General features: G+C 28.7%; 20 protein-coding genes and 1 long non-coding RNA gene across 35 annotated transcripts; 13 read left to right on the top strand and 8 right to left on the bottom strand.

The window, feature by feature from the left end:
• The first annotated feature begins 27748 nt into the window (after nt 1-27748).
• Nucleotides 27749-28918, top strand: LOC141537437 (uncharacterized). The gene has a single exon (XM_074258432.1). The coding sequence runs from the start codon at nt 27750-27752 to the stop codon at nt 28818-28820; it is 1071 nt and encodes a 356-aa protein (XP_074114533.1). The 5' UTR covers nt 27749; the 3' UTR covers nt 28821-28918.
• A 6640-nt stretch (nt 28919-35558) lies between these two features.
• Vacht (Vesicular acetylcholine transporter) lies at nt 35559-40631 on the top strand. The gene is made up of 2 exons (XM_074258438.1): nt 35559-35696; nt 36007-40631. The coding sequence occupies exon 2, from the start codon at nt 36171-36173 to the stop codon at nt 37917-37919; it is 1749 nt and encodes a 582-aa protein (XP_074114539.1). The 5' UTR covers nt 35559-35696; nt 36007-36170; the 3' UTR covers nt 37920-40631.
• A 23926-nt stretch (nt 40632-64557) lies between these two features.
• Chat (Choline acetyltransferase) lies at nt 64558-110642 on the top strand. Of its 2 annotated transcripts, none has more exons than XM_074258437.1 (10): nt 64558-64636; nt 73179-73370; nt 97650-97822; nt 100113-100293; nt 101067-101241; nt 103226-103664; nt 103938-104060; nt 104136-104310; nt 105409-105609; nt 107902-110642. In XM_074258437.1, exons 2-10 carry the CDS (start codon nt 73227-73229, stop codon nt 108109-108111), a joined length of 1821 nt encoding a protein of 606 aa, XP_074114538.1. In that variant the 5' UTR covers nt 64558-64636; nt 73179-73226; the 3' UTR covers nt 108112-110642. The 2 variants fall into 2 exon arrangements, with proteins under 2 accessions (XP_074114538.1, XP_074114537.1); XM_074258436.1 differs by having other exon boundaries at nt 104136-104331.
• On the bottom strand, nt 88796-90795 carry LOC141537444 (uncharacterized). Its single transcript, XR_012480926.1, has 3 exons — nt 90719-90795; nt 89644-89797; nt 88796-89507 (listed from the first exon to the last, which is right to left on the bottom strand). It is a non-coding gene; the product is annotated as an uncharacterized LOC141537444 (long non-coding RNA).
• Nucleotides 110643-112118: 1476 nt separating the features above from the next.
• On the bottom strand, nt 112119-118889 carry Mekk1 (mitogen-activated protein kinase kinase kinase 4). Its single transcript, XM_074258434.1, has 6 exons — nt 118740-118889; nt 117775-117925; nt 116825-117206; nt 116541-116738; nt 115353-115549; nt 112119-115294 (listed from the first exon to the last, which is right to left on the bottom strand). The coding sequence occupies exons 2-6, from the start codon at nt 117921-117923 to the stop codon at nt 112345-112347; spliced, it is 3876 nt and encodes a 1291-aa protein (XP_074114535.1). The 5' UTR covers nt 117924-117925; nt 118740-118889; the 3' UTR covers nt 112119-112344.
• Nucleotides 118890-119488: 599 nt separating this feature from the next.
• Nucleotides 119489-122073, bottom strand: LOC141537440 (uncharacterized). Its single transcript, XM_074258435.1, has 4 exons — nt 121802-122073; nt 121024-121348; nt 119950-120103; nt 119489-119813 (listed from the first exon to the last, which is right to left on the bottom strand). Exons 1-4 carry the CDS (start codon nt 121949-121951, stop codon nt 119522-119524), a joined length of 921 nt encoding a protein of 306 aa, XP_074114536.1. The 5' UTR covers nt 121952-122073; the 3' UTR covers nt 119489-119521.
• A 2098-nt stretch (nt 122074-124171) lies between these two features.
• LOC141537468 (uncharacterized) lies at nt 124172-126882 on the top strand. Of its 2 annotated transcripts, XM_074258471.1 has the most exons (5): nt 124172-124591; nt 124692-124975; nt 125041-125289; nt 126218-126457; nt 126522-126882. In XM_074258471.1, the coding sequence occupies exons 2-5, from the start codon at nt 124732-124734 to the stop codon at nt 126608-126610; spliced, it is 822 nt and encodes a 273-aa protein (XP_074114572.1). In that variant the 5' UTR covers nt 124172-124591; nt 124692-124731; the 3' UTR covers nt 126611-126882. The 2 variants fall into 2 exon arrangements, with proteins under 2 accessions (XP_074114572.1, XP_074114570.1); XM_074258469.1 differs by having other exon boundaries at nt 124173-124975.
• A 2651-nt stretch (nt 126883-129533) lies between these two features.
• Nucleotides 129534-142700, top strand: LOC141537400 (uncharacterized). Its single transcript, XM_074258384.1, has 7 exons — nt 129534-129834; nt 137144-137182; nt 137294-137555; nt 137633-137731; nt 137811-137894; nt 139471-139744; nt 141294-142700. Exons 1-7 carry the CDS (start codon nt 129811-129813, stop codon nt 141535-141537), a joined length of 1026 nt encoding a protein of 341 aa, XP_074114485.1. The 5' UTR covers nt 129534-129810; the 3' UTR covers nt 141538-142700.
• A 1334-nt stretch (nt 142701-144034) lies between these two features.
• LOC141537341 (PP2C-like domain-containing protein CG9801) lies at nt 144035-151394 on the bottom strand. Of its 4 annotated transcripts, XM_074258254.1 has the most exons (9): nt 151173-151308; nt 150925-151037; nt 150092-150303; nt 149781-150007; nt 148251-148760; nt 147775-147975; nt 146875-147169; nt 146007-146463; nt 144035-144451 (listed from the first exon to the last, which is right to left on the bottom strand). In XM_074258254.1, exons 3-9 carry the CDS (start codon nt 150253-150255, stop codon nt 144242-144244), a joined length of 2064 nt encoding a protein of 687 aa, XP_074114355.1. In that variant the 5' UTR covers nt 150256-150303; nt 150925-151037; nt 151173-151308; the 3' UTR covers nt 144035-144241. The 4 variants fall into 4 exon arrangements, with proteins under 4 accessions (XP_074114355.1, XP_074114357.1, XP_074114356.1 ...); XM_074258256.1 differs by lacking the exon at nt 150925-151037 and having other exon boundaries at nt 151307-151394; XM_074258255.1 differs by lacking the exon at nt 150925-151037 and having other exon boundaries at nt 151173-151312.
• A 341-nt stretch (nt 151395-151735) lies between these two features.
• On the top strand, nt 151736-153357 carry Boca (LDLR chaperone boca). Its single transcript, XM_074258260.1, has 5 exons — nt 151736-152091; nt 152326-152400; nt 152637-152797; nt 152982-153126; nt 153231-153357. Exons 1-5 carry the CDS (start codon nt 151948-151950, stop codon nt 153252-153254), a joined length of 549 nt encoding a protein of 182 aa, XP_074114361.1. The 5' UTR covers nt 151736-151947; the 3' UTR covers nt 153255-153357.
• On the bottom strand, nt 153149-157189 carry LOC141537345 (mitotic-spindle organizing protein 1). The gene is made up of 4 exons (XM_074258263.1): nt 157112-157189; nt 156651-156722; nt 156391-156539; nt 153149-153615 (listed from the first exon to the last, which is right to left on the bottom strand). The coding sequence occupies exon 4, from the start codon at nt 153606-153608 to the stop codon at nt 153372-153374; it is 237 nt and encodes a 78-aa protein (XP_074114364.1). The 5' UTR covers nt 153609-153615; nt 156391-156539; nt 156651-156722; nt 157112-157189; the 3' UTR covers nt 153149-153371.
• On the top strand, nt 153694-155373 carry LOC141537672 (uncharacterized). The gene has a single exon (XM_074258796.1). It carries the CDS (start codon nt 153694-153696, stop codon nt 155371-155373), a length of 1680 nt encoding a protein of 559 aa, XP_074114897.1.
• Vha14-1 (V-type proton ATPase subunit Vha14-1) lies at nt 156546-159880 on the top strand. 2 transcript variants are annotated; one of them, XM_074258261.1, is made up of 7 exons: nt 156546-156685; nt 156954-157061; nt 157898-157932; nt 158399-158480; nt 158568-158650; nt 159301-159423; nt 159639-159880. In XM_074258261.1, the coding sequence occupies exons 2-7, from the start codon at nt 156986-156988 to the stop codon at nt 159675-159677; spliced, it is 438 nt and encodes a 145-aa protein (XP_074114362.1). In that variant the 5' UTR covers nt 156546-156685; nt 156954-156985; the 3' UTR covers nt 159678-159880. The 2 variants fall into 2 exon arrangements, with proteins under 2 accessions (XP_074114362.1, XP_074114363.1); XM_074258262.1 differs by lacking the exons at nt 156546-156685; nt 156954-157061 and having other exon boundaries at nt 157855-157932; nt 159639-159874.
• LOC141537342 (Y+L amino acid transporter 2-like) lies at nt 159737-164997 on the bottom strand. The gene is made up of 10 exons (XM_074258259.1): nt 164419-164997; nt 163107-163329; nt 162923-163038; nt 162671-162796; nt 162442-162586; nt 162254-162377; nt 161962-162162; nt 160520-160669; nt 160275-160452; nt 159737-160211 (listed from the first exon to the last, which is right to left on the bottom strand). Exons 1-10 carry the CDS (start codon nt 164564-164566, stop codon nt 160150-160152), a joined length of 1473 nt encoding a protein of 490 aa, XP_074114360.1. The 5' UTR covers nt 164567-164997; the 3' UTR covers nt 159737-160149.
• A 1338-nt stretch (nt 164998-166335) lies between these two features.
• Nucleotides 166336-173190, top strand: LOC141537510 (uncharacterized). The gene is made up of 4 exons (XM_074258537.1): nt 166336-166498; nt 166593-166788; nt 168329-170960; nt 172603-173190. Exons 2-4 carry the CDS (start codon nt 166672-166674, stop codon nt 172959-172961), a joined length of 3108 nt encoding a protein of 1035 aa, XP_074114638.1. The 5' UTR covers nt 166336-166498; nt 166593-166671; the 3' UTR covers nt 172962-173190.
• A 435-nt stretch (nt 173191-173625) lies between these two features.
• Nucleotides 173626-174635, top strand: LOC141537542 (uncharacterized). Its single transcript, XM_074258577.1, has 2 exons — nt 173626-174112; nt 174232-174635. The coding sequence occupies exons 1-2, from the start codon at nt 173800-173802 to the stop codon at nt 174333-174335; spliced, it is 417 nt and encodes a 138-aa protein (XP_074114678.1). The 5' UTR covers nt 173626-173799; the 3' UTR covers nt 174336-174635.
• A 489-nt stretch (nt 174636-175124) lies between these two features.
• On the top strand, nt 175125-180339 carry Mcm6 (minichromosome maintenance 6). The gene is made up of 6 exons (XM_074258704.1): nt 175125-175401; nt 175464-175607; nt 176622-176886; nt 177232-177434; nt 177693-177891; nt 178771-180339. Exons 1-6 carry the CDS (start codon nt 175298-175300, stop codon nt 180304-180306), a joined length of 2451 nt encoding a protein of 816 aa, XP_074114805.1. The 5' UTR covers nt 175125-175297; the 3' UTR covers nt 180307-180339.
• Nucleotides 180340-180392: 53 nt separating this feature from the next.
• On the bottom strand, nt 180393-189875 carry LOC141537615 (uncharacterized). Its single transcript, XM_074258714.1, has 2 exons — nt 189599-189875; nt 180393-181591 (listed from the first exon to the last, which is right to left on the bottom strand). Exon 2 carries the CDS (start codon nt 181569-181571, stop codon nt 181203-181205), a length of 369 nt encoding a protein of 122 aa, XP_074114815.1. The 5' UTR covers nt 181572-181591; nt 189599-189875; the 3' UTR covers nt 180393-181202.
• Nucleotides 189876-201184: 11309 nt separating this feature from the next.
• Nucleotides 201185-204914, top strand: LOC141537490 (neprilysin-2-like). Its single transcript, XM_074258502.1, has 3 exons — nt 201185-202276; nt 203836-204083; nt 204151-204914. The coding sequence occupies exons 1-3, from the start codon at nt 201484-201486 to the stop codon at nt 204481-204483; spliced, it is 1374 nt and encodes a 457-aa protein (XP_074114603.1). The 5' UTR covers nt 201185-201483; the 3' UTR covers nt 204484-204914.
• A 779-nt stretch (nt 204915-205693) lies between these two features.
• Rab27 (RAS oncogene family member Rab27) lies at nt 205694-213243 on the top strand. 2 transcript variants are annotated; one of them, XM_074258711.1, is made up of 5 exons: nt 205694-206206; nt 208167-208237; nt 208301-208415; nt 208490-208602; nt 213121-213243. In XM_074258711.1, exons 1-5 carry the CDS (start codon nt 206063-206065, stop codon nt 213206-213208), a joined length of 531 nt encoding a protein of 176 aa, XP_074114812.1. In that variant the 5' UTR covers nt 205694-206062; the 3' UTR covers nt 213209-213243. The 2 variants fall into 2 exon arrangements, with proteins under 2 accessions (XP_074114812.1, XP_074114813.1); XM_074258712.1 differs by lacking the exon at nt 213121-213243 and adding an exon at nt 210185-210949 and having other exon boundaries at nt 206035-206206.
• Nucleotides 213244-213577: 334 nt separating this feature from the next.
• Nucleotides 213578-271537, bottom strand: LOC141537607 (disintegrin and metalloproteinase domain-containing protein 10). Of its 8 annotated transcripts, none has more exons than XM_074258697.1 (18): nt 270976-271537; nt 270813-270865; nt 266658-266992; nt 260450-260603; nt 256630-256748; nt 240670-240940; nt 238661-238753; nt 238373-238551; nt 237036-237176; nt 232360-232484; nt 231837-231965; nt 228480-228648; nt 221586-221755; nt 217992-218159; nt 215743-215870; nt 214435-214549; nt 214205-214339; nt 213578-214117 (listed from the first exon to the last, which is right to left on the bottom strand). In XM_074258697.1, exons 3-18 carry the CDS (start codon nt 266752-266754, stop codon nt 213584-213586), a joined length of 2727 nt encoding a protein of 908 aa, XP_074114798.1. In that variant the 5' UTR covers nt 266755-266992; nt 270813-270865; nt 270976-271537; the 3' UTR covers nt 213578-213583. The 8 variants fall into 8 exon arrangements, with proteins under 8 accessions (XP_074114798.1, XP_074114799.1, XP_074114800.1 ...); XM_074258698.1 differs by lacking the exon at nt 270813-270865 and adding an exon at nt 267115-267253; XM_074258699.1 differs by lacking the exons at nt 270813-270865; nt 270976-271537 and adding exons at nt 267115-267253; nt 268315-268388.
• Nucleotides 271538-272885: the final 1348 nt, after the last annotated feature.

The raw sequence follows: 272885 nt of genomic DNA, 5'->3' as shown, positions 1-272885 counted from the left end.
ATGGGTTAGGCGATTGATTGATCATAAAAAGGTACAAGTTATAACAATTCTGTCACGTGGATCACGAATCACTTTAAGACGTGACATGTTGATGGCTGTGTGTGCATCCAAGGTGGTAGTGTGTGGGGGCGAGATGCTGAAATATTAAGTATTAAGTATTAGTAATAGTTATAGAGATTATCTTTTAAAGTCAAGCGCATTCATATTATCGCTTCACACGATCGTAAAAATCCGTTCTGACGTTTAGATCACTTCGAGCTCTCAGGTAGGTATAATAATAATGATGATAATAAAAAAATAAGTAAGAAATAATAATAAAGAATAATAATACTTAATCGGAGAATAAGATGAGAAGGCGCCCAGTATTTTATTTAAATGCTGTCTTTTATCAACGTTCACTTCTTTTGTCATTTATTAATAGCTTTTTAGTTGCTAGCTGAGGTTATGTTGGCCAAGTCGCGATCCAGATCAACAGTGGTTCATTGTTTTCAAAAGACCCTATACTGTTCATAGGCAGTTCAAGGTTTTTTTTTCTGTATAGTTGAATGAATTGTCAAATATATTAGTAGATCAATAATCATTTTGGATATCATTATCATTATCATCAATATCATGATCATTATCATCCATGTCATGATAATTACTATCAATACCATGATGGTTATCAATATCTTGATCATTATCGTTAATATCGTGATAATTATCATTAATATCATGATCATTATCAATATCATGAATTTCATCATCAATATTGATACTATGAATATAATTATCATTATCATCATGAATATCAATATCATGAACGTAATTATTACCATAAGTATGGTAATTTTTATGATGTCATTATAAAAATTTATGTTACTCTGATGAATATCAATTAATATCGATATTAATGTCGTTACTACGATGAATTTCATCATCATAAATATCAATTTTAATATCATTATGAATATCAACATCATTCTGAAGAATATCATTGCCGATAATGTTTCTATCATCGATATTAATATCAATATCATAAATAATAACATCGTTCCGATGAATATCATTATCATTGTGAATGTCAATATCATGATCGATGATATTTTTATCATTAATATAAATATCAATATCATGATGATCATTATCAATCGGGTAATGAATATTATGATTATTATCATCAATATCAATATCAATATTATTAATATCAATGTCATTCGGAAGAATATCATTATCATCGTGAATTTTATTATCATTATCGATATTATTGTCATCATTATCATCATCAAAATCAATATCATCATGAATATCAATACCTTTCCGATGAATATCATGATCATTGTGAATTTCAATATAATCATCGATGATATTTTTATCATCAACATAAATATTAATATCATGATTATCATTATCAATCGCATAATGAATATCATAATCATTATCATAAATATCAATATCAATTATTATTAATATCAATATTATTCTGAAAAATAGCATTGTCACCATGAATTTCCATATCATTATCAATAGTATTGTTATCATTGTCGTTATCAATATCAATATTATCATCATGCATATCAATATCTTTCTAATGAACATCAAGATCATCGTGAATTTTAATATCATTATCGATGATATTTTTATCATCATTACAAACATCAATACCATGAATATCAATGTCATTAACGATGATATTTATATTATTATTATGATCATCAATATCAATATTATTATCATTATTATGAATATCATAGTTACAATAATAATTTTATACCGATCTTTGAACTGACCTTGAAATATTCTCAAGACTAAAAAGAAAATAATTAAAATAACATAACGAAGAAAAAAAAGTAATTACAATTACAACAGTGATCCAATTTACCGCGAATTCGAAGCATCCAGCCATATAATTATGACTGTTTTTCTTAAATTTTTTTTTTCGTGTACGTATTGTACGGAGAGTGAATACAAGAAAAAGCGAAAGTAAAATCTGAACGTCTACGTCTGATGGCAATGTTTGATGTTGTTTGGATGTCGGTTGCAGCCACCGCGAGAAAAGAAAAAGAGAGAGAGAGAGAGAGAGAGAGAGAGAGAGAGAGAGAGAGAGAGAGAGAGAGAGAGAGAGAGAGAGAGAGAAGAGAGAGAGAGAGAGAGAGAGAGAGAGAGAGAGAGAGAGAGAGAGAGAGAGAGAGAGAGAGAGAGAGAGAGAGAGAGAGAAAGAGAAAGATAGAGAGATAAAGTACTGAACTGGCGATTGAATGAGAGAGAGAGTGACAGGCCCCCATTGTGAGGTTAGGTATAGCATCTTTGCCCCAGATAATTAATATCCGTGGTACGGTACATACACACTAGATGAAATAATACGGCGGTATACATTATAGATTATTTATTTCGTGGCCGTAAAAGACGGGCCTATAACCTGATTGGCTGGAGATGCTGCTGTTACGGATGCTTGCCTCACGCTTTACTCACCGCGTCAGCATCATCTACACACCACGTACCTCACTAATTGATTATTAATAAAAGGGGTTACTATTACTGCAGGTACGACGTACAACATGCAATCGGATGATCAAAAAGGTGTAGGCGTCTTGCACAATTTACACTTGTCATTAATCACGGCTAAAGTGTACTATTCATTTTATAAAATAACTATTTTTTTTAAATATTAATTCATCGTCTCAATTATTATCATCATAACAACAATGACAGTAATTGGGCATGTGGACTTTATTTTATTCTCACAGTTTCTAATCGTTAAAAAAAAACGATATTGGTGAGTGGGATAATAATGATAATTATTAAAGCCATTAGAAAAAAAATTACACTGCTTAGTGGTTTCATTCCTCAAATCTGGAAAATTTAATTTTTACTAGCATCCTACAGTAAATAGTCACTATGCGACTGCCGAGATTTACGAATTATCAATAAGAAAACTTTGGTTTGATGATTTTTTTATATTTATGACACTATACATAGTTTGGGTACTTTTTAAATAAATTTTGAAAATAATAGTGTCATCACAGGATCAATTACAAATAATTTAATGGAAAAATCTGACCGAATAAATTTATAGAACCAAAAAACTATTAAAACCGCCTCCAAAAAATTGACTACTAAAGAATATATAAAATCAAAAGGCACTGATTCTTATCAAGACCTTTCTGATGATACCAAATTAAACGATGAAAATTGATTTAAAAATTATAATATGCTCGTTACAAAATTTTCCTTTCTCTCTCAATTATTGAAATCATTAATAACTTTCGCTAAAAAATATCAAACCCAATTTATGATAAAGATATACTCGTTACTAAATTTTTCTTACTCTCTTAATTATATAAATTAATTTTTGACCTATAACCACATTGACGTGTACAAATAAAAATAAATAAATAAACAAATTTTGTTTATTGCTAAATTCGAATCTAGATATAACTACGCTGAAAACATCATAATAAATTACACTGTACTTTCTTAAAAATTGACGTTTTTAAAAATATAAGCTCATCCTGATGTTACACTCATCAAGAGCTTTCATCTGAGTACCCACATGCATTTTTGATATATTTTTCATATATACATATATATAATATATATAAATATATAAAATATATGAAAAATTGATGTGGGTACTCAAATGAAAGGTCTTGATGAATGCAATATCGGGATGAGCTTATATCTTTAAAAATGTTAATATTTGACAAGATACAAGGTAATTTCTTAATTATTAACATTTTTAAAGAAACAAGCTCATTCCGATGTTACACTTATCGAGAGCTTTCATCTGAGTACCCACATGCATTTTTGATATATTTTTCATATATACATATATATAATATATATAAATATATAAAATATATGAAAAATTGATGTGGGTACTCAAATGAAAGGTCTCGATGAGTGTAATATCGGAGTGAGCTTAAATTCTTAAAAATGTCGATAGTTGACAAGATACATGGTCATTTCTTAATTAATGACATTTTTTAAAATATAAATTTATTTCGATCTTACATTCATCAAGAGCTCTCATTTGAATACCCACATGCATTTTTGATATATTTTTCATATATACAAATATATAATATATATAAATATATAAAATATATATGAAAAATTGATGTGGGTACTCAAATAAAAGGTCTCGATGAGTGTAATTTCAGGGTGAGCTTATTTCTTTAAAAATGTCAACTTGCTGTTGACAAATTTTTTTTATTTAACCGTACGAGTCAAAAATAACGGAGTGATTTTAGTACTTTAGTAAGAAAAAGAAAATATGAATGTTTGGGTCTAAAAGATTATAAATTATTACGGCTACATTTGAATTTGGATAAAGTTACATTTACATTTAATAAATTTGAATTATAAATTTACTTTCTCAATAAAATATTTTCTTTTTGAATAATTACATTATTCCTTACCATTTATGCTTCTCTAACTTATCTTCTCCAGATTTCTCATCGTTTTTAAATAAATTGAATAATTAACATTAACAGTCCCACAGTGAGACTATATCTTTTATACGAAACTTGTTGCTTTATTATTCAAATTAAGATTTTTGAAATAATTATTTAAAATTTGGTTTAATGGAATAAATTATTTAAAAAGTTTCACTTAATCTCACTTTTAATAAAAAAATTATTACTTCTAAAAATTTAATAACAATAATAATTGGTCAATACACTAAAATAAACTTTTATGAGCTTGTACAATTTTTACTTGCAAAATTACTAATAAATAATTCAAACAAGTTATCACAAATATAACTTTGTAATTATTAATTATATTTTTAAAAAAATTTAGCTTTTGGAACATTGAACCAAATTTTCATAAAGATTATTTTGGTTTTAAGTCTTTTTTATAAATTCTGACGTTGAAAAATAAAAAATAATAATTTATTAACATTACTACGTTTAATTAATTAAAATTAATTACTTCAATGTTACTGAAAGTAATTGTTATATGGCAATTTTTAGGATTTATTAACAAATAAATTATTATAGAGGGAATTTGTTAAAAAAATGCTACTTGTAGAAATTAAAATAAAATATTGATGCAATTTTTTGTAAACATTAAAAATTTTTTATATCAAACTAAGAAAAAAAGTTTTATTAATTTTTAAATATCTAAATACGCATTTCGTAATTTTTAAACAAACAGCAATTATTTTTTTATTTTTATTTAGTTAAAAAGAAAAAAATAATTCATTTCGCGAAGTTTTTTTTTTGTTGAGAATATAAAAAAAATCCTCACTTCAATACACATTATTGTAAACTTTTAAATGAACAATCTACGCAGAAACAAATAATTGACCCAATTTAAAACAACAAATTATAAACTAAAAAGTTCTTTTAAAAAATTTAACTTACTTCTAACTAAAATAAAAGAATAATCATAAAATGAGTAAAATTAACTTAACTAATTAAATAAAATAGAATTAATTCAATTTAATGTTGAATTAAACCAAATAAAATTTATGTTTTTTAATTGTTGAATAAAAATAGATATTTTTTCTTGAAATAATTTTTTCAGAGTATTAATAATATTTTTTTTTATACAATTAGTAAATTTTTAGTTATTTTTTTTTTTCTAGTATAAAATTTTCTACACACAAGTATACTTAAAAAATATAAAACAATCTCAAATTAAAGCCATAAATAACGTAAAGAAATTACCAATTCCATTCGTAAATTTTTTTTTTCAAAATTGTTCCTCCAATAAATTTAATTTTTTCTTCAGTTTCAAATTTTTTGTCTACAAATTTCTTCGACAAATCTTCCATATTTAAAAAATTTAACTTTTTTCTAATTACAAAAAAAAATCATAACATCAGTAGAATTAACAACTAATTAAATAAAATAAAATTAATTTAATTTAATATTAAATTAAACCAAATCTCCCATGCTCTCGCATTACAAAACATTAAAAGAAAAGTTGTGTTTTACTGAATCAATATGCGAGCGAAGTAGTTTCAGGTGAATAATAAATATATAAAAAAAAACGTCTGATCAATATCCACAAATTGAAATAGTTCCAAGTTTACTCATATCTAATATGAATTTAAAACCAGTGAGGTAAAAAATTCAACGAACTTATCAATCTCAGTCTCAGCGCAATCTTCATTACTTATTTCGTTTTATTATTAATAAAACTTAGGTAGTTTCAGATCACAATTATTTATTTAATTTTACAAATTTTACAACTTTGTGTCGCGAATCGCGACTTTTAAACGTGTTTAAAAATTAATATAAATTAATTAAGTATCCTAACTGAAGTTACATAACTATAATTATAATATAAATTTATTTAGATTAATTTGCATTACTAAAGTCAAAAAGGCGTATCTCAAAATGTACTGTTAGCGTTGCAGAACCAGAAAGGCGGATAAAAAATTTTTTTTCTTCAATTAATTAGGGAATGTATAAAAGTAAAAATCTTGTTGAAAAATGGAAAAAAATTTTTTTTTGAGCTGAATTAATGTCTCTTTAATGTTTCATATGATTTTCAGCAACAGTTAATTTATTATGGTAAGTATTTAGACTGTATTCAAAAATACTACTACTATAATTATAATTATGTATCTAGAGAGGTAGATTTCTTAAAAGAAATGACCTTGTTTCTTGTGAACTATTGACATTTTTAAAGATATAAGCTCACCCCGACATTACACACATCAAGACCTTTCATTTGAGTACCTACATCAATTTTTTATATATTTTATATATTTATATATATTATATATATGTATATATGAAAAATATATCAAAAATGCATGTGGGTACTCAAATGAGAGCTCTTGATGAGTGTAATGTCGAAATAAATTTATATTTTAAAAAATGTCATTAATTAAGAAATGACTATGTATCTTGTCAAATATTAACATTTTTAAAGATATAAGCTCACTCCGACGTTACACTCATTGAGACCTTTCATTTGAGTACCCACATCAATTTTTTATATATTTTAAATATTTATATATATTATATATATGTATATATGAAAAATATATACTAAAAATGCATGTGTGTACTCAGATGAAATCTCTTGATAAGTGTAACATCAGGATGAGCTTATATTTTTAAAAACGTCAATTTTTAAGAAAGTACAGTGTAATTTATTATGATGTTTTCGGCGTAGTTATATCTAGATTCGAATTTAGCGATAAACAAAATTTGTTTATTTATTTATTTTTATTTATACACGTCAATGTGGTTATACGTCAAAAATTAATTTATATAATTAAGAGAGTAAGAAAAATTTTGTAACGAGCATATTATAATTTTTAAATCAATTTTTATAGTTTAATTTGGTATCATCAGAAAGGTCTTGTTAAGAATAAGTGCCTTTTGGTTTTATATATTTTTTAGTAGTCAATTTTTTTAAGGAGTTTTTCATAGTTTTTTGGCTCTATAAATTTATTCGGTCACATTTTTCCATTAAATTATTTGTAATTGATCCTGTGATGGCACTATTATTCTCAAAATTTATTTAAAAAGTACCCAAACTTTGTCATAAATATAAAAAATTTTTAATTTTTGCAAAAATAATTAAGCAAAAATTTTCTTATTCATAATCCGTATAAATCTTGGCAGTCACGAAGTGACTGCCAATTGCTTGTTAAAATAATTGTATCATTATAAAAGTTTATTTACAATAGCAAACACGTGGAAATTAAAAGGCACTATATTTATATTAGAGAAACAATAAAAATATAAGTTTAAAAATTTCATAACAAATAATAATATCCATGTTCGGTCATCTTTATCTAGAGATTTATTTTCTTAATTCAACTTATTATCCATTACCTTAATCGTACTTCATAAAAAGAAATCAAAAATGAACAATTGGCCTTTCGTCACTATCTCAGGATTAAATATCCTACATGTAGTTATTTTTATTATTATTATTATTATTATTATTATTATTATTATTATTTGTTATTATTTGTTATTAATTGCTCAGGGGGGGTTTTCCCCGGAGTCCGACTCTCCGAGGGCCCAGCCTGAGCGCCATCCGTTACTGCTGCACCACTCCGCACAACATGGCGGTTAGTGAGTGCAGCAGGCCAAAGTCATTTCCCTTAAGAGACGAAGAGAACCAAGTAAAACAGCCTTCTGCATCCTAACTGCCAAGAACTCAGCTTTTGATGAGCAAGCTGGAACTTTGGCAAGTGAGGATACAAAAGACTGTTTCATCCCTCCTAGGACGCCAACAATCAGGACGACAAGCTTGACACGGTAACCTGGGTAAAGTTTGCCAATTTCAAACAGGAGATCCTGATATATTTGTCTTTTGTGCTCTTCTTTGGCTGAGATGTTGTATTCAGCCGGGGCCGAGAACTCAATGACATAAATGTCACGAGTGGCCTTGTCGAAGAGCACAATATCAGGTTTGTTGTGATCTATCCGCCGGGTTGTTGCAAATGGCATGTTCCAATAAATTTTGCAACTGTCATTCTCAACAACCTGGGGAATATCTCCTGGCAAATAAGGCAGCACTGGTGTCACGTCAATACCGTAGCAATGACGAAGATAGTAGTACAGTACTCTCAGGGCAGCATTGTGACGCTGGATATATGCACCTCTCGCCAGCACTGGACATGCTGACAAAAGGTGCATAAGCGTCTCCGGATGTTGTCTACACCTCCTACAGGACGTGTCCGGAAGCTGCACCTGGAGCACCTTGCTACGGTACTCAAGAGTGTTAATGACACCATCTTGGCAGGCAAATATGAACCCTTCAGTCTCGGACATCAGGCCCGCTGACTTTAAGAAGGAAAACGTCAGCTGGATGGACAAGCCATGATCACGCACGTGTTTAAAGAACACGCTGTGCATGGACTTGTCCATCAGTTCGCCAAGGAGTAGTTTTTCCTCGGCGTTCCTGATGACGCTCTTAAATTCCTCCTTTCGGAGTTCCATAAGAGCGTTTATTTCTCCAAGACCAAGGGTTCTTGCCGCATATATTGCTGCCTTATACAAGAATGACCCCTTATGCGCATTTTCATGTTTATGTACAATTTGCATAAGAAAGTCATCCTCGTCTGCAGTGAAATTGACAACTTCGTGAGTTAAACCCAGGACCAAACGGTCGTGAAGCCGCTCCAAACTCTGCAAACCTCTCCCACCGATGGACCGGGAGAGGTATAATCTGGCGACTGATGAATTGGGGTGCATGCTCCGATTCATATTAATGATCTTACGGGTTTTGATGTCGAGATCTCGTAAATCCTTTCGGGTCCATTTCAGGACACCGAAAGAGTATAGTAAGACTGGGACAGCGAGCATGTTAGTAGCTGAGACTTTGTTTTTGCCGGAAAGTTCGGAGGACCAAATTTTCCGGAGTCTCCTAACATACTCGCTCTGGAGAGTTGTTCGGACTTCAGAGACCGCATGCATGCGGTGCTCTTCCATTCCTAGATATCTATACAACTCCCCGGCGTCTAATTGGCTTAAGACGCTCCCATCCACTAATTCGACATCATCACCAGTATCAGAGCACTTACCCCTCGCCAGATGTACGACCGCACACTTGTCCAACCCAAAAGACATTCCGACATCTCGTGTGTACTCTGCTACGATGTTGAGGGCCGCTTGTAGATGATCTTTATCAGCGCTATACAACTTCAGATCATCCATGTAAAGCAGATGGGTAATCGAATAGTTTCGATCACCCGGAGGCCCCACAGAGTACCCATGAGTTTTACGGAGAACAACAGATATAGGCAGCAGTGAAATGCAAAACAGCAGAGGGCTCAAGGAATCGCCTTGGAAGACCCCTCGTTTGTACTCTACAACTCCGGTTACGTGCAATGCGTTTCCACTTCCAATGTGAAATCGCGTTCGCCAGAGCTGCATTGTACGCCGAATACATTCCACTATTTCGGGATTGACTCCCAGGCATTTGAGTAGATATAAAATCAACTCATGTGGAGTTGAGTCAAATGCCTTGCGATAGTCAATCCAAGCCATTGACAGGTTGCGTTGATAGTAGATCGCATCTTGTAAGACGCATCGATCCACTATCAGGTTCTCCTTGCAACCTGACAGGCCTCTTTACTGCCACGTTGTTCATATATCTGTTGCCATACAGGCTCTATCTGCTGCAAGATACGGTTATTTAAAATTTTTGTAAAAATTTTATAAACCGCATTCAAGCAGGTGATAGGCCTGAAATTCTTAGGGTCAGACAAGTCACCTTTTTTAGGTATCAGTACGGTTCGCCCTTCTACAAGCCAGTCCGGAATCGGATCGTCAGTTCTAATGTATGATGTAAATATGCGGGCCAGATGGAGGTGGGTAGAAGTAAACTTCTTCCACCAAAAGACATTAATGCCGTCTGGTCCCGGGGCAGCCCAATTTTTGCTGCCATTTAGAGCTGAACGAACTTCATCCACACTGACTGCAGGGCTCTCTTCATCAGCATTCTGTCGACGGTGTTCCGTCGATAATAATAATAATAATAATAATAATAATAATAATAATAATAATAATTATTATTATTATTATTATTATTATTATTATTATTATTATTATTATTATTATTATTTATTATTATTATTATTATTATTATTATTATTATTATTATTATTATTATTATTATTATTATTATTATTATTATTATTATAGATGATATGTACCGAAGGAGATTTTTAAATGAATATAATAAATTGCAGCTAACCATTTGCGTATTATTTCCTAATGAGTGGGATAGAAGATTCTGATGTTCATTTATTTTTATTACGTATATATCGGATCGGTATTACGTGCAGTTAACTCATCAATATTGCTCCTCGTTTATATATTATTGCATGCAATAAATAAAATTAAGTCATATATTGATCAATAGGATTCATTTTTAAAGATACGTTAATTACAATATTCTCCTCTATTTTTTTGAGACCTCCATCAAGAGTAATACTCACTTTCTCTTTTGATTTAATTTGCCTGGTAATAAATAATAATTTATTATTTTTATTTATTTCTAAAAAAAAAAAAATTAATGTTTTTTTCTCGCTGGCTCTAACATTAATGAATATTTATCCAATTTTACGATTGAAAATTTTTAAATATTTTTTATTTTAGAGATTAAGGGATCATTCTGGTTTCGGCACTCAAAAAAAGACATTTTTTATTATTTTTTTACACAGAAACTATTATAGATATTTATGTAAAATTTATTCAGCTCAACCTATACACTCTTGATTAACACAAAAAAATTCTGACTTTATTTTTTTTATGAATAAACAACGGATGAACGGAGCTCTGACAAAAAGTTGGTATAAAGCTGACGTACATGATAACTTAATAACGGCTCATCTAAAACACAAAATCCAAAATTATTTACCTTCAATGTATAAGTAGTTATTGCCCCAACTACGAAGATTAATATTTATTAATAAATAACAAACTGGCGAAGGTTTAAAAAAAAAAAAAAATTGAAAAATGAGGCTCTTTTTCACAGTTTTTGGGCCTAAAAAAATATTAAAATTCAAAATTGTGATTTGGTTGTAGCTGATGCAATAGCTACTACTATGTAGAATATGTCGTTTAAATTTCATTAAGATCAGGTCAGTGGTTCCGGAGATATCATGTACGTCTCATGTCGGAAGATATATCTAATAGTATTGTTTTATTAGTTTGTTCTTTAATATTTCCGAGCGAACAATTTCAAATATAAATTTTCGATTCTTTATTTTTCTTAAAAGAAAATTAAAAAAAATATATATTATAGAACTTAAATGAATAATAATATATTCAAATTGAAATAAATTCAAGTTACGCGTAATCTTATTTAAAAGCACTTAAACTTTCGAAGTCCTTAAAGATTTAAGACCGAAATATTAAAAAGCGTAGTGGAATAAAATTTTATATTAAGGTGTCATTCTGGTTTGTAACTTTTGAAAAAAAAAAAATTTTTTTTTTTACATTTTTCGAAAATACACATCTAAAAGTATTGTGTTAAAATTTTTAGGTGATCGGGTCACTGTAACTATATTATTTAACGATGTTTATGTAGATGTTCGAGCGGAAGAAAATAATATTTTTGAAAATACTCAAGGGATTTTGTATGTTGCGGCCTTGCTGATTGACTTTAGGTAAGATTATTTTCTTTTTTTTATTAAAAAAACTTTAAGCGCGGTTATCTCAGAGCCATGTTTTTCTGGTTTACGTACATGATATCTCCGGAACCACTGACCCGATCTTAATGAAATTTAAACGACACATTCTACATAGTAGTAGCTATTGCATCAACTACAACCAAATCAAAATTTTGAATTTCACTATTTTTTTAGGCCCAAAAACTGTGAGAAAAAGCCTCATTTTTCAGTTTTTTTTTTTTAAATCTTCGCCAGTTTGTTATTTATTAATAAATACTAATCTCCGTAGCTGGTGCAATAACTACTTATATATTGAAGGTAAATAATTTTGGATTTTGTGTTTTAGATGAGCCGTTATCAAGTTATCATGTACGTCAGCTTTATACCAACGTTTTGTCAGAGCTCCGTTCATCCGTTGTTTATTCATAAAAAAATTAAAAAAAAAATAAAGTCAGAATTTTTTTGTGTTATTCAAAAGTGTATTTGTTGAGCTGAATAAATTTTACATAAATATCTATAATAGTTTCTGAGTAAAAAAATAATAAAAAATGGCTTTTTCCGAGCGCCGGAACCAGGATGATCCCTTAATCTCTAAAATAAAAAACATTTAAAAATTTTTAATCCTAAAATTGGATAAATATTCATTAATGTTAGAGCCAGCGTTAAAAAAAATTAATTTTAAGATGCATACCAAAAATATTTCTACGTATCGTTTTTTTGTAGACATTCTTTACACTAGGGGAGTACTTGGATCTCCTTAATAATATAGATTAATAAATTATCCGTATAATAGTGCATTCATTTTTAATTTTATAAACTGGACGTTATTTATTGTCCATAACTTTTTAATAGTTAAAAAAAAAAAATAATAATTTAGCTGCAATGATATATCTGATTGTGTCTTCATACTCTATTAAAATCACAAAGTACCTCGGTCTCCTTTCACGATATATATTTTAAAACATCATCATCCAAGGCTTAATTTTCTCAAGGCCGTGTTGTAGATCGTTATTGATGTTTTCTGAATGTAAAGCTAGATGAAGGAATTGAGCCAAAAAAAAAAAAAATAAACCAATTATAATTACAATTACCAATTAATAAATAAAAATCTGAATAAGTCATCTGGTTGAATAAAATAGCATTGTTTGTTGAATTAAAAGGATGTGATATGTAGGATGGAAGTGTTAAAGTAATTCCTTGGGCAATGAGGATAAAAAAATGGTCTTACTGTACAGTAGTCTAAAGTGTACAGAAAAAAAAAAGGAAATAAAAACAGCATAATGTTTCCAGAGAACGAGGAAAAAAGTGAGCAAATACAATAAAGACAAAAGAGTAAAGACAAAAGATGTTAACGGTCTACTCGGTTTTACCAAGAGATGTACAAAACGGATTTTATTTCATTAATTGAGTCCCCGGTTGCTGGTGATGCTATTATTCGTTGTTAAGAATGACTGACAAATGATGCAATAACTGAGTTGTTCACATTCACCTTATATATTACTCTTAACGTAACGTAAAAGTAAAATATAAGGCCCTCTTTCTGTGCACTGCCCCTCTTTTCTTGCTTATATTTATTGTTAACTTTGTCTAGCGTATCAAATTTTTAAATATTACTCGCATCTTATATTCCGTGGGAATTTTTTACATTTTTTTATTTTAATCTGCATTGTGAAATAGTAAAGACTGTCTCTATTAGGGTGGGTCAAAAAAATCGAATAATTTATTTTTGATTTTATACTCTGAAAAATAGGTTCGTAGACACCTAAAAAGAATTCTCTCCAAGTATAAGCTCTTAATTATAACGGGAAGGTCCTCCGCTTTGCGGGTTTCTATTTTTTTCGAATAATCAGATAAAAAAATTTATATCTCGCTTCCAACTGCTTGGAAAAATATTCCATGGCATAGATTTTGTGAGAAATTGAATGCTTTACAAAAAAGGTCTCTTATGACTTTTTCAAAAACTCAACCGATTAAAAGATATTCATAGTTGAAGTTTGGCTATTTTAAGGAAAATATTCGTTTTTATTATGAATTTTATAAGTCGATGAAAAAAATTATTTCGGATTGCGGAACTCATGATTTTGTAGGAAATTTACTGCTCTACAAAAATGGTCTCTTATGATTTTTGATTAAGTGAAGCCGTTACGAGATATTCATCGTCAAACATTAACGAATATCAATATTTCCAGTTTTTGATCAATAATTCGATAAATTTTAATTTAAACTATGAGTTTCAGGAAAATTTACATAAATTTGAGTTTCGATCGATAAAGAAATGTTATAAACAATTTTTTTAATATTGTTTTCAGTCTTGAGCTTGTTTGATTGCATTAAAACAAGAAATTAGAGCATTTTTTCGACATATAGCCAATGATTAGTTTAATTTGAAGTGAATGACATATTTCTTTGTCAAATTTAATATGAAAAGTATTGAATCAAGTAAGAAACAACCAGTATTTAACTTTTTTATAGATAAATTTTTTATTGAATTATCAATTGCAATATAATTGTCTATATTTTTAACATAACAGTACGCTATTACTATAAATAATTTCTTTTATTACAATTTGGGAATGTTTTTGATGTTCTTTGACAACTTGCAATAAGTACTGGAATTGTTCTTCATTTTTGTCAAGCATTGATTATATTCACTGACTAATGCAACAGCTCGCTCTGCTGAATCATTGACAACTTTTAGTTGTTGAAAGTATTCTTTATTTTCGAGATAACTCTCATTAGTAGGCCATAATTCAACATCGACATCAAGAAAGTCATACGGTAGATCGAAGATTTTGAAAAGATTTAATGACTTTTTAGACACAAAGTCACTCAGAGTTCTCTGCGCCAATGAATTCAAATCTTTTTAGCAATTACAAATCTTTTAGCTTTAGAATCTGTACCTTCACGAGTATTAACAGCTTCAACAATACTTTTTTTACTTCTAATGGAACGCCATCGTCAAACAGTGATAAAATGGCAAGTTCATCACTCAAATACCATAAGTGCGAAATCATTTTTTCACACGTAGCTGAAGAAATCAAAGGATTGATATGTTTGTACTCCAATAAATTTTTCATAAACTGCAAGTCATGATAAGCAGCAGTTGTTGCAGAAGTTGATGAAAACCAAGCTTTTAAATACAATGTGACTATAAAAATACAGAAATGACGAAGACCATGCAATTCTTTCTGAGAGAGTTTGAATTCATCTCTGAATAGATACATTTTCAAACTATAAATGGCCTTAGCCATCCATCTAGCATGATGAACAGCACCAGGACGTTTGAAAGAAATCTTTTCTTGAGGCATTTCTCCAAGGAAAATCAATGATAATTCCAATAATTCTTTATCTAACTTATTATAACATTTCTTTATCGATCGAAACTCAAATTTATGTAAATTTTCCTGAAACTCATAGTTTAAATTAAAATTTATCGAATTATTGATCAAAAACTGGAAATATTGATATTCGTTAATGTTTGACGATGAATATCTCGTAACGGCTTCACTTAATCAAAAAATCATAAGAGACCATTTTTGTAGAGCAGTAAATTTCCTACAAAATCATGAGTTCCGCAATCCGAAATAATTTTTTTTCATCGACTTATAAATTCATAATAAAAACGAATATTTTCCTTAAAATAGCCAAACTTCAACTATGAATATCTTTTAATCGGTTGAGTTTTTGAAAAAGTCATAAGAGACCTTTTTTGTAAAGCATTCAATTTCTCACAAAATCTATGCCACGGAATATTTTTCCAAGCAGTTGGAAGCGAGATATAAATTTTTTTATCTGATTATTCGAAAAAAATAGAAACCCGCAAAGCGGAGGACCTTCCCGTTATAATTAAGAGCTTATACTTGGAGAGAATTCTTTTTAGGTGTCTACGAACCTATTTTTCAGAGTATAAAATCAAAAATATATTATTCGATTTTTTTGACCCACCCTAGTCTCTATATCTTTATTATTTTTTTCTATTGTTTCAAATTTATGAAGGGTCGGATTACATTGCAATGTCTCTGAGATTAGATAAGTCATTAGTTCTTTATTTATTGCTTACCAGAATTGAACGTTTAAAGAAATAAAGATGGAAGTAATAATAATGGTATTTATGATGATATTTATGGTAATATTCTTAGTGATATTGATGACGATATTGACATTGATAGTGACATTAATTTACATGATAATAATTTTATCAATACAGAAAATGATGATGATAATTTTATTCATGACAATATTGATATCGAAAACTTTGTTGATGGCCGTAATAGTCATTTTCATGATGATAATAATATTCATGATATTATTGACATTTATAGTGATAATGATATTCACAATGATATTGACATTCATATTGTTAATGATATTGATATTATATTTAAATTTATGGTGATGATGATAATCCTCTAGACAACAGTAATATTTTTATGATAATGATGATATTGATATTCACAGTGATAATGGTATTCATAGTGATATTGAGATTTATCTGGAAATGGTAATCTTGAAGATTAAAATGATATTTTGACGATATTTATGATAATAGTGATATTCATGATGATATTGATATTCATATTGCTAATGATATTCACAATGATATTGATATTATATTTATATTCATAGTGATAATGATAATCCCCTAGACAAAAGTGATATTTTTATGATCATGATGATATTGATATTCACAGTGATAATGATATTCATGATGACAACAATGATATTTTTTTATGATATTTATGATAATAATAACATTTTTTATGATATTTACAATGACATTGAAATTTTTGATTATTTTTATCACAAAAATGATATTGATATTTATGATGACATTCACAATGATAATCGAATCGATATTCATTATAATATCAATAATGATAATAATATTAATACTCAACGAAATTTTTCTTTATACCTTCCTTTTATTTTTTTTCACATTAAAGTGTCTTTTGTTAAGCCACTAAATAAACTTCATATCTTCGTTGTCATAAGAATTTTTACCTTCATCCCGCCTTAGTGCCATTTATCAGAGCCGAAACAAACGCAATTGAATTGATTTGTTTAGTGATAAATTAATCTCTTCAATTTGTTTTTCTGTCTATTTTATTACTTTTGTGTTCTAATAATTCGTTTTGTCAACCAGCCCCACACATTTCAAATCATTTATCCTCAGACGACACGATATTTAATCAACACTAATATTAGAAATATGTACAAAAAAAAACAAATTTTATGGTTAGTTAAATAAATAACTTTTTCTATATTCGTAACAAATATAAGTATGCATGCATAATTACAATTATAATTATTGTGCATAATGATGTGTAACGAGGTTAAAAAATTAGGCTAATTATTATAGTTAATTACATAAGCTTAAATGGAAAAATGTTTTCCTGATTAGCGGCACAGTGAATTTTTTTGGACTTTAGTCTACATTATAATTTATAATTCATAATAATATACTTACAGAAACTTGTAAGATGTAATGTACTTTCACTTATTTTTATCGGCTGTTAGAATTAATTCTCTTCCGAAGAAGATGAATAAATTCATGGACAGACGAGTTATCAATGAGTGAAAGCATTTTTTTTTTTTTTTTTTCAATATATTACAAATTATAAATTATAATGCACGATGAATGAAAAAGTAAGATGACGACATTGTGTAACGATACATAAATTCTTCAAAGGGAAAGTATTCAATTTTACTGACCAGATGATTACCTATTAGCCTATCACGATTTTCTTAATCATACAATTAGCGTCAATTCAAGCTCTTCAATTATTTATACATGGATAATTTATCGATGCATTGAATTTTTTAAAGGCTCTAATCAAAAATTTAGTTCTAAATTTCACCAGCTACCTTTCAGAAAAAAAAACGGTTTCATTTGGACGCTGGTTATAACATGTCAGTGGCGCCCTCTAGCGGAAGCGTCGGTGAACTAATTATTGATCCATTATTTAAAATCGATACTATTAAGTATCTAATAATTGTTGGCATTGTTTTACGAAGAAATCTAGACGTAAGTAGAGAAGAAAAGCAAAAATTCAACTCTGACTGAGAATTTAAAGTCTGTAAAATGAGAGAGCTAAATAAAGTGGCAGCTAATAGTCGAAAAAACTCAATCTAATACATTAATGAGTAATAAGTGTGTCTGCCAATACGACGGATACTAACATTGGTAGTAAAATTTTAAAATAGTGATACGTGGGCGTGGCTTTTGCAAGGGTAGTGGGTGTGGTCTCGTGGATCAATAAAGACAGACAGATGTAGACGGGGTAGTAGGGATTCAGTTATTCGAGGATATTATTGTTATTGTTGTTAAATACTACACACTCGATTCAATGTACAGACTGATATGATTATTAATTAATACGAACGTAGTGATATTATTCGACAATTCAATTTATTTCAAAATGTAAGTTTTGAATTTAATTCGCAGAATGATTGTTCGAGAATGCATACTATGACTGTGTTATAATCACTGGAATTATTAGATTAAATTCAATTATGAATACCATCATTTTTAAATATCAACATCTATATCATGATTATCATTATCAATATCATTTTCATAATTAGTATTGTTATCATTATCAGCGTTAGTAACATTATCATGAGCATGATGAATATCATTATCATTAATATAATTACTATCAATACCAACAGCAATAATAATATCATAATTATTACAGATATCATTAATATCACTATCAATATGATTATTATTAAATGAATATCATCAATAATAATTAGAATATTGACATTATCATTAACATCATGCATATTTTTATTAGAATCATAATTATCAGTATCTTGATGAATATCGATATTATCAATCACTGTAACCATCAATATCATGAATATCATTATTAATATTGATATCGACAATGATAAGAAGAATATTATCATAATTATCGATACCATAAACAAAAATATGAAAATCATGATGTCACTAGGAATATAAATATCGTTACTATCATTATTATTATTATTATTATTATTATTATTATTATTATTATTATTATTATTATTATTATTATTATTATGAATATCTTCACTATCATTATAATCATCATGATGAATATCAGTATCATGATGAATATCAAAATATCAAAATCATTATAAATATAACCAGTAATATCACTATCATTATCATCATCATGAATATTAATGTCAAAATCATGGTAAGTGTTATTAGAAATATCAATATCATCGTCATCATCATTACCATTATCATGATGAATATCAATGTCATTATTACTATAAATATCGATATCATGAATATCAATATCTCTATCATTATAACTATTGTGATGAATATCAATATCATTATCATCAGGAAAGTCATTTTTATTTTTACTATATTTATTACTATTTTCTTTAGCGTGACTTTTTCGAGAGAAAAAAATCCATAATAATTTTTCATTCATTTCACGCAGTCACGCGAACTTTTTTTTGGTCTTTTATTTCAATGTTAGGTTCTTTTTTAATAACTCGGTCACGGTAGACTCTGAATGGGGAGTAGCTACTGAATATTCATTTTTCTAGCTCTTTTTTTTTTTTTTTTATCAACTCGATATTTAGTTACATAACGGAAAATATTGAGCTAACGAGATTTTCATTTCACCTAACAAGGATGCACTAATACTTAATTAAAAATGTGTATTTTTATTTTCAATTCCCAGTAACGTCATCATCAGTCGTCTATTATCTAAAAGACTCAAATAAGTTATTTATTCAATTGATTTTACTTTTTTTTTTATTTTCAGTTAATTTAATATAAACCAACTCGCAGGTTATTGATTTGGCTTCCAAATTTACCCACTGTGCTCTATTTTCTATAAATACAGTTTTATCATGCATTCGTAATGAAAAAGTTTTAAAAATTTTTGAATGTATACCTTGTGAATGTTCTTAAAAGTTCAGAGTGATACAAAATATATACATTTTTTTACCATTTTTACAACGTGAAAATTTTTACACTAAAATAAATTTTAATAAGCCTTTACAATTTTTATATGCAAAATTACGAACAAATACTTCAAACAATTAATCACAAATGCAACTTTGTAATTATTAATTATATTTTTAAAAAAATTTAACTTTTGAAACATTAAACCAAATTTTCATAAAGATTATTTTGGTTTTAAGTCTTGTTGATAAATTCTGACGTTAAAAAATAAAAAATAATAAATTATTAACATTACTGCGTTTAATTAATTAAAATTAATTACTTCAATGTTATTGAAATTAATTTTTATATGGCAATTTTTAGGATTTATTAACAAATAAATTATTATAGAGGGAATTTGTTAAAAAAATGCTACTTGTAGAAATTAAAATAAAATATTGATGCAATTTTTGTAAACATTAAAAATTTTTATATCAAACTAAGAAAAAAGTTTTATTAATTTTTAAATATCTAAATACGCATTTCGTAATTTTTAAACAAACAGCAATTATTTTTTTATTTTTATTTAGTTAAAAAGAAAAAAATAATTCATTTCGCGAAGTTTTTTTTTTGTTGAGAATATAAAAAAAATCCTCACTTCAATACACATTATTGAAAACTTTTAAATGAACAATCTACGCAGAAACAAATAATTGACCCAATTTAAAACAACAAATTATAAACTAAAAAGTTCTTTTAAAAAATTTAACTTTCTTCTAACTAAAATAAATGAATAATCATAAAATAAGTAAAATTAACTTAACTAATGAAATAAAATACAATTAATTCAATTTAATGTTGAATTAAACCAAATAAAATTTATTTTTTTTTAATTGTTGAATAAAAATAGATATTTTTTCTTAAAATAATTTTTTCGGAGTATTAATAATATTTTTTTTTATACAATTAGTAAATTTTTAGTTATTTTTTTTTTTTCTAGTGTAAAATTTTCTACACACAAGTATACTTAAAAAATATAAAACAATCTCAAACTAAAGCCATAAATAAAGTAAAAAAATTACCAATTCCATCCATGAATTTTTATTTTCAAAATTGTTCCTCAAATAAATTTAATTTTCTCTTCAGTTTAAAATTTTTTGTCTACAAATTCGAATAATTTTTTTTATCGATACTACAACTTGAATTTTTTCTCGTAGATAATTTTACTTTAAAGAGATTTAATAACATAAAAATGATCCACTTTGGAAATATTTACAGTGTAGCGAAGTCTTATAATAAAATAAAGCATAAAGTGTAAGGAAAATGACCGTGGCCTATGTTAAATCGATTGTATACATGCCCTTCGACCTATGAACAAAACAATTCTTTTATTTTGTTTTTATTTTGTTGCTTACAATTTTTTTTTCACTCATAAAAAATTTTCCAAGAAAAACATTAACCGAAAGTTCTAAAAATTGATTACCAGTAAAATAATGGAGCAAGATAAAAATAAAATAAAAAGATGATATAAATAAATATGAAATATTGAGGTGCGCAATGGAAATCGTGGTTGGATTACCTGATGAAGATGATGGTTGATACGGGGCTAGAGAATGAAGAAGCTGAGGTGTGAGATAAGAGAGGTGAAAGATATTTTCGTAAATATATTTATGTATGGATGTATGTATATATAATACAATATCGTAGGAATAGAAACGGTAACGATATAAAACGCGACAGGGTCACGTTTACGGGATCGATGGAGAAAGGTTTTCAGGTCGATTTAAATTATGTAATAAATGTCAAGATCGAATTTTATATAAATATATCATAAATTTATTTTTTATCATAACGACAAAAAAATTTTTTTTTGCATGAATAAGAGACAATAATTAGTTAATCGACTATTCATTTTATTGGCTATTGATTTATTTTGACGCATATTTTAGGGTATTAATAGAATAACTATCAGATTTTTTTTAATATTATTATTGTCATTATTAATCTTATCAAGATAATGTTAGAAACAGAATTTATTTCATGGGATTAAAATCGTCATCAATAAAATTACATGATAAATATCATGATGATTATCAATACTATCATGAACATCACTATCCTAATTTTTAGATAAACTCCACTGTCAATACTAAAATAATTATAAATATTAATTTTATTATTAATATCATTATGAATATCACTGTCATGACGAAGTCATGATAAATATTATTGTCGTTACCAATTCACGATGAATATCAGTATCAAATTTAAGCTTGATGAAATTTCATGATAAATATCACCATCATTATCAATACTATAATGAATATCACTATCATTAGCAAGTAATATCATTGTAATTGTTAGTGCCATGATGAATATCAACATAATCCATTTAATTTTACAATAATTTTTACTGTCAACACTAAAATAATAAGTATTGATTTTAATATTAATGGCATGATGAATATCACTGTCATTACCAAGTCATGATGAATATCAGTATGAAATTTGACATCAATGAATTTTCATTATTAATATCACCATGATTATCAATATTATAATTAATATCAATATCATGAGTAAGTAATATTATTGTAAATATCAATGCCATGATAAATATCAACAATATCCATTTTATTTTATGATAGACTCTACTTTTAATACAAAAATAATTATGTATATTAATTTAAAAATTAATGCCATGATAAATATCACTGTCATTACCAAGTCATGATGAATATCAGTATCAAATTTAATGTTAATAAAATTTTATTAAAAATATCATGAATCATAATCGTCATCAATACTGTAATAAATGTAAGTAATATCATCATCATTATCAACGCCATGATGAATATAAACATCCATTCAATCTTACGATAGATCTTACTTTTAACACTAAAATAATCAATGAACATTAGATTTAACAATAATGTCATGATGAATATTACTATCATTACCAAGTAACGATGAATATCAGTGATAAATTTGACTTCAATGGAATTTAATTATTAATATCACCATCATTATCAATACTATCATGAGTATTTCCATCATGAATGAGTGTATCATGATCATTATCAACGCCATGATGAACATCAATATCATCAATTTGAATTTGTGATAGATTCGACTATCAACACTAATATGATAAATATGTCTATGAATATCAATATTATGATAACGATAACTATCAATATAATGATCAATAGTACTATCAGAATATTTATTATTGTCACTATGAATATCATCATTAATATCATTATCATGATGAATATCAATATCACTATAGACATCAATAGCACGATCATGATGAATATCATGACCAATATTACTGACATGATGAATATTATGATCAATATTACTGTCATGATGAATATCATGATCAATATTACTGCCATGATGAATATCATGATTAATATTATTGTCATGATGAATATTATGATCAATATTACTGTCATGATGAATATCATGATCAAATTTACTGTCATGATATTCATCATTGTTACTACGAATATCACCACTAATATCACTGTTATTATCAATATCATGACGAACATGAATATCATGATAATCAATATCAAATCCTTAATTATCATTATTATCACTATTATTATTAAAAACAGTTTGCTTGTAATTTACTATCAATAAAAGGGTTACCGGGCTATTGTTTCTTACAGTTGCTATAGACAACGAACTTCTCCTGCTAGGTCGTCAATATATATATATAATATACATATATCTAATATTATATTCAAGCGCGCAATTACAGTGTTTACTCACCAAACAAGGGACTGCATACGCTTTTCTATCATCGCTCGTATTTCAGTCCCTCGTACTTATTTCTAACTTCTATTTTTCACTATTTATTATCTTAAATAAATTATTCAAGCCCCGACACTGTTGACTTTATTTCCATCCTATAAAATAATTACTTTATACTCATAATGTTTACACTTTTCCCTCACAATAAATAAATTAATAATTAAATAAAAAGTTGCCGCTTTTAAAGATTCAATCCCTAGTTACAAAGTAGTTATAATAATCCAAACCATTTTTTTTTTTTTTTTTTTAATAAATTTTACAAGTGTCCTTTTTTTCTCTCTACTCACGTGGGTGATCGATGGAAGTTTATTTTTCTTAGGTAGCACTCGTTCCTTTTCAGTCTGTTATCGCATTCGTGTAACTAGAGCAAGTCGATTTGTTATCTGTTGACATAATACATGTGTCAACTTAGGAACAATTTTTTTTTATTTTTACAAAAAAATTGTAAATGTTTATTTTGCCGTTTAATAATCTCAAGGAAATTTCCTTAAAAAAAAATATGGTAGCACTATGTGACTGCCGAGATTTACAAATTATAAATAAGAAAACTTTGGCTTAATTATTTTTTTCTATTTATGACACTGTAAATAGTTTGGGTACTTTTTTAATAAATTTTATAAATAATAGTGCTATCACAGGATCAATGATGAATAATTTAATAAAAAAATGTGACCGAATAAATTTATAGAACCAAAAAACTCGACATGAAAAATTAACTACTAAAAAATATATAAAACCAAAAGGCACTGATTCTTATCAAGACCTTTCTGATGATACCAAATTAAACTACGAAAATTGATTTAAAAATTATAATATGCTCATCACAAAATTTTCCTTTCTCTCTCAATTATTTAAATCATTAATAACTATCACTAAAAATATCAAACCCAATTTATGATAAAGATATACCCATTACTAAATTTTTCTTAGTCTCGTAATTATATAAATTAATAATTTTTGACAAATTACCACATTACCATGTACAAAAAAAAAATAAATAAATAAACAAATTTTGTTTATCGCTAAATTCGAATCTAGATATAACTACGCCGAAAATATCATAATAAATTACACTGTACTTTCTTAAAATCTCAGTTACTTTCATCTGAGTACCCACATGCATTTTTGATATATTTTTTATATATACATATATATAATATATATAAATATATAAAATATATGAAAAATTGATGTGGGTACTCAAATGAAAGGTCTTGGTGAGTGCAATATCGGGATGAGCTCATATCTTTAAAAATGTTAATATTTGACAAGATACAAGGTAACTTCTTAATTATTGACATTTTTAAAGATACAATCTCATCCCGATGTTACATTCATCAAGAGCTTTCATCTGAGTACCCACATGCATTTTTGATATATTTTTCATATATACATATATATAATATATATAAATATATAAAATATATGAAAAATTGATGTGGGGACTTAAATGAAAGGTCTCAATGAGTGTAATGTCGGGATGAGCTTATATTTTAAAAAATGATAATAGTTGACAAGATACAAGGTCATTTCTTAATGATGTATCTAGAGATAGAGCATTTTCGAATGCAGTCTAAATAGTTACCATAACAAAATAACTGTTGCTGAAAATCATTTTTAAAGCTACAAATTCAGCTCAAGACTTTTCAATGAAACGAAATTTATTTTAAAAAACTCATTTTTTCATATAAAAACGCCGGGGCTAAATTTTCTTTATTTTCTTAATTATACAGATTATATTTTATTGATAACAATCAACTACATTTTTCTTATTGTTGAAAAAAAATTTTTTTTCCATTTTACTAGACTAATAATTTTATGTATTTAAACTAAAAGTAACTTTATCACTGTGTAATTAATTTGAGTACATGTAAGAGTCGTTGAAATGAAATCAAAAATAAAAAGTCCTTCTAATTTATAATTTAGTTTGTCATCCAAATATATTTAATTATAATTACAATGCGTTAAGTGTCAAAGTAATTATAAGTTGTGTAAGGTACATTAGGCGTCAATTAAAACCGTCCGACACGCGTATCGCGTATCCATTATATTATCTAAAGCAGTTTCTTGTTACGTGATAATTATGTTTAATTCATTCAACCTAATAGACCGACAAATGTACTTACGTTCGTATATATATATATAAATTCCTGTGCTATCAACAGTAATCTTTATTAATTAATTAGCATATCCGGTTAATTATTTATTTCAATATTAGCTCACACAAACTACTTCCGTCTATTTTTTCTTATTTAATTGAAAATTTGTTTCTTGTGAATGAAATAGTAAAAAAAATTTTTTTTAGGATTAAAATAAAAATTTTCTTAAAAATAAAAATTCCAATTAAATAGTCATTAAACATAATTAACAATAAATTTTAATGATTTAGCGTAAAAAAATTTTATTTCACTTGAATAATCATCAGCGGATCATTAATTGTTGAGTGAAGACAGCAATCGCTAAAGAATAATAAAAGAGAAAAATAAGTAATAATATAATAATAAAATTTATCTGTTATATATTATGAGAAGGTGTTGTTCCACGCATTAAATCGCTCCATTAACACAATTATTATTTAAAGCGTAATTACTTCCTTCATTTTTTTATAGCACTTTCAGCTTATTTTATTTTATTACTTTTTTCTCATATTTTATATGTATATGTATGGATACTTGTTATCTAATTATAATTACCGTTTTGGTGCAGATGAGACTTTTACTCCTACAAACTACATTAATTAGCAAACAATTTCTCAATAATTAAGTTACATCTCCTTAATTAATTCGATATTTTACTTTTATGATGATTTATCGATGAATTTTCGATAGGTACCATGGTATTGTGATAGCTAATTTTATGGAAATGAAATAAATTGTAGAAAATTAGTATTACAATTTTTTTAGTTCAAGTAACACTGAAGAGGAACTATTAAATTGAAGAAAAATAATTTTTCAAAATCATGATAAATATTCGTATTAATATCATTATCAAGACCATGATGAATATCATTGTCAAAATCATTATGAATATCATAATGAATATGGTCAATGTCGTGATAAATATCATTATCAAGACCATGATGAACATTATTGTCAAGATCATGATGAATATCACCATCAAGATCATGATAGCAATATTAAGATAAATATCATCATAAATATGATTAATATCATGATAAAAATCATTATCAAGACTATGATGAATATCATTATTAAGACCACGATGAATATCACTCTCAAGCTCGTGATAGCAATCTTAAAATGAATATCATAATTAATATTATCAATATCATGATGAATATCATTATAAACACCATGAAAAATATCACTATCAGAATCATTATGAATATCACTATATAATATCACTATATAATATCACTATATAATCACTATATAATATCAAGATCATGATAGCAACATTAAGATGAATATCATTATAAATATCATCAATAACATTGTCAAAACCATGATGAATATCACCATCAATGTCACAATAAATATTACTAATAACATTATCAATATAATTATAAATATCATTACCAAGACCATGATGAATATCATTATGAAAATCATAATGAATATCAATATGAGTATAGTGAGAAATATTCTCAATATCATGACAACTAACAATATTACAATGAATATCATTTTCATGATCATGACGATCATTTATCCTTCAATCAATATCACATTAAATATCACCAATACTATCAATGTAATCATGAATATCATCATCAATCCTGATATAAATTTAATTTACTGTAAAACTAGTTTGCATTTATTTTATATTCAATTAAAGAAAAATAAACACCTTGCCAAATCCGACGTATTACAAAACACTAATTTACATACAAAGTATGTATCAAAAATTAAAGTGTCTACAACATTATAATAAATTTTTTAATTTTCACTTTTCTTATTGTAGACTAGTGGAAATAACTTTTAAAATATGCTTACAATTATTGACTTCAACGGTAACATTGTCGAAGGCTGTGAATTTATTATAAAAGAGTATTCTGTGTTTTATTTGAACAAGAAGGGTCGATTGGAATTCAACCATACCGGTGTTTCAAAACCTATATGTAGCTGGAAAGAATTAGACGATGAAACTCTTAAAAATTACAAAGAGGAATTCGGCCCGAAATTTGGAATTCCATGGAACACTGGGACAGAAAGTTTGAAATCACTTATGGAAGGTATTTATCACTTAATATCTATTAGTAAACGGATTTATGTCCGCGATAATGAACAAAAAAAATTATTGCTGAAGTTTCTCGGTTTAAAATCGGAGGATAAATTCACTTCATTAGTCGAGGATCTGGGATACAACGTACCATTGAAAATGTCAACGCACTGTATAAATCATGCTGACCGTTGCAACAACAATTGCGCTATTGATAACGTCGAGACGATGTACGCTTGGCTGCGGATAATGAAAAATTCCCGAAAACATGAACATGATTCTAAAGAAGTGAAAAGACATGTTGTTGTTGATTTTATCGGTTACTACATTCCGGAAAACCGATTTGTTATCAAAGAATTCAATGCTTATGTCATCGACGATCCTCATCACATTTTGGATAATAAATTGAATAAGTATTTTGTCACTGGAAAACCAGGGTATATTAGTACGAAATTACTACAGCTAGAAGATTTACCAATTGATTATCAAGCTCACTATCAAGCCTTTTATGAAACATTCGGGATTCCCTGGGATGCTGGTAGCACTAAATTCGGGTCCTATCAAAGAGACTTGAGAAAATATTTAGAAAATTCGATGAATATTTACGTTAAAAATAATGGAAAAAAAAAACTTCTGCTGGAACTTATTGGGTCAGAGAATGAAAGCAAGATTGTTGTACTGAAGAAATTTGGATACCGTGACCCACCTATAATAGGAACCGAGTGTAAATATCATAATAATCCGAAGGAAAATGTCTGTGCGAAAGATAATTCTGCGGTAATAGTTAATTGGATTATCCAGAATAGAAAAAAGTTAAACATTACTGACTTGAAATGATGATTAATATACTAATATATTAATATTATACATCCAGAACATTATTATTTTCTGGAAAAATTAATGGCGACATATGATGTCATGAAAGATATCAATGGTCATATATGATGTCATAAGAGATGTCAATGATCATATATGATGTCATAAGAGATGTCAATGATCATATATGATGTCATAAGAGATTTCAATGATCATATATGATGTCAAAAAGATGTCAGTGATCATATGGGATGTCATAGAAGACATCAATGGTCATATATGGTGTAATAAAAGACATCAATGATCATATATAATGTAATAAAAGATATCAATGGTCACGTATGAGGGATAAAAGATATCATTGACTACAATGACTACAATGATCAGAAAAAATGACAAATGACGTTAGTATGTGACTGTTGATGTCTTATGTGATCATTAACTTTTTGTGTAAAGCAATGTGGTCAGTGATGTCCTTGATGACATCATATATTACCATTGACATCCTACGAGATCATACGTGGTTATTAGTATCTTTTATGACATCATATGTGATCATTGCTCATATATGATGTCATTGATGTCTCTTGTGATATAATTTATGACCATTCATATCTCAAGTGATATTATGACGTCATGTGTGATTATTGATATCTTTTATGATGTCATATATTACCATTGACATCCTGAGTGATGGCATGTGGTCATATATGACTATTGATGTCTTTTATGACGTCCTACATGACCATTGACATCCTAAGTAATGGTATGTGATCATTGATGTATTTTAGGACGTCATATTTGGCCATTGATATCCTTACAGATGTCATGTAGTCATTAGTGTTCTTTATGATGTCATATATGACCATTGATGTCTTTTATGACGGCATATTGGGTGATTGATATGTTGTATGATGTTATATATGATCATTGATGTCTTTTATGACCTTATATACAACTATTGACATCATACGTGATGGCATGTGGTCATTAGTATTTTTTATGACGTCATCTGTAACCATTGTTCATATATTGATATCTTATTTGATATATCTCTCCTTACTGACATCTTATATGGTTTCATATGGTCACTGATATTCTTTAACCATCTAATGATTTATGGTATATAATATTGTAAGTGTCTAACTAATTAAATTTTATTGAAAAAAAAATTTTTAAAAAGAACTAACAATGATTTTATTATGCATTAAAAAAAAAAAAAAAAAAAACTCTTTAAAAGTAAAAGTAAATATTTTTTCATTGAAAAGGGAATTGAGTGAGCTCGATCGGAAGCAAGTGGATTACACGCTCGCCCGTTTGGTATTCAAGTTACTCGCTCGACGAGTCTTCTTATCCAACAGTTTGAATCACTTACGATACTTTGGATTTTATTTTACAAATTTCATTACTCTGACTACCTAAACACACCCATTAAAATTATTTATTTTTCTTAAAACTTTTTACCGGAATATTATTCTACCCTTGTATTTATTACTGACAAACATTATTTTTATTAAAATAATTATTATAAAATTTTGCCTTTAAATTCAAAAATATCAACAGTAATTTAAACAACAAACAATACAAATTAAGAATAATTCATTATTTATTTTTCCACAAATAATAAGTTAGAAATAGTTACTTCTAAAAGTGTGAGTAAAAAATACAATGTATGTTGACCGAGAATGCAGGTCACGTCTTGTTGCATTTAAATTTAATACGTAATACAAGTTGCATTGTTTACAGTTTGTTTAAAGATTTTTCTTTTAATGAAATCACCGCTGATGGTCTTTTTTATATTCTTTACACACTTCTATGACTTAACTAAATATTTCAATTTGCTTATTATTGTCTTTAATAATAGATCCGAGGTAAAAGGGTCGACATTCAACCTAGAAACAAATAAAAACTCACAAATACGGAGAGAAAACAATATAAATTTTATTTTAGAAAAATATTATTGAACTAAAAAAATTAATTGTATTTATTAAAAAAACATAAGGTAAAAGCCCCCATTGACACTATAAGAGTGATCATGAATATTTGAATTTTTTTATCGTGTTTCAAATCAATATTGTCAACTTTTTTTCATAGGACACCTTAATCATTGTTTCTACTTATATAATTTAATTAATTAACTTTAATAGGAATAAATTTAATAATTATTATATCAACTTAAAACCAAGAGGTCGAATGTATGTATTATTGACAGCGCAAAAAATTCAAGGAGCCGGTTATTGACATACCATTGACCCTATTATTGACAGGTCGTTTATTACAGTTAAATTTATATTAACAATAATCATTTTTACTAATTAATGCAAAACTATCAATAATTTTTATTATTTTAAAATTCGTTCAAGACCTAGCTTTTCTATATTTTTTACCAGGTATTTTTTAGCAATTTTTTCTAGTCTCAAATACTTTGATTCTTATAAAATCACGTGACAGTATGTAAATATTAATACATTGACATGTATGTTGAGGGAGTTAGGTTGCCTTACATTATGGCCTATGTCGTTAGTTGACGCAAGTTAATTTTTGTGTCCTCATCATTGACATCTGCTATTTTAAAATTTATTTCAACTCGATAAAGTATAAATAAATGATTGCATGGTTATTTAGACTATAAATAATCTAAAATAATTTTAAACAATGTAATTACATAAAAAAAACGTTGAGAAATCTGGATTTGAAAATAAGGTCTTTCTTAACAATGTTTTTAAGAAATTACAAACGTATAAGCAGTTTCGGCCTACTTAAAAAAATAAAATTTTTTTGCGGTAAATAGTTTATACCTTGGAATTAAATTTTACTATTTTTTAATTTTAAAAGTATGTAAAATTGTCATAAAGTATCAATAATTGTGATTATTATTTATTTTAATTAAGAGACCATTTGCAGGAAAATTATTGAAAAACATAATAAATAATTTATAATATAATATGTGATATGAAACGTCATATAGGAACGATTGCATATGACATTTAATTTAAAAGTTTAATCTCCAATGGCAACGCCCACTAATTTCATACAGACGTTCCAGGTCATATCCTTTGTACTTTTATAATTACAATTACAGGATTACTGTTAACCTCAAGGTATTAAAATTATGAATAAATACTATTGCATTCATATTTTTCTTTTATTGTTTTTGAGGCTTACGAAAAATTTACGGAATTCTTCCCATTAAACGCTAAAATTTTTACACTAAAATAAATTTTAATTAATTTCAATAATTTTTACATGCAAAATTACTAATAAATAATTCAAACAATTTATCACAAATGTAACTTTGTAATTATTAATTATATTTTTAAAAAAATTTTACTTTTGGAACATTGAACCAAATTTTCATAAAGATTATTTTGGTTTTAAGTCTTTTTTATAAATTTTGACGTTAAAAAATAAAAAATAATAAATTATTAACATTACTACGTTCAATTAATTAAAATTAATTACTTCAATGTTACTGAAATTAATTTGTATATGGCAATTTTTAGGATTTATTAACAAATAAATTATTATACAGGGAATTTGTTAAAAAAATGCTACTTGTAGAAATTAAAAAAAAAATATTGATGCAATTTTTTGTAAACATTAAAAATTTTTTATATCAAACTAAGAAAAAACGTTTTATTAATTTTTAAATATCTAAATACGCATTTCGTAATTTTTAAACAAACAGCAATTATTTTTTTATTTTTATTTAGTTAAAAAGAAAAAAATAATTCATTTCGCGAAGTTTTTTTTTTGTTGAGAATATAAAAAAAATCCTCACTTCAATACTCATTATTGTAAACTTTTAAATGAACAATCTACGCAGAAACAAATAATTGATCCAATTTAAAACAACAAATTATAAACTAAAAAGTTCTTTTAAAAAATTTAACTTTCTTCTAACTAAAATAAAAGAATAATCATAAAATGAGTAAAATTAACTTAACTAATTAAATAAAATAGAATTAATTCAATTTAATATTGAATTAAACCAAATAAAATTAATTTTTTTAACTGTTGAATAAAAATAGATTTTTTTTCTTAAAATAATTTTTTCGGAGTATTAATAATATTTTTTTTATACAATTAATAAATTTTTAGTTATTTTTTTTTTTTCTAGTGTAAAATTTTCTACTCACAAATGTACTTAAAAAATGTAAAACAATCTCAAATTAAAGCCATAAATAAAGTAAAAAAATTACCAATTCCATTCTTGAATTTTTATTTTCAAAATTGTTCCTTTAGTAAATTTAATTTTTTCTTCAGTTTCAAATTTTTTGTCTACAAATTTCTTCGACAAATCTTCCATAATAGAACATCAACAGTTTATAGAGCGCCTGAGGAAGCAATGAATAATTACGAAACGTTGCGTTAAATAAAAGTATTAACTTATTTGCCCGCTTCAATAATTATTCTCTAAAGAGTAAATAATACACAGAAAAAAAAAAATTTACTTGAATCAAGTAAATAATTTTGAAGAATTTCATCTTCTTGATTTGAGTAAAAAAATTCTTAAACTAAGAAATTATTCAGGGTCTTGATCCAAGACAATAAAATTCTTTAAAATTGTTTTCTCGGTTTAAGAATTTTTCTCTTGATTCAAGTTAATTTTTTTTTTTCTGTGTAGAATATAAAATTTCAAAAAGACGTTTTTGTCAATTAAAAAATTACCTTAATTTTAATTTACTTAAAAAAACTCTAAATATAATTTAATGGTATTAAAATATTGCAAATTATAGAATTAAAAAAAAAAAATTTTAATTAATGAGTATGAATTTAGCAAACATCTGATAATTTTTTAAAAATTTGTAAACAATTTATTTGTTACAGAAAAAAATGCATATGGAAATTTTCACAAGTTTTTTCTATGCAATTTTAAAAAATTTTTTTACAACCATTAAGTAAAAATTAATCTAAAAATTCTCAAAAATTAGCTGTCTGCTGAATTCACCCTCATGAAAATTAACTTAGCAGATATTTTAATAATTTTTGTAGAAAATAAATTATTGCAAAAAAGTTGACACGTAAAAATTAAAAAATGCAATTTTTTTCGACAATTTTTCAAAAGAAATTAAAAATTTTTATTTAATAATTTAAATTTTAATTTAATATTATAGGAAGAAATATTAAAAAAAAAAAAAAAAAAAAAATTGACACGTAAAAATTAAAAAATGCAATTTTTTTCGAGAATTTTTCAAAAGAAATTAAAAATTTTAATTTAATTTTATAGGAAGAAATATTAAAAAAAAAAAAAAAAAAAAATAGACTATAAAAATTCTTAGAATTTATTAAAATTTTGTCTGACAAAAATTAATCATCAATTACCGAGGTAATAAATAAAATGAATCAAAATTTCCCCCATATATGTCAGGCATGAAAAATGACAAAATTTTCTCTATCAGCTCAAAAGAAAAAACAATAACTCAATAACAAAACTGAATAATCAGAAAAATGTCCGCGCAGCTAGTACGTATGTGATAACGCGTTTATACAGAGAACACAGGTGGTGAGGTACGAGGTACGAGGTATCGACCTGGTGCCAGAAATACCGTGCAACATCGACCGTTTGCAGGCTCGTCTATACCTGGCGTTCTAGCCGCGCGGGCTGGAGGGGGGCATCACTGTGCGGCTCTCCAGGGAGGGGGAGAGGGAGAGGCTACCACTGATAATAGAGGGGGACATCACTATTGATGGTAGAGTCCGTCAGGTAAAGCTCCACCGCGAGAGGGATGAAGGATGCTATACTGTGCGGAGAGCCAGGGATGAGACTCCTAGAAGAAGGGCAAGGGGGAGGGGGAGGGGGAGGGCGGATTCAAATGGGCTGACGCACTTGAACCCCGCTCGACCAATCCCGGTCGACGCAGCTCAAGCTTGCGCTCGAAAGCTGTAAGCAAAGCAGGAGTGGGGCGCAAGGTGCTTCAAACACCGTACGAGGGGTAGCCCGGATGGAGGCTAACGTGGTGGCGGGGAGAACTACGTTGCCAGACGTTTCAAAGCTACCCGACGGAGAGACACACCGGGACGTCCCTGCAATCGGGAGCCCATCGGTTAAGTAAGTACTTGGTTTATTTTTTACATTTTTGACCTTTTATTTCATTTCTTTATTTTTATGAAAAAATATCGGGTGTGATTTTTTAGAAATTTTTACACTCTAGTGAATTTTTTAAGTTTTTAAATTTGTTCGGGATTTTTTTTACGTCAAATTTTTGAAGAGAAAAAATTTATCAAATTTTTAAAAAGAAAAAATTTGTCAAATTTTTGAAGAGAAAAAATTTGTCAAATTTTTTATTTTGGTAAATTCAAAGTTTGTTGAAATAGAAAAAATTTTTTTAATTAAAAAATTTTAAAGCCAAGTGAATTATTAATATTTTTTAATATTGGTTGATTAACTTCAAAATTTTTCTAACAATCCAAAATTTTTTTTTTTAAATTCAAATAAAAATGTTTTCTATTTATTTTTTGATCTCTAAATTTTGAATTAAAACTAAATTAAGTGTTGAAATAAAAAAAAAAATTTGATGATTTTTAATTTAACCAAAAATACAAAATTTCCAAAAATTTAATAAAAAAGCACTTAAATTTCCACGAAAAAATGAAAATTTCACCAGCGTTACCTTAGAGAGTAATCAAGCCAGTAGTTGAAAGGTAGTCATTAACTTAGTGGGTCATGAGCCGTACCGATCAATAACCATGTTGCAGACTCGGTAGAGGACTCGGCTGAAAAGGTGGAGGGCCCGGGGACCCAACGAGCCAAGGAGTCGTCAAACGACTCGAGGGACGAGGACAGTGCTAACGACATATCATCCACACTGAGTGGTCTACTGGCCGGACTTCCGGCGCTGCCGGGGCCCCAACGTCTCGCATCATCCTTGAGGCAGAGATTTTCCACCAACTCAGGTAAGACGACAAAAGATTCGCCCTAAATTCACCCTAGAATCTGCTTAGAAGGGAGCCTGACCCGGCTTGCTTAGCTACCAAACGATTAACTGGCTCCCTAACGATAACGTTAGCAGTTAACTGATCACTGATGATCGTGATCTATTGCCAGGTTCTCTTTTTGCTCTAGACAGTCGTCTAAAATTGACCAGGCCGGGCCAGGGCTCTCTGACAAAGCTAACCGTCCCTTCTGTAAAACAGAAACTTCCCCTCCAATAAAAATTGTTTGACCACTTAATGATGACCACCAATCACGGTTAATTTGTTGTAGGTTATCCCCGGCCCGGCCTGATGCGGTCATCGATCCCGAGCTTCGCGGATTTCTTTCCGTTTTCGGCAGTGTTATAATTAACCGACCCCCCAACGTGATCTAACAAAGCCACCAACGAAGGACATTGATCATCTATCAAGTAGTCTATCAAGCAATCCTTTACAATGGCGTCAATAAAGATCCCAGTGATAAACCTCGAAGTGGGCGAAGTTAAGGACATAGTTTGGGACAAGCTTCAGGAGCCAAAGTCCCAACGAACATTGGTCCTTGTGATAGTCTCGATAGCTCTTCTGCTGGACAACATGCTTTACATGGTGATAGTCCCGATAATACCCGATTACCTGAAGTACATAGGAGCCTTCGACGACGAGCCGGTACCTGCTAACACAACCCAATCAGGACCGCCGAGCCACCACGGACAGGATTCAGCAACAGGAGTCCTGTTTGCTTCAAAAGCCATCGTCCAGTTGATGGTAAACCCCTTCTCAGGAGCGCTGATCGACAGGATTGGGTACGACATCCCAATGATGATCGGGCTCTGCATCATGTTCCTTTCAACGGCAGTCTTCGCTTGCGGCCGCAGCTACGGAGTCCTCTTCTTTGCTCGGAGCTTGCAAGGAGTAGGCTCTGCGTTTGCAGACACATCAGGCCTGGCGATGATAGCAGATAGGTTTACTGAAGAAGCTGAGCGGTCAAAAGCGCTGGGAATCGCTCTGGCGTTCATCAGCTTTGGGTGTCTAGTGGCTCCGCCATTTGGAGGCGCCTTATATCAGTTTGCCGGTAAAGAAATGCCATTTCTAATTCTGGCATTCGTTTCCCTGGCTGATGGATTCATGCTGCTGCTGGTGATGAAGCCGCTCAAGGAGCAAATAAAGGAGAGTCATGATCGCCAGCAGACCCCAACTGTTCCAATCTGGCGGCTGTTCATGGATCCTTACATTGCAGTTTGTGCTGGTGCGTTGATGATGTCCAACGTAGCTCTGGCGTTTTTGGAGCCTACCATCTCGTTGTGGATGGAGGATCACATCACCAAGGACAATTGGAAAATGGGAATGATCTGGCTGCCTGCTTTCTTTCCACATGTCTTTGGTGTGGTTATCACTGTGAAGATGGCAAAGCAGTATCCTCAGCATCAGTGGCTGATGGCAGCGGGAGGTCTCGCTCTTGAAGGACTCTGCTGCTTCATCATCCCTTTTTCGACCTCTTACAAGTTTCTGATGCTGCCAATCTGCGGGATTTGCTTTGGAATAGCGCTTATAGACACCGCGTTGCTTCCTACGTTGGGATATCTTGTGGACGTTCGCTACGTATCGGTCTACGGAAGCATTTACGCGATCGCTGACATATCCTACAGCTTGGCCTACGCCGTAGGACCGATAATTGCGGGTGGAGTTGTTGAAGCAATTGGTTTTACGGCTCTCAACATCGGAATTGCTTTCTCCAATTTGTTGTACGTTCCAGTCCTGTACTACCTCAGACATATCTACGACTTCAAGCCCTTCCAGGACGAAGCTAATGTCCTGATGCAAGACCCGCCTGACAAGGAGTACCAGACCTACGTGCTCCAGGAGCAGCGGCCCATAAGCGGCGACGTTGGCAATCACCTCACTCAGCAGAGGATGGAAACTGACGTTGATCAGGACACTGGTTATCAAGGGTATCAAGGGAACTATCAAGAACAGACCTCCTATGTGCAGCAGCAGCCCCAACCTTACGCCCAGTATGATCAATATGGACAAGGACAGGGACAAGGACAGCGACTGGGACAAGGACAAGGACAAGGACAAGGGCAGAGGCAGTATCAGCAGAACTACACCGAACAGCAGGGACAAGTTGGTGACGCTAACCCCTTTAGGAGAGCAGAACCAGAACCTAGACAAGATGCTAATCCGTTTAGGCAAGGAATGTACTAATTGAGTAACGTTTACGATTAACGTTTTTTTTAATCCGTCTTCGTAGGTAGGCTTCCATGGTTTCATTATTATAGGGGGAGTGTTACAGTGCTGTGATTATTATTTCGTGTGGTGATTGTGGTTCTGTTAGTTAATGGTGTTTATTTATTTTGTGTTATTATTTTTTTATAAGTTCCTGTGCTCCCAGTCAGCAAGGGAACCTGGAACTTGAGTTTGTCGCAGCTAGGAGGTTAGTTTATCGTTGCTGAACCAGGATAACATATCAGGTGCCCAGTATTGATTAACGCTTTTCATTATGAAGCTGTTTGTCAATAGTTGGGCGCCCAAAGTAGCAAGTAAGTCGTTAATAGGTTAATATTATTAGGGATTATTATTAAGATTATGGATTTAGTGTTCATTGATGTCGCGTTAATTATCAAACATTTTGATATTTATTGATGCTAAAGATTTTGGCAATGTTCATAAAGAAACTTAGGATCTGACCTATTTTAATTATGGTCATACATGATCATATGTGATCACACCGGGTCACATTTGATCAGATGTGGTCAAATCTCATTCGAAATGACCATGTCATATCACATACGAACACAACATCCGATTAGATATGATCAAATCTGATCACATGGAATCATATATGATGTATTCTGATCAGGTATAGTCATATTTGATCAAGTGTGATCACTTGTATTCAGATATGATCATATTGAGTCAGAAATGGTCATGTCTCATAAAGAGTCATGTATGTCCTATTTGATCAAATATAAGTACAATATCTGATCAGAAATGATCTAATCTGATCGTGTGAGATTATATGTAGTAAAACCTTATCGGGTATGGTCATGTGCGATCAGATGTGGTCATGTTTAGTTGGAAATTATTATATTTACTTAAATATGGTCATATTGAATTAGATATGATTACATTTACTTGAATATGGTTATGTTGAGTCAGATATGGCCATGTTTGGTCGGATAAAAACACAAAATTGAAACATGTGGTTAAATCGGATCATTTGAGGTCATATAGGATTAAAAGTAGTCAGATATAATTATATGTAATCAAATATGTTCATATTTGGTCAAATAAAATAACGAAATTTGATCAGATACGGTCAAATTTGATCGCGTGGGATCATGTATGCTCAAACCTGATCAGATATGACCATGTTTGATCAGATATGATCACATACTGTCAGATACATTCATATTTAGTCCGATACAGTCATATTTGGTCAGATAAGTCATTTTTAAATGGTATGGTCGTATTTCATCAGATATGATCACGCATATGATCATAAATGGTAAAATTGGGTCAAATGCGGTCATACTTGATCAGATGTAGTCACATTTGATCGCGTGGGATTTTATATAGTTAAATCTGATCATATATAGCCAAAATTAGTCAAATATGACCATGTTTAGTCTTACACGGCAATGTTTAATCAGATATGGTCACATATGATCAGATATAGCTATATTTGATCAGATACGGTCATATTTGGTCAGATATGGTCACATATATGATCGGAAATTATAAAATTTGGTCTAATGTGGTCATAATTAATCAGATATGATCACATTAATTTTAAATGTAATTATTAACGCGACATTAATCGTATTGATGAATGTGGGAGGTACCGAGTCGTTTTCAAAGGAATTCGGATTTTGGACTTCCGTAGGTCGGGTACGTGCTAATAAATTTGCTTTTAATTAATTATAAATTTTAATGATTAATTATAATAAAATTAAGGAATAAATAAGGTTAATATGAATAAAAATAATAATAATAATTAATGAATTAATGTAATTGTAGGGGCTGATGAGCTTTCGGTCGACTTATTAAATATTTTTGGTTAGCGATACTTTTAAGCTTCCAAAATATTTTTTTTTTAAATTACCGTTTAGTTTTTTATTCGTAAGGGGATTAGACAATTAAAAATGTCGCAGATAATCCTCACCTACTCGTCAATACTCGTAGGCGTTGCGAGTCGCAGAAAATATTATCAACATTAATGGATAATTATAATTATTAATGAAGATACATATTATTAGGATGATTAATAGTAATTAATTATAAGTTATAAGTTGTAAGATTATTGTAATGATTAAGGCTATTGTAATGTAAGTGTATATTGGATGCTTTGACTTTGCAGTGCCTCGGAACAAAAGTTAATGTTATGTAACACTTGATTAATTAATTAATTAATAGATATATCCGTTGAAATTTTTAGAGGTTATTTATTATTAACTGTAGTCATTAGTTGGTTGTCTTTGCTCGGTTAAATTAATTATTAATTATTAATTTAACTAGCATTTTATTCATAAACGTAAATGAAAATTATTTTTGTCATTAACCTTAATAATAAGTACAGAACATATCGAATTTTTTAAATTGTTGATTAATGCCGATTAATCTGTAGGAGGTAGAAGGTTATGAATGCTGAATGGGTGTTAGTTAATTTTATATTTTTTAATTATTAATTACTTATAATTAACAATTTATATTTTTTTTTATTGAGTATTTTTATGTAAATAACTTTTTATAAGTTGATAATGAAATTTCTTTTTTAATTATGCAACTAGAGAAAATTTTTTTAAATTTAATTAACTAAGATTTTTTTGAACAAAATAATTTTAAAAAAATTAATTTTTTTGTTTTTTAATTTTATCTAATTTTGAAATTTTTGAAAAAAAATTTTAGTTGGTAATTTTTTTTTTCACATTCAAAAAAAAATTTTTTTTTTTTATAAAAATATTTTTTTTTAATTTTATAAAAAAATTAAAATTAAAAAAAATTTTTTTTTGAAAATTCTATCAAATTTTAAAATATTTGAAAATTAAAAAAAAATTTAGTTTGCAATTTTTTTTCACATTCAAAAAAATATTTTTTTTTTTTTTGATAAAAATCATTTTTTTAATTTTTCAAAAAATTGAAATTGAAAAAAAAATTTTTTCAATTGATTTTCAAAAAAATCAAATTTCAAAATTATTAAAAATTTTTTAAAAAATTTAGTTGCAATTTTTTTTTCACATTCAAAAAAAAAATTTTTTTTAATAAAAAGTTTTGTTTTGAATAAAAATATGTTTTTAATATTATAAAATATTGAATTTTTATAAAAATAATTTTTTTTTAATTTATAAATAAATTTTTCAATTTTCAATAAATCAATTTTTTTAATTTTTACTCTAGTTGTATAATAAATTAATTTATAATCAAAAATTAAATAAAAATAAATTTTCTTATTAATTATTGTTAAATGTTAATAATAAAACTATTAATTGTACTTCACTCATTTAAATCAATAATTCGCCTATTGTAACATATCGTAAATATTGAATACATAAATATATAAATAAAAATGAAAATATTGAAAAATATATCATATATATAAATATATAAATAAATATATATACATTATAGAGAAGAAAAAAAATATATCGACTATATCAGTTGTATAGGTGTCTTAAATTATGAAGCTAGTAAATAAAATATCAATAATTATAATAAATTAAATATTTTTATTGAATTTACGTTATTAATTTGAAGTTAATTATAAAAAAATTAATTAACTAGAAGAAGTTCATATATTCATTAGATAATTGAATAAAATTAATATCATAATTATAATATAATAATTTTAATTAGAAATTAAAAAGTTGACAAAATTACAAATTTTAATAATTTAAAAATTACATTTTTTTTTTTCATTAAAATTAAAAAAAAAATTTTGGCAGTTATTTCTTGAATTAATAACTTATTTTTTGTTTTTTAAATAAAATAAATTAATAAATTTTAACTTCAAAATTATTTATTGTAAGTAATTAATATTATTTAATTTTAAAAAAATTTATAATTGAAATTAAATGAAAGCTTTGATTTTATTACTAAACAGTTGTGTATATTTAAATTTTATTATTTATTATCGACACTAAAAAAAAAAAATCATTAATAAATTAATAATAATTATAATAATAATAATAATAATAATAATAATAATAATAATAATAATAACGATCATTTAATTGGAACAAATGAAAGAAGTATATTTAATTGAACATGAAAGTATCTTGAAATAATGGATGGTATATAAAAATAATAATAATAATTATAATAATAATAATAAAATTAATAACAATAATAGTAATAATATTAAGAATAATAATAATTATTATGATAATGAGAAAAGTAACCCCGAAATACTGCGAATGTAATTGGAATAAAGTATAAACTGCATGGACATTGTAATGTTGTTGAAATAATTATTAAAAATGTCATTGTTATTTAAATCTGTGTTTTTTTTCAATTACATCCTTAAATCCTTCATTTTTTAAGGCAACACTAGGGTAACTAGAATAAATATTTCAATTTTATTAGTTTCTATTTGTGATTTAAAAGTTAAATTTAATAGTAATTAGTATTCATCAATACATAGTGATGTTTCGGAAAAAATCCAAGTACATGTTTCTATTCTTAGCAGAAAAATTTATCTCTCAGTGTAGAGAAACTCTTTTACTATTTTGAACTGTAAAAATTACATTATTTGTAGAGATGGAGCAAAATTACAGTTTCAAATAATACGTCATCCCTATTTTTGAATTTTATTAGTTTCTATTTGTGATTTAAAAGTTATAATCTCACACTAATTTTTTGCAAAATAATTATAAAATTTAGTAATTACAGTCCGACACTGAAATTTTGTTTACAAATTTCTGATGCCTTACCAACTAAGTCGTTATTTTGTTTCTTTTTTCAACACCAAAAATTATTATTAAAACTATAAATTTTCCAGCGTTGAAATCTAAAATAGTTTAAATGAAAGAGGGAATGGCACTCGAATCCTTGTTGGTTACAGTTTTTGGATCCTCGTTGGTAAAGTAACAAACTTTTATTTGTTCTGACGGTTGACGGACTCGAACACTCGACCTCTTGATTTTAAGACACATCCTCTAGACACACGGCCAATCCACAACAACAAAACCAAACAAGTTATTCTCGTATTTAAACGATTTACTAACAAACTTTAAATATTACAATTTAAAACTGTTAAAATTGACAAACTTGGAATTTTACTTTTAACATTTAAAGTTTTCTAAAACTACTTCCTCCATAATTAAATTTATTGGTTAGTGTAGTAGTGGTAAATTCTAGCAACAAAAAGTGTAAGTACTCTAGTGTAGATTGTAATACTTACCAGCTCTTTTATAAGCCTTCGGCTTTTACTAGTTCACAGTATAATTTACATTATTTATTAAAGTTTAAAATATTTTGTTAATTAACCAAAAAATATTTCACCTGGAAATCTTAATGTTACCAGTTTCATTTGTGAATTAATAGTTCCCGAATACTGAAAGCTCCCAAAATAAAATCTAAGTACTGCTTTCATATTTCAAGTGACTAAAAATCCACTTTAAAATTTTTAAATTTACAATTTTTTATTAAAAAGTCTTATTACTAATATTTAAATTCCTAAAATTTGCACTGTAAAATTTACACATTTTTTTTCACGGACAATTTCGACTGCAAAAATTGTAATTATTTAATTGCTCTTTTAAAAATTAATAAAGCAATTGATTAATAAAAACAATTTATGAATTTTTAATGATCGTTAAGACGTCACATGCGTGTATGGCGCTCCTAGATCCTCGTCTATGTATATAAATATATAATGTAGTAGAAACGTCACCCTACAGAGAACTACCCCTATTGGACTACACCCTAATATAAATATTATTACACTTTGATGGGGTTAACCAGACACTGCGTTATGAATTTTTTTTTTTTTTTTTTTTTTAGTATATTCTATTATGTATATCATATTATCTCCACATACGCAATTTTCAGATCGGGATAGACGAATTCCACTTGACACGTGTCTACTTGAACCCGAGGATGGCGGAACAATGCCTTTGCGTACGGACTAGTATTATATTATGTTATGCTATATTATATGACGCTTTAGCGGGTTACAATACCTGGGATATGTCAACGACTAATACGACCCCAAAGATACCTTGGTGTAGATATAAATATACATTGTGTGTTTCACTGTGAGTGCTCCCTTTCAGCTAGGGGCTTTGAAAGCTTTTTTTGTCTTCGTCAATGACTTTTTAAATTTTAAGTGTACTTTATATCTTTCCTTTGAAATTTTTAGGTTTTTTATTGATTAGGTTAAATAAATTGGAGAAATTTAATAATTCATATTTTGTAATCAAGAAATTTCCCGACGTAATAGATATTTTACTTACTTCAAAATTCAAAAATTTAACTCAAGAAAATTATGCTTCTGGCTTTAGACAATTTTACAGAAGCGCCGTCTCAAAATGTTGAAAAAATTACACATTACTAGTGTATAAACAATTTTGTGATGGCTACGTAGTATCATTCTTTCTTAACAGCGTGGACCGATCAGGGTTCGAATCCAGTCTTGGGTAAATTTTTCCATTAATTTCAATTTACAAAAAAATTAATATTTTCAAGCTGAGAATATTAAAGTTATCGATTCAAGTATTTTTTTATTGAGCTTAAAAAAAATTTTTTTAAATTAACAAATCTCGTACTTTTCAATAAAAATATTTTTAGCTCAATTTAAGAATAAATTATTTTCTAGTCAAAAGTTATTTTCTTAATTCAAGTTTTTTTATCCTAAAAATTAAAAAAAAATTAATAGAATTCTGAAAAAAAGCTTTTTTAGTCAAAAAACAAATTTTTGAAGGCCAAAATTTTCATCATTAGTTAACTTTTTTTTCTTTGTAGATTTAAAAGCTGAAATAAAATGACTAACATATCAACAGATTCTAGCCGAGTCCGCGAACGCTGTGATGGCTAAGTAGCATCACTCTTTCTTAACAGCGCAGACTGATCAGGGTTCGAGTCCGGACTTGAGTAAATTTTTCCATTAATTTCAATTTATAAAAAAATTAATACTTTCAAGCCTATAATATTAAAGTTATCGATCCAATTATTTTTTTTTTAAGTTTAACGAATAATTTCTTACATTTACAAGTTTGGTACTTTTTCCTATAAATTATTTTTTTTTGCTTAAACAAAGAATGAATTATTTTCTTATCAAAAGTTAATTTCTCGATTAAATTTTGAAATCCTACAAATTGAAAAAAAAATGTATTAAATAACAAAAAAATTTTTTTTTCGTCGAAAAAAAATTAAAAAAATCATCTTAGGCCGAAATTAACCTTTCACTGTGCAGAAATTTTTTTTTTGACCCCCTAAAATTTGGATTGAACTGTGAACTATCCACCAGCAGTAGTGTTTACGTTAAAATTCAAACAAACCGTATTATAAACAGATAAATTTCTTTCAAGTGTTGTGGGTACACCATAGTGAGAACAAGAGCATGATAATCCCCAAATCCGATTATTCGCCTCATCGGTCCCCGACAACATTAGCACCCTCTTTAACGCTCAATCAATGCTTTTTTTCATTTCCATTCCTCAATTCTCCATTCTCTCTTGTTTTGCTTAATATTCAAAATCTTTTATAAAAAATCTAAAAAAATTGACACTGTATCGTTATCGTTAACAATTTTTTGTTTCCAAAAAGTTGATAGTGAGGGTTGAAGTGAAGCTGAAGGCGAATCATGAATAAATAACTATTAAGGGTGTAGTCATGACGACCGTGTCCCAAAACGCCAGGCTCTGTCCTTCTCACTTTGAATTTAACTGTCTCTGTTTCTCTCTGGACGGTATGTCTCTATTTTTTTACCGAACAGTGTGTCCCATTCGTGTTATTATTACTATCTTTGTTATTGTTATTATTATTGGTGTTCTGCTGTTGACGCTGACAATATCTGACGATCAGAGCCAAGCTAACACCCGCTGTGACGTCTAATGGCCTTCAGATCCAGCCGCTCAGGTGTTAGACATTCAATAGCAACTTTTTATTTTAGTGAATGATTTTTGACCAATTTAAGGGCCATTGGCTTTAAATAACACAGAAAAAAAGTGTACAGTAGATCAGGAATATTTTTAAAAATTTGTTTTTGGACTAAAAAAAATTTTTTTCGTTATTTAATATATTTATTTTTAAATTAAAGGGATATAAAAAATAAATTTTGATAAAAAATAATTTATTCTTAATTTAAGCAAAAAAAAATGATTTATATTAAAAAGTACAAAATTTGTTAATTTAAGAAATTGTTCTTTAAATTCAATAAAAAAATACTTGAATCGATAACTGTAATGTTCTAAGTTTGAATGTATTAATTTTTTTATAAACTGAAATTAATGGAAAAATTTACTCAAGTCCGGACTCGAACCCTGATCAGTCTGCGCTGTTAAGAAAGAGTGATGCTACTTAGCCATCACAGCGTTCGCGGACTCGGCTAGAATTTGTTGATATGTTAGTCATTTTATTTCAGCTTTTAAATCTACAAAGAAAAAAAAGTTAACTAACGATGAAAATTTTGGCCTTCAAAAATTTGTTTTTTGACTAAAAAACCTTTTTTTAGAATTCAATTAATTTTTCTTCAATTTTTAGGATAAAAAAACTTGAATTAAGAAAATAACTTTTGACTAGAAAATAATTTATTCTTAAATTGAGCTAAAAATATTTTTATTGAAAAGTACGAGATTTGTTAATTTAAAAAAATATTTCTTAAGCTCAATAAAAAAATACTTGAATCGATAACTTTGATATTCTAGTCTTGAAAATGTTAATTTTTTTATTAACTAAAATTAATGGAAAAATTTACCCAAGACTGGATTCGAACCCTGATCGGTCCGTGCTGTTAAGAAAGAGTGATACTACGTAGCCATCACAAAATTGTTTATACACTAGTAATGTGTAATTTTTTCGGCATTTTGAGACGGCGCTGCTGTAAAATTGTCTAAAGCCAGAAGCATAATTTTTTTGAGTTAAATTTTTTAATTTTGGAGTAACAAAAATATCTCTTGAGTAGAGACATTTAATTTCTTAGTCTGAAATATTTTATATTTAAATAAAAAAATAGTTCAAATATTTGAAACTTCTGAGCTGAAATTCTATGTTGTCATTTTTTTCTGCACCTTTAAAAGTAATCTTGATTTTTTTTTAATTTCCCGATGTCTGAAAAAAAAATACTTTTTTTGAAATCGCTTTAAATTGAAGGTTTTTTTTTAATTTTTTTTCTTTTTTATCCGATTTTAAGCTTTAAAACTATAGATAATTTTTTTTTGTCCTTATCAGTTATCAGCAATCGAGTAACGACTCCTCTAATCTAGGATGAAAAATTGAAGCTAATTCAAATTAGTATTCCATACGGAGAAGCCCCAAGGCCTTTTCTCCCCGGACAAGATAAAATAAATGTATAACATTTTAGCAGATAAGCAAATACAATTGGACATGGTAAAAGAATTCGTATCAGATTCTCACTAGATAGAAATCCAGAGCGAGAAATGTCGGTAGTCCTCAGGGATTTGCTCGTACAATGCTAGAGCATCCGAAGTGTTCTGGCAGAAGGGGAAGGGAAAGGGGAAGAATGATAAAAGAAAGAATTTGAAACCCTTGTAGAAGGATCCACTCATAATCCGACTGCACACGTGGCCCCTTTTTATTTTTTCTTTTTAGAGCCACTAGAAAATCCGCGTGCCCTATCTTGGATTCGAACGAGACTTTCTTGGCGCAGAGACAATACGCTGCCCGAGAGTAATTTCAGAGTGTAAGGGAGTCTTGGATGAGGTGAAGCCGAGGACAGAGAGGGAGGCTTCAAAAGATGATGTGAAAGATTCAACTACTAGTTGTCGTGGTTTGGGTTACAGCTAAATGTGGGATCGTGTAAGGGTCGACGCCAGATAAAATGAGATCGTGTTCTCGCTCAGCAAGGGGATGGGAGCATTAAAATTAATGGAAAGATCAAGGAGAAAAGAAATTGGTACATCGACGGGAAAATTCTATGGGCCTTTTTTTGATACTTGATATTTTACCTCAGGATGTGTGTTTTTTTAGCTTTCCAGTGGTGAGGTCCATTGTTTTCAATTATCAGTTGGCTATTTTGGAGTTTAAGTCCGCCAATTTTCAAGTTGTTTGAATTTAGTCCGATAACATTCGAAAATAAAGTACCGGCGGGTAATAAGACCTAGCTAAGGAAGATTTTGAAAAAAATCCAAAATATTGCATTTAATTATTGCAATGTATCATTAATTTTCAAATTAATATATAGCCATTAATTATTAATTACATTTAACCTCAATAAGTTACTTAAACGATCTTTAGTTAAATATGGGCTTAATCGTCATCTTGAATAACTTTAATTCAGAAAACAGAGAAAATAATTCGGACAGCCCAGACCGGGAATCGAACCCGGATCTTTCGGTTATGCACTAAGGGCTCTTCCAGTTAAGCTATCTGAGACATCGTCAGTAACAACCTTTCAGTCGGCTAATAATTTTTTGTTTAACACGACAAAAAAAAAATGTTTACTAAAATATAGCCAACATAACTATTTATCAATAGTTACTTAAACTAATGCGTAGTTCGAATAACTACAAAAAAAAGTTCAAAAAACTATACTTTTATACTTGTGACGTTATAATTCAGCTAACCATGCATTTTTCTTTCAGTGTAGCATGCGAGTCAGTCAATGAGTTTCAATAGTAATCTACTGCTAAAAAATAACAATTGAAGCCCTAAATTGGGCGCCAATTTTAAAGTTGTCATAATTTAACGGCTTATTAGCCAAAAAATTGGTCACAATTTTGTTCAAAAGCTTTAAAACTCGGCTACAAGTTGTATCTGAGCTTTTAAATCGATAAGTTATTCGAAACTCTAAACTATTATTGAAAAAATAACAATTTCAGGCTTTTATTGGGCGCCAATTTCAAAATTGTCATAAACATGCTCCTGACGGTTCAAAAATTAATCAAAATTATATTCAGAAGCTTGAAAACTCTTCTTCAAGTTGTATCATCAGCTTTAAAATCAATAAGTTAGTCCTAATATAAAACCACTATTGAAAAAATAACAATTGGGCGCCAATTGATGAATTCTTATCGTCTAGACCTAAATTAATCTAAAAATTACCTCTCAAACGACTTAAATCATTGAAAATCGTAAATTCAAAGCTCCGCAGGACTAAAGCGAAATAATTTTCGAACCCGCCGGAAATATCAAGCACTATAACTTCCGTTTATGGCTTGACAAAGGAGAGAAGTGATAAAAAACGTGGGCTTGAAGTCTTCTTGGTCTTGAAAAGCTGCGGTGAGAGGTGAGTGTGGGGTTAAATTGCCGAGGGTTAACAGTAACAATGCCCCAAGCGTTTTATTTTTTTTCTTGCACGTCCTTTGTCTAAGATGACTCTTTTTAATCCAGTTTTTCAGTAAAAAATTATTCTCCTTGGTCGATATAGATCTAATAGTTTTTCTCCTTTAGTAGAAAACTACCCGGCAACCAAGGGGACAGGGGATGGTATTTAAGCAAGGTATAAATCGACGTAGGGTGAAAAAGATATATGACTGGAGGCGCATTTTCACATTATCCGGCGAATAAATAATGTATCCACATGTTACGTGTCTGTTGGTTATAAAAGAAAAAAAAACATTTTGTATTTTTGTATTTTATTTTTCTTCATCGTAAATTATGCTATGACAACGATCCGTCATCATTTGTTATGTTATATGAGGACGTGGATTATTTTACGGGTGAAGTTTTTGCTTCTTCCCTTTCTAGAGGGTCATAAATGCACTTTTTTTTTTAAATAACGTGAGAACGTAAATTTGTATACCATATGTGAGTCTAAACAGTTTTTGATCATTTTTTAAGCAACCTAATGTATAACCCTCTATAGAAGTCTTTTGGTTATCCCGCCATAAGTTGAGTAAAAATGGTCACAAAAAAATTTTAAAAAAAGAAAATCAAAGCTTAAAAGACGTCCTTGAAGGTAAAAAGAACCAAAATTTTGAAAAAAAAAATTTTTAACCTACTTGTGAGCTAAAAACGAATTTATCAAAAAATCGATTTTTTGGTTTTTGGGAAAAATGAGATTCAAAAAAATTTTTTTTAAACTTTTGGCTCAAAAGAGTTAAAAGAAAATTCTTTGAGATTTAATATGAGCTTTTGAAAAAATTTTTGTGACCATTAGTTGCTGAGATATCGCGTGTCGAAGTTACGAACAAGTTTTCCCGAAAATGATGGGTGAATTATGTAACAAAGAAAACTTTTTCTGTGTTAGATTAACATCTAAATTTAACATGGGATCTTTTTTTTGGCAGTTTTGAGCTTGTTATAGTGTAATGCCTGCTAAAAATTCCGAGGCATAGATCACGTAATAAGAGATGCAAAAATTGGTTTCAAATGCTATCAATTGAGAATCTAGGAATTCTTATAAAATTCAAGTTTTCAATGAAGGCTTCACCCCAATTATGAGTAGAAGAAGGGGTGGCGAATTTTAATGATAGGAAAAAATGGGTGGGATTACAGCACGAAGTTAATTAAAAGTTGATTAACAAATTTAATCACCGGGTTAATTAGCGCTCGAAAAAGAGAAGAATGATGCAAAAAAGAAGAAAAAAAACATGAAGTTTATTCGGTATAATTATTAGAGGCTCGGGGATGAGGATAGGGAGCATGAGGGTGAGTGTAAGTGCGAGTGTGAGTAAAATCGATGACCACGTAGTAATTCCATCGGCGTAAAAGCGAAATGGCTTGATTAACTGACGACGTGTCGTTACCCAGACCCCCAAATTCCCGATTGCCTATTGCCTATTGCCTATTGCTAAGACTACAAGGGTCGGCTTGTGCACAATCAGCCCCCGTTTGCCACCCCACAGCATCCTCGACCCTCACAACACCAGTAACATCAACTTGTTCGTTCTTGGGATTCTTTACGCTTCTCCTCCTCACTCTCAAGAAAGAAGAATAACAGCTAGCTCGGGTAAATAATTTTTTTTTAAAATAACAAATTTACTATTATTTTTTTTTTATTTAACCAATAATAAAAGTAATCAATTAATTTCACTTCGCAGAAATTATTTAAAAATTGGCTACTCCGCAAATTTCTCTCCAAATTTTTTACAGTGTATGCTTCAAGTCTGGTGTGATGAAAAAACTTATTTTTTTTTTTTACTTACCACCCTTATGATAAATCTTACCAAGCATACGCGTTTAGTACCCCACGAACGAATCTAACCGTATCGAAACGACAAAATAAATTTTTTTGTTACACACCAACACCGGCTATTATTATGAGCGTATACTCTAGTATAATATTATCCAAGACATATGGGGAATGGCTACTCATGAATGCTACTCCTGTAATGCTACTTTATGATCCTTTGAATGTTTATTTATCGCAACATGTAGTCTTATTTCATGACCATAATATTCACGTTGATATCAGTGAGGGTCAGAAAAAATGATAGATTCTAAAATAAAATTAAAAAAATTTTAGATTTTATTTTCTTACGAAAAAAAAGTATTCTAAAATTTACCGTAAAGGTAACAGCCCCCATTATTGACACTATAAGTGTGATCATGAATATTTGAATTTTTTTATCGTGCTTCAAATCAATACTGTCAACTTTTTTTTTAGGGCACCTTACTCATTATTTCTACTTATATAATTTAATTAATTAACTTTAATAGGAATAAATTTAATAATTATTATGTCAACTTAAAACCAACAGGTCGAATGTATGTATTATTGACAGTGCAAAAAATTCAAAGAGCCGGTTATTGACATACCATTGACCCTATTATTGACAGGTCGTTTATTACAGTTAAATTTATATTAACTTATATTAAATTAAATTTTTATTATTTTAAAATTCGTTCAAGACCTAGCTTTTCTATATTTTTTACCAGGTTTTTTTTTGCAATTTTTTCTAGTCTCAAATACTTACTTTGATTCTTATAAAATCACATGACAGTATGTAAACATTAATACATTGACATGTATGTTGAGGGAGTTAGGTTGCCTTACATTATGGCCTATGTCGTTAGTTGACGCAAGTTAATTTTTATGTCCTCATCATTGACATCCGCTATTTTAAAATTTATTTCAACTCGATAAAGTATAAATAAATGATTGCATGGTTATTTAGACTATAAATAATCTAAACTAATTTTAAACAATGTAATTACATAAAAAAAACATTGAGAAATCTGGATTTGAAAATAAGGTCTTTCTTAACAATGTTTTTAAGAAATTACAAACGTATAAGCAGTTTCGGCCTACTTGAAAAAATGAAATTTTCTTGCGGTAAATAGTTTATACCTTGGAATTAAATTTTACTATTTTTTAATTTTAAAAATATGTAAAATTGTCATATAATATCAATAATTGTAATTATTTACAGATTTTGATAATGAAGTAATTAAATTAATTAGAGTGTTAATAGTGGGGGCCCTGTCAATAACAGGGGCTTTTACCTTAGTCAAAAATAATTATTCATCGTACTAATTTTTCACGTTTATTATTTTTTATCCGTAAAAATAAATAGTACTTTTCTCAATTTTTTTGACATTATATTTGTAAATAAGGTACCGCCGGGTAATAAGGTCTAGCTAAGGGAAATTTTGAAAAAAATCCAAAATATTGCATTTAATTATTGCAATGTATCATTAGTTTTTAAATTAATACATTAGCCATAAAATATAATGGAGTAATGGTAATTTTCACCATAAACAAACACAAAATTAAATTTTTTCAAAAACCTTGCGAATAGGCCTTATTTTACTACGGTAGGGTAATCAGGCCCAAGGGTTATACATACTAGAAATAGTTATACTATACTTGATAAAATTGGTATTAGAGATCAATCATCACTTAAATTGAGCAACAATACTTTTTAAGATGTTGATAAAAATTAGAACAATGATTTTTAATTATTAAATATAAAATTATAAAAAATGTTTACCATTTACTCAAATCGTTTTTTAGAAATTCTTCTGCGCTACTTTAGCATATTTAGGATGATGAAATATAGAAGCCAAAGAACGTTGTATCGGGACTTTATAAACTTGTAGCGACATTTCTATACTAGACGCTTCTACTAGAGAAGTCTTTAGCGGAAGCGGTTATTTTAAATATAGCATTTCTATCACTTAGGCCTTATTACCCGCGGGTACCTTAATTATTGAAAAAATTTTTAATTAGATCAAGAATTGCAAAATGTCCCACGATCTTTTCACAATATTTTTAAAATAAAATTTCTATCGCATATCTCGACTTGTAATTTGATAAATAAACATATTCAAACTGAAAAAAAAAAAAAAAAAAAAAAAAAGTATTAGCCAATCTGGAGGCGAGAATAGTTAAGCAATTATGGTAGTTTTTAATCGAGGCCAAGCGCATCAGACAAACACTATATTATATTATTATATATTATATTGTAGATCCTCAATCTCCTCATCTCACATATTTAAACTCAATCTCAATCTCGACTTACTAAATATCTGTATACACAGTTCGGTGCAACTAAGAAGTAAGAACTTCATACACAACCCGAGCAGTGAATTAGAGAGGATTGAGGATCATCTCTGGATGGAAATCGAGGCAAATAACTCTTACGATATTTCATGTATCAGATGGAGATGCAAATCCAGATGGACGATGCATCACTCATTTCGAAATCATCACCACTTTCTATCGCAAACTCTTTCATTAAATTCATTGCTGAATGTTTATCCAATTTACGATTAAAAATTCTTAAAAGTTTTTTATTTTAGATATTAAGGGATCATTCTGGTTCCGGCGCTCGAAAAAAGACAATTTTTATTATTTTTTTACACAGAAACTATTATAGATATTTATGTAAAATTTATTCAGCTCAACAAATACACTTTTGAATAACACAAAAAAATTCTGATTTTATTTTTTTTTTATTTTTTTTTATGAATAAACAACGGATGAACGGAGCTCTGACAAAACGTTGGTATAAAGCTGACGTACATGATAACTTGATAACGGCTCATCTAAAACACAAAAACCAAAATTATTTACCTTCAATATATAAGTAGTTATTGCACCAGCTACGGAGATTAATAGTTATTAATAAATAACAAACTGGCGAAGATTTAAAAAAAAAAAAACTGAAAAATGAGGCTTTTTCTCACAGTTTTTGAGCCTAAAAAAATATTAAAATTCAAAATTTTGATTTGGTTGTAGCTGATGCAATAGCTACTACTATGTAGAATATGTCGTTTAAATTTCATTAAGATCGGGTCTGTGGTTTCGGAGATATCATGTATGTAAACCAGAAAAACATGGCTCTGAAGTAACCGCGCTTAAAGTTTTTTTAATAAAAAAAAGAAAATAATCTTACCTAAAATCAATCAGCAAGGCCGTAACATACAAAATCCCTTGAGTAATTTCAAAAATATTATTTTCTTCCGCTCGAACATCTACATAAACATCGTTAATATAGTTACAGTGACCCGATCACCTAAAAATTTTAGCACAATAGTTTTAGATGTGTACTTCGAAAAATGTAAAAAAATTTTTTTTTTCAAAAATTACAAACCAGAATGACACCTTAATATAAAATTTTATTCCACTACGCTTTTTAATATTTCGGTCTTAAATCTTTAAGGACTTCGAAAGTTTAAGCGCTTTTAAATAAGATTACGCGTAACTTGAATTTATTTCAATTTGAATATATTATTATTCATTTAAGTTCTATAATATATATTTTTTTTAATTTTCTTTTAAGAAAAATAAAGAATCGAAAATTTATATTTGAAATTGTTCGCTCGGAAATATTAAAGAACAAACTCTAGAAAGGTGTATCTAACATTGTTTCATTGTTTTCTTTGCGCATAAAATAACAGCGGTGTTTTTATACTGTTTCTTTCATGTTTTCTTTGATAAAAAAAAACAGAGTGGATATTCTTCAATTCTATTTTTATGAAAGTTTAATGATGTCGCCTGAAGAACGTTTCGGAAGTTGATTATGTTTTATAAACACTGTAAAAAATTGCAGATGATTTCAAACTGATTAAGTTTTTACTTTACAACAATTTCGGATTCGGAGCTTTGAATTTACGATTTTCAATGATTTAAGTCGTTTGAGAGGTAATTTTTAGATTAATTTAGGTCTAGACGATAAGAATTCATCAATTGGCGCCCAATTGTTATTTTTTCAATAGTGGTTTTATATTAGGACTAACTTATTGATTTTGAAGCTGATGATACAACTTGAAGAAGAGTTTTCAAGCTTCTGAATATAATTTTGATTAATTTTTGAACCGTCAGGAGCATGTTTATGACAATTTTGAAATTGGCGCCCAATAAAAGCCTGAAATTGTTATTTTTTCAACAATAGTTTAGAGTTTCGAATAACTTATCGATTTAAAAGCTCAGATACAACTTATAGCCGAGTTTTCAAGCTTTTAAACAAAATTGTGACCAATTTTTTGGCTAATAAGCCGTTAAATTATGACAACTTTAAAATTGGCGCCCAATTTAGGGCTTCAATTGTTATTTTTTAGCAGTAGAATACTATTAAAACTCATTGACTGACTCGCAAGCTACACTGAAAGAAAAATGCATAGTTAGCTGAATTATAACGTCACAAGTATAAAAGTATAGTTTTTTGAACTTTTTTTTGTAGTTATTCGAACTACGCATTAGTTTAAGTAACTATTGATAAATAGTTATGTTGGCTATATTTTAGTAAACATTTTTTTTTTGTCGTGTTAAACAAAAAATTATTAGCCGACTGAAAGGTTGTTACTGACGATGTCTCAGATAGCTTATCTGGAAGAGCCCTTAGTGCATAACCGAAAGATCCGGGTTCGATTCCCGGTCTGGGCTGTCCGAATTATTTTCTCTGTTTTCTGAATTAAAGTTATTCAAGATGACGATTAAGCCCATATTTAACCAAAAATAGTTTAAATAACTTATTGAGGTTCAGTGTAATTAATAATTTTAGGTATAAGAACTTTAATTAAATAATTGTGATGATATTTTACTAGATTTTCCTAGTTAAGAAAATCAGATTTAACTCTCAGTTTGCATTAACTTTTTGAATTTTCGTCCTAATTAAATTTTTTTTTAATCTTCATTTTTCTTTCAATGAAAAAAAAATTGTTTCGTGAAAATTAATTTTTTTTTTTTTTTAATTTTTTTTTAACTTTGGAATTTTTCAATTTTCATTTTTACACAGACCTAAAATATTCTTTTCAAAATTTTTTTTTTCTTTTAAAATTAGTGAACATTTTTTCAAATTTTTTTTTTTTTAAATTTCAATTTGTTTAATTCATTTTCCAAAATTATAATTTTTCAAATTTAAATTTGTAAAACAATAATTTTTTCTTTTAATCACCTTTTTATTTTTATGAACTTTCAATGCCAAGGTGAAGGCCGAATTGGGCTACGTTAATCATTTCGTACAATTTGATAACTAATAGAATTTGAAAGATCGATCGAGATAAAACGAAAACAACAATATTTTTATATCTTTCTAACTTACTGATAACCTTTTATCTCAAGATTAAAAAAAAAAAAAAAAAGGTTGAGAGCTGAATTTTTTCAATGATTTAATATTTTGCAAGCAGATAATCTCCGCTGATAGTTATCGCTAGAGTCGTATAGCTATTATTACAAATTAGTGTTCATAGAAAGTAGTGGTTAAATTTGGTATTTTAAATGGTAAATATATCATTATTCTTATTACTTTGCGACAACCAAGTACATTATGGACTCAGTTTGGACCTCAACGATGCTCTTCAATAATTTGGTACTAATTTTAAAATTATATCAAGGTAATTATTCGTCGTTAATTACTCACTAATAAAAAAAAAAAAAATTAGGAAAACGGTTGACCTTAAAGGCCAACCTTAAGCGCTCAAAATTACACTTATTACGGGTTTGAGCTCTTCGAGCTCAAAAATACAATTTTTGTGAATGGAGAAAAAATTTTAATTGGAATATATTAAACCCCCTTACCGTTCTAAGTGCGAGAATAAAAATCAGCGCTAAGCCGCCTAGCGGCAATTTTCAGAACTAAACCCCGCAAATTTTTAAAAATAAGATTTCGATAGTCCTACTCATCCTTAGAGCTACAAATTACGTAGTTCCCGGGGAAATTATTAGAATTTTCGGACAATTGACTATAAATATCAGGAAACCGGAATTCCGGGTACAAAATACTAGGGGTTTAAAATAATCTTCAGTGACAGTCCTCGTTAGCATGAATTTCTTCCTGTCCGGTGCGGAAGGTCGGAATCATTTCCGTCTTTATTTAGAATCAATCGGCGTGAGTGAGTCCGAAATTCAAAATAAAAAATTCAAAGGGATGAACTGGAATTAGAGTTAGAATCGTACTGCAGAGCAAAAAAAAAAGAAGTGTGTCTACTGATGGTGACAAAAAATAGTTTTTTACATGAGAAATAGGGGCTGACAGTTCGGGACCCTCGTAATCCCTGACTGAAGGCCTCGTTTAATATTTATGATTTATTTCGGTTTAATTCCGGCGCAAAGACGCTGGATTTTAACCCCTGCGCTATTATTTTTTATTAGCGTGAATTAAATATTTATAGTTAAAATTTGAATGACAGGAGGGAGGTTTTTAACTGTTAAATGTTAGTGGAAAAATGGATGAATTGAAAATTCAAAAGAAAAAGTTTGAACAAATATTTTAGACTAAGAAATTAAATTTCTCTACTCAAAAGATATTTTTGTTACTCCAAAATTAAAAAATTTAACTCAAAAAAATTATGCTTCTGGCTTTAGACAATTTTACAGCAGCGCCGACTCAAAATGCCGAAAAAATTACACATTACTTACAGTCTTGGGTAAATTTTTCCATTAATTTTAGTTAATAAAAAAATTAACATTTTCAAGACTAGAATATTAAATTTATCGATTCAAGTATTTTTTTTTTGAGCTTAAAAAATATTTTCTTAAATTAACAAATCTCGTACTTTTCAATAAAAATATTTTTAGCTCAATTTAAGAATAAATTATTTTCTAGTCAAAAGTTATTTTCTAAATTCAAGTTTTTTTATCCTAAAAATAAAAAAAAAATTAATTGAATTCTGTAAAAAGCTTTTTTAGTCAAAAAACAAATTTTTGAAGGCCAAAATTTTCATCGTTAGTTAACTTTTTTTTCTTTGTAGATTTAAAAGCTGAAATAAAATGACTAACATATCAACAGATTCTAGCCGAATTCGCGAACACTGTGATGGCTAAGTAGCATCACTCTTTCTTAACAGCGCAGACCAATCAGGGTTCGAGTCCGGTATTGGGTAAATTTTTCCATTAATTTCAGTTTATAAAAAAAAATTAATATTTTCAAGCCTAGAATATTAAAGTTACCGATTCAAGTATTTTTTTTGTTGAGTTTAATAAAACAATTTCTTAAATTAACAAATTTTGTACTTTTAAATATAAATCATTTTTTTTTTTACTTAAATTAAGAATAAATTATTTTTTTATCAAAATTTAATTTTTTAATTAAACTTTTTAAAAATAAATATATTAAATTACAAAAAAAATTTTTTTTTTTTTTTAATATTTTTGGTTAAAATTAACTTTCTCTTCTGTGCGGTTAGCTTCGAAAATTTGTGAAAAATGAAGGGAAGCTTGGACAATAGCAAAATAGAGTCACCCTCTCAGAAATGTATAACGAGCGTTACGTGGCCTCTGTATTAATAAATCTCAATTACGTAAGTTAATAAAAGGGGGTAGGTAATTCGTAACCCCCTTCCCTTTCCCCCTCCGCTGTCTTGCGAGGGTAACCGCCAAGGGGATAGTGGCCGGACGTGGGGTAACGCATTCCTCGCTGGTTTTACTTCCGAAATTCTAGTCATCCCCATTGTAGACATTGCACACAATGAGCTATTCTAAGTGTATTATATAAACACTGTATTCATCCTCAATTTATTATTTAATTGTGATTTATTTACCGCCGCTGATGGAACTAAAAGGATTTTTCAGTGAAATTAAATTATTCTTTCAGTTATCGGGTCTTTTTTTCTTTTTCGACAGATGAGATTAAAATATAAAAAATTAGACGAATTAAGACGATTCATTAGAATGCAAAACGCGTTGTAGGACTTGTACAATTAAGAGAATGAATGACGTAAGTGACAACTTGAATTAGTAAATAGCTGAGCAGAAAATATGTTTAATGCAGTTAAAGAAGATTAAAAATTTTTACGGAAAAAGAGCGGTTGAATAATTAAAATTTTTGCAATAAAATTATCCGTGGAAAAAGTTTAAAGCTTACAGTTTAAATTGTAGGGATTTAAATATTTTTAGCGAGATTTTTCAATAAAAAATGGATTTTCAGTCACTTGAAATATGAAAGTAGTACTTAGATTTTATTTTGGGAATTTTCAGTATTCGGGAACTATTAATTCATAAATGAAACTGTAAGCTTTAAGATTTCCTGGTGAAATATTTTTTGGTTAATTAACAAAATATTTTGAACTTTAATAAATAATGTACACTACTGGAAAAAATTAAGGGATCAAAAAAAAATTCCAAATTTTTCGGTAGTTTTCAACAGGCCGTAATTTTGAAAGAAATGGTCGTACAGGAAATAAAAAAAAGGAAATTGTAGCTCCAAGTGTCTAGTTTTTGGATTAGAACTTCAAAATTTTGTAGCCTCCGCGGTTTCTGAGTAATCGTAGAAAAACCAGCAACAAAAAAATTCTCAAAATTTTTTAGTTTTTTTTTTTGGTCTACGGGCGTGGAAAAATTTTTTTAGCTTAACCACCATAAGGATCGGATACTTTGTTCATTTAGCTTTAATTTCTTTTTAAACACCCTGATACGTCCACTCCTCGCTGAGATATCGGTCTTCAAATGGAAAAGGATCTTTTTGTCTTTGATTATCGATATCTCAGCAACCAATGATCGCACAGAAAGTTAAAGGTGGGTTTCAAGAACTTGAATGAATTCCCTTTAACGACTGTCCATTGTTTTTCGAAAAAAATTTTTTCTTTCCGTCACATGAATTTGAAAATGCAACAAAAAAGGGCTTTTAGTGATTTTTTGGAAAATCAAGCGCTGGATCGAAAATATTGAGGAAACCACTAATGTTAAGTGTGCCTTTTACAGTTCAATATGTCCACAAAAACCCTACAAAGAATCAAATTAATCCAGCCAGCCGTTTTTTTGTTTCACTTGATCGAATTTTTGAAAAAATTAAAGGATCACGTTTTTTGCTCTGAAAAGCTCATAATTTTTAAAAATGAGAAAAAAAATTGTTTTTTCGAGCTTTTTCCACATTTTTGTTCCAGAAAGTGCTTAAATTGAAAAAAAAAAAAAAAAAAAAAAAATTTTCAAAAAAAAAAAATTTTTTCGAAAAAAAAATTTAAAAAAAAAAATTTTTTTTGGAAAAATTTTTTTAACAAGTTAAGGAAACTCAAAAACCATCGCCCAATGATTTTTATCACCTTTACACCGCTGCATTCCTTGATTCTACTGATCTCCTTTTAATTAAATTAATAAAAAAAGTTAATACCCCCAATCGAATTTCGATTTTTTTCATACGCTTTTCGGAGTTTTTTTTTTCTTTTCTTTTTGTGAATCCTTAGCAAATCGCTTCATTCAACAGTTTTTTTCAAAACTAATCCCTCTGCGCTAAAAAAAATTTTTTTTAATTTTTTGGTCAAAATTGAAAATTTCTGACTTTTGATTCTTAATCATGGTTAGACGACATTTATCGGAGGTGGAAGTCGCTCGGTTAGTGACTCTTATCGACGAAGGTTACACTCAACATGCAGTTGCTATCCGGATGGGTGTAAGTCAATCTGTCGTATCTCGAGCTTATACCAGATACCAAGAGACGAATCAATATCATCGTCGCCCCGGACAAGGTCGCCATCGAGTAACTAATGCCCGCGATGATCGAACAATTGTTAGAGAAGTTCGACGACAACTTTTCGTCAATGCGAATATTGTCGCTCGAAACTTCCCCAATCGCAGACAACAGCGACGACGGCATCAAGTGCGAAACATTTGCTCTCGAACAATCATCAACCGTCTTCGTGAAACTGGGTTACACGCACGACATCCTAATCGTGTACCCCTGTTGACAGCAAGACATCGTCGAGCTCGTTTAGCGTATGCTTACGATCATCGAAATTGGAACTTGAGGGAATGAACAAATGTTTTATTCACTGATGAGTCTCGTTTTAATCTGTATGGCAACGATCGACGTCCTCTCGTTTGGCGCCGTCGTGGAGAACGTTTTCGCCAGAACTTTGTCCGTCCAGTCGTTGCCTACGGCGGTGGATCAGTTATGGTATGGGGCGGCGTTTCACGAAATTGGAGAACACCTTTGGTAATTGTACGCGAAAATTTGACAGCTAGACGTTACATCGACCAAATTTTAAGGCCCATTGTTCTGCGCAGACGACAACATCTGAGGTCGTTCATATTGATGCAAGATAATGCACGTCCACACACAGCCAACATTACCCGGCGCTTCTTTGAGCGGCATGACATCACATTGTTGCGACACCCAGCAATGAGTCCAGATCTCAACCCCATAGAGCACGTTTGGGACATAATGGGCCGTCGGTTGCGCAGAGAGTATCCAAATTTGCAGAACTTAGCTGCTTTGGAGCGCGCGCTTCAGCACATTTGGAATACCATTCCGCAGCCTCAAATTACCGTCTGCATAAACATGGCTGAACATTTGAGAGCCGTTATTGAAAACAGGGGTGGTAATATCTGGTATTGAACCAACAAAAACCTTCAGAGAATGAGTTTGGAGTCATTAAATACGGTGGAACTGACGAGCCACCGGGTCTCAATTCTCCTGAAATACCTCACACACACACACACACACACACACACACACACACACACACACACACACACACACACACACACACACACACACACACACACACACACACACACACACACACACAGAGAGAAGCGTAAATCCGACCGCGCGACCTCCACGTGGTACGCTTTGGATAACACTAATGCGGCGGTAATTGTTTTCTTATCAACTTTTCAAAAGAAAAAATTTCAAAAAAAATTTTTTTTTTTAATTTTTTTTTTTTTTTCAATTTAAGCACTTTCTGGAACAAAAATGTGGAAAAAGCTCGAAAAAACAATTTTTTTTCTCATTTTTAAAAATTATGAGCTTTTCAGAGCAAAAAACGTGATCCTTTAATTTTTTCAAAAATTCGATCAAGTGAAACAAAAAAACGGCTGGCTGGATTAATTTGATTCTTTGTAGGGTTTTTGTGGACATATTGAACTGTAAAAGGCACACTTAACATTAGTGGTTTCCTCAATATTTTCGATCCAGCGCTTGATTTTCCAAAAATCACTAAAAGCCCTTTTTTGTTGCATTTTCAAATTCATGTGACGGAAAGAAAAAATTTTTTTTTCGAAAAAACAATGGACAGTCGTTAAGGGGAATTCATTCAAGTTCTTGAAACCCACCTTTAACTTTCTGTGCGATCATTGGTTGCTGAGATATCGATAATCAAAGACAAAAAGATCCTTTTCCATTTGAAGACCGATATCTCAGCGAGGAGTGGACGTATCAGGGTGTTTAAAAAAGAAATTAAAGCTAAATGAACAAAGTATCCGATCCTTATGGTGGTTAAGCTAAAAAAATTTTTTCCACGCCCGTAGACCAAAAAAAAAAACTAAAAAAATTTTGAGAATTTTTTTGTTGCTGGTTTTTCTACGATTACTCAGAAACCGCGGAGGCTACAAAATTTTGAAGTCCTAATCCAAAAACTAGACACTTGGAGCTACAATTTCCTTTTTTTTTATTTCCTGTACGACCATTTCTCTCAAAGTTACGGCCTGTTGAAAACTACCGAAAAATTTGGAATTTTTTTTTGATCCCTTAATTTTTTCCAGTAGTGTAAATTATACTGTGAACTAGTAAAAGCCGAAGGCTTATAAAAGAGCTGGTAAGTATTACAATCTACACTAGAATTCTTACACTTTTTGTTGCTAGGATTTACCACTACTACACTAACCAATAAATTTAATTATGGAGGAAGTAGTTTTAGAAAACTTTAAATGTTAAAAGTAAATTCCAAGTTTGTCAATTTTAACAGTTTTAAATTGTAATATTTAAAGGTTGTTAGTAAATCGTTTAAATACGAGAATAACTTGTTTGGTTTTGTTGTTGTGGATTGGCTGTGTGTCTAGAGGATGTGTCTTAAAATCAAGAGGTCGAGTGTTCGAGTCCGTCAACCGTCAGAACAAATAAAAGTTTGTTACTTTACCAACGAGGATGCAAAAACTGTAACCAACAAGGATTCGAGTGTCATTCCCTCTTTCATTTAAACTATTTTAGATTTCAACGCTGGAAAATTTATAGTTTTAATAATAATTTTTGGTGTTGAAAAAAGAATCAAAATAACGACTTAGTTGGTAAAGCTTCAGAAATTTGTAAACAAAATTTCAGTGTCGGACTGTAATTACTAAATTTTATAATTTCTTCGTAAAAAATTAGTGTGAGATTATAACTTTTAAATCACAAATAGAAACTAATAAAATTCAAGAATTGGGATGACGTATTATTTGAAACTGTAATTTTGCTCCATCTCTACAAATAATGTAATTTTTACAGTTCAAGATAGTAAAAGAGTTTCTCTACACTGAGAGATAAATTTATCTGCTAAGAATAAAAACATGTACTTGGATTTTTTTCGAAACATCACTATGTATTGTTAAATATTAATTACTATTAAATTTAACTTTTAAATCACAAATAGAAAATAATAAAATTCAACACTAAATAGTATTTTCTTCCATATAAAGAATAAATGTTTGCATTTAAATGATAAATATTAGATAATGATCATTAAACTCACGATTTTACTGTTTGAAATGGTAATTTTTAGCCGTTGATCATTGCTTAATACAAATCGACTATTATTTATTACAGTTTACTTTTTTCCGTGAATTTTTACATTTCCTCTACTTTCTTGAACCATAATAAATACTTAACACGAGTTCGCTTATTCAATTGAATTCGCTTATTTTTTTTAAGATTGACATCATCCATATTTCCATACGCTTGATTGAGTTCGAGCAAAAAAAAAAAAAAAAAGAAATCTACGTGAATTTAAGACAAGCATAAAATGATTAAAACGCCTCTAAATATCAAGCGATAATACGGTGAATGTCATTAAATCTGAGCGTGTAAACCCGGCATTAACCCCCAAATATCCGAGATAGTTCGAACGAGGTGATCTGTCATCAGGCCGTTTAATGAAACTCGCCCTCGTAAGTCACTCTCTCTTTCTTCTTAGCTATCCCAGCATCAACACCACCAAGCCTTCGCCAGTCCATAGCAAAGTACACCTACAGCAGAAGCAATACAAGTAAACCGGGCTTAAGACATAAGACATCAAGAAATGAACACCCCGAAATAACGATACCCGTAAGCGGAAGGAGGATGAAGCTAGAAATTTTGGAGATAGAACACTTAATCCAAGCATAGCAATATTAAACCCTCGTGCGGTTACAACAACGTTAACTTTCTCACCCCCTTACAGCGTGTTCACCCTCCACCCTTCAGCCCCTGCCCGTTAGTTGCCTAACTGAGTTATCCAGTGTTCTCATTCTCTTTCCAGCATCAGGTTACACCAACTTTCCCGTTAATTTAGCTCCATACCTTCTCCAATGTTATCTAGATATTCAACTTAACAATTTTATTTATTTATTTATTCATTCTCAGAATTATTTTACAGAAGGATGGCGAGACTCTGTGTTGGGTGCACCAAGACGTCTTCTTACTACCCTTGGCAGTCTTTCGAGAGACACTTCACCCTTTCCTACCTGGGTAAGAACTTTTTTTTTCACTAAATTTACGCACTTATAAAATTTGTTACTAAGAAAACTTTCTTGGCGTTAAATTCACATTTTTTTTTATAATTGTAAGCTTGTTAACGTGCCCATGCTTGCTGAGAATTTCAGGAAATTGATCAAGTAATTTAAAAAGCAGAAACTATCGATGTACTTAGTAGTTTGATGTAAAAATCTTTTGAATGATCTGTCATAAATCGGGTAGAAATGGTCGGAAAAAAAATTTTTTAAAACAAAATTAAAGCTTAGAAGACGGTCTTTCAGGTAAAAAGAACCAAAATTATAAAAAAAAAATTTTTAACCTACTTATGAGCTAAAAACGCATTTTTCAAAAAATTGATTTTTTGGTTTTTTTGAAAAATAAGATTCAAAAAAATTGTTTTTTAACTTTTAGATCAAAAGGTTTAAAAGTAGGTACTTTAAGTTTTAAAATGAGCTTTGGAAAAATTTTTTGCGACTGATAGTTGCCGAGATATCGCAAGTAGAAGTTAGGTGTTAGATTTTTCGGAAATGAGGGATAAATTATGTAATAACGAAAACTTTTTCTGCGTAAATACTACACTAAAATTTAACACAGTATCTTTTTATGAGCACTCTTAAGCTTGCTCTAGCCTATAAGCCTGTTAATATTTCCGGGTTATTCATCAAGTAATTGAAATCGCAAAAAAAAAATAAACTTATCAAATATACTGACTTTCCTGAAAAAACATTTCCCATCCAGCAAAAGTTTATTTAATCGAACAAATATATTTATCCATCTGGTATTTATTTGTTTATTTTTTTATGATATTTGTGAATGGATGTAAAAGCATCAGGGTGCGTAAAAGAGCCGTTTATTTACCGAGCTTCTTTCACAAGCTGGAATACAACTTCACAAGTTTACCCTTAATCATCAAAATGGACTTGGATTGGAAATGGCAAACTTTTGCCGTCTGCTTTAGTGGTAGTGGTGGTAGTAATACCACACATACATACAACAACAACAACAATATACAGAGCTAGTAACCCCGCGGTATTCGTTTGCTCTCTACCCCGTGCGTTTAGTTAGCGACACTCTCTTCCCTTTGAAGTCCAATGCCGATGTACGCCGTATCATTTCCTCTATTCAAGTAATATATATTTATATACTCTTCTCGGGTCTTCATTTACAAAAACCTTGATCATGCTTATTAACCAATGGATCCGTAAACGTTCCACGTTTCAAACGCCCTACGCTATCCGACTACGACCCTTTAATTATATTTGTTTCTCATTACCATTACTTTTAGAGCCATACCATTATTTATTGATTTTCGCTAATTGCAAGGTTTCAATCTACGTTTCCTGCGAAAAAAAATTTTTTTGAGCTTGACCAAAAAAAGTTTTCTTTGTTTGATATTTTTGACACCCATGAAAATGAGTCAAAAATATCTTTTCTGGTATTTTTAACTTATTACTTTGTAAATTAATCATTTTTCAAAAGTAGAACAAATAAAATTATTGATTTTAATTTCAAAAAATAAAATCCAAGAAAAAAAATTTTTTTTACGTTTTTCCTAAATAATTTACATTACATTTGACTAAAAAATTTTAGAGACACTTTATGGACTTAAAAATTGCATTTAAGAAATTCAAAATTTTTTGGCTTGACCTTGAAGGTCAATTTTTCAGATTTTTATCAACATAATTTTCAATAACGATTAAAAAAATTAATTATACATTATTTATTTAAAGATTGTACTGAAAAATGATATCACGTATTATTATTAAGTCCGAGGGCGTAAGGGCAGATGGCACGTGACTCATTTCAAGCTTTAACATATCAACCCCTAGTTACTTATATATCAAAATACAAAACCACACACATACATTGTTTCTTCCGAGTCTATCTAGCCCTAATTTTTCTTATATTTATTTCCTTCCATTTTACCTCTCACCTTTATCATCATTATTATTATTAATGATTAATCCAAGTACTTTGTCAAAAAAAAAAAAAAAAAAACCCCTGACAATAAAAAATACAATAAATAAATTAGTTTATCGCTTATCGCAGCATTGTATCGATTTGTAATACGTTATTTATTATTTTAGGATGAATCGTCAAATAAATCTCTTGATATTTATTTATCATTGCTGTCCCAAGAATAAATAACTATAAATTTAATAAAATAAAATAAGTATTTGATTCTGGGTGTGGTTTACCTGGAATTCAATCAATAGCAGCTGACCCCGCGGCCATTTTTATCTATCATTCTCTTCATTATTTTAATTACTGGCTTAGATTTAAATTTACACGAAAAAATTTTTTTTTCCTTTTTAGTAACAGCCCCGTTTTTGCGTACTTGGAGACTCAGAGATTGAAAATTAATATCATTTTTGAAAAGAGGAGAAATTTTCCTAAAAAATGAGTACCTGCATGTATTTTTGAAAAAATCAAATTTTCAAAATTTGAAATTTTTGAAAAATTTCAAATTTTCAAAAAATACATGTGGGTACTTCAATTCCGCAATTTTTAACGTAGATTGATCAAAAATAGTTAAATTTAATGTTACATGAACTTATGACCTCTTGTGGGGTAAAAAAAGCACAAATTTTTGGAATCGATAGTGTAAATAATTGAAAAAAATTATTTATTTAAAAATGTAAATTCTATTTAAAGAAATGGCTTATGAAAGTCGAATCGAAATAAAATTGAAGAATATTATATATAAAAAAAATTGATCATAGCTTTGCCCTTGATATTTTCAGAAGTTGTAGTGCTTCTTTATCCTCTCGTCGAAAAGTAATTTTCTTATGGGTGTCTGGAAGATCTCTCGCCTCACCACTTGACAAGAGTTATGACTCTATCTTCATCGTATATATTTTCCGTGTGCTTTCTTGAAAGTACAAAAGTACTTACTGTTGAGGCATTAATAAAAGAAAAAAAAAACTTTCCAACATATTTTCTTTTTCCACTCTTATTTATTCATTTTCATTTAGTTATTTATTTAAATAAACACCCTAAGGGAATATGTGCAGTAACGAGATCGTATCTGACGCGTTGCGTGTCATTTACATATTCAGCCCGTAGGCGCTCGGATCTTACGCTTGGCAATACTACTAAATTCGTCGAAGGAAAAGGGGACGGAGATTTCAGGGGCGCGATAGTTATAGAGAAAGGCCGAGGGGGCTCAAAAATTGAGTAGCTGTGGGATTCTGAATTGGAAATTTTCTAATGCCAGAAGAGGGATTACTTCATTTACATTTCGCATTTACTCTCGCTATTTCAAGCGCAATCGTTTGGTGTTCTATATATCAAACACACTTCAAAGTTCACATAACAACACCCCATACTTGATTTTCAAAAATATTCAAACCAAAAAAAGTTTTCTTTGTTACATATTTCACCCCTCATTTTTGGAAAAACTTAGGCCTCACTTTAACTCGCTGTATCTCGACAACTATTGGTCGTAAAAACTCCTCCAAGAGCTCATTTAAAAGCTTAAAGCATTTACTTTCAATCTTTTTGATCTAAAAATTTGAAAATAATTTTTTTAAGTCCCATTTTTTCCAAAAACCAAAAATTCAATTTTTCGAAAATTTCTTTTTTATCCCAAAAGTGGGTGAAAAAAATTTTTTTTTCAATTTCCGTTTTTTATACCATAAAGCGCGCCTTTTAAGCTTTAATTTTCTTTTTTAAAATTATTTTTCCGACCATTTCTACCCTACTTTCGAAGGGATAACGTTGGGAAGTAATAATGAAAAACGGAAAATTTTCACAAAATATATGAAAAAATGTAAAAAATAAAGTCATTCTTGCTAAATTTACTCTCTTGATATACATCAAGAGACTTAAAAGAAGTATATAAAAAGGTTGAGAAAGCAAAAAAAGGATATCGGGTTGCTAATGGCCGTGAGTTTTACCCGAGCTATAAAAACGTATGCAGGATATACGTATATATAATCGAGGGAAGCTTTAAGGGTTTCAAATTCGCTTTTCTAATTACCGATGATCGTATCTGAGAATTTCGGATGTCTGATTGATTTTGCAGGTACTCTAAATCATATAAATTTAGTACCGAGGGTCAAGTTCTCGGGCATCATTAGAGTTTATAAACATGAACGTATCTCTAATGGCTATTCCATTAGCTTAGAGTTTTAGTGTCCATTAAAAAGCCCATAAAAAAAAGGAAATGGAGACCCAGAAAGAAGAAGAAAAATAAAAATGGGGTGAACTGTTGTACTTGAGAACTCTCCAATTATGCAGCAGTCGATTTTCGCGTGCGATTATCGCTCGGTACTAGAGACACGACCGGAAAGGGTGACTCTATAATACTGTGTCATATTGTACCTTCTACCCTCCGGCCTTTGGAGACTGTACTTGTACTGTAGCTCACTTGAATCAACCGACTAACCATAGCAACATAACCAAGCCCCTTCAAATCCTCTCGACCCTAGGTATGCCTCCGCACAAAGAGTTTGCACGCGTCCCCAGCACACTTGCACGCGAAAATCCGTAATTGCTCCGCGTCGTTGAACACCGAAACTACTGTGCGTGTTTTACCAACCAATTTACTGCGATGTTCTAAAAAATAATTACACGAGATATTGATTTTACAGAAATACGCCACCTTTTTTTAAGAAAAAGTGACGGCTAAATCGAATTTTTTGCGTTACCTTCGATCTTGTTTGCTGAGACTCTAGGGGCAACTCTGTTGGGAATATCGGTGCTGTAAGCACGGATCACCTTGTTTGGAGATCAAAAATCCGAATTCTTTGGCTTTGGTTCTATCGAGACCAATTTCTGATGAAAAATCAGATTTGTAAAGTCTGCATATTGACTAATTTTAAGAAAATTCAATTTTCTACAAATTTTGGGTCTTACAAAATTTTCCGAATCCCAATTTTTCCAAAGTTAGAGTCGTTTTAAGTAAAATTTTAAATCAAGTGAAGTGATGCAAAAAATTTTGTTCATTATTCTTCCAATTTTGAGAATAATAACCATTATTTGTTGTGCAATGCAATCAGATAACATCTTACTGGAAAAGTGATGAAATTTCCTTCAAATTTTGTACACGGAAAAAAATTTTTGGGAAAATTTACGATACAACTATTGTAAAGCTGGACTATACTTTTATTACTATAAATTTTCAAATATTTTAGAAGAAAATTTGCTATTTATTCATGAAATTTCATAACTTACTATTGTAAAAAGTAAGAGATTAAAATTTCCAGTGCTGCCTCTGTACTTTTCCAATAGAACTATAACAAATTTTACAATAGTTGAATTGGAATGTTTCTCAATTAGTGTGAGTGATGGCCGTGCACAGCGCTAGACTCCGAGTTTATGTAAATGTTAAAGGACATGAGTACTAGTTTACCTCGGATAGCGTAGAGGGAGAGTCTCTGGCTGCCAACTAACAGTTCTGGGTTCGATTCCCGGATAGGACAAAAATTCCGATTTCTTTTTTCGGTTACTGTATAGGTAGCAATTAGTCCAACCTCCTATCTCTCTCCCTCCCTAAAATTTCTTTTAAAAAACCGGGTGTCAATTTTTACAACAGTTGAATTGTAAAGTTTACAAACACATATTGTATAATTTGCTCTATATTATTGGACTTTTTAAGTTTCTTGCTAGACTTGTTTGTTGGATAAAATTTACAATAGTAATCCACCGTTACTATTTAATTTAATAAAAATTACGATAGTGAAATAGTAAAAATTCCTTCAATTTTCTTTACGTGTATCACAATGCTATCATCGTGCAATTTGATGAAGCACCAGCTTCAAACTCTCTAAAGTTTGACCAAATCCGAAGCATCTCCATTAAACTACTTAGTACAAATGACTTTTAATCAAATCAAGCCCAACAGATGGATTCCCGATCAATCTTGCTTTGGATCTTGCCAATCTCAGGTGTCTTATCACAACTTTCAAGACTTCCAACCAGAAATCGAAAATTAGACTCTCCATCGGCAGATTCCAAGCAAAAAACAAAGCCAGGGTAATTGGCTATGCATTCTAGTTGATGAACCTTGGACGAGCAGCGAACTAGATCAATCACCTGGTTTCTTGAGCCCATTTGTCTACTCCGATATCGATTTCCAGCTCACCCTCGTTCCTTGGACAGCTGTCCTTACCCTTCTTATCAACGAACTAGATTCTGTTTGGAGTTCCGCATTGGTAGTTCCCAGCTAGTGTCTATACACCAACACCTAGCCTTTTAATGTCCCGGGAGATTGGTGGTATGCAAATATTTCCATCATATGGGTAATAGGCGCTGGGCTCTGGGCTCTGGGCTCTGGGGGTTGACTTCAGGATTCGTACGCTTTTATATTTATTTTATTCCGGCAAACAATGTCGATGTGGTCGGGGTGCGTTACGGGTGTCACTAATTGAAGGGGGTGCAAGGGACGAAACCTTGTTATCTCTTAATTGCTACAACCCTCGTTTGCATCGATAAGAACTTGGCCTCCTTTGCTTCCACCAACACGTGGCCACCTCACAATGCTTTTTACTTCGGCTTCGCCAGATACTACGTCATATCTTCACCCCTTTGTTCCTCCAGGGTCATAAAATTCATATCGGGTTTATTGTCGCGATAACACTGAGGTAGAGTAATTGCGACCGAGGTTTATGATTTTTTTTTTGATTAGATCTGTTGGCTTCTTGGGTGAATTGTTTACTCTGGAGCTAAGCTACAATTCTTTGGAAAAAGCTTCAGAATTATTAATTTTATAAACAACATTGATGTTAACGAAGTTTATACTTGAAAAATTTATCGAATTTTGTTATCCTGAATGTTATCCTCATTTAATTAACAAAACCTAACTTTCGCTGGGTTAAATGTCGTAATTCAACTGGAATTTATCAGAAAAAGCTTCAGATTAAATAAACTTTTATCTTAAATAGTTTATTTTAATATTATGATGCATGGAAAAAAATTCGCGTTACTAAAACCATAAAGGCGTATAAAAAAATCTTTTTTGCTCCAATCAATGTAAAAATGTTGGAAACATTACTATCTATGGAAAAAACGAAAAAAAAAAAAATTTCTAAAACCATAAGGGCGTATCCTGTTTGTTCGGTTTATTATCAATTATAGCAAAGAGTAAAGAAAAAAATTACACTGGGTTATAAAAATTATCACTCCACAACTCAATTTGTATGAACAAACATATATTAAAGTAAAAAACCAAATTTATTTGTTTAATTTTGATTGAATCTCAAGTTTGTTAAGATTCTCTTCATTTTTCTTCAATTTTTGTTCGTCTTTGACTTAAATAAATATTTGTTCATATAAATTAAACTGTGGAATAATAATTTTTATTACCCTGGACAATTTTTTTTTCTTAATCTTGCTTTCTCTAGTAGAAGCGTCTAGCATAAAAATATCGCTAATGTTTTAATTTAAAAATTAATAATACATTGCAATATTTTCGATTTTTTTAAAAATCTCCCTTAGCTAGGCCTTATGACCCGCCGGTACCTTATTATTATATATTGTAATACAAACTTAACTCAAATTATACTTCTATATATTTTGGTTCTATACAGAGGGGTGTCCTGCACCTTCGTAGAATATGCCGGAATTAAAAATAAATGAATAATAAATAAAAAAATTTTCAAAAATAAATGCTCAAACCCATTAAACTCAAGCAGCAGCTCTGTATATTGCTAGCAAACCGGGTCATAAAATAAGTACTCACGTTCTTGAGTCAATCGACGTATGAAAGAGTATAAAAAGTACCTTAGAGCCGGTCGATTTGAAGAATTCATGGTCATCTGGAATACTGACAGTGAATCCGTAGCGTTGCCAGAGTAATGGGGTGTAGGTAAGCCCTGGATAGAGACGTGCGAGGTCGTTAGTGCCCGTACTCGCAGTGCATGTCAATGAGCTAGATTCTGGGTAGGACGAGGGGTAGCAACTACAGCTTCGAGGAACGGAATGAGTTCAAGCCTCCAGGGAATCGAGACAAAGCTATAGAACGGGGAGTCTGTTTCCATCCAGGTTTACCGAATCCACCTATAATCGAACTCGTTACTTCGATTCATGGATTCGCTTTCGTGATAAGAATTCATGATTGTTGAGATATAAAAATTCGGATTTTTAATGAAATAATCATAACCGAGTTGATGAAGTTCCTAAATGCTGACTCGAGGTTAGTTCCGATCAACAAAATAGACTACTTGTTAGACGAACTCTTGTGAAGGCGAAAGGGGAGCTGGTCAACGAAGCATGCGACAGACGACTACATATTAGACTAGCCAGGGGCGAAGTGTCCTTTGCCACCGGACACGCTTCGTTTCTCGATTCATTCTTTCTTTATTTTACAATCGAGCATGCACTGAGTTATCTGGAGTTGAGAGTATTGAGGGTCGACGGTTACCCGGCAACCGTTCGACAACAAGTCGCCCCTTAACCCCAACGTATTCACCCCTCCTCTAATATTTGTCTTTTCAATTACCAAGTCCTACTGTTAATCCAAATATTTGCTTAAAATTAGCTCCCAATTAATATTCACGGTATTATTATCATGATTCGTCATTGGTCATTTTAGAAAGACGAGCCTTTACCGAGTCTTCCGGTTCCGCACCTCGAGACTACCATGCAGAAGTACCTAGCCCAGGTGGAGGCTATCAGCCCGACTCATTTGGACCGTGCCAGGGTTCTAGTTCGCCAGTTTTTGTCTGGCCCGGGGCCAAAGCTTCAGCAGAAACTTCTGGAACGCAAGCAGACTACTGCTAATTGGGTAAGTTGATGATTTGTTTATTGGTTCGTGATATTCAGCCGATATTCATGATGACGATGATCAGCTTCCACTTGGGAAGTATATCAAATTTAAATATTATCAATATTTATTAATTGAAATTGAACTTTAGCTGAGGTTACAATTATTATAAAATTCACTAAGAAAACGTTCAAATCCATCAATTTTATGAGAAATAGCCATATTATGATGTAATGATAATGATATTCACCATGATATTGATGATAATGATATTTATCATGACATTGATAATGATATTAATTAATGTGATATTCATCATGATATTGTCAATGATGTAAATAAAATAATATTTATCATCATATGATTAATTATAATAATGGTATTTATCATCGCCATAATATTGATAGTAGTGATATTTATCATGATATTGATGAAGGTAATATTTTTTATCATTAATAATTATATTAATGGTATTTACCATCATAATATTAAAAATTGTGATATTCATCACGACATCGATAATGATACTGATATTGATGATAACGATATTTATCGTGGCATTGATAATGATTGAAATATTGATCATGAATCGATAATGATATTGTTCATAGTGATATTCATCATGATGTTAATAATTATAATATTATAATAATATTTATCATGATATTAATAACGATCAATGGTGATATTGATTGATAAAAATCTTACTTTTGCCAATGAAAATGTTATAATTCAAAAAAGCTACAAATTTATCAATTTCATAAAGAATATCACCCTAAAAATGATTCTGTACACCAAAAATCTATAAAATTTTGATAAAGTCTGAAATAATTTATGCAAAACTGATAATCATCATCATTTAGGGAATTCTAGAGAAGAAAATGATGAAAGCATGATAATTCAACTTTAAATATTGATCATGCTTTAAAATCTCAAGAAGCCTCAATGGAAGCTTGAGTTCACTGCATCCTGATTAAAATTGCATCACCTGCAAAACAAACTTAATATTAACGGCGTAGCTCCATTGTTCGTAGAAAGGCTATTTACTTTTTTGGATCCAAAGTCGGCTCGTAAATCCATTTATTTATTTATTTATGTGCTCGGGGGTTAGCGAGGAGTAGTATAAACTGAGTTGGGCAGAAGGGAGCAGGAGCAGGGAAAGAGAGTAGGCAGGTTGATGGGCTTATGTACGGATGTTGAAGAAGCAAGGAAGTAGCTGAAGGTGCTCTGTCGAGTTGGGTTTCGGGGGTAGAGGTAGTTTGGGGTAGTTTATCCCCGGGGACCACCCCAACCGAGGGGATCACAAAAGTCATGGCAAGCACTACACATTAAACACTAAACAGAGATAGAGATAGAGGACACCAGAAATGACGGGTCCCGTTTTAGAGCAGAGACACAACTGGGTCTCTTGAGGACCAGCCGCCCTTCCGGGGTAAAAGTTAAAACGGAAATGCTGTTGTGTCAGTTTGTTAATCTTGTCAATTATTTATTTCGATTTAAACTACATTTTTAAGTGCTTGAAAGCCATTTCTGTTCTTGCGTATTATTATTTATAAATTTTGTCAGTCTGGAGTGAAATTAGGATTCTGGTAAAATATTATATAAATGTTAATTTTAGTTATTAAAAAAGATAAATGTTAATGATTTATCATTAGTTTGGAAAAACTGACATAATTTAGACATTATATACCAATTTATATTAATATTAATATGCATGATGATATTTATAATAATAATTATATTGACGTTGATGAACATGATGATATTCATCATGGTATTAATTTCATTGCTATTAATCATAATGATATTTATCGTGATGACTTTCATGACATTAATATACATAATAATATTTATAATAACAACGATGATATTTACCAATATAATGATATTGATATGCATGATGATATTTAAAATGATATTGATCGACATGGTGATATTCATCATGGTGTTAAGATTATTATTGACAATCATAATGATATTTATCATGATGACTTTTATGATATTAATATACATAATAATATTTATAACAACAACGATGATATTTACCAATATAATGATATTGATATGCATGATGATATTTAAAATGATATTGATAGGCATGATGATATTTATCATGGTATTAAGATTATTTTGGATAATCATAATGATGTTTATCTTCATGATGTTGATGTACATGATGATATTTATAATAATGACAAAGATAATGATATTTACCAATATAATGATAATAATATTGATGGAAATTGTGATATTTATCATGGAATTAATATTATTGTTCATAATCATAATGATATTGATAGACATTGTGATATTCATCGTGGCATTAATATTATTGTTGACAATCATAATGATATTTATCATGATAACGTTAATGATATTGATATTCATGATGATATTTCGTGATTTTTTTATAGTATAGATGAGCAGGAAAATGGTTGAAGGGGGGAAGAGGGTGTATTTTGTTGGCCGAAATGTCAGTGAGTGAGATTGAATTGGCGAGTTTCTGATGGATAGGAAAAATAAACGAGATTGAGATTGGAATTGAGAGAAAATGTATTTCACAAATCGAAACTCTGATGGGGTGGCAAAATTGAATGAGAGGGATGAATTAACCAACGAAAGAATGCAAGAAAGACTGAGAATTTTTCAAAATTTACGAGTTAAAATGTTTTTCAATGTCTTTGGATCCACTCTGTATTGGTGGAATTATTGCCCTTGCCAAAAGGGTAGATTGTATTGTGCTATACACTATATACACAGAGGGATTTATAACGGGGGTGGTGGGAAGCTAATATTACGGTATCCCGCGGCGAACTGGAAAATTTCATTGGGACTTCCATTATTCATTCGTCGTCTTTCATCTGTTTTAGTTTTTTTTTATGGTTTTTGTCTTCAGTTGTTCAGATCTTTCGATGTTATAATATTTTTTTTAAAATGGTTGGAATATTTCACCCATAAATACATTGAATATGATAATAAAAGATAAAATGGAGCTTCTGCCACTAAAATTAATAGTTTAATGACATTTAAGGAATAAAAACGCAAATAGGATTATCGGAAAAGCCCTGAAGGACTTAGTTTACAAAGACAGAATAATTACGACAGCTTTCTTCAAACAGATCTTTGATCTTTTAAATTTAATATTTTCTCACTCTTAAATTTTTTTTCAACAAACATTTCGATTTATTTTATTATAATTATTGTAACAATAAACGTGATAATAATATTGGTGATATTAATAATTGTGATATTATATTGTGATATAAATTGTGATATAAATTATGAAAAAAAATTTATAATGATATTCATCATGACATTGAAAATGATATTCAACTAGAGATATTCATCATGCCGATAACAATAACATTACTATTAATAATGATAATAATAAATATGGTAATGATAATGATATTCAAAATGATATTAATACTAGAGATATTCATCATGTAGCTAATAATAATATTATTATTAATAATGACTATAATGAATACGGTCATGATAATGATATTCATCATGACATTGACGATGATATTTATGATATTCAAAATGTTATTGACGATAAAACCAATTATCACGATAATCATAATAAGATTGACAATAATAACGATATTCATCATGCCACTGATAATGATATATAAATATCTTATATATATATATATATATATATATATATATATATATATATATATATATATATATATATATATATATATATATATATATATATATATATATATATATATATATCAATATATAAATATATAAATATATTAATATTATTGATGATGATGATGATGATAGTCAAGAAGTATTTATAAAGTAATGATATTCATCATGTCATTAGAAGTTTTTTTGTTACGAGAGATATTCATCATGCAGCTAACAATTAGGGTAATATTAATAATGAATATAGTATTGTTAATGATATTCATCATGACATTGACAATGATATTAAGTTAATAACATCGATATTGATCATAATATTGATAATAAAAACGGATTATAACGATATTCATCATGGCGTGAATAACGACATTAATAAAAGTGATATTTGTCGAAAATTACATGTTAATATTGATGATAATGATATTTATCATTATAATAATAATGATGATGATGATATTCATCATAATAGTAATGATAATAATAACAGTTATTGTAATTATTATTATTTACAAACGCAAGAGTCTATAATATAAAAAATTGTAACTTTCCGCCATAAAATAAATAATTAAACCCATTTTTTATGGGTTTAATACACTATTGATGAGCAATTAAACTTTTATGAAAGTCGTTACCCTTCAGAATTAAATCCAATGCAACGTTAATTTTTTTTTTTTTTACTTAGTCACGAAACAGCTACACAAATACATAAAAATACAATCACACATACTATGTATGAATGTAAGGTACTTTTAGTTTCCCCTATAAATACAGACGCGTGATGGCAGTAACGAAAACAGCTCGGACTGGTGTCCCTTAGGCGCAAAAGAGAAAAGTACCTAATCCCATAACGAAAAGGAAAGCGCTTAGTTGTATAAAAGTAAGATCCTCGTATCCGAAGCTAAAAAAAAAACCACCCCGTAACTTTTTTTCCCAGGAGACCCAGACGAACCGATAGCTTTTTTTTACAGCCGCTTTTTGCGCTTTTTCAGCCTCTGCCGTCAAACAAATAAATTTATACGCCGCTCTACACATATTGCCGCGCTTCCAGGGCCTAAATTGCCCGAATTTACCAGTTTAGCCGCTCCACATGCGAGAAGATGGGATTGTGCGCCATCTAGCGGTCAAAAGTGATACTAATCGCAATAATTTCTATTTTTAATGAAAATAAAGGTGTATTTTGAAATTTGTGAGCAAAATATGAATTGTTTATCAATTTTGAGGGATGAATGATGAAAAGGACAGAAGAATTGAGCAATTGAGCAAAGGAAAACGTAATCTAGGCAATTTAAATGTTTGTCCCCGTGAACAAGAGGGCTGGGATGGTGGTAGTGATTGTAGTGGTGTAACTGGTTGTCGTACAGACAAGAATAAGGGATGAACGCTGGCTATCGCTCACGTGCTACAGAGTAATCCCTTGTTGAAACAAACGTTAAGCCCTTTGGATTGTCTGCGGTATTGCGTGCTGATACACCACCATTTTTATTCTCTTCTATCTCTCTTGTCGGTGTGTTTGTTTGAGTGTGAGTAAGTGTGTTTAATACAAGTTCGTTACCGTTATCCACCAATTCAACCCTAGTGCCCAACCCCTGTAAATATGTCGCTTATGGAATTGCTCGATTCCGCTAGTCAATGTCGGAAGGAAAACTAGTCCCCTGAGACCAGCCTAACCAAACTTTATTTTGTTGAATTATACGCTCAAAGGGTAACTCTATTTCGATGTTTGCTATCATGAATTCATATTAACGAATTCGAATAAATACTCGGACGATTTTTTCGATTTTATCTGTGACTATATTTATTGAAACAAATATAAAATTTATAATTCTTTTGCTCAAAAAAATTACATTGTTTGCAGAGATGGAGCAAAAATTACAGTTTCAAATAATACGTCATCCCAATTTTTGAATTTTATTAGTTTCTATTTGTGATTTAAAAGTTATAATCTCACACTAATTTTTTGCGAAAAAATTATAAAATTTAGTAATTACAGTCCGACACTGTAATTTTGTTTACAAATTTCTGAAACCTTATCAACTAAGTCGTTATTCGTCGGAATGAGCTTATATCTTAAAAAATGCCAATAGTTCACAAGATACAAGGTAATTTCTTAATTATTGACATTTTTTAAGATCTAAGCTCATCCCGATGTTACACTCATCAAGAGCTTTTATTTGAGTACCCATATCAATTTTTCATATATTTTTTATATATTCATGTACATAATATTGTCACGGTCCTCCTTCATTACCCGTTGAAGGTCCTCACCCTAGCCGCGGTTAGTTATCGACGGATCACGGAGCGCTGTGGTCTAGGATGCTCGCGCAGTAGAAATAAAATTTACACAAGTTCCGGGGCCTAGAAGATAAGTGTTCCGGGGGTGGGGATAATCCCACACGGAAGACGAGTGAAGTTGCCGACCGGAAAAGCGACATTGTGAAGCCGGAGCCCGAGCAACCAACACGAAATTTTAGAAATACCAGGTAAATATTAATATTCCTCGGAGATTCCTGTGGAACCTTCAGAGCGATTATTTTTAACTTATAAAATTGATAATTACTGCTAGGCATTTAGCCAGCCTAATTATCCAATAAAACCGTTCTAACTATCCTGAATTTCCAGATAAAATATTGCTAAATATCCCGAGCTGCGACGCAGTGAACCCGAGTACCGAGAACACCGTGATTTTGGCGGACAAGGTTACTTCTATTAGAAGTCAACGAGAACAAAGAGAGCCGAACTCAAGTGAAGAAATTGTCAAAAATTCTCAGGTACAAAATAAAGTTTAACCTCGGGAAATTATTGCGTCGCTCCCGGAAACTCTAGGCACAGGCCAGGTTCCATCTTCCAATCACCCTACTTGATTAATTAATTAATTATTCGAATTTAATTAAAATATCTAAATTATAAATCGAGGTTAAAATTAGTTAGATTAAAATTTGAACAAATAAAAATTCAATAAGTTGGAAGAATTTCAAAATTAAAAATGAAAGAGGTTAAATTTAGAATTTATATTATTACAAAAATGGTCGATAAAATTTAGATTAAAATTTCAAATCAGAAATTTTGATATCGACAATTTTGAGTTAACTGCGTCATTTATATAAGCGATATTCTGTCTATTAAATTATTACAAATTAGAAATTAAAATAAAACTAAAAGAAATTAAAATTAGAAAATTGCCCAAGTTAGATTAAAATTGACCAATAAAATTAACAAGTAGATTTAAATTAAAATTTACTTTTGGAAAATTATCAAAAATTATAAAATAAAACTATCCTAGACACAAATTCCTTAAATTAGAATATTAAAATTGTTAAATAATAAATTAATTTATAAAATAAAATTAGAAGAGAAAATTTATCGACAAAAGAAGATTTGTTCAATATACTTCGTTAAATAAATTTGTCAAATTCCAGTACGATGATTTTAAAATTAATCAACATAAAATTTAGCCTTGGGAAATTTTTACCAAGTCGAAGACTGTCTCAAATCTTGACTGGAATTCAAAATAGACATAAGCCGATTATTCAGGCAGTTTGAATTCGAGTAAATTTTAGTTAATCTAACATTTTGGTTGAACAAAACGCTACTGTGATATTAATAACTAAGCAACCAGAATTTAAATAAAATTATTTATCGAAGTCAAGTTAGGAACCGGGAGATTTGATTCCCAGGAAGTTATGTTGTAAAAAGTATTTTGGATTTTTAAATAATTGTAAATTAGAGTCAAGTGTATATCAGATAAATTGTTTTATTGAGAATCGTGTGTGTGTGTGTGTGGAAAACATTTTACAGTATATACTCCTCGTTCACGGGCTGTCGAGGAGGTTAGTATTAGCAGGTTGTCGACTAGCGTCATGGTATCCTCCTCTGTCCTAGTCGACTTCAGGTTCCTTAGTCCCGTAGTGAGGGTCCTGTGGACAGCGAAAGGGCTAAGGACGGTATGAACCTTGGGCAGGGGTCCGGGCGACCACCCAGGGCATATCTAGAGTCTTAGAGCGTGAGGGTCCTGTGGACAGCGCGACTTAGTTAGAAACTGCGGTATAGACGCTCCATATGAGGGTACCGTCAGGAATAAGAACTATGATAGAAACTACGATATAGACGCTCCATAAGAGGGTATCGTAGGAATAAGCAACTTTTGTAAGTATGAGTGTGTGTGTGAGAATTGAATCAGAGTTTAACTATTGTCATATTGTTCAAATAAATTGATAATTCGAGTCATTTTTAATTGTTGTTATTTGTGTCAAATATTATAATTTCTCTCGACCCTGTGATATCTCTCTTGCTTGGACCGGTTCTGGAAACCGTGATAAAAATTCCAGTGGCGCCCTAATTATTAAACTCAAATAAAGGGGTGACTAAGGGACGGCTCAAACCCGTTACAATATATAAATAAATGAAAAATTGATTTAGGTACTCAAATGAAAGGTCTCGATGAGTGTAACATCGGAGTGAGCTTATAACTCTAAAAATGTCAATAGTTCACAAGATTATAAAAATATTTCAGCTGGAATATTCACCTGGAAATCTTAATGCTTACAGTTTCATTTATGAATTAATAGTTCCCGAATGAAAGCTCCCAAAATAAAATCTAAGTACTGCTTTCCTATCTCAAGTGACTAAAAATCCACTTAATAATTTTTTATTGAAAAATTTCGCTAAAGATATTAAAATCCTCAAAATTTCAACTGTAAGCTCGACACTTTTTTCTACGGACAATTTTTACTGCAAAAGTTCTAATTATTCAACTTTAGTATTCTTCAATATGAATATTTCCCCTGAAAAAACTAATCGCGACAATAACGAAGCAATTCAGTCCATCAAAAAACAAAAAAAAAAGTACGTTTGAAAATCCTCGTTATTTTAATTGACTTATATCTTAAATTTGATTTTCTTCTTTACTACAACTTGTTCGTCATAGCATCACAAGTTTACATCCATCTTGATCCACCCCTCACTCCCGCGTCTCCTTTTTATACCCATTCTAAAGCGAAGGGTCGGAAAACTTTTTTTTCCCTTTCGCTCGCTCGGGATAGAATTAAAGGTTAATCCCGCGGGCAGAGCGAGACAGCTTTATCTTTAGTACCCGCTCGAGAGAATAAGAAGACAGCGCCCTCTCACAAGCGTGGTATGATGGCATCACTGGTGTCTTGTCTTAGCAATCCTCTGGCTTCGCCTCAGCCTCAGACTAAGACACAACAACCCTCTTTAAAAAAGTAAAATCAAGAGTTTGTTTTCCGGATAAAAATCCAGAGACACCGTAAATATTTACCTTGTTGAATGGTGAGTGTCGAGTGACATCCCGAGTCTATACTACGTAGTACGGCGTAAAGAACCGAGTGGAGGTTAGCTTTAAGAATTCCCTCTTAAATTTTGTCTTATCGTAGTGAATTCTAGAGCCGCTGGAAAGTCGAAATCTTTCGGGTAAATCGATAAAAAACAAATTGTTCTATTCGGTCATTTAAATCTCCGAGGAGACCCGGGAAGAGCTTAATGCAAGTCGATCAATCCCTTTGAATTTTTTATTTCTTACAAGGTTTTTTTTTTTGTTCCTTTATCCTCGTGTAATTTGTCCCGTGTCTTTGTGGCAAAGCCCCTTAGCCCTTAGCCAAGCACCAGGAAAAGAGCACAAAGGATTTTTTTAGGAAAAGGAAGAATTTCAACTGCGCATTTAATAAGATGTGATAATCATAAGTAGAAATTAATTATAAAAAAAATCTTGAGATTTTAGAGCACTAAAAAATTTACAATTCTGAAAAAATAAAACAATTTTTGCAGTAAAGATTGTCCGTGGAAAAAAGTGTAAAATTTACAGATCAAATTGTAGGGATTTTAATATTTTTAGCGAGATTTTTCAATAAAAAATTGTAAAGTGGATTTTCAGTCACTTGAAATATTAAAGTAGTACTTAGATTTTATTTTGGGAATTTTCAGTATTCGGGAACTATTAATTCATAAATGAAACTGTAAGCTTTAAGATTTCCTGGTGGAATATTTTTTGGTTAATTAACAAAATATTTTATACTTTAATAAATAATGTAAATTATACTGTGAACTAGTAAAAGCCGAAGGCTTATAAAAGAGCTGGTAAGTATTACAATCTACACTAGAGTTCTTACACTTTTTTTTGCTAGGATTTACCACTACTACACTAACCAATAAATTTAATTATGGAGGAAGTAGTTTTAGAAAACTTTAAATGTTAAAAGTAAATTCCAAGTTTTTCAATTTTAACAGTTTTAAATTGTAATATTTAAAGGTTGTTAGTAAATCGTTTAAATACGAGAATAACTTGTTTGGTTTTGTTGTTGTGGATTGGCTGTGTGTCTAGAGGATGTGTCTTAAAATTAAGAGGTCGAGTGTTCGAGTCCATCATCGAGTCCAACCGTCAGAACAAATAAAAGTTTGTTACTTTACCAACGAGGATGCAAAAACTGTAACCAACAAGGATTCGAGTGTTATTCCCTCTTTCATTTAAACTATTTTAGATTTCAACGCTGGAAAATTTATAGTTTCAATAAGAATTTTTGGTGTTGGAAAAAGAAACAAAATAACGACTTAGTTGGTAAGGCTTCAGAAATTTGTAAACAAAATTACAGTGTCGGACTGTAATTACTAAATTTTATAATTTTTTCGCAAAAAATTAGTGTGAGATTATAACTTTTAAATCACAAATAGAAACTAATAAAATTCAAAAATAGGGATGACGTATTATTTGAAACTGTAATTATGCTCCATCTCTACAAATAATGTAATTTTTACAGTTCAAAATAGTAAAAGAGTTTCTCTACACTGAGAGGTAAATTTATCTGCTAAAAATAAAAACATGTACTTGGATTTTTTCCGAAACGTTACTATGTATTAATAAATATTAATAAAATATAAATATAAATTTTGTTTCACGCCAATAAATTTGATTGCTGAGAAATAAATGAGAGTCTCGGCACAAAAAAAAATATTTTATTAGTGTTTAATAAAATTTTATTTGATACAAATATGCAATGAGAGACATTTTTATTAGAAAGAAATAAAATTTTCTTAGTATTCAATAAAACGCGTATTAAAATTTTTATCTAAGTCAGTTACAAATTTAAATAGTATTAAATAAAACTTTATTTATATTTTATACGTGTTTATTTACAGACTATACAAATTTATCTTGTCAATAACTGATAAATAGATATGTCAGACGTAAAATTATTTGTACTTCATGTATATAATTTAATTAAAGCAATTTTTCTCACTAGAATAAATTTAGTAGACGCAAACAATATGAAAATATTAAATTTTATCTTTTTATTTATAGTACAAAATTTTAAATAAGTTCGAATTAAATATTTTAAACCTAGATATTTAACAAAATTTCAGAGATTTGGATATTTGTTTAACAACACATAAATTATCAAATAATTAAATTTTTACGATAATAATTTTATTAAAATGTTTTCAAGTTAACAAATTAATTACAGAGTAGTTAAAAAAAATATTTTTAATTTTTTAAGATAAGGAATATTTATAAAAAAAAAAACATTGATATTTTCCACACCGAAAAAAAATTAACTTGAATTAAAAGAAAAATTCTTGAACCAAAAAAATAATTTTGAAGAGTTTAATTGTCTCTGTGCACGAAGAAAAATTCTTGAATCAAGTGAAATTTACTTAAGCCGAGAAATATTTTGTAGTTTAAGAATTTTTCTACTTAAATCAAGAAGCTAACTTTTACTTAATCCAAGTAATTTTTTTATTCTGTTTAAAAATTCGTAAAAAAAAATTTAATATGACCAAATATGACCTGATAGCTCCATTTTTAGCTTTATAAAATTAAATATGCCCATATTTAATTTTTTGTAAAAATTAGTTCTAAAAATTCCGACAGGTGGCGCCTTGTCGTTAAATTTTCTCATTATAAGAGTGTTAATTTTAAAGTATTTAGTATTAAAATCTAAAAAAAATTTTTATTTAGTTTAATCAACTTTGACCTGCAAATTGGCACACATTACCTTAAAAAAAGAGTATGAGAATATATATGAGTACATATTTTTCTAAAATTAATTTTCTTTATTTTTAATCACATCAAATAACAAATTCCAAATAAAAATAAAAGAAAAATCCCTAAAACAAAGGTAATCTTATTTGATCGGTCACAGTGACCCAGATCCTCGAGTTGACGCCTCACCTGTACGAAATTCACCCAGACTTACCCCCACCCTCACACACACGTGTGAAATCTAGAGACCACACCTTTGAGCAGATGCAATCGTTATCGTGGATTCTGCGCAATGCCGCCGAAAATTTAAAATCCTCACCCAGGTGAGAGGAAAAAAAAATTAATCCATCCACCCAAAGTTTTATTCCGCGAACCCCGACTTGTACATCTGACTAGAAAAAAAGGCTTTACATCGTAATTCGCATTAACTTGTATTACAATAAATACGGTTATTTATATTATTAAACTATCAAGAAAACGGAGTTAAAAATAAAGTTTTTTTTTTTTTATTATCAAATATTACAGCAGTTTAACACTGCAGAGGCTAGAAAGTTTAACTACAGTCCGTCAGTGTAAGGCCGGCGTCAAAAGAGGAGGTGAGGGTGGGGGTGGGGGTCGTTCGGGTGCGAAAAAATACCGTGCAGATACCAGAGTGAGAATAGACTTGTATAGCGCTTATTCATAGGTATATTCGGTGATATATATACACAGTAACGTGGATGCATCGATCCACTTGACCTGCCGTACAAATAGACTCCAATGTAACTTTATATTTATATATTGTTGTGTAGAGACTGTTATTTTGTCTCCTGGGTATCAATCTTCCTTCATATTGATTTTATTCGCTTTATTTAGTCGGCAGAATTTTTTTTTCTTTCCAATAAAAGTACTTTTGACCTGGCCCATTTTGCCCCGGGGTCGTTAGAGGATCCAAGGGTACTTAATTCAAGTCATTTGTACGCTTGGTTAAGTGAAATCGGACCAATAGTTTCCAAGATATTCAAGTTTTAAGTTTACAAAGTAACTAGAGGTCGCGGGTTCAAATCCCGAGCAAGTTTTCATCATCATTTTTTTTTCTCAATTTTTTTTTTTTTTTTTTTATAGCTAAGCAAGGCACGTAATTTTATTCAATATTTTTTATTTTTAAGAGACATTTAAAATTTTTTTATGGAAATTTCAAGGAACGAATCTTTATCGAAGACCTATTTTTAGTTTTTAACTAATTTATCACACTCAGAGATATCAGATAGGTAAATTTAACATTGAATATGTATTAAAATGTCTATTGATTTTACCGAAGGATAAGGAAAATTTATTTAACCAGCATAATCCCTTTTTAATGACGTTTAATCTTTTATAAACATGTCTGTCACTCAAAGTAGGTTCGTGACAATTTTTTTATTAAAAATTAAGATTTTAATTATTAATTTTTTTTTTTTTTTTTTTTTTTTTTTTTTTCAATTATACGCGTCATATTTATAGTAACTTTAAAAATATTCCCATGCAATGGATAAAATAATTTAAAATTTATCGGCAAACAATAACGAGTTTCTTTATCGAGTTAATTTAGCGAGTGATTTACGTGTTAGTTAAATAAAACTTATGCCGAGTGTATGTTTAAATCTAATGCAATATTCCTTTCTCCATCCCAGCACATTACACATTTCTACACATATTTTCATGTATACTAAGCATTAAGCATATCCATCCTCAGTTTTATATATTTAATCTTATACATAATAGTATAAAAGCATGATTACATTTTACATTTCTCAGTAACAACTTTCGCACGTCGCTTGCGAAAATATTTTTAAAATAACTGTTTTTTTTTTTTTTTTTTTTTTTTTTTTTGTTAGTTTTATTTTCAATGGGGACGCTTCTTTACTGAATACTAGATTTTCTCTAACGTGTTTCATCAATCTACACACACATTTGTTTGTGTTTAGGTTTATCGTTACATCTTTAATTAAATAATCGTCCCCATGAAAAAAAAAAAAAATAATGATAATTTTTTATTTATTTTTAATTTATTATTTTTAATTGAATTTTATTTATTGTTTATTTTACATTACTATTAATATATATAGATATATCCTGAAGGCATGTGAAATGGACAGCAGGATAAATTTACACTGGGGTGAACAGCAATCCAAGTTATTAATTATAACAGAAAAGGGTCAGAAATTTGCTTCGTAAAGATAATCAAATTATTTTTAACTTTGCGCAAGCCCAAATTCTATTTTTTTTTTTTTTAATTTACTGGAATGATTTATTTTCTTAATATCTAAAAAAATTGTATTTGCTACAAAAAAAAATTATTCACCATCCTAGATCGTCTAAATAAGTCGTCAGAGCTTACATCAACAAAGAAAAAAATTTAACTAAATCGATTGATTTAAGAGAAAAATTCATGAACCAAAAAAATTATTTTAAAGAGTTTCGATGTTTCAACTAAAATATTTCCTCCATGGACCAACTTTTTGACAGTCTGTAAAGTCAAAAAGGCGTATAAAAAAATTTTTTTTCCTCCATCCAAAAAATGTTTTTAACATTTAGATCTGTAAGAAAAGTCAATAAAAAAATTTTTTTTCATACGCCCTTTTGGCTCTAAGACAAACAAATTTTAAAGCTAAAAGGGCGTATCATTTTTTTTTTAATCATAATTAATTATTAGCCTTAAAAAAAAAAAAGTTATAACACCGGTGGAAATAGTGACTTTTAAACTCATTTTATTTAAAAAAATACGGATTTGAAAAAAAAAAAAAAAAAAAAAAAAGCCAAAATAACAGTAACATTCTATTTGAAAAAAAATTAGGAAAACGGTTGACCCTGAAGGCCATCCCTGCAACTTCCCGCTACTTTCGTAATTAAGCACTCAAAATTGTACTTATTACATTTTTGAGTTCTTCGAGCTCAAAAATATAGTTTTCGTATAGTTTTGAACTCTCCGAGCTCAAAAGTCTGATAGAAGTTTAATAAAACACTATTTTTTGAATTTTCAAACCGCAATAACTTTTGGATGAATGAACCGATTTTCACGCAGTTAGCGGCATTCGACGCAGTTTTTCAAATTCTACGATACATTTTTAAATACAAATTGATAAGACCGGAAGTTTCAGTGTAATTCGAAAAAAAAACGCATTTATTCGATTTCTTTCGTCAACGATAACTCACGAACGAATCAACCGATTTTGACCGGCTTGGTGGCGATCGACGTGGTTTTTTGATGTTAAGAGCTGATTAATTTTTGGAATTGATCAATCGAGCCGTTTAAAAGTTATTAAAAAAAAAACTTGATTTGAAAAAATTTTTTTTCGTAGTTTTTTTAAGATTCCTCAAAATCTACCGGCCGGAATCGGTCCAAATTGTATTCAAAATCTAAGTTTGGTTAAGCCCTTTCAAATGACACCAACCGCGATCAAATTGACCAAGCCGTTCAAAAGTTATGAGAGGTTTACACACACACACACACACACACACACACACGCGCGCGCGCGCGCGCGCGTGCATACATACATACATACATACAGACACACAGACACCATCGCGGAAATAGTCAGGGAAGCTTCCTAGGACCTCAAAACGTCAAGATCTGATGAAAACTCGATTTTCGGAAAACGGAGTAAAAAGAGTAACTTCCCGATTTTTGAAAATTTTCAATTTTCTTAGCGGGAAATTTAAAATTCTTTGACAGAATTGGAAAAAAAACTAGTAGAATAAAAAAGAATATTTTTTTTTATTTAATAAAAAAAAAAAAAAGTAATGTTAAATTCCATCGAAACACCTTTTGAGCATTAAGATCACTCTGATCTGATAAATATATCCCAAAGTTTTATTTAATTAACTATATAATGTTCATCATAATTACAGAATTGATCTGGCATAATAAAAAATTATTATTATATTAATAAACGTATTTGTTAATGATAATGAATAAATTAATTATATTAATAGACATTAAAGATTGAAGCATTCTTCAGATGGTGCAGATAATAGTCGATAATTCAGCGTTTGCGCTAAAATAGGGAGAAAATGAGTGATGATTATCGATAAAGGAGAAAGTGAAATGCTCATCTAAGAGGTCGGGACTCCCGTGTTTACTACAAAGGTGTACTATAATATGTACAATGTACAATATACAACATAAATAATATATTACACACTCAGGCACCCTCTCTACGAGTATCATCTATCATCCATCTCCTGTTATCCACTCTCTCTATATATATAGAGAGGATATGATGGTACAAATTTGGATCTTTAGATTTTCAGTAGTTGGTAGAGTTCGCAGAGTTCATCTGTCTGTTGAAATCACCGTAACTTGACACGAAAACACAATATAACGTTAGTGTCGATATCTCGTATCCAGTATCTCCAATAACACACGCGTGCTAAAGTTTAAATATTTTTAAAAATTATAAAAGTTTAAAGACGCTAATGTCAAATTTCCCTCCAGCTGATTTAAATCATCAGGATTCTCTAATTGTTGTTCAATATTTTCTCTGAAAAATATAATTATAAATTTAAAACTGTAAAAATATTTGTTAATAATTATTAATTATAATTGCACTGTAAAAATCGGGAGTAAATAATTAAAACACTTTAAGTACAGAATAAATCTGGAATTTTTTTTCTTACCCAACACTGTCATCATCTTTGACATAAACTTTTCTGAACAATCCTCCGTCTCGATGAAAAAAATGTTTAAAACTTTAATAGAGCTCATTCTGACTGTAATTAGACTTTACGGGGGGCAAATGCAATCTACTAAACACCCTTGTTCTCTTATGAGCTAAAAAATTAATATTCATCAAATTTTAATTAACAAAAAATATATTTTGGTATTTTTTATTTATTTATTTAACTTAAGCACGTTAATGCGCTACGCTAGAGTCAAATAAAGACTAAATTTTTACGAAATTTGTTGGAGTCTAGAGAAAAATTTTTAAATATATATCAATAATTTTACAATGATTTATAACTATTTTTTATTTATCCTAAATATTTTTTTGGCATTTATTGCAAAATATCAGTAAATAAATCTTAGTCGTTAATTTGAGGTGAATTTTAATTGTTAATTAAATTAAATTAGGCAATATCGGTATTTTTAATCATATAATTAGGTGGATGTCAACGCACACTTATTGACAGATTAAACAGTGAACCTTTACAATGTTTTTACGGTCAGTGTGCTTGTGTATATTTATATAGTAAGCTTCTAAGCCTGTCTTTAAATTCGATTAAAAATCAACCAAAATAGTTTTAATTATATCAAATAAAATAATAAATATTTAATTAAAACGTTTGTCAAGACAATTTTTTCAATTGAATTATATTAACTACATGAATCAAATAATATTTTAAAGATTATTTATTATAGTTTATACTTTAATAATATAAATATTATAATTTTAATTTAAAAGGAATACCGATTTGTCATAAAATTGTATGTTAGAAATTTTATTTTAAATCATTAATAACTTTTTTAAGTAATCGATAAAGAGTTTTTAACTTTTTCGAAAAGATAACTACATAATTAAACTTATTGAAACTCAAAAATTTAAATTTTCATCTATTATTAACTCTCACGCATGAACGTCCTTAACAATATTGCTTTTAAGTAATTTACAATTTTCACTAAAGTCTAGCTCACAATTGTTCTTTAGCTTAAAATTTAAAAAGAAGTTGCAACATAAGTATTATAAATACTTACAGCGAAAATAATAATCATCATAACAAACATTCGCGTGTTATATAGACGGGTAGAGGACTCAAAGATACAAGGGTCGGATCAGATCAAACCTAGCTGCAACGCACTTGATCTCTTCTCTATATACAAACATAATAATACACTCAGTACATAACTTGTACGGCTGCTCTATCAGTTTCAGTTTTGGTTATTATTGTTAGTTAAATTAACCATATATGTAATCCATAATACATAACATAAAATATCTAATGTTTGTATTTATGTAATAAAGTAATAATAATTGTTGTTTGTATTCTCGGGTTAATTGTTTAAGAGTTTGCTAACATTAGTAATTAACTATGGGAATTGTTTGCTAATACTTGCTTACAATTATAATTATGAGATACACGGTAAGAAAATGAAAATTATTTTTTACAATTTAACTATCGTTAATTTTATTCAAAAAATAATAATAGCAAGAACAAGAGATTTAAATAGTTCAATGAACAGTCGGTTTTTTTAAAAGAAATTTGAGGAAGGAAGAAGGTAGGAGGTTGGTATCGTTGGTAACTTTGCAGTACACGAAAAAACAAATCGGAATTTTGGTTGAAAAACTACATGTATCGATTGAAGATAATATAGCTCTTAAGCCAAGAAAATCTAAATCAAGACAAGAAATTCTTAAAGCAAAATAATCATTTGTCTTCCAGAATAAATTTTTCGATAAAGAAAATATCTCTTGAGTCAACATAAATTTTCTATCAATGTATTGGAAAATACAGAGGCAGCACTGGAAATTTTAAAAATAAATACAAGAATAATAATATTTTTACATCTTAACTTTTATTCTCTTACTATTCACGATAGTAATATGTCAAAGTATAATAATTAAGAATTTTGACTTTGATATTTATCATTTCATACCTAAAAAATTTCATACCCAAGCAACGTTAATATTTACACAGTAAAATGGTAAATTTTAAACGCAGCACTAAAAATGAAACTATAATTATTGCTTCGACTGGTAAAATATATACACTAGTCACAAAAATTAAGGGATATAAAAAAAATTCCAAATTTTTTGGTGATTTTCAGCGAGCTGTAACTCCGAGGATAATGATCGCACAGAAAAAAAAAAAAAAGCAAATTGTAGCTCCAAGTGTCTAGTTTTTAGATATGACCATGAAAATTTTTGTCATCGTCAGGTCTGGAGAAATCCTAAGAAAACTACTGAAAAAAATTTTTCGAAATTTTTTTTCGTCTTAAAAAAGGTCTACGGGCTTCAAAAAAATTTTTTCGATTGTTTCATTTAAAAGTTCTTTTAGTAAATTTAATACCCTTTAATTTGACGTAATCAAAAAGCCTGTACGATAATTTGCCGCGGAGTTATCGTCAATCAAAGCAAAAAGTTTTTTTGACTTTGGAAATTAATAACTCTGGAAATAATGACCGTATAGGAAATCGAAGTAGGGTTTTGAAAACTACACAATATTCTCTATAAGAAAACGTAAACCGCTTTTGAAGAAAAAATTTTTTTGAATTGAAAACTCGGACTGAAAAAAGACAAAAATTCGCATAATTAAGGATATTTGGATAACTTGGTATAACTTTGGATAAAATGGATGAACGAAGGATATCGTTGGTAATTTTTAACTTCAAAGTGTCCCCTAAAATCCCTAAGAAATTCAAAGCGCTGCGATTTTTTGTTCGTAGTGCCCAGAAGCTTCAAATTCTGTGTTTTCGCAAAAATCACCATTATGAGCAATTTTGTGATTTTTATTCATTTTTCCATTGAAAAAAATTTTTTTCAAAATTCTTTATTTTTTCGATCAAAGAGATTGATTTTTCAAGAAATTTGAAAAAAAAAAATTTTCAATTTTTTCGAAAATTTTTTTATCAAAAATTTTTTTTTAATTTTTTTTTTTATCATCTTCAGAATGCTTCACTATTGTCAAAAAAATTAACTCAATTTTTTCTGTCCGCTACAACTGCCTTAGTTTTAAATCTCATTTTAAAAATTCAATAAAAACAAATTGATATACCCCCGCGGAGTTCGGCTTTTCCTCACACAAAACTTGAATTTTACATTTTCTTTTTAGCCTAAATTCCTTACGTGAATTTTATGTAAGCTTTTCTTTGATAAGCACCTTTTGATATGCCTCGTCGACATTTAGCTGCCACAGATGTGGCTCGCATTGTTACCCTCCTTCAAGAGGGCTACAGTCAGGTGGAAGTAGCAGCTTCTATGGGAGTGAGCCAGTCCATTATCAGTCGGGCCTATGCCCGATTTAACGCGACTCAAAGTTACGATCGTCGTCCGGGTCAAGGTAGACTACGAATCACTACCGAGCGTGATGATCGAGCTATCATTCGAGAAGCTCGTCGAAACCCTACTGCGCATGCCCACACGATCGCTCATCAATTTCGCAATCGTCGACAACGTCCTCCCCAACAACACATATCGGCATCGACGGTTCGAAATCGCTTTCGAGAGCAAGGACTACGCGCTAGACGCGCAAATCGCGTGCCTATGCTCACTCCACGACATCGCCGAGCCCGATTGGCCTATGCTCATGATCATCACCATTGGGGTCGTAGACAGTGGACCAGTGTATTATGGACTGACGAATCTCGATTTTGTCTTCATGGCAGCGATAGACGATCTCTCGTTTGGCGCCGTCGTGGAGAACGAGATCGGGATGGTTTTACGAGACCAGTTACAGCTTTCAATGGTGGATCAGTCATGGTGTGGGCAGGCGTGTCCTTCAATACCAGAACCCCGTTGGTCATCGTTCGTGGGACGTTGACTGCCGATAGGTACGTCGACGAAATTCTGAAGCCACACGTCCTGCCTATGCGCACACGCATGGGGGCAAGACGGTTCATTTTGATGCAGGATAATGCTCGTCCTCACACTGCAGTTCGTACGCGAACTTTTCTCCGCGCCAACAACGTAACAACGCTTAATCATCCAGCGATGAGTCCTGATTTGAACCCAATTGAGCATGTTTGGGACATGCTTGGGCGTCGATTGCGGCGAGACTATCCGCAACTGCACAATCTTCATCAGTTGACTCAAGCGTTGTTACGTTGTTGGCAAGGAATTTCGCAACGTGATATTCGACGATGCATCAACATGCAAGAGCGTTTACGAGCTGTGATTCGGAACAGAGGTGGCAATACACGGTACTGAGCAGTTACTGCCGTGCGTACAGAGGTCATTCGGCAGCTGCAAACAGACAAACACGCAGACAAAGACACACACACACACACACACGTGAGTGTGTGAGAAGCGTAAATCCGACCGAGCAACCGTCACGTGGTACGGTTTGGGTAACGCTAATGCCGGCGGTAAAACAACAGTCGAAAAAAATTGAGAAAATTTCGAAAAAAATTTTCGAAAAAAATTGAAATTTTTTTTTCAAATTTCTTGAAAAATCAATCTCTTTGATCGAAAAAATAAAGAATTTTGAAAAAAAAAATTTTTTTCAATGGAAAAATGAATAAAAATCACAAAATTGCTCATAATGGTGATTTTTGCGAAAACACAGAATTTGAAGCTTCTGGGCACTACGAACAAAAAATCGCAGCGCTTTGAATTTCTTAGGGATTTTAGGGGACACTTTGAAGTTAAAAAATTACCAACGATATCCTTCGTTCATCCATTTTATCCAAAGTTATACCAAGTTATCCAAATATCCTTAATTATACGAATTTTTGTCTTTTTTCAGTCCGAGTTTTCAATTCAAAAAAATTTTTTCTTCAAAAGCGGTTTACGTTTTCTTATAGAGAATATTGTGTAGTTTTCAAAACCCTCCTTCGATTTCCTATACGGTCATTATTTCCAGAGTTATTAATTTCCAAAGTCAAAAAAACTTTTTGCTTTGATTGACGATAACTCCGCGGCAAATTATCGTACAGGCTTTTTGATTACGTCAAATTAAAGGGTATTAAATTTACTAAAAGAACTTTTAAATGAAACAATCGAAAAAATTTTTTTGAAGCCCGTAGACCTTTTTAAGACGAAAAAAATTTCGAAAAATTTTTTCAGTAGTTTTCTTAGGATTTCTCCAGACCTGACGATGACAAAAATTTTCATGGTCATATCTAAAAACTAGACACTTGGAGCTACAATTTGCTTTTTTTTTTTTTTCTGTGCGATCATTTTCCTCGGAGTTACAGCTCGCTGAAAATCACCAAAAAATTTGGAATTTTTTTTATATCCCTTAATTTTTGTGACTAGTGTATTTTAAAAGTAGAATTTTTACTCTTTCAAATGTTACGGAGTTATATCCACTTGTAATTTTGAAAAAATCGAAATTTTATTTTTGCATATTTTGAATGTATATATATATTCGAGAATATTGCCTGTAAATTTCAAAGTAATCCGGTAAATAATTTCGGAGTAATGAGCGTATTTGTAAAGAAGATTCCGAGCGTTTGAAAGTAGGCGGAACCGTAACTTTAAATAATAGCCAAAACTTTAAATGCGTTTTTCTCGAAACGATGTTTTCAAAGTCGGTGAGGAATATTTCTCCGAAACGGCTTGACCGATTGACTTGAAATTTTCACAGGATCTTCTTCTGTTTCTGATAAAAATTTCGATTTTTTAAGTCACTTTAAAGTGTAAATTTTCGTGCAACAAAAGTTTTTTTTGTTGGGAAGCCGCCATTTTGTCTAAAATCAAAACTTTGACTATTTCTTCGATCATTACCTGTATTTATTTATCCTAAAAGAAATCCTTTTGGTTTTTTTTTATTTAAAATAATTTGGATCAGAGATATCTTCCTCACCGCCAGACACCTTTTTGTGGAGGACCTTCAGGAGATCTTCTACAGGAACGATGGAACCCAATATTTTTATTAATAAAATATGAATTCTTAGAATACGTTAAATTCGCTAAATGTTCATATATTTTATGTATATATTCAATAAGAAGCCTCTCCAGAAAAAATTAACCAAAAAACACATTTTTTCGAACTTACAAGTGGATATAGCCCCTTAAATTCTCCCAGAGTGACACCCCCTTCTCATAATATAGGTTATGTATTGAAACGGCAATTTTTACTGTTTGAAACAACAAAAATTACGACAGTAAGTTGAAAAATTTCGTAAATAAATAGTAAATTTTTTTCTAAAATATTTTCAAGTTACCCGTAATAAAAATCTAATCCAGCATTACGATAGTTTGCTAATCAATAATTATCGATTAGAACAATGTTATCATTTAGATAAGTAGTTGCCAATATAAATTGAAGGTTAAACACATCATCATAACGGAAATGATCAAAAGGGAGGGGAAGGAGAAGACCAAAACAAAGATGAGAGATCAAAGGACCTATTTGACTATTTGTCTTAATGGAGGGACGTCGATCAGGTTAGATAGGTCAAAAGGTCACTTGGTAATAATAGAAGTCATCAATGTAATGATATCTACATTAAAAAAAAAAAAAATTAATTGGTTCAAACAAAAAATTTTCAATTTTGATTTAATTTTATTTTAATATATTTAATCCACTATATTATTATAGTCGATCAAATATATTGAATTAAAAATAATTTTCTATAATAATAAAACTAAATAATAATCCGGAGTTGGCTTAGCGAATAAAGTAAAGTTAATTATTAATTTAAGCTTTAGATAGGTGGTAGGACGTGTGTAGACAAGAGTGAGTAATTTAACACGTTGTATACCAGAGACACGGAGGAGGTGTACAGGCTAATGAAGTATCCCGTTAAACTGGAAACCCGACGACCAAACTCACCCCCTATATGCCCCCCTTCATTCCCGGCCCGAGCGATTCTTCCACAGTATGTAATATGTGGTAGTATAGAACGTGCAGTGAACTGTATGATATAGTGGTCATACACACTATTACTCATCTCACCATCACTCATCACTTTCCCTCCTCCGACCCTTTTTACTCTATTATCCATCAAGTTGTATCAACTTGATACAAAACATTGACAAAAACTATCAGATATATTCATCGCCTTAATTGCTAATTTTTTAGTATTATTATTATTATTATCTATATTAATAAGAGAATAAGAAAAATTTTGTCTTCAGAATAGTCATATGATAAAATCGGTTTTTTTTAGTGAAATTTAATTTCATTGCAAAGGTTTTGACTTGAATTTGTACCTTTTCAAGGTTTCATATCATTTTAATTAATAGTCAACTTACTATGATAAGTATTTAGGCTGCATTCGAAAATGCTCTTAATTATGTATCTAGAGATGCATAATTAAGAAATCACTTTGTATCTTATCAACTATTGACATTTTTAAAGATATAAGCTCATCCCAATGTTACGCTCATCGAGACCTTTCATTTGAGTACCCACATTAATTTTTCATATATTTTATATATTTATATATATTCTATATATGTATATATGAAAAATATATCAAAAATGCATGTGGGTACTCAAATGAAAGCTCTTGATGAGTGTAACATCGAGATGAGCTTATATCTTTAAAAATGTCAATAATTAAGAAATTACCTTGTATCGTGTGAATTATTGACATTTTTAAAGATATAAGCTCACTCTGACATTACACTCATCGAGACCTTTCATTTGAGTACCCACATCAATTTTTCATACATTTTATATATATATATATATATATATATATATATATATATATATATATATATATATATATATATATATATATATATAAAAATCTATCAAAAATGCATGTGGGTACTCAAATAAAAGCTCTTAATGAGTGTTGCATCGGAATGAGCTTATACCTTAAAAGAAGTCAATATTTAAGAAAGTACCGTACAATTTAACAAGAATTATTATTTAATAAAGCAAAATTTTATTTATCTATAGTTCACAAGTTTCGGCAGTCACATAGTGACTGCAAGGTTATTATTTATTAATATTAATATTATTTAACAATATTATTAATATTAGTATATATTTTGTTTTTATAATTCCAGGCAACAGAGTGGTGGTTGAATGACATGTACATGTCAATATCCCTGGCATTACCGATAAACAGCAATCCAGGCTTGGCAGCAAAGCCAAAAGTTTTCCAGAACCAACAGGAATCTGCAGTTTTTCTGGCAAGATTTTTGATGCAACTTCTGGACTATCAGGAAAAATTGGACAGGTAAATTAAATTTTGGACAAAATATTCTTTTTTTTTTTTTTTTAAACGCAATAATGTTTGATTAAAAAACAATCTATTTTTGACAATAAAAAAATATATAAACTTCACAATAAATTTAATAAACTTCACTAAAATTTTTCAAACTTTTGGATAACAATTTTTAATCTAAAAAAAAAAAAATATTTTCGTTACATTAAAAATTGAAGATTTATTTTTAATTTAATTTAATTCTTAACAAGATTGAATTTAATTCTTTTCAAAATAAATAAGAATTCGCAAAAAAAATTCACTGTTAAATTTTTTATTAAAAAACTTTTGATTTAAAAAAAAAGTTATCGACAAAAGACTATATTTACCTGAAAGTTTGACAAACAAAAGTAATAAATAATGCAAATGTCATAAAAACACACTTTTAGGGGTTAGTTGGTGATTAAATTATGAATAATTTATTTATTTTTTACACCTAATGAAATAAATAAAAAGAATAGGAAATTTGTTTTATGTAATTTCATTTAAATATTATTTATAGTAACTCGGTCAGTACTATTACGAGACACACATATTGATCGATATGATAATTCTTAGAAATATAATAGTATATACAGATATAGATACCTTTAAATTAAATATAAAATAATTGTAGTTTTAGTCGCTGCGTTTATATCAAGAGTTATAAAAAGAAATTTGCTTATTTCTTTATCTTTAGGTTAAATGGTTAATGGTTAATGTTATCATTTCGTTACATGTATTTTAAATTTGAATTGAGCTACTTTTAATAAAAATGGAGAAAAAGTTTTTTAAAAAGACAGAATGAATGTATGGAGAATTATGAGAAATGTATAATCTGCGGATTTACTGAGATTTTAAGTGAAATTAGAGAAGTAGAGAAGTTAAGAAGTAGAAACGGAAATAGAGTTCGTTGTTAATTCAAAAGTTTCGAGGATTTTAGATCACAGAGCGTCCGGTTTCCGGTTCCGGAGTTAAATTTAACTTTTGTTCACATGTAAATTTTTTTTTGTTATTATCATTATTACGGATAAATATTAATATTGATATCAATATCATTATAAGTATCATAACAGTTGAAAATGTCAATGATGTAATAAATATCTTCATCATTATCAATATCACAATAAATATCAAGAACATAATTTCCATTCATGATAAATATCATGATATTCGTGATGAATATCACGATAGCCATGATGAATATCACGATATATATGATGAATATCATGATATGCATTATGAATATCACTATTAGTATTATCATCATCAATGCTATAATGAACATTATCATCGAAATTTTATAATCATATTCATTATTATCAAGAATATCACGGCCATGTTCAATGTAATGATAAATATCATTTTCATTATCATTGTCTTAATGAAATATTATTATAAATATAAATATCATAACTGCTGGCAACATCAATTATATAGTAAATATACTTATCATTATCAATATCATAATAAATATCATTATCGTTATCAATATCATCAAGAATATCATTTCCATTTACTACATCATGATAAATGTCACTATCAGTATTATCATTGTCATTGCTATCACGAAAACTATTATCAATATTAGTATCATGAAAAATATCATATTCAAATTCATTATTATCAAGAATATCACGGAGATCTTCAATGTCATGATAAATATCATTATCATGAATATCTTTATCATTATCATTATCACAACAAATGTTATTATCATTAACAATATCATCAAGAATATTATTTCCATTCCCTATATCATGATGAATATCACTATCAATAATATCATTACTCTTATCATTGTCATGATGATTTATCATTGTCAATACTAGTGTCATTAATGATTGATATTATGAACATCATAAAAAATATCACTATCATTATCAATGTCATGATAAATATCACTATCAATAATATCATTACCATAATTGTCATCTTCATATCGAATATCATCATCATTACCAATAGCATCAAGAATATTATCAATATTGATGCAATGGAGAATATCACTATCAATATGTTTTAACTATCATATTTAAGAAAATTTATTCGTTACATAACTGATCAGCAAAAAAAATTATTAACATAGATCTTCGAATTTCCTAGTGTTCTACTACAAGTAATAGTTGCACCACTAATCACAATCATTACAAGTAATTCTTCTCTTAAAAAAAAAAAAAATAAATAAAATAAAATTTAATTATACAATAACCTCAACAATAATCATCGTTATTACAAAGTTATTGTTCAGTAAAAATAAAATCTTCTAATACGTTAAAATTAGGAAAGAGCTTGAAGTGGAGCGTGTAAAATCACGTGATGGTAAATCAATGCAACCACTGTGTATGGCTCAACACTACCAAATTCTCCGCATATACCGCAAGCCTGGAGAAACAGTCGATGAACAAATAATACTCGACAGAGCTACTTCTGGTGATCATATTATCGTCGCTCATTACAACCAAGTATGTATTTCAAATTTTTTAATAAAAAAAAAATTCCACAAATTTAGTGATTCATATTATTATTAAACCGTTTATTTACTCAATCACCGTAATCTGAAACTCTCACAATACTCTAGCATTAAATTACATTACAGTACATCCATTACATTACATTATACATTGTGTTGCATTATATTACCAACTATAAACAAGTGTGCCGCAGTACATAAATATATATATATATATATATATATATATATATATATATATATATATATATATATATATATATATATATATATATATATATATATATATATATATATATATATATATATATATAGCATCAGCAAATCACCTGATGCTCCAGCAGACTCTCTATCTTTTAAATAACTATCACTTTCATTAAATATCTTTTAAATTCTGCGGTTCGGCTTTTTTTTTTTTTTTTTTTTTTTTTTGATGATTCTCCATCTAATTAACTTATTAACATACGCATTATATAACAAGACAAATGTCCGTTGTCCGTGCACATAAACATTTATATTATATTATATATTACTGGATTATTTTCTATTTCATTTTCTAATTTTACCAAACAAACATTTTTATTTATTTATTTACAATATTATAATAATGTTAATTCGTTGAAAGTTTTCTCACGTGAAAGTATTTTTACTCCTCTAATAATTTGTCTACATATTTAAATAATAATAATAAAATGCATGATAATTTTTAAAAAATTTTATAGATTTATTATTGTCATTATTATAAATGATATTTTTTGTAATTAGTTCTACAGTGTCCCGGTGAGAGCTTCCGATCGTGACAGAATAACGGAAGCTGAAATGGTACAGCAATTGCTGAAGATAATGGAGACTCCCGCGGATCCACGAACTCCTCCCGTGGGTGTATTGACGGCAGCTAAACGACCGGTTTGGGCACGAGCACGTCAAGAATTATTGAAAAGTAATCATTGTGATTTGTGATGGGTTTCCGATTAGCTATTGCTTGTACGCTTTTAGCATGTATATCAGTATTAATATCACTATTATTGGAGACGTCACGACCAATATTGTTAATGTCAATTTCATAAGGATGTCACTGTCAGTATCAATGTCATGATGGATATCACTAGGAATATTACTATTGTTATAAATATGGCTGTTAATAACATCAATATCATTGCTATTGCTATCATAAATATCATTGTTATCACTATCAATGTCAACAATATCATTGCATGATGAATATCACTCAAATTATTATTATTATTACTATTATTATCAAAATCAGAATAAACAGCACTGTTAATGTCACCATCATTATAAATATCGTAGTGTTCATCATTTTCAATATCATTACAATCATTGCATGGTGAATATCATTATTAATATCATCAATATCAATGAGATTATAAATTATTGTTGTCATAAACACAGTTGATATTATTTTTTGTCATAAGAAATGATTAATATCATTATCATTATTAATATCATGATGAATATCGCTGTTAATATCAAACTTACCATAAATATCATGATGATTGTAACTATCAACTGTATTTATCATGATAACGATTTCATAGTGAATATCACTATTAATATTATCATTACTATCATTATCAATGTCATGGCCATCATTATCAATATCAATGATATCGTTACATGATAAATAGCACTTGAAGTATTATTATTATTATCATTATCAAAATCAGGATAAACGGCACTGTCAATGTCACCATCATTATAAATATCGTAGTGGTCATCATTGTCAATATCATTATCATTGCATGATGAATATCACTGTTAATATCATCAATATCGATGAGACGGTGAATTATTACTATCATAAACATAGTTATTATATTTGCCATAAGACATGATCAATATCATTATAATTATTACCATCATGATGAATATCACTATTAATATCACCAATACTATTTTCATCATGAATTATGAATATCATCATGATAATTATCACTGAATATGGCATGGTGAATATCACTCCAAATATTACTATTGTAACAAATATCGCTGTTAATATCATCACTATTAAAAACAATTTCATTGCATGATGAATATCACTCAAAACATGACTTTCATTATGAAAATCAGGATGAACGGCAATGCTTATGTCACCATCATTGTCAATATCGTAGTGGTCATCATTGTCCATATCATTATTATCATTAATCGATACCATGATGAATATCACCGTAAAAATCAAACTTGTTATGAATATCATAATAATTGTCATTATTCATACCAGTCATATTCATCTCATGATGAATATCACTATCAATATCATCAATACTATTCTTATCATGAATCATCAATGTCATGATAAATATCACTGTCTATGACATTATGAAAATCATCGTTTGTAAATGTTGTAATGAACATTACGATTAATATCGATGGCATGATGAATATCGCTATCGATGTCAACATGATGATGAATTATCCCTGTCATAAATATCATTATCATCATCCATGCGATAATTTAATAATATTATTGATATCATCGGCTTGATAAATATCGCTATCAATATTGGCAATATCAATGCTACAGTGAATATCACTATTGACATCATCAATATCAATATCATATGATAGATTTTAATACCATTAATATCATTATTCTTTATTTCATAATAAACATCGGAATTATTATCGTCATTGTCAATATTAATATCATCACTATCATAAATATCATGTGATTTTTAATGATAGATACAAATTACAAAAATTCTATCGTTGCATTGCAATAAATTTTTAGTCATCCGATAGTCAATTTAAAGTCCATTTCCTCTTTCTAATATCCTAGCAACTTCCTTCATATCTCACAAAATATCCGTTTATAATTTTCTTCCATTTGCATTCTCTCAAACAACAGTAAAAAATTTTTATCTAAATAATTATTTCTCCTCTACTTTTTTTATTTCCAGATGAACGAAATCGGCACAATCTTGAACTACTCGAACGCTGCCTTTGTATCGTATGCATCGACGAAGACGTATTACCAGTAACATTTAATGAGCCTTATAATAAAACAGATCGGTGGTTAAACGATCGCGATTATGCAAATGTTTTACATCATTGTTTACACGGCGGCGGCTCGAGACATCACGGCGCTAATCGTTGGTTCGATAAAACATTCCATGTCATCCTTGGTAAGGACGGAATGTGGGGTATGACTTACGAACATTCAGCAGGTGAAGCACCAGCAATATTTAACGCTTTTGAAACGTTAACCGATAACGTTGACGCAATGCCACCTCCAGATAATTTAGTGCCATCACATTTGCCATCACCTGAAAAACTTGAGTGGCGCTTGTCTGAACAGAGTTTGAACGATATTCGTGAAGCTATGACTACGTTTGATTCGTAAGAACTCATTTAATTCAAATTTTCCCGCTTTTTTACTTTAGTTCTTAAAGTTGCCACTAGATGGCGCTGGGCGCGTTCTTCTCGCATGTGCAGTAATATTTATAGCAATTTTGTACTATTTGTGCAATTTTTGACTGCAGAATCTTTTTCCAAGCTTTCTTCTTGATAACTTACGGGATATTCAGCATTTTTTATATTATTTTAAGGATTTCTGTGCAGTTTTTGAATAAAAGACTCTAAAGATCACTCAAAATGATTCTCAATGTTCAGGTTGGTCGAAGATTTGGATCTCTGTATCCTGTGGTTCCAAGATTATTCCAAGGAATTCGTTAAAAGTTGCAACATCAGTCCTGACGCTTACATCCAATTAGCCCTTCAACTCACTTACTTCAGGTAATCAATCATAGTGACCCATTTTGTGGTTAATTAATTAATCATAGAAGGCTAATTGATTGATTTGAATTAAAGATTACACGGCTGTTTGGTGGCAACTTATGAAAGCGCGGGCATCAGAAGATTCGCTCAAGGAAGAGTTGATGTAATTCGTGCAGCCAGTCCAGAGAGTCTTGAGTGGGTGAAGGCGATGTGCCAGGGTGACCCTGACAGTTCTTTTAATGATTCGCAAGAGGAAGGCACCAAAAGAGTACAGTTCACCATTTACAGTGTAACTGATTCAAATACCTTGCACACTTATTATTTCATTGGTCCTTTATTTATTTCTCTATGCTCTGAAAATTAGAGAGATATTTTACACAATAGAAAAATTGCATGATTTTTTATTGTTTCTTGAAAGTTATTAAGAGAAAATTAAATAAATTATTATCGAAGAAGAATAATTCGGAATTCATGGAAAAAATTGTTAATTACAATTTTTGTGTTTGAAAAATGTCTAAAACAAGTTAAATTCAATCACGCATGTGGATTAGCAGAATTAATAACAGAAAAAATTATGTTTTTTAATTTTATTCTTCTTTAAAAGTTCAATAAAAGTTGTTTTAAAAAAATTAACAAGAAATATTTGATTAATTTATTTATTTAGGTCATTTTTGAAGAAAAAGTTATTTTTTGAATTTGAATTTTGGCGGGAAAATGACGTAGTACTATATCCGGTGCGCAACGCCATCTTACAGAGAATTTACGAACTATATCTATTTTTATGTTGTAATTTAAAATAAATAAAAGTTTTTTTTTTGTAGTTTAGGTTGAATTTTGAGTGAAATAAATTAATAAATGTAGAAATAAATTTTTACGAAGTATAAAAATAAAAATATTCAAATGACTTAATTAAAAACTTTGTTATGAGTATTAAAAAAAAATTTTTTTGATAGTTAAAAATTAACGCACGTTCTCTATTTAGTGTAAAAAAAAAAAAATTAAAAATAGCATTCAGTTAATCTCGTACTCTCGAATCAAGTGTTTGCGTCCTCGAAGCTCCTGAAACTTTAAGTGGCGAACAAACAAAAACTAAATGAGAGAAAATCTCTAATATTTGTTAAAGGCATATTTACCTCAAATATTTTTAGTATATTACTGCAGGATTGTCGAAAGAATCTTCAAAGGATTAATCCTCAAAAAACAACCCTTTGATACATTAAAAGATTTTAATTAATTGAAAATTAAATAGAATTATGTTTGAACATTCCCGCTCTTTTTCGGCTTATTTATTTATTTTTTAATTAGTTAAGTAAATAATAACTGTATTAAATTTATTGAAAATTTATCGATGGTATTTTGTTTGCAGAAGCAACGGATAAAGGAGCTGTTTGATTTGGCCGTGCAGAGACAAGCCAAAGAAATCGCGGATAACATTAATGGGCTGGGTCTAGACAATCATCTAATGGGATTGAGGTACGTCGCTAAAGAAATGGGAGAAAATATACCGGAGTTATTCAACGATGAGAGTTTCAATATTATCCATCACTTCGCTCTCTCGACTTCGCAGGTAATTTTATTTTTAATTAATTAGTTATTTTGTATTGTTAAGATTATTTATGATAGGCCGTTAAATTTAACTTTCATAGTTTATTGATCGTAAATTTGTTGCTGAGAAATTCAAGCGCTTATTGTGATTAAAAAAAAAAAAATCCATTCAAATTACCGTGGTCAGGAATCGAACCCACGACTTCTAGGAAAAGTAGCGGCGTTTAGAGGAAAATAATTATATATAAATTATATAATTATTTATTAGTGTTTAAATTTTTGCACAAAATTAATTTACATGTGACTATACATATTTTTGGATAACTAGGTATCAAAATGGAAAGTTTTATAAAATTATATGAAACAATGTATAATTATATAAAAGTATAAGAAGCTTGAGAAAATTATGTCAGACTAAAATTTACATATATAGTATATTACTCTACAAGGGCAGAAAGTTTGAGATTCCTGCACTGTGCGCCATGATGCCCGAGGCGAAGCCGAGTAGATATATAGATATATAGATATGTAGACCATATAGTCGACGGTTTTAACTTCTCACTTAATCCTTTAAAGTACACAATTAGGTTACTTTCATCAGAATTAGATAAAGACGCCCTGTGTTCTATCAGCCATTTTTTATAGGTCTCATGATTTGACAAGTACTTATCCGCAGACTTCTTCGGTAACGTATCAGTTAAAATTATCAGTTTGGCTTCCGCATCAAAATTCCTCAGAATTTCTTCATCGTCCGAATCATCCGATGATGACAACACATTCATTTTTCTTTTTAGAAACCATTCAAATATACGGTTGAATTTTTTTATTTCACTATTTGTCTCTGTATAAATATACTCAACGCTGCGTCGTACATCAGTTCAGTGCATACTAGTTTCGTTCTGCTTACTAGAGCAGTGCGTATGCGCGCCCCTACCAAAGCATAAATTCTAGACTTTCGCCCTCTCGGCCGAGGCATCAAGTACGTACTTTCGGCCGTGGATAAAGAAAATTATATTCAGACAACTATTTCAAAATTTTTTATGATTTTCTTGAGCTTGAAGTAGATATAGAAAATTATACCAGACAATGTATAATTATATGGAGGTATACGAAGCATTACAAAATTTTAAATGACTATCTTAGGCTAAATGAAAGTATATAAAATTATATAAAACAATGTATAATTATATGAAAGTACATAAAGCTTTATAAAATTACATAAAGTCAAAATTAACATATAATTATATTTAGTCATCTAATAAGATTTTTAATGATTATCTTGGGCTTGATAAAGTTATATAAAATTATATGAAACAATGTGTAATTACATAAAGCCAAAATTTACATGTAATTATATTTAGACATCTAATAAGATTTTTAATGATTACCTTGAGCTTGATAAAGTTATACAAAATTATATGGAACAATGTATAATTATATAAAAGTATAAAAAAACCTTAGAAAATTGTATGAGGCCAAAATCTTCATATAATTATGTTTGAACAATTATTTTTGAATTTTTTATGATTGGTTTGAGCTTAAAGTAGATATAGAAAATTATATGAGACAATGTATAATTATATGGAGGTATTTAAAGCATTATAAAAAATTTTTACGCCTGTCTTAGATCAAATGAAAGTATATAAAATTATATAAAACAATGTATAATCATATGAAAGTACATGAAGCTTTATAGAAATATATAAAGCCAAAATTTACGGATAATTATATTTAGACACTCATATAAAATTTTCATTCGTTACTTTGAGCTTAATGAAGCTATATAAAATTATATGAAACAATTTATAATTATATAACGCCAAAATTTATATATAATTATATTTAGGCACTCTTATAAACTTTTTGATGGTTGTTTTGAGCTTGAAGAAGTTATATAAAATTATATGAAACAATGTATAATTATATTAAGTTATAAAGCATTAAAAAATAAAATCAATAGATGTATAAAAAAAATATATGGACTTCTTCAGAATTATATAAAATTATACGTCCTGGTTTTTCAAATTAAAATTACTTTTATATAAAATTATACGAAAAAAAAATTTTTTCCGCACTACTACCAAAAAATCAATATTTAAGAGTGTCAATTAAAAAAAGCAAGGGCTGAACCCTAAGCGAGGGTCATGCAAAGTCCGGAAACAATTTTCTCGACTCCCCAGCGCTGCTTCCTTACACAGAGCTTAACAACCGGATATGAGTAATTTAACCGCGAAACATCCGACTGCCATAGAAAATAGTCTCTATTACTAGCAAAGATCCATCTCTACCCTCTTTTGTCTGTAATATGTTCCAGGTGACGACCAAAAACGACGCCATTGTAGGTTATGGACCAGTAGTACCCGACGGGTACGGATGCGCGTATAATCTCAGGAAAAATGGCTTCATATTTTCCTGCTCCGCTTTTCACAGCGACGGAAGAACAAACGCGCGTAAGTTTGCACAAACTTTAGAGTTAAGTTTACGTGACATGGCGGACATGCTAAAGAGTTCACAGAGCCGATAAATTTTAGTTACCGACCGTCGGTAATTATTATTTAAATCGTTATTACGATGAATATAGACATATTAATGTTTACAAATGACAGTTAAGTAGAAAGTAGATTGTTGATGCACTGATAGATGATTTATTTTAAACAAGAAATTAATCAGAGAATAGAGTCAATGTTGAAGAAATTATTAAAGTCATGTGGGGCAAGCGTGCGCATTTGAGCAATCAAACTTTAAGTGTTCCCTATCGAGTATGGATTCGTATAGGAACCCATAGGAATCCACATAGGAAGTATGAAAGACCTTGTAAGAACGTGACTTAGGCTAGAGAGTAGCATAGAAAACTGTCAACCGTAAGGTACCGGGTTCAAGTCTATCAGAAGCCAGCAATTTTTTTTCATTAGATGAAATTACAAAATCAGTTTTTCAGAATTAATTTCAATTAATAATTGATTAATAGCAATAAATTCATAATTATTTTCAGTTTTTTTTTGTCTAATTAAACCAAGAGAATGAATTCTTGAGTTAAAAAATTATTCTTGGTCTAAGAAATTTTTCTTGTTTAAAAAATTTATTCTCTTGACTCAAGAAAATTATTTTCTTCAAAATGGTAATTTTGGTTCTAGATTTCGGCTCTTGAGTCAAGTTAATTTTTTTATCAGTGCTCAAATATTGAACAGTATAGATAAAATGAACCTAAATACATTATTGCACGCCTCATAAGCGAAGCGTTGAGGTTGTGCACAAATCTCGACATTTCAAAAAAAGCAGTTTTCTCGAAACTTAAATTGATTTTTTGTTATTTATATTGCACTTACAGGTTAATTTGAGTGCACTAATATCAAGTCAAATAATTTGTCAGGCACATAAAATATATTTCAATAACAATTTTTTTGTATAACATAGTAAATAATAACATTAAACATAATTTTTTCTGGACGTCCGTGTATGGATGGGTGTATGTGGCATCAAAATTGCTCGAAAAAATAATCGTACCGGAATAATTTTTTTTTTAATTATCTAAAGTAACACACGACAGAATTTCTTAGTTCATATGAGCGTTCAATTCACTGTCGTTAAATTATGGCGCTACTAAACCATAGCAAAGTTTTCTGTTTTTTTTTTTATTATTTTATTTTAATTTGATTAATTATTTGATTGTTAGCAGTAATGAAGATAAAAAAAAAATTGCTAAACTTCTTTAAAAGCATTTTTTTTATTTGTTTATTGAATAAAAATAAATAAAAAAAAAAAAAAAGTCAAATGTAAAATCTTAAGTTGTAACATCGTGAATATAACTCCATCTGATATCTATAAATGGTACTTACTTACAAGTCACGGTAAAGTTACATTAACTATTGAGGTGTTTTTCTACATTTTATATTTTACTTTAATCAATTTTATTGTGAAATATGAGATTATGAGGCGTGCACTTTTGGATTTTCCAAACTTTTTGTTAATTTATTGGAAAAGTTTGGCTGAAACTAGTATTTTTATAGTTTTGACTTACAAACTATAATACTTTTGTTTAAAAAATACATAATTAACGTTATAGCCAATTGCTCCGAACATTAAGCGCGCTTATGTTCCAAATACTGACCAGTAGTACTAGACTTAAGAAAAACATATATGAGTTTTTGCATGATCTAAATTTCGGTGGCGCCCACTTACCCACTGAGCACAGTTACCTCACGTGACTTTGATTAATCGGTGAAGAATGTGAAGAAATTAGGCAATGTTAAAGTAAAAAAAAAAAAAAGTTAAATATCGAGTAAAGAATAATTAGCTCAAATTATATGCTTATTCTTTGTATCTTTCTAACTAAATGAAATCACTATTTATAAACAATTGCCAATTTTAATTGGCGCCCACTCCAGTACACTCTTGTCCAATATTTTTAGATAAATATTTAAGAGTATTTATACAATATTATTATTATGTTAAATTTTCTCGATACAATTTAATGGATTTATTATTTATTGCTTGTACGCTTGCTAAATGTTTATATATCGATCCGTTAAATCTGCAAATCGGCCTCAAATGAAAGTAAATTTTTAATCAGCAGCGTTGACGTTGTTGATGTTGATATTCTATTTAAATTGAAAAAAAAAAAAAAATATATATATATATAAAATATGGAAATATAAATTATGTTAAATATCTTGAGAAATATTCAAGGATTTAAATATTTAATAGAGTATGGAATGTGTTGATTATTATTATTATTATTATTGATATTATTATAAATGAGTTTATTCGAAGATAAGCAAACGAAAAGTGCAATAAAAATTGTCGATTAATGTTATTAATAATATATTGTATTGAATATATGTAGTATATGTGAGAGATTTTATTGAGTTGTTTGAGGCGTGGTGGAATTAGGTAAAAAAGGTTTTTTTTTTATTTATTTTTCCAAAGACTTACAATCAAGTTTCCAATTTAATTACTTGAATGTTTTTATTTTTATTCTTCGTAAAAATTTATTTCTGCATTAATTAATTTTTTTCACTCAAAATACAACCTAAACTACAAAAAAAAACACGTTTATTTATTTTAAATTACAACATAAATATATATATATATATATATATATATATATATATATATATATATATATATATATATATATATATATATATATATATATATATATATATATATATATATATATATATATATTCCTAAATTATCTGTAAGATGGCGTTGCGCACCGGATATAGTACTACGTCACTGCCCCGCCAAAATTCAAATTCAAAAAATAACTTTTTCTTCAAAAATGACCTAAATAAATAAGTTAATCAAATATTTCTGCTTCATTTTCTCAAAACGACTTTTATTAAACTTTTGAAGAAGAATAAAATTAAAAAACAAAATTTTTCTATAAATCCAAGATTTTTCTTTATAGAGAATTGAACGCTCTACAAGAAAGGTCTTCAGCAATTTTTCGATAAATTCACTCTTTTGGAAGTTACACGAGTTATATTTGAACTTACAATCAAGTTTTCAATTTAATTACTTGAATATTTTTATTTTTATTCTTCGTAAAAATTTATTTCTGCATTAATTAATTTATTTCACTCAAAACACAAAGTTAACTACGAAAAAAACGTTTATTTATTTTAAATTACAACAAAAATACAGATATAATTCCTGAATTCTTTGTAAGATGGCGTTGCGCACCGGATATAGTACTACGTCATTTTCCCGCCAAAATTCAAATGAAAAAATAACTTTTTCTTAAAAAATGAGCTAAATAAATAAATTATTCAAATATTTTTTGTTTATTTCCTAAAAACAACTTTTATTTAACTTTTAAAGAATAATAAAATTAAAAAACAAAATTTTTCTGTTATTGATCCCGCTAATGGGCAAACTTTTTTTTCACATTTTCCGAGATTTTTCCGTTTGATGTCAAAATTTTCTTCTAAATTATCATTTTGAAGATTTTTTAAATTCTATTTAGTATTTCGAGTCTATTACGATGTTATTTTTGTCAAAAAATATTATTTTAAACATTGTTCAAACATAAAAATTGTAACTATGAATTTTTTCCATGAAATTTAAAACAAAGCCACCACGTTCTCAATTACATAAATTGTGTTCTACTGTAACCATTAAGTCTAAAAGTAACAAAGAACCTAGAAATGAAAGTATAAACTATTAATAACAAAATATTTAAGTATATACATAATATATATGTTAAAGAAACAAAAAATAGTATTTATTGTAGTAAATAAAGAAAATGAAAGTGATTTCGCTTTTACCGCGGCCAAGAATATCACGCATATCAAATCTATAATAAGTAATAAATTATATTATATTATACATTATTTAAGTTTATATATATTTTATTGATTTACAAATTATTTATAATTATACATTATACAGAACGTGTAATAAAGTATGTATGTATAGAATTGATCATGGTTATCTTAATTAAAACTCTCTAACTAACCTATTAAGCCTATTCTTCTTGCCTCAATCATAAATTAAACATTTTATTCTAATAAATAACAATAAAAATAATTTAAAATAATTATTTATTAAATATTTACACATAAAATAATAATTTACATACCCACATACAATGATAATTTTAAACAATGAAAAAATAATCTTTAAAATTAAAAAAATTTTTTTTTATCACAGTATTTACAAATTTTGCTTGAATTATTTCAAATTAAGGTACCAAATTTTTGTTAATACTCAACTACCAATTACTATCGTCCAATACATCTCGAATTTTTTCCTAGGCAACAATGCGACTCAGCAGCTCGACATTGACATAATCATAATTCCTAGCGAAAGGATGAGCCAGCAGATCATTGGCATGAGGCCTTTTCTTAGCATCATGCTGCAGGCACTTTTCAATCAAATCAAGCCCTTCATTGCATAAATTCTTGGGCATGGCAGGGACTTCGCCCATTCCAACCTTGAACATGATCTGATAGTTAGAATCGAATTCCGCCCAAGGTCTCTTCCCACTAGCCATTTCGATAACGCAGCAACCGAAGCTCCATATATCAGCAGCCCTTCCGTGTCCATGGCCGTGTTCAGTCTTCATAAAAACTTCGGGCGCCATGTACGCCTGAGTGCCAACGAATCCTTGAAGCTCTCCAGGCATGGTAGTGTGAGCCTTGATCTCAACAGCAGACCCAAAGTCTCCCAACTTAAGGCAGTTGCCTTGATCAGTCAGGAAGATATTGGCAGTCTTGATGTCTCTGTGGACAATTCCGTGAAAATGGAGCACAGAAATAGCCGATAGAAGCTGGTGGACATACTTCCTGATGAATATCTCGGGTAGTCCTCCAGAGCTAGCGGCAATGAGGCTCTCAAGAGTTCCCTCCGCGCAGAATTCCATGAAAATCAGCATCTCCTCATGCTGGATTTCAACTCCGTAATAACGAACGAGGTGATCGTGAGTGATTCCTTCAAAGATCTGAAGTTCCTCCGCTACCCGACGGATGGCGCGATGGTCTCCTGGCTGCAAAGGAACTTCCTTCATTGCCAGCAGCTCGCCAGTCTGATTATTGACCACCGTATAGACCTTGCCAAACCTTCCTTGCCCGATCTTGATGCCTCTCTGCCAGGTGAAGGTAACCCTCCGGACCTTGATCCTGACATTGTCGGCAGTCTTCTTGGAAGCCGCTCGGCCAATAAGCTCAGCAGCCCGCCTCCGCTCATCAATCTCTTCCTCCAGCTGCTGCAAAGCAGCAGTAACTCTCGACTGCTTAGCAGAAATCTTCCTACTTATAACCAAGCTCACGTTTTCCTTGCAACCCTTCAGGTCCTTGACGCTGATCCTGGGCGAGGTCGTCCTGGACAGTGGAAGAGGCTTCAGCTCATCGGAAACAGTCTCCGCTTCTCCAATTATGTGAGCCCAGCATGCTTCCATCTTAGTTTTAAGATCAGCAAATTCTTGCTCGTCCAGAAACTCAGTGTTTGCCGGTTCGCAGATCATGATCAGGAATTCTAACCCATGGTGAGCCCATCTGGGTCTCAATCCACGACCCCGCTCGCATCTGGTTACCACAAACTCAATCCAGAGTTCAGCAAAGCTGACCAATCCCTTAACTAACTCCTCGTTGGCCTGGAAAATTCGAACCACCTCCCGATGATAGTCAAAGCCTAATCTGTAAGCTTGGTGAAGGATTTCACGAACGCGAGTCTTGAACGCCAATTCATTTTCTAGCTTGGACTCATCAGCCTGATCAACCCTCACTTGGAACTGGCTCACCACGTTGCAGATCCTGGTCCTGAGATCATGAATCACGTGCTTCAGAGTATCTAAAGCAGTCTTTAGGTCATCGTTGGGACTCTGGTCCAAGTCGCGCTTCAACGACCGGGTTAGAAGAAGACTCTTAGTAAGCTTCTCGCGAGCTTCTATGAACATCGCTTGCCATTCCCGACCCAGGGACATGAACTGGTACCTTACATCTTCACTCTCTTCAATCTCCGCCATAGACTCTTCAATTTCCAAGGGTCTGGTGTCCAAGAATTCAATCACTTCATGGATCATCACTCCGTTTATCTCGCAGAACTTGACTCCGCCTATCGTGAACCCGTTCTTGATGTTCCTGGCTATCGACTTGACAAACGTCCATTCGTCATCAATCAGGCCCTTCTGGTAGTTTCCGCAAGGCACCATTTCGACCCACTGTTTCAGGTAATCCAAGTAAACCACAAACACCTGCTGAAGGCTATCATCATAAGCAGCGATGTCAACCTCTCCGGCTTCAGCCACAGTTCGAGAATGGGCCAGGAACCTGTCGCGATAGACGCAAGCTATCTTCAAGCCTTCCCGCATTTCTCTCATCAGCTGCCTAACGCTAAGCGCTCCTGGAGCTACTGGTTTCTGCTGGAGACGCATCTCCAGGAACTCGTGGACGATGTCCAGGGGGACTCTTGACAGGAAGAGGAACACGTTGGCATACGAAGGGAGATTCAAAGCTTGGGATTCTGGGCTCCAAAATCCGTATCGCTTCAGGTCCAGGTCTTCGTACTCTTTATAACTGGAGCAATTCTGGTCCTTAGACAGAGCTAGGTTCGCTTTTCTCAACACCGACATATGCAGACGCTCCAGGAAATTCAGGGACTTGCTCAGCCCGCGGGTTTTTAGGACATCTTCAATGTACCGGCGGTAGGAAACTCGTTCTATCTCGGTGGTGTCGAAGTCTAATTGCTCTAGATATCCCTCGTCGAAGTAGATAAAGGTTGACTTTAGCGACCCGCAGGGATTTGGAGAATCCAAGTCGAAGATTTCAAATTTAGGGTCCATGCTGGAGTCTACTGAGTCTCGGGAAGGTTTCGGCCCGGGGATTAGCATCTTACGGAGGATTCTAAGCTTCAGACGGTGACGACGCATCATGTTGTACCAAAGACACATGGCCTTAACTCTACCGGTGAATTCTGGACTCTTGTACTGCGGGTAGTGCGCAGCAAATGCTTGAGAAGATGGGTACAAGGATTCCGCGGTCTGCAGTCGGATAAGCAGGCTTTCTACTTGCCTGAGCGCGGTGATCTGGCAATGCCGGCAGGTAATGCAGTGCATTGACAGGCAGCCGGAGCATGCCAGGGGAAACTCGGGACTTGATCCCAAGAATGAAGAGGGCAGCGAGGGAACCAGGGAACCTTCGAATCCGGAATCTGCGCTAGATGTCGCTGATCCGTTCTCTATCAAGCTTGACACTGGGTCGTATCTGGAAATTTTGAGGTTTTAAGGTTAAATTCTGATTTGTGGAGGGGGTGATTACCTACTTGTAGTTTAGGATTTCGGTGAGTAATGGGCAGATTGCGTCCCGTTGTCTGCAAAGAAACTCGTCCTGTTCCACTAGGCTACGGTCAGCGTGGAATGCCTGAAGCTCCAGCCAGATCAGGTCTTTCAGCTCGTTTTGCCAACGAGATTCTTCGCTGCTTATTTGCCGGCAACAGTTTCGCTCACGGTCATTGGCTGACTGAAAGGTTTTTTAATTGGAGACTATATAACTTATATCGCGTTATTAAAACTATAAGGGCGTATCTCAAAATATACGCCCTTATGGCATTGCAGAACCAAAAGGGCGTATAAAAAAATTTTTTTTGCTCCAATCAATATAAAAATAGTAAAAACATGAAAATCTGTGAAGAAAACGAAAACAAAATTTTCTTTAATATACGCCCTTATGGTTTTAAGAAAAATTTTTTTTAAAGTCAAAAGGGCGTACCTATTTTTCCGATTTATTATTAATTATCGATCTGAGTAAATAATAAATGTTACGGGTGATGAAAAATATCACACCACAACTTAATTTATCTGAAAAAATATTTATTTAAGTAAAAAAGAAAAATTTTGAATTGATTTTTGATCTACTGTTAAGTTTCTTATAATTTTAATAATTCCAAAATTTATCATTAAAAATATAAATAATTCAAAAATGAAAAAAAAAATACGGTTTTTTTCTTACTCTGACATATAATTCATAATAAACCGAAAAAATAGGATACGCCCTAATGACTTTAAAAAAATTTTTCTTAAAACCATAAGGGCGTATATTAAAAAAATTTTTTTTTCGTTTTTTCCATAGATTCTAATTTTTTTTACTATTTTTACATCGATTGGAGCAAAAAAAAATTTTTTATACACTCTTTTGGTTCTGCAATGCCATAAGGGCGTATAATTTGAGATTTTTACTAAATTCTAACCCACAATTGTTCTTTAGCTTAAGATTTAAAAAGAAGTTGCAACATAAGTATTATAAATACTCATAGAAAAAATAAGAATCATTTATTCGCTTAAAAACCGGGCTCTTAATTTACAATTATAAAAAAATCCCTTAGTTTTTTACTTAACTAGGTAAATCCCTCTAAACAGACACGTGTCCCCACCTAGCGGCCAAGAGGCAAACTAAATTTTCTACCTTACCAACACTACCCAAGAAAACTTCTTTATCATAATCAGATACTTACTAAGCGAATTGCGTGTGAAAAAGTTTCATGGAAAATTTCTCTGCCGACAATTTTCTTATCTTCACTTTCACAGACTTTATCGGCAGCTTCATCAGAATCATTGGCTAGGAAGAATTTAACGGTTTCATCGGCCTCTTTTCGAGCTTCTACCTCCACGGGCTTGGACCTGAGGCACCGGAACCGATTTTTCGTCTCGATCTGCAAAAAATTTAGATGAATTAAATTTAAATTAATTTAAAAAATAAATTTTTATGTCTATTTAAAAAAATAATTAAAATACGTACAACTCCGCAGAGAAGAGTCATGTTGCTGATGATATTGTCTTCTCTCGGAACGGAAATCGGCGTAGACGGGTTAACGTCGTTCTTTTGGTGATTGACTGAGGAATCAGAGGACATGTCTAATTTAATCTCCCGTTCGCTTTTCCGAGTTAATTTTAAATTTCTCTTGCACTTGCGAGTGTTATCTTTGGCGTTAGCCGGTCCCAAATTTCCCGCCGGGGCCGAGGAAGGGGAGTTTGAATCATCGTCTAATTTTATTTCGTTATCGGAATCCTCCTCGTCGGCTTGGTCGCACATTTTATTGAAGATTATTGCGTCCAAGGTGTTGCGACGACACAGAGGCGGCTTGCAACGGACTTCTCTTACTGGTGCTGATTTATTTTCACTGTTAATTTTTAATGGTATCAATTTTAATAGTGATTATAATTACTGTATTAATTCCGTGATTAAAAAAAAAATTTTTTTTTCCAATATTCAATATTTAAATAGTTTCGTTGAAAAAAAAAATTCCTTTTAAAAAAAATGAACTTTTTTGTGACAAAAAAATTAATTTATTGGAAATTTTGAACGATTTTATTTTTTAAATAAAGAAATAAAATTTTTTTTCACAGTTACTAATTGAAAAAAAAATTTTTTCTTAATTTGAAAAAAAAAAAAAAAAAAAAATTTTAAATTGAAAAAAAAAAATTAGATAAACAATTTGATAACTTTCGTACAAAATTATTTTTTCTAAAATTGAAAAAATTTTTTTTCAAAAAAACTAAAGAAAATTTTTATTTCTTTAACTAAGAAATAAAATTGTTTAAAATTTCCAAAAAATTAATTTTTTGTCACACAAACGTCCAAATGATTTTTTTTTTTTTTTTAGTGTACTTTTAAATTATTTTTCTGTTAAAGAATTAAAATTAATTTTTCTTGTTAAAAAAATTGCTTTTATGTATAAAAATAATTACGAAAGAGATATTCGCTGTTTTCGCTCTCGTTGTCGGCGGCTGTGACGCGTGCGAGGAGGCGTTTGACCATAAAGATCGGACATTTCGTCGAGTTTGTCTTCTTGATCGCTATAATCCCATGAATCTTGCCCAGTACTCCAATTGAACATTTCTAAAATTATTAATTATTATTTTTTTAGACTATTACATTTAAAAAAAATTTTTTTTCATTGCAATTTTTAAAAAATTAAATACTAAAAACTTCACATATTTTTATTTTTTTAAAATAACATACCTGTAGTAAAACTAAACTAATAATGTAACAACAATTGGATAATTGATAAATTTATAAAATTTTTATCTAATGCGATAGATAATTACATATTTAGATAAGAAGATTTTTTGATAAATTCTGTTAATATTGTGAGTCATTGATAAAAAAAAAAGTTTATTATTATTATTATTATTTTTATTTTTTTTAATTAAAAAAAATTTTTTTTTTTTTAATTTTTAATTAAAAAATTCAAAGTACAAAATTTTATATTCCAGCCATTTTCATTCAATAATTAAATTAATAATTTCTCCGAATCTTTTTGTTTCTTATTATATGAAGAATCATTAAAATTTACCAAAAAAAAAAAAAAAAAAAAAAAAAAATTTAATTTGAGAAAAAAAATTTTTTTCTAATAATCAATTATTTGATATTACCAATTAACAAATTATGTATTATCTATCATGACGCAATAATAATCAGTTCTCCGACACTAATTATGACCATTCATATTTTCTTATAAAAAAAGAAAAAAAAATGAAATATTTTTCTAACAAAATTTACTATTTATATATTAGTTTAGTTTACAACTTATTATCGTCGTTATTGTTATTATAAATAATAACTTTGATTTGAAGGTTATTGACTTTAACAGTAATACTCAAAAATAAAAAAATAAAAGATGATAGACGGTTTATATTTATATAATACTTACCTTTCTAAATTCTTCAATTTTTATTAATCATAATTAATAATGATTAATAATAAACTATATATATTTAAATTAACAAGAGTTTGTCATGTTCGGTAAGAATAACAAATATAAACGCGTCACAGAAAATTAAATATGCTGACTTGCGCAGTGTCTTCAGAACCTGGAAGGTAATTGATAATTATCGAAAGCGGTTTTATATTTATTTAGATAAAACAACTTTTTTTCAGCAATTTCTAGAGATAGTTGCTAAAAGAAGAAATTAAATTAATAAATAAATAATTTTTCTTAATAAAAAAGAAAAGAAATTAATTATTATTTTAGAAAGAAAATTCAAAAAAAGTTTAGAAAATACAAAATAGCACGTATCATAATACTTAGTTATTTAAAAAAATCAATAAACTGTATCGTTGATTTTTAAAAACAAATAAAATATTAAAGTAATTTCTTACAGAGTATCTTATTATTTTTTTTAAATTATTGGCGCCTATTTTTCATGCTATGTGCGCGCGCAGTCTAAAAAAATCTAGTATCCAAGCGGTAAAGATTTTTTTTGTTAATGTTTTCAAAAAAAAGTTAGTATCATTATGAATTTTAATAAAAATTCGTTTAAAAAAAAAAACTACATAAACTAGGTTACTGATATTAAGTACGGTGGCATTTAATCGAATTCTGGAACTAAAAAAAAAAGCCCGGTTCCGAAACATCTATGCTTCGCGTTATGAGGCGTGGAAAATGTCCAACTTTTAATATATAAAAAATAAATTTTTATTTCAATAAAAATTTCACGATATAAAATCACTTAATTTTTTCTTAACCCGCTTTTTGCTCTTCAAATCGAGTTTTGATCCACTTGGACGCTTTGAATTTTTCTGATCGTTTTTTTCAGCCTCTGGATTTTTGACAACTATATTTTTATGATTATTTTCAATATCTACTGGAACTTCAACGATTCCTAGATCAGTTGAATTTTTTTTAATATTCTCATCATAAATTTCGACACTCTTTTCATTTTCATTGGTTTCCTCCAGCTGATTTAAATCATCAGGATTCTCTAATTGTTGTTCAATATTTTCTCTGAAAAATATAATTATAAATTTAAAACTGTAAAAATATTTGTTAATAATTATTAATTATAATTGCACTGTAAAAATCGGGAGTAAATAATTAAAACACTTTAAGTACGGAATAAATCTGGAATTTTTTTTCTTACCCAACACTGTCATCATCTTTGACATAAACTTTTCTGAACAATCCTTCGTCTCGATGAAAAAAATGTTTAAAACTTTGATAGAGCTCATTCTGACTGTAATTAGACTTTACGGGGGGCAAATGCGATCTACTAAACACCCTTGTTCTCTTATGAGCTAAAAAATTAATATTAATCAAATTTTAATTACTAAAAAATATATTTTGGTATTTTTTATTTATTTATTTAACTTAAGCACGTTAATGCGCTACGCTAGAGTCAAATAAAGACTAAATTTTTACGAAATTTGTTGGAGTCTAGAGAAAAATTTTTAAATATATATCAATAATTTTACAATGATTTATAACTATTTTTTATTTATCCTAAATATTTTTTTGGCATTTATTGCAAAATATCAGTAAATAAATCTTAGTCGTTAATTTGAGGTGAATTTTAATTGTTAATTAAATTAAATTAGGCAATATCGGTATTTTTAATCATATAATTAGGTGGATGTCAACGCACACTTATTGACAGATTAAAAGGTCAACCTTTACAATGTTTTTACGGTCAGTGTGCTTGTGTATATTTATATAGTAAGCTTCTAAGCCTGGCTTTAAATTCGATTAAAAATCAATCAAAATAGTTTTAATTATATCAAATAAAATAATAAATATTTAATTAAAACGTTTGTCAAGACAATTTTTTCAATTGAATTATATTAACTACATGAATCAAATAATATTTTAAAGATTATTTATTATAGTTTATACTTTAATAATATAAATATTATAATTTTAATTTAAAAAGAATACCGATTTGTCATAAAATTGTATGTTAGAAATTTTATTTTAAATCATTAATAACTTTTTTAAGTAATCGATAAAGAGTTTTTAACTTTTTCGAAAAGATAACTACATAATTAAACTTATTGAAACTCAAAAATCTAAATTTTCATCTATTATTAACTCTCACGCATGAACGTCCTTAACAATATTGCTTTTAAGTAATTTACAATTTTCACTAAAGTCTAGCTCACAATTGTTCTTTAGCTTAAAATTTAAAAAGAAGTTGCAACATAAGTGTTATAAAACTTACGGTAAAAATGAATATCATTCATTCCCTCAATTTCCCTGATTTCAGTGTCTTTTTTAATTATCTCATCAATAAGAATATCGTTTTCTCGGCCGAACTCAACTATACCAAGACAAAGAGGCCTGGTGATTACTTCAAAAAACTCATTGCTGTCTTTACACGCCTTTAAATCGACAGCGAATTTGAAAATACCACCTTCGATTTTTTTTGTCAATTCCAATTTTGATGTCGAGGATTTTTCAGATACAAATTCTGGTAAATTTGTCAATAAGTCTTCAACTATTGAGTTTATGTCAAAATCCTCGATGCTTAATAATGGATTTAATTCCTGTTAATTTAATAAAAATAAAATACAAAATTACCAAATGATGAATTATTATAAAAAAAAATATATCTTTAAAAATTGACGCTCTAAAATTTTTTTTAGAATGGAAAAATTGGTAACCTTTCAATTTAATTTAATTGAATTTAATTATCGTAAAAAATATTTGATGTGTCTCTTAAATTTTGCATAGTAAAAATTTCTCATGTAGAAAATTTAAAAAACTTTGCCCGCCATTTTTAAAAAAAATTTTTTAGTTCTAATTTAATTATCAAAAAAAATTTTGACAAGTCTCTTAAATTTTGCATAATAAAAATTTCTCATGTAGAAAATTTAAAAAACTATTCGCGTCATTTTTTAAAAATATTTTTTAAATTCTTATTTAATTAATAAAAAAAATTATTTAATTTGGATTTTTTTAATTTTAATTAATTAAATTTTTTTTTTTTTTAAACTTACTTGGCATTTATTTGTTATTTTTTCCATTGACAACAACTCAGTAAATAACTCTCGAAAATCAGTCAACATTATTTTCCATTGATTTTTATTATTGTAAATAGAAATTAAACATTTTTTATTATCAATCGTTATTTCTTTCCACGAATTCATGGTAATAAATAAATAAATAAATAAATATAACAGAAATAAATTTATAATTATGATTTAAAAACGTGGAAAATGTGTAGTAATGTTTACATGCCCGCCATTTGCAAAAGAGCGACGAGCGACGTCTAGATCACGCGGGAAAAAGTTGAATTTTTTTTGACAATGGAAAATGAATATCTTCGATCACGCGTATCTTACTGTTTTTTCGATGAAAAAAAATTTTTTTTATGTCATTCTGTTTGTTGAAATGTTGACTTCAAGATAGTATCGATATTTTTGGCAAAAAAAAATTTTTTAACAGAAAAAATCCCGAAAAAGTAATGAAAACTTCGAAAAAGACAATTTAGAGCTAATTATACGGATTTCGAATCAATGCAGTTTTTCATGTCCTTCAAAAGAATCTAAAACAAAAATTTTTTATCTGAAAAATTTCAAAGTAATTCCAAAAAAAAAACACTTTTTCTGGTTTTCTTTCGTACACGATATCTCTCGAACGAATCAACCGATTTTGACCGGATTAGTGGCGCACGACGTGGTTTTTCACGGTTTAGAGCTGAATAGTTTTTGGAGTTGATTGATAGAGCCGTTTAAAAGTTATTCCAAAAAAAACACTTTTGAAAAAAAATTTTTTCACGGATTTTTTGAAATTTCTCGAAATCTGTCGGCCCGAATTAGTCCAAATTGCATTTAAAATCTAAATTTGGCCAAGCCATTTAAAAGTTACACGGAAAAAAGTAAACTGTAAAATTCACTCGGATTCCGGTTACTTTTTACAGTTTCAAACTGTACAGTGGACATCAGGGTGGCAAAAATGTAAATATTACAAATCTAAATGTAGAAAGTATAAAAGCCACAATTTATAATTTAATATCCAAAATAAGTGATTAGTAGCGGTCACTATAGTAAATAACGACTCTTTCATCTTTAAAAATTACAGTTTCAAACAGTAAAAATCGCCATTTTAATATGTATTTTGTAATATCACGCCAAGTAATTTTTAAAAATAATAATAGTAAATAACAACCCTGACTATTTAAATTTTATAGTTTTAAATATTATTTTCGGATATAATTTATTAAATTTGCTATCGGGATTAACAAAAAAATTAACAATAAAAAAACTATAAATAAAAAAATTTTTTTATTTTGTCTTTTTTTTTTTTTTTTTTTTGTTTAATTAATATTTTTTTTTTTTTTTTTATTTTCGGAGTTTTTAGAGGAGCTGGAGGAGGGGACAAGATTTCAATACATTTGCATTCATTCATTGTGAAGAAGTCTTACGCTTGCCTTAAAAATAAATTCAGAAAAATATTGCCCTAACCGAGTTTCGAATAGTAATTTTCGAATAGTAACCTTAACGAACGCGAGACTATCACCTAACCGCAACGTTATAAGAACGTTGGAGGGTCATTTTTGTCAGAAGTTTTATTAACCACGTATTTCTGGCTATTTTGGCAATATTGAAATCGGTGCTGTCCAACACGTGTTAAAAAAGTCATGCGCATTGGCAAAAAAAATACAGTCAAGTCGCGTTATGAGTCCTCCTTGTGTCTCTCTCTTATTAACGCGAGTCTGGTTCAAAAACAAAGAAAATAAGCCGGACTCGTAACGCGATTCGACTGTAGTACATGCTAATGCTCTGCAAGAGCACTAACGTTACAAATAAGGAGAAGGGGAAGGTCCTACACTCTGGGAGAATTTAACGTTTGAAACAGTAAAAATTCTACTTTTAAAATGTATATTTTACCCGTCGAAGCACATCAATAATTACGGTTCCATCTTTAGCGTTGCGTTTAAAATTTACCATTTTACTTTGTAAATACTAGAAATTTAAATAGCGCGCTACGCGCGCGCTTTAATTTTAACCAATAATGAATCGTGGCCCGTTTTTTGCGAGCTTTGACCTATGACTAACTTCAAAACTTTCATGTATTTTAATTTAGAAGATTGACGTTGCTTATATAAAAATTTACTAACTGTAGTTTATATTTTTTAAATATCATACGATCATTTTTACATACGAAATTATAAATATCAAAGTCAAAGTTCTTAATTATTATACTTTAACATTTTCGACTTTCACATAGCGATTATTACTGTTTGAAATAGTATTTTTTAGCGTGTAAACAATAAATTGTAGCATTTAAATAATAAATATTACATAGTGACTAGTAAAATCACGATTTTACTGTTTGAAATGGTAATTTTATCAGTTGATCATTACTTATTACAACTCGACTATCATTTATTACAGTTTACTTTTTTCCGTGTATAAGAGGTTAATAACTTCCCGATTTTTGAAAATTTGTAATTTTTTTAGCGGGAAGTTAAGAATTATTTAAAAAAAAAAAAAAACAATCTTAAAAAACTAATCATACTCTCAGAAACTCTTTGTAATTTGTAATTATGGGTTTGACTTTCTTATTGTCAAATAGGAACGCTCAAAAATATATCGTATAAAAATAAAAATAATAGGATATTTAATTACCTAGATAAAAATCTATTTTAAAAATTTTATTCAATGTTATTAATCTCGAAGTTATTTTATCACCGATTTTTCTGTTCTATAATTGAATTGCTTCGAAAACAATAGTCGTTAAATGGAAAAAAATACTTACTTTTATTGAAACTAAAATCGAGTGAAGTAAGACAAAGTTTAAAAATTCTAATAAAATTATGGAATTAAAAAAATTTCTGACTTTTTCAATGAAAATTTCAATTTTTGTGCTAATTATTGCGCATAGAATTAGCTGCGATTTTGACAGTAGACACTACACGTGTACCATGATTTTGGGCGACACTTGTAACGAAGATTCAGATTGTTACGGGCTAAAATTCGCTGAGTGTTCAAACAATACTTGTACATGCACCTCATATACGACAGCTGTCAATAGTTATGAGTATAAATCACAACTAAAATCGCCTTGCAAGATACACGATGACTGTATAGTGGAAAATTCCATGTGCATTGATCATTACTGCCAATGCAGCCAGGATTACTTCATCAGAGGATCCATATGCCTGCCAAGTAAGTAAGACGGAAAAGAAATTTTAATGCAGTTGGTTATAAGTGATTCTGATTAATTTTTGCAGAGTACTTAGGTGGAGCGTGTGAGGAAAATTCGCACTGTTATAACATTCTCAATGCAGTGTGTTCTAATAGGCAATGTGCATGCAAAAGTTATTACATCGAAACTGCCAGAAATGAGTGCTCTCAGGCTCTAGGAAGTCCCTGCCGAGAGCCTACATTTCCATGCCCTATTAAAAATTCGAGGTGCATTGATAACAAGTGTCAATGCAAGTCTGATCACAAAATTATAGACAAGCATCAATGCGAACCAAGTAAGCTTCTTTCAATAACTTTTTCTGCACACAGATAGAGATGATGTCTTGCTTCAAGGAAATTTATCTTCGTCTAATACATTTTTTTAATGTCGCTAAGGAACACCGAAATATGCTCAAATTAAGTAAAATAATATACTATATTCCACAATTTTTAATTGAGAAAAAATCATTGATCGAATAAATAATTATTCTTCATACAAAATCAAAATCTCTTAAGCGAAGAATACAATTTACTTAATCCGAGAATATTCATACTCCAACCAAAAATATTAGATTTATGTCCCGAGAATAATACGACAAGAATTTACTTTTTTGCACCAAGAAAGTTTCCTTGGCTAGAGTCTTCATCGCTAAGAGCCGAACCTTCGACGTGTAGTGGAGATACGGCAGATCTAAGTTAGTCAAAGTGAAAAGAATGGGAAAACTGCACTAGCGCTACTTGTAGTTAAAAGTAAATCACTATCTTCACAGCTCTATATGGCTAGAGGGGTAACATGTGGGACTTACAATCAAAATGTTCTAGGTTCGAGTCCCGGCTTTGACATATCGGATTTATGTTTCAATTTTTATGGCTTAAAACTTCTTGTCTTAAGAAAGTTATTTTTTAACTTAATAAAATAAAATAATCTTCAATCAGATGAAGTATTTCTAGAGTTAAGAATAAGCCGTTCTTCAGCTGAGATTAAAAAAGAATTTGTCATTAGGAACTTTTTTCTTGATTTAAGAAATAATATTTTTCACTCAAATAATTTTCTTATTTCAAGTTAAGTATTTTAAACTCTTTTATGTAAAAATTATTTTTACTTAATTAAGGGCGTATTTTGTTTTTGGTTGAAGAGAAAAGCAAGTTTTTTACATTAATCAAGATATCCTTTCTATGTAGCTTTCTGAATTAGCTTCTAAAAACACAATTACATTGACGCAGTAACACTCGGAACGTCCTGTACATTCAATTCAGAATATGTTTCACATAAATTTAAATGTTCCGACAATGTAATATTTGTTTGCAACAAAAATTACACATCGAATAACACAATGTGTGATCCGGTTTTAAATGGAGTTTGTTCTGAAAACAACCAATGTCGAAAAGGATTTCAATGTGTCAATAATAAGTGTCAATGCAAACCAGGCTACGTGCCGTTGTCAACCCATCAGTGCATCAGGTGTAAGTATTTATTTGTCTGCTTTAATATTACGATTCATTCATTGTTACGCTGTCTCATTTTTAGCGACCCATGTTTCATCCTGCATTGACACCTGGGACTGCAGTGACCCTTGGCACACTCAATGCTCCAATAAAAATGTATCTGCACGGTAAATCATATGGCTATTGATAATATCACCTGCTATCCAATTCTGGGCGGATACTGCTGGATCCAGCGTCAATGCTTGACGAAAAATTCAGAGTGCATTGATTTTCAGTGTCACTGCAAAAAAAACTTCTTTCAACTTTCTGATAATTTATGTTCGGAGGAAGTAAATTATTGATAAAGATTATTTTTGTAATTAGATCCTTTTAGAATTAAAGGTTTTAACAAAAAAAAAATTTTTTGAGGTATTTTTATAAATTTGATGAAAAAATAAAATTTTGTTTTTAACAATTTATAGTTATTAACTCCTTGACAATATCGACTAGTTATCTTTTATTAGTCTTAGGCTTCTTGAACGATACTCTAGGTGGCGCTGCTTCCCTAAAGTATCTCAAAATCTTGATCAAATATAAAAATTTATTGTATCAAGTATTTATGATAATTTGAATTAAAAAAAAAATTCCTTCCACCAAGTAAAGAATTTCAAGAAAATTTTTTACTTTGGCCAACACAACTTCGGTCTTCCTTCAGGCACCCGAAAATTTTCTTGAACCAAGAATTTTGTTCTCCACACGGAAAGAACAAGATGACATTGTATATCATCCCAGATTATACTCAGTGATATCTGTGGTGAAATAAAATTTCAAATATTAACTAGAAAAATCTAGATTATACTGCGTGATATCTGGATTATAATCAGTGTAATCTGGATTATACTCATTATAATCTGGATTATACCCATTATAATCTGGATTATACCCATTATAATCTGGATTATACCCATTATAATCTGGATTATACCCATTATAATCTGGATTATACTCATTATAATCTAGGTATTATCTACAAATTTTTTTCACTCAGTATAATCTAAGATGATATCCAGTGTCATCTTGTTCTTTCCATGCAGTCAAGAAATTTTTCTTTCTGTATACCGGTAATTCAGAATGCCATATTTTTTATTAGTCAATTAAATGTTAATAATTATTCAATGAGTAAATTTCCTCAAAAACGTTATCAATTAATTTAAAAATTAATTTTAAGATGCCCAATAAAAATATTTCTACGTATTATTTTTTTATAAACATTCTTTACACTAGGAGAGTACTTAAATCTCCTTAATATTCAATTAATATGTAATCACGTTTACTAATAACTTAAAATAAAATTAATAGTAAGTTAAGATAAAAACCGCGAGAAATAAAAGTAAAAATCTAAAAAAATTAAAAAAGATTAATATATTCAATGTAAGATAAAAAGAGACGATTCACGGGTAGTTAATTTAACATATCGTAAGTTTGACGTTAAAAATCGTCATGTTATCTCTGTCGGTCTTGTTAGCATACACACATGTGTACCTATTTACACACATTACATATTGTTATTATACATCATATCGAATACAATTCAAATATAGAAATATAGAAGGCAAGGTGTCGATTGTGGGAAATAAAAGTATTCGTGTGAGTGATTCACGGACAGAAGATGAAGATACATGCACACTGAGCTACTGTAATGTGTTACAGTGACATTGTGATTATATTGCTTGTGTGTGTATGTGTTGAAATTTGCCCGTGGATTTTTTTAATGTATGTATACATTTGTGTGTGTGTGTGTGTTCTTATGTGTTTATGTTTGTATTTGTTGGGGATCTCCGTCTCATCCGTTGAACGACCTACAAGCGGTTCGATTTAAATGAGTCATCTTACTCTTCCATCTTCCAGGGACGTCTAGTTATCTATAAATGTGGATCTTTACATCTCATTAGTCATTATTAATATTGTTAGCTTTTTTATAAAATTTGTAATTTTAAAATTCAGAAAATTTAGACTTTTTTTTTTTTTTAAGGAAAAAAATTTTTTTTACAATTTTTATTTTATTAAAAAATTTTTTTTTACAGTTTTTATTTTATTAAAAAATTTTATTGCAATTTTTTAGTTGATAAAAAAAGTTTTTTCAATTTTTTCTTCTTTAAAAAAAATTTTTTTTTATTATTTTTATGTTAGAAAAAATTTTACTTTTATTTTTTTAATTAAAAACATTTTTTATGATTTTTATGATTTTTTTATTAAAAAAAAAAAAAAGCAATGCTAAAATTTTCTTTTATTTACAGTTTTTTTTTTTCAATTTTTTTTTTATTAAAAAAAATATTTTTGTATTTTTGAAATTTTTAAGTAAAATTTTATAAAAATCATTTTTGATAAAAAGTAAAATTTTTTACAATAAAAAAATGTTTTCAAGGTCGACAAGATTCGACTTTGAAAACTAGAATTTTGACCTTGAAAGCCTTAAAAAAAAAAAAAAATTATTATTCTCGCTTAAAATTTTTTAATTATAATTAAATCTTTCAAAAATAAATTTTTAAAATAAAAAATTTTTAAATATTTCTTTCTATTTTTTATTAAAAATTAAAATCTACTACTCTGACAAAAATAATAAGAAACCTTTTTCTATCAAATAAAATTTCCTACAAAAAGGTCTTTTGTAATTTTTCCGTATCTCCAATATTAAACTCAAAATCGAGCTTTCAAACTTAAAAAAATCAAAATGTTTCAAAACAAAACTAAATTAAAAAAATTATTTTTCACTTAAAAATAGTAAAAAATATTTTTCTTTTTACAAAGAATTCTTCATTCAAAAAACTCACCAAAGAAAATATTTCACCAAAAAAAAAAATAAAAATTACACTCATAATTTTTTGATAAAAAAAATTAATCAAAAAATCACATGTCTCTTCTTTCCGGCACTCAGCAGGTTAACAATAATAATAATCATAAACGTAAACATAAACAAGAAGTAATAGTAGAGTAAGTAGTGTAAGCTACGGGTCAGACTAACGATCTATCCATGTCTGGATCCCCCCACTCCTATAGATCTTCTGTTGCAGAAGAAAGAGAAAGAGATTCATGCCTGTTCAAACTTGTCGAAGACTGCCAGTACATGTTAGATCTCACGACCGCTGCCAGCTCTATCGATCGCGATCTAATAAATAATTTTAGTGTCTAATTATTCTTCCTTGCAATATTAATTAATTATAATTTTTCTCAGTGATTTATTAAAAATATTCAAAATTATCGAAAAGAAAAGTGTTTTAATTATTAAAAAATCCGAATGCTATTTAAAGTGCGGGTGATTAGACACAACCGCGCATGGTTAAAAAATTATTGGTTTTTTTTAAATAATTTTGATTATTATTTTTTTATCAAACATGGATCTTAAGTCGCTTATTACTGTAAGTCAATTTTTATTATTTAATTCTTAGAAAAAAATTTTTTTTCAGTGATTTAATTAGAATATTGTAAAAATTCAATAAGCCATGTGTATGTCAAGTGTAAGGCAGATTTATTGTGTAGACAAGAGTTCAACAAGTGGCATGAGTAATATTAATGCAAACATATTTATTTTTAGTATTATTATTATTATTATTATTATTGTTGCTGTTACTGGAGATAATTGTATCGCTATTGCTATTAGTTATATCTAATTAAATTTTTTTTTATTACGGTTTATTTTAGCCAATATTTATTAACCTTGAGCTAGTTTTTTATTGTTATTATTATTTTGTAATTTTTAGGGGATCTTAAGATGGAGTACGAGTGGAAAAAAATTAAGGATCGTGTGGATCTATTTTACAGAAAGTGAAGATGGATGAAATGTATATAAATATAGATGACAGATTCTGACGCAATAAGTTTTAAATTTTCGCGAGTTTTTTAAAACAAATTTGTGAATTTTAAAGCGGGAAAATTATTTTAATGTTTAAAATTTTAAGGATCATTGGGGTAGGTGAAAGTTTGAAATTTTTTTGGTGAAGTTGAGGGAAAATTTTGAGAATTTTAGGGACTAATGTAAAAAAAAAAATTTTTAATTTTTTAAAGAGGAGAAATTGTTAAATTGTTTAAAATTTTAAGGAAATTTTGGTTAAGTGAAAGTTTGAAGTTTTTTTTTATTTTTTTAGTGAAGTTTAGGGAAAATTTTGAGAATTTTAGGAAATAAAGTACAGAAAAGATTTTAATTTTTTTGAGGGGGGAAATTGTTACATTATTTGTTGTTTTTTTAAAGAATTTTTGTATTTATGAATGTTTGAAGTTTTTTTTTTTTTAAGAATGAAGTTAAAGGAAAATTTTTGGGAATATTTTTTTGATGAGTTTTTTTTTAAGTACGAAAAATTTAATTAAAGAAATTTATTTTTATGTAGAAGTTTGAAAAAGGTTTTTTAGTGCTTTTAATTGTTAAAATAATAATAATAATAATAATGTTATTTTATTAATTTCGACAATAACATTAGATATCATTTTTCATGTTATCAAACCATGAAAATCGGTGATTTTTGTCCTGAATTGACACTAAAAATTAATACATTTTTTTTAATGAGTACAATAAATTAGTTTTATTCATAAATTGTTTATAATATATTACCTCAAAAAATGAATTTAAAGTTTCTTAAAGACAGTGAATGACTTTTTACACTGCATTGACACTAAAAATTAATGTATTTTTAAAAAATAAGTATTATAGAATAATTTCAATGATAAGTTATCAATAATATTACACAGTAAAAAATTTTGCGTCAAAAAATTTTGTATCAAAAAGTTTTGTTAAATATTTAACACTTTTATGTGTAAATTTAACATTTACTGTGTTACATTAACACACAAAAGTATTAAATTAACACAATATTTTTTGACGCATTGACGCAAAACTTTTTACTGTGTACTACAAGAAATTAATTTAAAGTCTCTTAAAATCAATCAACTTTCTTCATTAATGATTTATGAATTAATAAGTCATTTATTAATGATTTTTTTACGCTGCATTGACACTCAAAATCAACGTATTCTTCAAATAAATGTTGTAAATTACTTCCAGTTATAAATTCTTAATTATATCACTTAAAAAAATTATATGAAAATTTATTTATATAATAAATAAGTTTTCTCTTGCTTTAAGAAATACGTATTTTGATCCAAGAAGATTTATTTAAATCAAAAATATCTTCTTATTAAGTAAGAGATTTTTTGTCTTGAAAAAATTTCTCTCTTGCTCCAAAAATATTAAATATCTCGATAGTAAATTTGATAGATGAAACATGTTGAGTTTAAGGATAACCGTATTTAAATTAAAAATGCTATCGTGCTGACTGGCTAAATTTTATGACATTTAAGCTAGCTGTCACTACAATTTTTTAATTTTATTTAACAAAAAAATTTGTTCCAAAAAATTGTATTTTTAATTTTTTTAAATTTCTACATGTCGACTTTTTTTTCTAATTTTTTTTTTGCCATAATTTATTCGTTATAAATTTCTTAAAATTATTAAATATACGCTAAATTAATTTTCATCTAAATTTTTTAAAAGTTGCGCCATGAAGACGGCTGCAATAATTAGATTTTTATGAAATCTACAAATTATCAAAATTAAACAATAATAAAGCTATTTCAAGAAAAAGATTTCAGAAAAACTCCTAATTATTTTTCCAACAAACGCTATTTATTTTCAATTTAAACTTAAAAAGTATTATTCGAGAAAAACGATATAAAATTATTTTTATCCTTTGAAACTAAACAAAAAAATGGGCGAGTTAATTTTATTTAACTTTGATATTTGGTAGACCAATAAATTATCTATTTTACGACTTATCCGTTTAGTTGCTTTTTTTCTTTGTTTGACGCTTTATTTAACTTCTAAGTTTTTTTTGTTTTATTTTCATTCGCATCCCTTTTATATGTAGTTTATATTTTACAATAATGATATACATATAATCTTTATTCTCCTTTGTATTTAGTATAAATCGACACGCGCGACTATATAGTATACGATGCGATGACTGGACGAATATTTCTTATCTAATTTCTCGGTATCAATTTCAAAGTTATACTTATATTTTATATTTACTATTAAATCATTAAATCTCCTTTGTCCCTTTGATTTATACGTGACATTTAAACGTTTAGACAATACATAATTAATTCTGAATTATTAAATTAAATTTTTAATAATAATAACGAGTAACCTGTAGTCATCATGTGACTGCTGAGATTTAAGAATTATTAATAATAAAACTTTGGCTTAATTATTTTTTTATATTTATGACACTGTACATAGTTTGGGTAGTTCACAAAATATTTGATAAATTGCACTGTACTCTCTTAACTATTGACATTTTTAAAAATATAAGCTCATCCCGATGTTACGCTCATCAAGAGCTTTCATTTGAGTACCTACATGCATTTTTTATATATTTTTCATATATACATATATATAATATATATATATATATATATATATATATATATATATATATATATATATATATATATATATATATATATATATATATATATATATATATATATATAAGATATATGAAAAATTGATGTGGGTATTCAAATGAAAGGTCTCAATGCGTATAATGTCGAGGTGAGCTTATATCTCAAAAAATGTCAATAATTGACAAAATACAATGTCATTTTTTAATTATTGACATTTTTAAAGATATAAGCTCATCTCGATGTTACGCTCATCAAGAGCTTTCATTTGAGTACCTACATGCATTTTTGATATATTTTCATATATACATATATATATATATATATATATATATATATATATATATATATATATATATATATATATATATATATATATATATATATATATAATATATATAAATATATAAAATATATGAAAAATTGATGGTGGGTACTCAAATGAAAGATCTCGATGAGTGTAATATCAGAGTGAGCTTATATCTCTAGAAATATCAATAATTCACAAGATACAAGGTTATTTCTTAATTTTGTATCTAGAGATAATCGAATATAGCCTAAATACTTATCAGAATAAATTGACTACCGGTAAGAATAATATATGAAGCCTCAAAAAGGCACAAATTCAAGTCAAGGCCTTTGCAATGACCTTAAATTTTACTAAAAAAACCGATTTTTTCATATGACTATCTAAAGAACAAAATTTTATCATTAAATTTAATAAATTAAACCCTATAAATTTTATTTTTTTAAAAAACATCCTGCAGGCCCACTTAATTTAAAACTTCTTAAAATCGCAATACATACAATAAAAAAATTTTTTTGAGGCAAAATTTTTCACTGTGTATCCACTGCGATTTTTAATTCAATTAATAAAAAATTACAAACTTTGATAAAATAATTTTTTGCGTTGAAAAATTTTAAAACTCTATATTTAAAATTCAGTGAAACTTGATCACCGCTTAGAGGTCATAAATCTGAACGTTGTCACTGTGCTATTAAATATTTTTTTTTTCTTCATTTTATTCTGACATTATAATTTATTTGTAGTCGTAATTTTTTATATTTATCATTGATAACTGAAATTATAAATAATAAAAAATAATTATTAATTAATTTTATCTCTTCCAATAAAATCATACCTTTCAATATAATTACATAAACAATCAACAGCTGCTATTGCAGTAGGTAATTGATAATTGGTAACATAACACAATTGAAAACAATAATTATATCTCTACAACTTCTCTGGAATAATCTATTAATAAATAAAATATAAATTACAATTATTTATCATTATAATTGATACATAATATGATTTAGCTTCTTGCTGACTAAGATAGGTGAATCATCCTATCGATTACCCCTATCATTATCCGATTTCAAAGTCAACTCTCTTTAAATTCACAATTATGACTTTTAAATTTAAATCGAAGAAGAAATAAATAAACAGTCTAAATTCGCGACTAATTTAGTATAAAGTAATCGCATTAGTAAAACGTCTCACGTTCCGACAATAAAATTATAATTTTATCACCGGAAAAAAAAAAAAATTCTCTCAAAAATAATAATTATAATTATTATTATTGATTCAACATGATTTCAAATAAAATCAGAATTGGATTTCAAGAAGTAACATAATAATAATAATAATAATAATAATAATAATAATAATAAAAATATAAGAGATCGGATAGAATCAGATGAGTCATGTTGCGTTTGCCTTTTCTAAGCTTTTTTACTGCCATCATTTTTTTTTTTTTTTTTTCCCCTTTAATATCACTTGACTTTACTTCGAGAAGAGATTTTTTTTTTTAATTTTATTTTTTGCAGAAAATTTTAAATTTTATTAAAAATCATTTTTGGAGCAAAAATAATTTTGAATTTCATTTTAAAAATTTCTAAAATTTATTATTATTTTTAATTTATTATAATCTGTTTTTTATTTTATTGTTATTATTTTTTTTTTTAATTTATTATTATTATTATTATTAATTTTTTTTAAGCAGTTTATTTATTTCAAATAACTAAAAATAATTAAAAAAAAAAAATTCAAACTAATTAATATTATTATTATTTAAAAATTTTTAATAATAATATTAATAATAATAACTAACCCTCTAATCTTGAAATTTAAAAAACAGGAGCCAATAAAATGATGCCACGTAAGTGGATTCGGAATGTGCAGAGTTTCCGCTGCCATAAAAACACATTCACTTTTTTTTTTTATTTTTTTTATTTCTTTCATCTCCCCGTATGCGCTATGTGTGTAAAAATATTATATATATGTATATGTAATGTGGATATTTAATTTATGTATTTACATATAGATATGTGTACTGGAACACTCATCGTCCGCATTTCTATTTTCTCTGCATGGATTTTTAATCCTCATTATTATTATCATTATTATGGTTGCTGTTTGTATTGTGATGGTGATTCTATAATATATCTAATATATCTCAGATCTTGACCTGTGATCGATGATACTAAATTAGTGCCAGGGTACAGGTTGTCACGAAAAAATACTATAAATTTTAATATGTTTTATGCGTTCATCGAACTTGGGTTTTTTTTTTTTTTTTTTTTTTTTTTGGGCTATGGGAATCCTTTTTTGGTGTTGTGTAATAAGACTTTCTATTTTTTTTTATTATTGTTTTTATTTGTGGCTTAGAAAAATTTTTTATTTTCAAGAAAATCGGATCAGTAAATCTTGAAATATTGAAGTAAAACAACTGTTTTGATTTTGAACGTCAATGCAGTTCAAAAATGTCACAAATTGCATAAAGGCAGTTTGATTTAAAATTTCAGAACCATATAATTATTATATGTCACAAAAATTGAAACAACTATTGATTAAAAATATATTTACATCGAATTTGAGCGTCAATGTAATGTTCTTCGAACGGAGATGTTTTTGTATGAAAATTTGGGTGTCTTATCACTTTAATGTAATCCGAACTAATGAAATAGTATTTACATTGATTTTAAGAGTCAATGTTAGTCAAAATAATCGTTTATTGTGCGAAGATCATTTATCATCGAAATTTTATCTTCACTTATACCTTAATATGATCTAAATTAATCAAATAGTATTTACATTGATTTTGAATTTCAATGAAGTTCAAAAATGTTACGAATCACATAACAATAGTTTTAGTTTCAATTTCAGAGATATTTAACTATTATATGTCACAAAAATTGTAACAATTATTGATTAAAAATATATTTACATTGATTTTGAGCGTCAATGTTAGCCACAATTATCTTTTATTGTGTCAGTGGACTTTTCTGTTGAAATTTTAACTTCAGATATATCTAAATAGGACTTAAATCAAACAAACAGTATTTACATTGATTTTGAGCGTCAATGTAAGTCAAAATAATCGTTAATTGTGCCAACGCACTACTCTGTTAGAATTTTAACTTCATTTATATCTAAATAAGATCTAAATTAATCAAATAGTATTTACATTGATTTTAAGCGTCAATGTAATTCAAAAAATAATCTAATATATGATATAATAAAGACACTATTAGTTTATTACATTTTTAACTCAATATTATTCATTAATTTTGCCAAAACTTATAAAGTACTGATTATATCTGCATTTATATTGATTTTGAGTATCAATGCGCTCCGAAATCATAATTTTCAATACAAAGACATGTTTATTGCTATCTCAACTAAATATTATTAACTAATTTTAGTATAATTAATTTAATTATCCAGTAGACCATTATTAACATTGATTTTAAGCGTCAATACACTTAAAAAATTATTTTTCCGTACAAAAACACATTTCACTGGACTATTATCAAAATATTATTATAATTAATTAAATTATTGTTTAAAAATAAAATTTACGTTGATTTTAAGCGTCAATGCACCTAAAAAATTATTTTGTCGTACAAAAACACATTTCACTGGACTATAATCAAAATATCATTATAATTAATTGAATTATTGTCGAAAAAATAAAATTTACATTGATTTTAAGCGTCAATGCACTTACAAAATTATTTTACTGTACAAAAATACATTTCACTGGACTATTATCAAAATATCATTATAATTAATTGAATTATTGGTTAAAAATCAAATTTACATTGATTTTTAATGTCAATGCACCTCAAAAATATAAAAAATCACTGAATTTTTCGTTTAAAAAAATTTTTACGTGATTTTATTGATTATTTACTGAATCAAATCAATTTCAAAATTTTCATTTTTTTTTTTTTTTTTAACCAATTAATTTTTTTTTGTTACAGACAATAATTATTATCAACCTGATGGCTTTATCCGCTCCCGTAAGTATTAATAAAACTTGTAAAATATTTTAAAAAATTTTAAAAAATTTTTCTTTCAATATTAACAATTTTTTAATGTCTTGTTTTCTTCTTTTTTTTTTTCTTTCTTAGGTAAGGGCCGGAGACGATATATTTTCATGCAATAGCGACTCTGATTGTTCATTGCACCAATACTGCTATCAATTATCGCAACAATGTGTCAATTACACCGTTTGCAAAAGGTACAACAGGTTGGAAGGTGAAAACAAGGCCAAATCTGAATCTCAATGTGGGGAATGCATTTCTGGGTACAAAGCTGAAATTTTGGCAACTGGTGTGCCTGAAGCTTTTTGTAAAAAAATTAATTCTGTTCCTGGAACCACTGAAACTCCATGTAAGTTTATATTTTTAAATAAATTTTAATCATAATATTATTAATAATAATAATAATAATAATAAAAATTGTTTCAGTTATAGACAATAAAACATTTTCAATAGGAATTTATGTAGCTTCAGGAGTTATATTATTATTGTTGGTGCTATCCATTTTCACTTTACTGGTTAAGAAAAGTAAGTACGTTAATTAATTAATTAATTTATTGATTGATAATTGAAATGATTTATTTATTTATTAAATATTAATTTTCAGGAGGATATATTCACGGTAATAAAAAATGGTTTAGACAAATTGGAAGTTGGAATTTTAATCCTACTGCTCCGCCGCTAGATAGTGGTGAGTAAAAATAACAATTACAGTGATTGATTTAAATTTTAAAAATAATACACTAGTCACAAAAATAATTCGAAATTTTTGGGTGATTTTCAACGAGCTGTAACTCCAGCTTGGATCTGGAGAAATCCTAAGAAAACCACAAAAAAAAATTTTTCCAAATTTTTTCTCGTCTTAAAAAAGGTCTACAGGCTTCAAAAAATTTTTTTCCATTGTTCCGCTGAAAAGTTTTTTTAGAAAATTTAATGCCCTTCAATTTGACGTAATCAAAAAGCCTGTACGATGATTTGCCGCGGAGTTATCGTCAGTCAAAGCAAAAAAGTACTTTTTCACTTTGACAATCAATAACTCTGGAAATAATGATCGTATAGGAAATCGAAGGACGGTTTTAAAAACTACACGATATTCTCTATAAGATACTGTGGATAGCTTTTGTCAAAAAAATTTTTTTTTTATTGAAAACTTTAACTGAAAAAACGACAAAAATTCGCATAATTAAGGATATTTGGATAACTTGGTATAACTTTGGATAAAATTGATGTAACAAAGGATATCGTCGGTAATTTTTCAACCTCCAAGTGTCCCCTAAAATCCCTGAAAAATTCAAAGCGCTGCGATTTTTTTTTTTTTTTCATCATGCAACTAAGCTTTAAATTCTTTGTTTTTGCAAAAATCACCATTATGAACAATTTTTCAATTTTTATTCATTTCTTCAATGAAAAAAAAATTTTTTCTCAAAAATCTTAATATTTTCAGTCAAAGAGATTAACTTTTCATGAGATTTGAAAAAAAAAATTTTAATTTTTTTTCAAAAAATTTTTTTTTTGATTTTTTCTCAAATTTCTCCAAAAATCAATCTTATTGATTGAAAAAAATAACTCGATTTTTTCTGACTTCTGCAATAGTTAGAGCTGCAACAGTTTACAATTTTACGATAGTAAATTGTATTTTTAGATCTAAATTTGAAATTTAATTAGAGTATTGTTTTGACTTTCACAAATTCCAAATTTCATCGAATTAGCGTATGCCTTTTATCCATGTAATTATTCCAGCTAATATTGTAACTTTCAATGTGCAATCATTATAATGTTTGCGTGGCTTTTTTTCAAAAATGAATAATAATTGACACGAAGAAAAAAATTTGAAATGAGAATTTGGAGTCTATAGGAGCTATAGCTTGGAAATTAAAAATTTTTAATGTTAACAGCCACCTTCTCAAACCCCTGTGAGATGAGCTATCGTAAAATTTGCCCATAGACTTTTTCTACATCTCTTACAGAAGATTCCTACCAATTTTGGAGTCGATAGGAGCTATAGTTTAAAAACGGGAATTTTTCATTGTTAACGCCCCCGCGACCCCCCTTGTGGGTGGAATTTTGTAAAATCCGTTCTTAGCTGACCTCTACTCGGCGAAAGGAATATTCCTGCGAAATTTAAAGTCTCTAGGTCTTATAGTTCCAGAGATATCGTGATGAGTGACTATATCTATAGAAAGTCTCTTATTTTCTTCCCGTGTACCGATGATTCGCACTATGAGTCGTGCAATATTAATCTAACAACAAAATAATGATAATTTCAGGTGAAATGTACTTGTCTACAAAATACTACTCGGACGATGACCCGCCAATCTACTCCTCAGTGATAAACAACAACAACAGCCCAACAGATAAGAACCGGCTGGTTCGAGCAGCGCCTTGTCACCCTCCAACTTGGGTTGACCCGAACCCAAATTACCGCGATGATGATCCAGATACTTCGGGGAACACAACGACGACAACATCCACATCAACAAATGTGTTCGCGTCGCTGCAAGTTGAAGATGAAGACACCACCCCAAGTGTTTGGACGCCTGAGTAAGTACAAAAAATTGCTAAAATAAAATAAAAACTTGGCGTTGCTAATTATAAGTTTAAGTTTTCTTACCGACCCCCTGCGAAGATATTTGTTACGTGGTTAAAAGTGTAATTCTATTTGAGTGTTACTTCGGGTTAGTCATCAGCGTCACCAGGGAATCCCCGCGCTCATTATAGTTCGCTAACTTCACCATCTGTTATTAAACTGTCGACTGTGTTAGCACTAAACATAACATTGCTATAATACAATCCAAGATAGAAGAGCAAGAGCTAGAAGATAAGAAGAAAACAAGAAAACAAAATTAAAAAAAAAAAAGTAACATTTAAAAAATAAATTACGAGTTGAGCGGACTATACTTACTTGCATTACGCATCAAACTTGTTTATGAGTCACCATGAAAATTACGCTTCTTGTATTTTATAATTATCTTCGGGTTTTTATTTATTTTGCGGAATTACTTATATTCTTCTTTATTTATGGTTTAAAATTAAATTAAATTTTTTTTGAAAATAATTTTGACTTTTGCGTTATGTAAGAGTTGTGATATACTATTAAAAACATTAAAGTCACTAACAACCTTGCACTTGTAAACTATAAATAAATGAAATTTTGCTTTATTAAATAATGAATTTTGTTAAATTGCACTGTACATTCTTAAATATTGAAATTTTTGAAGATATAAGCTCATCCCGATGTTTCATTCATCAAGAGCTTTCATTTGAGTACCCACATGCATTTTTTATATATTTTTCATATATACATATATATAATATATATATAAATATATAAAATATATGAAAAATTGATGTGGGTACTCAAATGAAAGGTCTTTATGAGTGTAACTTGGGGATGAGCTTATTTCTTCAAAAATGTCAATAGTTGACAAAATACAAGGTAATTTCTTAATTATTGACATATTTTAAGATATAAGCTCATCCTGACATTACACTCATCAAGAGCTTTCGTTTGAGTACTCACATGCATTTTTGATATATTTTTCATATATACATAAATATAATATATATAAATATATAAAATATATAAAAAATTGATGTGCATACTCAAATGAAAGGTTTCAATGAGTGCAATGTCGAGGAGAGCTTATATCATTTAAAAATGACAGTAATTCACAAGATACAAGGTCATTTCTTAATTATTGACATTTTTTAAGATACAAAGCCGTTTATTAATTTTATAAAACAACAGAAAAATGAATATAGTTTTTAAATCCTATGTAATCCTACGTCACTATCCCGCCAAAATTCAAATTTAAAAAAGTAAATTTTTAATTTCACAATTACCTAAACAAATTACTTTCTTTTAATAACATTCAATAATTTTTTTATCAATAATCTTTTTCTTTTATTAATAAATAAATATTTTTTACAACTATTAATCAAAAAATAAAATTTTTTTCTGTTACAAGAATTGCATAAAAATTCTCCAATTTTTGTTGAAATTCCAGGTCTTTGAAAAAATTAACAAATGATATAATAATTCTTCGTGACTACTAATAACAATAATAATAATAATAATTTTTTTTTACAGAGAAGTAACAGTCCAAGTACCAGCACGCGCATTCCATCAATTTGCAACAGAACAGCGAGACAACGTACTGAACAATGTGCTAGTACGTGGTGATTGTTCATCAAGCTCAGAATCGCCGGAAGAAACGGGACCAACACCTCGTGCGCAAAACAACAATTCGCGCACTAATAACGACAACTATCGCGGACCAAGCGTCCAAATAAATCAAATGATAACCCTAAATATGGTTAATAACGACAATTAACCTCCAAGCCCAGTACTTATCACAAAAATCAGTAATTATTCTTAGATAATGAGTTCCATATACCATAACCCACTTTTGTACTGCCTTATTTAATTATTCTAGCTGCCATGTTTGCATTTATATTTCTTCGCTCAATTTTTATAAACTGCTCAAGGTTTTGATGTAAATTTGTTTTCTTTTCTGGGTCGGTTGTTCTAATTAATGTACTTTTAATTAATTATTTGATAGATAATGACCAAGTTATTATTATGAATATTTTTACTGAAGATTATTATTATTATTGATAGATAATTTAATCTCAGGTAGAATTATGATATTTTGTAAGTAATTTGTCGATTATTATAATTAAGTATTTTTTAGAGCAAATTGTTCATTTAGTTTTCGGTTTTTGGTTAAAAATACGCTCATGGAACAATTGGAACAGTTGGAACAATCGGAACTGCTGCGCAGACTTTAGATACTAGCGCCACCAAGTGAAATTATAATTGGCGCCAAAAGCTACCGTGTCTCTGGATTATTCAAAATTTTAGGAAGAAATTTGCTCAAATTTTGTCGGTAAAAATGAACATTATTATTATTTTAATCGCCAAATTTTATTAATTATTAATTAATAATCTCATTATTCCATTTTCTTCTTTAAATCTCATTAATTTAAGTAATTTTTTTTATATAAAATTAAAATTAGTGTTCATTTTTGTAATTTGTTCGATTTTATAAATACTCAATCATTGTTCATTATTATTATTATTATTTTTATTATTATTATTCATTAAGATGAATTAAAATAATTATTATTGTATTCACTTGAATATTAAAATATTTTCAAGTGATCGGCTGTCGATAAAATGTAAATAGTTGTTGAAAATAATTAGAAAATATCAAAAAAACATTTAAATACAAAAAACAAAAAAAAATTTTTTTTAGTTAATTAATTATTTTGTACAGTAATTATTGTATAAAAATTATAATAACTATATACAAATATAAATAAGTATTTTTTAAATCAGGTCAAAATTTTTCGTCACAATTTTTTTTTTTATTTATTTTTTATTTATTTGCGTTTAGTTAATGACGAGAAAAAAATGACCTGTACTTACGAATAATTAATTATGTTATTATTAATTAATTATTTTTCACATTGTTACATTTGCATAATTATTGAAATTAAAAAAAAAAAAAAACTTGTACATACATTTTTTAAAAAATTGCATGAAAAAAAAAAACAAAAAAAATATAAGAAAATGTTTAAAGTTGAATTTGAAATTTTATTTCTTTCTTACCTTGTAATTTATATCATCTTCTTTGTTGTAACTAAGTGACTTAACCTTAAATTTTTTTTACTTTAAAGAAAAAAAAATTTTATTTATTAACCTCATTGTTCAAGAGACAATTTATTTAAGTTTTGCAAAAATACATGAGCTTTAATTAGTGTCTTTGTTCAATAACGTGTCCGTAAAAATGTTAAAATGAACATTAAAATCTTGAATATTTCGTAAGTTATCATGACAAAAGCTTGGAAAAAATTTCTGGGGTTAGAAGTTGCGTAAATATGGTAAAAATGCCGTAAATGCTACTGCACATGCGAGAAGAACATCTCAAGCGCCATCTAGCGGCAATTAAAAAACTAGAGTTAAAAAGGCGGCAAATTTAAATTGAGATAATTTTTTAAATAGTTTTGCCGCCAATTTACAAAAACTTGACTCCAAATTTTCTTGCATTAATTCGGAAGATTATATTTAAATGGAATAATAAAATAAATTAGATTTTATATTAATTATTAATCGAAAATACACTATCTCTAAATACATAATTAAGAAATTTAAGAAAGTACAGTCAAATTTCATAAAAGTCATTATTTAATAAACCAAAATTTCATTTATTTCATTTACACGGCAAGGTTGTGAGCTGCAAAATAAATCTATACTTTTTAATATTTAAACAAATCATAACTTTATTAATATTTAGAATAATTACAAATTAAAAATATAAAAAGAAATACAAATACAAGTAAAAAATGTGTCGATATGTAATAAAAATAAGTAACATAGAAAAATTATTAACTTACAATAAATCTATGATCACAATAATACCAACAATAATAATAATAATAATTATTATTATTATTATTATTATCATTAGAAAAAAAATTATCATTAGGAAAAAAAATAAAAATTATTTATTAAATGCTTGAAAGCTGCCTCGATTAATTGTACAATTAATAGACATAAAATAAATAAATTTATACTTTTTATTTTTTTTTTTTTTTTCAACAGGAAGTTTACGTAATTAATTTTTTTATATTCTATTGTTTCTACAAAAATATCAGTTATTTTCATGTATAGTATAATATAATATATAATAATTACTGTCATTATTATCAATAGTTTACGTCAATAAGTCAATATTGATTCTCATCAGTTTATTAATAATAAACAATTAAAATCCAATTCCTATTATTTAATCCGTAGGCCTCGGAAATAATTAATTAGGCAGTGAATTAATTAATACAATAATTATTGATAAGTGGGATTAATAACTTTTGATTAATAGGGCACTAGTATATACTACTTGGTAAATATTATAATAATAATAATTAAATATTTATAGAAAATCTGTAAATGTTAATATAAATATATAAGAAAAAAATATTTAACAAATATTGCGATAAAATTTGGAGCTTAGGTGTACAGTGTAATAAAATTGTTTAATCAGTATTTTTGAATGAACCGACAACGTAGGCAACTATTGTTGCGTGGTCCAATTTACCTGGCACCATTGACATTTTGTCAAGCATTTTTTTCCTGCGAGAGCGCTGCTCTAGCTTTGACAGTTGTACCAACTGTCCGTCTTTATGTTGGCTGTAGTATAGGTCAGCGTCTTCTAGAATACGTCTTTTGGCGGCTGTAATACGCACCTGGATGGAAATAAAAAAAAAAAGCTGGGATTAAATTAATTTTTCAAGTTTAATTTATAATTTTTCACTAGCATAAAAATATAATTTTGATAAATTTTTCAACCATTAGAACTTTATTTACGACAATTTCAAAATTGGCGCCAAATTAAGACCTTTAATTGTTATTTTTTAAACGATAATTCTGTATTAAGGATAATTTATTGATTTGATGGCTCAGATACAACTCATAACTGAGTTTTCAAGCTTTTAAACAAAATTGTAACCAATAAGGCGCTAAATTATGACAATTTTAAAATTGGCGCCCAATTTAGGGCTTCAATTATAATTAATTTTAAAATTGGCGCCCAACTTAGGGCTTCAATTGTAATTTTTTAACGGTCGTTTCCTCCAGGAAAAAATGGTCTATTTTCAACAATTCTTTTTAATATAAAAAATGAAATATTTTATTCAAACTTATTAATAGCTTGAAGATACATGTTTACTAAGGGATTACTGAAATTTTGAAAAAAAAAAAATATCAAAAACTCTGCTAATGTGACGTCATTTCTGGCGAGCCCTCGGAAAAAAGATGCGTCCGCGTGATCAGTAGAACTCCTAGCAGGATCATTTGAAGTGAAAAAAAAAAAAAAAATATGTGCTCTATAGAGCCGGCTAATTAGTTTTATATGTCTATATATAGACAATATGGTTAGACAGTAATTCATGAGGTAAAGTCTTAGAAATTCCTCTAATTTTAGAAATAAACTCGATTGGAATACTTTGTGACTCATATATGAGTTAACTATAGTTAAGACTTCAAACCAGGTCTTGAACGGAAGAAAAAAATCAAAAATTGGATTTTTGACAGCAGTTTTTACGAAAAAAATTGAAAATTTGGCTAAGATTTCGCGGAATTTTTTTTTTTAAATAGTTGTAATTGAAAAAAAAAAAATCTTCCGTTCAAGATCTTGTAAATTATATCTCGAAGACCTGTCTAAAATTTCATCAAGATCGGTTGAGTAGTTCTCGAGGAATCGTGGGGACCGTTTTTGAAAACAGTTTTGAGAAAAACGCGTTTAAAGTTTTGAGTTTCAATACAACAGCGTCTAAAGCGCGCAACTTTTTAAGACTGTATCTCCGAAACTATTATTCGGATCGATTTGAAACTTTAGGACAATATTCTAGAGATGTTGTAGAATTTAATAAAATATTTAAAATAAAACCGATTTTTTGAAACCGTAAAATCCATGTAACCCCTTAAAGTCAATAATTATTTAATGAGTAAATTTTTCGGCAATTTCCTTAAAAATATTTTTAATTAATTTAAAAATCAATTTTAAAATGCATAACAAAAGTATTTCTACCTATTATTATTTTATAGACATTCTTTACACTAAGAGGGTACTTGGATCTCCTTAATTAAAAATTTTATTTTTATGTAATTTATATGTATACCTGAGTGAAAAATAGCGAAGTCATTTTATTACTTTATTTTATAAAATAAATAAAAATTGTTGTTTATCAACCGTCGCTTACAAGGTGACTAATTTAATTTAAAAAATATAAAAAAACTTACAGCAAAATCGAGTAACAACTCGCACAATTTTTTGGCACTATTGCAGGGAGGACCGTCACCAGAAACTCCTCGTGACAGTAAGTCTTCCATGCGCAGCAACGTAAGTTCATGTCGCTGATAAGCTTCGACCACTGGCAAGTCATTGTTGTCGGAACAACTGCTGCGCATGCGCGTGTGATGTCTGGCGTCACTTCTTCCCGGGCGCTGACTATTACTACTATGGCTATTGGCAGGCAGTATGGCAAATTTACCCACCACGGGGTCAAAATTATCAGAAATTCCGTCACTTGTCAAAAATACAATGTCTGATTCATCAACTTCTGTCATTGCTAGAGTTAGATTGTTCAGTTCTGGATTGCATCCGTCAACGGGTCCCAGTGCTCCTAATGCGTCCCGCATGTCGCGCATGCAATAAATATCGTGAGACCCTCGCGTTATTTCTCTTACTCCAGTTTTCCTAAAAAAAAAAAAAAAACTTAATAAACTCAAAATTTTTTTCCTTCAAATTTTTCTAATTAATTTACTTTCAATTAATTATTTAATAGATAATAACCAAGTTAATATTATGAGTATTTTTACTGATGATTATTATAATTATTATTGACAAATAATTTAATCTCAGGTAGAATTATGATATTTAATAAGTAATTTGTCGATTATTATAATTAAATATTTTTTAGAGCAAATTGTTGATTTAGTTTTCGGTTTTTGGTTAAAAATACGTTCATGGAACAATTTGAACAGTTGGAACAATCAGAACTGCTGCGCGGACTTTAGATACTAGCGCCACCAAGTAAAATTATAATTGGCGCCAAACACTACCGTGTCTCTGGATAGTACAAAATTACAAAAAAAAATAATTACTTACTTGGAATAAACATAAGCAAGACTGTCGCCAACATTACAAGTACAAGCGACATATTTTTTATGTTTGCTGGGATCAGTGCTTGTAATTGGCAGGACAACGCAAACAGTCAGGGTGGTAAGCATCCCTTGTTCTTGAAGAATCATCGAGTGAGCGGCGTGGAATGAACGGAGTAGTGCAACAAACACATCTTTTGTTGTAGTTACGCCACTGTTATTTGACGGAGTGAACAAAGCTTTGTTCAGGTACTCCATACTACCATGGACGGCTGAGCGCGCTGCTAAGCTGGCTTTTACACCTGGAAGATGAAAATTTTTTTATCTTTTTAAATTAAAAAAATTATTTTCTTGAATAAATTTTTAATTACGTTGACATTAGCTTAAAAAAATTAAAATTATAACTTGTCGCGGTTTGAGAAAATATTTTTTAAATATTTATGAGTCCGGGTTTTTTTATTAAATATTATTTTACATAAATAAATTTTTTATTATTTATTAAAAATTTATTTCTATATTTATTAATTTATTTCATTTAAAATTTAATCTAAACTACAAAAAAACCGTTTCTTAATCTTAGAAGACAACGTAAAAATAAATTTAGTTCTTAAGCTCTCTGTAAGATGGCAGTGCGCACCGGATATAATACTACGTCACTACCCCGCCAAAATTCAAATTTTAAAAAATAATTTTTTATTTAAAAGCACCTAGATAAATTAATTATTTGAATATTACTTTAGATTTGCATCCAGTACAATAATTAAAATTTAACAGTTGATGATTTGCAATTTTTGAAATTTTAAATCGACGGGAACGTTCCAATTTATTCTTTACATTTTGTCTCAGTAATTTTTACTGAGATCTTTTAAATGTTATCTTTTAAATGCTTCTATATAAAATAACTTACCCCAGTTGACACCATCGGCTAGAATCAAAATGGCTGCATTAGGTCGCGCAGCGATTCCAAAGCAGTCAGCAATAGGTTCTCCATTGGTGACATTATTAGTCGGATTTTTCTCATACAAAGTCGTCGCAATTCCATAGGCTAATTCGTGAGGTAGGAACCAGTTTTCAATTCCTGCTATCATCTCGTTGCTTGACAGTGAAGCTGATAAAAAATTGAAAATTAAAATTACATTATTGATTTATTGTTTTCTTGAAGATATGCTTCTTCAAGCATGTAATTCAATTTTAAAAACAATATATAAATAAATGAATAAATAAATAAATAATAAATATATATATGCAAATAAAAACCATGCGAAGCTTTAATTTTTTTTTCTTCTTTCAATTTTTTTCTAGTGAAGAAATAATTGGCAATCTTTAAAATAAAGAAGAACTAGCATGCTCGATAGAAAAAAAAGCAACTTTTTCAATCAGAACCTTTTTGAGCATTTTTGAATGGCGCAGGAGCACTTTTAGATTTTCTCAATGGTATCATGTCATTTGCAAAATCCTTTGGCGGCGGAATAATTTCATCGACATCAATATCGGTCGGGGTTATGTTACCAAGAGTATCATCAGACACACGGATCAAGTCAATCTTGTTATCATCATCCGAGTTGTCAACATTGTCCCCGCTGTCACTCGAGGCTTGAATTCCCTCATCAATAGTCGCCATGTCCACGAAATCTTCACTCTTCTTATCATCATCACAGAGAAATTTCACGCCGGTAATTTTCTTCCCGTTAAAATTTACGTTGGAATTTTTCTGGTCAACTTCTTGGAAAGTGTACTCGTTATTTTCACCAGAGTATTTCTTGTCTGGCTCGTATAGCTTCCCAGCAGCTCGGATCTTTATGGTGCTGTTGTCTATCGGGCATGACTCGTTTGTACGGATCAGCAGCCAACGATTGTCAGCCACAGAAAATATGCAATCCATTGACGTGTTAACTGCGTTAATATTTTAGTTTTATTTTTTTACATATATATTTATTTATTTTAAGTGCTAAGAAAGATAATTATTAGTTATTAATTATTAAAAGTTCATTACTTTTGAGTGTTTAATTATTTTTGAGGAATTATTCAGATTTTACATAATTTTTATATAATTTAAAATACCTTAATAAAGCACTTTAACATTTTTTAAAATTAAATTAGTGAGCTTTTGCTGGTACGTAAATATTTGTTGGTTAAAAGAGAACATTTAGCGCTTCCAGGGTGAATTTTAGCAGTATTCTAAAATAATTAATATAAATTTCTTCTTAAAACGGAGTAGATACATGTTTTTCATTTTTTTTAAGTTTAAAAAAAGTTATTACAACAAAATATGGCAAAAATATTTGAATTATTTATTTGGTTAGGTAATTTTTAAATTAAAAATTATTTTTTACATTCAAATTTTCGCGGGGTAGTGACGTAGTATCATATCCGGTATGCAACGCCATCTTACAGAGAATTAAAGAACTATAATTTTTTTTCTCAAAAATTTCTTATTTTTTCTCGAAAAATGAACTACTAAAATATTTTTAAGTACAAATAAATAATTCTTTAATTAGATACTAATTAGGTATTAGTTAGGAGCAATAAAAAATTATTAAAAGTTCTTTATTATATTTTTAAGGGTTGGAACTATTATTAAAACTACTCAGAGATGGCGCTGATTTCAGTTCTACTGACCAACAACAACCATTACTATTTTAATCTCACTAATTCAATCTAACCCGTGTAAAAAAGTTGCAGAATTCATATTCCATGTAAAAAAGTTGGAAGTCATATTTTGACAAAAATATTAATTTTTTTTGAGATCAATTCAATTCAAAATTAATTTTAATAAAAACTTTAGGGGTTACATGGGTTTCCTCCGGGAAAAATGGTTTATTTTCAAAAAATTTTTTTAATAGAAAAAATTTTTACAAAACAATCCGCAGCTTTTTCACACGGAAAGCGATCAAGATACCAGCAATAAATTACCTGTAGCTTCCTGATCATTCTGCTCAAGAATATCAATGTAATCAACATCCGGATCGCTAATACTCAAGTGCTTCTGCTTCAAATTAACAGTTGTCAACCCACGATCTGGCCCCGTGTAAGCTGCAAAAACTTCTTCATTGTCGTCCAGCTTTTCCAGGACTTTTATCGGCAGTTCCTCGGGATTTCGACCGTGGAGGATCACTGGGCCTTCTATCTTTACCTCCAATCTAAATTTTTTATTTTATTAAAAATTAACTTTCTTATAAATTATCGAATAAGTAAATTAATTAATTAATTAATTTAGTTTTTACCCATTTAAATAACGAGTAACAAAACAACCACCAGGAAAATCCGCCGGCGGTGACCTGGGAGTCAGTGTGTTGTCATTGTGACCAATATTCTCAACCGCTGCCGTTAGGTTACTTATTGACAGTTGTCGCATAAATCCCACGACTTTTTTTCTTAAACTTGGCATTTTTTTTTTTTTTTTAATTTTTCACATCACACTAAGTACTTTGTGGCACTAAAAGAAAATTGATGAAATTTAATTTAGCAAATATTTAATAAATTTAATAATTTTTCTAATAAATAAATTACTGGATTAAAAAAATTGACATTTAGAAATTTTAATAAATTAAAAATGCAATTTTTTAAAAATAATTTTTCAAAACTAATTTTTTTGATAATAAAATTAAAAAATACTCAAATGACAGCTAACTTTAATATCATAAAAATTTAATTCAATAATTTTAATAATACTGAAGTTAGCGGTCAGCTGTTAATTTTAAAAATTTTTTTTAAAAAATCAATTACAATAAAAAAAATGCTTCTAAAAATTTTCACTTGTAATTTTTATTAATTTTCACATGTGAAACTTTTTAATTAAATTTTTTTTTTAATAATTTAATTGCTACAAAATTCTAAAAAAATTTTCAATATCTTTTAACTTTAGTGTTATTTAATTTTGTTGAAAAAAAAAAATTTTTTTTTAATTAAAAAAAATATTAAAAAAAAAAAATTTTATGTCTGAGAATCAATAATAAAATTTTACTGCGTCATAATAATAATAATAATAATAATAATAATAAAAAATAATTATTTCAATAAATTAACACGGTTGTTTTGTTTTTAATTCTCACGTTACCTTTAATTAATAATAACTTGACACAAATTTTTTTTTCAACGTCTTAGTTAAAAAAAAAAAAAATTATCATTCATTACTCATCACTCCCATCTTATCTCAAAAAAATTGATAATCTATAAAACAAAAAAAAATTTACTACGTCACAATTTAAAAGAAAAATTTTTTTTTGTAAATTTAATTTAATAAAAACATGTGTGTCACATATCGATTTAAAATCATTAACTTATTGATAGAATTAAAATGCTTACCAGTAAAGAATTATTATTTTTATTATTATTATTGTTATTATTGCGACTGTCAAATAAAGCAATAAACTTTGACAAAAGGCGTGATGAGTGTTTGTAATTTTGAAAATAGTTTCACGTTTAATTATTATACATACTTATTGTTATTATTATTATAATAAATATTGTTATTATTGTAATTATTGTTATTATCTACGGTTGTGGATTTAGCTGCGCGGCCATTACTGTTAATAATGACATCTGTCAAAAAAAGTATATTTAAATTTTTTTTATCGCTACTTTTAGTTTGTCATTTTTCACTAGATGTCAGTAGGCGCTTAAATTAATTTTTTGATTATTTTATTAAGTAACTGATTAATTAATTAATTTTATTAGAAAAAATAATTATTTTAATTGTTTTTGGCCGAAATTTTGTAAATAAATTTTTTTTCTTCCGTAAATTTGCTTGTCTAGATTTAAAAAAACTTACGCGCATGCGCAAAAATCCCTGCGCATGTGCAAAGATTCCCGCGCATGCGTAGAATCTAGAATTTAAAGCGTCAGACGTCAGAAAAAGAATTTACCGAATGTCAACAATTGAAAATTGTTGTTAAAATAATTTATTAAGTAAAAAATAAAGTTAATTAAATGATTATTTAATTAATTTATCAATTAAAATTTAAAAAAATTTTTAAAAACTATCTAAAATTTTTAAGTTTAAAAAATTTTAATTAAAAAAAAATCTAAAGTGTATAACCTAAAAATTATTTTTTAAAAAATAGAGAAAAATTTTTTAAAAATGAATAAAAATTTAGTGCTAGTAATTTGTTTATGTTTTGTAATTAATGTTTATTGCGAAGAGAAGAAATTTAAGTCATGGAAAGACAAAAGTATTTTGGATATGAATGATGCTGATATGGAGAGATTATTCGACCAGTGGGAGGTATAAGAATTATATGAAAATTAATTTACTATATATTTATTAATTTTTTTAACAAATAAATAATGAGAAAAAAATTGACATGCAGAAATTTTAAAAAATAAAAAATGCAATTTTTTTAAAATAATTTTTTTGTACAAATTTATTTGTTAAAAAAAAATTAAAAATGGTCAAACGTCTGCTGACTTCAAAATCATAATAATTATTAGTTTAATAATTTATTTATTGTCATCGCAGGAAGATGAAGAGCCATTAGAACCCGATGAGCTGCCAGAACATTTGCGCCCGCAACCACAAATTGATATCTCACAGGTAAATTTATTTCCTTTAATTTGTTTCTAGTTGTTTGACACTTGCCATTTTATTCTAATTAAAAAAATAAAATTTTTTTAAAAAAACCAATTTTCTTAAAATTTATAATTCGAAATTTATATTTATTAATTTATTAGAGTTAATTTTTTTTTTTAATTAAAATAAAATTGCAAGTGTCAATAACTGAGTTTTTTACCTCACGTACAATTTAAAAATTTTTAAATTAATTTTTTTAGATTGACGCATCAGATCCAGACAATTTGTTACGTATGACAAAAGTCGGCAAAAGTATTATGATGTTTGTTGACTTAAAAAAAGATCTTACAGACACTGAAGCTGACAATATTTTCCGTCTTTGGCAGGGAAGCTTACAAAATAATCATATTATTGCTGAGAGGTATGCTTTAATGTTTTTAAGTATATATTTTATATTTTTTTAAAATATTTTATAGACTAATTTCATGTAATTTAGAAGTCACAAGATTTCAGAATAAATAATAAATTTTTTTTTTTTTTAATAAAATTGAAATTATAAAAATGTTTCTTACTTATATATTAATTAATTAATTCATTCATTAAAGGTATCCTATTGAACCAAAACGGGCAGTTTTTATGTTCCGTGAAGGCTCACAAGCAGTTGATGCCAAAAACTTCCTGATAGATCAACCAGAATTGGAGCATGTCACTCTCGAAGGACAAATCTATCCCGGGAAACATTCTGCTCAAGTAAAATTTTAAACTTCAATAATTAATTATTAGTACATTTTTATTACAATAAAAAAAAATATTAATATTAAAATTAATAAAATAATTTCACTTTTTTTTTACAGAAGAAAAAAAAAACTGAGCTGTAAAAATCAGTCATGTTATTCAAAGTGACGCAGCTAATTCTTCCTTAAATCTCATTCCGGTGTGAAAGAATATTTTTTAATGAATAAATTAATTTTTAATATAAAATAAGTAATTATTATTTATTTATTGAGAGCTTTTGTAGATTCTGTGTCATTATTCTCAAGAGCCTTGACTTCTTTCTGGATTTCTTTTACAACCTTAGCCAGCGCCTGAGGATTCACTCCGTTCTCACACAGTCTGATGCAGATACTCAGGGTTGTCTGGTCGAGGTTTGTGTTCAGGAGCTTTGATATTTCGTAGATGGTGTGGAATGTTTTACGGGATATGTTTACTTGATGGTTTACTTGTCCAGGCATTTTTAATCTGCAATTTTTTTTTAAATTATTATTTTTTTTTTTTAATTATTATTTTTTTTTACTATAAGTAAGTGAGCTCCTAGTGATGCTAGAAAACCTAGGAGTACATGCTGTAGGCTATGCTGATGATATCGTACTGATGGTCAAAAGCTCAAGCCCAGCAGAGATGAGATGGAGAACTCAACGTGCTCTGAATCTCATACAGAAATGGTGCACCGATAAATCTCTAAGGGTCAATCCCACCAAAACAGAGATGGTGCTCTTTACCAAAAAGAGAAAGCCGAAAATCAAGGCACCCTCAATCTTTGGCGTGGAGCTGCAATTCTTAAAAGAGGTACGCTATCTAGGGGTAACTCTGGATAGTAAGCTCATCTGGAATAGCCATATCGAAAAGCAGACCCAGAAAGCAACTGCCACTTTCTGGGCATGCAGAAGAATATTTGGCACAACATGGGGTCTGAGACCGAAATTGATAAAGTGGATTTACACTGCAATTCTGGTACCTCAGCTCACCTTCGCCTCTGTGGTGTGGTGGCCTTCGATTAAGAAGAACATCAACATCAAGGCACTTTCTAAGATCTATAGACTTGCATTGCTAGGGATAACTGGGGCTCTAAGAACCACAGCAACCCTAGCAATGGGGATACTCCTGAACCTGGAGCCCCCACATATTACTGCAGAAGCTCTTGCTATGAAAACGGCAATGAGACTGCATTTCAACGGATACTGGACGAGGGGAAGGGGAACGGCTAGGACGGGACATGCATCAATCCTGAGGGATAGGGGACTTGATAAGTTTCTAACCCAAGGAGGAGACATGAGCCCTCGTAGCTACCACTTCAGTCATCACTACAAAGTCCTCATCCCAAGTAGGCAGGACTGGGAAAGAGGAAGCAAGAGCATCCTATCCCCCCCAGGACTAGTCTGGTATACAGATGGTTCAAAAATGGAAAAGGGGGCAGGAGCTGGTATCTATAGCAGTGGACCAAAAACAGAGATCTCTCTGCGACTGGGAGACACTGCATCGATTTTCCAGACAGAGGTATACGCGATTTGGACCTGTGCAGAACATATCTCAAAGCTCAATCACAGGAACAAACGCGTCTACATCTGTACCGATAGCTGCGCCGCGCTTCGAGCACTAGAACAAATAGAAGTGTCCTCGAGGCTAGTGCGAAATTGTATAGTTTCGCTGAACGAACTAGCGAAACATAACAGAGTCAAACTCCTGTGGATACCGGGTCATAGCGGGAACGCAGGAAATGACAAAGCAAATGAACTGGCAAAAACGGGGGCCCGCTTGGTTGACCCTGAGCCAATGTTCAATATAGCAGTACCTTTTAGTCTCGTTAAGCAACACACTTCCCAATGGGCCGATGACAGGTTCCAGGAGGTGTGGGCAGAGGCAAAAGGTATGAAGCACACGAGGGCGCTAATAAAGGGACCCTCCAAGACATTGGGTCTATCCTTGATAGGACTCGACAAGAAAATACTGAGAAAAATTGTCGGGTTCATCACAGGACACTGGACAACGAGAAGACATCTGAAGCATATGGGAGTTTCAGAAAACTCTATATGCCCCAGATGTCTAACAGAGGAAGAAACTCCTCTCCACCTAATCCTCCATTGCGAGAAACTAGCAACAGTTCGAGAGAACATACTAGGATTTCGCGATGGAGAGTCAATCGATGTGCTGGAGATTGGCCTAGGGCGGCTGCTACACTTTTTGAAACAGACAAACCTGACCAACTCTCCAACAGCATAAAGTAATTGACCTAGGAGGGCTGAGTACAATGGTCCAACAGGACTGAGTGCTTAGCCCAACGTTGATTACAGTATCCCTATCCCCTTCCCTTTCTCCCCCCCCCCCAAAATTCAAAATTCAAAAGTAAGTGATTTCAAACAAATCCATTGATTTTATATAATCATTAGAAGAATGATTTTTACCTTAATTCTAAAATAACAATTAACAATTATCGGGATCACATTTTGGATATTGCGGCGGAAATATTGGTCGTGTAAAAAAATTTTTTTGATAAAAATTGTTCTAAATTTAATTTCCAACAAAAAATGTCTGATGATTAATTTATACAACCAATATTTTTACTATAATTCCAAAATTAAGATTCATGATGAATAATTCTAATTTTTTCTAATTATGAAAATCTTAATTTTTAAATTACGGCTTTCTGATTGGTTTTAAAAGAAATCATGAGAGACATTTTTTTTTGTAAAATTAAATTTTAAATTTAATTTAATTTTTATTTGAAAAAAATTTTTATATGACCAATATATTCACCGTTAATTAATTATTAAGTGTTATTCTAAATAATTAAGGCACAAGTCTTATAATTTTTTCTTAAGACCGACAAAAAAGCGGCAATTTCAAAATCTTTTATTAAATTAAATTTATAAAGTAATTTTCAATATGTACAGAATAATTTAATAATACTGAAATCAGCAGACATCTGACAATTTTTTTTTTTTTTTTTTTTTTTTTAATTAAATATTAATAAAAAAAAAATTTTTTAAAACATTTGTACTAGTTTTTTTTTTTATTTCTTAATGAAATTTTGTAATTTTTTAATTAAAATTTTTACGTTAGACATTAGAAATTTTTTTATAATTTTATAGCAATTAAATAATTAGTGAAAATTTTTTCAAAGCATATTTTTTTTATTGTAATTAATTTTTTGTAAAAATAAAAAAAAATGACAATTGTCAGCTAATTTTAGTATCGTAATTTAATCCAATTAAAAGTGTCTAAAATAAAAAAACAAACCTCTAGATTTCTCATATATTTATGTCACAATATCTTTGGAGCCCAGCCAGCATTTATTTAAACACTTGAATGCCAATTTTTCAATCCCTAGATCCAATCTTATTATAACTTATTTCTTTTTATATCTTCAGTCTACTAAAATTCTCACTCTAAAACAATCAACATTTTTAATTGTCATTTAAAAATTATTATTTTATTAAAACTTAAAAAAAAATAAATTATTTATCTATAAAGTTATTAATTAAAAAATTAACACCAACCTGTATAATAATAATAATAATCATCAAGTTCAATTGTAAGCTTCAATTTTCCCAGTGAAAAAATTTTTAAATCTAAAAAAAAAAAAAAAAATATGACATTAAATTTAGCTGTCACAATATTTTAATTTTCTTTAAAAAATAAATTAGAGCAAAAAACAATTATTTAAAAAAATGGACTTGTAGAAATTTGAATAAATAAAAAATGCAATTTTTGAAAAATAATTTTTTTGTTTAAGAAAATTAAAAAATTGTGACAGCTAAATTTAATGTCATATAAAAAATTGTTAATTTTTTTTTTATAAGTGCAATTCAATTGTTTACAAACAAAAATAAAAATGTCAGAGTCAAATCCATACAAGGAGCACCGCAAACGTCATCCCCTACGAGAAGACTCTTCAGTAACTGGTGACGGTAATTAATTAATTAATTAATCAATTAATTTAAAAAAAATTTATTTTTACCTTTAATTATCAATCATCAGCTGTTTATTATTTTTTGCCTCCATTTGCGTGTCGCATAATAATAATAACACTATAAATGGCAAAATACTAAACAAGACAGAAGTGACGCCTAGCGGATAAAATAAAAACTAACTAAATTTATAATTCTGAAATTAGCCGTCAGCTGTCAATTTTAAAAATTTTAATAACAAATAAATTAGAATAAAAAAATACTCAAAAAAATTTTCACTTGTAATTTTTATTAATTTTTACATATAAAATTTTTTAAATAAATTATTTTTATAATAATTCGATTATTATAAATTTTTAAAATAATTTTTAACGTCTGCCAACTTCAGTGTCATCTAAATGTATAGTGTGTGTGTGTTTTTTTATGAATATTTTGATGACACTGAAGTTGACAGAAGTAAAAATTTTTTTAGATATTTATCGCAATAAAATTATTATAAAAAAAATTAAATTAAATTAAAAATTACAAGTGAAAATTTTTAGAAGCATTTTTTTATTGTAATTGATTTATTAAATAAATTTTTTAAATTAACAGCTGACTGCTAACTTCAGTGTTATGTATTTTGTGAGTTGTCAATCTATGAATTTATATATAGTTTCAGTTGATGAAAATTGATAAAAAAGATAAGCAGAAAAATAGTCACGAGAAAGGCGTGACAGTCATCTGATTTTATTAACAATAAATGCTATCAATAATTGTAAATTAAAAAGTTCAAAGATTGAGTTAATCTGATTGTTGGAAAAATAAATTATTAATAATGGCTCTTCATTCTGCAGGAAAAGGAAAACTTATTGCTGTCATTGGGGATGAGGTAATTTTTATTTATTATTATTAATTTTATTTTTTAATATTAAAAGTATATTTTTAAATTTTATTATTTATTATTGTTAGTGAAATCAGCTGACTTGTAATTATTTCTTGAATTTTTTTCAATAAATAAATTATAAGAATTTTTGTAATAAATTATGGCAAAAAAAATTGACATTTAAAAATTTTTAAAAACTACAAATGCAATTTTTTAAAAATAATTTTTTAGAATAAATTTATTTGTTAAAAAAAATTAAAAAATTGTCAAGTGACAGCTAACTTTAATGTTATTTTTTTAAATCAATAAAAATTACAACTATAAAAACATTTTTTTTTAATTCTTAATATTTAAAAATTTTTAATATTTTTTGCTTAAAAATTTATTGATTATAAAGTCGAAATTTTTTTTTTATTAAAAAATAGAAATAAAAATAAAAAAAATGTCAAATTAATTTATTTTTAATTTTTAGGACACTTGTGTTGGATTCCTCTTAGGAGGTGTTGGTGAAATAAACAAAAATCGCCAGTCGAATTTTATGGTTGTCGATAAAAGTATGTATAATTATTATTAATTAAGAATTTTGTTTAAAGAGATATTTATTTATTTTCTTATGATAATAATTAATTTTTTTTAAACAGACACTGCAGTTGGCGATATTGAAGACACTTTTAAACAATTTGTTAAACGCGATGATATTGATATTATTCTCATCAATCAAAATGTAAGTATAAATATTAATCTTGATAATTTTAAGTTATTAGATAATTTTAGTTTTTATTTTTATAATTTTTACAGTGAAGAAATTTTTATTAATTAAAAATCCTTAATAAATTTCTTAAGATCTAATTTTTAACTTTTAGTTCTTTTAATAATTTAATTCATTCGTTTCTTATTTAAATAAATAAATTCATTTAATTAAAGAAGAAATGAATAAATTTATATATTTCTTCATTATATAAATATATTTGTTTTTTTATTCATTTCTTCTTTAAATAGATAAATTTAGTTATTTGAAAAAGAAATCAATTAATTCATTTTTTCATTAGATAAATATATTTATCTAATGAATAATGTATAAATTTATTTATTTCTTCTTTAAATAAATAAATTTATTTATTTAAAGAAGAAACAAATAGCTTAATTACACATTTTAATAAAATAAATAATTATGAAATATATTTATCTAATGAAAAAATTAATTAATTGATTTCTTCTTTAAATAAATGAATTTATTTAATTAAAGAAGAAATGAATAAATATTTTAATGAACTGAATTAATAAAAAACATAAATATAATAATAAAAAAAAAATAAATATATAAATTTATTTATTTCTTCTTTAAATAAATAAATAAATTTATTTCTTCTTTAGGTCGCTGAAATGATTCGTCATGTTATTGACAGTCACACTCAACCTGTCCCAGCAGTCTTAGAAATACCCAGTAAAGATCATCCCTATGATGCTAGTAAAGATTCTATTCTTCGACGTGCAAAGGTATATTATTTTATTTCTTCAATCAATTTAATTACATTAAAAATGTCATAAAAAATTATCAATTTAAAAAAAAAATTTTATTTTTTACTTGCTCATTGATTTTTTCTTGATAAAAAAATTAAAATTATTATTTCTTCAATTTAATAATTTTTCATGACATTTGTAACACAAATTATCAACTAAAATAATATTAAAAAAAATTTTTTTTTATAAAGGGTATGTTTAATCCAGAAGATATTCATGGATCTGCATAATTTATCTCTTTTAATAAATATAATAAAAAAATGTTTAATATATTTAATTTCTTCGCTGGATAGAATTTAAATTTGAAAATAATTATTGAACACATTCCGACATTTTTTTTTCTTAAAAATTGAAAAAAGAAGAAATAAATAAAATAATTTAACAAAAGTTTTAAAAAAAATGAAATAATTATTGTACATACATGTTTGAAGGTATTATATCAAATTAAATATATAGTTCATGCTAAAATATGTATTTTAAAAAATGTATACAATGTTATGTATAATAATAAATATTGTAGCAAAAAAAAAAAATGTATAAATTTTTTTGGTAGATTTTCGCTGAAGAAATTTTATGTGAGACAAGCGAATTGTTAATTAATATAAAAGATTTATGATTAATTATTTAAAGTTAAAATATGTGAGCATAAACAATATGTCAGTTGATCAAAATTTGTTCGTTAATTTATTTATCTAATTTTTTCTAATCAACTTTTTCTTCTCTGGCTGATATGAACAATTTTTGAACCACGTGGGTTGCCTTTTCTGTGAATAAAAAATTAATTACATAATATTTTTTTCAAATTATATAATTTATAAAAAATTTACCATTTAAATTGAGGAACCACGTTGGTTTATTCTTCCACACAATGCCAGCAAAATAAGCCGGTACGCCGGATAATGTAATCAGTGCACCCATGCCAACTTCAACGGGTCGCTCGAGGCAAGGTACGATCACCAGAAATAAACAAATAATTACGAATACTATCGGTACTAGAATTGGGATCTAAAAGCAGTAGTAATAATTAATAACTGAAAGTTTAATTGATGATGATGTTGACTTGTTGACTTACTTTGATCGGCCGTGGCATGTTCGGACGTTTGTACCTTAGCCATAAAATTCCAGCGACTGATATCATTATGAAAAATGACTCCACTATACTGCAGTAGGTTATCAGTACAAAAATATCACTTGTACACAACATCATCAATGATAATATACACTGAAAAATCAATTGGAAATTTTTTTTATTGTACGATTTCAAAATGATGAATTAATTTAAAGAATCTTTTAATTTTTGTTAAAGTAATATTGATGATAATGATGATGATGATATTCATCATGGCCATAATAATGATATTCATCATGCAATTGATATTGATAATGATATTCATCATGACCATAATAATGATATTCATCATGACATTTGTACTGATAATGCTTTGATTTGATAATATCGATGATATTTATCATGACCTTAATATCGATGATATTCACCATGACCGTAATAATGATAATGATATTTATCACTACATTTATAATGATGATATTCATCATGACCTTAATAATGATTATATTCACCAAAACAGTAATAATAATTATATTCATCATGCAATTGATATTGATAATGATATTCACAATGACATCAATATTGATAATGATATTCATCATGTCCTTAATAATGATGATATTCCCAAGACGATAATAATAATATTATTTATCATAATATTGATATTGATAATGATATTTATCATGACATTAATATTGGCAATGATATTCGTCATGACATTGGTATTGATAATGCTTTGATTTGATAATATTGATGATATTTATCATGACCTCAATATCGACGATATTTACTATGACCGTAATAACGATAATGATATTCATCACTACATTGATAATGATAATGATATTCATTATGACAGTAATATCAATGCTAATGTCGATAGTGATAATCATGATGATATTCATCAGAATACTGAAATTGATAGTGATATTCATCATAAAATTAATAACACATAATAGTTTTATTGATTATGATATTCATCATGGCATTGAATAATGAGAATTATATCCATCATGATATTAATATTGATATTTATCATGACATTATTAATACTGATATTGATCATAATATTGATAAAGACAATGATATTCATTATGAATATCATGCCGTTGATATTCATCATGGCATTAATAACACATGATAGTGATATTTATCATAGTATTGAATAATGAGAATGATATTCATTATAATGAATATCATGATATTAACATTGATATTCATCATGACATTATTAATATTGATATTGATAGTGATATTCACCATAATATTGATAAAGACAGTGATATTAATTATGAATATCACTTCATTTATATTAATGATAATATTGATAGTGATATTCATCATGATAATGATATTTATCATGATATTAATAATAATTAGCAATAAAATAATGAATAATTTACTTAAATAATTAAAAAATAGGAGTAATAGTAATAATTAATCACCAAAAAAACTAAAGCAGGTGTCGGTGAAAATCTTTTGATATTAATATGACTCAACATAGCCGGAAAATGTCCATTACGAGCTCCAACAAAGCACATACGTGACGATGTCATAATATGGACACTCAATCCACCAAATGCTGATGTTGCTACCAATACTGGCATTATCCAAGACATTGGACCCATCAGTTTATCAGCTAATGTCTAAAAAAATTAATAAAAATTAATAAAAAAAAAAAAAAAAAAAAAAAAGAGAATTACTGACAATAAAAAATTATTCTTCAATGTTAATTACCACAGCAATAGCGTGAGAAGCAATCATCGCCGTAGGATTAAGCACCGCAAGATACGCAACATTTGCCAACGCGTATATTATCGTAACTAATGGCAGTGAAATATAAATGGCACGTGGTAAATTTCTGTAATAATTAAATTAATTATTATTAATTAATAATTCGAAAAAAATATTTTTTTGACACTTACTTGTAAGGATCTTTTAATTCTTCAGTCATAAAATTTAAATAATTCCATCCAGAGTATGAAAATATACCAGAATAAAATGCAATTGCTATTTTACCGGGATCTGCTGTTGTGCTTTTAAAAGGTTGCTCATAATTTTCAGTGTGTCCTATTTAATATAATTAAATTAATTTTTATGTTTAATTATTTTTGTAATGATAAATAAATTGAAAAAAAAATTTTTTTTAATTACCTAAACACAACCATGTTAGTCCGGCAATTATTATTATAAATAGTGCGCTTATTTTAGCGAACATGATGATGTTTTGCATTTTTGATGTTTCTTTAACGTCGTAACAATTTATGAAAGTTAATAAACCTGTTGAAAAAAATTTATTAATAATTATTTCGAGATTTTTTGAAATTTTCTGGATTTATTATTTTTATCAGAAAAATTTTTAATTTAGTAATAAAAAAAAAAATGATAATAATAATAATAACTTACATATTGTACAAGCAGCTAAAAGTCGTACACTAGCATCAGGTATCACACAGTCTTGAAAAAATGGCTGTAAAACATATTCAGCAAATGTCAATGCCATTATTGCATTTGTTGTTGGTCTGAAAATAAATAAAAATAAATCAGTAGAATTATGATAATTTTAATAATAATTTAAAATATTACTTACACAAAAATTAAATTAGCAGCCCATAAATATAAAAAAGAAGGCAGTTCACCAAAAGCTTCATGAATATAAGCATAATCTCCACCACTTCTAGGAATACTTGTTCCCAATTCTGCATAACAAAGTGCTCCTATCATTGATAAAAATCCACATAATATCCATACTATTAATGACAGTCCAACACTTCCCGTTTCAGCGATTACTCCTTTTGGAGATATAAAAATACCTGCAACAAAATTTTTAATTAGTTCTCAGAACAATAAGAAGAAATTTTACCGCTTAAAAATTTATTATAAAATTTTTTAGAGGCTTGTAAATCATTACAAGATTAATATTAAACATTCTAGAAAATTATGCCATAATTTTCTTTAAAAAAAAATACTATAAAATTTACAAAATCAAAAATGGAAAATTTTTGATAATTTTTCTCATTTTTTTAACAAAAATAAAATTCAATAAAATTTTACAAAAAAAAAAATTATGACACTGAAATTGAGAGACATCTTATTAATTTTAGAATTTTTTAACGAAAAAAAAAGGTAAATTACAGCAAGAAAAAATTTAATTAAAAAAATTCATCTTTAAAAGCTCTAAATAATTATAAATGCAATTTGTTAAAAATAATTCTTTTATTTTTTAATTTTCCTTTTAGAAAATATTATTTTTGAAAAATTACATTTTTAATTGATTTAAATTTCTGTCAAATTTTTTTTTTTGCCATAATTTATTTGTCACAAAAATTCTTAAAATTATCAAAAATCAGCTAAATTAATTTTTATAGTTAATTTAAGTGAAATAAAAAATTCTAATTATAAAATTTTTAAAAAATAATTTATTTATAAATAAAAATTCACTAATTTTAATGTCATTAAATAATACTAAAGTTAGCCGACGTTTTTAATTTTTTGATTATTTTTCATTTATTAAATTAAAATTAAAAAATATTTTTTGAAAATTGCACTTGAAGTTTTTTAAGTTTTTTACAAGTCAAATTTTTTTTTTTATTTTTTTAGTAATTTTTTCAATAAAAAAAAAAAATTCTAAAAATTTTTAAATGTCGGCTAACTTAATTTTCATAAAAAAAAATTTACCACAAAAATAACAAAAAATAAAATTAAAGTTAGCAGTCACTTAACAATTTAAAAATTTTTTTATAACAAATAGATTTTTTCCAAAAAATTATTTTTAAAAAATTCAATTTTTTTTTTTTTATAAAATTTCCACGTCAATTTTTTTTTTGCCATAATTTATTTGTTAAAAAAATTCTTAAAATGATAAAATACCTCCTAAATTAATTTTCATAAAAAAAAATTACCAGATCCAAAAATAATTCCTAAAATAATAGCAACACCCTCAAGCAATCCCAGCTGTTTCTTCATTTGAACTCTATCATTTTTATTATCACCTTCACCAGCATTTAAAGCTTTCATTTCACTTTCAGCACTTACACTTCCCTTAACCATTTTTTTTTAATTATTTAAATTAAAAATACAAATTTAAAATTTTTTTTTCCCGCCTTTTTAAAATTTTCTACTTATACAAAAAACAAATTAACAATTTTAATTTTTAATTACAATAATTTATCACAATTATTAATAAATCACATCTAGGTGGTCTATTTACTTGCCGCTTACAATGTAAGCACAATAACAATATATTTATTTATACAAATATAATTTAAGATTGTTATTTAAATATTGATAGAATAGTTGAGAACATTATCGGTGTTTATCAAAAATAAATAACGAGATAAAACAAGCTTCATTGATTCAAATGATAAATTGAGTATAAAATTACAATCGCTATTTTTATTTATATTTATATTTATTTTATGCCTATATATATCACGTTTTATTTAATACACGTGCGTCGTTCGATAAGGCCGGATTTATGAACATGTATTGTTACATCATTATTAACCTCTCTGTTTAAAAAAATGAACACTAACACAAAAAAACATCTACAAGCTGACAACAACAATAATAATAATAATAATAATAATAATAATAATAATAATAATAATAATAATAATAATAATAATAATAATAATAATAATAATAATAATAATAATAATAATAATAATAATAATAATAATAATAATAATAATAATAATAATAATAATAATAATAATAATAATAATAATAATAATAATAATAATAATAATAATAATAATAATAATAATAATAATAATAATAATAATAATAATAATAATAATAATAATAATAATAATAATAATAATAATAATAATAATAATAATAATAATAATAATAATAATAATAATAATAATAATAATAATGATAATGATAATAATAATAATAATGACAATAATAATAATACTAAGGAATATTCCATAACATGTGTTTGATTATTTTGCGCTAGTGCGCAGAAGCGCGGAGGGTTGAAAATTTACGCGCGAAAATTTGAAATTACATTTAATTTAGCTGTCACTTAAAAATTTTTTTAATTTCTTTAACAAAAAAATTTGTTCCAAAAAATTATATTTAAAAAATTGCATTTTTAATTTTATTAAATTTCTACAAGTTCATTTTTTTATGATGACATTAATTTTAGCTGTCACTTCACAATTATTGTAATGTTTTTTAACAAATAAATTATAGCAAAAAAAAATGATTAAAAAATGGACTTTTTAATTATTTTAATTAAAAATACAAATTTAAAAATTTTTTTTCCCGCCTTTTCAAAATTTTTTATTTATACACAAAACAAATTAACAATTTTAATTTTTAATTACAATAGTTTATCACAATTATTAATAATTCACATCTAGGTGATCTATTTACTTGCCGCTTACAATGTAAGCATAATAACAATATATTTATTTATACAAATGTAATTTAAGATTGTTATTTAAATTTAAAAATTTAAAAATTATTTTTCCCGCCTTTTTAAAATTTTATATTGTATTATTAATTTTTTAAAATTTCTACATGTCAATTTCTTTTTCTAATTTTTTTTTAATTTATAAAATTCATAAAATTATTAAATATATGCTAAATTAATTTTCACACTTATAACCAGGTCGTACATATGTACTGTCTTTCCAAAAAAATTCTCTAGCACTAGGGAGTTTCTTAAACCCGGGAAGAAATATTTGTTATTCCGGACAAGAGATGGCGCTTTAGTACCGCGCGTCATCTACCACACTTATGCACATGTGTATAGTATATACAGACCAGAAAAAGATATATAACATATATATGTAGATATATGTTATGGATTTAATATTTACACTGGCAAATATAAATTACAATAAATAAAAATAAAATAGTTAATTAGAAGAAATAAATAATTAAATACACGGGCATATGTACTGCTGGTGTGCACACATCAATTGAGGAATAAATTTATAGATATTTAATAGTTATTATTTTTAGGTGAGTACTTTTGGTAATATGTAACCTTAACCTCGCGGTTAATCTTGATTAAGTCCGATAAATAATAATGTTATTTAATACTATCATTTTTTAGGCTCAACTTTATGATTGTCGCTCGGTGGAATTTTTATAAATAAATATAAATTATTTTAATGGATTTGTAAAATTCTGGCATGGCAGCTAATCCGTACAAGACAATGGCTCATGCTAAAGTCAGTGATAATTTTACCATTAATTCCAATCAATTTATATATGTCACTAAAACTGAATTACAAGAGCATGAAAGTATGGTAAGATTCATACTTTTATTTTTATTATTTTTATTTTATTGATTTTGATTTTTGGAGTTTGAATTTTCCCGCTTAAACAATTTTTTTAGGGAATTATTATTCTTCTGGAATTAAAAAAAAATTTTTTCAAGAATTAAGGACAGATTTTATTCAATTTTTAAGAGAAATTTTTTTAAGATATTGAAAATTTTTATTTTTTATTAATAATTATTTACAGAAATTTTTATTTTGTGAAAAACATTTTATTTTGAGAAAAAGTAGAATTTTATTTATTTATTTATTTATTGATGATCAATCAAACTCAACAGCCGTAGCCATTAATAAGGTTAATTATTTTTACAAAATAATTATTTTTAAAATTATTAATAATTATTATGAATTTAAAAAATTTTTTTAATAAATCAATTACAATAAAAAAATGCTTCTAAAAATTTTCACTTGCAATTTTTATTAATTTTTGCATGTGAAACTTTTCAATTTAATTTTTTTTATATTAATTAATTGCTATAAATATTTAAAAAAATTTTTATATTTGTCAACTTCAGCGTCATAAAATTTAACAAATTTTTGGGAAGAAAAATTTAAGTACTTGTAGACATAATTTATATAATTAAAAAAAAATTTTTTTTTGAAATTGATTTTTGTTTAATATCAATTTTTTTTAATTTGGTTAATATTTAATTATCAAAATTAAAGTTTTATATTTTTTTTAAATAATTAATTATTTTATTAAGTAAAATTAACAATTTTCTTAAAAACAATTTGTTCAATTTTTTTAAAATTAATGACTAAGAAATTATTTTTTTATTCTGAGTTAATTAAAGGTTTTATAAAATATTCGCCTATAAAATTAATATTCAAAAAATGCTATGTGAGTACTCAAATGAAAGGTCTCGATGAGTGTAATATTGAAATGTTTATCTTTTAAAAAGTGTCAATAATTAAGAATTACATTGTATCTTGTGAACAATTGACGTTTTTAAAAATATAAGCTCATCTCGACGTTACACTCATCAAGACCTTTCATTTGAGTACCCACATCAATTTTTCATAAATTTTATATATTTATATATATTATATATGTATGTATATATAAAAAATATATCAAAACTGCATGTGGGTACTCAAATAAAAGCTCCTAATGAGTGTAACGTCGGGATGAGCTTTTATCTTTAAAAATGTCAATAGTTCACAAGACAGCAATGTCATTCCTTGATTATTGACATTTTTAAAAATATAAGCTCATCCCGACGTTACACTCATCAAGAGCTTTCATTTGAGTACCCACATGCATTTTTGATATATTTTTCATATATACATATATGTAATATATATAAATATATAAAATATATGAAAAATTGATGTGGGTACTCAAATGAAAGGTCTTGATAAGTGTAATGTCAGGATGAGCTTATATCTTTAAAAATGTCAATAGTTCATAAGATACAAGGTCATTTTTTAATTATACACCTAGAGATAGAGCATTTTCGAATGCAGTCTAAATACTTATCATAATAAATTAATTAAATAAATTTTCCAGGAAACCAGCGAGTTCGACCAACAGGAAGAACAAATTTACTTCGAAGGTAACTCTGAAGCCAAGCCCTCCGAAGAAGACGATTTCGACCCAGACATAAACTCTCTAATCCGAATAAAGCAGGAATGGGCAGAGCCGGCTGGTCCACGTGGTCTGAAGCAAGAGCAGGAGCTGAACTATGAGCTCGAAACTCCGACTGCCGAGGAAGAAGAAACAGTAGAAGAAGAAGAGTTCGAGTGGGAGGATTCCGAGGAACCCGAGGAGCGAATAAAGGCCGAGGTAAGCCAGCCTTCCGAAGAACAGGAGCCTGATGAGCAAGACCATGAGTCCGACGAAGAAACAATAGCGACCTTCCTTACCGCCTCCGGAAAGCAGTTGGCTCTCTACGCGGTAGAGGACTCTGACGACGTCTTCGCAGTGGCGGCTTACGACGGTTCCGGGAAATCACCTAATCAATTCCAGTTCCTCCTTAAAGCCGACGTCGAGCGTCTGATTGGCCAAGGAGCCGTTAAAACAATCAAGAAACCCTCCTCGATAAAACAGCAAACCTACCTAGGCAACACCACCACCATCTTGCGGAACAATCGCGTACTAAAAGAAGAAACCCATGAAGTTCCTTCTCCAACTTACGAGCTGCACCAGCCTGATTATCTTCAGGAGTCCAATGACCGGAACATGAAAGAGGAACAGGATGACGATTTAAGTTACCAACTGATGGAATCCCAGTCATCCTCATTTGAAGTTACCGACCGAGCTTCTATGGATTCTGCTTGTTCCATCAGTTCCAAATCCGAGTCGACGTCCAAAAGTCCTGGAGGCGTCGTTACAGCTGAGAATCTGCTGTTTCATGAAGAAGAATCCGAATCTGAGTTGACTTTTGATGACATCAAGTCAATTGACTTCAATGTTTCTGATAAATTAAATAGTCAAAAAACAGTTAAATCAAGTTTTATTAAACCAGAACCTTCGATGGAAATTTCAAACTCTAAATCAAGTTCAATGGAGGTTAAATTCAATTCTAGTTCCATGGAAATGGAAATTGGATCCAGTGATGGAACCAAAACAGTTTCTATGAAGTCTAATTATACAATGGACCTTGAATCTGGATCTTCAATTAGAACCAATTCAATGGACACATTAAAGTCAATGTCAGACCTGATGGACACAAGGTCTAATTCTTTAAAGTCAATCTCCAGTCGGATGCTTTCATCAGAACTGTCTAATTCTGGGAATAGATCCAGCTTCATGGAAATCGAGCCTAATTCGATGGACGATTCAATGGATCTAGCTGACAATTCTTTTGTCGAAGACTCTTTGATGGACGTGGACAATTCTTTGGTTAGATCTAACAGTGGACCCAAGACTGTGGATTCAATAAGTGGGTTTAATAAGTCGAGGTCGATACTAAGACGCACGTATCAAATTGTCAAGTCACAGGACAAAGAAGTTAGCCAGTTATTGGGAATAAGCCCTGCGTCTATCTCCCCACTCTCCTCGCCTGATAAAGAGAAGACAAAGCAGACTAAGCGCGCCAAACACATGCCGCGCGCTCTGTTGGGCTGCAAGACAAACACTTTTGACTCTACTGCGTCTACTGTTATTATTCACGGGTCCACTGCGCTGATTTGCTGCCCGATTCAGGCGGTGAAGAAGACCAAGGACAGAGAGACGCAAGGCTCGGAAGAAAATTCAGGGGGGAAAATAGAAGTTGTTATCAATGAAGAGAAAGATAAAACGGTTTGTAAGTTGAAGAGACCACCGCGGAAGCAGCAGTTGAAGATAAATGATAGAGCTGACTCGGAGATTATTATTCAGCCGGCGGTAATAGAGGAAACTGTTGAAGAGGAGGCTCCGCCTGTTCGCAAAAGAGGGAGGAGAAAAAAAAATCGGGATGGAAAGCGCCTGGAGGAGGATGAGAAGAAGGGGAAGGAGGGGAGGTCTAGGAGGGGGAGAAAGAAGAAATCTAGGATTGAGGTTATTGAGTTGGATGAAGATGATAGTGTCGTGAGACATATTGAGGAGATTACTATCGACGAAGCTAAGGAGAAGGGGTCTAGTGATAAGGAGAATGAAATTATTATGCTGGAGTCTGAAGATGATACTGCTGAAGAGGAGGAAGAGGAGGAGGAGGAGGAGGAGGAGGAAGACGATGAGCCTTGGAAGTGCAAATTCTGCAGGAGAAGCTTCAAGTTAAAGAGAGCTATGGATACTCATGCTCGCGTTTGTCCGAAGAGTCCTAGGAGACTTGATAAAGCGGGGAAAGAAGTCAAGGAGAAGAAATATGTTTGTAAAATTTGTAAAGAGACTTTTGATGTCGTTGTTGCTTTGGCTCGGCATACTAGGATGCATTATAAGAAGACTGTTGTTGAAAAGTATGTTGAGCCCGAGAAGCCAGAGGAGGAAGAGGAAGAGGAGGAGGAAGAAATTGTCGAGGAATTGGAGATGCTGGTTGAGGAAGAAGTTGAGGAGGAAAAAGAGAAGGAGACACAAGGAGAGGAGAAAGTTAGGGAGGTTAAGAAGAGGAAGAGGGTTGGCAGCTTGCATAAGAAGCTTAGGTGCATGGAGTGCAGGAAGTGGTTCCATAGCATGGCGCTGCTAACTCGGCATTATTTGAATCATGATACTAAGAATACTGGTGAGTTTTTTGGGTTAAATAAAATTGAGAAATTTGGGAGGGGGGCGGAGGTGTGGCCTTTGTGGCCATGCAGAGCCAAAAGGGTGTATAAAAAAAAATTTTTTTCTCCAACCAACTTAAAAATTTTTATAACATTCACATCGGTAAGAAAAGTTAATAATAACATTTTTTTTTATACGCCCTTTTGGCTCGAAGAAAAACAAAATTTTTAAGCCAAAAGGGTGTATCATTTTTTTTTTGAATCTTAATTAATTATTAGCCTTTAAAAAAAGTTATAACATCGGTAAAAATTATTTAACTCAATTACTAAATTTTCATTTCTATTGACCCAATAATCATGTCTCCACTGATAAAGTGAAATGAATTACAGAATCATATCAGATTAAAGTATTTTTTCAAAGTTTAGATTTACAAGCAATATATATTTATTATTTTTTGCTTTCAGAAGCTAAAGATAATGATAATGGAGACGGCATCGGAGTAATGCCTAGCTAAATTGATATTTTAGTTTCTTCTTTAATCAAATACATATTCTCTTCAAATAAAATGAGTAGAAGATTCATTATTTTGACCAGTGTTAAAACTTTTCTTTTTTTATTTAAGGCTAACAGTTAATTATGATTAATAGAAAAATGATACGCCTTTTTGGCTTTAGAATTTTTTTGTCTTGGAGCCAAAAGGGCGTTTTGAAAAAAAAATATTAAAAACTCCTAGTAGGATCATTTAAAGTGAAAAAAAAAATATATGCTCTAGTTAAGACTTCAAACTAGGTCTTGAACGAAAAAAAAAAAAATTGAAAATTGGATTTTTGACAGAGGTTTTTACGAAAAAATTTTAAATTTGGCTAAAATTTCGGGAAATTTTTTTTTTTTAAATAGTTGTAATTGAAAAAAAAAAATCTTCCGTTCAAGATCTTGTAAATTATATCTCGAAGACCTGTCTAAAATTTCATCAAGATCGGTTGAGTAGTTCTCGAGGAATCGTGGGTACCGTTTTTGAAAACAGTTTTGAGAAAAACGCGTTTAAAGTTTTGAGTTTCAATACAACAGCGTCTAAAGAGCGCAACTTTTTAAAACTGTATCTCCGAAACCATTATTCGGATCGATTTGAAACTTTAGGACAGAATTCTAGAGATATTGTAGAATTTAATAAAACATAAAAAAAATCATAAGAGACCTTTTTTTGTAATAAACTTAATTTTCTACAAAAAGGTATCTAATGATTTTTTTGTTCGCGCGGTAAATTTAAATTGAGGTTAGAGTGATTGTTTAAGAAATATAACCTCAATTTGAACAATCGGATAGAAAAATTTTGATTTAAATCTCCGAAATTTTTAATTTGAATCCATTATTTATAATTAAAAGATAAATTAAAAGAATGGCCCAAACAAAACACCTAACCTCAAAATTAAATCATAATAATAAAGCGCGCCACTTATAAAATTTTTGGCGGGAATATTTGAAATCCACCATTTTGATTTTAAAAAGCCGACATTTTGCTTACAGAAAAACTAATTAATTATATTTTAAGCTAAATTAATTATTTTAGAAATAATAGGACGTAAAAAATTTTATTTCAATTTATTTAATGTTTTATTCACAATTGAAAGATAAATTAATCCATAAATTTTAACTATTTTCAGATCGACAGATGAAATACTGCTATGTATGCAGAAAACTAATAGAAAACAAAGCGCAGTACTTGCGCCATATGCAATTACATATGACATCACCGAAGAAACTATCTAAAGAAAAAAATCCAAATTTAACCGCAAAATCCAATTCAAAATTAAATTCACACAAAGAAACATCACAAGTTCAGTCGAAGAAAACAAAAACAAAATCACCTGTAAGAAGAAGTACTAGATCGTCAAAAAATTCAGCGTCTACGCCTACGCCAGCGTCATCAATTTCTAAACGTGAAAATAAAAAACCATTAGAAAAAAAAATAAATAGAAAAAAATTGTCGGTGAGAAAAAGTGATCGGCAAAAAAAATTATGATTTGTTTTACTTATTATTATCGATAATTATAATTATTATTACTATTATATCTTGAATAACTATTATAATTATTAATATAAATATGATATTTTTTTTTTTATTAGTTTAAATCCCAAAGTAATGTTCAATGCTTAAAAATAATAAATTGTTATTTTACAATATAAAAATACCATATGTATCTTAATGTAATATAAATTAAAGTAATAAATAAATAGATTAATCATTTTTATGAATGATAATAATCATTAATCAATAAATTTAATCATTTAATGATTCATTGACAGCGGGCTTTTTACGCAATAAAAAAAAAAGTTATTTCATGGAAAATTGTAATTGTAATTTGAATTTTTAATTTTATTATTTCAAATTAGTCATAAATTTCATTAAATTTAAAAAATTTTAATTTTTTTTAATAATATTGAATTTATATTATTAATTACTTTTCAATAATATATTGTTTTTTTTTTTTTTGTAAATAGTTTTATCATAAAACATTAAATAAATTGAAATAAAATTTTTTACGTCCTATTATTTCTAAAATAATTAATTTAACTCAAAATATAATTAATTTGTTTTTCTGTAAGCAAAATGTCGGCTTTTTAAAATCAAAATGGTGGATTTTTAAATATTCCCGCCAAAAATTTTATAAGTGGCGCGCTTTATTATTATGATTTAATTTTGAGGTTAGGTGTTTTGTTTGGGTCATTCTTTTAAGTTGATATTTTTTTAACTTTTCTGTAAACTAAAATAAGTTTTTTAGCATTATTAATAATAATAGTTTTGCTAATTTGTATAAAAATTCAAACTTTTGTATAATATAATAATATAAGCAAAAAAAATGGATTTTAATTCACAAAAACATAGAAATTACACTAAAGAGGTTAAAAAAAATGTGGAAGCGGTTTTTGATGTTGAAGAAGATATTTATGAAGATGAGGAGATGCTTGAAGATGAATATGAAGATGTAGAGATGCTTGATGAAGAAATTGAAGAGATTGAGACCGAGAGGGTGAAAATTAGTGAAGTAATAAATAAATTTAAAAACTCTGGAATTGTCAAGTTGAAGTTCAGGTGCAATGAATGCAGGAAGTGGTTCGGCAGCATCTCTCTGCTAGCTGCGCATTACTTGAAGCATGATACTAAAATTACTAGTAAGTATTAAGATTTTTAGGTTAGTTTTTTTTTTTTAATTCAAAGAAGAAATTTCGGCATGAAATTTTATGATAGAAAAATTTACAAAATTCATTTTTTTTTTTTTTTTTTTTTTTAGATGTTCAAATGAAGTATTGCAATATTTGCCGGAGAGTCATCAGTAGAAAATGGAAGTACTTGTACCACATGCAATTACACTTGTCGTCATTGAAGAAACCCTGATTAAAAATATTGATTGAAAAGTATTGGGAATCAGTCACCCTATGTGAACTGTATATCTATATATACATGAAAAAGAATTGAAATTATTCAAAAGTATTCTAATTTCATCATTTTCAATCCTTTTCAATCAATATTTTTAACCAGGGAAACGTCAAAAATTAATTAAGCTTTCTTCTAAATAGAATAAAAAATTTTCTTTATTTTTTTTTAAATTAATCTTAAAAAAAAAATTTTTAAAACTTTTTTTTTAAATATGGAAAGAAATCATAAAAATTAAGAAATGAATGTTTTTTAAAAAAATTTTGTACACGTTAATTTTTTTTTTTTATAATTAAAAAACTTTTTTGTTTTAATGAAAATAATTATTTCGTAATAAAAATTATTTTTATTTAATAATTGTTTAATATTTTTACAAAAATAATCAAATTTTTAATTTTAAATAACAAAATGGCCTGTGGCGGGAAAAAAATCAAAATTTAAAAAATTATTTTTTAAACATGGAAAAAAATAAAAATAAAGAAATAAATGTTTTTAAAAAAAAATTTTGTACGTTAATTTTTTTTCGTAATTAATAAAAAAGGTTTTTTTTTTAATGAAAATAATTATTTTGTAATAAAAATTATTTTTATTTAATAATTGTTTAATTTTTTTACAAAAATAAAAAAATTTTAAATTTTAAATAACAAAATGGCTTTTGGCGGGAAAAAAATCAAAATGGCGGAATTGAGCGTGCATAAGTAAGCAAGCGTCCCGCCAAAAACACGCTGAGCGACGCTTGGGTTTGTTATTGTGATTGTGATTTAGAGGTTGTGCGGTCGTGCCTTTTTTTTTTATAAGATATTAAAGATTAAAATAAATTTCTTATTATTTTTATACAATTACAAGTTTTTTTTTTACCTAAACTAATTGAATTGATATAAATATTTAAAAATTGTGTAAAATAATATTAATAAATAAAAATAATGGATTTAGCTGATTTAAAATCATTAAATCCAATCAGTCAAAACCGGGTTAAGGATGACATTGGAGTCCAGTGTCAGAAATTATTCCAAACATTTCTTGAAGAGTAAGTTTTTATTTTTTTTTTTAAGTTTTATTTATATTTATAAATTGAGTATAATTTTTCAGATTTAAAGAAGATGATGAAGTTAAATATCTGGAACCGGCTAAGGAACTCGTGAGTCCTGAGAGGAGCACATTGGTGGTGTCATTTGAAGACATTGAAAAGTATAATCAAATTTTGGCGACGACTATTATTGAAGAGTATTACAGGTGATTATTTTTTTAATTTTTATTATTATGATTCAGAAATTTAGAAACATTTGATAATTTTTTTAAAAATCAATCGTGATAAGAAAAATATTTTTTTATTTTATTGGCTCTTATTTATTTTCTTTAATCAATAACAATAATAATAAATAGCAACCTTGCAGTCATACAGTGGCTGTCGTCACTTGTGAACTATAAATAAATAAAATTTTGTTTTATTAAATAATTATTTTTGTTAAATTGCACTGTACTTTCTCAAATATTGACGTTTTTAAAGATATAAGCTCATCCCGATGTTACACTCATCAAGAGCTTTCATTTGAGTACCGACATGCATTTTTGATATATTTTTCATATATACATATATGTAATATATATAAATATATAAAATATATCAAAAATGCATGTGGGTATTCAAATGAAAGGTCTCAATGAATATAATGTCAGGGTGAGCTTATATCTTAAAAAATGTCAATAGTTCACAAGATACAAGGTCATTTCTTAATTATTGACTTTTTTTAAGATACAAACTCATCCCGATGTTACACTCATCGAGAGCTTTCATTTGAGTACCCACATGACATTTTTTCTATATTTCATATATATGGTATTTGTGAAATATTTATAATATATAAAATATACTGAATATTCAAGTGGGTATTCAAATGAAAGGTCTCAATGAGTTTAATGTCGGGGCGAGTTTATATTTTTAAAAATATCAATAGTTCACAAGATACAAGGTCATTTCTTAATTATCTACTAGCATTTTCGAATCCGCCCTAAATGCTTATGATTATAAACTGACTATCAGTTAGAATTATATAAAACCTTAAAAAGGCACAAATTCAAGACCTTTGCAATAACACTAAATTTCACTAAAAAAAACCGATTTTATCATATGACTATCTTGAACACAAAATGTTTATTCTCTAAATAATATAGATTATTAATCACAATAATAATAATAATAATAATAATAATAATAATAATAATAATAATAATAAATTTTTGTCACAGAATTCATCCATTTTTATGTCAAGCCGTTTGCAATTACGTAAAAGATACCGGCGAGCTTCGAAAAGAAAAAGAATGTTATGTCAGCTTGATCGATGTACCAACCAGACACAGACTCCGTGAATTGACGACGTCTAAAATCGGGACGTTGATTAGGATTTCTGGTCAAGTTGTCAGAACACATCCAGTGCATCCTGAATTGATCCTTGGGACATTTGTCTGCGTTGACTGCAACGCTGTCATCAAGAATGTCGAGCAGCAGTTTAAGGTAAATTTTTTTATAATTCTGAAATTAAAAAATTATTAACAATTAAATTATTACAAAAAAATTTGTATTTACTATTTTTTAATTTCTATTCATTTATTTATTCAAGCGCCAATCGGCTTTATACACTAGGTTTACTCCCAGTAAATTTAGTTTTAGGTCAAAAAAGAAAAAAAAGCAACGTAAGACAAAAAAATATTAAAAAACTATTTGTAATTTTTTTTTTTTAATTTTTGCATGTGAAATTTTTGTAATAAATTTTTTTTATACTATTTTAATAATTACAAAAAATTATGCAATTTTTAAAATAATCAATTAAAAAAATTATTTAATAATTTATTTTTGCAGTTTACTAATCCAACAATTTGCCACAACCCAGTGTGCTCCAACAGACGCAGATTCGTCTTGGACATCGACAACTCTGTGTTCGTAGACTTTCAGAAGGTCAGAATTCAAGAGACGCAGTCCGAGTTGCCCAGAGGGTGTATCCCCAGGTCGCTGGAAGTTGTCTTGAGAGCTGAAACCGTCGAAACTGTTCAGGCTGGTGACAGGTGAAACTTAAAAATCAGTTTTTTATTAATAAAAATTTTCCAAAATTTTTTTTTATAATTCTGATGAAAAATCTTGGTCGCATTTTTCTTCCTCTTTCCAACAAGTACCTACACGATAGTCTTCAAGCCCAGGAGATGCTTGAGATCCACCTTTTGCAAACTTTTCTAAATAAGGATTTTCGTACAATCCTCCAGGAGTTTTACAACTTTTCTTGGAAATAATCAATAAGGAGCTCTAAAGTTACTAAAAATTTCCAGGTACGACTTCACCGGGACCCTGATCGTCGTTCCAGATGTGGGACAGCTGAACCTCCCCGGGGCGAAAGCAGAAATAGGCTCCCGTCACAAGGCTGGTGACCAAGGCGAAGGTCTCCGAGGTCTCAAATCCCTGGGTGTCCGGGATCTGAATTACAAACTAGCATTTTTAGCTTGCAGCGTCTCGGCAACCAGTCTTCGGGTAAGTTAAATTCTTGTCAGGGTGGAGAGCAAAAATTCAAAAAATTTTTTCTTATTTTCGTGAATTTACAATTTGAATTAAGGGGTTAAATGGATTTCCCAGTTTCCAAAAATCGATTTTTTTTTTTTTTTTAATGTTTTATCAAATTCCTCAACATCTCTAGAATATTGTCCTAAAGTTTCAAATCGATCCGAATAATAGTTTCGAATCCAATATTTCATTTTTTCTATTAAAAAAAAAAAAATTGTTGAAAATAATGCAGGAAAAAACAAGATTTAACTGTTTTACAAATTTTATTAAAAAATTAATTTAATAAAAAAAAAAATTTTTTTAAACAAAATAAAATTTGTTTTAAGTCGTAAGATTGACGGCGGCGTTTTTAAGAAGGTCCACCTATACAAATATGGAATGTGAGTGTTGTCTATACATGTTTGTAAATTAAAATAAAATTAATTTAATGAAATTGATTAAAAAAACATAATTAATTTAATAAAAAAATTAATTTTTTTTTAAAATTAATTTCATAAAAAAATTATTTTTTTTTAAATTAATTTTTAAAAAAATTAATTTTTTTTCCTTTAAATTAATTTCATAAAAGAATTAATTTTTTTTTAAATTTAATTTTATAAAAAAATTAATTTTACAAAAAAATGAATTTAATAAAAAAATTTCTTAAACCAAATAAAATTTTTTCTACAATTTATTGATGTTACAAAAATCTTTTAAACTAATTCTTGAACTGGTGGTTCGTATGTCGGATGGAAACTAGTTCCATCTATAGTGAAAAAATGTACAGATGTAAACCAGTTAAATCTTGTTATTTCCGTGCATCCTGACACTTAATAAAACACAATTAACTAACCAAACAAAAATTTTAAGTTCGGCGGCACTGAAATGGCGATGGAGGACATATCTCCAGAAATAATGAAGCGCCAGATGACGGAAACCGAGTGGAACAAAGTATACGAAATGTCCCGAGACAAGAATTTATACCAAAACCTGATGTCATCGCTGTTCCCATCAATCCACGGCAACGACGAAGTCAAAAAAGGCGTGACCCTGATGCTCTTCGGCGGAGTCGCGAAGACAACCTTGGAAGGAACGACCCTGCGTGGCGACATAAACTGCTGCATCGTCGGAGACCCAAGTACCGCAAAGTCCCAGCTTCTGAAGCAAGTAACCGACATATCTCCCCGAGCTGTGTACACTTCTGGAAAAGCCTCCAGTGCAGCTGGTCTCACCGCTGCAGTAGTCCGTGACGAAGAGTCTGCGGATTTCGTGATCGAAGCGGGAGCGCTGATGCTTGCGGACAACGGGATCTGCTGCATCGACGAGTTCGACAAGATGGACCCGAAGGACCAGGTGGCGATCCACGAAGCCATGGAGCAGCAGACAATCTCGATCGCCAAGGCTGGAGTTCGCGCGACCTTGAACGCTCGGACTTCCATCCTGGCTGCTGCTAACCCCATTGGAGGTCGGTACGACCGCTCCAAGTCTCTGCAGCAGAACGTCCAGCTGACTGCTCCGATCATGTCCAGGTTTGACCTGTTCTTCATTTTGGTCGACGAGTGCAACGAGATTGTCGACAACGCTATTGCTAAAAAAATTGTCGACCTTCATAGCAACAACGTCGTCACCATAGACACGATCTACACCCAGGCGGAGATCATCAGGTACATCAATTTTGCAAAGCACTTCAAGCCGACCCTGACTGTAGAAGCTGCTGAGCTCCTGGTTGAGAGTTACACGACTCTCCGCCAGAGGGAGGGAGTCGGCAGTTCCAAGTCAACATGGCGCATCACGGTTCGTCAGCTGGAGAGCTTGGTTCGTCTTTCCGAGGCCCTTGCCAAGCTTGAGTGCGCTGACAAGGTTACGGTCAAACATGTCCAGGAGGCCAGAAGATTGCTCAGCAAAAGCATCGTCAGGGTCGAGCAGCCTGACATCGATCTGGATGAAGACACTCAAGAAGAGGGCATGGATCTTGATGAAGCTCCGCCCCTTATGGAGGCCCTCAATGAAATGGACGCTCAAAATGACGAGCACACTCAAAATGGCGGACACACTCAAAATGGCGGAGAGCTTAAGAAGAAACTTACTATGTCCTTTGAGGAGTATAAGAATCTGTCCAATATGTTGGTGCTTCACATGAGGAATGAGGAAGAAAGCTCCGAAGTTCTAGGAAAGGAAGGCATCAGGAAGACTGAGTTGGTCGCTTGGTATCTTGATAAGATTCAAGATCAAATTGAATCCGAGGATGAGTTGCTTGAAAGGAAGTCTTTGGTTGAGAAGATTATTGATAGGCTCATTTATCATGATCAGATTATTATTCCCTTGACTACTGGATCCTTAGGAGGTCAAGATGAGGAGGAAGATCCTATGTTGGTTGTTCATCCTAATTATGTTGTCGATGCGTAGATTTTCAGGAGTTAATAAATGAGTTTTTGTAAATTTTGAGTTTTTTTTTTTTAGAAATTAATTAATAATAGAGAAACTTGTATTGGTTTTTTTTTTTATCATAAAATAATTTATTTGTGTGTATAAAATATGAAAATTTTTTTAACAATTTTAATTTTTATAAAAATCATTAAGAAATATTTAAACTTATTCTAACAAAATAAATATTTTTGAATAATCTACAAGATAATTTTATTTTATAATGCAAAAGAATCTCGAATAAATTTTAAATATTTTTAAACCCGCGCTTTTTTATTATTCAAAATTTATTAAATTATTTTTTTCAAAATATACCATATTATTATAAAAAACCCCCGTTTATTTATTTAAAATGAAAAAAAAAAAGAAAGCTTTTTAATGTCACTGTAAGATGGCAGCACAGACCGGATATAGTACTACGTCACTACCCCGCCAAAATTCAAATTTAAAAAAATAATTTTATTTTAAAAATTACCTAAACGGATAAGTTATTTAAATATATATTTTTTTTTATTTTTAAAAACTTTTACTAAAATTTTAAAGAATAATAAAATTAAAAAACCCGTAATTAGTTTATTGGTTAATTTTTTTTTCTTATAAACAATGAGTTCAGGTTACTATTAATTGGGATCTTATTTTATGAAGTGTTTGGAACATTATTGAGAGAATTTACTACCTTCAGATTATAAAATAATAATAATAATTTTATTAAAATTAATTAATAAAATATCTTGATTAAGGATCATGATCAAACACAATAAATATATTAAATTCACGAAGTTAAATAAACAAATAATATATTATAAATAATAATGACATAAATATTACAAATTTATAAAGTGTTTAACTATATAATAATATTGAATATAATATAAATATTAACCAATGGATAAATTTTTATTCGAAAGTTGTGTCATTGACTTATTCTTCTTCTTTTCTTCAGCGTCTTCTAGCTTTAAGGATTCATAAAGGTCAGCAAGTCGCTTGTAAAGAGTTCTTCTTTTTTCCATCAAAAAAAATTCCCTGCCGGGTATCAGTAATTCGAGTTCTTCTGAAAGTAAATTTCCGAAAACGTCGATGCTGTCTCCGTTGTTCTGATAAGATGATCCCGCGAAATCATGGTCACGAGAACACCCGGGTAGAGATTCTTGGCCGCTTTGAAGAGTTTCTGGTGAGTTCTCTTTCAAGGAAGAAACTTCAACGGATGTGGCATTCATCATCCATATTTTTTGACGGTTTCGACTCATTTTGAATTAATAATGGTATTCTGAAGACAAAATAATTATTGTAAATTATATTAAGGTAAAAGGCCTATATATTGACACCCTCAATTATTTTTAAATTTATTTAATTATCTGTGATAAGAATAACTATTATATAAATTTTTAGTAAATTTTAATTAATTAAAAAATTGAAAAAAATTATTGTCAGTTCAAAATAAAAAATATTAATTATTAAAAAAAAAATAAAGTTAGCACCAGTTCATCAGACTAGCTTACAAGCGTCTATTTTCTTATCAACTTTGGTTAGAAAAGAATATTTTTTAAATGCCGAATTTAAATTAATTTGTTCATTTAATTATATGATTTTTTTTTTTTTTAATTATCAATATATGAAAAATTTATAAAATCATTTAAATTTAAAATATTTTGCATATAAAAGTAAGATAACCCTTCTTTAAGGTAGAACCTTCGCGACTTCCGTAGTCAAAAGTTTATGTTAGAGTGTACGGTACATATACTTCAGAGTAATTATTGACAAGCCTAAAACTTTTTGCTGTTTATGTACTTATTTTAGCCAATCACAAACGAGAAACTGACCGTTTGAAAAGTCTGGCAACACTGCATGAGCGTTAATATATTTTATAGTGGTCACACTGGTATTTTGGACCAGCTGTTAGACTAACCTCTGTTTTGATACATGCGTTTATTTATTTATTCACATACATTTATTCGGAAATATAATTATAATGTCTGAAAAAAAAAATAATTGACAGTATTGTTTTGTTTTTTCAGAAAAATCAGTAATTAAATTTTTTGTGTTGATGTATTAACTGATTTTAAATTTTACTATTGTGACGGGTGGGCCTACCCTCCCGTCAACATTATGATAAATCATATATATATTTCTATAAATCGATGGGCCAACTTGCCCACGTTAAATTGACACCGAATTTCCGTTGAATTTCTGGCCTGACTCTGGTTACCGAGAATCGCTACTTGCACGTGATGCTGATGAGACGTTTTCTCGTGGGAACCGAGCAACCAGGTATACTAATATGGGGAACCACTTTCGGCGGCTTAATACCATTTTCTGCTGATTAAGGGACGCGACAATGACTACCTAGTTCACAAAGGCGGAATAATCTTAGTTCGGCCGCGGAATAATATGAGTTCCGCGCAGTAATACAGGTATCTGGCGGGACCTGCGACCGAGGTGATAAAAACCTGGGACCTCCCGGAGGAACCGCCGCTTGTAATCAGTCAGTCGTAAGGTCTGTCCGAATCTACGTCAAGTCCGAGCTGTCTTACATCGTAATTAATTTTCTCCTAAGACTCTCATTCTCGTTGCTGTCCCATCTCCCTCCGTCGGTTATAGAATCCGTAGTATTGCACCAAACGAATAATTGTATTAGTTTAGAATCGCTTTAATAGAAAGAATTAGTTTGTAAAAGAGACTCTCAGGGCCATTTCGGATAACTCCCATGCTTTGGGGACGCCTAATAAACAATTAGTACGTTAATTCACCGGTATTCTTCATTCACTGAGCGACCCACCCCTTATCAACATCTAAATATATTTTACTGAGACGCTGAGCTAGTACGGAGGTCTGTTTACGTGACAGGTAAATAACCAGGAGTAGGCTCACACGTAACAGAAAATTGGCGCCCAACGTGGTTGTCGCCCAGCTAAGTGAATTGTGCGGAAAATTTAGTGGTGAGTACCCAGAAATCGGAAAGTCTGAGAACTCTAATAAATACCCGGGTATAAAAATAAGAATGATTGAAGAAAATTCAAAGTGAAAGCAAATAGTGAATTGAAAAAAAAAAAAAGAAGAAAATTAAAAGTGAAAGTAAAAAGTGAATTGAAATAAAGAAGATAAATGAAATAGAAAAAGTGAATTTGAATAAAGAAGGTAATTGCTGTAGAAAAAGTGAATCGAAAAAAAAAAAAAAAGGAAAAAAGTGAACTAGAATAAAGGAAATAGTTGAAATATAAAGAAAAAAAATGATGAATTGAAATAAGGGAAATAAATGAAATAGGAAAAGCGGTTCAAAAGAGGAAATAATTGAAATAGAAAAAGTAATCCAAGAAAATGATTATTGAAATAGGAAAAGCGATTGAAACAAGAAAAGAATTAGAATAAAGTGCAATTAAGAAAATAAGGTAATTGGAATAAGAAAAGTGATTAAAGTAAGAGAGTGATTTAAACAAGTGCCCCGAGAAAATAAGAAATACAGTGAAAGAGGAAAATTAATTTGGAAAAAGAGAGAGAAGTCATATAGGTGTCCCCGGGAAACCAGGAAATAAAGAGGAAGAAGCAGCAGTTATAGAGGAGGAATACAGCCACACAGAATAAGCCGACGGCCAGCAGCAAAAGAAGCGTCATCAAAAGGGCCCCAAGGAAGAAGGAAGGCCGACTAATCATTCGGAAAGGGCACCGGAGAGCAGTCAATTAGCATCCAGATTTTTAGGCGTCGCAGTAGGCAGCATGAGGACGGCCATGAAGACAGCTCGGACAAATAAGGCGGTCATAGAAAAGTTGCGACAAAATTCTGGGCATACCAAAGACCTCTTCGCAATATTAAATCGGCAAACAAAATTACTGCAGGAAGAGAATGAGAGCACGGCAAAATTCGGGGCACGATTAGGAAGTATAAGAAGCCAAGCAGCCAACAAAATTGACAAGTGTAGATCAAGAGAAGACATAGTTCACCGCAGAGAAAGAGAGCACGCTAGAATCAAGGAGACAATCGGGGAAGAACCACTAGTATTCACCGTTACGAATGATGCAGCCAATATTGATCAAGGTGGCCCAAAATGTTATAGATGCGGAGAGGTAGGGCATTTCATACGTAATTGCTCAGTTCAAAACGAAAGACGACAGCAACTACGGCGAGAATCATACAACCCTCGAGGAACTGGACAGCTGTATAGAAACAACAGCCGCTATAACGCCAGTAATATCGACAATAGAAGATCATATGGTAATAATTACTACTTCAATAATGATCAAGCCGGTCGACGATATCAATGTAACTACAGGGGACAAGGAAGAGGCAATAATTACCAGGACAGAAGACGTCAGGGATAGCAACAACCTGCAGATAGCCGAAGAGATGGATCAATGGGCCCACAATATCAACAGCAATCATGGCAACAGCATCAACGATCACTCCGAAATCAGCAGCAACAACATCGACAGTCAATATTAAACAGCAACAAGAACAACGACTACGTCAGAAACAGTGGCAGCAACAACCGCAACAGGGACAGCATCAGCAGGACCATTAATACACTTAGTCAAAAAGGACACCCCTTTTGTATGGGAAGAAGCTCAGGAAAATGCACCCAAAACATTGAAGGAAGAATTATGCGAAGAATTTACGTTACAATATCCCGATTTCAGAAAACTTTTCATTGTCACGACAGATGCGTTAGAATATGCAGTGGGGGCATGAGGAACTAGGAGAGACAAACACCTTCCGAGAAGAATTGAATGAGAAAGTGAAGAAATTGGAAACGAGTATTAAGAAGAACGAAAATGCTCAACGTCGGAAAGAAGAATTGGGGGAAGTCAAGTTTCTACGTCACCCGCAGAACCAAGACCTAGATAGAGTGATGAACTATCTAGAAATAAGGAGTCGAAAAACATCTCAACACCAATAGAAGACAAACAGTACCAGAGCATGAAATGATACATGAAACAGCTATATATACTATATATTATATATTATATATTATATATATTATATAATATATATATTAGGGTGGGTCAAAAAAATCGAATAATTTATTTTTGATTTTATACTCTGAAAAATAGGTTCGTAGACACCTAAAAAGAATTCTCTCCAAGTATAAGCTCTTAATTATAACGGGAAGGTCCTCCGCTTTGCGGGTTTCTATTTTTTTCGAATAATCAGATAAAAAAATTTATATCTCGCTTCCAACTGCTTGGAAAAATATTCCGTGGCATAGATTTTGTGAGAAATTGAATGCTTTACAAAAAGGTCTCTTATGACTTTTTCAAAAACTCAACCGATTAAAAGATATTCATAGTTGAAGTTTGGCTATTTTAAGGAAAATATTCGTTTTTATTATGAATTTTATAAGTCGATGAAAAAAATTATTTCGGATTGCGGAACTCATGATTTTGTAGGAAATTTACTGCTCTACAAAAATGGTCTCTTATGATTTTTGATTAAGTGAAGCCGTTACGAGATATTCATCGTCAAACATTAACGAATATCAATATTTCCAGTTTTTGATCAATAATTCGATAAATTTTAATTTAAACTATGAGTTTCAGGAAAATTTACATAAATTTGAGTTTCGATCGATAAAGAAATGTTATAATAAGTTAGATAAAGAATTATTGGAATTATCATTGATTTTCCTTGGAGAAATACCTCAAGAAAAGATTTCTTTCAAACGTCCTGGTGCTGTTCATCATGCTAGATGGATGGCTAAGGCCATTTATAGTTTGAAAATGTATCTATTCAGAGATGAATTCAAACTCTCTCAGAAAGAATTGCATGGTCTTCGTCATTTCTGTATTTTTATAGTCACATTGTATTTAAAAGCTTGGTTTTCATCAACTTCTGCAACAACTGCTGCTTATCATGACTTGCAGTTTATGAAAAATTTATTGGAGTACAAACATATCAATCCTTTGATTTCTTCAGCTACGTGTGAAAAAATGATTTCGCACTTATGGTATTTGAGTGATGAACTTGCCATTTTATCACTGTTTGACGATGGCGTTCCATTAGAAGTAAAAAAGTATTGTTGAAGCTGTTAATACTCGTGAAGGTACAGATTCTAAAGCTAAAAGATTTGTAATTGCTAAAAAGATTTGAATTCATTGGCGCAGAGAACTCTGAGTGACTTTGTGTCTAAAAAGTCATTAAATCTTTTCAAAATCTTCGATCTACCGTATGACTTTCTTGATGTCGATGTTGAATTATGGCCTACTAATGAGAGTTATCTCGAAAATAAAGAATACTTTCAACAACTAAAAGTTGTCAATGATTCAGCAGAGCGAGCTGTTGCATTAGTCAGTGAATATAATCAATGCTTGACAAAAATGAAGAACAATTCCAGTACTTATTGCAAGTTGTCAAAGAACATCAAAAACATTCCCAAATTGTAATAAAAGAAATTATTTATAGTAATAGCGTACTGTTATGTTAAAAATATAGACAATTATATTGCAATTGATAATTCAATAAAAAATTTATCTATAAAAAAGTTAAATACTGGTTGTTTCTCACTTGATTCAATACTTTTCATATTAAATTTGACAAAGAAATATGTCATTCACTTCAAATTAAACTAATCATTGGCTATATGTCGAAAAAATGCTCTAATTTCTTGTTTTAATGCAATCAAACAAGCTCAAGACTGAAAACAATATTAAAAAAATTGTTTATAACATTTCTTTATCGATCGAAACTCAAATTTATGTAAATTTTCCTGAAACTCATATAGTTTAAATTAAAATTTATCGAATTATTGATCAAAAACTGGAAATATTGATATTCGTTAATGTTTGACGATGAATATCTCGTAACGGCTTCACTTAATCAAAAATCATAAGAGACCATTTTTGTAGAGCAGTAAATTTCCTACAAAATCATGAGTTCCGCAATCCGAAATAATTTTTTTCATCGACTTATAAAATTCATAATAAAAACGAATATTTTCCTTAAAATAGCCAAACTTCAACTATGAATATCTTTTAATCGGTTGAGTTTTTGAAAAAGTCATAAGAGACCTTTTTGTAAAGCATTCAATTTCTCACAAAATCTATGCCACGGAATATTTTTCCAAGCAGTTGGAAGCGAGATATAAATTTTTTTATCTGATTATTCGAAAAAAATAGAAACCCGCAAAGCGGAGGACCTTCCCGTTATAATTAAGAGCTTATACTTGGAGAGAATTCTTTTTAGGTGTCTACGAACCTATTTTTCAGAGTATAAAATCAAAAATAAATTATTCGATTTTTTTGACCCACCCTAATATATATATATATATATATATATACTATATATACTATATATTATATAGGTGATGTAATCAGAAATTATATTATTAAATCTTACTATTATAAATCTTAATATGGGATCCCTTGTGGAAATAATTCTCTGAAAAAACTCTTGAAAAGTCTTTATAACTCTGAATAAGACTTTTCGAAAGTCTTCACATCCCTAACTAAGTAAAGGAAAGACTTAATAAGTCTTCAAAACTCTGCAATACTCTTCAAAAGTCAAATTTTCCCTGCAATTTCGGAATTTCTCAAAGAGTTATTAAGACTTGATAAGACTTGTTCAGTTTTACAGGAAAAGAAGAAAATATTTCTTTTAAAAAAATTGCTTATCAGAATTAAATAAAACTATAAAAAAGAATTAATGCATGTTTTAAAAAAATTTTTTTAAATAATATTTTCATCACGAAAATACTTTGATGGGCATCGAATCACTCATAGTTGAGCAAGTCAAAACATCAACAGCAAATGAAGTGCACTTGATGTTGGAAACAGATACTACTCAAAGAGTAAATCCAATCGGTATTTAATTTGGACTATCAAATATTAAAGTCAACTTTCTAGGTAGGAAAGAATTTTCTATCCACACGCTATCTGCTGGAATTAATTGATACCTAACATATTTTAGTTTACGAATTTACAGTTAGAATCTTTGAGTGTTCTTAGTTTCTAATAGGTGGCATGTGGTTAGAAAATTCTTTCCTACCTAGAAAGTTGACTTTAATATTTGATAGTCCAAATTAAATACCGATTGGATTTACTCTTTGAGTAATATCTGTTTCCAACAGCAAGTGCACTTCATTTGCTGTTGATGTTTTGACTTGCTCAACTATGAGTGATTCGATGCCCATCAAAGTATTTTCGTGATGAAAATATTATTTAAAAAAAATTTTTTTAAAACATTCATTAATTCTTTTTTATAGTTTTATTTAATTCTGATAAGTAATTTTTTTTAAAAGAAATATTTTCTTCTTTTCCTGTAAAACTGAACAAGTCTTATCAAGTCTTAATAACTCTTTGAGAAATTCCGAAATTGCAGGGAAAATTTGACTTTTGAAGAGTATTGCAGAGTTTTGAAGACTTATTAAGTCTTTCCTTCACTTAGTTAGGGATGTGAAGAATTTTGAAAAGTCTTATTCAGAGTTATAAAGACTTGTCAAGAGTTTTTTCAGAGAATTATTTCCACAAGGGATCATAGAAGCTAGAGATCAAAAAAAAAAAATGGTATTACATAAATGTTTTTCTTTTTGTCTGATTGGAAGGTAATCACTTAACCAAAACTATAATAATAAAGCATGCTAATTAGAAATACTACTCTTCGTATCTACTATTTTTCATTTCTGACTCTAAAAATCCGGCCGGTAAATTTTTTTTCTCCTAAAAATAACAATAACTCTTTGAGCTTATACTAAAATAAGACTACGTTAACTAACGCAGAGCGATTCCTTCCAGAGCAGAGAAAAAGTAATAATAATAATAATAAGTCACATATATACACATATGTACACATATATATATGTGAAAATTTTCTCCCATATAAGAGGTAAAAATAACGACTGAGTACATAGGGGAATAAAAGGGATTTTGCACTAAAATGGGGATCTAATACTCTAAACAATTAAGAGAATTAGAAATCGAATAACGCGCAAATTTTCCTCCAATAATGAATCGCGACCCGATTTTGTGAGCTCTGACCTTTGACTAGCCCTAGGACTGTCATACATTTTAACTTAGAAGGTAAAAATTTGTTCTACCCACACATATATAAGGGCCAGCAATGGAACCTAACTTTAAAATAATAATATGTTGAAAATTATTAATTTAAGAGCGAGAATTCCGACTGACCCTTCCGAAAAAAGAGAGTATAATTAATATAAACTAAGACCCTACCGGTAACAATACTACAAAAAAGGGAAAAGAAGGAAACTATAGTTATAATAATAACAATAATATCAATACTATTAAGAATAAAAATTAAAAGGATACAATTACGGTGAGTGGAAGTTACCACACAGCAATGTGAACAAAGGAAAATGTTCATATGTCAAGGCACCACCATTGCGCCCGAACAGTGGAAACGGCCGATCACCAACGGCGGCAGCAGCAGCAGCAGCGAAAGAAAATGCCATCGAGAGAAGTCAGGAAATAAATCTGGAAAATATTCAATCAATGAAACAAACGAATACATGTAAATGACGAAAGAAATAAACTTATCATCTAATGATTTCATAACTAAACCAGTAAAGATGCCGCTAACAACAGAAACATCGCCAAGCAGGACGGAAAACAGCTATTCGATATAATAATTCACCTGCAAAACGTTAAACAATATAATAAATAAAGTATGGGGGGGGGGAGGGAATAGGAAAGAAACTCACCATCGATCACGAAAAAAAAATTTTAAAACAGCAACATTAAATAAGTCAATATCAAAACATCGTTCAGCCAAACGCCACCAACAGCAGGAATTTTAATAATGCTCATTATAATTATTTAAATAATTTTTTACTAACTGTGCCAATAGGGAGAAAGATAAAAGGTGTTTTTTTATGGATTTTTTTAAATTATAAATTCTCTTTTTTTTAACATTTTAAAACGACTAAAGTATTTTTGAGAAATAAAAAAAAAAAAATTTCCGTTAAAAAGATATTAACTTCTTTCATAAGGTAAGGTACCCAGTAGTTGAACGGGTTTCAAAGTAAAACGTAATTGATCCTACTTTTAATATAGAAAGATGTAATTATTAGTTCAAATTAGTGTTTTTTACGAAAATATAAACGATTTTGACTTGATTAAAGCGCAAAATAACGCAAATAATTGAATAATTATATTTTTACAACGTTTTTAAGATAGACTATGAAAGGAGTAGTAGTTGAACGATCAATTCTGACAAGCCGCAGTAGTTGAACACTCCGGGAGCAGTAGTTGAACAAGTAAAATATATGGCAATGGGCACACCATAAATTTTTAACGTTTCATTGAAATATCAAAAGAATTATAACATATTATTGATTAATATGAAAAATAACGCTGAGAATATTTAATATATTGATTTTAAAATGAGAAATATTTGTATTTAATTTTTTAATGACATTTTTTATGAATAACAAAGCAAATTTTCAATTATAAAAAAAAAAAAAATATAATTTTTTTAAATTGTAATTGAAAAAAACTTATAGAAATCAATTACTGTATCATTGAATAATTATAACATGTGAATATTACTCATAATATATACTTGGATTTTCTATAACAACAATTCTAAAAGTCTGTTCAACTACTGATCCCATTTTTAGAAGTGTTCAAATACTGGGTACTTTACCTGAATCTCTTTTTATAATATATTTTATAGCATATCTTTTTTATAACCAATTAACATTGTTGTTTTCAACAATTTATTTATTACCAACTACATCATTGTCAACTTAAAAATATATTACTTATACTTATGATTTGATCAATTAATATTGCTTTATAACGACAAACAAATCTTATATATTAAAACATATAATTATATTTTAAACCTTTTATATTTTAATAACTTATAAAAAACATAATGAAATATAAGTTATTGTTTTTTTCGTTTGGTATAGTCATCGCACTTACAATTGCTGCACCGTACTCAAGTGAGATATTCATTAAAATTTTTTTTATTTCAATATCTACCATTTCCTGACAGTCAAATTTCCTTTTTAAGAAATTTTTGTAATTATGGAACAAAACAACCCGTTTTTGGTGTTCCAATTACATCGTTGTTGTTGTTGTTGTGGTGGGACGATTCATTCCGAATCGTCATACCGGAGAACCTCAGCTTGCTGAAAAAAAAGAAAGAGAGGAAATAAAACAAAAACGAAATACACATTAATAAGGAACAGATTATTTGTGTGTTCTTTTTTTTTCTCTTTCCTTTTAATTATTTTGTAATACTTACGGGAGGAGCAGCAGGGGACTCAGCCATGCTGAGCAGATTGCTCAGCAACAGCTCCAGGTCCGCGACATTGGGTAGAGTCAGCGGCACGTGCTACCACAGCGGCATTTGGAAGAATGCCCGGGCCATCTTTAATTCCGGGGGCAAAAATCCGAAATCATCCTCCATGAGGGAAATCGCCCTAAGCCCAACCGCGGGACAATTTGTGGTAGCTACGAACTCTAGCACGGCGGACAAACGCAGAATATCCTGGAAAAAAAGGAAGGGGGAATTAAGTAAGGAAAGCTAAGAGTAAATTTCCTTTCAAAATGAAAGACTAAGAAAATAATACCTCTCGGCTACGCTCGATTACGACCCATTGGAAAAAGGTCGTGAAACCGTCGTAGCATTCGCCATCAGGAAACATGACGATCTGGAAGTGCGAGATCATAATTAAACGGACGTTTTAAAGATATGGAAAAGGGGGAGTCATTTTCTTTAATAACTCGAGGAAATCCTATCGGATGAAAATTTTTACTAATACCTAAAATACTCGATTTTTAATTACGAAACAATTGACACCAAAACCATTTAGTTCGGGCGAGCGGATCGAAAGATATAAATAAAAATTTCATCTGCAGCAAAAATCATTCAAGAGCGGATACGCACTGCAGGCCGCGCATTATTAGTTAACGCAAAAAAAAAATCATTCGATACACATATGCATACATACAGAAATCAACGGGAAACACGATTTTATGACAATAAAATTTTGCCGCACAAAATTTTCATATTAATTACCACTACATTATCCACAATTACTAATTTTCAATAAATAACCAGAGTTTCACTTGAATAGTAATGAATGGTAATATTATATGAATAATACGCGAATAAAACTCTTATATTATTATAATTATATATTAAACGTATGAGAGTTGAGATAGTTAACCCTTGTGGAAATAATTCTCTGAAAAAACTCTTGAAAAGTCTTTATAACTCTGAATAAGACTTTTCGAAAGTCTTCACATCCCTAACTAAGTAAAGGAAAGACTTAATAAGTCTTCAAAACTCTGCAATACTCTTCAAAAGTCAAATTTTCCCTGCAATTTCGGAATTTCTCAAAGAGTTATTAAGACTTGATAAGACTTGTTCAGTTTTACAGGAAAAGAAGAAAATATTTCTTTTCAAAAAAATTACTTATCAGAATTAAATAAAACTATAAAAAGAAGTAATGCATGTTTTAAAAAAATTTTTTTTAAATAATATTTTCATCACGAAAATACTTTGATGGGCATCGAATCACTCATAGTTGAGCAAGTCAAAACATCAATAGCAAATGAAGTGCACTTGATGTTGGAAACAGATACTACTCAAAGAGTAAATCCAATCGGTATTTAATTTGGACTATCAAATATTAAAGTCAACTTTCTAGGTAGGAAAGAATTTTCTATCCACACGCTATCTGCTGGAATTAATTGATACCTAACATATTTTAGTTTACGAATTTACAGTTAGAATCTTTGAGTGTTCTTAGTTTCTAATAGGTGGCATGTGGTTAGAAAATTCTTTCCTACCTAGAAAGTTGACTTTAATATTTGATAGTCCAAATTAAATACCGATTGGATTTACTCTTTGAGTAATATCTGTTTCCAACAGCAAGTGCGCTTCATTTGCTGTTGATGTTTTGACTTGCTCAACTATGAGTGATTCGATGCCCATCAAAGTATTTTCGTGATGAAAATATTATTTAAAAAAATTTTTTTAAAACATGCATTAATTCTTTTTATAGTTTTATTTAATTCTGATACGTAATTTTTTTGAAAAGAAATATTTTCTTCTTTTCCTGTAAAACTGAACAAGTCTTATCAAGTCTTAATAACTCTTTGAGAAATTCCGAAATTGCAGGGAAAATTTGACTTTTGAAGAGTATTACAGAGTTTTGAAGACTTATTAAGTCTTTCCTTCACTTAGTTAGGGATGTGAAGAATTTCGAAAAGTCTTATTCAGAGTTATAAAGACTTGTCAAGAGTTTTTTCAGAGAATTATTTCCACAAGGGAAATATGTAATTGAATCAATCTCCTTTTTACAATTAATTTAGCTCAGCCATTTTGAGAAAATAAATATTATCCTTATTATTATTATCATTTAGTATCATCAATTAATTATTATTGAATGATGAAAAATATAACTATTAATGAACTTTATCTGTATAACAGATTTAACTAACTAAAAATAATTATCATATATTCTCGTGAAAATGTTGTAGTCACGATCGTTCTTGGCATTTTCGACGAGTAAATTTACTTTTTTATATAGTAAATTTAATTATTTTATACCTATCGGAATGTCTATTTTAAGTTTTATTTGTATTTAATGAACCTGATCTTTCGCGATATTACTAATAAAAACTGGTAGCTACTCCTTTTCAGAAATACAAAAAAAAAAAAAATATAAAAAGAGAAAATTAAATTAATAAGAAACTAAAATGGTTGATCCCGCTCGTAAATGTTGACCATAACACCTTTTTGTGTTAAATATTTACATTGAGAACTCTAAAAATTAACATTCAAGATTTGAATTTATAAAAGTGTTATTTCGAATTGTAATATTTCTAGTTTTGAATACAACGGGACACTTATTACTATTTATAATGTAATTTTCCGAGTTTTATTAAGAAAAAAAAATTTTTTTTTATCCGAAAATTGCATTTTTAAATCTTCAAATCTTTTGAAAGTGAAATTTTTATTTTTTTAACTTTTTATAATTTTTTTTTAATGACTTGATTTTCATCAAAAAAAAAAAAAAAGGTTCAAAGTAATTTTAATTGATAAGGAGTAGGCTCACACGTAACAACTATTTTTTATTATTTCATCTGACTATTATTTTTATAACTTATCAAATATTAATATATATTATTATATTAAAATTGTTAACTTTTTTGAATTTTTAATAAATATAGAAAAATACTTATTTTCATAAAATAATCATTGTTATTTTTTTTTTAAATAAATAAAATTAATAACTGTAATATTACACCTTACTTACATTAAACTTTTCAAATTTTTCAGCGCATGCGCGTCTCATACTTTTTTCGCGGCTCACAAAACTTGCGTTGTTGCCATAGCTTTATTAACGTATCCCTTCCTCGGCTAAAGTCTGGTAAATTTTTCATTACTTATTAATAAATATTTGTGAAACTGTCTAATAATTATCAATGAAATTATTTTTAAAAAATTGTTTAATTGTTAGTTAACGTTACTCTAGTTTTTTAAAAAGATCCTAAGAAAAGTTTCTGAGATATAAAAATGTTTGTAGGTAAACTTTTGGATATCCCGTATACCGTAATGTATAAGAGCGTTCAAAACTGAAACTTTGAAATTAAATATCTTTGAAACTAGATGGTCAAAAATTTTCAAATTGCGCCAATCGATGCAGAATTACATGAACATTAATCTGTCAAAATTTTTAAAAAATCCTAAGAAAACTACTCTGGCGAGGTACTACCTTAAAGAAAATATTAGTTTATCGGACTCTTGATTTTTTTTGAGTCAAATTTTGACGAAAAAAAAAAAAATTATTCTTAAATTTCAAAAATTTAATCAAAATTCTTTTGAAGTACGACCTATCGAAAAAACCACAGTAATACCCACACTTACTCTAAATATCACTGATTATCATTAAAAAAAAAAAAGAAATTGATTAGTAAAAACATTACTTGAGACATTACCACAAACAAAATTCAACAATATTGATATTTAATTGCTTAAAAAAAAATTAAATCATAATTTTGTCTCTAATAGTGTCAATAATTGTGGCTTTTATTTTATTATTTGAAAAAAACATTATTTACCTTCATAAAAACTCACTTACACTTTTATTGATTGAAAAATCAAAAAGTATAATTAATAATCACTTAGTTTAAAATAAAAGAAAATTTTTGATAAACGTGGCGAGTTTAGAATTTATAACTTTATCTGGAAGATATTTCAAGTTACTTAATAGTATACCTGGCACTTGCACCACTAACGAAAGGTGCGTGGATCTGGTTTGTTCCTCAGAGGGGAGTGGAAACTAAAAAAACCTGTATACTATAAATATATAATATACCAGTAGCATAGACCAAACGTTTGCCTATGTATAAAATGTATATACGCTGGTCTAGTCTATTATATATATGTATTACGTGAAATATATAACAGATTTTTAAAAGAATAGAATAGAATAATGGAGTGAAGAATGAGATTACGGAAGAATGAACGAGATTTTTAAATCTTAGTCTATGCCTTTGTAAAAATTTAATCTCAATTTTTGAACAATTTGATTTTTTACAAAAATTATCACTAAATATTTAAACTTAATCTAATAAAATAAATATTGTTGAGTAATATCCAATCCCTGATTAAAAATACTGATTGAAAAGAATTGAGAAGCGGTCACTCCATGCAAATTGTATATCTATACATACAAACAAAAGAATTAAAATAATTGAAAAGAATTCATATTTCATATTTTTTAATTCTTTTCAATCAGTATTTTTAATCAGGGAATAGATAATTTTTTTTTAATGTTAATGCAAAAAAATCTTAAAAAAGAGGAAATTTTTAAATATTTTTAATCCCGCGCTTGTTAATTACTAACACATAATTCAAAAATAATTTTTATTCTTAAAATTTATTTTTACTTTTATTAAATTATTTTACTCAAAATATATTTCATATATTATGTAAAATTTCTATTAATTTATTTTAAATGACAACATAAAAATATATTTTTTTTAAGTCACTGTAAGATGGCAAAAATCAAATATCTGTGCGTTTCAAGAATCTTCAAATTCCGGAACAAGGGGAAGGGAGAGGAATGGAGAAAAAATTTTCCAATTTATGGCAAAATTCTTGTATTTAACTTCAAGAAAACTCTTCAAAAGAAGATTTTGCTTAAGGGGTTATATCCACTTGTAAATTCGAAAAAATGTGTTTTTTGGTTAATTTTTTCTGGAGAGGCTTCTTATTGAATATAAACATAAAATATATGAACATTTAGCGAATTTAACGTATTCTAAGAATTCATATTTTATTAATAAAAATATTGGGTTCCGTCGTTCCTGTAGAAGATCTCCTGAAGGTCCTCCACAAAAAGGTGTCTGGCGGTGAGGAAGATATCTCTGATCCAAATTATTTTAAATAAAAAAACCAAAAGAATTACTTTTAGGATAGATAAATACAGGTAATGATCGAAGAAATAGTCAAAATTTTGATTTTAGACAAAATGGCGGCTTCCCAACAAAAAAAACCTTTTTTTGAATGAAAATTTACACTTTAAAGTGACTTAAAAAATCGAAATTTTTATCAGAAACTTTATTCCTTCGATCATTACCTGACAAAAGTATCTAAGAAGATCCTGTGAAAATTTCAAGTCAATCGGTCAAGCCGTTTCGGAGAAATATTCCTCACCGACTTTGAAAATATCGTTTCGAGAAAAACGCATTTAAAATTTTGGCTACTATTTAAAGTTACAATTCCGGGGTCATCTGAGTGATCCGAACGGACATGTCGCCAATGTAATAATTGTAAAGGAATACAAAAAGTCACTTGCTCTCTAACAAGTTATATACATTTAATACTTCATACATAATACTCAATATAGGTCAAATAATAGTAAATTCAATGTAATAAAATACACACATTAAAACATTTCAATATCATATTTATGAAAGAATTTAAACTGTAACCCATGAAAAATTACAAAAGAACGACAATTGATTTGTCTTCTAAGTTTTGTAAATCACAAGCAAGAAATTAGCTGTCGGTAAGGCAAATTTTGTTAGGTAACTGGCAGTGGAGAAAATTTAAATTATACATCTAATTCAAACACAACCTTTTTATACTGAATAAGAATAATTCTTCTTCAAAATATTTATTGTTTTTATTTATTAAAATATGTAAATATTGATTAATAAAATAAAACAAAAAAATCGCTTATTTAATGGGAAATAATTTATTTTTATTTATAAAGTATTTTTTTTTTTTTAATTATGTAAAATATTCAAATCAAACTGTTTTTTATTTGTTTCAACTTAAACTAATTTTTCAAAATTACAAGTGGATGATATAACCCCTTAAAAAAACAGACAATGTGCTTTTTGATATATCTTACCACGTACTGCCAGCTGCTTTTATCAACGATTAGTAGTTCGATTTGGACAATTTCTGCCAAAGGAAAAAAAATAAAAAAATTTTTTTCAAAAGATATGCAAATTCAAAATTTCGCAATTTTTCCAGTTTTTCTAATATCTCGAACGATAATATAGATACAGAAATGGCCTTTTGTTCGTTTAAAAGGGAACACGGAGCTATTAAAAACAAAAAAATTTTGAAAAATGCCAAATCTGTCAAATTTTGAATTTTTTAAAATCGTTAAAAATTACTGTCGAAGTTAAAATTTTGGCTCAATTTTTTTTTGTTACATACCTTGTACTGATCTTAAAAGATCCTCAAATTTTTAGAAGGGTGTTTTTTTTTTTTTTTTTTTTTCAAAAATTCGAATTGTTGAATTTCCAAAAAAAATTTTTTGGAAAAAAAACGCGCTTTTTGGACTCGCAACCAGATACAACTTCTATATAAAGTTTAAAAAGTACATTTGGTTCAACAGCGCTTTTGGTTTTGTTTATTTTCCACGATGAGAAGATAACATAACAGCCTTGATGAATCGAACGCTCAATTGAATTCTGTCATGGCTATTCTATTATTTTCCACCGGCTTTTACTATAATCATTCACTGTACCGGAATTTCCAAGTAAACAGATTTTTACTGACCTCAAACAATAATAATAATTACTTTAAAATTTACAATAAATAATAACAATGATTAACTTCATTAAATAATTATTTCACATGTCATCTAATTGATTGTCGCGTACTATAAATACACTTGTTTTTCCAAAAAAAAATCATTATTATTTCTCTCGGCATTGTTGTTTTTTTCCGTCACAACTCAACAGTGTATCAAATTAAACATTTTTAAATAAATCAAAATTCAAATTAAAAATGTAAGTGCCTATTGCAGTTAAAATTACCGTGATTTTATCAAAATTTGATAACAAATTTTTTTTATAAAATATTTTCTTAATTTTTCTTAACAACAGGCAGTTCTACAAAAATTACTTTAAAAAATTCAAAATTAGTTTGATTTTTGTCAGTTTCATGAATTTTTTGGTCGTAAGCTCTGCAAAAAATTTGAATCGACTCACAAATTTAGAACACCGTCAAGGTAAGTAAAAATTTGATTTTTTCGTAATAAAAATTCAATTACTTTTTAATTAGACACTAGAATTTTTGTTTGAAAATTTTTAATGATAGAGAATTATTCTTCTTTCAGAATCCAATTTTAACTCTTCGCTTGAATCTGTAATAGAACGTTTGCAATCTGGTAAGTAAAGGTTTACCCTTATAAAGAGAGGCAAAATGGAGTAGTTTAAAAATTTTGTAAAAAAATATTCATCTTTTAAATTACAAGGTTCAAAAATATTCCTAAACATATTTTTGTACTTTTTTGGAAAAGAAAATAAAGTTTTCATCAATTTAAACTTAAAAAAAAAAAATTTAAGCTCTAAAAAAATTTTTTTACTTTAAATGCATAAAAATGATGAAAAAATTTTTTAATTAAATAAAGAAATTATCATAAATTTCAAATTCCATAAAATTTTGATCAAAGTTAATTTCAATTTTGAAAAAAAATTTTTTTCATCATTTCTATGTATTTAAAGTAAAAAAAATACGTTGTTTTCCGAAAAAAATTTTTTTATACGCCCTTATGCCTTTTCAAGGGTTTGAAAGGCATATCTTTTTCGGGATATACCCTTTTATGACATCAGTAACGCGATTTATTAAATTTCAAAAATCACATTTTTTATCTCCTTACACACGGGCTCTTTTGGCGGACAACTTTAGTCGAGACTTTAATTATTTTTTTCAATATTAACCTCCCAACTTTAACGAATAAAAAAATATACACAAGAAACTTGGATTATAGTAAAATATAAAAAAAATTTAATCATAATACATTACCGATATAATTTTTGAAATATTTAAAGTTTAATTTTATGTTTTTGACTCATTCATCGTCAGCTATTTATTCGAATGAAGATTTTACAACGTCGCGTCAACAGCTACAAAAAATTTGGACATTTTTTATTTTTTTAGTAAATTCATTGTAATTATTGTAAAATTTTGTTATAAATTGTCTTTTTTGTAATTTAAGTTCTCTCTTCTATTATATCAAAACTTGTTTTTTAAACTAAAAAAAAACTAAACAAATTTTGAATTCAAGCTGCAAATATTCTTCGAAATCAAAATTCAAACGTGAAACCCTGCGACGATTTCTACGAATTCGCATGTGGCAATTACGACGGCTGGGATAAAGTGAAGCAAGAACCTAAAAGTATTACTTCCGAAGTATTCTCGTCCATAGATGACCAGATCAATGATTTGATAAATTTTACAAATTTTACGAACAGTAAATCGAGGCCTGCTGAACTTGTCGGAATTTTATACAAAATTTGCATGGATCAGAGTTAGTATTTTATTAAAATTTAATTCATAATTAGTTGCAATTCATGAACAAATTTATGCATTAATTGAATTATTTGAAGGTAAAATTGAAAGCCGAGGACTAGAGCCATTGCGGAAAATTTTAAAGCGCCTTGATAGCTGGCCTTTTCTAGATGCTAATTCGAGCAAATCAAATTTTGATTGGGTTAAGTTTGTAACGAGATCAGCGAGTATGGGCTTTGATGGAGATTCTTTGGTAGAATGGATGATTTCACCCGTCAAAAATTCAACGAAAATTAAATTATACGTATGTTAGGTTTTTTATTTAATAATATCAATACTATATCCCACAAAATTTGCTAATAGCAAAAAAATTTTTGTGATGCTTGAGTATAATTAAACAATTAATCATAATTATAATCTTTTGCAGTTATCCAAGCCCTGGTTAGAATTCGATAATGAAATTTTTTCGAATGGATTAGCTCATAAAAATGTCGAAGCTTACTATGATTACATGGTAGATACTGCAGTTTTACTAGGAAGTAAACTGAAAAGAGCTGAACGTGAGCTTTTAAGAGTTCTTAATTTTGAAAAAAAACTTTCAAGGGTAATTATAATTATTAGAATTCAATTTAATTCTAATATTTTGGCCTACACAGTAAAAAATTTTGCGTCAGTACGTCAAAAAATTTTGTGTTAAAAATTTTTGTATTAAATATTTAACACTTTTTTGTATTCATTTAACACAATAAATGTTAAACTTACACCTAGTAGTGTTAAATATTTAACACAAAATTTTTTGACGCAATGACGTGGAATTTTTTACTGTGTAGTGAACTATGAATAAAAAAAATTTTGCTTTATTAAATAATGATTTTTGTTAAATTGCACTGTACTTTCATAACTATTGATATTTTTTAAGTTATAAACTCATTTTGATGTTATACTCATCGAGAGCTTTCATTTGAGTACCCACATGCATTTTTGATATATATATCATATATACATATATATGATATATATAAATTGTATATAAAATATATGAAAAATTGATGTGGGTACTCAAATGAAAGGTCTCGATGAGTGTAACATCCGGATGAGCTTATATCTTTAAAAATGTCAATAGCTCACAAGATACAAGGTCATTTCTTAATTATGTATCTAGAGATAGAGCATTTTCGAATGCAGCCTAAATACTTATCTTAGTAAATTAACTATTGATGAAAATGATATAAAACCTTGAAAAGACAAAAATTCAAGTTAAGCCCTCTGTAATCATACTAAATTTCACTAAAAAAAAAACCGACTATCCTGGAGACAAAATTTTTTTTATTCTCTTAATAAAATAGATTTTATAATCAGGAATATGATCATACACGTTAAATATTTTACATTAATCCCATTTAGTCCCTCAATATTGATCAATTTTTCCGTAGATGCTATCCTTTGACGACGACGACGACGACGACGAGTACTTTAATCAAACAATAGAAACAACTGATGATCTAATAAAAACCTGGTCTGGAATCGACTGGAACCAATTGATAAACAAAATTCTAAAACTCTACGGAAAATCTGACAGCGATGTTTCGGTTGAAGTTCTAACGCCATTTTACTTTTCAAAGCTCGAAAAAGTGCTTGCAAACACACCAAAAAGAGTTCTCGCTAATTATTTGACATGGAAGGTTATAAAGAAGTCCGCACCTTATCTTAACGAAGGAATTCAAAAATTACACCAAGATTATCTGACCAAAGTAGATAAAAATTTCAAAATTTTACCTCGATCAAAATTCTGCTTCGAGATTACTAACCGGTTTTTGTGGCTAAGTGTCAATTATTTGTACGTTAAAGAGTATTTCCACGATGATGTAAGAGAAAATGTTGTTGAAATGGTTAAAAATATCAAAAATATCTTGATAAATGTACTGGGTTCTGTTGATTGGCTCGATGAAGGCACCAAAGAACATGCCGTTCAAAAGGTCAAAGAAATGAAAAGTTTGATCGGTTACCCCGAAAAAATATTAAATACAGAAAACCTTGAAGAGTATTATGAGAATCTTGATCTTGATTTGGACGACGACTTTATTGGAAACGTTCTGAGCTTGAGGTTGTTTGGTAAGAGGAAAATTTTTGATCTTCAGATGAATAAGTTAGATCCTTTGCAACAGTTTGCTAAATATTCTCTGTGGTTTGTTAATGCGTATTACATGCCGGGCTTTAATCTAATTGGTAAGCAATTTTTTTATTTTTATAGTTCTATACATTTGCACAGATTCATCGATTTGGAAGCTAATAATACAACTTGTAAAAGAGTTTTTAAGCTTTTGAAAAAATTTGTGACCAATTTTTTTGGCTCATAATGCGCTAAATTATGACAACTTTAAAAATTGGCGCCCAATTTAGGGCTTCAATTCTTATATTTTTAACAATAGTTCAATATTAAGGTAGTACCCTCTCCAGAGTAGTTTTCTTAGGATTTTTAAAGAATTTTGACAGATTAATGTTCATATAATTCTGCATCGATTGGCGCAATTTGAAAATTTTTGACCATCTAGTTTCAGAGATATTTAATTTCAAAGTTTGAATTTTGAACGCTCTTATACATTACGGTATACGGGATATCCAAAAGTTTATCTACAAACATTTTTATATCTCAGAAACTTTTCTTAGGATCTTTTTAAAAAACTAGAGTAACGTTAACTAACAACTAAACAATTTTTTAAAAATAATTTCATTGATAATTATTAGACAGTTTCACAAATATTTATTAATAAGTAATGAAAAATTTACCAGACTTTAGCCGAGGAAGGGATACGTTAATAAAGCTATGGCAACAACGCAAGTTTTGTGAGCCGCGAAAAAAGTATGAGACGCGCATGCGCTGAAAAATTTGAAAAGTTTAATGTACGTCAGGTGTAATATTATAGTTATTAATTTTATTTATTTAAAAAAAAAAATAACAATGATTATTTTATGAAAATAAGTATTTTTCTATATTTATTAAAAATTCGAAAAAGTTAACAATTTTAATATAATAATATATATTAATCTTTGATAAGTTATAAAAATAATAGTCAGATGAAATAATAAAAAATAGTAAAATTTAAAATCAGTTAATACATCAACACAAAAAATTTAATTACTGATTTTTCTGAAAAAACAAAACAATACTGTCAATTATTTTTTTTTTTCAGACATTGTAATTATATTTCCGAATAAATGTATGTGAATAAATAAATAAACGCATGTATCAAAACAGAGGTTAGTCTACAGCTGGTCCAAAATACTACAGTGTAACCACTATAAAATATCTTAACGCTCTTGCAGTTTTGCCAGACTTTTCAAACGATCAGTTTCTCGTTCGTGATTGGCTAAAATAGGTACATAAACAACCAAAAATTTTAGGCTTGTCAATAATGACTCTCAAGAATATGTACCGTTCACTCTAACATAAACTTTTGACTACGGAATTCGCGAGGGTTCTACCTTAAGAATAATTTATCGATTTGTTGGCTTAAATATTATTGGTAAACAGTTATGTGGATTATATTTCAATAAATTTTTTTTTTTTGTTATTGTGTTAAACAAAAAATTCTTAGCTGACTGAAGGTTGTTACAAATGATGTCTCAGATAGCTTAACTGAAAGAGCCTTTGACTCTTAACCAAAAGATCCGGGTTCGATTCCCGGCCCGGGCTGTCCGAATTATTTTTTCTGATTTATGAGTTAAAGTTAATCAAGATGACTATTAACCCCACATTGACCTAAAATTAGTCTAATATATTTCAGTAATACCAACTGGAATATTACAGCATGAATTTTACAGCAACAATCGCCCCAATTACATAAATTACGGTAAAATTGGTTCAGTAATTGGCCACGAAATAACGCATGGATTTGACAACAGTGGAAGAAAGTATGATAAAAACGGAAACGTTACTGATTGGTGGTCTGCTTACACAGATAATACATACAACAAAAAAACAGCCTGCTTCGTTAATCAGTACAATAATTACACCTCACAGTCTCAATCCAAGGTTTGAAATTTAACGATCAAATTAACTTACTTTTCAAAAATTACTTTTGAACAACAAAATTTTTTAGGTTGACGGGAAGCTAACATTGAATGAAAACATCGCTGACATCATCGGCATAAGAATAGCGTACTTGGCATATCAAAAATGGGTCTCCAAGAATGGCGAAGAAATGACTCTTTCTGAATTGCAGTACACGCCTAATCAATTATTTTGGATATCTTTCGCTAACACATGGTGTAGCAGCAAACAAAAACGTCCCCATCGACATCTATCTGACCCACATGCGCCATCTGATGTTCGTGTCATTGGAGCGCTCTCTAATGTTCCGGAATTTTCGGCAGATTTTGGCTGTCCAACTGGCTCGAATATGAATCCTATTAAAAAGTGTACTATTTGGTAGTTACATTTTTCATTATTCAAAACGCTTAAGTTCATTACATTTTCTATCGAAATAATTTTTAAGATTTAAAGACGCTCGGAGACGTCTTTACAAATACGCTCATTACTTCGAAACTATTTACCGGATTACTTCGAAATTTACAGACAATATTCTCGAATCTATATACATTCAAAATATAGTAATTATTAGAAAGGAAAAACAAGGATTTAAGGTCTTAATTTCACTTTTACTTATAATTAATTCAATTATAATTTTATGTATTGCACTGAGTTTATCCTTATCACAGTCATTAAAGATTAAAATTTTTGACTAAGTATACAGTAATTGAGATTTTATTGAGTATTTTATCAAATATTTATTCTTCATTTGAGGTTATTCTATCTTCGAGGTTCAATAAATAATTGAGGACTTGCAAGCTGCTCGAATTTACAATTTTTGGCTTTTGTCACCTGACAATTTAAACTTAGAACTCTTAAATTATATTTTTCAACCGACCGCTTCGCAAGTGAAAATTTCAGACTACTTCTCGCCATCTATCGGATGTCACAGAACTATTATTTCATAAATATTAAATTTTGTTCTTCTCAAGCGTTAGAAATATTATTTATATGTCAGTAAATTCCTTAATATAAAATTGAGATGAAATGTATGTGGCATCAATTTATTCGTGATGTGATTGATCGAATATATCATAAGCATGAAAATATATGCAAACTCTACATTCAAGCGCGCGCAAATTCAAATTCTAGTTGTAATAAATTTTGAGTAAACATAAACGGCTGTTTGCCTTAAAGGGTTATATCCACTTGTAATTTTGAAAAAATCGAAATTTTTTTTTTTGCATATTACCATACCAACATCACTTACCTACCGCCAACTCTTAACCTCTAACTGATAATGCAGATCAATCTACATACCACCAGCGCAGTAGCTTTCTTGATTGCCGCCACTTTGAAGGTAAGAAAGTTTTCCATATTACGCAACTGCGACCCCTTAGATTGCGCTGCATACATCAATTTTGACTGGAAACGGAGACATATCACACATATTACGTGTATCACTATTGCACCTATACATTGTTATGAATTGTATATTTATTTGTTTAGCCCAGAGCCGACAGACGTATTTCGTAATGCGCGGTATCATTACACGCATGTAGGTCAGTAGGGGAACCAGGAGGCAATCCTTCATCGCCATATTGTTGTAGTGTAGTCTATTATATCGTCAGCTTTTTTTCATTAGCCAACTAGTAGTTCATTTATTTTATTTTTGTATTAGTAATAATAATCTATACAAAAATATTATTATTAATAGAACATCAGTTTTACTTGATTATTCATTTCAATAAAATCAGTTACTTTTAACAGATTTTATTAAAAAATATAAATAATTTTAATAGTGTTTGTTTATTTATTTAAAATATAATTAATACATTTTTTTTATCAAATTTTGTATATTTGTATATTTGTAAATATTTGCAAGTGAGTCAGGCAACAGGTGGCGAAAATTTGTTTCCATTCGAATTTCGATTGCCGATTTAATTTAAGAGCGGCGAGCTCAATTGATTTTTTTGTTGATAATGGATTATGATTATTTGATAAAATTTCTGGCACTTGGTCACTCGGGTGTTGGTAAAACTAGTTTTTTGTATCAATACACTGATGGAATTTTTACGTCACGCTTTGTATCAACTGTTGGAATTGATTTCCGTCAAAAACGGGTGGTAAGTTTTTTTTTTTTTTTTACTATTTTTAAAAACGATCTAGATAGCTAATTATTGATCTTACAACAAAAAGATGTTTTTGTTAGAAATTTAAATTTTTTAAAAAATAGTATTCGTGTCTTTTTTTCGTATCTTTGATACTTTCGCTGAAATTTCAGTTTAAGCGCCACAACTAGTGTGACGGCGTAAATAACGCGATTTTTGGGAATTAAAAAAAAAACAACTACTGTATCAATTGGTTCGTAATTTTAAGGCTATATTTATGAGCCATTCAATGTCAAATTGACATATAGTTGGAAGCGACCCCTTTCAATTTGGATAAATTTTGGTCAGAAGTTTTCTTCTCCAGATAATGTCCAAAAAATAGAAAAAATTTGAAATTAATTCATCATTTAATATTTTCGTCATACATTCAACTTTTTAGTGCTTAAAATTACAATCTTATGTATCTGCATAACTTTACCTTAATTAAATAGTTGCAAAAAAGGAAAAAAATTGTTTTTGGGAAATTCAAAAATTCATATTTTTGAAAAAAAAAATACCCTTTTAAAAATTTCAGGATCTTTTAAGATCAGTAAAAAATATTTAACAAACAAAAAAGAGCCAAAATTTTAACCGCGAACGTTATTTTTAACGATTTTCAAAAATTAAATAGTTGACAAAGTTGGCATTTTTCAAAATATTTTTTTTTTCAATAGCCCTAAGTGTCTCCTTTCAAACAAACAAAAGGCCATTCCTGTATTTATAATATCATTTGAGATATTACAAAAACAAAATTGAAAAACTGGAATAATTGCGAAATTTTGCATTTGCATATCTTTAAAAAAAAAAGTTTTTGAAATATGGTTCTTGAATTTTTTATGAAAATAAGACGATGTCACAGCGACAGCTCCAGAAAATTATTATAGAGAGTCTTAAAATAGTCTTAAACTAATCTAAAATATCGTCTTAAAAAAATCTTAAAAAAGTTTTAGAAAAATTTTTCGTGACTATTTTAAGATGAGCTAACAGCGACAGAGCCCCGGAACATTAAAACGGAGCGTCTTAAAAAAGTTTTAAAATTTTCCAATAATAAGTTTTCAACAATTTCAAATTCAATTTAAAAAGAGCGTACTCAAAAATGTAGCAGTTAGAAAGTCGTAAAGTCGTCTAAAAATTAATTTTTATAACAAATTCGAGAACCAAATTTCAAAAATCTGCTCTCGGAATTTTTTTTTTATGTCTTAAAAAAGTCTTAAAATAGTCTTGGCTTGTGTCACGTTTAAGATCTTAAACAAACGACAATTTTAAGACGAAAATTTTTTTTTACATGGAAACTGCCGAGCGGCTACTCTTTGAATGGCTGTAACTCAAAAATTATTTGTGATATCGATTTAAAATTTTAGTATCATATTTTCAACGGCATAAGCTATCGAAATATGAAAACAAATTGATTTTTTTTAAATTTCACACTATTTGTGCGCCTTAAAGCTAAAAAATCTTTTACACTGATAGAAAAACAATCTTGATTCAAGAAACTTTTTTTCTTCAAAATTTGAACTCTTGAATTAAAGACTATTTAGTTTTTGAAATCTACTTTGATGAATTATTTTAAGTTTTTTAACCGATAATGTTATTTTGGTTGAAAAACTAAATGTATCGATTGAAGATATAGCTCTTAAGTCAAGAAAATCTAAATCAAGACAAGAAATTCTTAAAGCAAAATAATCATTTGTCTTCCAAAATAAATTTTTAGATCAAGAAAATATTTCTTGAGTCAACATAAATTTTTTATCAGTGTACTCTAATTTCAAGTTTTTCCAAACTTTCTTCCAAAGCGACCTTTCACAGCTAACTGTAGATTTTACAACGAAAAGTCATTAAAGTATTTTTGTTACTTTCCCCGAAATTTCAATTTGAAGCTACAAAACTTAAGATTTTACAACTTGAGTTTAAAAATAAACTAATTTTGCTGTTTAAGATCCATAAAAATGCAACTGGAAGACAGCAGAGGGTTCATTTACAACTTTGGGACACTGCAGGTCAAGAAAGGTTTGTATTCAATAAATTAAACTGTTCTTTGTTGATAATATTTAGATCTTTTCTATTTTTCAGGTTCCGAAGTTTAACAACGGCATTTTACAGAGACTCAATGGGATTTTTGTTGTTATTTGACCTGACAAATGAGCAATCGTTTCTGGAAGTAAGAAATTGGTTGGAACAATTAAAGGTGAGTTTTAAAATTATTAATCAATTTGAAATTAATCAACCGGCTGATTTATTGACAATTAATTTATTTATTAGACACATGCGTATTGTGAGGAACCAGATATTATTTTGTGTGGGAACAAAGTTGATCTTGAAGACAGAAGGGTCGTGAGTGAAGAAAAGGCTCGTGAATTAGCAAAAAAACATGGGTAATATATCAATGTTTTTTTTTTTACCATTAAATTTTCCCGAGTTATTGGGAAATTATACCTATTATTGAATCTAGTGACTGGATGTAAGAAATAACACATTTGAACATTTCTGTCACTAGAAATTTAACGTAATATAGTCGTAAGAATTATGAATTTTTGTTTAATTAATTTATTTCTTCAGGCGTAAAATTAATTATTTGTATTTTTTATGAAAGAAATAATTAGCGGAGTAAATTTATTGATTTTTTATTGAAAAAAAATTCATAATATAAAAACTCCGAAATTGAATATTTTTTTTGGATTAAAATCCATCTTTCATCAACTGAAATGATCAAAAATGATTTTACAGTTTGAAAACTTGTATTTTGTTAGAGAGAGTATTTAATTTTATTTGAAAAATAAAAAAATATCCAAATTGCACGCCTCATAAGCGAAGCGGATGAGGTAGTGCTCTACTCTCGCCTTACAAAAATAAAGTGATTTTTTTTTTTTTTACTAAAATTGTCTCTATTTATTTTCTATCGCACTTGTAGAATGACATCGCGTTCCAGATGACATAAAGGCGTATAAAATAGACGCTTTTTAAAATGAAATAATTTTTTTTTATTCACACTATTATTAATTTATATTTTTTAAAATTATTAACATTATTCTTAATTTAAATTTATTTTCTATTTTTTAGTTTGGTTTTCTATAAAAAGCGTGTTTTTTGGTTTTTTAAAACTATTTATCTACAATCTCTCTCAATTTCGCTTGGGTGTACTCGAAAAGTTTGTAAAAAAAAGGAGGGGGTAACTTCACGGCCTAGGCCGTGAAAAAAAGACGTTACGGTAGAGTCTCTACACTGATAGAAAATTTATGTTGACTCAAGAGATATTTTCTTGATCTAAGAATTTATTTTGGAAGACAAATGATTATTTTGCTTTAAGAATTTCTTGTCTTCATTTTGATTTTCTTGGCTTAAGAGCTACATTATCTTCAATCGATACATTTAGTTTTTCAACCAAAATAACATTATCGTTTAAAAAACTTAAAATAATTCATCAAAGTATATTTCAAAAACCAAATAGTCTTTAATTGTTATACCGAAAAAAAATTATTTCTTGGAAATAAGTAAATTAATGACTCAAAAAAAAGCCATTGTTAACACAAGTCGGTAACATCTTGAATCAATGTTATCGCCAATCTTGAACCAAGAGACAAAAATTCTTGAAAGAAATATATCTATATCTAGTTTCAAGAGTTCAAATTTTGAAGAAAAAAAGTTTCTTGAATCAAGATTGTTTTTCTATCATTAGAATTTGAATTTGCGCGCGCAAGCGCGCGCCTAAATATAGAGTTTGCATATATTTTCATGCTTATGATATATTCGACCAATCATATCACGAATAAATTGATGCCACATACATTTCATCTCAATTTTATATCAAGGAGTGTAGAAAAGAATCCCTTTACGGAAGCCGTCCAGCGCTCAAAAGTTGAACTTTTGAAGCGAGTATAACAAAAAATACATTTTTTTTAGTATGTGTTACAAATTTTTACTCAAAAAACAATATAACCGTTAAATAATATTTTCCAGGATGCCTTATTTAGAAACAAGTGCAGCAACTGGTCACAACATTTCCCAAGCTATCGAATTACTATTAGATAGAGTTATGACCAGGATGGAAGCAACAATGGACACTGCGTTGTTGCCTCATCAAAAAGTGCTGCGTTGTCATGACCCAGAACCACCACCCAGTAATACTTGCTATTGCTGACCCTGCTATCTTGCGTAGAGCAAGTATGATTTTCTTGCTCGTACGCGGCTTCTTTTTTTTTTTCCTTATATTTTTCTCCGGGAACGGAAGTGGAACAGCTTTGATTTGTAGAGAAGATATTTTTGGTTTTTTTTTAGGAAAATAAATTAATAGTAAAATCGATGACGACAATTAAGAAAAAAAGGATTTGCGATTACGAATTTATCTAAATATATATATACATATATTCTTAAAGAAAAGTGATGGTTTAAGCTCTTCCAAATGACAAAATGCCAAGTCAATACTTGTAAGATTCGCTGTTAGTTACTTAGCGATAGCTTATAAATAATATGAAATTTTAAGTGAATAATTTATTGATTTTTAATGAACTGATTAACTGGCAATTAAAATCGTGCCAAAATTAATAAAATAAAACCTCTGTAAGCCAAAAATTATTTAACAATAAAATTTTACTGTGATGTCCTTAAAATGTAACAATAAAAAAAAAAATATATATATATATATATATATAATATTTAATATATTTTTTTTTTTAATATCAATTGCCAAAACAATCATATATTCTTACCAATATTTAAAATTATACATTAATAATTATTTATATGCTTTAATTATAAATAACACTATTTGTAAATTAATCACAATTATTATTGTTATTAATAAATATGTATACACTTTATTGTACAATATTATTAGATATTTGTCAGCTATATGCTGCTGTTATTGGAAAGAAAAAAAAACAATCATAAAAATATATATTTATCGTATAATATATTGCGTATATATACATTACAATTGTTAAAATAAATAAATTAATCAATCAAATTTTCATTGTTTCAGTTGTGAATTTATAATTATTTAAAAAAAATTTTTTTTTCTTATTCAAGTGAAGATAATTACATGTATGTACAGTAAATTACATTTTTTAGAAGATTGTCAAGGACGTCCCCAAAAAAAAATGCTTAATTTTAGGAAAAATTTTTTTTGGCGCCAGAAAAGAATTTAAATTTAATAGCAAAGCGCGCATTCGCCCCTCCACATGCGCAAAAGTATGAAAATAATCTTACTGCGCCGCATTTCTGACCTTGTGACGTCACAGCCCCCCACTCTAGTTGTTTATGCCGCGTTTTAATGTTTTGGAACTGTTTTCGAGGTTACCTTGGCATTGTAAGTTTCAACAGGTGATAAATAATAAATTTGGAGTAAAAAAAAAATTGTTTGGCTTGTTAAAAATTTATCGGTTTAAAAAAAGCGGGCTTTATTCAAAATTTAAAATTAAAGTATTTGATGTTTGAAATTAAAAGTTAAAATTGATCTGTACTGAGTTTTGATAAACAAAATATATTGTAAAAAATAATTTACAACTTTGAGCTTTGAAATTAAGTATACGTATAAATAAATATGTCATTTATCTAATCCCAAAATTTTAAAAAGATTCACCGTTTAGTTACTTAGATATTAAATTTCAAAAATCACATTTTTTATCTCCTTATACACGGGCTCTTATGGCGGACAAACTTTAGTCAAGACTTTAATTATTTTTTTCAATATTAACTTAAAATACAATAAATGTTAAATTTACAGATAAAAGTGTTAAATATTTAACACAAAATTTTTTGACCAAATGACGCGAAATTTTTTATTGTGTACTGAAGGTAATTGTATAGACGAAAACTGATTTATCTGGATACGTCCTTAACATTAATACTCGGAAAAAAGTAAACTGTAATAAATAATAGTCGATTTATAGTACGCAATGATCAACTGCTAAAAATTACCATTTCAAACAGTAAAATCGTGATTTTAATAATCACTATGTAATATTTATCATTTAAATGCTACAATTTATTTTTTTCATGGAAGAGAATACTATTTAAAATAGTAATATTCGCCATGTCAATGTCTAAAATGTTAAAGTATAATAATTAAGAATTTTGACTTTGATATTTATCATTTCGTATCTGAAAAATGATCGCATGATGTGTAAAAAGTATAAAATACAGTTACTAAATTTCTAATACAAGCAACATCAATATTTACAAAGTAAAATGGTAAATTTTAAACGCAACGTTAAAAATGAAACTATAATTATTGACTTGCTTTGACTAGTAAAATATATATTTTAAAAGTAAAACTTTAACTGTTTCAAATGTTAATTTCTCCCAGAGTGAGACCCTCTTTTTCTTAAAGTATAGACTATATATTTTTACTGTTTAAAACTGTAATTTTTTAAGGGGTTATATCCACTTGTAATTTAAAAAAATCGAAATTTTTTTTGCATATTTTGAATGTATATATATTCGAGAATATTGTCTGTTAATTTCAAAGTAATCCAGTAAATAATTTCGGAGTAATGAGCGTATTTGTAAAGACGTCTCCGAGCGTTTGAAAGTAGGCGGAACCGTAAATTTAAATAATAGCCAAAACTTTAAATGCGTTTTTCCCGAAACGATGTTTTCAAAGTCCGTGAGGAATATTTCTCCGAAACAGCTTGACCGATTGACTTGGAATTTTCACAGGATCTTCTTAGATACTTTTGTCAGGTAATGATCGAAGGAATAAAGTTTCTGATAAAAATTTCGATTTTTTAAGTCACTTTAAAGTGTAAATTTTCATTCAAAAAAAGATTTTTTTTGTTGGGAAGCCGCCATTTTGTCTAAAATCAAAATTTTGACTATTTCTTCGATCATTACCTGTATTTATCTATCCTAAAAGTAATTCTTTTGGTTTTTTTATTTAAAATAATTTGGATCAGAGATATCTTCCTCACCGCCAGACACCTTTTTGTGGAGGACCTTCAGGAGATCTTCTACAGGAACGACGGAACCCAATATTTTTATTAATAAAATATGAATTCTTAGAATTCGTTAAATTCGCTAAATGTTCATATATTTTATGTATATATTCAATAAAAAGCTTCTCCAGAAAAAATTAACAAAAAAACACATTTTTTTGAACTTACAAGTGGATATAACCCCTTATATTAAGATTAGATTAGACAGTCGTTAGTTACTATAGTAACAGCTACTAATCACTTATTTTCGATATCAAATTATAAATCGTGGTTTTTACACTTTCTACATTTATTTCCGTAATATTTATATTTGTGGCACCCCGATGTTCGCTTTACTGTTTGAAACTATAAAAATTAAGAGTGAATTTTACGGTTTACTTTTTTCCGTGTAAGATTTATAATAATTCCTGGAATAAATTAATTACTAACTTCGTCGTAGCAAATTTTCTAAATCAGATGTTCCATTTCTCACATCCAAATTATCTCTATAATTAATCAAATAGTAATTATTATCACTCAACAATTGGGTGTTAGTTACCTTGCCATTATCTACAGCCACCAAATTGTTCATTAATTTTCTCTGCCTCCTAATTTTCTTGTTTTTATTATAAAACTTACTTATCAAACTTATTAAATAAAAATTATTATCATCATCACCACTGTTGCTTATACAATAATTGTTCTTAAATTTATTATAAGCAACAAACTCCGAGGAAATAGACTGCAGTGACTCTAACGAGTTGACGTCTTTCTTCCTCGGCGAAACAAGCGTTTTCATTTTTTCTAGCAGCCGCTTCTTGAAAATAGTAAAACATTTAAATATTTTAACTTCGTTAAAATAATTATTATCTCTGCGGCTGTTGTTTAAACTTTTACTGTTATTGATGTTGCTTTCGTTCAGATAAATTATTTTCATGTTCGTATCTGATTGCTTGCTCAGTAACCGAGTCATTATTACCTGTAATGGATTTAAATTAAAAAAAAAAAGGCTATATTTGCGAATTTAAATAATAAATCAATTGAGTGAGTGCAGATGTGAACTTACTAATCCAGTCATGATAATAATAACACTGAAGGCAACAGTGTACCAACGGTCGGTCATCCATCGATGGAAGCGCTCTAAGCTTGCATCAGACAGTAGCAGTCTTCGCAACGTCGCTAATGGACCAGTTGGATCTACCTTTAATTTATAACAAGAACAATGAAAGTCTAATCCTCTAATCCTAATGAGTGAGTAGCTTTCACTATTTACTTGAGTAAAATAGAATAGAGTACCTCGCGGCAACGTTGGAATATATCACAGTAGCCGTTGTAGTCGTTGCAGGGAGTGCCGGGCTTGGACATCATGTCGGGAATTTCGTAGGGTGGCGAATTCCATTCGAATGATGATCTGAAAGGGTGAAAATTACTTAAGTAAGTGAGACTAAAAAATTTGGTGGGACAGAAGATTTATTTGATGATTTAGTACTTGGTCCCGTGTTTCTGTTTGTAAATAACTGGGGTGGATATTAAGCTTTAAAATGTCCCGTAGTAAACGCATGCGCTTCAGCCGCTTAGCGCGCCCACTTTTTGTTTCGTGCAATTCGAGCGTTCTTAGTGAGTGTATAACTTTGGTGTCGCTTAAAGTTTTTAAATAAAAATTTAATAAACAATTGTCTTTAATTAATTTTATTGAGACTCTGAAGATAATTCTGATTAGAGAGAATATTCTTTAAAATATTCCCAATAATCTGATAAATATTCCGTCTTTATAAACTTTTATTGTAATTTATAATCCTCCGTCAATAAATGTTTTTTTTATTCCATTTAGATTGTCGATAATAAACTTCTCTATTTACAATAAAACCAATTGAATTTTATAATAAAAGCTATTTAAATTAATAAAAAATATATTTATAAACAAATAAAAAATATTGTTTCCATCTACTCTTTCATATTGTAAATTCAAAATTCTCTCAATTAAAAGTCCTCGAAAATATTGTAAATAATAAAGCATTATATTATTTTTAACAATATAAATATATTTTTAGTTTTTATTGGATGTCCAGTTTAATACAACAAATTTTTCACCAGGCATAAAAAAATTATCCTCATTTCATATCTAAGTTTGTTTTAAGTGTCTCGGATAGCTTAACAGCTAGAGCTTTTGACGCGTAACCAAAAGATCCAGGTTCGAGTCCTAGTCTGGGCCGTCCGAATTATTTTTTCAGTAAAATTTATCTTTAATTACAAATTTAGACATGAATTAACGATAATTTGTCTATGCCTGGAGGAAAATACAGGCCAACAATATTACAAAAAATTATTTAAAAAAAAATTGTTGTATTAGACTGGACATCCAATAAAAACTAAAAATATAAAGTATTATAAAACGAGTCTTTAGATAAAATAAATATATTTTTAATTTCTGCTAAAAAAAAAAAATCTATTTTTGGTTATTTAATTACGAAATTAAAAATTCTCGCTTAGATAATTTTATTTATTACAATTGATTTCTGTAGTGCAGATGCTACCGTTCGGATTAAAAAATCTCAGATCGAAGAAGATGTTAATTATTAAAAAGATAAAAAATGGTTGACTTACATGCAAGGTTGATTTTCTCCAGGGAGTTTGCAGCATAGTTCGCAACTTTTAGTCAGCGGATCATTAGCTCCGGCCTTGCACTGGCAGGACTCGAGCCCGTAAGCCAGACAAATGCTGCCAGTGCATTCCTGGAAATGAAATCACTAAATAAAATCATCCGCTAATATCAGTTGAGATTTATTTTTCCATTCACCCGTTCTGACATTTTTCATTTCCCAAAGTGACTTTCTTTGTTATTACATTCTATTAAATTCCTTGGAATTTATACCTCCCCTCAGCAAGGCTTTCTTTTCCTTCTTTGCCAATTTATACCGACTTTTACTCTCTTATTCATGTACAAATACGAGAACATCCAGTAAATAAAGGACGGAAATAAATCAAATAAATCAACAATTTTATTTGTTAAAATGTGTAATAATTATTCATATTCCGAATAAACAAGTAACTCTATTTGCTTTTCTTTGCATAAATTTTTATTATTTATTTAGTATACTTGTATTTACATTGAGGTAGCGTTGCTTCCATTGGAATGTACACTTGAGAATAAACGTGTGTAGTGAAAATGCAGAGAGACAAAATAGTAGTAGTCGGGAAATACAATAATGAATTTCACTAAATTTGCAATTTAAATTTTCGTTCCAACGTAACTCAGTAATCTGACGGATGAAATTTTAGAAATTTAGTTTTATTCATCGTTCGATGTTATTTAAATGTATATATTTTATTTATATTTAAAATAATAACAATAATTTACTTTTAAATTTAAACTATCAAATTTTATACACTCTGCGGTTGTTGCGGTTCGTTTAAATTAAATTTAAATCAAGTGTTTTTTAATATTAATGAATAACTCTTTAATAATAAAATAATTTCTACGTTATTATTATCAAAATAATTCGTAACAATTTTTAACTGATTTCTTAACTGATTAGTCAATATTTACTTGACCAATTGATAAATAAAATAAATAATAGTTTTAATAAAGTAAAAAACACGCTTTTTATAGAAAACCAAACTAAAAAATTGAAAATAAATTTAAATTAAGAATAATGTTAAAAATTTCAATGAATATAAATTAATAATAGTATGAATAAAAAAAAAATTATTTTAATTTAAAAAAAGCGTGGGGTGCTTTTTAAGATAGTATCAAAATGATAATCATTCTTAAAATAAGAATTTTTTTTTAATTTAATTTATTAATTAATTAATAACGATGAATTTTATTTTCATCGAAATCCGGCGAGTAGACTTTAAGTTTAATCGATCAATTTTGCATACAATAAATTTTTTTTTAAATAGAAACTTTCTATATTTTTTCCCGTCACTTTTCTCAAAATTACCATACAGAAAAAAATTACTTCAATCAAGTACATTGATAGAAAATTTACGTTGACTCAAGAGATATTTTCTTGATCTAAGAATTTATTTTGGAAGACAAATGATTATTTTGCATTAAGAATTTCTTGTCTTGATTTAGATTTTCTTGGCTTAAGAGCTGTATTATCTTCAATCGATACATTTAGTTTTTCAACCAAAATAACATTGTCGTATGAAAAACTTAAAATAATTCATCAAAGTATATTTCAAAAACTAAATAGTCTTTAATTGTTGTACCGAAAAAAAATTATTTCTTGGAAATAAGTAAATTAATGACTCAAAAAAAAGCCATTGTTAACACAAGTCGGTAACATCTTGAATCAATGTTATCGTCTATCTTGAACCAAGAGACAAAAATTCTTGAAAGAAATATATCTATATCTAGTTTCAAGAGTTTAAATTTTGAAGAAAAAAAGTTTCTTGAATCAAGATTGTTTTTCTATCAGTGTAAATAATTGTGAAGAATTTCATCTGATAAATTTGAGCAGGAAAATTCTTAATCTAAGAATTTTCTTTGCTTTGAGTAAATTTTACTCGATTCATGAATTTTTTGTCTTGATTGAAGACAACGAGACTCTTCAAACGTCATTAAAAAAAAAAATTAGAAAGAATTCAAAATGATTTGATTTTTAATCATTTTGAATACTTTATAATCCTTCAAATCCTTTTTAATACTATCTCTTATGGGCATTTGACATGTGAGATCATTTTTAATTCTTTTTTTTTAATAAGGGAAAATTATTTATTAGGTTCAAGAATTTTTCTCTTGATTCAAGTTAATTTTTTTTCAGTGCAGCAGTCAACTAAAAATTTCGTTGACTAAGTAAAAAAAGTGAGCAGTTTATTTTAAAATTCATAAAACAAAGATTTACCCCCATGAAGCAGACAAACTCATCATTGCAAATAGTTTTATTGGGTTTGTTAACCGAGGGCGGACATTGTGGGCCTCGTCCATCGCAGAAACTGGCATCTCTGCAGCCATTATCATCTCGACATTTAGTTCCACTGCGTAGCGAGCATCCAGTAGTACAGCAGGGACCCTGTTAATTGTTTTTGATCCGTTAATTCTGATTACCTTCAATCATTCCCTCGCTATCAATACAACGCAACGCAATATAGATTATTCTGATTGGAATGTAAATGCCCGAATACCCGATTTCATCCTATTCTATCCCCACGCTCAAGATTAATCGCTGTGTCCTCATTCTCCAGAATTTCAAACAGTCCGATAATGTTCAATGCTCTCTACACCTGCCATTTGTTTAATTAATTAATCCACCATTTATTTTCAAATGCAAACCGCAAAATTGACATTTTTTTTTGCTTAATTATTGCACGCCTCATAAGCGAAGCGTTGAGGTTGTGCTCTACTCTCGACATTTCAAAAAAAGCAATTTTCTCGAAACTGAAATTGATTTTTTGTTATTTATATTGCACTTACAGGTTAATTCAGTGCACTAATATCAAGTCAAATAATTTGTCAGGCACATAAAATATATTTCAATAACAATTTTTTTGTTTAACATAGTAAATAATAACATTAAACATAATCTTTTCTGGACATCCGTGTATGGATGGGTGTATGTGGCATCAAAATTGGTCGCAAAAATGATCGTACCGGAATAATTTTTTTTTAATTATCTAAAGTAACTCACGACAAAATTTCTTAGTTAATATGAGCGTTCAATTCACTGTCGTTAAATTATTATTTATAAAAAACTAATATATGACTGTTGATTTTTTTGTATATTTATCTATACATTTTTATTATAGTATTTTTTTTCCTCACCTTAGAGTTATCGCGCTACTAAATCATAGCAGAGTTTTCTGTTTATTATTTTATTTTAATTTAATTAATTATTTGATTGTTAGCAGTAATAAAGATAAAAAAAAATTGCTAAACTTCTTTAAAAGCATTTTTTTTATTTGTTTATTGAATAAAAATAAATAAAAAAAAAAAAAAGTCAAATGTAAAATCTTAAATTGTAACCTCGTGAATATAACTCCATCTGATATCTATAAATGGTACTTACTTACAAGTCACGGTAAAGTTACATTGACTATTGAGGTGTTTTTTTACATTTTATATTTTATTTTAATTAATTTTATTGTGAAAAATGAGATTATGAGGCGTGCACTTTTGGATTTTCCAAACTTTTTTTTATCATTTTTTATATATAAGAAAAAAAAAAAAAGAAATTTATTTTAAGTTCAGTCACTTGTTCATTTAAATTACTGAACAAATATTCCTGTACATTTGTATGACAATTGACACTAGTAGAGTTTAGGTATGTAAATTTATTTAAACTTCGTTAACATCTAACTTTAAAACTTTTAATAAACTCTAACTGTCGCAAAACGGAGAAAGCGGAGAACAATGAGAAACATTTTTTGCGCGTTTAAATGAAATAAGTTTTGAGTTAATGTGTGTAATAGGAAAAAAAGTGTTATTTTTTTTATTTTTGTCGCCGAATTAAATCTTTGCAGGAAGAGAGAACATTTCTTAGAAGATCTTAGGATAAGAGGAAATATTTCACGGCTCTATACTAAAGCCAAAGCGTATAAAAAAATATAAAGCAATTTAAAATTTTTTAAAAATCACTTTGTTTGATTTTTAATGTTATGTTATAAAAAAGCGTATTATGATTGTTTCAGTGGTAGCTAAAGTTTATTCTTGAATTAAACCCGTCGATAAAAAGTTTTTATAGTAATGTATGATGTTTTTAATGAAAAATGGATCATAAAAAATAAAGTACCCTTTTAAACATCTTGAGTGTTACACAGGTGCTTAAAGTTTAAGACACATTATTTTATAGTAGTAAAATTATTTTACATTAAAATTAACCACTCTTTTTCTTCAAGAACTCTTAATAAAAATTCACATTAAAAGTTATGAAATTTGAAAAAATTCGAAAAATAAATTCTGATAAAATTAAATGAGCTAACAAAAGATACTTCCGGAGTTATAGAAAATTTTACTAATTTTTTAATTTAATCTTCATAGTTTTAACTTTTTTAGAAGTTGCAGAAAAACGAAAAAAAATTTTTTTTTGAAATTCAAAAATACATATTTAAAAAAAACACGTTCAAAAAATTTCAGGATTTTTTAAAATCAGTACAATTATTATACAAAAAAAATTAAGTCAAAATTTTAATGGCACTCGTCATTGTTGACGATTTTTAAAAATTCAAAATTTAGCATTTTTCGAAATTTTTTTTATTTTTTCAATAACTTCAAGTGTCCCCTTTCAAACAAACAAAAGGCAATTCCTGTATCTATAATAGCGTTCGAGATATTACAAAATTTTATTCTTCAAAAAACGTCTTAAATATTTTCCACAATCTCCCGTATAAAAAAAAATCGTCTTAAAATTGTCGATTGTTTAAGATCATAAACGTGACACAAACCAAAACTGTTTAAGACGCCAAAAAAAAATTCCGAAAGTAGATTTTTGAAATTATTACAGAGAATTAAAATCAATTAAAAATCGTCTTAAAAAAATCTTAAAATAGTTTTAAAAAATCTTAAAAAATTTTTTAAGACTATTTTAGTCTTAAAAAATTAGAAATAGTCTTGGTTTGTGTCACGTTTAAGATCTTAAACAAACGACAAATTAAAGACGATTTTTTTTTATACGGGCTGATAAAATTAAAATTTAATTTTTTAAAAGACTTCTTTAATATTTTTGATAAAAAAACTGAAATTTTTGAAGTAAAACAAAGTTATTTGAAACTTCAGAAAATTGTTATCGGTTGTAAAATTTTCTGTTACCGACCCAAGGTACAAATTTCTAAGCTAAGAACTCAAAATTCAAGGCAAGAAGTTTTTCAAGACAACCGGTGACTGAATAATATTTTTGAAAATCACAAAATTTAAATTTAAAACAAAGAAATCTTCATGAAAATTCGATTTAATATTTCAAAGTCAAATTTTTTTAAAAAATATAATTAATATTTACAAAATTAAACTTGAAATATCTGTCAGTAATTTTGCGAATAAAATTTATTTAAGCTAATTAAAAATAATTTTAATATAAAGTAGAAAAAAAATTCCCCTCCATTTTTTAGCAGTGTAATAAAATATTATTTAATTCTAATTTAATTATTTGACAATCTGACTGATTAACTTGTGAACGTTTATTTTTAGAGTAAAATTAAGCGTCTGTATAATTTTTCACGCGCGGACAGTAATTTGTAACTATTGAAAACCCAGGAAATAATTTAAAAGAATTAACTAAAAAAAAAAAAAAACATATTTATATATTGTTGAACGTCATTGGAGTCTATTCATTAAGGTTCATTTATGTTTTTTAATTTGGCTCCGCAATTACGGACCATATAAAATTATGTAGTACTGTGGTGCTGCAAGAATAGAAGTGAACATATAATCCATGTAGAAATACAGAGTATAGACGTAAAAATACCGGCAATAGCAGTTAAAATAATAATAAAAATAGCACAAGTACCTGACTAGGACTGCAAACTGCGTCCTCGGTTAAGCGGCAGGGAATTTCGAACGGCGCATGGTGTAATCGTTGAGGATGACAGCATGGATCATTACAATCTTCTTCCCATCCGCAGTCACACTCCTCGCCCTCTTCAACTACCCCATTACCGCAAATGGCTATTTGGTGTTCTTTAAAATAAAATTATAACAAGACCTTTATTTTATCGGTTATTCTTGGAACTGCTGTAGGTCGTCATAAAATATTTCGGATAGATTGAATTTTTTATAACTAAAAACGTTTTATAGAGTAAACAAAAAAATGTATGTTCAATTTTTAACTGGAATTTTTTGTTAAAAATAAATAATTTAAACAAAAACAAAAAAAAATTATTTAAGGGGTTACATAGGTTTTGTCGGTGAAAAATTGGCCGATTTTTAATTTTTTGTTTTTTTTTTTTGTGGGAAAAAATAATATTTTTTATAAATAATATTGTATAAAAAAAAATGTATTTTATTTAAAAAAAAGCGTGGGGTGCATGATGTCAATAGTTATCAATATTTTATTGACAAACATTCCGATAATATCTTAAAAAGCACCCCACGCTTTTTTTTTTAAATAAAATAGATTTTAAACTTCCCGCTAAAAAAATTGAAAATTTTCAAAAATCGGAAAGTTATTGTTTTTACCCCGTTTTCCGAAAATCGAGTTTTCATCAGATCTTGACGTTTTGAGGTCCTAGAAAGCTTCCCTGACTATTCCCGCGATGGTGTCTGTATGTCTGTATGTATGTAAGTATGTGTGTGTGTGTGTATGTATGTAAACCTCTCATAACTTTTGAACAGCTTGGCCGATTTGATCGCGGTTGGTGTCATTTGAAAGGGCTTGACCAAACGTAGATTTTGAATACAATTTGGACCGATTCCGACCGGTAGATTTTGAGGAATCTTAAAAAAACTACGAAAAAAAATTTTTTCAAATCAAGTTTTTTTTGAATAACTTTTAAACGGCTCGATCGATCAATTCCAAAAACTAATCAGCTCTTAACATCAAAAAACCACTTCGATCGCCACCAAGCCGGTCAAAATCGGTTGATTCGTTCGTGAGTTATCGTTGACGAAAGAAATCGAATAAATGCGTTTTTTTTTTGAATTACACTGAAACTTCCGGTCTTAACAATTTGTGTTCAAAAATGTGTCATAAAATTTGAAAAACTGCGTCGAATGCCGCCAACCGCGTGGAAATCGGTTCATCCATTCAAAAGTTATTGCAGTTTGAAAATTCAAAAAATAGTGTTTTATTAAATTTCTATCAGACTTTTGAGCTCGAAGAGCTCAAAAACGTAATAAGTACAATTTTGATTGCTTAATTACGAAAGTAGCTGGAAGTTACAGGGATGTCTTTCAGGGTCAATCGTTTTCCTAATTTTTTTTTTAAATTAAAAACCTTTCATCGGCTATTTCTAAAAGTTATTAACCATTCAAAATTAAATTTATAAAAATAATAAAAATAATTGATAACTGATATAGATATTCAATAATTACCGCTTCGGAACACTCTAATTAAACAATTTAAAAAATTCCTGTAGCATTAAAACACAACTTCGATTATAATTTTCAATTTCGTCATCCCCAAAAAATTCGAATTTAATTTAATTTAATTAAAAACTTATCTCAACTCAATAAATCAATTACTGTTTTTTCGTTGCTGCATAAAACCGCATTTAATTTGCAGCTCGAAAATAGTAAAACCGATCGATATAAACTTCTTTGATGTGAACTCGGTATATTTTTAAACTTTTTTATTCAATAAACTGTTACCCTTTCCGTTTCCGTTACTTTTTTTTTCTTTTTTTTTTTTTTATGTCCAATAACGATTACAAATAAAGTACTGGGAGAAATAATTTAATTAAACTTGTAATGAAATATAAATCAGTAAATTAAAGGAAAATAACAGGATGAATAATTATTTAACTGAATAAACATTCGCAGGCATGAATAATTAATATAAAATTTGTTTCGCAATTAATATATGCAAAGGGAATCCGAATGCATATGAAATAGCTATTATTAAATTATGGTACATATATATATATATATATATAATGCCTCTTATTTCATTATTTATTCATGACAAATTGTTTAGTATGATTTCATTTAAATTCGGGGCAGAAACAAATATTTAATTGCACATCCCATACAAAGTTGCCGTTAATGGAAACAATCCCAACCATCGGCCGATATCTGGCAGCCAACGATTGGCCAGTTATAGGGATATGTCAACGGGCCATACTTGGTTAAACGCTGGTCGCCGTCTATTGCGGACATTAATGTTTTGCAATTAATATCCATTTATCGCCCAAAGTCTGGCTGTTCTTGGCCAATTATTGTTATTTTATAATAACACAAATTTGGGTTTTCGGAGATGCATCACGCGAAGTATAATATTTTAAAAATTAAAAAAGATATTGTAATGTTTATTTAAGATTATTATTGATCCAAATAGAAGTTATATATAAACTTATATAAATAAATAAAAAAAAATATATAAACTTTTATACAAGATTATCGAAGATCTAAACAAAAATAATGAGCAAATAAAACAAGACAATAAAAATTTTAAATGTGATTTCGAAGTTTGACTTGAGAAAAGGATGGCATAATTTTTGAAACAAACATATAACTATTGGAAGGATCAACTGTCCCTTATTAGAAAAAGAGATTTAAAAAGATTAAAATTGTTTGAAAAAATTGAAAAAGATTTTATTTTTACTACTACATAGATATACACTTTACATTGAGGTAATCTTTTTGAATCTCTTTTTCTAATAAGGGATTAGCCTAAATAGGTTTGGTGCAAATTAAATTAAGAATGAAAAAAAATAATCGTCTTCAGACATTTAAAAACTTTATACAAAAATCGACAAAATTGAGTACTAATAAATTTCATAATCTGTATATGCAGTAATAAAATATATTTCAATCATTCAAATAGCTAAGTAGAATTTTTCAGTTAGATTCCAGCATGCAGCGCAGCCGGTAATGATCGAGACTTTCACGCAGACGAACCAGGTTCGATTCCCACTTCGACTTAACCTTTAAAATTTTTTCGGAATATCCGACTAGGATCGACGCTCCTGTGCTACATCTTCTACTACTTGACTTCATAACGCCAATACGATTATAGGAATAAAAAATTCTACGGCATATCGGCTAAATTTTTAGTTTTTTTTTTTTTTTAACATACTCAGCCGATGATCAGCCATTAACGGCCCGATAACTTTTTTTACAATCGGCCGATAATCAACTGCCGTTAATGGGCCGTTGTTATCATTTGGACATTCAGCCGTCCGTGGGCCATTAAAAGTCGCCAATGATCGGCCGTCAATCAGTATCCTTTGCCCGTCGATGGGCCATCCGAGGGCCGGTTTTCGAACTTTGTATGGGATTGGCAAGCCGATTTTTTTTAAAAATCAAAATTTAAGGTAAGGTTCTCGCGGGTAATAAGGCCTGAGTGATAGAAATGCTATTTAAAATAACCGCTTCCGCCAAAGACTTCTCTAGTAGAAGCGTCTAGCATAGAAATGTCGCTACAAGCTTATAGAGTCCCGATACAACGTTCCTTGCCTTCTACACGGAAAAAAGTAAACTGTAATATTCACTCGGATTCCGGTTAGTTTTTATAGTTTCAAACAGTAAAGCGGACATCGGGGTGGCAAAAATGTAAAAATTACAGAACTTAATGTAGAAAGTATAAAAGCCACAATTTATAATTTAATATCCAAAATAAGTAATTAGTAGTTGTCACTATAGTTAATAACGACTCTTTTATCTTTAAAAATTACAGTTTCAAACAGTAAAGATTGCCATTTCAATATATAGTCCATATTATGAAGAGAAGGGGAACTCAGATGAAAGAGAAGGGGGTCTCACTCTGGGAGAATTTAATATTTCAAACAGTAAAAATTATACTTTTAAAATATACATTTTACCAGTCTAAGCAAGTCAATAATTACAGTTTGATTTTTAGCGTTGCGTTTAAAATTTACCATTTTACTTTGTAAATATTGACGTTGCTTGTATTAGAAATTTACTAACTTTATTCTATACTTTTTACATATCATAATATCATTTTTTAGGTACGAAATGATAAATATTAAAGTCTGAATTGTTAATTATTATACTTTAACATTTTAGACATTTACATGGCGAATATTACTGTTTGAAATAGTATTTTCTTCCATGTAAAGAGTAAATTGTAAGGTTTAAATTGTAAATATTACAATGTGAATAGTAAAATCATGATTTTACTGTTTGAAGTGGTAATTTTTAGCAGTTGATCATTACTTATTATAAATCGACTGTCATTTATTACAGTTTACTTTTTTCCGTGTATATTTCATCATCCTAAATATGCTAAAGTAGCGCAGAATTCCTAAAAAACGATTTGAGTAAATGGTAAACATTTTTTATAATTTTATATTTAATAATTTAAAATCATTGTTTTAATTTTTATCAACATCTTAAAAAGTATTGTTGCTCAATTTAAGTGATGATTGATCTCTAATACCAATTTTATCAAGTACAGTATAACTATTTCCAGTATGTATAACCCTTGGGCCTTATTACCCTACCGTAGTAAAATAAGGCCTATTTGCAAGGTTTTTAAAAAAATTTAATTTTGTGTTTGTTTATGATGAAAATTACCATTACTCCATTATATTTTATGGCTAATGTATTAATTTAAAAATTAATGATACATTGCAATAATTAAATGCAATATTTTCGATTTTTTTCAAAATCTCCCTTAACTTGTCAGAAAATTTTAAATTTATTGCAGCGCGTATAATCTCTCATTTTTTGACAATATTGTACCATGACAACTACCTTAATGTAATAAATATGCTACAATACTTATATTATACTTGATAAATTCAAAAACAAAATTTACTTAAATTAATTTATTTTTTTTTAATTCCCGAGACAGAATTTTCTCAAGAAAAAGTAATCTCTTGATTGAAGAATATTAAAAATTTTAATTAGTAATTAGAATTGCCGATATTAAACGAATTTAAATTCAAGTCATGTGGAAATATATTTACGGTAAGTGCAATTTGGTGTCCAGTTTTAAAATTATGTCAATTTAGAAAGAGACTTGAACTCGAATCAAATAACCTAAGAGTTTATTTTTCAGTTCTGGACTATTTACAGACAGTTTACGGTTTATTAATAACGTAATTTAATATTTGTTCTATAATTTGCAGGACTGGCGATGCAATAGCACACTTTCGAGTGTACATGAAAGTCTCAAAATTGTTTATTACAAATTTATATCATAGTTAAGTTAAGAAAATAAAATAATAATTTAAAAAACTAAAAAGTAGAAAATAATTTTCAGTAAGTTTAAAATAAAAATAAAGTAATTAAAGAAAATTACTTTATTGTAAAAAAAGCGTAAGGTATTTTAGAATTGCCGACATTTAACGAATTTAAATTAAATATTAGCAACTTTTTCCACCACAGTTTGATTAAAGTTACTTGTTATAGATTTTCTTAAAAGTTGAGAAATAATTTTCTTAAAAGTAATCTCTTGATTGAAGAATATTGAGAATTTAAATTTAGTAATTAGAATTGCCGACATTAAGCGAATTTAAATTCAAGTCAAGTAAAAATATATTTACGGCAAGTAACACATATATTATTGTTAAGATTATTATTATTCTTGCAACTATTTACCTGGAATAGCTTCAGCAAAAAATTGTTCAATTGAATTCAATTTGGTGTGTCCAGTTTTAAAATTATATGTCAATTTAGAAAGAGACTAAACTTTAATCAGATAACCTGAGGATCTATTTTCAAGTTCCGGACTATTCAGACGGATTAATATTGTTAAAAGTAGTCAACAATAAGATTTATAAATCTTTAACATCAAATCGACGAGTTAAATGTTCGGAGATGTGTCAAGTGTTCCAAATGGATGATTATAACTATTGAATGGTACTTAATTACTCGATCTACCGTCTGAGCAGGAGAACTTTGGACTACTTCTCGCCATCTATCGACTAAAGCGGACACTATTTGCTCTTGATAAAATTTTTTTCAGTGAAAAAATTAAAATATTAAATAAAATCGCGAATACTCTTTGAATTACTGTTACTATGAGTTTGCTTAAAATAAAATCTTTTCTTCAGTAATAAATCCTTCAAGAAATAAATTTATTTTCTTATTTCTGGTTTAATTTTACTAAAATTCTTTTTCTGCGTCCAATCAAACAGTTTCTCGATTGCAGCTGAAACTTCTATAAATTGCAATGTTTCCATTAAATTGAAGAAACTATTGTCACAATTGGAGCCGAGAAAATTGTATGTCTAATTGAAGTACTAGATTTTATATAAAAAATAGTAAATTTAATAATTCAGTTCATAGACTCAATAATCCTTAAACAAGATAAGCGAATAATAAAATTGAATTACTGAGTCCCATATTCTGAAAGACTCTTATTACGATTCGGTGCAGAAGTTGAATCGACGAGGCATTAGATACGGATTTACTGACACTAATTGAATGTACAGACGTGACATTTGATTTGATTTTCCCGTTCCACCCTCGTCCTCTTCCTCTTTCTTCTCTTGGAGCTTTCTGTCACCCTCCAGCCTCGAGGCGTCTTCTGCCCGTAAGTTCGATTGGACGTACTCAATATAGCGCTCGATTGCATCCAATCTAGTGTCTTTAGCTTACCGAGAAGCGACCCTTGGAATCAGAGCAGAGGAAAAAGAGCAAGAGCAAGAGCAAAGTAAGAGGAAGACTGGAACCGGTGGTGTACTTATCCATTTCAAGGATTTAACGATATTACACGGCATTCAGAATGTTTTTTTTTTTTTTTTTTTTTTCTAGCTAGAGACAATAGTGGACTTACCGGCGAAGCAGCCTTTGGTGGAACGAGCTTTGACGTCCAAAATGGGATTTATTGATATGAGACTGCACCGGCTGAATCGATTGTTATTTCTCTTGTCGCCGCTAGTCGCACGTGCAAACATTATGAAATTACCGTCTTCTCCGCCGGGAGAGCATTCATCGGGGTCGTGCTGTAAATTTGAAGCTATTAGATGAGCTCGAGATATTTAGTGTTGATTATCACTATCAGTAAAAATGAAAGAATAGAAAATCGTGCTCAAGTATTTTTTAAAGAAAAAATGTACAATGTTACTCTGCATTGAAAATGTTAATATAAAAATGAATAACTTTGTATTGTACATCACGAAAAAGTGGATCCTGTTTTATATTTACAATAAGTGGATCCATTATCATTGTACATATTTTGGATTTGAATTTTCTACATTCACTCCAAACTTAGACGTTTTGTTGAAATTTTATTTTCACAAATAAAAGATTGGATTATTTTATAAATTGTTTTATTTTAATTTAACAAACTGAACTTCTGTACGACTGATTGTAAATCAAAAACTTTTAAGCGCCAGAGTGAGGATAAAGTTTAAAGAATACATAATAAACGTTAAGTAAGTTTTATTCACCGATAAGTACTGTTTAAGAAAATTTTTATCGGCCACTGAATTGTTGGATTGAATAAAGTTTTTCGTTAAGACAATCGATGGAATTAAATCACAGTATGACCATAAATGTCACCTGATTTTATTTTTTGAGCTACTTTTCAAGTGCTCGAACAAAATAATAGACTCAATTTAAATTAAACATCCACCAGTGGAAATTTTTGCTTATTTTCCGAGCTGTGACATCTATTTTATGGAATTGAGATCCCATGTGTTGTTCGGAAGTTATTTTAAGATAATCTCGGAAAAGTAACTGGTCGGAATATTTTTGAAAATTCTAAAAAGCTGTAGAATAATTTGAAAAATAATCAGATAAATGAGTTACAATATAAATGAAAGCTTTGATGAACTTTAAGATCCATTTTACAAAATTTTGTCAAAGTGATTAGAGCATAATTTAATGAATTTCAATTTTTATAGAATTGATTGAGTAAATTGTGCGATACAGATAAAACACGGGTACCTAGTTATAATATTTATTTTTTTAATAAAACTCGAGTGAACTAAAGTTTAAATGGGATACTGTTAGCAACTAATAACTAACTAGTACAACAAAGGAAGTAAAAAGAAAAACGAAAGAATGAAAAAAACATAAAAAAAGACGACAACATTTTTCGGTTACAAGTTTGAATAGGACAAGTTCTAAAAACAAAAAGGTTTTAATAATGTCTATAACCGTAAATAGTTTTAAAATCGTAAGATAATTTGCACAAAGTTCGGTTTATTACTTTTGAAATTAAATCGTGAAAGCCGCAGGTGCTGTTACTACTGGTTCATTAAAATCCCTTTCATCGATATACTCGGTTATAAACCATAAAGTGCAAGTTTAACGTAATGTTACTTGCACATGTTCGGGCACGTTATAGCTTCCCATTACAGCTTCCAATGTAATTTACAAACTACTTTTGCTTGACGCTGCTCCCCTCCGTTCACTCTATTTATTTCAATTTAATATTTTGAATTCAATACCAACTTTAACACTGCACTAAAATTATAACGGTAACTTTCTGTAAATATAATAATCCCGGCTGTTTAATTGCTCGTATTAATTTTACTACATACAAAGTAGAACTTTATTATAAAAATCAGAACTCATTACATTTTGCTGAAATAACTTCGAAGAAGTGATGACAAAATTCTCATGTAAAATTTATCTTAGAGTTCATCAAAGCTTTCATTCATATTGTAACTCATTTATCTGATCATTTTTCAAATTATTATACATCTTTTTAGAATTTTTAAAAATATTTCGTTTAGTTACTTTTCCGAGATTCTATTTTTGCTTATTTTGACAGAAATATTATTTTGCACTCTCTTTAATTTTCCGAAGAGCTTTCGATGCTTTCAATAGACTCTCGACAACACTTTTGTTCATGAAATTTAATTAATTTTGTTGAAATATTCGCTTGATCAGTTCATTGACGCGAAAATTTAATGAGAAAGTAGTAAAATCTCTAAGTCTATACCTTTGCTTAAATCTAAAAAATTATAAATTTTATCAAAAATTATTTCTTATCCTTTTTATTCGTTTTCACCTACTGTACACAAATAACTTCAAGAAGGGATGACGAAATTCTGTAAAATGTATCTTAAGGTTTATCCCATTTAAACTTTAGTTCACTCGAGTTTTATTAAAAAAATAAATATTACAACTAGGTACCCGTGTTTTATTTGTATCGCACAATTTACTCAATCAATTCTATAAAAATTGAAATTCATTAAATTATGCTCTAATCACTTTGACAAAATTTTGTAAAATGGATCTTAAAGTTCATCAAAGCTTTCATTTATATTGTAACTCATTTATCTGATTATTTTTCAAATTATTCTACAGCTTTTTAGAATTTTCAAAAATATTCCGACCAGTTACTTTTCCGAGATTATCTTAAAATAACTTCCGAACAACACATGGGATCTCAATTCCATAAAATAGATGTCACAGCTCGGAAAATAAGCAAAAATTTCCACTGGTGGATGTTTAATTTAAATTGAGTCTATTATTTTGTTCGAGCACTTGAAAAGTAGCTCAAAAAATAAAATCAGGTGACATTTATGGTCATACTGTGATTTAATTCCATCGATTGTCTTAACGAAAAACTTTATTCAATCCAACAATTCAGTGGCCGATAAAAATTTTCTTAAACAGTACTTATCGGTGAATAAAACTTACTTAACGTTTATTATGTATTCTTTAAACTTTATCCTCACTCTGGCGCTTAAAAGTTTTTGATTTACAATCAGTCGTACAGAAGTTCAGTTTGTTAAATTAAAATAAAACAATTTATAAAATAATCCAATCTTTTATTTGTGAAAATAAAATTTCAACAAAACGTCTAAGTTTGGAGTGAATGTAGAAAATTCAAATCCAAAATATGTACAATGATAATTGATCCACTTATTGTAAATATAAAACAGGATCCACTTTTTCGTGATGTACAATACAAAGTTATTCATTTTTATATTAACATTTTCAATGCAGAGTAACATTGTTTCTTACTTTTATAAAAAATTAAAAAAATATTTTTCTACAGTGAATCTTGATTATCGTATTAATTCTTTTTATAAGTCACATTATTTCAATGCTATTTATTAATTATTAACTAGTATCACGCTCAATGAACTAATGACAACTCATATAGTAATTATAATTACATTCAAAAGCTTCAAAATAACCAATAAAATACTCAACAATAACAATTACTCACCGGTGATCCGAAATTGTGCCCGATTTCATGAGCGAGCGTGACATGTGATACAGCTGGCGGGACATGTTTCCCGTAATTTAATAGTGTTATTATTCCCGTGTTCAATGATTTCATGCTTCCGCGGTAATGCTGAAAATCATATTTATATAATCATTAAACTATATTATAAAATTAATTATCATGATTACTAATTGTTGATATTTGTACAACAACGATAATTTTAAGGATATGCGTTAGTAAAATTGTTTTAGAACTGACGGTAATGAAATAAAACTCAAGATATAAGTTTAAAGGAGTATTTAAGTGATGAATGTAACCGAAAAGATTTTACGAAAGTAATTGAATTTAAAAAATGTATGTCGGTAGTTTTACGAGAAGATAAATGTCCGGACGTTAAGAAAGCTAGTATGGAGAAAATTAAGTTACAAAGTATTAAGCCGGTATAGTAATAGTAATACGTGGCCAGAGGTACATATATATGTGCACGTAATGCATCAGATAGTTGACGCTCGTTAAAACTTACCCCATTCTTCTCGCACACACCCCCGGCATTCTTCAAGTCTCCGGTCCAGGCCAGCCCCAGAGTTCCTTTCTCAAAATCACGGTAAGTGAACATATAAGACAGACAAAACGCGTCGTAGTTTTCCTCTGAAAGTTTGTAAACTTTCTTTAATTTTCTTTAATGGCATATGAAATCAAGCTTTACTGCTATTACTTCAAAACTATTGTACTTACGTTCTAGAAAATGGTTTTTTTTTTTTTTTTTTTTTTTTTTAATTACTTGACTTCTTATCACTTTTATGCTAGCAACTTTTAATTTTAAAGAATTTGCTCTGTTTGAGGAAATTTTTCGGAATTTTCCTCAAAAATTTTATGAATTAATTTAAAAATTAAATTTAAAATGAATAACAGAAGTATTTCTACGTATTATTTTTTTATAAACATTCTTAACACTAAGAGGGTACTTGGATTCCCTTAAATCATATAAATAAATTTTTTTGCCATACTTTAAAAATTGGCTTGATAAAAAAAAATTTTAGAGGTCGCTCAAGATAAATTGAATTGAATATTTTTTAGTTAAAATAGAGCATTAATAATTACTAGTAATCTTGCAGTCACTATGTGACTGCCGTGATTTGTGAATTATAAATAAATAAAATTTTACTTGATTAAATAATGACTTTTGTTGAATTGCATTATTCTTCCTTAACTATTGACATTTTTTAAGATATAAGTTCATCCCGATGTTACACTCATCAAGAGCTTTCATTTGAGTACCCACATGCATTTTGATATATATATCATATATACATATATATGATATATATAAAAATATAAAATATATGAAAAATTGATGTGGGTACTCAAATAAAAGGTCTCGATGAGTGTAATGTCGGGCTGAGTTTGTATCTTTAAAAATATCAATAGATCACAAGATACAAAATAATTATTTAATTATTTCATTGTTATCAAATCGATATTTAAAAACCTACGATTTATTGTTGTAATAATAAAATTTTAAAGAAAAATATTTATTTCGAGAAATGTATCAAATTGTTGATTAGATAATAAAGAAATATTCACGTGAATTTATTAAAAAATTTATTAGAGTCGGTCATATATCAAAATTAAGATGAACTTTAGAAAGGATTTATTTTGTCGAGCAGAAAAATGAATTGGCGACAAATGTAACATATGCAAGTATGTGAAACAGTGCTTTGTTCCAAATGGATCGCGGGGACGATTCTCGACCGATCTCAATTAAATAAAGTAGACAAATTCTACGGGCGGATACCGAAGATAAATTTACAAGATCAGCTAAATCGGTCAATTTATTTCCGAGTCCCATTTACTAATTTATTTATTTTCATGAAAGTAATTATTCAGTAAATTACATTGAAATAACTTTTCAACTTTCAGATAGCTCTGATCTAATAAATATATCTCTAAGTTCCGAAGATTATTTTTTATCAAAGGTACTAACAATCTTTCAGGGAATTTTAATAATTTCGCGGGTGAAAAAATTTTGAAAAATATTTCGAAAAATGAATTGTCAGGGCTTTAGCTTCTAATAACTTTTAAATACCATCACCTGTTCTATTTTTTATCCTAGATGTTCAAGTTTATTTAAATAATATTTTATTAACAGCACAATAATATTATTTTTTGTCGAGTGTTATTAACTTTTTCGAGTAGGAGGACGTAATTTAATAAATTTAAAAAATATCCAACTCGGGTGGATTGCAATCCAATTATTTTAAAGCTTCGTGTGTAATTTTACACTAATTGATAAGTTTTCTCTTAAATTATTTAAGCAGCGACATGATTAATTATAATTTCATAAAATCATCGTTTCGATCAAATACTTTTATTAATAAAAATTTCCCACTGATATCACTTAGTCCTTCAATATTTATCAATTTATTCGTTGATTGAATTATACTTGATGAAAAATTCGAGTTTAACCAAGTAATTACCAGCGCGTAAAAAACTGAGGATGATTACAAAGCAACCTATAATCAAATTGGCAGATCAATTTCCTCTTTATACCTATACATATTAACAAGTGAGCAAACTCGCAATTTAAATTAAATCGAGTGGAAACTGATGAGCAATTTAACCGCCGGGGATAAGTTTAAATTAACAAAAAAACTATAAAGTTACTAATTGTATGCCAAGGTAAGGTCGAAGAGGCAAAAAAGTTTGTTGTAATTATTACTATCGTTAATTATTTTTTGACAGGCTATCCGGGAGTGATATTATTAAATTAAGTTTCATTCCATAGACGCGGATGAGTAAAGTACAGTGTGATGAGTCGTTTACATTGCGACGTTGAATTGTAATATAATTGCGGAATAAAATAGAGCGTCTAGTGTCTAGAGTCTAGTCTAGGCCAGGCTCATTTCGGTGGATTGTGATAAAAGATATAAAGAGTGAATTAACGAGAGAGTAATGGCAGTAGTGTAAGTGTGTTGAGTAATTCAAGCTAGAAGTAATTCAATTAACCGAGTGAAAATGACTGGAATAACGATCTAGATAACAAGGTACTTGCCCGTTTATCATCCCATCTTTCATTGTCTCTTTTTTTATTTCTAAAGTTTGCTTTTGTTTTTGCCGAATAAAATATAATGCAAATATTTTAATCATTCTTTTTAGTACGTATGTTTCGTTCGATTAAGCTTGAAATCCACTCGACGGATTTTGATGAAAATTAAAAACTGTTCTACAAGATTCTTGAATTGCTACACTGATAGAAAATTTACGTTGACTCAAGAGATATTTTCTTGATCTAAGAATTTATTTTGGAAGACAAATGATTATTTTGCATTAAGAATTTCTTGTCTTGATTTAGATTTTCTTGGCTTAAGAGCTGTATTATCTTCAATCGATACATTTAGTTTTTCAACCAAAATAACATTATCGTTTAAAAAACTTAAAATAATTCATCAAAGTATATTTCAAAAACTAAATAGTCTTTAATTGTTGTACCGAAAAAAAATTATTTCTTGGAAATAAGTAAATTAATGACTTAACAAAAAGCCATTGTTAACACAAGTCGGTAACATCTTGAATCAATGTTATCGCCTATCTTGAACCCAGAGACAAAAATTCTTGAAAGAAATATATCTATATCTAGTTTCAAGAGTTCAAATTTTGAAGAAAAAAAGTTTCTTGAATCAAGATTGTTCTTCTATCAGTGTACGGGTAGTGTTATATTCAAAGTTTCTAAATAAATTTTTAGTTAATTGATAAATTAAATATTTGTTTGTTCTCTAATACTTTTTAGTTGACTGCTGCATTGAAAAAAAAAATTAACTTGAATCAAGAGAAAAATTCTTGATCCTAATAAATAATTTTCAAGAGTTTCGTTGTCTTGAATCAAGACGAAAAATTTTTTAATCAAGTTAAATTTACTTAAAGCAAAAAAAAATTCTTATTTTAAAAATTTTTCCGCTCCATTCGATCACTCCCGGCAGATTTCGGCTTTTATTCATACAAAATTTCAAGAAAAGCTGAAATCCGCGGGAGCTATTTCGAATTTTTTTATTGATTTTTTATTGTAAGATTTGAAAATAAGACAGTTGCAGCGGTTAGAAAAATTCGAGTTAACTTTTTTAATCAAAGAGATTGATTTTTAAAGAAATTTGAAAAAAAAATCAAAAAAAAAATTTTTCGAAAAAAAAAATTGAAATTTTTTTTTTCAAATTTCTTGAAAAATTAATCTCTTTGATTGAAAAAATAAAGATTTTTGAGAAAAAAAATTTTTTTCATTGAGTAAATGAATAAAAATCTAAAAATTGCTCATAATGGTGATTTTTGCAAAAACAAAGAATTTAAAGCTTCGGGGCACTATGAAAAAAAAATCGCAGCGCCTTGAATTTTTCAGGGATTTAGGGGACACTCGGAGGTTGAAAAATTACCGACGATATCCTTTGTTCATCCATTTTATCTAAAGTTATACCAAGTTATCCAAATATCCTTAATTATGCGAATTTTTGTCGTTTTTTCAGTTAAAGTTTTCAATTCAAAAAAAATTTTTTTGACAAAAGCTATCCACAGTATCTTATAGAAAATATCGTGTAGTTTTTAAAACCGTCCTTCGATTTTCTATACGATTATTATTTCCAGAGTTATTGATTATCAAAATGAAAAAGTACTTTTTTGCTTTGACTGACGATAACTCCGTGGCAAATCATCGTACAGGCTTTTTGATTACGTCAAATTGAAGGGCATTAAATTTTCTAAAAAAGCTTTCCAGCGAAACAATGAAAAAAATTTTTTGAAGCCCGTAGACCTTTTTTCAGACGAGAAAAAATTTGGAAAATTTTTTTTGTGGTTTTCTTAGGATTTCTCCAGATCCGAACATGATAAAAAATTTTCATGGTCATATCTGAAAACTAGAGACTTGGAGCTACAATTTGCTTTTTTTTTTTTTTTTTTTTTATTTTTCTGTACGATAATTTTCCTCGGAGTTACAGCTCGTTGTAAATCACCCAAAAATTTCGTATTTTTTTTATATGTATTAATTTTTTTTGTGACTATTGACGTTATTTTATTTTGTTTATTTATTTATCAATCGGTCAAGTGAATTTTGACTTTGAAATAATTTATTGCTACCAATTACTTCCATCATAATAGAGTAATATTCTCAGACTATCTGTGGCGTCTTAATAATTAATAAAAAAAAATAACACTAACCTGAAAACAACTCGAGATACTCTTCGACACCATATTTGCCATTGAACCGGTAAGCGGGATCTTTAAGTGCACTTGCGCCGTGGATTTTCACTCGTTTAATCATGAAGCTGATGTTGTCGGGCTCTCCATCTTGATTGAAGTCTGTTGAGCATGCAATCCGATGAATAAATAAATTAAAGGCCGAGCTGAGTGGAGGATCTTATCGAGTTGAATAATTAATGGAATCTGATTAAAGATATCGGCAGAATGGGGTGTCGTACTGGTAATTGTAATTTCTTGTGATTGCTGAATATATTAAGCTGCTGATTAGCAGTACGTGCTTAACAACTATTACTAGATACCAATGAGCCGGTGAATTTCATCTGGCGCAACCTGTACTGGTAATATGGGACAAGTTTCACGAGATAAGACACGAAATTTCCGTGAATACATTTGCATCGCTGAAATATTCAGTTCTTTAATCAAGATATTTTTACTCTTTGCCTTTTTTTCACTGACAAATTTAATCACTATTATTTATTCAAAATTTATTCTTTAATTTTACGGTAAAATAAATTTAGGTGATGATTTGAAAAAATCGATTGAAGGAACTAAAATTATTTCAACAGAATTTTTAAATAAAGTATTTGAAATTTCGTAATCAATTAACTGAAAAATAGATTTTTTTTTAGCAAAAATTGAATTAACTTACATTGATAAAAATAATAGTGTTTCATTATTTACAATATTTTCGAGGACTTTTAATTGAGAGAATTTTGAATTTACAATTGGAAAGAGTAGATGGATACAATATTTTTTATTTGTTTATAAATATATTTTTTATTAATTTAAATAGCTTTTATTATAAAATTCAATTGGTTTTATTGTAAATAGAGAAGTTTATTATCGACAATCTAAATGGAATAAAAAAAACATTTATTGACGGAGGATTATAAATTACAATAAAAGTTTATAAAGACGGAATATTTATCAGATTATTGGGAATATTTTAAAGAATATTCTCTCTAATCGGAATTATCTTCAGAGTCTCAATAAAATTAATTAAAGACAATTGTTTATTAAATTTTTATTTAAAAACTTTAAGCGACACCAAAGTTATACACTCACTAAGAACGCTCGAATTGCACGAAACAAAAAGCGGGCGCGCTAAGCGGCTGAAGCGCATGCGTTTACTATATGACATTTTAATATCCAGGAAGTTTAATATCCACCCCAGTAATTTACAAACAGATACTCGGGACCAAGTACTGAATCATCAAATAAATCTTTTGTATCACCAAAGTTCAAGAATTTGCACTATTGAATTGAAAGTTAGTAAATAAAATACTATTTCTTACCAGTGTATCGGTAAATAGCATTAACTCTCTGCACATGTCGCGTCATGACCTCGATGCAAGCTTCCTCGGATTTGTAGTGCTCGACGAAGGTATGATCCGCTTGCAAGTACAGCATGCAAGTAGTTTTTTTCGGATCAACCGTCCGCTTACGGCTCCGCAAATATTTTTCCCTGTCGTCTCTTCGAGCAGAAGCACAAACACAAACAAAAAATATCACCAGCTATTTCTTAGGTAAACTCAAATATTTAACTTATAATGAATTTTAATTTTAAAAAAGCTTCCCTTTACCTGTACATGTCGAAGCTTTCTTCATTATCTGCGTTTTTGCTGTAGTCTCCATTTAAAAATTCATCCGCGTCGAATAGGATTGGATCGTTAAGCCTGGAAAAAAAAAACCAAACCGGAGATTAAGTCAGAGCTCAAGAGTTTTAATTATCGGCAACGTAATAATTAATTAGGATTGTGCATAGCTCAAAGTAACACAATACAATGTGTGTAATAAGAGCAATAGAGAGAGGGCAGTAGATTGGGGAGGGAAGAGGTTGCGGAAATTAGGGAGGAATGTAAAAGCATATGCCTGTATGGTAACAATCGATTGTAAAACCCCTTTTAATTAGTACAACTACAGGTTCTGTAATTAATTAGGTAGAAAGTTCTCTTGTGTGTTGTGTGTTGTGTGTCGTTGGTTTAATGTGTACGCGTTATGCAAATGTTGTCCATGCGAATTTGCAGTGTGTTATTGGACCAGTTACTGTTTATGTATGAGTACAAATACGTACATGTGTTAGATATTAATATTATGTATATTGTTTGAGCTCCCGTATTTGCTCCCTATCACTCGCGTGAGAGGCGGCTACAAATTGATGCTGCGAATGTGACGGGAAATTTTATTAGCAAATGTTTATGGTAATTTATTTTTACTGGCTGGCAGTTTTTCGGGGTAAATCATTTGGAAAATATGGAATTTTTTTCTTCTGGGGTTAGCGGGTTTTTTTTTTTCACACAGATCGTTATCAGTTGAAATGAAAAAGTAGACAAACATTTTTGAATATTTTATCGGAAGTACAATGTTACTCAGCGTTGAAAATGTTAATATTAAAATGAATAACTTTGTATTGTACATCACGAAAAAGTGGATCCTGTTTTATATTTACAATAAGTGGATCCATTATCATTGTACATATTTTGGATTTGAATTTTCTACATTCACTCCAAACTTAGACGTTTTGTTGAAATTTTATTTTCACAAATAAAAGATTGGATTATTTTATAAATTGTTTTATTTTAATTTAACAAACTGAACTTCTGTACGACTGATTGTAAATCAAAAACTTTTAAGCGCCAGAGTGAGGATAAAGTTTAAAGAATACATAATAAACGTTAAGTAAGTTTTATTCACCGATAAGTACTGTTTAAGAAAATTTTTATCGGCCACTGAATTGTTGGATTGAATAAAGTTTTTCGTTAAGACAATCGATGGAATTAAATCACAGTATGACCATAAATGTCACCTGATTTTATTTTTTGAGCTACTTTTCAAGTGCTCGAACAAAATAATAGACTCAATTTAAATTAAACATCCACCAGTGGAAATTTTTGCTTATTTTCCGAGCTGTGACATCTATTTTATGGAATTGAGATCCCATGTGTTGTTCGGAAGTTATTTTAAGATAATCTCGGAAAAGTAACTGGTCGGAATATTTTTGAAAATTCTAAAAAGCTGTAGAATAATTTGAAAAATAATCAGATAAATGAGTTACAATATAAATGAAAGCTTTGATGAACTTTAAGATCCATTTTACAAAATTTTGTCAAAGTGATTAGAGCATAATTTAATGAATTTCAATTTTTATAGAATTGATTGAGTAAATTGTGCGATACAGATAAAACACGGGTACCTAGTTATAATATTTATTTTTTTAATAAAACTTGAGTGAACTGAAGTTTAAATGGGATAAACCTTAAGATACATTTTACAGAATTTCGTCATCCCTTCTTGAAGTTATTTGTGTACAGTAGGTGAAAACGAATAAAAAGGATAAGAAATAATTTTTGATAAAATTTATAATTTTTTAGATTTAAGCAAAGGTATAGACTTAGAGATTTTACTACTTTCTCATTAAATTTTCGCATCAATGAACTGATCAAGGGAATATTTCAACAAAATTAATTAAATTTCATGAACAAAAGTGTTGTCGAGAGTCTATTGAAAGCAGTGAAAGCTCTTCGGAAAATTAAAGACAGTGTGAAACAATATTTCTGTCAAAATAAGCAAAAAAAGAATGAATAAACCTTACGCATGAGTGAAATTGAAAGGATCGTTTTCACTGATGCATTCACTGTTAATAGGACGGTTTAAAATATCCAACGGTGTAGAAACATCACTGGAACGATATGCGATGCTGTGATGATGGTTATCGGGATGATTTAATTCTTTTATATCGCGTCGCACAAGATGAGAGTATCTTGCAAACGGCTCTATGTAAATTTCGTCCGTTCCTGTTATTACGGTTCCGTCGAAAAGACCCTCTGTTGTTATTATTCCGTGTACTGTAGCTTTTTCGTCATCTGAAACAGAGGATTTTATCTTATTTATTTTCTGTTTTCGATTCAAAACGGATTTTTTTTAAATTTCTGAATTTTAGAAAACTTATCTGAAGTACCAATTTATGAATAAAATTTACTCGATTAAAAAAAAAATATTCTCAACTTAAAGAAATGTATAGAAATACAAAAAATAAAGTATTTTTCGACCCACAATATTTCTTATGCTGAGAAAAAAACTTGTTATTGCTCTATTAATAATATGTGGTGTATTTTGCTTAGTACTATGCGTATACTGCTCAGAAGTATTTCTATTAATAAAAATTAGGAAAACGGTTGACCCTAAAGGCCATCCCTGTAATTCCCCGCTAATTCTATACTCAAAATTGCACTTATTACGTTTTTGAGCTCTTCGAGCTCAAAAATATGATGTCCGTGTCGTTTTTAGTTCTCCGAACTCAAAAGTCTGATAAAACTTTAATAAAACATTATTTTTTAAATATTCAAACCGCAATAACTTTTAAATGATAATGAATGAATTAAATTTTTTGTGTTGATGGATTAATTGATTTTAAATTTAACTATTCTTTATTATTTCATTCGACTATTATTTTTATAACTTATCAAAGATTAATATATATTATTATATTAAAATTGTTAACTTTTTTGAATTTTTAATAAATATAGAAAAATACTTATTTTCATAAAATAATCATTGTAATTTTTTTTTTAAATAAATAACATTAATAACTATAATATTACACCTGACGTATATTAAACTTTTCAAATTTTTCAGCGCATGCGCGTCTCATACTTTTTTCGCGGCTCACAAAACTTGCGTTGTTGCCATAGCTTTATTAACGTATCCCTTCCTCGGCTAAAGTCTGGTAAATTTTTCATTACTTATTAATAAATATTTGTGAAACTGTCTAATAATTATCAATGAAATTATTTTTAAAAAATTGTTTAGTTGTTAGTTAACGTTACTCTAGTTTTTTAAAAAGATCCTAAGAAAAGTTTCTGAGATATAAAAATGTTTGTAGGTAAACTTTTGGATATCCCGTATACCGTAATGTATATAAGAGCGTTAAAAACTCAAACTTTGAAATTAAATATCTCTGAAACTAGATAGTCAAAAATTTTCAAATTGCGCCAATCGATGCAGAATTATGTGAACATTAATCTGTCAAAATTTTTAAAAAATCCTAAGAAAACTACTCTGGCGAGGGTACTACCTTAAGTGGATTTTTTGTTATAAAAAAAATTTTTTTCCAAAAAACATTCTCATGGCTTCCGTAGAAAATTAAATTCTCTACAAAAATATTTTTCTGGTTAAAGATTGTAAAATCACTAATTTTGAAGTTATAGTCCGTCAAGCGGTGGCGTTTAAAAAATTACACATTAAATTCCATTTAATTTTCAATTTATTATACTCTTACATGAATAATGTAATTTTATTGAATATTTTTAAGTATTAAAATTTTAAATTAAAGTATTGACTCGTTTTAATAAAATAATCTAAGTTAAAAAAAAAATGCGGTTTAATTTAGCAAAAACTATTAATCTTCAGCCATTTAATTCCCAATCTATTATTCGAACCCGAAAGTATTATCCGAAAAAATAAATAGGGGTAAAATCGAGCAATTACAGGCCGTAATTGCAAAAAATCGCGACTGCCAAGAATAAAAAAAAATTAGAACGGATATCCGAGAGAAAAAACATGTTATTTCCGTGTATTCACGTCACATGCACTCTCGAGAGATTTCCAGCAAGACTGGATTTAATGTTTCTTGTATGCTTATCTTTATTTCCTTGGGATTATTCAGAAAAAAAAAAAAAAAATCTCGAGGAATAAGAGGCTTTAGATTGTATTCATTTTTATTTTATTTCCTTTTTCCTTTCTCCAGTTCCCCATTTTTATGTCCAGCCCTACCCCTTTGTCGTTTAATCTACAATTATTTAGATAAAAATTTTTCAATTTACTCCGTATCTAAAAACAAGATAAATATTCCATTTAAATGATAAGATAAATATTGCATTAATCCTTTAATTAATTCACCAGTTAGTGATTAACATAATTTTTGGAGTAATATACTTTTTCTGTTAATTATATTGTTAATTATCTCATACATGATAAACCTGCCGATATATTGAAAATAAATTTCCAGTGTATTAAATTTAACTGACATATTTACACAACGTTTGCCGATCCTATTGTCTTCGTCGCTACTGTTGTTATTTTAATCGATGTTCTGTGTATTAATGAGAGTAAATCTGCATAAATAATGCTGTACGTATATAATAAAAGACAATAAATAAATTTGATTCGATAATTATATTCAGTTTATTCCTGTTTCATCATCGGATAAATAATAATGTATGCTTAAAACGGTTATATTATTTTAAATACATTTTTAAAAACGGAAAATCATACGTACATTGCAAAAATACGGACCTTGGACAAATCATTGTAGACAAATAAATAGAGTTATTTGACCAATATTGAAAAATTAAAATTTAAGGTAAAAGCCCCCATTGTTTACACTATAAGAGTGATCATGAATATTTGAATTTTTTTGTCGTGTTACAAATCAATATTGTCAACTTTTTTTTATAGAAAACCTTAATAATTGTTTTTATTTATATAATTTAATTAATTAACTTTAATAGCAATAAATTTAATAATTATTATTTCAACTTAAAACCAACAGGTCGAATGTATGTATTATTGACAGCGCAAAAAATTCAAAGAGCCGATTATTGACATACCATTGATCCTATTATTGACAGGTCGTTTTATTACAGTTAAATTTATATTAACAATAATCATTTTTACTAACTAATGCAAAACTATCAATAATTTTTATTATTTTAAAATTTGTTTAAGACCTAGCTTTTCTATATTTTTTACCAGGTTTTTTTTTTAATAATTTTTTCTAATCTCAAATACTTTGATTCTTATAAAATCACATGACAGTATGTAAACATTAATACGTTGATATGTATGTTGAGGGAGTTAGGTTGCCTTACATTATGGCCTATGTCGTTAGTTGACACAAGTTAATTTTTGTGTCCTTATCATTGACATCCGCTATTTTAAAATTTATTTCAACTCGATAAAGTATAAATAAATGATTGCATGGTTATTTAGACTACAAATAATCTAAAATAATTTTAAACAATGTAATTACATGAAAAAAAACATTGAGAAATCTGGATTTGAAAATAAGGTCTTTCTTAACAATATTTTTAAGAAATTACAAACGTATAAGCAGTTTTGGCCTAATTGAAAAAATGAAATTTTTTTGCAGTAAATCTATATATATATATATATATATATATATATATATATATATATATATATATATATATATATATATATATATATATAGGAGACTTTCTATAGATATAGACACTCATCACGATATCTCTGGAACTATAAGACCTAGAGACTTTAAATTTGGCAGGAATATTCCTTTCGCCGAGTAGAGGTCAGCTAAGAACGGAGTTTACAAAATTCTATCCACAAGGGAGGTTGCGGGGGCGTTAACAATTAATAATTCCCGTTTTTAAACTATAGCTCCTATCGACTCCAAATTTGGTAGGAATCTTTTGTAAGAGATGTAGAAAAAGTCTATGGGCAAATTTTACGACAGCTCATCTCATAGGGGTTTGAGAAGGTGGGTGTTAACATTAAAAATTTTTAATATCCAAGCTATAGCTCTTATAGACTCCAAATTCTCATTTCAAATTTTTTTCTTCGTGTCAATTATTATTCATTTTTGAAAAAAAGCCACGGAAACATAATGATTGCCCATTGAAAGTTACAATGAATATTAGCTGGAATCGTTACATGGATAAAAGGTATATGCTAATTCGATGAAATTTTGAATTTGTGAAAATCAAAACAATACTCTAATTAAATTTCAAGTTTAGATCTAAAAATGCAATTCTATAAAATGCAGTTAAAAAAATCCTCAAAAAACGGTAAAAATTAAGGCGTTTACATGTATCGCTCCCCTTAATTTATTGGTTACAGTTATTAAAAATGAAAAAAGTGGAAAAACAAAGCGGTTTCTTTTTATTGGTTGAAAAATTTAAGTAAAATAAGACGTACAATATATTAAAATTATGTTTCATATATACCATTTATGTATATGATATGACATGAAAGCAAGGACAGATATGAAATGTAATAAAAAAAGAAAACAAGGTAAAGTACTGAGTTAAAAGAAAATGTGAATGTTATGCTAAAATTCTCTGGAGAGAAAGAAATGTTAAAATAAATAATGGATATGTTTGATATCTATATAAGTATGGCCCGGAAAATGGGCAACAATGATAATAACCGTTAAATACGTATAAGTGTAACGAACTAAAGTGGTCAAAGTTGAAGTCGAAGTTAACGTTTAAGTTTAAGTTTTCGTAAAGTAGTAGCAGTAGCAGTTGAAATTTGATGCTCTTCTTTTTATTATTTTTTGTTCATCGCTAATGTGAGATGACGGGAAAAGATAAAACCGAGCATTACTTCCTGGCAATTAAAAACTTTTCCTGGAGCTAAGATAAAGCAGTTGGAAGTAAGGAGTAAGGCTGCTCGAGTAAAACGCTTGAATGTACAATTAAAATTTATTGCTTATAAAGTTTATTAAATTCATCATTTCAGTTTTCAGAAATTTAAGTTGTAGTTTGTTTAGAGTTTTATTACTTGACTTGGGAAGTATCAAATTTCAAATATTTTTTTTTTGTACTGAAAAAAAATATCTTGAAAATTTTACGCTTCTTCTGAATAATTGTTTGAATTAAAATAGAACCCTCGCGATTTCCGTAGTCGAAAGTTTATGTAGAGTGTACGATACATATACTTGAGAGTCATTATTGACGAGCCTAAAACTTTTTGCGGCTTATGTACTTATTTTAGCCAATCACAAACCGGAAACTGATCGTTTGAAAAGTCTGGCAACACTGCATGAGCCTTAAGATATTTTATAGTGGCTACACTGTAGTATTTTGGACCAGCTGTAGACTAACCTCTGTTTTGATACATGCTTTTATTTATTTATTTACATACATTTATTCGGAAATATAATTACAATGTCTGAAAAAAAAATAATTGACAGTATTGTTTTGTTTTTTCAGAAAAATCAGTAATTAAATTTTTTGTGTTGATGTATTAACTGATTTAAAATTTTACTATTTTTTATTATTTCATCTGACTATTATTTTTATAACTTATCAAAGATTAATATATATTATTATATTAAAATTGTTAACTTTTTTGAATTTTTAATAAATATAGAAAAATACTTATTTTCATAAAATAATCATTGTTATTTTTTTTTTAAATAAATAAAATTAATAACTATAATATTACACCTGACGTACATTAAACTTTTCAAATTTTTCAGCGCATGCGCGTCTCATACTTTTTTCGCGGCTCACAAAACTTGCGTTGTTGCCATAGCTTTATTAACGTATCCCTTCCTCGGCTAAAGTCTGGTAAATTTTTCATTACTTATTAATAAATATTTGTGAAACTGTCTAATAATTATCAATGAAATTATTTTTAAAAAATTGTTTAGTTGTTAGTTAACGTTACTCTAGTTTTTTAAAAAGATCCTAAGAAAAGTTTCTGAGATATAAAAATGTTTGTAGGTAAACTTTTGGATATCCCGTATACCGTAATGTATATAAGAGCGTTAAAAACTTAAACTTTGAAATTAAATATCTCTGAAACTAGATAGTCAAAAATTTTCAAATTGCGCCAATCGATGCAGAATTATGTGAACATTAATCTGTCAAAATTTTTAAAAAATCCTAAGAAAACTACTCTGGCGAGGGTACTACCTTTCAAAAAGTTCCAGAAACGGCCTGCTTTTAAAATTCTTTTCAATAAACTCAAGATAGCGTGTATCCTCAGTTTTCAACAAAGTGACGATGAAATTGCTAGCTAATTAAGACACAGCTTGAAAATTGAACAACCTCTTTGATCTTGAGAGTTATTTGCTATTTAGCATCAATAACTTTCAAGGATATACAGCTGACAGAAATGCCATACTGACAGTTTAATTGCTTGTTACTCATCTACCGAGCTTTTGAACAATTCATATTTCATTGACATGATGGAAGTGAAAATAGAGCTCAAACATTGCGCAGTGAGATATTTAGCACTCAGACCCAATAGACAGACAGAGCAGTAGAATAATTTAATTACGGGGATACCGTTGATAATTGAATTAAAGTTTGTTACTACTTATTACAATACAAAGATAATGACTAATTGCGTTTGAATTAATTTTAAACTCCAGGTTTTAATTTTTTTTTTTTAATTTTTGATGAACAATAGATTTTGTTGACAAGAACAAAGAAAATTCTGATGTTGATTGATTAGACTAAAAAAAAAAAAAGGAAATTCAACAAAGCGTATTTAAAATAAGGAATAATTTTATTTAGCAGCTTAGGGAAGGACAAAAAAAAAGTAAATTGAGTTGGTGAAAAGTGTTGTCTGTACTCTTTAATAGAAGTTGAAGTAGAAATAAAATAATACAAAAAGAAGAACAAAAGTTTAAAGAACGAACTTTAAAACGAGCAAAGGAGGGTACGGATGAAGAATCAAGATGATTTTATAGATCTATATCTCGTTTTTTTTTTTATTTTTTTTTATTTCTCCTCTGTCTCGGGGTGGCTTTTTATTACCCAAGGATTTTATTCCGGGTCCTCATTGGCGAAACTTTTGAATTGAATCTTTGAGAAATGGCGCTCGCGGTTTGAGAATAAACTTTCAATGCGATTTATTCTTAGTCGCTGATATCATTAGGCGATTGATCTTCCTGAAAAACTTTTCAACCAGGTCGTATGATACAGACAATATGGAAAATTTTTTACTTTGATCTTGAAATATCAAACAGAGGAGTTCGAACTTTTTAAGTGTTGGATTACATTAAATAAATCTTTTCTTTATAGAAAAAAATTCGTAGAGATTTTCATGAAAATTTACACGAGAAAGTACGGATTGATATAGGAATCCATAAAATTTAATGGAGGAATGTATGGATTTATGTAAAAATCCAGGAAACTGTAAGCCCATGAATTCTTATATAACATCCACGTAAGAAGGTATGGCTACAGTGATAAAGATTTTCTTTAAAAATTACTGTTATAGATTCACGGTAATTAGGAGACGAATGGCACAACCTAATCATTTGTCGGTACACGGAAAAAATTAAACTGTAATGAACTATAAAAAATTGAAATATTCGTAAACTAATTATCAATTTTAGTGAAAAAACCCGTTTTTTACAACTCAGTAAAAATAACTGTCAAAAAAAGGTGGTGTGGTCAAGATAGCCAAAAATATATACAATTTAAGGACTCATTTTTTTTTCAACTTTGTCATTAAACTTTAATGAAGAACCCTATTCAATATCAAAGCTTGATATTGCTTCTTTTAGTTGTAATTAAAACATTTTGATTGACATTCAGACCAAATTTTCCCACTTTGGTCGGCCATATATTTACTTTTTTAGTAAACAGTGTTCTCACAGTGATTTTACGGCTGAGACAACGTATGTATGCACTGATAGAAAAACAATCTTGATTCAAGAAAATTTTTTTTTTTCAAAATTTGAACTCTTGAAACTACACTGATAGGAAATTTATGTTGACTCAAGAGATATTTTCTTGATCTAAGAATTTATTTTGGAAGACAAATGATTATTTTGCTTCAAGAATTTCTTGTCTTAATTTAGATTTTCTTGGCTTCAGAGCTATATTATCTTCAATCGATACATTTAGTTTTTCAACCAAAATAACATTATCGTTTAAAAAACTTAAAATAATTCATCAAAGTAGATTTCAAAAACTAAATAGTCTTTAATTGTTGTACCGAAAAAAAATTATTTCTTGGAAATAAGTAAATTAATGACTCAACAAAAAGCCATTGTTAACACAAGTCGGTAACATCTTGAATCAATGTTATCGCCTATCTTGAACCAAGAGACAAAAATTCTTGAAATAAATATATCTATATATAGTTTCGAGAGTTCAAATTTTGAAGAAACAAACGTTTCTTGAATCAAGATTGTTTTTCTATCAGTGTAGATATAGATATATTTCTTTCCCACTTACTTACGCGCACTAAATTTACCAAACTAACTTTTTATTTCCATGCGTGGATATTTTTAATGCCGTATAAAATTAATTGGTTTTTTAATTACCATCGTTTGATTGATGCCAAGTCTTTTTTGGTACAAAATATAATGAATCTGTAAGTTAGGAGATTATAAATTTGAACACCCTATTATCTGGTGATGATTTAAACAATGTCTAAAAGAGAGGAAGCTAACGGGGAGCTTTAAAAATTATAAATATTTATAATTTATTTATTCCGAAACTCGTCAATAATTATTGAAAACTAAAATAAAATAATAGGCAACTGTGAACTAACAACGTTTTCAGTACTGCTGTTGTTGGGTCGCCAGATACCACGCTGTGTGGTAAAAAAGTTTGAGATGGCGCTGATGGTTTTTTCCTCGACTAAAATTACTACAGGTTGGAGTAGATCGTATAAATAATGCAGTGTCGTCTTCGGCAAAAATAGTGACAAACATAAATATATTAACAAATTGTTCTGTAATAGGAACAGCAGAAGTTGTTTATTGCTCACTATTGGCCCGTTACCATGCCTCCATATTTCACTTTGTCGTAGTAGTAAATAAGACTGCAAGCGCTGAGTACTCCAGAGCTGTGCTACTGACAACGCGATAACCTCAAAAGTAATTTTTTTAATTTCCATTTTTCTTGCTACCATATCATAGAATTATAACTTATTTATCCATTTTATAAGCCTTTTGTGATTCAGAAAATTTTGGTAGCGAATGGTTCATACTATCTGTAAGTTATCATGCCTGGATTTATCAAAAAAATAGAAGTATTCATGAATGAAATTTAAATAATTTTTTTCTAACGCAATAACTCAGAAGCTTTTCTACACCCGATACAAAGTGAAGCATCTGTCTGAAAAAAACAATACCCAAACAGCGGAGTACAACAATAATTCCTGGATCTGTCGGAGTATAACACAAAAGGTGTCTTGTAGAAATATAAATCGTCGTCGAACACGAGATTATCGGAAAAAACATTAGGTTAAAGGTATAGAGAAAAATAACAGACGACTCTTTTAGTCTACACATAAATACATGTTTCTATGTGTTCATCCTATATGTACTATGGTATTGCGAAAGGAGAGGATAGGAGATACGAAAATAATGTCATTTGACAGTGGGATAACGTATGATCTCTCTTAAACCACTAGCTTGCGCGGTATTTCATCTCTCTAGCCAGATGTTGTCGCCTTACATACGCCCGTCTATACAATTTACCACTTCATATTCATATATGATGTATTCACATAAATAACCTTATTTTCCAGGATGAAATTATACGACATTCCGTTATTTTTTCGGTTCGACGGATAGTTAGAAAATGGTTTCCTTTAGTTATATGCAAGAAAACAATTTAGAATTCCATTAAAAAATTCATATGGAAAAGCACCTTAGATTTTCGCATGATGTTTTTGGATGAATTCCTATCTTTCCTAGCTTTTCCATGAGATTTGCATGCTAGATTCAGCAAAACGAATTAATGTAATTACATATAATTCCATACAATTATACATAGCTATATCTAATTACACATAGTGCCATAAGCCAGAAAATAAAAATATAGGTAAAGTTTGGAAAACCCAAATGTGCAAGCCTCAAGCGCTCGTATTTTACATAAAATTAAATATTTGTTTATTTATTTTAAATTTCCCGCGTACAGTAATTATTTATGATGCGAATAAAACGCCCTCATGTGTTCCGTTATATCAACTACTGACAAGTCGATATGCACTAAATTAAGTGGGATAAATATGCGATAAATGATATTTCAATCATCAAAACTTGGACTGTTATGAAAAATAACAACAACTCAATAGCTGAAGCTTAAAAAAACATTTTTGAAGGTTAATTATGCTACAATGTTGATACAAGTGCCCAATCAACAGGAAATATAACAGAAGTAGATCATTATTATCTTGTTGAAACATTGATAAATCGGGTTTGGAAGTTTATCAAATAATATAATAATATATATTATTCAATAATAATGAAAAAAATTTTTTCCATTCACCGACTGAAAGAATGCAAATCTATGTGACCCAACTTCAAATTCCGGATTCTTCTCCGCAACTAATGGCTCACAGGAGGAACGGAAATCGAATAGCATTTCAAGGCGAACATGTATTTTAAAGCAAAGGGAAAACCCCTTTGCTTTCTTCAACCACTCGACGAACCGCCAAACCTCTCGAATATCCTCTTCACCCTCATACCCCGGAACTCACTCAAATCCTCTCAACGAGAACTCATCGGCAGCCATTTAACCATCAAGTAACCAGCCAACCGATCTTGCAGTCTCCTCTCTTCAACCCATTCATATTAGTGAGGGTTACATGCCAGTCTAACGACTCTCATCCTCGATCGAAGTGTCTTCTGAACCCTTTACCCTTCACTCTGCGCCCTTCATCATATTATGCAAGGTATGTTAACCTACCAATGGCTTAAGTGCTCCCATCAAGAGGCCAGGGACTAGAGGTTAGATCCTACATAAGAAGGCTTAAAGGCTTTGAGGTTAAGAATTTTAGAGTTCGCATTAGAAATTCTGATTCTATGCCTCTTGACTATAATTATCCGTCCAATTTTATTGAACTGCCAGTTGACATTTTAGAAATTTTAGAGGGTAAAGCGCATTACTAAGCTTAAGTGGCTTAGATCGCGAATTTGTGGCGTTCAGCGGATTAATATGCTTCAATAATGTTCAAATATGTTATATTCAGTTAGATGATAGTATATAATTTAATCATTGGAGATGGTAATAGATTAGGTGTAAAGAGGAAATTGATCTGCCAATTTGATTATAGGTTGCTTTGTAATCATCCTCAGTTTTTTACGCGCTGGTAATTACTTGGTTAAACTCGAATTTTTCATCAAGTATAATTCAATCAACGAATAAATTGATAAATATTGAAGGACTAAGTGATATCAGTGGGAAATTTTTATTAATAAAAGTATTTGATCGAAACGATGATTTTATGAAATTATAATTAATCATGTCGCTGCTTAAATAATTTAAGAGAAAACTTATCAATTAGTGTAAAATTACACACGAAGCTTTAAAATAATTGGATTGCAATCCACCCGAGTTGGATATTTTTTAAATTTATTAAATTACGTCCTCCTACTCGAAAAAGTTAATAACACTCGACAAAAAATAATATTATTGTGCTGTTAATAAAATATTATTTAAATAAACTTGAACATCTAGGATAAAAAATAGAACAGGTGATGGTATTTAAAAGTTATTAGAAGCTAAAGCCCTGACAATTCATTTTTCGAAATATTTTTCAAAATTTTTTCACCCGCGAAATTATTAAAATTCCCTGAAAGATTGTTAGTACCTTTGATAAAAAATAATCTTCGGAACTTAGAGATATATTTATTAGATCAGAGCTATCTGAATGTTGAAAAGTTATTTCAATGTAATTTACTGAATAATTACTTTCATGAAAATAAATAAATTAGCAAATGGGACTCGGAAATAAATTGACCGATTTAGCTGATCTTGTAAATTTATCTTCGGTATCCGCCCGTAGAATTTGTCTACTTTATTTAATTGAGATCGGTCGAGAATCGTCCCCGCGATCCATTTGGAACAAAGCACTGTTTCACATACTTGCATATGTTACATTTGTCGCCAATTCATTTTTCTGCTCGACAAAATAAATCCTTTCTAAAGTTCATCTTAATTTTGATATATGACCGACTCTAATAAATTTTTTAATAAATTCACGTGAATATTTCTTTATTATCTAATCAACAATTTGATACATTTGTCGAAATAAATATTTCTCTTAAAAATATTATTTATTACATTACAATAAATCGTAGTTTTCTAAAGATCAGACTTCGGACCTTTTAGAACATATGAAGAATTATCTTCATGCAATTACTTCTTGACTTATGACCTGTAGAAGTTTCACGTAAGCTTTTCTTTAGAAATCGATAACTTGCCTTAAAATCGACTCAGAAATCTCAACAAAGAATGAAATGTAGCAGAAATGATTGATTAATTGTCCAGTTTTCTTCTCGAAAAAATTTTTACCATAATTTTTGGATTATTTTGGAAAAAACTGAATGTTTCAATTTTTTTCCAACTTATTCTCAATAAAAATCTGAATTTCTGCTGCTGCAATAAAAAATTCTATTTTTTTTTTTTTTTTTATTCATTCAATTTCATTATTTTGAAGTATTTTTGAGGTTAATTAAAACTCGTGGTATTTTACATTACTTGTGGTTTGGGAGACTTTGGAATCGTAATTACAATAACCTTTTGTCCCTGAGAGCTCAGAATCCCACTGGGATCTGTGAGCAAACTTCAATAGACATCTGGCTTCGAGAGCTTTTTTTTTTCTCAGCAAATATTTTTTTGTTCCAATGGTTTTTCCTAGTGCGATATAGTGTTTTCATACTTTTTCGTTACTCAATTGCACTCGACTCGAGAACTTTGCAAACTACATTCGTGCAGAGCTCAAACTACATAAAATTTATAAATTCCATTGTCCAGTACTTATCACTAGTGTAAGTAGATTTTTAAACTTTAATTCAGACTCAACTATTGCATTTCGATTTTTATCAAGTCTTTAAGCTTTATTATCTTTTGAAACTAATTAACGGTATTCTTAATGAGGATAGATATAACGATCAATATAAAAAAAAATAATTTAAATTATCAAATTCAAAAAGCGGATCTCTCAGGGTCGAAAAAATTATTTTCAATTAAGTTAATTGCACAGAAAAACAAATTTTCTTAAGTCAAGAGAAAAATTCTTGAATCAAGAAAATAATTTTTCTTGTGTCTTAAATGGAGTAAAATTTATTCAAGCCATTAAAAATTTTTTATTTTAAGAATTTTTTACTCAAATCAAGAAGATGGAATATAAAAGTTCTCTTGTAAATTCTAAAAAAACAAAAAAAAAAGATGAAATTAATTTATTATTTAATATTTCCACGTCATGCATTTAATTTTTTAATGATAAAAATTACAATACTATGTATTTGCATTACTTTACCTTAATTGAAAGTTGCAAAAAACGAAAAAAAATTTTTTTTGGAAATTCAAAAATTCATATTTTTGAAAAAAAGAAAAACACCCTTCTAAAATGTCAGGATCTTTTAAGATTAGTACTAAGTATTTAACAAAAAAAATTGAGCCCAAATTTTAATTCCGAACTTCATTTTTAACGATTTTCAAACTTTGACAAATTTGGCATTTTTCATAATTTTTTTTCTAAAATATCTTTTTTTCAAGAGTCCTAAGTGTGCCCTTTCGAACAAACAAAATGCCATTGCTGTGTCTGTAATAGCGTTCGAGATATTACAAAAACAAAATTGAAAAACTGGAAAAATTGTGAAATTTTGAATTTGCATATCTTTTTTATTTTATTTTAATCAATTTTATTGTAAAAAATGAGATTATGAGGCGTGCACTTTTGGATTTTCCAAACTTTTTAATTTTTCGTGTGATAATAAGAACAGGATGATGATTATCAAGGTCAATTAAGGACCAGCGGTATCCTTCCACAATGCAGTCTGTGTTCAAAAAGATTAAATCAAGGCATCTTTAATTAATGTTGAAGATAAAGTTAAACCGAACAAGTCCAAAATGTTCCAGCTAATTTTATTAATTTAATTTTTAAAGTTATTAATATTGAGCGTGTATTGAAAATTAAAAATTTTTTTTTTATATTCGACACACGTAATATGAAAAACATTGAAAACGCCCGCAATAAGTCTCTCTAAAACGACTATTGTGCTCAATGTTAAAATGGCTTAAATATTAAATATGCTGTGGAGTAACTACAAAACAACTTTCAGCGCATGAGATAAAATTTAAAAGCTGCTTTTCAAACTCTGACAGGGATTGTTAGTAGTTTTTGTTGTACGGGCTTTTGAAGTTTGTCGTAGGAGTAAAACGTTGTTAGTTGGATCCTTTCAAGCCCTCTTTATTTAATGGAAGTTAAATTGTCCCGAGTATCATTTTGGGGTAAAATTGACGGTGAATATTTATTTTATCGACACTTAATTTATTAATCATTTAATTTTGTAAAAATATTAATGATAATAAAGCTACTAATTCATTTTGATACCGCAAAAGTTTTGCCAAAATTGCGAATGGCCTGTGTCGCGATTTACTGGGTAATAAATTGAAAATTAACGGAAAAGGAAATTTATGGATAAAAAAGAATATAAGATAAGAGATAAAAGAGTTGGCAAGCAACCTATTGGTTGTCTTTTTCCTATCTCGGTTGCTGATTGTCTTTTAGGTTTGTTTATATTGCCATAAAGAGTTTTCCAGGTGGACGGAAAATTAAGCCACACGGTAGAATTTAATGTTGCGCAAGCTTATAGGTACTAAGGATTGCGAAAGCCAAAATATACGCTTCGGTAAATTTACCGTTTCCTTCCTATCTTTATCGGACTTGAAGCTTTCACGCTCCAGCGGATACACTATTATAACATATGTTTTCGTTATTTCTTACTCTGGTTTGTTTTTCATAATATTCGTTCGATAAACTTTCAAGCTCGAGTCATCATTGTTTCAAAAAGATAATAATGATCTACTTCTGTTATATTTCCTGTTGAATGGGCATTTGTATCAACATTGTGGCATAATTAACTTTTAAAAATGTTTTTTTTAAGCTTCAGCTATTGAGTTATTGTTATTTTTCATAACAGTCCAAGTTTTGATGATTGAAATATCATTTATCGCATATTTATCCCATTTAAGCAACAGTCTAATAAAAGTTAATGACGAATTAAAAATATTACGCGCACTAAATTTACCAAACTAACTTTTTATTTCCATGCGTGGATATTTTTAATGCCGTATAAAATTAATTGGTTTTTTAATTACCATCGTTTGATTGATGCAAAGTCTTTTTTGGTACAAAATATAATGAATCTGTAAGTTAGGAGATTATAAATTTGAACACCCTATTATCTGGTGATGATTTAAACAATGTCTAAAAGAGAGGAAGCTAACGGGGAGCTTTAAAAATTATAAATATTTATAATTTATTTATTCCGAAACTCGTCAATAATTATTGAAAACTAAAATAAAATAATAGGCAACTGTGAACTAACAACGTTTTCAGTACTGCTGTTGTTGGGTCGCCAGATACCACGCTGTGTGGTAAAAAAGTTTGAGATGGCGCTGATGGTTTTTTCCTCGACTAAAATTACTACAGGTTGGAGTAGATCGTACAAATAATGCAGTGTCGTCTTCGGCAAAAATAGTGACAAACATAAATATATTAACAAATTGTTCTGTAACAGGAACAGCAGAAGTTGTTTATTGCTCACTATTGGCCCGTTACCATGCCTCCATATTTCACTTTGTCGTAGTAGTAAATAAGACTGCAAGCGCTGAATACTCCAGAGCTATGCTACTTACAACGCGATAATCTCAAAGGTAATTTTTCTAATTTCCATTTTTCTTACTATCATACCACAGAATTATAACTTATTCATCGACTCTTATAAGTCTTTTGAGCTTCAAAAAGTTTCGGAAGCGTAAAATTTAGCGTTTGATATTAAAAGTTAATTTCAGGACCTTACCTTCGAGACCGCCGACGTAGACATGAGAGGGATCAAAAGCTATCGTGCCATTTGAAGTCTCGAAAAGAACCTCGTCGTCGAAGAGCGTCCTGTCCCTCGTCAAGCGCATTTTAAATACTCTGTCAAAGAAAATTTATTTATTATTAATAAGCTTGAATAGAGATGGTTTTAATCAGAGCTCCTGCGTTACGAAATTTATTCTCCTCCTTAATATTAAAACTAACTTTAGGGAATAATCAAACGGTTTTTGTGATGATTTATAATTAAAAGAAACAAAAATTTTGGAAAATCCAAAAATGCACGACTCATCATGCTCATTTAATTGTGAAATATTAATAAAATAAAATAGCTATCCAATTATTTGTCAATAAATAACAAAAATAACGAAAAACAAAAAAAAAACACATGAGTCGTGCAAAATAAAAAGAAAAAAAAAATTTTTAAAATAACAGCTGTACTAGGAAAGTGATGCACAGGCGCCCCTGGTGGAATAAAATGTACATAATATCTATAGATATAGATATATCACCATCCATGTTAATTTTATATGGATATATATAGATATACAGTCTTGTAGTTTTCGTTTTTTATTAATTGCAATTAAACGACACTGAATTAATTAATCATTCACATTCAGTGACCTACAATCGTCGATTAGAATTAAAAAAAATAAAATTTAACTCAAATAATGGATTTTTTCACAAGTTACAGTGTTTCCGGGTTTCACACATGACGGACAGGAAAATTTTTTGACCTATTTTGGTGTTTTTTTCAACTTCCATTGCAGTAAATCAATTTTTAAAAAGTATGGAATTAATCTCCATTAAATTATCTCGACAATAGTATGCAAAATATCTTGATTCCGTGAACTAACAAGGCTGTAATAATAAAAATATCCGCCAAAATGAGGCGAAAAAAATTTTTCGATCGTAAAGCACTCTCTGATGCTTCGCATCATGAGTCATGCAATTTACTGAGTATTTTATAATTTTTCCGTGAAAATTGGTTCATTTATTCAAAAGTTGTTGTGGTTTGAAAATTCAAAAAATCGTGTTTTATTAAACTTTTATCAGATTTTTGAGCTCAAAATAACACGAAAATTATATTTTTGAACTCGAAAAGCTGAGAAAAGTAATAAGTGAGAAAATTGCTTGACCTTGACGAGTCGGGAGTGAAGCGCTACCTAAACCGCTTCGCGTTATGAGGCGTGTAATACTTCCACCATAATTTTATCACAATATTTAGTCATCACGCAGCCATATCAGTTATATTTTCTTAATTACATAAATTTTGAATAGTCATAAAGTTCTCAGCAAATGCAATCTAGCAATTAACGCTAATTGCGGATAATATCGAATTGCCGGGAAATGTTACAAGAGAGTAATTTCGTGTCGTTGACAGTAATGCGGACAATGACTAGTAGCCTGAACTGCCTGTACAAATTATTCCCAGGCATTAAAGCCCAGTCCGTGCATACTACATGTAATACTCAATGCGATATTATATTAACGTATGTATCTATCGCAATATCTCGGTGGATATTGAGTCTGACGTTACAATGCAAATTTACTCTGGACCACAAAGTGCTATACTGTCTCTAACTCTCTTTGGCATTATCATCGTCCTCATCCACTCTACACTTCTCATCAAGGTACCAATCAATCAATCTTCCGATCACGCTCATAGATTTTCCTATGAGAGTTTATTTTTATTGTTTCGTTATTGATATTAATTACTCAGCAGGTTTTTTTTTTTTTTTTTTTAATCTACTTATGTTTTCCGTTTTCAATTAACTTTGTTCCGTTTCCGATGTGCTGACCTTTTTTTTTGTAAATTGATTAAAAATATTGCACGAAGTGACTTTGAAGTTTTTTTGTGGGGTATGAAAAATAATATAGAAAGGCAGTAAAGGGTGATTTAATTGGAAGTTTGTCGAACAAAGTTTACATACAAAGGCTTTGATCATTAAATTTGTAATGTAAAAAACTTCAATTTGATAGAAGTGATTTTAACTAAGAATAATTTTTTAATTTTAAAGAATGGTCACAGTATTATAATTTGAGAAAATTTAATTTATCATATTAATTTAAAAAAAAGAAAAATTAAATTTTAACCACGTCAATCCCATACTCGAGCAACTTTTTTCTTACCCAAGGATTCATCCAAATTATGATATCAATTATAATACAGCGAGATAATTTTTCAATAAATTATAAATCAGCAAAACTTTTCAATGATGTAAACAAATGAAAAATACGAATTTTTTTTATATTAAAAAACATATATTGGATATAAAAAAACTTAGATGACAATTTTTTGTATTCTGGGTGGAAAAAAACGTTTTTTTATTTTTTTTAGTGTGGTATTTTTACATTTTTTAAATATTATTTATGAATAATTATGAAAAAATCTTTAATTTTATCACTAACTAGCTGTTACTCGCCCGTTCCGCTGGGATTTATAGAATTGTATTTTTAGATCTAAACTTGAAATTTAATTAGAGTATTGTTTTGACTTTCACAAATTCCAAATTTCATCGAATTAGCATATACCTTTTATCCATGTAATTATTCCAGCTAATATTCATTGTAACTTTCAATGTGCAATCATTATAATGTTTGCGTGGCTTTTTTTCAAAAATGAATAATAATTGACACGAAGAAAAAAATTTGAAATGAGAATTTGGAGTCTATAGGAGCTATAGCTTGGAAATTAAAAATTTTTAATGTTAACACCCACCTTCGCAAACCCCTGTGAGATGAGCTATCGTAAAATTTGCCCATAGACTTTTTCTACATCTCTTACAGAAGATTCCTACCAAATTTGGAGTCGATAGGAGCTATAGTTTAAAAACGGGAATTTTTCATTGTTAACGCCCCCGCAACTCTCCTTGTGGGTGGAATTTTGTAAAATCCATTCTTAGCTGACCTCTACTCGGCGAAAGGAATATTCCTGCCAAATTTCAAATTTCTAGGTCTTATAGTTCCAGAGATATCGTGATGAGTGGCCATAGAAAGTATAAATAGATTGCGAAATATTCTATGTTTACAGTAATTTTTATAGAAAATTTCGTTGTGTATACAAAAAGATGATTTCTTCTTTTTTTAACTTTACTTCAACAAGCAAACTACTATCAAATTTGAAAAGAACTGTTTTAGGATGAATAGAATAAAAAGCAAAAACTTGAAATCAAAAACAATATTCCAATTGTTTGTTCATAGAAAAACTTTTTCGCTGTATCGTCGATCAAAATCAATACTATTATACAAACACGCACCGTAAAAAAAAGTATCAATCACTTAAATCATAGATTAAAAAAGAAAAAAAAATGGATGGATTGACATGGTCTCGTAATAAAACCGACTAGTTGCATACACGGTAAATTCGGAGGTTGTTAGTTTACTAGCGAACCAGTGTACTCTAGAGTAAATATTTATATTGAATAGAATGGAATTGAATTGAATTGAATTTTGTCACTCGTATGAAGTACAGGCGAGAGTTATACCAGCCAGTAATTCTGTAATACTAGTGGCCAGAGTTTGCCCAGCGAGCAGACGTGCAAAAAGATTGAGCCCAAGTGGACGAATTTATATTACATTGCCAAGTCGAGAAAAATCTATCAATGCTCTCTATTTAGTTCAATTTATACTCTAAAAATTCGTTTTCTCAGAAATTTTTTTTTACCAAAGTGATGATTGCTTTTTAATTGGGTTTTATGGAGATTTTAATTCACGTTTTATGGATCTCGCTGGAGGATTCCAGGATGAAAGGTATATGACGGCTTTAGATTTACATGAATCTTATAAGTCAATCCACGTACCTGTCAAAAGCATTGACATGTAAATTCAGCGTAGAACCGACTTCTTTTCCAATACCAGAAAAGTCGCGACGTGATCGGTCACGGTGACGCTTCAACGCTGCGGTGTCGTAAAAAGCTCCTGTGTAGTGACGTATGTATGTTGACTTTTTTATTTCTGTAAATATATTAAATGTTTCGTTAGCTTTTTTACTTTTTATTAATTTTTCTATGTTACTATTTTATATACAATTTTTAAAATACTTAAAAATAGGGCGTAATAATTTTAGTAAATAGTTTTTTTTATTATTAAGAAGTTAGTTTAGTAGATTGAAGTGAAAATCGATGTCAGAAAAAATTTGAGTTCTAAAATTGTAAACGGACACATCAGATCTTATTGGATTGCATATGAATTGATCAAATTTTTTTATATAGCCGTGGAGAATTTTTTTATAGATGATATAATAAAATTATTTAAACGGGGTTTTCAAATAAATAATTCCGAATTTGCGTAATAAAATAACCGAAAAATAGATTTCTTTTAGCAAAAATTAAATTAATCTATACACGAAAAAAAGTAAACTGTAATAAATAACAGTCGATTTATAATAAGTAATGATCAACTGCTAAAAATTACCACTTCAAACAGTAAAATCATGATTTTACTATTCACATTGTAATATTTACAATTTAAACCTTACAATTTACTCTTTACATGGAAGAAAATACTATTTCAAACAGTAATATTCGCCATGTAAATGTCTAAAATGTTAAAGTATAATAATTAACAATTCAGACTTTAATATTTATCATTTCGTACCTAAAAAATGATATTATGATATGTAAAAAGTATAGAATAAAGTTAGTCAATTTCTAATACAAGCAACGTCAATATTTACAAAGTAAAATGGTAAATTTTAAACGCAACGCTAAAAATCAAACTGTAATTATTGACTTGCTTAGACTGGTAAAATGTATATTTTAAAAGTATAATTTTTACTGTTTGAAACTGTAATTTTTAAAGATAAAAGAGTCGTTATTAACTATAGTGACAACTACTAATTACTTATTTTGGATATTAAATTATAAATTGTGGCTTTTATACTTTCTACATTAAGTTCTGTAATTTTTACATTTTTGCCACCCCGATGTCCGTTTTACTGTTTGAAACTATAAAAACTAACCGGAATCCGAGTGAATATTACAGTTTACTTTTTTCCGTGTACATTGATAAAAATAATAGTTTTTTATTATTTACAATATTTTCGAGGACTTTTAATTGAGAGAATTTTGAATTTACAATATGAAAGAGTAGATGGAAACTAAATTAATAAAAAATATATTTATAAACAAATAAAAAATATTGTTTCCATCTACTCTTTCACTTAATTCCATCTTCTCTTAATTTAAATAGCTTTTATTATAAAATTCAATTGGTTTTATTGTAAATAGAGAAGTTTATTATCGACAATCTAAATGGAATAAAAAAAACATTTATTGACGGAGGATTATAAATTACAATAATTACAATAAAAGTTTATAAAGACGGAATATTTATCAGATTGTTGGGAATATTTTAAAGAATATTCTCTCTAATCAGAATTATCTTCAGAGTCTCAATAAAATTAATTAAAGACAATTGTTTATTAAATTTTTATTTAAAAACTTTAAGCGACACCAAAGTTATGCGCTCACTAAGAACGCTCGAATTGCACGAAACAAAAAGCGGGCGCGCTAAGCGGCTGAAGCGCATGCGTTTACTATATGACATTTTAATATCCAGGAAGTTTAATATCCACCCCAGTAATTTACAAACAGATACTCGGGACCAAGTACTGAATCATCAAATAAATCTTTTGTATCACCAAAGTTCAAAAATTTGCACCCTTGAAATTTGAAGTTCAGGGTTATCTTGAAGAAATCTTTGTAATCTCACTTTAACTCAATTTTTGATAGAAACAATTCAAGATGCGCTAAAATTTGTCAGCCATCCAACGGTAGTAAATTTCCTGTGAGCGAATTTTACTAAGTTACTTATTAGGAAAATTTATTTGCGCGGCAATTCAAAAATTAACTCTATGAATATTAATTGAAGTGACTAAAAGAATTTAAATGGAATTTTTAAATAAATAATTTCGAATTTCGTAATAAATTAACCGAAAAATAAATTTCTGTTAGCGGAAATTAAATTGATTTATATTGATAAAAATAATAGAGTTTTTTATTATTTACAATATTTTCGAGGACTTTTGAAATTTGAAGTTCAGGGTTACCTTAAAGAAATCTTCATAATCTAACTTTAACTAAATTTTAGATAGAAACAATTTAAGATGCGCAAAAATTTGTCAGCCATCCAACGGTAGTGAATTTTCTAATATAAATCAAGTAGACCTCAATGCGTCACTCATCCCGACAGCTAGTAACGACTTCTATCTCACGTAGATTCAAATATGTGAGACATATGCCTCAAGCTTATGTTCACGTCCATGACAACTCATCAAATTACGAACCCTTTAGTCCACGTGCATAGAAATTCAACGTACGGACAGATAATTTTCACAGAGATCAATCAGTTCTCATTTCTAATGACATAATAATTTACCACACTGTTGACAATTTTGCTGAAAGGCGCTAAAAGTTAAGTTAACTATTTTAAGTAGCTATTCAGGAAGTAAAGCCGCGTCATTTTTCCATAACAGAGTTTCTTATGCTTAATCAATAAATTGATAAATTCGCAATTTATCTAAAAGTTAAACTCCATTTATCAGTTTTAGCATGTGGAAAAAACCGCTGACTCGGTATTTTTTTCCGCGGTAAACTTTGTACGGAATGCTGATAAATGTCTTTCTTACTTTTTCCTCAATAAAATAACCTCAAAATATATATTATTTCACTTACTTTTTTTATTCCTCTATCAAACTTTCGTGTAGTTTAAAACTCATTATCTTTTTTACAATCACTATTTTATTAATTTATCGTTTGTTTTTTTTCATCATTTTCGAAACTCCTTTCTATACTACTGCAGGAACAACTGCCTCATCCAACTTCCGTAATAATACTTTATAATCCTTTATCTACGTACATTATTTTTAATATTCATTCAAATGTTAAAAATATTAATAATAATTCTTAAGAGAAAAAAAAAAACCATTCGGAAGCCGAAATGAAAGTAGATTTCTTGATAAAAAAAAATGGATTTTTAAAGAATAATATACAACTTCTGTTACAATATAACAATTACATCAAAACAAATGCAGAAGTAAAATTTAATTAAATCTGTCTGAGAAAGTATGCAACTTTTGGCCCAGACTGGTGGTGAGGTAAAGAAATTAAAGTTTATTTAATAAGCTTTGAGATGCAATTTACAAAAATTTTACGAGTTATCGCATTTATTAGTTACTAGCTGTTACCCGCCCGCTTCGCTGGGCGCTTTATAGAATTGTATTTTTAGATCTAAACTTGAAATTTAATTAGAGTATTGTTTTGACTTTCACAAATTCCAAATTTTATCGAATTAGCATATGCCTTTTATCCATGTAATTATTCCAGCTAATATTCATTGTAACTTTCAATGTGCAATCATTATAATGTTTGCGTGACTTTTTTTCAAAAATGAATAATAATTGACACGAAGAAAAAAATTTGAAATGAGAATTTGGAGTCTATAGGAGCTATAGCTTGGAAATTAAAAATTTTTAATGTTAACACCCACCTTCGCAAACCCCTGTGAGATGAGCTATCGTAAAATTTGCCCATAGACTTTTTCTACATCTCTTACAGAAGATTCCTACCAAATTTGGAGTCGATAGAAACTATAGTTTAAAAACGGTAATTTTTCATTATTAACGCCCCCGCAATCCTCTTTGGGGTAGAATATCGTAAAATTCGTTCATAAATTATTTTTCATCACTTACAGAAAATTCCTACAAAATTTGGAGTCTGTAGGAGTTATAGCTTGAAAATTAAAAATTTTGATTGTTAATACCCACCCCCGCAACCCTCTGTGAGGTGAGATATCGTAAAATTCGTTTATAGATTATTTTTACATCTCTTACAGAAGATTCCTACCAAATTTGAAGTCGATAGGAGCTATAGTTTAAAAACGGGAATTTTTCATTGTTAACGCCCCCGCAACCCTTCTTGTGGGTGGAATTTTGTAAATTCCGTTCTTAACTGACTTCTACTCGGTGAAAGGAATATTCCTGCCAAATTTCAAGTTTGTAGGTCTTATAGTTCCAGAGATATCGTGATGAGTGACTATATCTATAGAAAATCTATATATATATATATATATATATATATATATATATATATATATATATATATAGATTTCGCAAAGAAACAGTAAAATTGCCAAGTTAAGGATTTCGATGAATTCACATTTCTGTTATTCCTAAACTATTTAATTTAAAAAAATACACAAGTATGCAAATTAAAGCTTGCTTAATAAGCTTTCAGAAACGATTTACAGGAATTTGATAGGATATCGCGTTCAGTTTTTATTGATCGAAAATACGGTAAAAGTGAAAATTTTTGCGATTTTGAAAAATTTTTGAATTGCTGTCATTCCTGATTTAAAAGTTACTTTTGTTTTCTTGGTTCGCAAAATGAGTCGTGCAATAGAAAACAAAAAAAAAAAAAAAAAAAAAAAAAATATCCGTATAATTTTCTCTAAATTTTCAATAGACAAGTTCGTTTTATTCATCCACGTGTTTCCAGTTTCTAGCCATATACACATATATGTGCCATGAGTGGAATAACAACGCAATGTCCACCTACTTCCGGAAGTGACATGTGGCTGCATCGTTAAATTTCATACTCAGTATTTTATGACAAAGTAAAAGAAAAGTTAACTTTTTTCATTCTATTCAATGTGAATTTTTTGTCGAATAGTTTTTGTATTTTTCATCCCCAAACATTTACAATTTTTTATCATCATCCAGGATTTATAATTTCTGCAGAATTAAATACAACAGAAATTACAGTATATTTATCAAAAATAATATTCAAAGCGAAATAGTTCAAATTGCGGATAGTGATACGAAAAAAAATGGAAATAAAGCCGGCGTAGCTCGGATTTGGAATGCTTTTAATTAAAATGAAAAATAATTATATTTTAACAAGCTATTATTAAAAAATAATGAAGCCTGGAATTTGAAGAATTAGTTGAATATGCTGAAAAATGATAATACTTTGAATCAAGAGATGAAAAACGAATAATTGGAATAAATACCACCTAATTAGCTTTGTATTCAGCCATTGAATAACGTTTCCTGATACAAATATTATGCATTTCTTTAAAACATCTGTGTTAAGATTTTCTTCGACTGAATAGAAATATTTTCTTTGAATTTTCGCATTGCTAAAACCATAAGGGCGTATCTCAAAGTATACGCCTTTATGGCATTGCAGAACCAAAAGGGCGTATAAACAAATTTTTTTTTGCTCCAATCAATATAAAAATACTAAAAACATGAAAATCTATGAAGAAAACGAAAACAAAATTTTTTTTAATATACGCCCTTATGGTTTTAAGAAAAATTTTTTTTAAAGTCATAAGGGCGTACCTATTTTTTCGATTTATTATTAATTATAGATCAGAGTAAATAATAAATGTTACGGGTGATGATAAATATCACACCACAACTTAATTTATCTGAAAAAATATTTATTTAAGTAAAAAAGAAAAATTTTGAATTGATTTTTGATCTACTCTTAAGTTTCTTATAATTTTAATAATTCCAAAATTTATCATTAAAAATATAAATAATTCAAAAATTTAAAAAATTTGATTTTTTTCTTACTCTGGCATGTAATTGATAATAAACTGAAAAAATAGGATACACCCTTATGACTTTAAAAAAAATTTTTCTTAAAATCATTTTAAACAACGATTTTAAAAATGTTATTCTGAATAATTACCAAATGGAATGAAATTTCGATATGTTCACTCTATTAAAATTCACCTTTACGTTTGGGTCAAGCCGAATGGGGCTTTTTCTTGAAAAAAAAAAAAAAAAAAAAAAAAAAAAAAATATATCTTACAGGAGGACATTACTTTTTCTAGTGTAATAAAATACCATTAAAGATCAAAAGCTGACAAATTATAGTGGTATTTTATTTGGTCTAATAATAAATAAAAAGTAAAAATCTCTTGAATAGAATAAATAACAATAAATGGCCTGTAAAATAAAGAAGTCTAAATAAATTAGTACAAATGAATATATATTACCTTCATTAGGTATTAATAGTTGCGGATAAAGTGGCGAACCAAGGACAAATGACAGCCGTACAAGTAGTAACATTAATACCACAAACTTGTGCAACATTTCTGTTTCTAAAGATACTACACAGGTACATGTAAATAATTCCGGCAAGGGTGGAACTCGTAGTGGTGCACAAACTTTAAAGTAACTTCAATCTTCTCTCCCAGTTTAGTTGTTTGGCTCTTGCTTTCAGTTTACCTGTTTATCTAGGCTTCCGTCTATCAAGTTTCCACCATCACGTTACTCTCTTCTTTTTACCCATTTTTTCCTCCATTCAAACTCACTGTATACTTTTCGACAACTAAAATAAAATTAGAATTCATAAAAAATCCACTCGAGCAAATAACCAAACTTTGTTTAAATACAAACTTTTTCCGTAAATAAATATATAGCTTTAATTAAAATTTTTTTTAATTTAATTACTTTTCTATTTTGATATTGTCCTCGGCAATAAATCATTTTATTTGCGGTGAATTTAATTGGATATCAGTTTCATTTAAAAATACTGAAGATTATTTCAATAGAGTTTTTCATTTCTGGCCAATTAGCTCGTAATTGATAGCTGAAATTGATACGAAGATCTTAATAATAGATGATATTGTTTTTCTGATAACAAAACGAACTTTAATCCTACGATTATTTGGTAGTAATTATTTAAAAAAAATTATTTTTTGAGTAAGTTTGTGTAATTTTGCCAAAAATTTGAATAAAAAATAATTAATTCAAATTTTTGACTTATTTATAAGTGGAGATAAAAATTTAGGAGAAGCTTGCACAAAGTTGTACAGACCCGCTTGATATGAAAATTGATTATCAACAAGGAGGAATTTTCTGATGAAGTATGGTTGATTAAAAAATTTTAGACGACTCAGAAAAAAATTTTTTCATTAAATTTTAAGAAAGTTTTAGTATGAAAGTTTTATAAAATTTCATAAAAAATTTTGGTTATTATTTACAAGTGCACGGAAAGAACAAGATGACACTGGATATAATCTCAGATTATACTCAGTGATATCTGTGGTGAAAAAATTTCAGATAGTAGCTAAAAATATTTCAGATTATACTCATTATAATCTGGATTATACTCATTATAATCTGGATTAAACTCATTACAATCTGGATTATACTCATTATAATCTGGATTATACTAGCTACTATCTGAAACTTTTTTTCGCTCAGTATAATCTGGGATGATATCCAGTGTCATCTTGTTCTTTCCGTGTGGGGTCCATCATTTTAATTTTAATTTTTTTTAACGAAATTTTTTTTTTTGAAAATTTTGGTATATTTTTTTTTGAAAATTTCGATACATTTTTTTTTGTAAATGCATAAAAAATGAACAATTAAAAAAAAATTGACTCAAGAATTGATTAAAATGACAAATTTAATAAATTAATTTATCTTTTGAAAGTAGAATATATAATAAAATCAGGTAATTTTTCTCATTAAAAAAAAAAAAAAAAAAACAATAAAATTTGGAGAAAATTTTATACACCTGCAGAATATTATTCAAATATTTACAAAAGATATCTTCATCCCGCTTATCTAAAGCCTTTGTTTTTCGTTTACTTCAATTTATAAATCAGCGATTTATTATTTATTATTCCTTGAATTTATAATTACCGAAGCGTAATCTCATGAAAGTCTCCGGAAAACCAGAAACAGATTAAGGGCGATTAATGGAATGATTGTGCTTATTTAATATACCGAGGAGCTTAGTGCTGCCTTACACTTTACAACAGACTAATTTATAAATAAATAAAAAATTTGAACGGATTAGTATCACCGAAAATTCGTATAAAAATGTAGAGTCTCAACTTTTCCACGTCTTTTTCAATGTATAACGAAGGAACATGGAATAAAAAAGGGTAATTTAAAATTATGTAAAGAAATTAGGTTTATTAAAATTCTAAGCATGACTTCTTGTTGCATAATTTACATAAGTAATTAAACCATCTCATTAAAATTAATTTCCATAACTTGGACAAAAAATAAATGAGCTGGGAGAAAAAAAGTTAAAAATAGCCTTCTTCTCGTTTGTTTGAACTTAAATTCCGTTTGTTAACAAGTGTCGAAGAATAAGGAGCGTGTGAAGAACCGAAAAAATTATTTCTAAGAAAAAAAGTAGCAGTTTTAGTTTAAAAAATTAAAAAATAGTTGAATAAACTTTTTTAACAAAAATTTTCACAAGAGTTGAGTTATAAACATGACACTACGGAGACTAAGTTTGCCTTCCAGCGGTTTTTATATTATTTTCTTTAGAAAAATAGAGCCCGTGGTACAACATAACATCTCATTATTTCGTTGGAAAAAAGATTAGGACCTTTTTTTTTCCGCTAAAGTGACATTGTAAGTTCACAGATTCTCAGATTTAACCACAAATTAGTACCAGGTAATATTTTAAGCTGCTAATGGCAAGAAGAAACGCAATGTGTGTTAAGATGCGCAGAAAAAATTTTTAATTTTTTTGCTTTAATTACTAAGGAAATTTTTTTTAAAACGAAGAAAAAGATTTTGAAGTATGAGTTATTTTGCGTTACTAATGCCAAAAGGGCGTATAAAAAAAATTTTTTTCCTTCAACCAACCGAAAAATGTTCATAACATTCAGATCTGTATCTTTTTTTTTTTAAGGCTAATAATTAATTTTGTTTCAAAAAAATGATACGTCCATTTGGCTTAAAAATTTTTTTGTCTTATAGCCAAAAGGGCGAATACAAAAAAAAATTTTATAAATCTTATTTTAATTATTATTATTATTTCCAATCATCTAAAAAATTAAAATGACACTTGATTTTTTTTAGAATTTAATGCAGAATTTTCTCTGATTTTTCTTTTGTTTGTAAAAAATTTCTTTTACCCCCACAAATCAATTTTAAACTCCTCCACCTCAAAAATTCTCAAAAACCGCTTTTATAAAAAATTCTTATTTTAATTTTTTTCTCCCCTCCAAAATTCCTCCAAAAAATAATCCGACCCCTCAATTTCTTCAGAATTTCTCTTAAAATCTCCCCGAATTTTTCTTTTATTTCTAAAAAATTTTCTTCGCCCCCAAAAATGAATTTTAAACTCATCTACCTCGAAAATCACTTCTTCATACAACTCTTATTTTAATTATTACTCTCCTTAAAATTTTTCCAAAAATATAAACTCACTCATTAATCCCTCCAAAATTTTTTCCAGAATCTTCTCCAATTTTTCTTTTATTTTTAAAAAATTTTCTTCATCCCCAAAAATTAATTTCAAACTTCACTTTTCGTACAGATTTAAATGTTATAAATATTTTTAGTTTAGTTAAAGTGAAAAAAAAAAATTTCTTTTTGAGAATCCAGATATCACTCAGTATAATCTAGATTATAATGAGTATAATCTAGATTACAATGAGTATAATCCAGATATCACTCAGTATAATCTGGATTGTACTAGTTACTATCTGAAAAATTTTTTCACTCCAGATATCACTGAGTATAATCTGGGATGATATATTGCTCGTTACTTTTTTTTTTTTTTTGGTTAAATAAATTATTGAAAATTGGAGAATGAATTTTGATTCAATTATCAATATTGAAAAAAATTTTTTAATTGTAGGGCGCTCACGAATTTTTTGCATATTGGAAATTAAAAATTTAAAAAACGTAAAGCAAATTTCAAAAATGAAAAAATTTTTATTGAAATCCTTTGATAATATTGTTGGATGGCATGTAAAAAATATAGTAGTGAAAAAGTAGTGTAAGAATATAGTAGTGAAAATCAAACAAATTCCAAAGCATGTCCGATCATTGTTGTGTGAGCAAATGAATAATTTATTGCAGAATTCGATTTAATTTAATTAATAAAATATAAGTAATTTCCATTAAAATCTCTAAAATTTGGTCCATCGTATAAAATTCACATAATAAATTCAATTATTACATTCAAAGTTGCTCTAACTTCCAATTAAAAAGTCATGAAAAACGTAGCTCAAAGCATAAACTAAAAGCGGGTAAAAATGGACCATTGGATTAGTTTGTCTAAAAAATAAAATTTCTTTTCTAAAAACAATTTTAAAGGAATTTTAATTTGTGCGCAATTTTAATAAAAAATTTTTCTTTTATTTAATAAAATTAAAAAAAATTTCTTTTACCTTACAAAGACAATATTTGATTTCACCCCACTCTTCACTAGTGTTTAAAAATTCTAATATTCTCACAGTAATATTTAACATTAATTAATAAATATTAATTTGAAATAAAATTCCCGCCAATGCGGAAAAGGCAGCATTGAAATGAAATTTAATTAAAATATACCTTAATAATAAAATAATGCCGATGATAACAATAGCGATAATAGCCAACTGTCATTACAGATAAATGATAGTGGTAATTATTATAAGCTCGATTGCTCGGACTAGTAATTGAATCGGAATGGCACGTAAACGTATTGTACTACTATGGCTCGGATAGCTTAAATATTGTACTATTGTACTGGGTGATTATAACGTAAATTACAGCAGACAATTACGGATTGTAAATTGAAAATAGATTCCCTATACCATCAGAAAATGAACCCAAACAATTCAACTATTGACGTCAGTACAACTATATATGCATAAAACAAATATTGTAGCTAAGTAAATACGCTTGATAAAATACACGTGGTTTCAATACTGCACATCATAAGTTTGCCGAACAATATTTAACGAGAACTATGTATGGTACAATAGTCAAACAATTATCACTTGGAAAAAAGAAATAAAAATGGAATTTACTGGGACAAATGTTTAACAAGTGGTATTTTGCGGTATCGAGTTCCAGTTGGGGAGGTGTGACGAAATATTATATTTGATCAAACGAGTGCAAACACCCACTCGGTAGGAGCGCGCTCGGCGCACTAAACTTTAAAGTTATCTGTGGTTATTCGCTTTATATCATATATAGTATCCAGTTCAGTCAGGGGTTACTTCTGCGCCGTGTGTCTGACTATAGCGGTGATTACTCTACTGGAGGTGGTAACTACTACCAGTTGATTTCCGCAAGTAAAGTCCAATTTTTACGCGTATTAAAAGGCAATTCGATTTTAGATATTTACTTCGTGTGACCTCGAGTGTTAAATTTCGATACACTTTTTTTCACTGAGCTACTTATTAGAAGAATTTATTTACGCGGAAATTAAAAAATTTATCATATGGAAATTAATTGAAATTACTAAAAAGATTTAAACAAATAATTTTTAATTTCGTAATTAATTAACGGAAAAATTGATTTTTTTTCAGCGGAAATTAAATAAATTTATATTTTTTAAAATTATAGTGTTTTATTATTTAAAAAATTTTCAAGGACTTTTAACTGAGAGAATTCCGAATTAACACAATGAATGATAAAAAAACAATCTTGATTCAACAAACTTTTTTTCTTCAAAATTTGAACTCTTGAAACTATATATAGATATATTTCTTTCAAGAATTTTTGTCTCTTGGTTCAAGATAGGCGATAACATTGATTCAAGATGTTACCGACTTGTATTAACAATGGCTTTTTTTTGAGTCATTAATTTACTTATTTCCAAGAAATAATTTTTTTTCGGTACAACAATTAAAGACTATTTAGTTTTTGAAATATACTTTGATGAATTATTTTAAGTTTTTTAAACGATAATGTTATTTTGGTTGAAAAACTAAATGTATCGATTGAAGATAATATAGCTCTTAAGCCAAGAAAATCTAAATCAAGACAAGAAATTCTTAAAGCAAAATAATCATTTGTCTTCCAAAATAAATTCTTAGATCAAGAAAATATCTTTTGAGTCAACATAAATTTTCTGTCAGTGTACAATTAGGAAGAGTAGTTGAAAACAATATTTTTTATTTGTTTATAAATACATTTTTTATTATTTTAAATAGCTTTTATTATAAAATTCGATTGGTTCAATTGTAAATAGAGAAGTTTATTATCGATAATTTAAATGGAATAAAAAAAAATATTTATTGACGGAGGATTATAAATTACAATAAAAGTTTATAAAAACGGAATATTTATTTGATTGTTGGAATTATTTTAAAGACTATTCTAACTAATCGGAATTATCTTCAGATGATACTCAATGCGGTTACGTGAAATAATACTTAATAACACTGCATGTAGATTCCGTATAAAAGTTTAGTGGCTGTTGATGAAAGATGTGATGGAATATGATCGATATAATAGTAATGGAAGTACAG

Source organism: Cotesia typhae, unplaced genomic scaffold (genome assembly GCF_013202065.1).
Source record: "Cotesia typhae breed Kobodo isofemale line unplaced genomic scaffold, CoteBio_Ctyphae scaffold_91, whole genome shotgun sequence".
Lineage (NCBI taxonomy): Eukaryota > Metazoa > Arthropoda > Insecta > Hymenoptera > Braconidae > Cotesia > Cotesia typhae.
This window is presented reverse-complemented; position numbering and strand designations above follow the sequence as displayed.

Bases quoted from the DNA above. Each gene is read 5' to 3' on its own strand.
- LOC141537437 (XM_074258432.1), top strand. From the start codon at position 27,750: ATGCTTACAATTATTGACTTCAACGGTAACATTGTCGAAGGCTGTGAA.
- Vacht (XM_074258438.1), top strand. From the start codon at position 36,171: ATGGCGTCAATAAAGATCCCAGTGATAAACCTCGAAGTGGGCGAAGTT.
- Chat (XM_074258436.1), top strand. From the start codon at position 73,227: ATGCAGAAGTACCTAGCCCAGGTGGAGGCTATCAGCCCGACTCATTTG. The intron at 73,371-97,649 runs GTAAGTTGATGA...TTATAATTCCAG, and splicing joins AGCAGACTACTGCTAATTGG to GCAACAGAGTGGTGGTTGAA. The intron at 103,665-103,937 runs GTAAGAACTCAT...CTCAATGTTCAG, and splicing joins GCTATGACTACGTTTGATTC to GTTGGTCGAAGATTTGGATC.
- Mekk1 (XM_074258434.1), bottom strand. From the start codon at position 117,923: ATGTTCAATTGGAGTACTGGGCAAGATTCATGGGATTATAGCGATCAA. The intron at 116,739-116,824 runs GTACGTATTTTA...AATTTTTTGCAG, and splicing joins TGACTCTTCTCTGCGGAGTT to ATCGAGACGAAAAATCGGTT. The intron at 115,295-115,352 runs GTAGGTAATCAC...CAAAATTTCCAG, and splicing joins ACCGAAATCCTAAACTACAA to ATACGACCCAGTGTCAAGCT.
- LOC141537440 (XM_074258435.1), bottom strand. From the start codon at position 121,951: ATGAATTCGTGGAAAGAAATAACGATTGATAATAAAAAATGTTTAATT. The intron at 120,104-121,023 runs GTAAGTTTTATA...TTAATTTTTTAG, and splicing joins GAATGATATTCATTTTTACC to CTCATAAGAGAACAAGGGTG. The intron at 119,814-119,949 runs GTAAGAAAAAAA...TATATTTTTCAG, and splicing joins AAAGATGATGACAGTGTTGG to AGAAAATATTGAACAACAAT.
- LOC141537468 (XM_074258469.1), top strand. From the start codon at position 124,624: ATGGAATTAAAAAAATTTCTGACTTTTTCAATGAAAATTTCAATTTTT. The intron at 124,976-125,040 runs GTAAGTAAGACG...TAATTTTTGCAG, and splicing joins AGGATCCATATGCCTGCCAA to AGTACTTAGGTGGAGCGTGT. The intron at 126,458-126,521 runs GTAAGTATTTAT...TCTCATTTTTAG, and splicing joins AACCCATCAGTGCATCAGGT to CGACCCATGTTTCATCCTGC.
- LOC141537400 (XM_074258384.1), top strand. From the start codon at position 129,811: ATGGATCTTAAGTCGCTTATTACT. The intron at 129,835-137,143 runs GTAAGTCAATTT...TTTTTGTTACAG, and splicing joins ATCTTAAGTCGCTTATTACT to ACAATAATTATTATCAACCT. The intron at 139,745-141,293 runs GTAAGTACAAAA...TTTTTTTTACAG, and splicing joins CCAAGTGTTTGGACGCCTGA to AGAAGTAACAGTCCAAGTAC.
- LOC141537341 (XM_074258256.1), bottom strand. From the start codon at position 150,255: ATGCCAAGTTTAAGAAAAAAAGTCGTGGGATTTATGCGACAACTGTCA. The intron at 147,976-148,250 runs GTTCTGATTGAA...ATTTTTTATCAG, and splicing joins ATTCAAAAATGCTCAAAAAG to CTTCACTGTCAAGCAACGAG. The intron at 146,464-146,874 runs GTAAGTAATTAT...TTTTTTTTTTAG, and splicing joins CTTGCTTATGTTTATTCCAA to GAAAACTGGAGTAAGAGAAA.
- Boca (XM_074258260.1), top strand. From the start codon at position 151,948: ATGAATAAAAATTTAGTGCTAGTAATTTGTTTATGTTTTGTAATTAAT. The intron at 152,401-152,636 runs GTAAATTTATTT...TAATTTTTTTAG, and splicing joins CACAAATTGATATCTCACAG to ATTGACGCATCAGATCCAGA. The intron at 153,127-153,230 runs GTAAAATTTTAA...TTTTTTTTACAG, and splicing joins CCGGGAAACATTCTGCTCAA to AAGAAAAAAAAAACTGAGCT.
- LOC141537345 (XM_074258263.1), bottom strand. From the start codon at position 153,608: ATGCCTGGACAAGTAAACCATCAAGTAAACATATCCCGTAAAACATTC.
- LOC141537672 (XM_074258796.1), top strand. From the start codon at position 153,694: ATGCTAGAAAACCTAGGAGTACATGCTGTAGGCTATGCTGATGATATC.
- Vha14-1 (XM_074258261.1), top strand. From the start codon at position 156,986: ATGTCAGAGTCAAATCCATACAAGGAGCACCGCAAACGTCATCCCCTA. The intron at 158,481-158,567 runs GTATGTATAATT...TTTTTTAAACAG, and splicing joins TTTTATGGTTGTCGATAAAA to ACACTGCAGTTGGCGATATT. The intron at 159,424-159,638 runs GTATATTATTTT...TTTTTTATAAAG, and splicing joins CTATTCTTCGACGTGCAAAG to GGTATGTTTAATCCAGAAGA.
- LOC141537342 (XM_074258259.1), bottom strand. From the start codon at position 164,566: ATGGTTAAGGGAAGTGTAAGTGCTGAAAGTGAAATGAAAGCTTTAAAT. The intron at 163,330-164,418 runs GTAATTTTTTTT...ATTTTGTTGCAG, and splicing joins AGGAATTATTTTTGGATCTG to GTATTTTTATATCTCCAAAA. The intron at 160,453-160,519 runs GTAAGTCAACAA...TACTGCTTTTAG, and splicing joins ACATGCCACGGCCGATCAAA to ATCCCAATTCTAGTACCGAT.
- LOC141537510 (XM_074258537.1), top strand. From the start codon at position 166,672: ATGGCAGCTAATCCGTACAAGACAATGGCTCATGCTAAAGTCAGTGAT. The intron at 166,789-168,328 runs GTAAGATTCATA...TAAATTTTCCAG, and splicing joins TACAAGAGCATGAAAGTATG to GAAACCAGCGAGTTCGACCA. The intron at 170,961-172,602 runs GTGAGTTTTTTG...AACTATTTTCAG, and splicing joins TCATGATACTAAGAATACTG to ATCGACAGATGAAATACTGC.
- LOC141537542 (XM_074258577.1), top strand. From the start codon at position 173,800: ATGGATTTTAATTCACAAAAACATAGAAATTACACTAAAGAGGTTAAA. The intron at 174,113-174,231 runs GTAAGTATTAAG...TTTTTTTTTTAG, and splicing joins GCATGATACTAAAATTACTA to ATGTTCAAATGAAGTATTGC.
- Mcm6 (XM_074258704.1), top strand. From the start codon at position 175,298: ATGGATTTAGCTGATTTAAAATCATTAAATCCAATCAGTCAAAACCGG. The intron at 175,402-175,463 runs GTAAGTTTTTAT...ATAATTTTTCAG, and splicing joins TTCCAAACATTTCTTGAAGA to ATTTAAAGAAGATGATGAAG. The intron at 177,892-178,770 runs GTAAGTTAAATT...AAAAATTTTAAG, and splicing joins TCTCGGCAACCAGTCTTCGG to TTCGGCGGCACTGAAATGGC.
- LOC141537615 (XM_074258714.1), bottom strand. From the start codon at position 181,571: ATGAGTCGAAACCGTCAAAAAATATGGATGATGAATGCCACATCCGTT.
- LOC141537490 (XM_074258502.1), top strand. From the start codon at position 201,484: ATGCTATCCTTTGACGACGACGACGACGACGACGAGTACTTTAATCAA. The intron at 202,277-203,835 runs GTAAGCAATTTT...AATATATTTCAG, and splicing joins GCCGGGCTTTAATCTAATTG to TAATACCAACTGGAATATTA. The intron at 204,084-204,150 runs GTTTGAAATTTA...AAAATTTTTTAG, and splicing joins CCTCACAGTCTCAATCCAAG to GTTGACGGGAAGCTAACATT.
- Rab27 (XM_074258712.1), top strand. From the start codon at position 206,063: ATGGATTATGATTATTTGATAAAATTTCTGGCACTTGGTCACTCGGGT. The intron at 206,207-208,166 runs GTAAGTTTTTTT...TTGCTGTTTAAG, and splicing joins ATTTCCGTCAAAAACGGGTG to ATCCATAAAAATGCAACTGG. The intron at 208,238-208,300 runs GTTTGTATTCAA...TCTATTTTTCAG, and splicing joins GACACTGCAGGTCAAGAAAG to GTTCCGAAGTTTAACAACGG.
- LOC141537607 (XM_074258695.1), bottom strand. From the start codon at position 266,754: ATGTTGCACAAGTTTGTGGTATTAATGTTACTACTTGTACGGCTGTCA. The intron at 260,604-266,657 runs GTAATATATATT...ATATATTTACAG, and splicing joins ACTATTAATACCTAATGAAG to AAATAAAAAAGTCAACATAC. The intron at 218,160-221,585 runs GTACTTGTGCTA...AACAATTAACAG, and splicing joins CAGTTTGCAGTCCTAGTCAG to GGTCCCTGCTGTACTACTGG.